This window comes from Lynx rufus, unplaced genomic scaffold, assembly GCF_022079265.1.
Source record: "Lynx rufus isolate CCGP_SWC_20201006 ecotype Redwood Valley unplaced genomic scaffold, mLynRuf1.p SCAF_1, whole genome shotgun sequence".
NCBI classification, from domain to species: Eukaryota; Metazoa; Chordata; class Mammalia; order Carnivora; family Felidae; genus Lynx; species Lynx rufus.
The window spans coordinates 136,879,719-137,168,076 of NW_025814823.1; the positions used below are offsets into that span (position 1 = coordinate 136,879,719).

At 41.4% G+C, this 288,358-nt stretch overlaps 3 protein-coding genes across 3 annotated transcripts; 2 read left to right on the forward strand and 1 right to left on the reverse strand.

The window, feature by feature from the left end:
• The first annotated feature begins 6,182 nt into the window (after positions 1–6,182).
• MAP1B (microtubule associated protein 1B) lies at positions 6,183–102,686 on the forward strand. Its single transcript, XM_047068085.1, has 7 exons — positions 6,183–6,366; positions 14,614–14,715; positions 77,647–77,729; positions 80,322–80,462; positions 91,204–97,714; positions 101,102–101,340; positions 102,531–102,686. The coding sequence occupies exons 1-7, from the start codon at positions 6,183–6,185 to the stop codon at positions 102,684–102,686; spliced, it is 7,416 nt and encodes a 2,471-aa protein (XP_046924041.1).
• A 9,696-nt stretch (positions 102,687–112,382) lies between these two features.
• MRPS27 (mitochondrial ribosomal protein S27) lies at positions 112,383–199,884 on the reverse strand. The gene is made up of 11 exons (XM_047087812.1): positions 199,812–199,884; positions 194,597–194,674; positions 183,294–183,364; positions 180,987–181,045; positions 132,124–132,238; positions 128,328–128,406; positions 125,001–125,116; positions 120,989–121,091; positions 118,245–118,387; positions 116,134–116,301; positions 112,383–113,639 (listed from the first exon to the last, which is right to left on the reverse strand). Exons 1-11 carry the CDS (start codon positions 199,882–199,884, stop codon positions 113,400–113,402), a joined length of 1,245 nt encoding a protein of 414 aa, XP_046943768.1. The 3' UTR covers positions 112,383–113,399.
• Positions 199,885–199,950: 66 nt separating this feature from the next.
• Positions 199,951–232,309, forward strand: PTCD2 (pentatricopeptide repeat domain 2; the record flags this gene model as incomplete). Its single annotated transcript, XM_047076398.1, has 10 exons — positions 199,951–200,113; positions 201,334–201,426; positions 204,772–204,901; positions 208,833–208,950; positions 212,308–212,386; positions 212,809–212,900; positions 215,087–215,242; positions 218,739–218,813; positions 226,866–226,979; positions 231,045–232,309. Coding segments are annotated over 10 exons (1,245 nt in total), but the record flags the coding sequence as incomplete, so codon positions are not given.
• Between the last annotated feature and the right edge of the window lie 56,049 nt (positions 232,310–288,358).

Genomic DNA, 288,358 nt, shown 5'->3' on the forward strand with positions numbered 1-288,358 from the left:
AATAGGAACTGATTGGTAACATCAAATGTAGTTTTTTTTTGTAAAGATAATCAAAACTGATAACCCCCTAGCAAGAATGAACAAGAAAAAAAAGACAGAAAATACCGACTACCAAGATGAGAAATGTAAAAGAGACCTTAAGGCCATGAAAATGATGAATAACAATACCAATTTCTTAAGAAGTTTGTGAGAATTCACTGAAGCAATATACTTGAACTACCTAGCACAATACCCTGGCTTGCAGAAACTACTCATGTCCCAGTTTGCTTGACAACAGAGTACAAGTCACTGGTACACTTTGATTGAGCCCATGATCTCTACTGGGCACTGAGTTGATGGTTATGTGTGAGTGTCAAGGGATAGACATGGTTCTAGCCTCCATAGAGCAGAGAGTCCAGTGGTGAAGACAGACGAATTTTTTAAATTGCATATAAAAGTATGAAATTACATTGATGACAAGGGCTACAAATAAGAAGTGGAGCATGGAGCTGAGTGGTATAAGTGCACATAAAAAGGTTAACTGACCTAGTAAGGAAGGTCAAGGAAGGCTTCCCTAAGGAGGTGAGAGTTGAGATGCCAAATACAGGGCAAACAGACATTAACTAGTGAAGTTAACCACTAAGTGCTCTAGGACAGTGAAAGAGAGCAAAAGTTCCTGCTTTTAGAAGTAGTGTGCTCTGGGGTGCCTGGGTGGCTCAGTTGGTTGAACGTCCGACTTAGGCTCAGGTCATGATCTCGCGGTTCGTGGGTTTGAGCCCTGCACGTTGGGGCTCTGTGCTGACAGCCTGCTTCGGATTCTGTGTCTCTCTCAATGTCTGTCCCTCCTCCATTCACACTCTCTGAAAATAAATAAATAAAATATTCAAAATAATAAAATTAAGAAAGAAGGAGCATGCTCTGGGGACATGGGTGGCTCAGTCGGTTGAGCATCTGACTCTTGATTTCAGCTCAGGTCATGATCTCATGGTAGCGAGATGGAGCCCCACGTTGGGCTCCAGGCTGGGCATGGAGCTTGCTGAAGAGTCTCTCTCTCTCCCTCTACTGCGTGTGTGCTCTTTCTCTCTCTAAAATCAAAGCAAAACAAAAACCAAAGTTAGAAAAAAAGGAAGTAGCATGCTCTGATATTATGTCATGTAGGTGAGGCTGGAAAGTAAGGATGAGGGGGCAGCTAGATAAAGCTGGGCAGATAAACGGGGGCCAGACTTTGTGGGACCTTGCAGGCCATGCTAGGGAGTTTGATCTTTATTCCAAAAACAATACGGAGCTACTTGAGAGTTTCAGGTAGGGGTGAGTAACATGATTGGATCAGAAAAGCTCACACTCCATGGTGTGAAGATGGTTGGATGAAGGTCCCATTAGATATACTGATGCAAGTCAGGTGACCATTGCTACCGCACAGGACAAAACAACAGTTATAACTAGTGTTTATAATACAAATTAAACTGGAAATGGCTCAATGATGCCAATCAATAGTGGACTGGTTAAATAAATTATAGTAAATAAAGATAATGGGTTACCATGCAGCTATAAAAGGGATGAGACGTATTCATCTCTGCTGTCGTGAACATATCTCCAGGATATGTTGTTAAGTGAAAAAAGCAAAACGGAAAAGTTGTGTGTATATATGCTGTTTATCTAAAAGAGGTAGGAAGGATATATATACCTATATGCATATATATATATTAGCATTTTTAATCTTTTTAAATGTTTATTTATTTTTGAGAGACAGAGACAGAGAGCCAGCGGTGGAGGGGCAGAGAGAGAGGGAGACACAGAATCCCTCCAACTTGTCACAGAGCCCAATTCAGGGCTCAAACTCACAAACTGTGAGATCACGACTTGAAGTTGGACACTCAACCAACTAAGCCACCCAGGTGCCCCTATAATAGCATTTTTAAAAATGGAAATCTAAACCTGGGGAAAAAGTTATAGGGGGAGAAGGAGGAGGGAAGGGCAGGAGAAAGAGAGGCTGAAGTTCTCTGAATACAAATTGTTTTGTAGATTTGATTTTGGGACCCAATATTTTAAATATTTATAAAGCAAAATTAAGTATAAAAATCAATTCATAAAAAGCAAAATCAAAACAAAACAAATAAACCCAATTATGTGCTGAGTTAGTGCCATAATCATATAAAAAGGAATTAATTGACGTGACTTTAAAACCGCATGGCTTTGCGATTTAGCTAATAACAAAGAAAATTGCAAAAAAAAAAAACACCCTAAACTGCTTTTAACATTTTTATTGTTATTCTGAGACTATTGTGTATGAATAACTTCAGAAACCAATTTCTAACCTGAACACTACTACCTCTCACAATGAGAGTAGGTTGGACAGGCGTGCTGATAACAGAGAGAAGTGGATGGATTGAAGATATACTGAGGAGGTAACACTGACCAGACTTCATGCTAACTTGTACATGGGACTAGGGTTCAGGGAGGAGTCTCAGACACCTGTGAGGTTTCTGGCTTGCATCATAGGAGAGATGGAGATACTATTCACTGAAATAGGAAAAGTGAGAGGATTAGGCTTGAGAGGCAAAGATGATTTTGGTTTGGAGCATGTGAAGTCTGAGGTATCTTTGGGACATCCAGGTGATGACAGGTGTCAACAGGTAACAGGCACTCTTCTATGTTAGTTTTCCCCATTTACCTCCTCAGAACTATATATATAATATATATATATAATATATATATTACATATATAACTATATATGTAATATATATATTATATATATTACATATATAACTATACAATAGGAACTGATTGGTAACATCAAATGTAGTTTTTTTTTGTAAAGATAATCAAAACTGATTGTCATATATTGTCATATATTGTCATATAAAAAGGAATTAATTGATGTGACTTTAAAACTGCATCGCTTTGCGACTATATATTATGTGTGTGTGTATATATATGTATGTAATGTAATGTAATGTAATGTAATTTCTGTGACTATATATATATAGTTACATATATACATACATATATATACACACATATATATAGTCGCAAAGCGATGCAGTTTTAAAGTCACATCAATTAATTCCTTTTTATATGATTATGGCACTATATATATATAGTTTTATATATATACATATATATGTATACATATATGTATACATATATATGTATATATACACATATGTATATACATTTAAGAGATGGGGAAGCGTGGGGACTACTTTCCTAGTTTGTACTGATACTTAACATTCTATTCCCATTTCAGAGGTGTTGGTATTTATGCCCAACTTGATGTCACCTGCACATTTAAAAAATGTTTATTTAATTTTGAGAGAGAGATGGACAGAGAGAGAGAGGCAGAGAGAGAGAGGGAGACAGAGAATTCAAAGCAGGCTCTGCTATGTCAGCACAGAGCCTAATGTGGGGCTTGAACTCACGAACTGTGAGATCATGACATGAGACGAAATCAGACGCTTAACTGACTGAGCCACCCAGGTGCCCTTCACCTACACATTTTGTGAGAATGCTTTTACTCCATTGTCCAGAAAACTGGGACAAAACAGGTGTATTCATCAACCATGCTTTTTTTTTTTTAATTTTTTAACGTTTATTTATTTCTGAGACAGAGAGAGACAGAGCATGAACGAGGGAGGGTCAGATAGAGGGAGACACAGAATCTGAAACAGGCTCCAGGCTCTGAGCTGTCAGCACAGAGCCCGACGCGGGGCTCGAACTCACAGTCTGCGAGATCATGACCTGAGCTGAAGTCGGCCACTTAACCGACTGAGCCACCCAGGCTCCCCTCATCAACCATGCTTTGAATGCTTATTAGTCCAATCACTGTATTAGGTACTTACACGTTTTATCATTTACACCTTTCTTACAAAGTTACTCACACATTTATAAAGATATTATTCTCCCAGTATATTCATGAAGAGGCTGAAGATCAAGAATAAGTCACTTGCCCAAAGTTACAAAGCTGTACAGTAGCAGTCAGCATCTCTAGTCTGTTTTCTGGCATTATATTTCTATTTTTCAAAGTCTGGGCAATGACTTCGGTGGTTCGTGGTCATGGCATTTAATTGCACTGACTCACACAGTAAGAAAGGTCTTCTGTTATTTCCATCCAACCTTCTGTTATGACATGGAGAACAACTCAGTTAGGTGGTAATGTGTCGTAACACCGCTCTAACACTTGCTAATCTCTGTCGTGAACCTAGAGAGAGCACACCTCCGGGTCAGAGTCTTCAGCAAATAACAGCGTAGAGCAGAAATTACATTACATTATTTTCATTATGTTTATGCTTAGGGATACCTTCTACTTATGTGTTATTAGTGTTTCCATTTATTTAGCAGTAAAGAATTTCACTAAAAAATAAATCTAAGTAAAAGGAATAGACCTACCGATATTACACAAATAAAAGTAAATGGTGGTTCAGAGAAAGGGAGGACAGTCATTAGATGCCAGCGGACTCTGGGAAACAATGCTCCTTACCAGAACTCATCACCCAATTATGGGCTTTGGTGCTGGCCTTACCTCTCTAACAGAAATTGAATGCCTCCCCTCGACCAAGAAGTAATCTGTTACTACCTCACTTGGGAACTCTTTGTCACTGTTCACTGGTGAATGTGGCTCACCAGTGAGCTTGTCACAGACCTCGACTGCTATGGGCCAGATGGTATCTTATTCCCCATTGATCAGACTGGCATGTAGAAAGGAATCATGACGTTTGGCTGCCTACCATGTCTCCCATGCCAGGGTTTCAGGAAAGAGCTAAAAGCAAAGAGTATATCGCCAATAAGTCATGGTGGTTAATAGGTAAGACAATGGGCTAATTTGGGAATCTTAGTCGATCCAGGTGTTTTTTTTTTTTTTACGAATACGCTTTCTAGTATTAAAAACTATACTGACTAGTCTAATTTCCACCCACTCCTCTTTCTTAAGCCTCTAATCCCTCAGTCTTTTATGGTAGGTAGATTTTGTCCCTTCTTCACCACCATGACCCCTTTCTTGGGACAGAAGCTATATTCAGTAGATCTGTGGGAAATGATTGTGGATGGGCTGCCTTTAAGCATTTTAATGTGTTCTAAACACAAAGGCAATAAAAATTCCCAATGCAATATATATATATACTTAAAGATATCCTTGTCACATGAAATAATTTTGCCTGTGTGTTCCCTAGGGAACTGAAAAGTACATAATAGTCACTGTAATCCTGCTGGGGTAGAGACAGTATCTTCTCTTTATTCTTTGTTATGCCTGATGCTATCTGTTCAGCATATAAAGAAAAGAAATCTGTATCTAGAAAAAAATGCATCTGTAGTCCTCTCATTTCCCGGGGTACCACGAAGCCAGTACGTTTTTGTTTTTGTTTTTTGTTTTTTTTTTTTTTTACCATTGGGACTTGGCAGACTAGTGTCCAAAGCCTGAACAATATTAGGCATCGGTTTGCATTTTTGATGTATTAAGTCAAGGTGGTAAATATTGGTAACTACGTCTTCTCAAGTCCACAAGGTCAAAGAAAAGACAGGTTCCATTTCCTTGGGCGGGGTACCCTCAGCACTACACCCGCTGTACTATCACAGCACCTGAGAATCTGGTTTCATCACAGGCGGGGACACTAGTCAGAGGCCTGACTTGTGCACCTCGCACAAGGTAAATCTCCCCACGATGAAAATGGAAATCCAAGCGGGGTGGGTGGGTGCCTGCAGGCGGCAATGGGTGTGTGGGGGGTGTAAGAGGGGGGGTGTTTTCTCCCTTCACGGCCGCAGCAGGGGCCCTTCGGGCCCCCCAGGCCCTTGACTCGCGGCCCTGCCCCGACCATTGTCCGCACACCTCTTCCCTCCAGCTTCCGGGCCGCGGGCGAGTTGATTTGCTGCAGATGACATCAGCCTTGGGCCAACGGCTGGAAGAGCGGAGGCAGCCACCGCGTGAGGATGTGCCGGGTGGTCCTTTCCTCCTCCTCTTCCTCCTCCTCCCGGCTCCGAGCCTAGTCTCCATATAAAAGCGGCGCCGCCTCCCCGCCCTCTCACACTCCCCGCTCCTCTCCGCCGCGCTCTCTAGGAGAGGGCGGAGGGGGAGGCGGCGCGCAGCGCCAGGAGGAGGGGTACGCAGGGGGCGGAGCGGAGACAGCACCTTCGGAGATAATCCTTTCTCCTGCCGCAGAGGAGAGGAGCGGCGGGAGCGGGACACTTCGCCGAGGCACAGCGGGCCGGCAGGATGGCGACCGTGGTGGTGGAAGCCGCCGAGCCGGAGCCGTCCGGCAGCATTGCCAACCCGGCGGCATCCACCTCGCCCAGCCTGTCGCATCGCTTCCTCGACAGCAAGTTCTACCTGCTGGTGGTCGTCGGCGAAATCGTGACCGAAGAGCACCTACGGCGCGCCATCGGCAACATCGAACTTGGTAAGAGGCCCTGCGTCCCCCGGGGACGCGCTCGAGGAGACTGGCAAACGCGACCCCACCCAGGGCGCGACGGCTGCCCTCCTCTTTAGGCGCGCCCCGCACCCACACCTCTCCCCGCTACCTCCTGCACTCGGTCCAGACGCTTTCCTGGGCTCATTTCGGAGAATAATGCGAATTATTAGATTTGAGACCCAGTGGGAGAGTCTCTTCTAACCTTGAGGGATATGTCATCAGGCTGGGTCTGCAGATACTGGCTAGCCACCGCCTCTCCAGCTAAATGAAATGCAGGTGACAGAGGAGCGGCGGCCACAATAAAGCCCAAACCGTAGGGAGCAAACGGGGGTGGGGAGTTGATGCAAACACCCCGTTCAGTCCTCCTCTGTCCCCCGCAAAATGCTGGGTGTCCCCTCTTCCCCTTGCCGGCAGACCCGAGGCTGAAGCACCATGTGCCAGGGCCCGCATGGGAATCATCTTCACCACAGCCACCTCAGCCCCCGAGAAATGCCTTTTCTGGCTTAAAACCTCCCGATTTGTTCTTTCCTTGCAATGACTAGGCTAGTCCTGGGGCCACGCCCGCTTCCCCCCCCCCCCCCTCCGCGCTTCACCCGGGACGCAGAGATGGAGAACCTCCTGCCTCCTGCGCTTGATTCCCAGACGGCTCCCGCCTCGCTACTGCCCCTGGGATCCTGGTTGCAGCTTTCAGAAAGGACAATGGGACCCCAAGTTGCGGGGTGGGGCTTCTTTCAAAAGTCTCAGCCTTGGTAGTGATGGCTCAGGGGGAAGGCGGGGTGGGGGGGGGTGGTTAGCGGGTAGGGCCAGCGCCTCGCCCGGTGCGCGCACTAGGAGCGCGCTCTGCAGAGGCCGAATAGCGGTTCGCCTAGAACCCTGGGCGGGGCCGTGAGGGCCCGCGGGGCGCAGCCTCGGGCGCGCTGACCGACCCGCCCCCCAGCCCCACCCGGGCTGCCGCAGTGCCCCCATCCGCTCGTCGCACCTGCCCCCCGCACTGCGGCGCCCCCGTCGGGCGCGGTCCGCCTGGTGTGCGCTCTGCCGGGGCCTCGGGCTTGGTGCTGCGCACCCCCACCTCTCCGTCAGCCCGGCTTTGTTGCGCTCGAAGCCCCCCCCTCCCCTCCCCGAGCAGGGCGCTCCGGTCTCTGCCTCCCCCCCAGTGTCCCGGACCTCCCCTCGCCGCTGACAGAGGTCGCCAGGTCCCTGCGCAGCCCCAGCCCGCGCTCTATTCTCTTGGGGTGGTGCTGAAGCGTTTCTGCCTGGAGACACCGGCTGGTGGGCGTGGTGCAGTCCGCACTGCGGTCTCTACGGCAGCCCGAGGCGGACAAAGGGCGTTCACGCAGCCCTCGATCCCCGCTCCCGGCGCACCCCCACCCCATAAAAGACGAAAGGAAGACCTTATTTTCGATGAAAAAATTAACGCTTGTTTTCTGCCTCTGCATTTGGAAACGGCCCCTTGTCCCCAGAACAAAAGGCTGCAGGGTGGGGACTGGAGTTGCAGACCTGGGTCTTTTGTTTAACTTTAAAGCACTGATTTTTTCCTTCCAGCTTAAAAAAAAAAAAAAAAAAGCAGAATGCAGTCGTGTTATTTTATTCGAAAAAAAAAATTTCAAGAAGAGATTTCAATAGTGAAATGCCTTCTTTGAGCATCTCAAAAACCCTTCATTTTCAAACGTTAGGCCTTTAATCTGATCTTAGTTTGGTTGCACATTTTCTCCTTGGAAATTTCCTACGTACCGACTTTGGGTGTGGCTGCTCTATGAATCAATGACTTTGGATTAAAAACAATTACTGTCCACACCATTGCCGCGGAATAATAATATATGAGGAGGGGCTTTGCTATCTGTAAGATTTTCATAACCTCCCGATGTGGTGCCAGGAGAGGCACCGTCACCCCCATTTTAGAGATGGGGACCCAGAGAGGCAGGACGGATAAGAGGACCCGCTCAAGGTCACATCATTCATAAGTGACAGAAGTGCCAGCACGGCACCATTACTGTTGTTCTGGTCCTGTCATGATGTTAGTGCAGGGCAGGATAACATCAGAGGAAGATCAAACACGGGTTTTCCCAGCTTGTCTTTGTACGGTCATCCACTTGTGGGCAGCGCCCCGTGCAGCGAGGTGTTTTAGCAATCACCTTCCACCGCTGCTATCTTCCTGCTTTGTTATTCTGCTGGTCACCCTTTCAGTACCCCATTCCTCAGGGGGTTTATTCAGTCCTCTTCTGTTTGAGGAGAAAATTGATGTCTCCAAGTACTGCCATGAAGTGCTCTCTGTCTTTACTCCTTTTCATACAACTAGCATGCAGTCATAAAGTTCAGATTTGTCTTTTTGACATTAAAATAAAAAAATATTGAAATAAAAATAGAGAGCAAAAGTCACCGATCGTAGATGAGGAGCCTAGTGAATTTTCACAAAATGAACACACCCATGTTATCTAGATGGAGAAATGGACATTACTGGCATCCCAGAAGCCTCCTCATGTTCCCTTCTCAATCACCATGCCTTCCTGATTTTTAATTCCCTAATTTGGTCAGGTTTTTGCACAAAACTCCAAAATGGCTGTATTGATCCCATTAACAATCAATCAAGCCAGGGGGAGCAGAGCCATTTCCTCACATGTGGGAGCAGATGCTGCTTTTCCTCTGGAGATTGCTCTCCTGGGTCCTGGGATCCCGGATGCAGCTCTAGCTAGCTACAGGGCCTCGTGGTACTAAGTGACACTGCTCCCCTAGCTTTTCAGACAGGCTGGGATGACTTAGCAACAGGGCAGGCTGGCTCTGTTTCCCTGTGCCTGACACGCTGCTGCCTCCGCCTGCGGATCCCAGCTGGGCCTCCTCCAGAGGTCACTCTGATACCACTGCTATTGTCGCTGGTGCCCGCGGGCCAGGGCCAGGTTGTGAGAAGCGCGATGGAGATGCTGCAGGGGGCTCCGCCTGGATTGTGTGCCGGCTGGGCATGCGGTTCGTCATTTGTTACGCTTGCGTCCTATTTCCCCTTTCGTCTTAACTGATGTTCTGTGGGTTGGGAGACCCTGGTGACTTGGAATTTTGCCATCTGATGACTGAGGGTTCTTTGGGGAGCCTAGAAAATAGATCCGTAGGAAGATGGTGATAATGCAATAAATTGACAGGCCTGAGACATCCCGATGTGACTGCTTAGGAAATGCTTTTTGAAACCAAGGATGAGAGATGGTCCCTCATTTTCTCAACTGTATTCAAAACGTACCATGTAAGGTTTGGTAATTTCTTCTCAAGTCTGAAACACTTGGATGGGTCTAGCTTTATTTTGTTAGTTATGCAGCACTTCATGCCTGACCATGGTTGCTACCACCAGATGCCATTCCTGGGCACCTCTTTGACCCTCTTCCTCATTAGCCCCCAACTTAGACTTAATAGCCATCACCATTTTTCGCAGAGCCTCACTTCTCTAGTGTATATTAGAACATAGAGTATGATGCATCCACGCCTTGCGAACTGAATTCTAGAGCCTATGAAAGGAGTTGTCACTGCTTCATTTTATTGCTTTACGGGAATCAAGACATCTAAGGAATACTAAGTGTCAGTTTGGTGCTTTCAATTACTGTGAAAGAGTGTAACTTTCCTGTAGTTAGCACTGGGAATCAGCAAGAATTTTTATAAAAAGGTAGACGTGTGTGACATTGACTCTCCTGAGTTTTTAGACGTAAGTTTAGCTGATAACATTGGAACTTTGTGATGTTACTTTATTGATTGTTTTCAGTTCAAGGTGGCTGAGAACCCAGGAAACATTTGGGTTTTAGTTTTCATTTTATTTTAACAGGGCAAAACACATGGTGGAGGTTAGAAGAAATGCTGGAGAGTGTTACATTTATTATGTTCATCTTTATACTTTTCAAAGTCAAAAGGCAGATGGATTTCTGCTTGTACTGCTTCATTGGTATTATCTAGTAAGGGCTCTGTGATCTATGCAGAAATCCAAGCCAGTCCTCAAACTTAAGGTTATTAGATTGATGATTCATGCTTAATCTTCTCTAAAGGTTTACTTTTTAAAGTAATTTCTAACTTTTAAACCAATAATAGTCATAAATCACTTCTTTTATTTGTTTCCAATGTGGGATGCTATCAGAAGACCTAAAAATGATTTATCCCCAATGCTTTGAAATGATCTCTAGGAGAGGTATTGTCTGCATTACACATAACATATATATTATGAACATCAAGTTGTTGGCTGAAAAAAAAAGAAAAAAGCCAATTGAAAGTTTGGTCAAAAGGGGAAAAATAGGAAAACTTCTTTGAGAGATAAACCTTGATTTTAGCTCTTTTTTTAAAAAAAATTCTGTTTCTTTAGTTTATGATTCAAATCTGCCCTCTGATCACTTTTTAGCATGGTTTTACAAATAGAATCTTACAGTTAAGTTAATCATTTAGGTACTAGCAAAAAAAAAAAAACATACAAGCCTCTGGATCAGAGCGATCAACTAAAAAGTTCATAGAAAAAAATCAACTTTCAAAGGCCCAAATAACTGTCAGAACTCATGTGCCATTTCAACATGTAATGAATGGTCATTTTGTTGGATTTTTCCAACTTATTGCCTCTTTTAGGAGTACAGATTTTAGTCTTTACATGAGAGGTGCTTTTTGAAAATTGTTGGCTTTATTAAGTGATGTTGTAAAATGCTTGCATGATTACTAACTTGGCAAGATAGAACCTGTATAAAGTAAGGGAAAGTGGTTCCTTATTGTTCATCCTGTTTTGTCTGGTAATGAACACATGCCCACCCCCAGCACGACACACACAACCTTTTCATTTCTCCCTTTTCCATCTGTAAATTTTATGCGCACTTTAGCCTCCCTTTTGTGCACTGCATTCCCCTGGATTCACAGAACTGAAATGGGAAGATCCTTTGTTACCCTCAGTCACCTTGGCTGGAGGACTGGCCTGCGGACAGTGATGGTGCCCTGTTCCATGGCTGGGCAACAGCCCCAGATTAGATGGGAGAGTTCTTAGGATGCCTCGCCATAGGCCAACTTCTCAGGGGTGACAGATGTCCTCTGGGCCCAGAAGTTTAATAAATGGAGGTTGACCTCCATTTGGTAGTTGTTCTGTTCTGGCCCAACCTAGGTAAGCCAGCACGGGGCACAGTCTTCGTAGAGTACTGGAGATGCAAAGGCTCAGGAAGTTTGACCTGGAGCATTTGGGGGGATAATTCTTTTTTTTTTTTTTTTTTTTAATTTTTTAAAAATTTATTTATTTTTTTTCTTTTCAACGTTTTTATTTTATTTTTGGGACAGAGAGAGACAGAGCATGAATTGGGGAGGGGCAGAGAGAGAGGGAGACACTGAATCGGAAACAGGCTCCAGGCTCTGAGCCATCTGCCCAGAGCCTGACGCGGGGCTCGAACTCACGGACGGCGAGATCGTGACCTGGCTGAAGTCGGACGCTTAACCGACTGCGCCACCCAGGCGCCCGGGGGGGATAATTCTTAAAAAGGCTAGGAAATTATCTTGCCTTGGCCTCTGTGGTATCCATGAGAGGCCAGGATGACCTGCTTCTGAAAGCCTCTCCTGAACCTCTTGATCAGCACCCTACTAGCCCCCAGCCAGGAATTTGGAGACAGAAGAATGTGGCAAGAGCCAAAGATGTCTTTCTGTCCTATGAACTTTAGAGGGCCCACTGTTGGCTTCCTCTTATGCACAGAGGGAAGATATTTAAACCTACTGAATGCAATATGAAACTTCTTTGAGAAATACTGTTTCTCTTTACTAGTATTATTCAGTGGAAGGTACGAAGTAATTACAAAATATGTTATTTCTAAAATTGGGATAGAAAGTGGCCTTGTTCCCAAATTTTCCTTTCCAATTAAAATAACCTTCAAATCCATTGTAGTCGTTATTTTATAAGTGGCAGTAGTGACTTATGCATTGTTAAGAAGGCATAATTTGGCTGGCTGGAAATCGCTCCCTTGAAAAGAGAACCCTAATTTTTTTCTTTCATTGGCATTATAAAAATGAGAACTATTATTTTTATCAACTGTTTCCTAGTGTAGTTTAAAAATTAATTTCTAACTGGTTTGTGTGTTTTGTGCTTTTTCCCTTGCTAAATTACAAATCATTCAGCTAGGAGTTTATGAAGTACAAAGCAAACATTTAATTGCTTGTGTCATGACGAGTTTATTGAAGCCGAAGGGAAAATGGCAAACAACGATGTAAGAGCACGTCTACCTAGATGAAGTCATTCAAGTGATGTAGCAATTTGGACATAATATAGAACAAAGGCCGAAAAATCGTATGAGTTTAATTTAAATACATATGTCTGCTTATTAACTTAGTGACCCAGCTTGACAAGCCAGGATACAAAGTGGAGCTCAGACCTGGAGCAAAGAGAGCCCACTTAACAATTACTAATTAAGCAGCTCAGACAGGAGCTCGACGGTTTTTCATACTAGCCGAGTATGTAGTGTATACATTGAAGTAAAATATTCTAATGAATTCAGGCCTCTCAACCTGTCAAGCTTTCTGTGAAACAAAAAGAACCCATTTATCATTTCTGGACTAAAAAGATCTGCAAAATCTCAACATGCCTTTCTTGTTAAAATTTAAATACTCCATTAGCACAAATGCAAGCTGAGGCTGTTGATGTTTCCAGGGAGACCCATAAAATTCTCCCTTATAATTTAACCTCTCTTTAGGAATGTTAACTCTTCCACACCTGAATTCATCCCATTTATTGTATGATAAATGTCTGCCTCTATTTAGTGGACATCCATCTGTGAAAATATTCCTCAGAGTAGAAAGGTGTTTGGCGTATAATCTGAAGATAGTCTAAATATGTAGTTAAGTGAGTTTCCATAATCTTTGTGTGATATATTTATACATATACAAGACATATACATATGTATATGTACACATGTATACGCATGTATATACACACATATATTTTGTTTCTTTGCAAGATAAGAAGACTGAACAAAATATAAATGGGGCTGAATACAGAGAAGCATTAAGGATTTACAGGTGTTCGTACTGCCCCAAGTCTGTTTGAATGACTCATGACCAGCAAAAAATGGTTAAATGACGTGTTTATTTAGAGATAGTTCTTCTGCTGTATTTTACCTAGAGGGTCAAGTCCCTGCTCTTAGTAGGTATGCAGTAAATGACTCTTGTCCCAGAGGGTTGTTCCTGGCAATTGAAGATGCTCCAGGAAGGGTACAATCATGGATGTTCCATAATGGCTCCACCATGAGCTACCTATTTGGGAAAGTATAAAAATACAGAAAAACAAACACATTCCAGACTTCTGTGGCTTCCCAGTTTTCCCTGGCTTGCTCCTCAGTTCTCCCTTCTTCCGTGTCCTCTGCGTCCCCCCTCTGGTCATCCCCTTCGGAAGGACAGGAGGAGAGGGGATGAAGGAGATAGTCCGTCCAAGTTCCTTTTACCCCAGCTATCAGCCTAGTGAATGGAATAGACAGTTTGTGGCCCCTGACTCTGTAGAATTTTTCTAAAGTATAAAATGTTGTCCCCCCGCCCCTTTTGTTTTTGCCTCGGGGTAGGAAAATTCAGTACAACTAACAATTGTGAAAGAAAGAACTACCCCGCTAAGCTTGTCCGGTAGAATAAATGGCGGAGGGGACAGATAGGTGAAGTCCTTAAGATTGAGATCCAGTCTTCTTATGAAAGGTCACACAAGCTTTGGATTGATCTGTAGGAGTTGGGAAACCCAGGTCAAAATGAGGTGGGTAAAGAAAAGAAACCATACGTGCACACAGAATGCACACGCACACTGCAGAAAGTACCATTTGAAAACCAAAGGCCTGGACTTGAATGCTCGCTTTCCCACCCTCGTTCTACATTTTCTTGCCACCTACAAGGGGACCATGGGAGAGGTAGAGGTTATCTCCTGGCCTCTTAACTGCAACAGAACTTCCCATCTCCCTGTCCTTTCTATTCATTCCCTCCCTAGAGTAAAGCCTGTCATTTTCCTAATAACTGTTTTCTTTACCCTCCCAGAAAAGCTGCATTTACGTTTTATGAGGGGCAGAAGTTCAACCCACACTGCTAGTCACCCCTCTCTTGTGGCCTGGTACAGAGACCTCCCCGGCCCTCCCATTTTGTGGGCATCCACTGCTAGCCAGCAAGCTCTTGAGAAAAGAGGTTTCCACATCCTCCCTTACAGCCTGAGAAATGTCACAGTGATGTTTTCCAAACCGCTCTGAAGTGACTAACTGGAACTCTGTCAATTCTCTTCCTTTTCCTCCCTAGGAATCCGATCATGGGACACAAACCTGATTGAATGCAACCTGGACCAAGAACTGAAACTTTTTGTGTCTCGACACTCTGCAAGATTCTCTCCTGAAGTCCCAGGTGAGGCTTTGGTTCAGTATTAGTCAGCCTAGACTTTGAAAGGACCTGGGGTGGGGGGGGGGGTGGGCAGGGATCGGCTGATGACTGGAAAGCTTTGCCTGGGGCATCAAAAAAACGTTCTTATTGCTAAAGATTTCTTTGTATTTGTTGTTATCAACGAGGTTAGCCAGAAGCACATTTTAAGAAAATCAATTGTGAGTTATCACTGTGTGGTTTATCAACTTTGCGGATTCTTAGTGAAAAGTTTTAAAGTTCTGGGGTACATTCTTTTTCTATTCCATTGCACTCTGACTTCAGGGGATTGCAAACTATTTAAATATTAACTTTATTCAAATAAATCTATGACTGTAAGTTGGATGCCCCTCCCTGCCCATGCCACAACCTCTTTCCCTCCCTAGAAAATGGAAACATCTCCATTTCAAAATGAAATATACCTCATCATTTCATCATTCCATTATCACTCACTTTTCTTGGTGCGGGTAAAAGAGTCTGAAATTCCAAACTGCTGTTAAAATAGCCTTTCTTTCAGAGATGGCAAAGAATTCTACAGAGTAAAGGTAAGGACACAAAAATCTCTTATATGTGGAAAGGCTACCAAGAGCCAGCTGCCTCACTAGGGATGTACTCTGACCTATGCCTCTAAGCCTGGGGATATAGTGAGACTCGCCCACTTTATCTTCCTCTTGTGAGAGTGACCTGTAGGTCTCTCTCTTGGTCACCTTTGAGGATTATGAGCGGAGGTGCTGGACCATAAAGACCCTGAACCTCCAAACCTGTGTTTCTCAAAAGCTCTGCCATTGATCCATCATAGACAACTGTATTGCATTTTATTTCTTGGATATCACTCAAGTTTATGTAAAGTGGTGAAAACTCTTTTCTATCTGCATTATTCTGTTGGATGATTGCTAATTTTATTGGCATTGATATAAAATCGGGAATGGGGCTCATACTTTTTCCCCCCCATTGATTACATCATATGCCATTAGCCTTGGACATGGCAAGAGTTGAAACCACTTGTAAAATGTCATCATTCCATGAATCACACTTGGCTGCAGCAACATGCCCACGAGACAATCCCAGTTCTTCGCTTTGAGTGTGAGATTAGAATAAAATCCCATACATTTCTGTTGTCCAAATGAATTGTTGCTTTCCAGCGTGGAATTGAGTCAATGTGCTAAGAAAAACATAGCAGGAACGGGTTCATTAAAAGCTAACTTGCTGCACAGCAATGTGAAAAAATCAGCTTTTAAGTAACTTTGCTTTGAGATCAAAACAGAGAGATCCAGAGACTATCAGACAGCACATGGTTTGCTGAAGTAAAGGTATAGTATATGGTTCCTTCTTACATTATTGTGTTGTGTTTTTATGTCTTGCACATCTCCGTAACTTTTAAAAACACCTCGTAAAAATAAAAATAAGAGAAGTACCCTTTTCAACAAGTATGTTTCAAAATGTAAAAGGCAACTTTTTGTTTTTTCTCTGTAGATTTTCTGGCTTTCTTATATGATTGTTTGTAAAACCACTTTTTTTTTTTTTTGTAAACAAATCATGTGATTGCCATTGTGTTCATTCATCCTTGGATTGACTTTGTGGAATGACAGCTGTGCATTGCAAAATGAAAGGCTACAAGAACCACTGAGGAATTTACCATTTTCGGACCAAAGATCTAAGATTAGTTTTGTGGACTAGGAAGGTCAGGTTCTCCAAATCACCACTTTAGCCCAGTATACCCTGTTCTCCCTCCTTTTCCTGCTATACCTGAAGTAGGGATTGGTTACCCACCTCGTTGTATCAGTGCTACGCTAGACACTCTGTTTAGACATGGGCCTCTGGACCCGTAGCAATCCTCCCATTCTTGCTGACTCCAGAAAGGGTGGGTATTATGACCTTCCCTTTTAAGCCTAAGAGTGCAAGGTGCAGGGCTGGGCCTCCCCACTGAGGACTGAACATCTAGAACAGAGCCACTGGAGTATTGCCCTTGTGTGGAGAGCGTTCACAGTGGCTTGAAGGTGTTTAACCAAGACTATAATAGATGGTGAAAGCACATGTCAGATTCATTTTCAGGTAAGTGTGTTTTAGAGAGAAGAGACGTTATGTTAGAGGACACACATGCCAAATTGGGGTGAGTAGACATCACAGGATGATCCTTGGCTTAGACCCAGTGAAGCCCTTAGCTTTTCCTGAACAAACTGGAAAGCTTTGAGGGGAAATTTGAAGTCTGTTTTTAAGTGGGTCCCAGTCTGGTGGTCTCTTCCCTACTCCCTGAAATTCTGTAGAAGCTAATATATGTACCTCAGGCCTCCTAAAATGGAGCCAGCTGCACCTCTTCCTTTAGTTTCAAGATTCTAAGTTAACCTAGAGTCAAGGCACACGATGAAGCGTGGGTTCGTTAAAAGAATAAAGCCATTCAGTTACAAAGTACTTAAATAGCACCTGCAAGGTGCCAAGCACTCTGGGGTCAGGGTGGGTGAACACAGTGATGAACAAAACCAACATAGTCACTATTTTACTTGTGGGAGAGGAGGCATCCAGCAGTCACATGCGGACTAGCATAACCTCCAGTGCGCTGCACCAATTCCAGTTTTTTATTTTATTTATTTTTTTAATTTATTTTTGAGAGAGAGACAGAGAGAGACAGAGCACGAGTGGGGGAGGGGCAGAGAGAGAGGAGACACAGAATCCGAAGCAGGCTCCAGGCTCTGAGCTGTGAGCACAGAGCCCAATGCGGGGCTCAAACCCACGGACCTTGAGATCACGACCTGCGCCAAAGTCGGGCGCTTAACCAGCTGAGAGACACAGGCACTCCTGGTTCGGTATTTTTTTAGGCTAGCAGAGTTACAGTGGAACGTTCGTTGTCTTCCCTGACACAAATAGATTGGGAGCTACGGTTGCTCTTACCTATTTTACAGTCATGTTATGCCTCTGTTGTTGTTTTTAAGGATTGGAGATGACTCATGAAAGACTGGTGATAGCCTCCAATGCAGCTAACAGATCATGCAGGTGGCACAGCCTTGTTTATTCTCTGGAACTAGTTTAACCCTTGTATTTGTTTTTAAATATGATTTTGAGATTCAGTTTGGCTAACTCTAAGACTGCAGGTCTCATTCAAGACCAGTCTGAAAGATTTAGTCATCTTGAACAAATACCCTTTGAGCAGGAATCTGAAATGTGAGTGCTTTCTCTGTACAAGGTGGGGTCATGTGGTATGAATGGTGAGCTGGTGGCTCCCTGGGATCCCTGAAGCTGTGTACTGGGATCCCTAAGCTCTCCCCCACTCTGACACACTAATTCTCAGAATGATCGGTCATCTGGATCATCTTTTACCCTCTGGAATGTGTTGTAGCATTGATTTGCCTAAAAGAACATTCAGTAAACCTCTGCTGTGTGCCCTGGGCAGGTCTGCTGCCTCACCCTATTGTAAGACCATTCTTGGCCACATCTAAGCTAGGGCCAAGCAAGACTAGTTATCTTGAGAGAAAAGGTTAGGTGGTCCATCATGAATGCTCTCCAGTCTTTTGCTCAAGTCAAGTCCAATAACTGAGTCTTTTCAAAATAGAGGAAATGTCTTGTTTCCTTATATTTATCAATTCAAATACTATCAAAAAAATTTTATTTATATATTATGGCATGTGTTTTGTACCTTGATCATGTTGAGTGAGAATCATTTTTGTAAGTCCCACCACAAGAGTAGCTAGGTCGACCGTGCTGTATAGAATTTATTTCACTCTCTATTCTTATTTGCTTCCCTGCCTAATGTTACTTTCGATCTCTTGTAATAACAGAGGAGGATATCTCCTAGGGGTTACAAGAAGTGCCTCATAATTATCTGTGTTAGAAAGACATCATTTTAAAACGGCAAACGAAGGGTGCCTGGGGGACTCACTCAGTTAAGCATCCAACTCTTTCATTTTGGCTCAGGTCACGATTTCACAGTTGTCGAGTTCAAGCCTACGACAGCGACAGTGCATAGCCTGCTTGGGTTTCTGTCTTCCTTTCTTTCTGCCCCTCCTCCACTTGGCTCTATCATTCTCTCAAAATAAATAAAAATAAAAATAAAAATAAAAAACTTAAAAAAAAAAAGTACTTCATCCCAGGGCAAGGGACACCAGACTGAAAATTAATTTCAATTTTTCCCCCATCATTTGCCACTCTGATCTGCCTGTTAAAATAATTTTAAAAACTTGATAACCAAAATTCATACCAGCAACATAGCATAATGATTAAGAGTAGAGATCCTGGAGTTAACCTACCTGAATTTTTTTTTAAGTTTATTTATTCATTTTGAGAGCGAGAGAAAATGCATGATGCGTGAGCAGGGGAGGGGTGGAGAGGGGGAGAGAGAGAATCCCAAGCAGGCTCCGTACTGTCAGTGCAGAGCCTGATGCAGGGCTTAAACTCACGAGAACTGTGAGATAATGATCTGAGCCGAAACTAAGGGTTCGACGCTTAACTGACTGAGCCACCCAGGAGCCCCTAACCTACCCGAGTTTTGATCCTAGCTCTGACATTTATTTGCTGTAGGATCTTGGGCAAGTTATTTAATCATTCTAAGCCTTAGTTTAAATGTCTGTAAAACAGGGACAGTCACTTCTACCTCCTAGAATCTTCATGAGGATCAAATGAGTTAATGCGTGTAAAGATCTTGTAACAGTGCTTGTCACATGGTAAAATGTAAACTAGTGTTAACATTGTCTCTTTTGTTGAAAGTCTATTTGCGTTGTGTATTTGCTGATTATTATTATCTGTGGGAAAAACTGGCCCGAGATAGCGGCTCCTTTTTGTAATAATATTAAAATTTTTATCAAAGATGTTTCTCAGAGAAACAATTGCCTTAGACTTGGCAGAAAGAAGACACATAACTGCTGGTTATGGGTCAGGGGCAGTAACATTGTAGGACTGAGTTTAGGAAGGTCCTTTGAGCACGAGAGCAAAAGGGAGGCAATCCGTGAAGGTGCTGGCATCACAGAACCTTTGGGCAGCACTGGGGACCATTTGTTAAAGGGTCTTGGTGTCAATGCCAAGAGGCTGATGTGGGTGGGGACACTAGTGTGCTTTCTCGCTGTGATAACCCATCTGTTGGTAACTCCTTCCCCTCCATTCTACTACTTGGTTCTCTCTCCTACCCTCTCCAATCAACAAGTGACCATAGCCTTTGCCAGTTTTAAGAAGCTGAGATTTCTGGTGGTTTATATTCTTAGTCAATTGGATACGTAGCGAGACCTTGGCATATTTATGTTTTGTCAGTAGTTTTATAATTCCTAGATCCCAAGATCCCAAAGATCTTCATGCAGGTGTGTTTGGGTGGTTCTGCTTAAGAACCTTCTCTCTGGAAGACAAACCGTGGCTGAGCATCCTTAGATTTGTGCTGCATGACTGCTAAAAATATCTGCCCTCTAGATTGGTTTCTGATGGAGAATTAAAAGCAAGCCTTTTGAATTTAAGTCATGCGAATCCTCTACTCCCTTTGACATTAATGAGGCAGGGTTTTAACAATATTTGCCAGGAGAATGATAAGAAAATGCTAAAATGCTCTTAGAACAGGTCTGAGAATATTTTTAGTTGCCTTCTTACTCAGTCTAGACTTGTATGTTTAGTCTGTCGTTGTACAGAATTATAGCTTAATTGTATGTGCCTAGAATGCGTCAACTGCTCTATGACAATGAGTAATGAATGGGTTTTCAGCCCAGCTCCCAACCTTTAAACAATAAAGCACACAGATATACGTATTTAGTTGTATTCAAGAGGCTGACTTAACCCTCAGGGAACCTGTGTTTTCAGAGGGAAAGCAAATTCTTCATCTTCCTTTTCTCTCTCTTTCACATTGCACACGCATAGGTACAGGCACTTGCCCACATGCCTGCAGGGCTTGTCTTTTCTCATGGTACCATCATCCAAGGTTATGGGAGGAACTGTGGTATGAGAAGAAAACCACAGAGAGTCTTATTTTGTTGAAGCAACCAGACCTCTGTTTAACATCCATTGAGGTCAATGTGTGGTGCCTGGGAAGGGAACTCCCATTTTAATGCAAACCACTGGGCTTTCTCCCACTTGCCCCCTGCCCTTGGCCTTCCCACCCCGTTGTGGTTGGTGGGGAATTGGCAGCTCCTCCTGCTGCCAGCTCCCGCTCCACTGCTCCCATTCACACGTAGCCCAGAGCGCCCAGAGCGTGGAGCATCAAATTGCCTGGTCACCCCCACCTGCATTTATTTGAAACAGTGAAAGGGTCAAACTTTCTGTGAAGAACCAGAGTTCTGTAGTGTATGCAACGCAAGGTAACTCCTGCAAGGTGTGTATTTGGCTCAACTTTGCAATTTGGGGATGCTTTATGTCTGCATATCCTCACACGCTAGTGTGATTTTTTTCTGGTGGAAGTGTGGCCAACAGAGAGGAGTAAAATGGTGTTTGATTGCCGTGTTCATGTGCCTTTATTCCTCAGGGTTCTTAATGATGGCTCATTCAGACCACCCTGGAAATACCTATTCATCTCACTTTTTTTTTTAGAGTAAAAGGGATGTTTTACTCTGCCGACTGTAATGGTTTTGAAGCGGTTTCTAATGGGCACTGTGAAACCACTCAACACAGATATGCATAGGCAGGAAGGTGGCAGAAAATTGGCTGCCTGGGCCCAGTAGCCATTTTGGGGAATGTCAATAACCCGCCATTAAATCCAACTAAGTGGATTTCAGAGCAGCTGTTACCATTGCCAACCAAGGACAGCATCTAACGCTGAACGTCAGCGCTTTTGTCTTCATTTCCAGTGAGCAAAGAAAGCCCGTGGTTTTTGCTAGCAGAGTTTTATTATTGTTGTTGATTTTTTGTTGTTGTTGTTTTTGTAGTTGTTGTTGTTTTTAAAGCAGCAATGTCCTCAAACCACCAAGCAACTCCAGTCCCTTTACTTTTGATTGCCTGATTTTGCATTTTCTCTCTGGGGCATTTTGTTCAGCCGATACGGACGTATGCTGGAAATAATGGTGGGAGATGAGGAATCAAGTATAAACTAATAGATTTCTTAAATAAATCAAGTCGTATTTTTGAGTGCTAATCAAGAAGCATGAAATTGTTAAGGGATGTTTGGGAGAATGAGGTATCCCACTGTTTGTGATTTACTTGGGAAAATAAGTCATTCCCAGCTTTAAAAAACACTAACAAAGGGTGTGTTCTTAGTTTACAAACTGCATGTGTGAGAGAGACAGAGACACATACAGAGAGAAAGAGAGAAAGAGGAGAGGGAAAAAGGAGTTTTACTCCCAATTCCTCCGGAAGACAAGGGGTAAGAATGGAGATCCTAACAAGCATTGCGGTTTGTTCAGCCGCAGATTCAGTCATAATGACAAAGGTTACCCAGGTACCAGCACCCCCAGCCCCAGCCACAACCCGGAGCTAATTAAACGTTACCCAGGCAACCATCAAGTATCCTCAAACATCATACTCCAGGGCTTACGCCTTTTGTTTTCTCTCTGTGGTCTAAGGGTAATTTCTATTGCCTGTGAAGTCAGATTGCCTTGGTCCTAGAGAAATGTGAGAAAGTAAGAAGCGCCTCTGGGGAAGCACACTTAAAAAGGGACCACAGGGACCGCAGAAATTAACATAAACACAAGACAAAAATAATGTTATTTTACGCAGTGTTCCAGCCGATGGTAAAGACCTGCCTACGGGGCGACCGCCGAGCGGTCTGCTGACACGAAACGCAACAAGAGGCTACAAATGTGATTTAAACATAAAATTATCTAATTAAAAACAACCACTCCGAGCCCAGGGCAGCCGGGGTTTCACCGGATGTCTCCTTCCTGCGGCAGTACCACACCTCATTTTAAACACTCCACCTGAGGTTGCCTCTAAAAATTGCCCTGCGGGGTTAATTTCCTGAGGGTTTCAGATAGACTGTGAACCACTCGAACACTGCCTTGGTTTGGCAAGTTCTCCAAGCCTGCCCTTTTTAAAAAATTTTTTTTTAACATTTATTCATCTTTGAGAGACAGAGCATGAGCGGAGAGAGGGAGACACAGAATCGGAAGCAGGCTCCAGGCTGTCAGCACAGAGCCCAATGTGGGGTTCGAACTCACAAACAGTGAGATCATGACCTGAGCAGAAGTCAGACGCTCCACCGACTGAGCCACCCAGGGGCCTCTCCAAGGCTGCCCTTTACCAGCCCTTTCTTTCTTAATCAAACAGGTTATCACTGGAGGCTATCAGTAAATGAGCCACAATTGAGCATTTTGGACCCGATTCACAGCTTCCTTGTTTGCATCTCACAAGGATAGTCTGGGGAAGGAAGGACTGCGGTCCAGAGGGAGCACCACTTTCCCAGCCTACCTTGCCCCAAGGACATATCAATGTTCTATATAGATCTTGCTTTTTGGTTCCTGAAATGTCGGTCGATGCCACTGTCACACTTGAGCAAGGTAACTCGATAGCGGTAAACCTGAAGATGGCCTACATTCTGCAGCCCAAGCCAACCTTTTCTAGGTGCAGGGCCCCTCAGCCACTTTGAGCAGTTGTTTTCCGCCTTCTAAACTCTCCTGGGGTTTTGACGTCTGTTAAAGGCCAAAGAAACAGGTGTGAAAGCCTTTTGATGGAGCTCCTCCCTTTTTTGTGTTTGTGACCAAGCGCTAGAGGGATTTGGGAAGGAAAGGAGGCAGGGAGGGATTCCTGATCATAGTCCAATCCATTGGAAAGAAGATCATCTTTTCACAGTCTATGGTATATCGTTTTAGAAGGTGCCCTATTTTGAGCAGTCTGTCATTACGTATTTATGTAGTAGTTCCTGCAGTTAGACACGGTTTCAGTTCTTGGCTCTGCAGGCCCTAAGAAGATGTATAAGTAATCCTGGCCTGAGAGTTATTTACAACTAAACGTGGAAATAAGATAACTAACAGAACAGGTCAGTGTATAGTCTGTGTCAAATGAGAATTTTGCAGGAGAATCCTTCCGTAAATTGTTTGTTCAGGCTATTTAAAAACATACACATGCATAACAATATGCATAAAATCATATTCCCTATACAAATAGAGGCATAAATACAACAGACCTAATGTACAGCCTTCTCTTTGTGATCAAGGAATTTCAACCCAAACTGAATTGGTCCCTAGTATGGGTTAAGCTCTTTAATTTATGAAAAGATTGAATGGCTCTTTTAAGGATTCACCTCCTCTGAAAGCCTGTGAGAGCAAAACTGCTGAACTGAATGTATGGGCTTGGTATTAAGATTGTCTCCATCTTTGAGCGCTGAAAAATTGTCCATTGGGAGACTCCGGAGACACGTGGGAGAGACCATGAGATGAAACCTTTTATGAAAATAAATGTGTAGTAATTGGTTGACTGCCCAAAGGCTAGAATGGACACTTTGGAGATGGAAATCACCTGATTCAGTTGTTCCTCTATCCAGGGAAGCAGTGAAGTATGTGTTGTGAGCTGTTCCCCAGCACTTTCCCTTCCCCTGACCTCAAAGCCTGACCTCATGTTGCAGCTCTGAGGCACCTGAGACTACTAATAGTACTCAAGTAGCCCCCTGCAAAGTTGCTGTGACGGCTTTCCTCTTTTGCACCATAAAGGGATTAGACTCGATGAGGGTCTCTGGAACTTCCTTCCGGCAGCTGTGAGTTGTGTAAAACAATAGATGGTCAGTGGAGAACAAGTCCATGTGAGATAAGTCTGGGAACCATGACATGCGAGATCTGATTTTTCAGGAGTCATAAAGTATGTAGCTCTATGTAAATAAACTTGTTTAGTTTTATATAACCACACATTTCCTTAACCTGTTTGATTAGTCCCTTTGACCACCACTCTTTCTCAGGGATCTAGACTTCTGTCGAACACAATTTGGGAGAGGAAGGACTAAATGATCTCGGAGTCCCTTCCAGTTTTTTTATTCCGTGTTTCCTTGAATTTTTACTAAATTGCCTCATCACTGACGTGTGGAAGAGAATTTGTCCTATTCTCTGTTTAGCTTAAAATAGTTTTTAATCCAGCTTTTAAAATATCAATGAAAGAATTTAGTTTAGCAAATCTGCCTGTCCCATCTGCTAGGATTAATTTTAGGGGAAGATGCACAGCTTTATGACACTTAGGCTGATTTCCCAGTGGGAATTCTTGGCCCTTGACTTTTCCCATCTGTCTTTACCTCGCAGACAAACCAAATAAGACAAAACTTAAACATGTTTGCACAATGCCAAACACCTGCATTGAAAGTATCTCAAAAGTCAAATTCATGAGTGTTTTATCTACATAATGCCAAACTGTAAATAACTACATTTTTTCCCCATTAAAATTAGAATTTCCACATCGATGTTTGCTACTTCATTAAGCCTTAGATTAGCTACTTATTCACAGATCTTTGAAAGGAGGCTAAAGATTGAACCTCATGAGTTCATCTGTCAGTTGAGTGTGTTAAAAGTGCCAGGGACATCATTTGTTATGGACAATTGAGAATGGCCTGCATTTTAATAAGCATGATCAGCTATGCATATCTTGTCATGTGAACCATCAATTAGCACAACGTAATCTAACAAGTCAGTACATGTAGATATGAATGCCCTCGGGAAGCAAAGCTCAAAACAAATCATTACTGACAGTGAACAACTTGTATGCAGGTAATGATTATCAGGAAGCCATGATTATACAGAAGGAAAAGTGATTTTTATGTTGGTGCATCAAAAGGTATCTAACACCTTTTAGGTAATAATTTCAATTTGTGTTATTCCTAATGTGATCATGTTTGCCAAAAGTTTAAATCGCTCACTGGAACCTACTGATATTATTTTTATAATAAGCCTTACAGAGTATTCTAAAATCTGAATGAAATAAAATATGTACAACAACAAATTAATGAAATTCGCTCTGTGGATGAGAAGAATGGTGGTTTGGTTCATCAAGTATTCTAGTTAACAGAGAGTTGCCAATAATTCCGTGTGTGATTAGTATTATTTTAAGTTTTAGAATCCAGTAATACAGTCCTTTCTGTTAAATGAACGCCTTAAACTTATCTAGGATACATTTAGAATTTCTAAAACAAATTTATATGATAGCCTAGGATTTTCTTACAACACATCCCCTTAGAAATCTGTAATTCATTTTTCCTCCAAAATAGAGTGGTATTTTCAAAGATAACTTTTACAAGAGTCATTGCACTCAGATATTGGCATTTTATTGAAATACAACCAAGGGAGGCTCACTCACACGGAAGAATGCACTTTCCCCCACCCTGTGGAACCCAAACTTAGAATAATCTAACTGAGCCTTCCTTGGACGATTCAGGAGGAAAGTCCTCTGTGCCTCAGATCCTCATTGTTAATACTAATGGTCACTATACTGTCCGTGTGGGAGTTTGCTGATGAGAAGTGAGTTCTTATTACTGAAATATTAGTGAGCAAACCATTTGTACGGAGTTGGCCAAATGGCCACGTCCATATGGATATGATTTCATTTCTGTGTAGGACGACAGATCTCCCTATTACACTGCTTTAGAAAAAGAGTTATTGGTTCTAGATATTGCAAAAGGACCTAGAGCTGCTGTAGAGAAACAGACAATGGCAGTTATCCAGGTAGCTTAAAAAAAAAAAAAATCTCAGAGGTTCCAACATATTAGCCAGCTGCATTTACGTTGTCCTGTTTTATATACAACTGGTGCATCCCACTCTTAAGTCCCAACCATTTTTCCTGCCTACTTCCTCTCTCTCTTGTATATGAAAACATGGTTTCTAAAATAGATAATTGTCTTCTCCCTTGCTCCATCGCCTTCCTGATGAGCTAACAAACACAAAATCCCAACCAAGCGGTAAAAGAAATGAGAAGTGAGAGTATTTTTAAAGGCGTCTCGATCGCCTGTGCTTTCAGATTGTCTAGAATAGCTGTAGATCCTAGAAGTAGAAAGGTTTTATGGCTAAAATTGCATGTACCCTTGCACACATGTATAGAATTGTGTGTGTGTGGATGCTTTTGTTTTTATATTACTTCAAAAACATCCTTTCCATTTAAAGAAGCATTAGAGCATCCAAGTCCATATTTGTTGATGAAAAAGTGACATTTCCTGTGGGTTCACCTTCTTTCCTTCTGTTGTTTTCTCGTTTGGATCACTCATGCATGCCTTTTTTCCTCCACTTAATGTCACCTATTTCCTGCCTGCTTCTCTTCTCCTCTTCTTCCCTTTTTCCTAATTTGCCCTCTGCACTCTCCAATTGCAGCTTTCTTTTGTACAAATAATGCTGGTTCGGGCTATTTTATCTAAAAACATTTTTTTAATGTTTATTTTTGAGAGAGAGAGAGAGAGAGAGAGAGAGGCAGAGAGAGAGGGAGACACAGAATCCGAAGCAGGCTCCAGGTTCCGAGCTGTCAGCACAGAGCCCGACGCAGGCTCGAACCCACAAGCTATGAGACCATGACCTGAGCCAAAGTTGGACGCTTAACCAACTGAGCCACCCACGCACCCCCAAGTTATTTTAAAACATCTAATGAGATGGTTGTCTGCTTTTTAGAAGGAGCATTACATTATCTATTAGTTACACATATTATGCTGTGTCTCATTTTTGTTTTCTTATTTTATACATAGAACAGAGACTATTTGGAGCCTTTGGAATAACATTCCAGCATATAAGTACACGGAAAATAATTTGGCAAATTGACTCAGTCTGAGGTCATTTAGAAATATGATTCCATCATCAGATAGAAATTTCTGTTGCTGGAATCCTTTAGCCGGCAAATGGGTTTCCTATGCTTGGTAGGCAGACTCATCAAAAATATGAAATTAGTTATCTTTCCCACCCCCACCCCCCTAAAGTTCCAACTTACAATTTAAAAGGAAGGAAAAGAAAAAACAACCAATCAAACAAAAAACCTACTTTGAGTAGGTCCGAGAATGAGATGATGAAAGACCAAAGAGCTTGAATCAAGTAGTCATAGGACTAGATTTTTTAAATCTTTTGGGACTTTACTATCCAGGAATGACTTTTTCCCAATTGTAATTGAATGATAAGAGAGAGGGAACACAATTGTCTCATAATCATAGAACTAAGGAGGCCTTAGGCTGATGTCCCTTGCTAAAGAGCCTTAGAACCGTTCCTGGCTCCTAGTACTGGCCTAGAACTTGTATGACAATGAATGATGAGGTGAAAAACTATATTTAGCTCCTTGGTTTGAAAAACAAGCTGCATACAAAGCCTGAAAATTTGCAGATTATTTGTATTGCCAACAGTTTCTTTATTGTAGATTTCCTTTCAACGTTGATGTGTGGCAAAATGTTTATTTACAAACTACCAATTATTTTCAAAGTCTTGGCATTCGAGAAGCTCTGGTTAAGAGCCAGTGTCTAGAGAAGCAAAGGACAGAACAACTGGAGTATGGGGATGAGGAGTGGAAAATCTGTGTTCTAATCCCACCTCTGCTGCTAAATACATTTGGATTATTATGGACAAATTACTTAGCATTTATGAATTTAAGTTTTATTATCTCTAAGTTTCTTTTGTATTGTGTTTAATATTCTGTGATAGAATATTAACCCGTAGTGAAAAAAGCCATTCAGGTATTTAAAAAATGGCTTGCATATCAAGTTGATAAGCGCAGCTAATGTGTAAAGTCAAGCTGTGTTATTTATATAAAGTGCTTTGGAGTTCTTAGGATGCAGCGATCTGCTCGGCTTAGCAGTGAGTGAAAATATGTACACTCAGTCTATTCTTTGTACAGATATATATTGCTTGTCTTATAGATTCTGGTATGGTATGAAATAAGCAAAACAAATATAACCACAGTTTGTACCTGGTCTCTCAAGGAGCTCACGGTCAAGGTAAGGAGGTTGACATCAATCAAATGGTCGTACAGATATGTATTGCCATCTGTGCTAAGTACCAGGGAAGAGAATATGGTGCTATATAAGGATGTAAAGAGGAAACTGATCTAGGACGGGAGAAGTGAGAGAACTTTAAACTTGGGATTTGGGATGAATGCTTTTTATTTTACATTTAAGACATGGTACACTGTATTTATGTTTTCCTTTTAATGCATTAGCAATTCTGCCTGGTGTTATAGGTTCGAGGGTGTACAGATATTTCTTGAATTTCACAGAGCTCAATGTGAAGTTACAATAGTATATTTCTTAGGAAACAGGAACAATTACGTAGACATGATTTAAAGATATGTCTGTGAAGATACAAACATTCTTGTAAAGATTGCACCACTTTGCTCTGAGTCGAGAAAGAAAGTAAAGGAGGACTGAGTATTCATTGGCCTCTTAAAAAGCATGGGCTAATGCCGCAAACATCCTGATGTTAGAGAAGTGAAGTAACCAACATTTCTGGATCAGAATTCGAAGGTTTGTATTGTAACTTCATTATGGTTCCGGTGTCCCTCTGGAATATACCTCATGTCCATGGCACTTAGAAGTTCAGTATCTTTTTCCCAGCATCTTCCCTGTGCCTCCTGTAGGGATACTTGGTGGTTGTCAAGTCTCTGTTAGGCCAGTCATCTCTTACTGATGTTTCTTTTATTCAGACTTAAGTGTCTGCTTCTTCTCTTCCATGTTAATTGGTATTTCTTGGTCCTAGTTGATGGTAAAACATCTCAATGTTTGCATATAAGAATACTTTTCTTGTAGCTTGTAAGGCATGACTGAAACAAATAACCCACGTGTTATATGAAACCAGTGCCTCTCATTGGAAAAAACAAAACCTGCCTTCACCATTAACTCCAATACAGAACAGATTTTCTTGTTCTTTATAGGATTTATTTTGGAGGTGTTAAAAATTTGGTTGCAGGCAGATTAACTTTGTCAGTCAGTGGTGTACTCCCAAATCTTTGCTACTCTCCTGACTCTACCTGAAATTAAAATATGTTGTAAAGAAATGTTGAGCTACAAGTATGTTTCACCCAGCATGGGTGAAATGGTCTGAACTTTTTCAGTCTTCAGACTTCAGTCTTTTTCAAGTAGCAAAGTTCTTTTCCAATTTATCCTTTTCATTGTTTCTATTACTGTTCTGATTTCAGCCTTAAGAATATGTATAATTCTTACAATATATCTTGTTTTTATACTCGTCCTCTGTCTCATCATTTTCTCTTTGATCTTTTCCCACACGTGTGTTTTGTACATCACTGTCAATATTCTGCAGTGGGCATTCTGCTCTTTACTTCCTTGGATGCAGATTTCATTCTGCTATTGCATTTGGTCTTTCTTGCAATTCTTTTGTTGATTCCTCTGGCTTCTTTTTGAATCTCTGCCTGTGATTCAGCCCAGTCTGTTTTCATTGTTCTCTGTCATCTCATAGAGACTGTGTCTACCATCATTTGTAGATACCAAGTATCATTTTTCTAAAAATTTCTCTTGTTCCCTGTGGAAAGTCTTTTTTAGGGATAGGGTTTTCCATGAAGCCTCAAGACAGTGCTCAGTTTTTTCTTGTGATGCAGAATCTTTTCAGAGGCCCCATTTTTCTATTTGTTTTCTCCTTCTTGTACAGGGAGAGGTCTGTCCGGACTCTGCAGTTGCTAACAGGCTTGTAGGGACTCCTTAGTGATTCTCACTGCCCACTTGGGTACTGTCAGTTTCACCTCTTCATACTTAGAACCTCTAAGCCTGTTTCAGGTGCATATCCCCGGCCCAGACCCAGCCTGTGTCCCTGGTCCAGCGGTCATTTGTTTGCTGGCCTGGGAAGAGATTGTGCTCACTGTCAGAGCTTCTGCCTCTGACAGAGAATTAGAGGGACCTGCGATACTTCTTTATACAAATAAGATACAGAGACCACACACCAGCGTGTGCTCCTCTCTGGGTTCTTCCTACTTCTGTTGGCCAGTGTGTTTCCTGAGAAACCATTGGGCTTAGGTGGTAATGCTGGGTGGGAATTCTCCTGTATCCCAGTCTCTGCTGGGTTTTGAAGGCGAGGAGCTGGAGAAGCTGGGAGCGGTGGGAAGGGAGGTATCCGTTTCACTTCAGTAAGGGACTCAGAGCTCTTTTTCTGGTCTTTGCGTTGTAGGCTTAGGGGCAGATATTTGAAGAGAGAGTCAGAGCTTTTCCAGCCTTCTTTGAGTCCAGCAGAATGGTGAAGGGTGGGGGCTCAGGAGGTGGGAGTGCCCAAATTCAAATACAGGTTCCGCCTCGTGCTTAAGTTCTCTGTGCCTCAGTTTTCTCTATAAACCTGTGCTGTAGAGAAGTTTTGAAAATTTGGTGGCTATCATGTAAAGCATTGGAAGAGTAGCTGGAACATATTAAGTGCTCTATAAATGTTAGCTATTGTTAATGTGTGTATGGTTTTCCTGAGGTGGAGTGTATGCTCTAGAGCATTTAAGAATGTGTATTTCAACTCCTATTGATATACCTCTTCTTGCCCCCACTGAACCCCTCTTCTCTACCTTCCAGTGTATGGCCATTTCTTTCCTTTAATTCACCATGGCCAGTTTTTCTGGTCTTGTGTATTTTCATGAATATCTCAAAAATTCACAGATTTGGATAATGGTATATCCAGCTCTTTGTTCTGCCATCGTATTAACCCACCAGCCTTCCTAACTAATTCCAACCCAAAGTAATAATTAAATGATATAATCTTCATTTGAAAAAATCTGTAATGCTTGTAAAATGTGGTACCATTTTGGCATCTTGAATACACTTCAAAATCGTATTTTTAAAGAATTACACAGGTCATTTCTACAAAACAAATTCTCTGGTATACTTGATTGGTTCCATCAATCAGCCTACTATATTTAGTCTAAATAATGTGTAGATATTTTATATTATAAACCAGTAGTTTACCAAATATGTTATCTTTCTTAAAATAGATTTTTAGATAAAAGTGTTTAAAAAAAGGAGAAAATTGTTGTTCATGATTGATGCTTTTAACCTGCTCTTTAAGGAAATGAATAAGAAATGTTAGCCAAGCAGGAAAAGCTGATTCATCTTGATGTAATGTTCAAATGATCTATAACCACTGGCTACTCTATAAAATCTATACTGTTCTTCAACTGTAATTTGTTCAGGCTTATGTTTTTTTTTTAATTTTTTATTTTTTATAACATTATCAGTTCTCTGCACTTAAAGCTCCCTAGAGCCAAATATTTCCATTTCTCTTTATCTAATAAGGACTTTGTACATTTCAAGTTTATATAAATCCCTCTTTTCTCTATGCTATTATGGAAAATCCCTTCCTGCAACCTCTAGCTTCTGCCCAAAGAAGTGCTACATTGATTCTTGTTACCATATGAAAACCTTATGAATTACAGCTTTGTGTTTTGCCTTTAGTTTCTGCGTGTGTGTGAGAGTTTTATGTGTTTACACATTGTCTTTTGTGATCCTACAGTTTGACTTGGTTGCATGAGAAAAATACAATTTTATTTGACTGGTCCCTTGGGGGATAAAAAGTTTGCATCAGAAAATCAAGCCTGAACCCACGGCCAAGGTAGTCCTTTGATTTCTGATTCTGTTGTATTGCCTCAGCAAGACTCCACCACTGCATTAGAGGGTCCCATTGTGTCCCAGAGGGGGCAGCGGGACGGCTTGCCTGTACCCCACAGCCACCTCCCTTACCCTGCATATTAAGCCTGTGATTACAGCAGACGTGGCATTTGTCTCCAGCTTTTGTGGAATGATGTCATCGCATGCATGTCAAACAGGGGATTAGCATGAAGAGAGAAGTCTTACTGACATTTTTATTTTCATCAAGAAGAATCTGGTTTTATTTCATTTTGTTAACTGGAATTGTCGTCCTGCTGCACAGGAGAAATTTTTAAGTGGAAAAAAAGAACAGGGAAACCTTGAGAACGTAGAAGCAGACATGTACTGGCTGCATGGATGGAAATGTGTGCTGTTGTGCCACTCTGTCAATTAGTGAAAGAGTCCACGACACAAAGCATGCCTGAGAAATCTGCTTCTTTTCTTACAAAGGCAGAATATCATTCTTCTCAAGGCCCTTAATGGCCTGGGCCCTGCTACAGAAAATGCCCCTGAAAAGGGAAAGCAAAGACTGTGGCCACTGCTGGTAGAAACGGTGTGCAGGCGGTTGGTCCCGTAGACCTCTGCAATGTTTTCTCTTTTTCCTGATGGCATGGATCGAGTATGTCTTTTTTTTTCAACGTTTATTTATTTTTGGGACAGAGAGAGACAGAGCATGAACGGGGGAGGGGCAGAGAGAGAGGGAGACACAGAATCAGAAACAGGCTCCAGGCTCTGAGCCATCAGCCCAGAGCCTGACGCGGGGCTCGAACTCACGGATCGCGAGATCGTGACCTGGCTGAAGTCGGACGCTTAACCGACTGCGCCACCCAGGCGCCCCTGGATCGAGTATGTCTTAAGGTTTCATTGCCTATGTCTATCTCAGGGTCGAGCTGTTAGTTTCCTTCCCGTATGAAAAAAAAAAAAAAAATCAGGAAGAGAGGCCTAATGTCAAAGATGCTTTGAGCCCAGAGCTGAATCCATGGAAAAACGTAATTTTTCTCAATCATTTCCGACTCCTTCCACAAAAACAAACATAGGAGGAAAATTAAAGTCAGACTTGAGGAACGGGAGTCCTGTCTTCTTTTGAGCAATCTACCCATAACTGCATCCGAGAAGCTGTGTTCAAATGCCAGCTCCGCCTTTTACTTAGCTCTGTGCCTTTGGGAAACTGAATGGATCTGCACCTCAGTTTGTCCATCTGGACAATGGAGTTAACTAGCAACAGTGCCTATACCTTACAGGTTGTGCCTGGTACCTATTGGTATTTGTTTTTCATCTCCAAAAATGAATTCCTTTTAGAAAACTAGATAGTGTTCTGAGGTGACCTTCTTACTCCAGTGAGTAAAGGTGGCAGCCTCCTCTTTTCCTTTTTCTCCCCCTCTTCTCTCAGGGTCTTGCAGACAGACTCTTGCTAATCCAGATTCCCTCCCTGGGCAGTAAACCTGGGAGCTAGGAGATTGAGGGTACCTGGAATAGACAGGCTCTGGAATTTCAATCTTTTTCAATTTTGCCAAAGCATTGGAAGTATTTTTAAAAGTTCTGCAGATTTTCTTGGGAGATTTTCAAATCCTTATAATGTTTCCCACTTCTCTATATTTGGGCACCAGAATTTTCTTAGCATCCAGTTTCTTTGGAACAGAGTTCTCCTGTGAAGAAGGATGAATCCAATCCAAATCAGGCCCTCTTGCCAGGTGATAATTTTCCATCCAGATTGCCCTGGGGCCTTTCCATTTTCATTTTTGTTTTGCCTTGAAAGGCAACTGGTGAGCTATTTCTTTTTCCTCATTTGACTTTTCAGGTCCGATTACCTAGCCGATTGTTGCTTATTAGAATGGTATTTTAGAAATAAGATTCTGAATCACACTTGGTTTTGGGGTATAGCACAACTGGATTTGACCAAACGTCTTCAGTTGCAATTCTCCAAGGTCAGTGTGTTCCTGGTTGGAAGGTAACCTGGATATGCCAAGCTCTGTGAATGTTCTAGAAAGGACAAGACCATCCAAATCACATGTGCCATTGCCTTTGTATGGAATGAGAGAAAGGAAAAGGCAGTGACTCGTGTTGAGCATTTGCCTGCTGTGTAAATTGCCAGTTACTGACATACACACACCCATGTGCCCTTTCTCTGAGATTCCCCTGAGTTTCTCTTCTGAGTTTGTAGAACATTGCCATTGTTTCCTTCATGCCTACCTCCAAGTGCTCCTTGGACTGTTGGAAATACAGGGCAGCTCTCTTATCACACGTTTCCTGAATATAAATGGAATTCGTAGAAAAAAACAGATTCCAAACAGGAAATCAGCAATTGCTTTTAGAAGCTGAAATTGTTGTGTGTAGATGGCCAGATGCTTTTTTTCCCAGGTGGCTGATGGGGCTATTGGGTCATGTTCCCAGTGCCTCAACTATGCCCTCTCTAAGCTCTCAACATGGTACTGTCATCTACGATTGTCCTCATCTGCAGGTTTAACTTAAAATCTGTTCTTCCTGCCATGCCCACCACCTCCTAGGCCTAGATGGTAGGAAAAGGGAGATACTCTCAGTTGCTTTTCATTGGGAGACGTAATTGTTTTATTCCTACTGTGTGTCAGATTGTGCTCCAAATCAGACCTGGCCTAATGTTTTGTTCTCTCTACTTGAGTGTTGGCCAACCACTCCTTTCCCTTCCAATTAGAGTATGTTCTTGAATTGTTTTGCAACTGTTCTCCCCCGATTATAAACTACAAACTTGTAAATTTTGTCAATTACATCCAAGTCAGCCTTCACAAAAACTCTTGTCCGGAGGTTGCTAAGATGAATGAATAATATATGAAACTTTTTGTTTGACAAGGATAATATAAAATTTATTTTGTTAAAATTTATGAAATCGGTTTTGAATGTTTTACATTTGGTCATTACAAATTGTAGAGAGATTCAGATTTTTGCATCTTCTTTCATCCAATGGACTGAGTGCCTTCACTGTTACCAAAGCTGTAGTTAGGGCACGCCAGATCAGCAGGTTTATTGGAGTGATTGACGCTGTTATTTACAGCAGAACTTTCAAGGGCTGAGTAATAATTCACAGTGCCAAAAGTCGGTTCGATTCATTTATTGGGATGGGTTTTTACAAAGCAGCTGTTCCATTTATCTTCCTGGGGATGTCAGACCATTTGGTAATAGATCCTGTAGCTCGCCTGTTGACCTCCATGGATATGAGTGAAATCAATGACCTGTCTTGGCCCTGTTACTGTACTTAGTTGATTATCTTGACAGCTTGTTCCTGTAGAACCTTTGAGTAGATTGTGTTTCCTAGATCAGTTTATTAGAGGCATGCAGGCAACGGATGTGTTCTAGAACTGTTACTTTATGTTAGCCACACAGTAAACCATATTTTCCAGTTGAATTACATGGAAACCTTCTGAACTTGAACCGTCTTCATCCAGGATGAAATAGCGGCAGCTTCTCTAATTTATTTACCTAAATCAAGTCTCTGTTGATTTTAAATGACCTACAGCTGGAACATATCAGCGTGTAGGAGAAACTCTGTTTTGAATAGGTGTTTTGCTAAAAATGCCTTGTATGAAAATAAATAGTAAGACTGCCTCTCTCCATTCATCTAATTGTTAAATTTGGGTTTTCAGTGCTTCTACTTCCTTAATACCTGTGTTCACAAATGGCTTTGAAATGATTCAGGACTAAACTTTCCTTTCTCTTAATAATGTGTAATAGGTGCTTTTTTTTTGTCCAGTTAAGTGAAGTAAACTTTAAAAAATTTAAATGTGAACGAAGATTCTTAGTCATAAGATCCGTGTGTATGAAATATCATAAACCCAGCTGACCATTTGTCTTTTGTTCCTAACACTTTAATATAATCAGCATGGAAGAAGCATTAACTCTGCATCCCATCTTGGAAATATGAAGAATTAATCAATTTTACCTTGTTTTGTTACCAGCAGGTGGCATGAGTTATTGCTATGCTAGTGACAGTGTAGAAACTAATGCATCTTGTCACTTTAAATTTCATATATTTAAAATTGATTCCCAATGTATTTTACCCCAGGCAAAAGTTTAACATCTTTATTATATAAATAGATCTCTTACAAATAAATAAGTGAAACCTTGACATTTCAGTAGAGAAATGGGTACAGATATGAACATTCAGTTTACATACACACACACACACACACACACACACACACACACACACAGTGGGAAGGGTGGCGGTCTGGGAGAGAATGAGAGAGGAAAATGGCCAATAAACCAACACATAAAAAATTTCAACCTGTAAATTAAGAAATACAAATGAACAGAACGAGATTAAAATGTTTACATGTAAGTTTCAAGCCTTTAAAAAATGATACTACTCATTATTGGCAAAGAGAACAAGATAGGCACCTACATATTCTCCTATTTGGATATAAACAACCTTTCTGGGATGGACTTTTCCAATATATATTAAGAGTCTTACCACTGCTCACACACTGACCCAGTAATTCCCTACTGCAAGTATATTCTGTAGAAATGAGCGGAGGTAAAAAGCTGCTTACTGCCACGTTATTTATATCTGAAAAAGTGGAAAAACCCCATTTTCAATAACAGTGGATGGTGTAATGAATAATAATTCATCAGTAGGATGTAATATTTGGCCACAATATAAAGCTTATATTTAAAGAATCTTTACTGATGTGTAATGTTGAGTAAAAAGGCGGGACATATGAAGGTATTTTTCACTTTAATCACAGTTGTGCTCTGAAAGAATTTTTGTATCTTGATACATTAAATACACCCACATTTTAATATGGGTTATCACTGAGTAGTAGGTCAAGAAGTTAATTTAGTTTTCTTCCTTATCTTTTTCTGTAATAATTTACATTTTCTACGGCAGGCAGATGTTATTTTACGGTCAGAGAAAAGTATGCACATTTTCAAAAATCGTGTAAGCCTCGCATTGGAGACATGAATCACGATTGCTTTTGTATTTCTCATGAAAACGAGATTCAATAGTAAGTTATATGTTTGGGGAAAATAGAGCTCATTTGAGTCAGAGGTTGGAAAGCTCTTATGCATACTAACCTCAGAAACCTCAAACTAGAATGTAGTGGAATAATGACATGGCATGAAAAGCCACAGATGTCACTTTGAGTTAAGGAGGTTAGAGTAGATACATAGAACAGCCAGTTGAGACAGAAATTCACTAATCTCTTATCTCCAGCTCTGGTAGCCTCTAGGGTCGTTCTGTGCCTCCACGTTTAATCTATATCAACGCGCACTGCACTGGGGCTGGGACTCCGAAGCCTGGATTCTGGTTCTGGCTGCTCTACTAATACATTTTGTACTTCCCCTTGGGCACGTCTCCAGAATTTCTGGATTCCGAGCTTTCTTCCAGTGCTTGGATGTTTATTCTTTTTTGCAGTTTGGCATTCTGATGCCGTTTTGAGCCTCACAAGGTGAGGGGTGAGGCTCTTGGTGGTGCCTGAGTGATGCTGAGGAAGATTGAGGCTTCTTCTGGGTCACACCCTTGGATCAGATGTGGTTGACATCATCCCGGTCCTGTCATTTTTGAATAATAAGTTACCATGACATGAGTCGGGGAAAAGGGCTGCAGTCGAGGCTCAGAAAGGCAGTTTAATTCTCTTGGAGATCATAAAATAGAAGGATACGTCACAGAGTATGAACAAAGCTGGTTTATAGTTCTACAATATATTTTTTTCTATATAAAAATTCAAGTTTGCAATCATTAAGTTAATTCTGATCTTGTCAGTGGTTGTGGTAGTTTTAGAATTAAGACTACAGGGATGGCAGATATACATCCAGTATACAGCACATAAGAAGGGCCCGGTATGGGGGATTTTATCCTTTCAGCTGACAGCAAACTTATATTCAGAGATGTATTGCATGGGAATGTTGTATAAACTTCTTTTGTCTTAACTACATTACAAAAAATATATATGGTGATCCGTGCCCACCTATAAAATGAAGCAAGAGTCTCACAAAACCCGTCCTTAACTATCTGCAGTGCCTTGTGACATTTTCTCCTCCACGTTATTCTAATATTTGAAAAATACTGGTTGCAACGCACTAATTTGATTTTATGCCACACTGAAGTTTTGCAGGCTTTATCTTGAAGAACAGTGGTATAAAGCTTTTTTTTCCAGAATGGAGAGAAAAAAATGTTAAATATCCTTGAGAACTATTAAATATCACAAATCTCTTTGCAGAGAAACAGGAAAAAAGAATAGATCCTTTCTATATTAAGCTCCTTGTGATAGAAACAAAAACTCGAACAACATAGGAGGAGCATGTTAAAGAGAAGATTTCCACATCTCCAATAATTTTCACTAAAAAATGCACCTGAAAAGAGGTAAAGCTGTACTATGGAAGCAATCACATTATGCTCACACAGTGGAATGAAATCCCTTTCAACTTCAGATAACTTGGGGGAATTAAAGGGCCAGGATCCAAGGGGGCCTTGTTTGGTTTCTGGTGTCCATCACATTTTTTTCCCCCTTTGTGTCTCAATCCTGATCTCAGTGTGTGGGTCCTTGTGATGGAAATGCTGGCCTCACAATAACCCGGCCCCAGGCAGCAGCTCCCGCGGGTGGGGGCAGTGCATGGTCCATTCCTGCCCACCTTTTGGGCCGCTCTGTTACCGGAGTTGCCCTCAGTCTCACGTTCAGCAAGACTTCAGGTGCTTTTTCTAGCATCTGTCTGTCTTGAGCCCTGCCCAGGACTTCACTCTCCCGCATGCTTCTCCGCAGCTGTTCCTGCACTTTGCTCTTCTCTCCCACTCCAGCTTCTTTCCTTGATCCCTCCCATCTTTTCCTCTCTTCCCCTCTCCTCTGCCCCTGATCTGCCAGTGGCTCTGGTGACCATGACATACCTCAGAGTGTGGCTGGCAGGACTGAACATTTGTCGCTCTGTGCTCTGGGATTTAAAATGGTTGGAGGTCTTTGAATACGACTCGGTAGCCACAGGCCTTTAATTTCATCGGGCAGGCTTTTAATCGCCTCTGATACCCAGTTAGAAATAGATGAAAAGGGCTGAATTCTGAGCCTTCGTGCTGGGCATTTCACCAGCAGATCAGCCCTGTCTTCAGGCCAAATGGGTCTTTTGAAACCATTAACACGTGGAGTGGAGACCAGTAGCCAGAGTGACCTTTCCTACTCATGGCCAGCCTGGACCTGGAAAAGGTTAGGCCCTTTCCCCAGTGAGCCACCCTCTCAGTTACTCCATAACGCATGACTCAGAGAGCTTGCAAGTGCCCTAGAATTACTTTCTCCATTCAGCCCAAGAAACAACGTGCAGAATCAGTCTGTCTGGAGACTCCTTATATGGAGAGGTTCTGAGACTATTTTATGTTTGGTTTGTAAGAGGATCATGGTTTAAAAAAAAGAGAGAAAAGAAAGAAAAGCCAAAGGCAATGATATCATATTACTAAGAGGCTTGGTAGAAAAAGAAAATACTCCTTCCAATTGTTTCCACCCTGATTCTGCATTATGGTGGGGGCGACAGCAAATCCATCATTTGTACTGGCTCTGGCTGACCTTCCCCTGCATCTTGAATGCTTCCCACCGAGACAGGCCTCACTGACCAGACACTGTCTGCCTGTAGTCTCCCAGCTCGGCTGCAGAGAGGCTGCGAGGCATACAGCCCTGCCACGTATTTCTGCAAATGGGTGGTTTTTATTATTTCTGGAACGCAGCCCCCAGCCCTAACTCTGAAAATGCTGACAGGGCTGAAGCTAAGAGACATGTGGAGCTTTAAGGAGCGACAGTTTGCTGACCCTCTCCACGTTGGGTCCCTGCTGGGAGGGGTGACAGCAATGAGGGACTGGCCCAGGGCTGGGCCACCCTCTCTGGGCCCACTGTGTGACACTCCCGCCCCCCCAACCATCCCACTTTCCCTAGGAGGAAGAGGGCAAATTTGAACCCTTTTAAAGCCAAGGTTAAGGGACTCATTAAAGTTCCTCTCCCAGTAGAGGGGTCTGGGTGCGGTTCCAGGCGTGGATGGGACCTCAATGTGGAAGCCCGCCCACCTGTGAGAGGGGCCTGCATTTCCAAGTGCACATCATTTCATTCGGCAAGGAGGAGGGGCAGTGTCCTGTAACTCTGACTCATCAGGCAAGAGGCAGGGAAAACTGTGCCCGGATGACTCTAGGCCAGGATAGTGGAGCCGGTTGAGAAAAAGTGACAGGCAAACAAATATAATATCGACCCTTAAAAAGATCATTTTAAAAGTAATTACATAAAGTTGTGTGCTTCTCATTTTCAAAGATGATTTGAGGAGACTTAGACTTCTCAAGTTAAAGAGACTTGAAATGAAGAAAAAGAATTTCTCAGGAAAAGAAGTGTACCCCAAGTGGAACAAAAAATTCCCCAGCATAAGTTTCAGCAAAAAAAAAAAAAAAAAAGCCTGGTAAACTGACTTCAGCACATGGTGTTCATGCAGAAACGAATAGACTAAATCAGAACTGATAACGGGCCATTTTTTATATGGGCCATAGCCTATATTTAAACATGTTTAACTTCTGGTTTTTATTTTCCTTGTCTTGATAGAGGGAGAGGTGCTGGTAAATTGAGGCATGAGAGTTTTTAGGTGATTTGAAGACAAGATATAATCATTCTAAGGCCACCTTCATAGTTCATCCTTCAGAAATAAGGTTTTCTGGTTCTTGTGTGAAATCCTTAGTGAAAGGTTTGATCGCCTTGGTGTCACTAGGTTAGACTTTAAAGAAAGGATTTTTCTGTTGTGTTCTTAAGGGGTATGTGTGGTTTGTGTGTGTATGTGTGTATGAGCAGTTGCTATAGAAAGATACAAATATTGACTAAGTATATAGAAAAATCTTAACACATACTATAGATAAGCTGTATAGGTGGACCAGGATTCCCAGAAAAGGAAATATGAAATATTAGTCCCGAGGGTATAGGAACGAAAGAATACACTGCCATGTTGAGATATTAAATATAAAGAGAATGTTTAGTGCAATTCAAGGAGCAAACAAATACATTTCCTTTTTAGGCCTGTAGGGTGAGGCAGTGCAGAGAGGCCTCGTTTGAACACCCTAAGCAGAATACAGCCCTTTAAAAACCAGTTGAAGGTGATGATTTTGAATGTCCAGAGTCGGATTATGTCATTATGCCTTCAGCATCTTACTGGAGAGAACCTGGTGGTTTGCCACCATGCGAAATGGTCCCAGCTGTGGTTTTTAGGTATAGCTATTTTTTAGAAAACATACTATCCATTTTGGCCTCCTCCCTTGTACGGTGCTATAGTTGTTTCTTTCTAAATTACCTTTAGTTGCTTCTGTGTACCCATTCTGGATCAGTTTCCCGGGGTTCCTTAACAAAGAATCCCAAACTGGGCAGTTGTAACAACAGAAGTGTGTTCTTTCATGCTTCTGGAGGCCAGAAGTCCAAAACCAAGATGTCAGGGAGGCTGGTTGCTTCTGGAGATTCTGAGGGAGAACTATTCTATGCCCGCTCCTGACTTCTGGGGGTTGCTGGCCATCCTTGGCATGGTTGGTTTACAGATGTATCACTCTAATATCTGCCTCTGTCATAACATGGTATGTTCTCCCTGTGTCTCAGTCTCAATTTTTTTTCTTCTTATAATGGCATCAGTTGTTGGATTAGGGCCCATCCTAATCTGATATGACTTTACCATCACTAATTATGTCTACAAAGACCCTATTTCCAAATAAGGTCATGTTCTGAAGTTCCAGGTGAACGTGACACTGTTCCACCCAGTACCTTCCTTCAGTTTTATTCCTTCAAATCTTCAATAGAATCAAAGCCTAGCCATTAAACCTATTAAAACTATCATAAGAAGAGAAAAAGAGAGAGACAGAGACAGAAAGGCTTGATCTGTGATAAACCTCGAGGGATCTCCCTAGAATAAAGTCCTTGAACTTTAGTGCTTTGACTTAGCAGTATCTATTTTTAGGACTCCCTCCCCCCTGTTTTTACTGGATTCTAGGCTAAATGTCTTATAGTTGAGACTGCTGGATGAAGGACTTTTGCACACATGAAGTGTTATGCTTGGATCTTTTCAATAGTGCTTTTCAGGGTGCAAGGGAAAAAACAAGCACAAGTAGTGCTCCTGAGGTGTAGTCTAGGCCGTAACTAGAAGTGTGGGAGAGGAGGCTGCATGGGGGGAATCCTAGAATACATTCCTTCTTACAACTAAAACACAAGTCCCTCTCTTGTCTTGGCCATCTGAGTTGCTGGCGACTGTTGCCTCTTGTGCGTGATTTTAGAGAAGGGCCCCATCCCTGCCTGTCTCTAGAGCTGCCTGTGAATTACTCTCTGTGTCAGTGCAGATCACATTCTGTACAGCTGTGGGGGGCACTGTCTGGGACAAACTCCCTCCTCAGTTCAGTTTATTAATATTTTTGAGAACCACCCTTGTGCAGAATTACCCACTGGACTGTTGAAGGGAAGGGCATTGGCCTCTAGATAGAAACCCTGGTGGAAGATGCTCATCAGCACCGTCTGAAATTATAGAGAAGATCTTCCTGGGAATTTGACATCTCTTGCATCAACCTTTCTATTTCTCTGCTGAAAGAAAATGCCAAAGCTCAGAGGAACGCGAAGAAAGAGAATGATATTAAACATAGAATGATTTTAATCTTTGGCAGCAGCCTACGTTCTTAAAAAAATCCCGTTTTCATTGTCGTGCACCTGTCGTTACTCTGAATGAGTTCTCTCTTGATGGATGGTGGTCTTAAAAGCTTGCTGTTTTTCATTAGCAAAGTGAAATGGGGTGCCAGTGCGAATGCTTTGTCATTCTGATGGAGTATAATGCATGAATCAGTGTAATTATTCAGTGTTTGCGTAATCAGCAAATTTTGAAGGGGAATGTTGCACAACTCAGAAGTGGCCTAATTTCACCTGACAATATTCCATTCAGTCTCCAAGCATCTCCTCCAAGAAGCAGTGAAGTGTTGGTGGATTTCCTTAAGGCACAAGGCAGCGATGGTGGGAAATTGAGTTGCTCTAAATCACGCGCTAATTATGAGAATGCCCAGTGGGCACTTAGAGGCTCTTACTCTAGATTGCAGATAGGTTCATCCCATTGTCTTAGAAATGCCATTTATTTATTATGCATGAAGCTCGGTATATTGTTCCACGTGGACCCAGTGATGAACAACCAGCCAAATCCATTAAATTCCATTCAGGAGTAGAGTGAGACGCAGAAATATGGGCAGTTGGCTGGGAATCCTACCAGAAAGGCTGAAGCTGGATAAAGGGCTAGGCCAAATCAGGGACTCACTGAGAGTGATTTGAGAAAAGCTACATGGGTTAAAAGTCCACTCTTTTTTTTGAAGCAGAGAGTCTCTTTTACAAGGAAAGAGTTTGTTCAGTTGAGCTGTTTCAGAAACCTGTGCAAAACCGTTTGCAAAGAGGGCAACCGAATTTTTTATTAACTCATTTAAATCAATTTATTTCAGCCCAGCATGACGCCAGAACCAAAAAGTCTGAAGAGTGCCCCAGGGCTGTGTCCCACAGTCATGCAGCTCTCATCTAATTTGGACTAGATTGCTTTCTTCATTAAATCTAAAAATACTTTCAGGCAGGCCACCTTTCTAGGGATTTCATATGTGGTGAATCAGATTCTAGGGAAGAATCCTTGCCTTCCTTAGAGCTAGTGGCTTTTGAGTCTGGGTTTGTTTCCTTTCCTTCCATGAAGCCATCCTGACTTGATCTTTATCCTTGATGACAGCTCATAATACTGATAACTAACATTTGCTGAATGCTCACCATGTGCCAGGCACTGTTCTAGGCACTTCACGTGTATCAACTAATGTAATCCTCACATCCTCCCACAAGTAAGGTACTACGGTTATCCCCATTTAGCCCTGAGGAAATGGGCACGGAATGGTTAAGTAGCCTGCCCAAGGTCACACAGCCAGCGAGTAGTAGAGATGGGGCTAAGACTCCAGCATTCTGGCTCCAGAGCTCACTACTCAATTCTGAATACCCTCGAATACCAGTGGAAGGTGTTCTTTAGTTAAAGAACTCCAGTATCCCCAGGCAGAGAGTCTGAGGACCTTGTAGGTCTGGGGCAAATAGATTTCAAGCATAAGAAGTACATGCTTTTGACATGCAGCATCGGCTTCTTTCTGGGGTACCTAAAACCTTTTTAAAAAGCAGAGCCTAATTGGCAGTGGGATGTGCCAAGGGGTACTCTTATACACAGCTGATGGAAGGATCTGTTTTATCAAAATCCTCTTTAAAAAAAAAAAAGCAAAGCTTAGAATCAGCACTGCTGGCACCTTTCTCAATGAAGCTGTATTAGAAAAGCCTGTCTTTGTTACGGGGCCAACATCTTGAAGAACACCTGTGCCTTATCAGTTGCTCTATAGCTATTTATGTTCCAGGTTATATGAGTTACTGGAAGAGTCCTTTTTAGTAATTAAAAAAAAGAAAGGGGAGGTGCCTGGGTGGCTCAGTCAGTTAAGCGTCCGACTTCGGCTCAGGTCATGATCTCGCGGTTTGTGAGTTCGAGTCCCGTGTCGGGCTCTGTGCTGACACCTCAGAGCCTGGAACCTGCTTTGGATTCTGTCTCCCTCTCTCTCTGCCCCTCCCCCACTCATGCTGTCTCTGTCTCTCAAAAATAAATAAACATTAAAAAAAAAAAAAAAGGAGGGAGGGAGATAATCTGGGAGGGAAAGAGGCCCTGACATAGCTGCTCAGTCCCTGGGTGAGTCCCTCAGTCCCTCTGCTCAGCTCAGAGTGAGGCCCACAGGGGACACCCCGCTAGGTGATTAGTTGGCCGGGATTCACGTGGCCTTGCTTGCACTGCCCATTCTCTCCTCCCACTGCAGACAGAAGATTAGTGGGGTGGTGGGGATGGCCAGCTGGGAGGGGAGGGCTTGGGAGAGATGTCAAGGGAGAAAATTGGTGGCTATTCGATGGACTGGGGTTGGTGGCTGTTGCCTGGGAAACCCTGCCAATTACAGAGTGAACCAGAGGAGGATCCAGTTTGGTGTCTTCACGGACAGATTTATAGACTGAGAAACAAAACCTTGTTACCCAACCCAAAGGAAAAAAATAATGTGAGAATTAAGAGGGCCCAGGCAAAGTGGGGTTCAGGACAGTAGTTTCCAGAACTTCTTTTGGGTACAGAGGAGGGGCAATCACCCAAATTAGGGAAATGGTAACTTTCTTTGAGTATAAGAACAATTCTTATCTATAAAAATATATATATTTATCTTAGTGAATATTCACATGTAAATCCCAACACAGTTTTCTGCTCTTTCTAAACTTTAGAAAGCTACATGGTCGAGAGTGTAGTATTCCACCCTGAGGTCTTGGGCAACACTGTTCCTTCAAACTATCTTGGAAGACATTTCCTGTTTCTAACCAAATGATTTATCTCCCCTTGGAAAAATGTACTAGTAAAGCACGTTGAGACTTAGGAGAGGTGGTAAGCAAAATCTTAATTTCCCTTTCTTCAGAACTGACATTTATTAGACTATGCACTTTCGACATATATCTGATGAATGCATTTGACAAGAAGTGTTGGTGATTTGCTGCCTTTGTTGAAAAGATTGTTAGGTCGGTAGTAAGACTGTGTCCAGCTTCCTGGGAATGGAGAACTTGACTTTCCAAACAGATTGTCTAAAGTCTCCCAGGATGCCCTCTGGATAGGGTCTGTTTGCTCAGCGGGGATGCCTCTGGCTTCTTCTGTCACTCCTCTCTACTTTCATTCAGAGCCTGAGAGACATGCAGGTTGGAACAGAAAACGGAGGGCGGTAGGGACAGGAGATGGGAAAAAAAGAAAAGTTTTCTTCTAGTTCTAGATAGACCCTGGAGCCAGAAGGCAGTGAGGCAAATGAGATTCAAAGAGGAATTTAAATTTATTCCTCAAAGCCAACTTCCCTGTGTATGTTTGGTTTTCTCTCCTGAATATTGGTGTAGCCACTTGAGTGCACCACGGAGAGGAAAATCTTAGCAGAATTAAGTTTATTTTAGGGTGTGTGTGTGTGTGTGTGTGTGTGTGTGTGTGTCATGTGGGATCCCACTGTCCTGAATAGGAGCTAGGCCTGGGCCATTTCTGTATCCTTTACACCCCTAAGTTTTCACCCATTTCTTACAATTGGGCAGTTACTTATTCCCACTTTGTTTTTACAAATATGAATGTGTTGACTTCTTGTGCAATACAAGCAGGCTGGCTCACTTAAATCCACGCCATAGTTTTCTAGGTCTTGATGTCTGCTATTTTTATTTTATTATACCCTTAATTGCGGATTCCACTTAAGATTTTATGCCAGTATTACTCCGGGCACTTAATTTCCATTCTGTGTTCTCATCTCAGATTTTCTCTGATGGTGACTGGTATTTTATTCTAAGCATCATTAGCTGGCCACAGAGTCCGAATGGACCCAAACATTCTGGAACAACCTGTTGTGTCGAATTTACCAGTGAGGAGTAACTAAAACCCAGAGAGAACTGGATACAGGACTGATTTTTTTCCTCAACCGCACAGCCGTAACTTTGAGGCACCCTGACGACAGCAGTTGGTGTGTGGTTCCATGAATTGCAAAGCTGGTACGCTGTGGAGTTAGTGGGCGGCCATTGACCCTTGTATTTGCAGAGCTTTGGATTAATGTGGGGAAGTCATCTGTGATAGGGCAGGAAGGGAAGACAGCAGGACCACGGTTTTCCAATATGCCCTCCACTGTAAAAAAAAAAAAAAAAAAAAAAAAAAAGTAAGTATGGAAGTGAGAGAGGAGCAAGAAAGATTGCTTCCAGGGAAGGTGATTTAGGTGAATGCTGGCTGCTGCTTTGCTTATGGTGTCCCAGCTGTCCACAGTAGGCATGCATTTTCTTTCATAATTTGTTAAAGTCTTGGAACGGCCATCTCTTCAGGACTGAAAGGAGTGTGGTGTCACTGCCCTCCCTGTCATTCGGCTCCCGAACCCATCATGTGGGGCCAGCTTCACCCCGGGTCCTGGTTCTAGAATAATTCACGGTTCTCACAGCTCTCTCCCTTGTTTTTCAGATAGGAAATAACCACTGTTGGACTGAGCGTGTCTTTAATCACTTTTGACATTTATATATTTAGGCATTTATTTTTGAATAATTTTAGATTTACAGAAAAATTTTTAGATTTTAGATATACAGAATTTTTAGTAATTTTAGATTTATGCAGAGGGTACAGAGCCTTCCTGTACACCCTTCACCCTGCTTCTGCTATTACATTATTAATAACTTATATAACCATGGCACTTTAATCAAAAGTACGAAATTAACATTGGTAGAATGCTATTAGATAAACTACAGATTTTATTTGGATTTCCCCATTTGTTCCATTCATGTCCTTTTACTGTTCCAGGATCTAATGTGGGGATTCCTCGGTTCATTTAGAAGGTAGTTCTTTTTATTTTTATTTTTTTTTAATGTTTATTTATTTATTTATTTTGAGAGAGAAAGAGTGCACAAGCAGGAAGGGGCAGAGAGAGAGAAAGAGAGAGAGAGAGAGAGTGAGAGAGAGAGAGAATCCCAAGCAGGCTCTGTGCTGTCAGCACAGAGCCCGAAGTAGAGCTCGATACCATGGAGCGTGAGATCATGACCTGAACTGAAATCAGGAGTCAGATGCTTAACTGACTGAGCCACTCAGGTGCCCCAAACGTAGTTCTTTTTAAAGGTAAAATCAGAACGGCATTCTGGCAGAGTATGTATGTAGCTTTTCCTATCTTGTTTTATATACATAAAAAAACAAGGTGTTTTTTTTTTTTTTTCTAGGAGTGGTGTGATACAGTTAAGCAGTCAGCCCCTCACTTCTTAAAATGGGAATTTGTAAAATTCTGTAAAACCCAAGCCTCTAACCGTGGTTTCTCCCCTGCCTACTCGAAGTGTTATTGTTGACCAAAAGCGAGTCTCTGAAGGAAACAGGCAGAAAAAAGAAAGTGCTTGGAAAATCTCATGCTATTTTTTTATGGCATTTCTTATAAATCAGCCAGGTTTTAAAAGAAGTGTAGCTTTTGTTGAAAAAGACCATTTCAAGGGAGAACATTGTACAGTTAAGCCTTTGCAATCAGTGTGGCTACAATGTGGATCCTGGGCCTGTGGCCGGCCTTGCTGTAACCAGAAGCAATGTGGTTCCACAAGAGGAACCACAAGGAAACCAAGGCCGTCTGAAGTCTGAGAAGAAAGCTTGTCTAAGGTCCCAGGAGTGAGTATAAGAAAACAAAATTTAAGTCAGGAAATTGTACTATGGCTATGTTTGGCATCTGGCTCTATGAATTCTGAGCAGATTGTAGACAAATATTTACTCAGTTACCTTGTATTTGCCTCAGATATCTGTTTGCTGAGTCTTTTTGCACAGATTTGTCTCCTTTCCCTTCCCATTTGCACACATGAGACCACATGTTAGCTTTGCTCTGTTACATAGCAACAGGCTGTGCTGCTGGCCGCCTGAGTTCTCGTAGGAGGGGGCAGGGAGGGAGTGTACTGGTCCCAAACCTGCATCGTCTTCCCTGCTGTGAACGATTTCCCAAATGTGCGAGGGGGGGACCAGATCTGCCTTGACAAGAATCCCCGAAGAATCACTGAAGCTTAGTCACGTGAAGGTAATAAGGTCTTTTAATTGGCTAAAGTCTGGAAATAACTGTCAGGAGCAATAGTATTTTGCCGTTTTCGTGGGTACCGATCTTCCATTCCAGTCTTACTAAAGGGTAAAGTGACGACAAGCAGAATTGAGGGCTGGGGAGAGTGTGGTGATAATTTATAATTGTGGATTGGAACTGAGCAAGGCCACCCGGGCAGCGAGATGGTTTGCGGCTTTGGGTGGTAGTGGGGTGGGGTGGGGGGGGGTGATAAATAAGATGGGCAGTTAGGAATATAAACCCTTGAAGGTAACGAACTCAAGTCTCCTTTTCCTTATTAATTCTCCGTGTTCCCTTCTGTTGGTCCTCAAACAAGGAGAGAGGAAATCCCTCACCCTTTGTTTAGAGACCGCAGGTCAACTTTGAATAACAAATGAAAATGGAAATGTCCAGACATCTCCTGCTCTCAGCTGTGGGACCTTGTGGCCAGGGTGCTTGCTACACAGACTCCTTCCTTCCCAAAGCCTTGTGCTGGTGTTTACGATTTCCATTAAAAGAAAAATCTTTCTTTAGATTGACAAGACAACCTTCAACACATAATTCCCGACTAAAACTTGCAGGTTGGAAATGCAGTTAGCAAGCAGTTCTTGATTCGAATGCCCTGCACGTCTCTCATATTGAACACAAGCAAAACCAAAGCAAGTGTATTGTGATGGAGTTATTATTACTTTTATTATTTTGCTTATGTTTCCACCAGGGAATTAATTTCTTTCTTACTTGTCTCCCATGCCTAGGTCACTCTTGTGTATCTGTCACTTACACTGTCAGATTCTCTAGAAATGTTGTGTACCTGAAGTGTCCTCATGAGCAGAGGGCACAGGATTTAGGGCCCAAGGAGTTGCGACAGCCTTGCTCAGTGCCCGTGTGTGACTCCACACAGACTGAGTGACTTTCCTCAAACTGTATGTTGGGTTGACTTGTTTTGGGACCATTTGGATGCCATTGGTCCCATTCCAGTTTGCTGTAACAGCTTTGTCTATTTGTAGATAGACACAGAGGTAGTGCCTATGCAACACAAAAGGAGGTCTGATGAGTTTTAGTTAATGTGGCCAGGGCACATGGCCACAGGCAGGCGAGATCACAGGGAGTGGATGAGCATTGAGGCTTATCATCTCAGCCGTGCCCAGCATCCTGCCCAGCCGAGCTCTTAAACTTTGCCAACCATGGTTTTCCTGAGTAAATAAACATGGGACCCCCACCAGCTAGAGAGGTGCACGTAGAACAAGGCCTCGAGGCCTACCACTTGTACTGCTTTTTGTGACCAGCATCGGGGGATTTTGGAAGCTGCTTCTTACTCCTGGGGCCTCTTTTCCTCAGACCCACTGGTTCTGGGGATTCCAGCAGGTCCTGGGCGTTCTCGGGCCTTCCCCTTTGTGTATTTCTCCGTGCACTGTGAACAGGCACCTGAACAGTTCCTGTCAGCTTTTGTACATCTGGAGAGTGTCTTCTAAGCTGGGAGTCTTTCAGCTGGGGAGCCCTTACCCTGACAAATACAGGTGCACTGCAAGTTTTCATGTGTCATCATGGTGCTCCAAAGCCTAGATTATTCTAGCCTTTGGGCTGAACAATGGATTAGGTATTTTTCTGAAGAGAGTAGAAATGGAAGGCTGGGCATTCTGGTGAATGGGAGATAAATCTATGTCCTTACACACTGTGTCCTTTTCACTGGCTCAGTTACTGACTTTATACTAGAATACCTTATTTTCTAAACATTTTCTATGTAAAGATCTGGCCTCATTGACTAGAATATTAAACTCCTCAAGAGTGATAATCCCATGTTTTGTACGTTTGTTCCCTTCAGAGTATAGCAAAGAGCCAGCTTGTGAAAGAGCGTAAATTCTAGGCTGAAGAGTTTGGGTTCGGTCCTGAGGACACTTGGGAGCCATTGGTGGTTCTTGAGCGGTGGACTGACTTAACAAAAGCAGTGACTGAGAATATGATTTAGTGAGAATGTTTTGGCTCAGAAACAGAGGTTGTGGTTTCGTGTATTCCTGTCTTTAGAAGTTTCTGGTAGTTATACTAACAACAAAAATATGTGATGGATTAAATAAAATCTCTCTGTAAATAGGGCACAGTGTTTAAGTCTGTGCAAGGGTAATGTCCTTTATCAAGGGATTGCACAACCATCATTTCCAAGCACACACAAGCCACACTCAGGGTCTCCACACTGTGTTCCCAACATCAGCAGATTTGGGAGAGCAGTGGCCATCCATGATGGCCATTTTTAGGGTGTTTCCTGAATCTTGTCATTTCTTTACAGTTTTCTCCTCGCTTTGAGTAGCATTTTGGTGGAACATCTGATACAAAGAGCACAGGAGGTTGTTAAGGATTTTCATTTTGGACACATCTAGCTCCTCAGGCTTGAAGCTCTGTACCCCATTCCCTGCTTCTCACTTCCTCTGCTCCTCAAACACTGATTGTCCTTTACGACTTTCGCCATTGCAGTGGACTGCACTTGCTACGCCAGACTGGCTGAAGGCAGTAGGGAAAAAGCACCAGCCTGGTGGGTGCAGACCTTACCCGTGACATTGACCACTCCCTGCTCCTCAGCTTACCTTTCTTCAGTATGGAATTTCTTAAGTGCTCCCCTCCGACCACCACCATCACCCGAGGGAATGAGCATTTGATTTAGAAGACAAAACAGAAATCTTTCTGGCCAAATAAACACTTATGGACCAAGGAGTCAACAGATGGAGGCAGGAAATTTTAGAATCTCATCTTCTTAGGAAAGAAAAAAAAAAGGGCAACGTGAATATGGAATTGCATGACCACATAATAAAAGCCATTGTGTGCTAATTGAGTAGTATAAGCATAAAATATGGCAGAGATGCTTAAGCACAGAAGAAAGATGAGCTATTGATTCCTAATCCTGATGGTGATTGTTAAATTTCAGGATGTTAGTGACAACTCATATTTGTACCATGCTTTCCAACACACTTCTCATACGTTACCTCTTTTAAGTCTTAGAACAACCCTGTAGATAAGAATTGTCATTGTTCCCATTTTGTATACTAGGAAACCAGGGCCTGGTAAGATTTAGGGGCTGCACGGTTCTCCTGGTTTCCAATTTCTGTTGCCATGCATTTTCCTGCACAATATGGGAAACAGTGTTTTCTCTGACATAAACAGGGACACAGAACAAGAACAAAGTGCCTGAGTTACCTTTGAATGTCAGAGCATAAAGAGACTGTCAAAAGCAGCCAGTACAAACTCCCTCCCCACCTGCTCTCACTTTATAGTTGAGGAGACTGAGACCCAGGAAAACCTCTTGAGTCAATGCTGAGAAGCAGCACATGATGGACCAGATCTTTGGCCTTCCCGACTCCTAATCGCAGTAGGTTTATTTGTGTAGGGCAATGGATTGTAAGCTCCCCACGTCCACCCTAACTGGCTGGTGGCCCAGTGACTAGCGCTTAGTCAGTGCTTAGTAAATGTGTGTTAAACAGATGTATGAATGATTGACTGACTTTAATTGTAACCGTATGCAAATCAGTACATTTCTTTTATATCTGTCTTGACCTAGTTTTCCTACGCAAAGATGTTATTTTTCACTCTGCATTGAGAGGGTAATGTTTATAAAAATCCCGAGGTAATCAGCTGAGAGGCCCTGAATGTGTATAAAGTATCATCAGTGGTATCACTGAGTTGCTTTTCTGTGGTACTCTGGGTTAATCAAAGGCCTTTGTTATCGTTGTTTTAAGCACAAATCTCCAATTTATTATTTAGTTCATTGCTCTTATTAACTTATTTGAAATGCAAATAGCAGCAAAACATAGGTCAACAGCTGCAGCTGTGGGTTGCAGACAGTGGGGGCCAAAGCACAAGATGGAGACGGGATTCCTGGGGACGACCAGCAGTGGGCTCCCACACCCTCCCCGGGGATTGACTGGGGAGGACATCTTTGATTACAGGGGAGGAGGGAGAGTCTGGGGGACAAGTGGGCAGAAGAATCTAAAAGGAATTATTGATCTCAGTCCCTGAAAGTAGAAAAAATGAGTACACAGCCCATACCTGCCTGGTAAGATTCATGGCCATCCCGTAATGGATCATTGCTGGGGAAGCAAAGTCGAAACCTTCCAGTAATTGCTTTTGGACTATGGGAAATGACAGTAGTAAGGGAGATAATACATGCAGCACTCTTGCCTTGCACATAGAAAGCAGTTCCTAGATGCTAGCTAATATTATTCTTTTTCCTCTGATTTTTATTACAGTCCTTATAATCAGATGTATTGTACAGGATAGTCAGAAACTCTAAAATGATGCAGACCTCAATGAACCATAAATCTTGTCCTAATTTCACACAACCATTTAGGCAGCTAAAGCCATCGGAGAGAAGAGAGGTGTTTGGAAAATGTGACTGGATTCCCTTAAACACAGCAGCAGCGGATACCCAAGGGGCGTGTCCTGTGGCTGAGTGGGGGAAGTTTTCAATGGTGTTTTGGTTGTGCGATTTTAGAATGACTAATTTGAAGAGAATCACCAATGTATTCATTGGTAGAGCAATGGCAACTTGGATTTTGGTCATTTCCTAATGAGATGCAAAACCTGGCATCAGTGGAAATGAAAAAGAAGTTGAGAGGCAAGATTGAGGTAATACAAGGCACTTGTGCCATTTGATTCTTGGACGGTCGTGGCAGAGCCGTTTAGGAGTGAGTGCCGCCAGTAGAGGATCCTAAATGACCCTGAATGAGTTGGGGCATCTTTGAGACAGGAAGAAGAATTCTGGGGCTGCGGAGGTTTTACGTAATATATATAATTTGATTTTGAAAGGGTTCATTTATGGAGGAGCTTTGGGATTTGGGCAATCTACCCATTTCAATTATTATAGTGATTATAGATATACCCATTTATTGAGCGCCCACATGCCAGGCTCCTATGGAGAAAACCTCATTTTTCATTCTTCCTACAGCCCTACGAAATGTGGGTCCTGTTCATCCCATTTACTGATGAGGAACCTGAAGGTCAGAGGCAGAGAGGTTATAGCTAGCAAATTGCAACATCTGGATTTGAACTCAGGTTGCCCATTTCCACAGCTTCTTTCATTGCCTCTGGGAGAGAAGTTGCCATATGCAGTCAAGGCTTAAAAACAACAACAACAACAACAGCAACAACAACAACAACAAAACCCCGTCTTCTATAAAAAACTATAGAAAGATGATCCTTCCTTGAAGAAAGAATTTAGGAATCAGTCAATATACTACTGCTTAATAATATATTAAAGATATTAATTATATTAAATATATATCTATTATATTTAAATGACATAAGTATTATATTATATTATATTATATTATATTATATTATATTATATTCTTAATATATGAAGACAATATATTATACCCCATTATGCCTACATTTTGACTTACTTCATAGGAATCCTTAAAAGCAGCAACACCTCTCTAAGTCTTTGGAGGGAATAAAAATGTCCAGGGTGTGAAAACTCCTGAAAAGGCAAATATGATATGTTAACATAAAGAAGAGTATTACTGGGTGCCTATTTCCTAAAGGGTGGAACGTAATTAATAATATCTCCCAGCTTGGCATTGTATATGAAAGTATGGGTTTAAATTGACATTTTATATTGCTGAGAAACATTAGACCAGTGATTTATCTTACACCCTGGAGGATGAAGTGCCTTCTAGACTCTCTGAATGTTCACTAAAAGCAGGTATTGATGGATTTTAGAGGGAGCCTCGTAGGCACGGAATGATGGAAATCAAGAAAGGAACATTTGGGAAGATTCCACATGGATTTTAGGGGTCTTCCAGGAACTAGAGTTTCATGCCGAATTCATATGTGAGTCTGAACCCGATTTTAAGGGGAACAACTTTCCGCGAATAGTGTGGGATCCAGACCTCACTTGTGGTTGTTTGAACTTGAGAAGCAGGGACATGCCGCCTCTGTCCACATGACATAATACCTTTAACCTGGTAAGATGATACCTGACTAGCTCCTTGTCATTGCCTTGTCTTTCTGGTGTCCTCTAGAGCTAAAACGCAGGACTGCTTTAGTTTTTGTGGAGGAGGGCAAAAATGTGCTTTTGAACCAAGCAAGGGAAGGAGTGCCACCCACTGCTTTATCTTCTTGTATTTCCATTTTCACTTTGAGCGTCGACGAGAATCTGGAAGCAGAGGAAAGATACTGTCGATGAGGGACAGAGAAAATGGGCGGTGTTGGGAACCCTCCTGTGTGTTGTAGGTTGAGAACTTAAAAAAACAAACCCCAAAAACAAAACAAAACAAAACAAAACAAAACAAAACAAAACAAAACAAAACACCCTTCTTGTAACCATTTCCCAGCTGTTTTTGAAAAGATTCTGAAAAGCAAATAGCATCTTTAATCAAGAGCAATAGTATTAGATCGTTTACTACAAGTTATACTTTTCTTTCAGCCTGTATTTATTTTGCAAGGCTAGAAATAGCTGGAGTTATTTCAGCACCCATGACTATTGTCTAGGAATTGAGTGTAGGTTGCAAATAGCCTGGATGACTACAGTGTTTAGAAATAAGCCTTTTTGTTTTGCCAGTCTCTTTAAGGCAGAAGGGTTTATAAATGTTCCTGTGGTTCGTTGTTTCATGGTGCCTTCTTTTGCATCAATTCACTAGCCTCGTGATGCCATCATTTTATGCTAGAATATATTATTTTAGGTCTGTCGGAGAGTGACAGGGCTGGTCTGTGTTCCTTGAGACAGGTATAGAGGCAACTTCAGACTTGTAAGAGATCTGTTAATTCTCAGCAAGTAGAAAACAGGCAAGGAGGAGGAATCATACCCTTTCCGTCTCAGGGACCAGAATCCTGTGTGACTTGCTAGAGGCTGTTGGAGAATCTTTGCCTGTGGGGATCTTTAAGAATAAGCTACAGTGACCATGGAATTAAGTGCTCATTGGTCCTGGGCCTTGGAGTATTACCTGGATAGATGAGGTCTAGCCTTAGGCCTAGGGAATTGGTGATTCCATGTGCCAGAAAGATGGCAGAACATCTACCACTTGGTTGCTTAACTCCGGAGCACATCACTTGCATCAGGTGAGTAGTTAATAGTGCTCCCAGACCTTGGCAACATGGTGGTCCTGGTAAGAACATGTTGCCTCTCCCTTAGATTTTGGTATCATCACCCGGAAGAATCCCAGGTCTGGGTCAGGTGACAGAAAAGAGCACAAACTCAAGTCGGCCAGGGTGTTTGACTTGGTGGTTCTGAGGCGACCAAAAGGATGAGCTTTGATTCCAGATGCACCTGGGTTCAAATCACAGCTTTGCCACTCACCAGCCGTGGCTTTGGCCCAGTTACTGAATTTCTCTGTACCTAGTTTCTCCACATAGCCAGTGAAGTTCATTGAATCGCTCTTGTTGACAATTCGAGTTAATGCTACAATATGCCAGGAACACATACTAAGCTGTCAATAAATAGTAGCTGTATGGTTTGTATGGTTACTAGTACTGGTACTGGCCGGGATGAGCAAGCTGAAAACGCTTCTCTCAGAGACTGTGTGCCGCTCATAGGGCCTCCAGCCCCCACACCAGGAAGGAATCTGGCGTACAGACGGACAGGAGAAAATTCCAGTTAGTGTGGTTGGTGATGTTCCTGACTTCCTCTGCCCTGCTTTCCTACCCTTGGGATTTCTGCACTCTCAGCTCACATTTGGCTTTACTGATGGTGTGGTGAAAAAAACAGGTGCTGGAAAAGCTGGACTTGACAGCCAGTTCAGAGTCCTCACGGGCTGTTGAGTCTGAGACAGCGCCGTAGGCGACCTCACTCCACACGAGGAACCAGGGCGCTCGGCTGATCTGGTGGTGCTTAAGTCCTGATGTTCTGTGACCAGAGACATGGCATGTCACTTGGCAAAACGGGGGTGATTGACAAGATGAGTGTCTGAGCTGGGGAAAAAGGGAAGAGCCGAAAGTTAGAGGCAGAAGTGGGGTTTTTTTTGTTTTGTTTTTCCATTCGAGTCATTGTTAATAGGATAGCATAAAGGCCTCTTCGTTTCCTCTGACATCTCCTCAGAGTTGCTAACTTGAGAAATCTTTGATGGGGGGGCCATGACATGATGGGAAGGACATCTTGTTCTCCCTTTTTATTTTATTCCTTGGAGGAGAGATGAGATGAAAATAAAATGGTTCTAAGGAAAAGGAAGGCATTTTTTTTTTTTGAAAGAGAGTTAACCTAAAATAGAAGGAAGTAGCTTTTTATAAACAGCTGACTACCTTACTCTCTGTGGTTACATGCGTTACTGTATGGTCGTGTTCATGAAATATCTCTAAAGAAATAGAAGGATGATCACACAATTTTTGTTTCTGACCTTGGATTCTATTACGTCAGTGGATCCCAGAGGCTTTGCTGTTTCCGTGCACTGTGAGGGACCCAACACAGTAGGGACTTAGTCAGTATTACATCATTATCATTAAAAAACACTCCCTACACTCCGCTTGGAGACCTTTACGTTGTATGAACGCACGCGGGTTGAATATTTAATTACAGCACCGTGAGGGTTGCTCAGGGTGATTATGTCGCCTGGTGTGAAGCCTTCCAGTACAGTGTGTGGGGATTTTCATTTCATCCGTCTTTTGGAGTTTGCCACAAGGGGTCTCTGAGGGCTGTAAAAGCAAAACCTAGAGGAGCCCAAGGAGAGGAGACTCACTGGACATCCTGTGTTAGAGTCCCCTGCCTCCACTCTAAAGCGTTTTGTAAGTCAGGCAGTTAGGCTTTGCAGTCAGTCTGTTCTTTTCCTTTAAAAAAAATTTTTTTTAATGTTTATTTATTTTTGAGAGAGAAACAGAGCATGAGCTGGAGGAGGGGCAGAAAGAGAGGGACACAGAATCCGAAGCAGGCTCCAGGCTCTGAGCTGTCAGCACAGAGCCCGATGCGGGGCTCTAACCCATTAACCATGAGATCGTGACCTGTGCTGAAGTTGGACATTTAACCGACTGAGCCACCCAGGCACCCCAAGTGTGTTCTTTTTCTAAAAGAAGAGAGGATGTGTGTCCAACAGTTTCAGCCTAAGTGGATGAGATTCCATATTTCTGCCATCATTGCCCCCAAATAGGTAACCTAAGAACTGAGCTTAAGTTGCTTCTCCAGCAGCCCATCTTTGGCTTCTAATAAGGAATCTGAGCAATGTTTAGGTTAAGAATCAAGGACCTTTGATGTCGCTTGAGATGATAACACTCAATGGATGATACCAAGGCTTCTGTCTGCTGTATGAGTGCAGATACAGGAGGAAGGCATCCCCGTCATACACAGGAAGCCTTGTGGGATCATCCTTAGTCTCTGCAATGGCTCCTGTGGGAAGAAAAAGCTTAGGCTCCAGGATACCCATGCTTGACTCCGGCCTCTGCCATGATCTTGCTCTGTGATTCCGGACAAGTCACTGAGCCTTCCTGAAACTTAATGTCTGGAAAACAGGGATTTAGAATAGACTTGTCCAGATTCACATTTCTACAAACTGGGTTACTGGCAGTGAGCCCTCCCATTGGACTGCATCACCCTATCCCTGAGGGCTTGTTTTCCCCAGTCTTGGAGATAACCTGCTCTATGCCTTCTTGCTTCATTTTACCCACCATTTTTAGGTCCCATCTAGATGCCATCCTATATGGAAGCCTTCCTAAACCGTCCCACATCTGCCTGGGGATCAGAATCATCACCTGGAGTTTTAAACTCACAGATTTTAACCCTACTCCAAGGATTCTGATTTGCCAGGTCTAGATTGGGATGGGTCATATGTAATTTTAACAAGCACTCTATGTACTTCTGATGGATCAGCTGGAGTCAGGAGCCACCTTTCTAGGACTGCTAGTTCTAGCTAGTTCCAGGTGAACCATTAGCTCTTAGCTTCATGTCTGTCTCCACAGTGGGTGCCTTACTACCTCATGAGGTAACCGACCCCATCCAGCCAGTCTTTGGAAATGTGCCTCGACTCTAAAGTGCTTTAAATTATCAGTTGATTGGATCTAAAACCCATCTTTGTAAGTAAAATATAGTCATTTATTTAATGACTACATTCAGTCAGTTACCTATTTTTAACAACTTGTTCCTGGATATTTATGAATAGGTAGAATCAAAGCTTGTGTGGGATACATTTATGCAGCTATTTAAAAATCTCTAACTATAACTTTTAGTCTAAATCAACCTCTTTTCCTATCTACCTCATTTGCAAAGCCTCTTTACAACTATTCTACATCTGTTATTCCGTCGATAATTACTGTGTTCTTTTCAAAAACCTTGAACTACAATTTCAGTTAGGGAGGCTTTTTCACATGGTCCTCTCCACTCACGAATAGTAAATAAATGCCCAAGCATCCGTCAGTGAGAAAGCACTGGATTCCATCTTGAAATCTGATCTCTGACATCAGAGTGGGCTTCCATGCTAACTGCATGGAGAAGCCCCGTGTGGCATGTGTGGTCATAGGAAGTGAGCGGCAGCTGCTCCTGGATGGGCACTGGGGGAAGACTTGCCAAAGGTGCTGCTGTGTCTCCAAGACCTGAAGGAACGGTGGGAGGCAGTCAAGTAAATGGGAGGGGCAAGTATCCCAGACAGAGGGAACAGCATATACAAAACCCCAGAAAGACCAGGTGGAGCAGACTGAAACATCCTAGCTGTGGTTTGCATCACTAACATAAAAACAGAATAATTTATGAGGCATGTCTCAGCTCTTTAAGTGTCAGAATGTTTTTTTTTAACTAAAAATTTTTTTTAAATGTTTATTTATTTTTGAGAGACAGAGACAAAGCATGAGTGGGGGAGGGGCAGAGAGAGAGGGAGACACACAATCTGAAGCAGGCTCCAGGCTCTGAGCCATCAGCACAGAGCCCGATGTGGGGCTCGAACCCACTAACCGTGAGATCGTGACCTGAGCTGAAGTCGGATGCTTAACCGACTGAGCCACCCGGGCGCCCCTTAAGTGTCAGAATGTTTTCTTGCTATTTTCTCCCGTGGTAACAGCTTCTGTGGCTTATACAGAGCCTTCCTCTGAGGAGTGCCACTGTGTGAGCCACTTGGGAGTCCAGGGGAGTGAGGGCGGCATGTGAACCCGTTTCCATTCCTACCATCTTAGGGGAGAGCATGGGCCCCTGGAATCGTGGTGGAGGGTATTCCAGGGTTCTGTTATATGACGGGCACCTGTATGTAAAATGCATGGGATTTGGGCCCAATGAGTATTTGGTGTAGTCTAGTTCTCCCTGTCCTGCTGGACTGCGGCCCGGTGATGACAGAGCAGTGCTCCTACCCAAGAAGCTGGTTCCGAGCATCCAGAGGTGTGTCCCTCCCTTTCTCCCCCTGCTCTCTCAGGGACAGCTTTTAGCCCTTGTACTGTCTACAGTCAGCAAGGCCACCTGATAACGTGAAGCCAAGAGGATCCTCCCCATTGAAGTCCGATAGTGACAAGACTTGTCTTTCTGGCTGTTCTCTGATAATGTGTCAAGGGAAATGCAAGCCCCAGGCAGCAGTAGCTGGCTGGGTTCCAGAGCCAAAACTGAATTAGAAACTCATTAAATACTTCGAACCAGTAAAGCTGGCTGGGCTGTGCAGTGGCTGGGAAAGTTACAGGCAGAGGAAGGGAAGGGCGGGCATCTCTAGTTGGCAACTGGCAGGCTGTGAACAGGGCAAGACGGTCCAGGAAACAAGACAAAACAGGGCCGACTTGTCCTTCACACAGACATGTTTGTGAGTATGCTAGTTTGGTGCAGCCGCATAATGTATGCTAATTGCTATATTTCTTTTTTCCCCTTTTCACGGGAAATGCTCGGTCGGAGAGCTCCGAAACCAAAGAGGCAACACAGAAATGCCAAAATGTAGACATGACAAAAAAAGAGAGAGGGAACAAAGGGAAACAGAGGATTCGCGTTTACAAGATGGCTGAGCATTGCTGCTCGGTCAGCACCTGTCTTTTCTGTGCAAGTTGTAGAGAAAATCAGTAAGCAGAATGGTGTGTGATGTTTTCTGCAGCATCTGGTCCACAGTCTGAAATTGGTTAGTTGGATTTCTTAAATCCTGGCAAAAATTCCACCTGTGGCAAAAAGGGCAAGTTGGCAAGATGAACTCCTAGAGGAGTTACCATAACTTGCAGAAAATATGAGCTGGTTCCCTCTTTGTAACGTCTGACAAGACACCTACCTCTCTGGTTAGATAAGACACAGATACAAACTTGAGAGGGGAAGGCACACAATGGAACCCACTTAAATTAATTACCCACTAATAGGAAAGACTCACTTCGAGTATTTTTTTGCCTATAGTGTTTGCTAAGATACCCTTGGGCAACTGTCATTCTTCAAATCAAATAAAAACAGACCAGCGTATTAAAAGAATGGTTTCTCTAATGAAGCTTATAAAAGTGCATAGGTATTTTATATTGGAAAGAAAAAAGGGCTAGGGAAGAAAAGTTTTTTTTTTTTTTTTCACATCTGACATCAAAATTCCAAAGGTTGAAGTATTGGTAAGTGGACTTATCTTTACCACAAGAACCCTTAATTTTTTAGAATGAGAAAAAGATGTAATTTATTATTTTTTAAGTATTTTTTTAAGTTTAATTTTTTAAAAATTTATTTTGAGAGAGAGATAGAGAGGGACAGAGAGCCAGGGAGCCAGAATCCCAAGCAGGTTCTGCGATGTCGGCACAGAGCCCAACGTGGGGTTCGAATTCATGAACCGTGAGATCATGACCTGAGCTGAGATCAAGAGTCCGATGCCTACCTGACTGAGGCACCCAGGCGCCCCAAGATGTAATTTATTCTTTAAATCAATTTTGTAGAAATGAGACATTTAGGAAGTTTCATAATGCATTTTACTGGGTATGAAAAAAAGGTGGTACAGATATTTTCCAGAACACTACAGAAAGCACATTAAAGCATCAGCTTATATCCTTTAAAGGGAAAAAGTGACATGAATTTGAGCCTCTTTTCCAGATGTTTTAAAAGTCCCTTGAAACTTCTAAAATTAAACTTTTAGCTACAGTACACAAAAGATACTGAATATATAGTCAAATGCCAGTGAGGGGAAACCTCTGTTTTATATACTAAACTCCTTTTCTCATCCATTTTCTTTCTTTCTTTCTTTCTTTCTTTCTTTCTTTCTTTCTTTCTTTCTTTCTTTCTTTCTTTCTTTTTTAATGTTTATGGTTGAGAGAGAGAGAGGGAGAGAGGAGAGTAAGCGAGAGCACGTGAGCAGGGATGGGGCAGGGAGAGAGGGAGACAGGATCCGAAGCAGGCTCTAGGCTCGGAGCTGTCAGCACAGAGTCCAACACGGGGCTTGAACTTGTCAACTGCGAGATCATGATGTGAGCCGAAGTTGGACGTTTCACCCACTAAGCCACCCAGATACCCCTCTCATCCATTTTCTACGCTCCTTGTCTGAGGGCAGATTCCTTTTGCAAGAGAAGGTGCATTCTCTTCATCTGGAGCTGACATTCATTTAGGAAGCTGCTTCTAGAGCTACATCCAGAGCCTAATCCAGAATAGTCCTCTGCAAGAGGGAAGCCTTTACAGGTCCTGGTACCTCTTCACTGAAAAAGGTCAGGCTTTAAAGGGAGGATCACATCGATTCGCCTGGAGGCAGGAAGAAAAATGTCCCCCCCCCCCCCCGCTTTCTTAAATGTTTATTTATTTTTGAGAGACAGAGTGTGCACAAGTGGGGAAAGGGCAGAGAGAGAGGGAGAGGGAGACACAGAATCTGAAGCAGGCTCCAAGGCTCTGAGCTGTTAGTGTAGAGCCCAATGTGGGGCTCGAACCCATGAACCGTGAGATCATGACCTGAGCTGAAGTTGGACGCTTAACTTATTGAGGCACCCAGGTGCCCAAAATGGTCCTTTTTCTTCCATGGGGTTTGCATAATAACTGGACTCTGGTAAACCCACTGGTACCTGCCTCTCCATGGAAGATAAGCTTGTACTGAATTCCAGATGCCAGACCAGGGAGAGTGCCAGAAATCATCTAGGACAAATGTGCATCCCTGATTGTGATCGTCACTAGGCCCTGACCTTCTGCACTCCAGCCTTGCATTTAGGAATGTAGTAGACTTTTCTAGCCTCTTAGAAAAAAGTGCCAAAGCCTTAAACCTGACCCAGGACGTATGTCACGACTTCCTAGGTGTTGGGCTCCCTTTTGTCTTTGAAGGAGCCGGGAATCAGGAACAGGTTAGGTTCTCCTGTCCCTGGACTGCGGACCTCAGGGGACAGGTCAAGCGCTGCTCACCTCTTTTTGGCTCCCCTCCCTGTGCAGCTCACACTGCTCCTCAAGGCCCTGACCCAACGAGGACTGAGGCGTGCTCGGCTTCTGCCTTTCCAACCCTTAATTTTGAATCCTTGCCTTTTCTTGATATCTGAGTGTGTTGAGTGAGTAGTGCCCTCGACAACCTTTGTGTGCCTGTCTCATCGTTGTATCTTCTCTCGGGACAGCATCTCCTCCAAAACAGATGGGAAGTATTCAGTGCCACTTTCTGGAGCAGAATCAGATGCTCTTTCTTTCAGTTCTACTCTGGAGCCCCCTCTGAGGACACACTCTGGAGCCGGGGTCAGTGCATTCTTCTCCAGAGCTGGCTTACCCGTCAGCATTTTTACTGGGACAAAATGTACTCTCAGTGTACACGTTTTATTTGTGAAAGAGCAAAGAGTAGTGCATCATAAGAACTTTGCTTAGTGTGCATATGGATAATTGCATTATACTCCAACCCATAGGGAACAATGCAAGATAGGAGTGTAGAAAGTGATTTTATGCATGCTGATTTTCTTAGGGAAACCTATTATTTCTCATGGAAATTAAAATCTGGAGATTTTCTGAAAAGCATTTTTGAAAGTCCCCAGTTTATTTGCCTTCTTCTCTGAACTCATTCTAACCCAGAATTTTAGTTTTTGTTAAAAGAAGATCGAAGACAGTAGAATTTACTTGACTGCTTGTCTGAATCACTTCTGCATGGTAGGTTTTGGACCTTTATCCCCAGGAAAGCTATGTCTGTTGGTTCAGAATACGTTTATCGATGCTTTGAAAACTCCCCTTAGCCAGATTTTATTGAATTGTATCAGAAACAAATCTCTGCTTGTTAAGTAAATCTTAAACCAACTACATGGCCCTGAATTTATTCCCTGTTTGCTATATCAAATATACCCAGATCTGCAGATAGAGTTGTTCAGCTACAATCTTCCAGAGAAAGTCAAGTGTGGTGTGGGGACATGTGGGAGTGCCCTTCCCTTGTAGTTGAATATAAAATCAAAATGAAATCTTCCTAACGATGCCCTAGTTTAATTTTTTTTAAGGAACAGTAGGGGTGGCTGAATGGCCAGAGGCAAAATTCAGTGTACTTGTGAAAAAAACAAACAACTCTTGACACTTTGGGACGTTTGGAGGCCTTCATCATGTAAAAAGAACTAGACAATGCTTCCTTTTTATTTATGTAGGGCAGTGAGCTTTCTATGAATGGTGACTCAGGTGTATATTTTCCACTTCCTGAAAGGTATATCACCTGACTTACTCATTTCTAAAGGCTGAATTTCAATCTACATGATTATATTAAATCCTATTCCGAAATTGCATGGATGGTGTGTGCAGCGACAGGTATCTGTATTTTTAGCTGTCCTATTTTGAAAAAGACCGTTAATATCTGAATGCCTCTAAGTGGAATGCCTGATCTGGGTTCTCTGAGATTTACGTGAAAATTGCTAACTTGGCAAGGAGTCCAAATGAGATCTTGCACGTGATTTTCACAAGCTTGTGAAAGCATTTTGTTAACTAATACCTTCTAATTTAGTTGGATGCCGTAGCTCATATAGAATTATGTGATCTAGGGACCATTAACCACCATCAGGACTTTGAGGGAAGAGACAACTCTGGGAGTTGGACAGGAGATCTTCCCAGAGGAAACAAAATGTGGGCGGGATCTGCAAGGGATTGATTAGATTTAAGTAGGTATAAGGGCTTACTTTATGACATAGTAAATGGTGTCATCAAACAACACCCTTTATTTAAAGCAACCTGTAAGCCAACTGTCCCACTGGGGTGAAAAATAAATGCAGTGACCAGTTGGCATGAGTATCTGATACACTGAAAATTTCAGTTACTTAGTGTAAATTAAGTGAATACATAGACACTATAAATTACTGGTTTATTTCATGTAAACTTTTAATAGGATAACTCATTGAAGTGAAATGCTATTGGGTGAAATGAAGAAACTGAGTGGCTGAGTTGAAAGTCAAGGTCTTGCTTCCTGTTCATCAACGTATGATTCCACATGAGGCCTGAGTCAGCAGTGAGCTGGGTTCCATACCCGCCCCTCCCCTCTAAAAATAAGAAGTGGTATGAAAGGCCATAAGAAGGCAAACTCTGTGTATGACGTTCTTAAGAGAATACTGAATTAGTTCATGTAATGGCTTCCTTTGCTCTTCTAATCGATATTTTGCCACTAAGAAGTAGGGTTTGGGTTTGGTTGAGGGAGGAGAGGTGAGAGGCAAAGGCTGTATAGTTGGAGAGAGTTCTTCTGATAAACGTTTCCTGTCTCTGGGCCCACCAAGAGGAGCTGGAACCACCCCATACACAGGGGCTCAGTATCCCCTGTGACAGAATCTCTGAGGACATGCTCAGAGCAGTTAGCCTGTGAAGACTTTGTTGCAATGGTCTTCAGTTTTTAGTCAGCAGGGCTCAAATATCACCCGAGGCTTTGTGGTCAGATGTCTTATGCAGTGCTCAAAAATGGCTCTCTTCTGCCAGTGCTGCCTATTAGAACAACATACAGAGAGTGGAAAAGAATAATGTGGAAATGGCCAGGGGAGACTTAACTTCTCCGTTAGAATGAGAGAAGGGGCACACTAAAGAGGAAAACATGAACCAAGATGTTGGTCCTTCTGGGGCCATTTGTCAGAGCACAGCAAGGGATTGAAATGTGGTGGAGATCATGAAGGACAGGCTAGGAGCCATGAGTTTAACGAACAGACCTTTAAAAATAGAGAGAGTGTGCTGTGGAGTCAGGGAAATGTGAGGAGAGCACCTGACTGAGAGAAGGTGAGGACCAGGCTCTGAGTGAAACTTCACTCCGGGTCAGCAGAGGGCCACATAACTGAGGGCAAAGGACAGGAAGTACAAAGGAGTCAGGGCTGCGGTCCTGGTGTGCTGAGAATCCCCCTCCGGCCCCAGGACAGGGAAGACCCCAGGTTGGTAAGAACTGAGTGTACTTTTCTGGGCAGCCTGAGCTCCGAGCCGTGACCGGTTAACACAGACACAGCGCACAGTGGAAATATACAGGTGCCAATTCCACCAGCATGTGTGAATTAGCCGTCTCTGCCTCCGCCTTCTGAACGAGGCAGTATATAAATAAATAACACTGAAACAAACAACAAAAATCACACTTCCCTTGGTGTTGAGGCTTTATGCCAAATGCTTGAAAAGAAACGGCCAGATTTATTCCTACCAGCTGAAACATAGGATGTGACTATCCGCCTTTCCATTACCTGTCACAGATGGTGGTGGCTGAGGCACCACGTCAGCTAAGATCAGATCTCAGGTCTCAGGTCATCAGCTAAGATCAGATCCCTTGAGCCCCATACTTTCAGGTCAGGATCCCTTTTTTTTTTTTTTTTTTTTATGTTTATTTTTGAGAGTGAGAGAGCATGAGCTGGGGAGGGGCAGAAAGAGAGGCAGACAGAAGATCTGAAGCAGGCTCCATGCCCACAGCAGAGAACCTGATGCGGGGCTCAAACTCATGAGCCCTGAGATCACGACCTGAGCTGAAGTGGGACGTTCAACTGACGGAGCCACCCAGGCGCTCCCCAGCTCAGGGTCTTGATCTTAAGAAGTAACCTTCCTGGTAGATGACCAGGCTTGTTGCTTTGCCCTAGCCTGATGCCGCCACTGGAGGCAGCATCATCCTCCAGTCCATTTGGGACTTTACTGGGGAAAAAAAAAATCGATTCATGCTGTTTCTCCTTGGCCTAGAGCTAAGAGTGTATCCAAGGGGTTCGATACTACGTGTGATATTTGTTATGTCAGCCATTTATAGTTTTCTTTTTCTGTTTCCTTTTCAATAGCCAGGACCAAAAGGACTAATTTGATTTTTGGTTTTAAGGTATCTGGCTTTGAGGATGAATAGTGTGAAGATTTGGTTCTAAATAGTAACCGATGAGGGTGAAAGGTCGGCGGTTTCCCTGGATTTGATAAATGGTAGGAGTTGGATGGCAAATTAAATGTCAGATAAAACCGTCAGATGATTCCTAGAATCAATACTTACTGGGAAAAGTTTGAGCTTCTAATGATCACATTTGCTCCCAAGGGAAATAATTCTAGCACTATGTTCAGACATTAGGATAGGAATTCATTAAAAGCAGTGTGAGGATGACTTTAAATAAGATCACTTACTACGTTGTTGTTGATCAATAGCATATTCTTTATACACACTGTCTTGTTTCTCAAAGAAGGAGCCACAGAATGATCAGAATTCTCTGAAAGATTGCAGAAATGCAGAGTCTCCGGCCCCACCCCTGCCTTCTGACCCAGACTGTCTGGGAGTGGGCCATGCAGATCCACATTTTTATTGAGTTCCTCAGAGCATCCTGGGGCATATTACCCTCTGAGAACGGTGCAGTCTTTGCTCCACCAGGCGGATGTGTCCCAGACAGAAGAAAAAGCCATGCCCGCTGGTTAAGCGATGTGATGCTGCTGTGGATATGCAGGTCTCAGTGGTATGTTTTGTGTTTGAAAAGCACCTACGAGATGTTACTGGCTTCTTTAAGGTCTTTGGAATATTCTGTGTCTCCTCTCCTCTCTGCGGAGGTGGATTAAGTTTGCAAATCAAGATGGCATTGCAGGTGTAGGTCACCTCTGGGGCTGGGGGTGAAGGGGAGGAGAGAAGGCAGTGGTACCATCAGTTTCCTTGTGCTCCATCACCTTCACGGGTTTTTTGCTGCTTTTATCTGCCCTTTGTATAGTGGTGTTTCCTAAGACTTTTTGCAGCAAAAGGCTCTCAGCATTCTCTAAGAGCACCAACCTAAAAATACACTGATGCCCCCAGATCTGGTCCAACCTATTGCCTCAGCCTCACATCCACATTTCTGCCTGCTTGTTGGACAGAACCACTGGGAACTCCCATAGGAACTTCAAACCCAGAGGGCCCCAAGTCAGACTGATTGTCATTTGTCTTCTGTCCTCCCTTTAAAATGTCTTCTTAGCTAAGAGCCTGGGTCTGGACACCGACCACCGGGTTTCCATCCTAGTTTCACTGTGTATTCCCGTGGGCTGTTGCTGAACTGCCCAATGCCTCATTTTCCTCATCAATAAGATGAGAATAGGGCCTTCCCCATAGGATTAGTGTACAGATTTAATGCAATAACCCAACATAAAGAACTTAGGTCAGTGTCTGACCCAGGGCAGGTATGCAATATATCTTAGCCATTTTTATTATTCATTCCTTTATCAAATATTGATTGAGCTCCTGCTGTGTATGAGACACTACTTCTGACTTCTACTTCCCAAAGGAGACACTGTCAAAACTCCAAGTGTCCCCATTAAACTATCTTCCCTTCAGGCTAGGGCTAGCATCCCACCCGTGTTTTAATCTCAATGCTAGTTTATGAAGGTAGCACTAACTTGCCCGAATTGAACTCTAGAAAACTGTGTCCTCCAACTAATTCACATTGTCTTAGTAAATAGGGAATATAGCATCTCTTACAAAGGCCAGGAGAAGCCCAGTAAGATTAAAAAACATTCTCTGAAACCTACTTTGATCTCAAGAAGGTGAGGTCTAATTGTCGAACCACAGGAAAGTGCCATTTTTGAGTTGATGCGAGGTTGAGATTGGCAATCTCATGGTTTAACTGAACAGTTGGCAGGGTATCTGGCACAGGGCAGGTGTCCCTCAAAACAAAAAGAATTCCCAAACCTATATCCCAAATGCAGGGAGTATTCTATAATATCCTAAGGCAAATGTATCTCAAACACATCTTAATATTATTTTTTAATTTTTTAAATGTCTATTTTAGAGAGAGAGAGAGAGCAGGGGAGGGGCAGAGAGAGAGGGAGACAGAATCCCAAGCAGGCTCCGCACTGTCAGCACAGAGCCCCACGCAGGGGCCACACTCATGAACTATGAGATCACGACCTGAGCTGAAACCGAGTTGGACGCTTCACCAACTGTGCCACCCAGGCGCCCCAGGCAAATCTTATTTTTAAAAAATTAGGATTTAGACCTTGTAAACTCCTAAGACAATCTGAGAAGCATTGAGGGGCAATGGCAAGAGTGGGATCAGAAGTCGAATGGGCTAGATTTAACACCTAGTTTTATAGCTTATTTTATTCCTGTGTTGCTGGACAAGGCAGGTGGCTCTTACTAAAACAGCCTGCCCCACGAACTTCAATTTCTGTGTTTGTAGAGAAAGAATAATAATAACAATCTTTGTGATACACCGAGGTAACATGCAAGTCAAAAGATTTTATAGGGGCACTTGGGTGGCTCAGTTGGGTAAGCATCCGACTTTGGCTCAGGTCATGATCTCGTGGGTTGGTGGGTGAAGCCCCACATTGGGCTCGCTACTGTCCACGTGGAGCCTGCTTGGATCCTCTGTCCCCCCTCTCTGTCTCTCCCCTGCTGCACTCTTTCTCTCTCAAAAATAAACAAACATGAAAAAAAAAAAGGTTTTATAAACCATGCAGTGCATCACAAATGAAAGGTAGTGCTCTTAGTATTTTAGCACCTATTCCCAAATAGAACTATCTGGGGCAGGCATAGGAATTGCCTTTGGCAGCCATACAAATGCAGTAGTCACTCACCTATGATCAGGCCACAGTTCACCCCTGAGGCTTGTCTTTTTCATCTTTGAAGATAGTGGGGGGCATGGAATTGTCACCAGAGCTCCTTCAGGCACCCCCCCTTCTAGTTCTGTGAGATGAGGAAATTCTGATTTCTTATGCCATAGGAGTGACAAGTTCTTGTCACAGGCTCTCTCCTTGGCTGCTGGACTCCTTGAATTTTAAAGGCAGAAGGCATTTCTTTCTTGAGCATGAGGAGCATACGTATTTTTCTTTGTCTGCAGCAAGTTTCGTTTGGGGAACAGGGCACTGGGACCTCCCACCTTGCCCTGGCCCAGACGACCCGGTTCATAGGCCTGAAACACCATCATCAAGTTTTAAATGCAAACCAGAGGAAAGTGCTCTGTAAACGGGAAAGTACTAGATAGATGTGGATCTCTGTTTTTGCTGACAGTTGGAGTTGGCTCCCCTGACAGGTAATATATAGCCCTTCGCTAGCGGTGCCTTTTTTTTTTTTTCCCCCTCCATTTGTAGCATTCTAAAATCTACCTCGTTGAAGAAACAACTTTCTGGTTGTCGTCTCTCCCTTAGCTGGTGCCCACGTTGGTGTTGCTGTTTTTCCTTAGCTGTTCTCCAGGTAGCCAGGCCTTCATCCACACCGTCTATGGTACTTTCTACTTCTTTCAGCTAGGCCATAAAATAGATTAGAAGAAAAACGAACCCAATTACTTTCTTCCACTCTCTCCCACTTGTAACCCTTCGTAGCCTGGATTTTCATTCCTCTCCCTTGAGGCCTTTAAAAAAGGGGAAGAGGGGAGAGGAGACCCTAGAAGAATGGGATTTGGGAGGAGAACAATGCTGTAGAGAGGATTGGGAAAGAGGGTAGTACGATGAGAACCCTACAGAAGGGATCGGGGCTGTTGCTGCCTGGCGTCCCCATCCCCCACCAGGCCTGTGCCCCAGTATGAGCAGTTCCCCAGCGGCTGGAACAGGAGGGGGTGCAAGATGAGGCTCCCTCTGCCACCAGGAGCAGGGCCTGCTGGCCGGCCTGTTGCTAAGGCTACATCTGCATCTGCATGCAGGGAACGTGTTTAGGACGAGGAGAAAGCCTCCGGGGTCCAGGAGGCATCCCTTATTTGCTTATCTGGGTGGCTAATGGTGGGGAAAACATAGAGCAGAAGACAGTGCAGAACCCGAGAGAAGGATAGGGTGGAAAGACTGGTAGACCCATGAAAAACTAAACCAAATGACAACAAGCAAGAAGAGCTAAATCCAGGAAATGTAGAGGAAAACCGGTATATTCTCAGATTCTATGATAACTAAATTCTGTATCACACAAAAGATGTCGAAAGTAAAATCCTTAAAAAGCTGTCTAATTCCCAAGCAATGATCAACGTGTTTAAATTAAAAGCAATGGTTTATGAAGTGTCCTGAACGCGTTTATAATGGAATTCAAGTTCTTACTCTCTTAAAACAAGTGGACCCTCAACATTCGGAGAGCGATGTGACTTGCAGGAACATACATCAGAGGTGAAACAGAAGCAGAGACAAACAAGTTTACTTCCAACTGAAAAGAAACGCCATTTCCAGGAATATCAGGGGAAAGGTGGGAGAGAACTGGGCTCCAACTGTGCAGCAGAAACAAAGAGGGAGTGAGTCTCAGGGTGCGTGTGGGAGGCCAGCGTGCCTGCCGAGGGGCGAGGGAGTCAGCAGGCACTGGCTGACCAGTGGCTGACCCAGGCTGTGTGTTCAAGGAGACTCTTGGCGTCACAACTTGAAGACCTTTCTTTTGGACAGAGGTGGATCGCGAAGGGGGGTGAGGCTGAGAGCTATGTGAGCTGACAAAGGTGAATGATGAATGAGTTGCTTTTGATGTGTGAAGGCCCCTGGGAAATCGGACTCCTTCCAACATCAGGAGTTTTACTTCCCTGGGAGGGAAGCTGTGTGGGCTCCTGGCTATGCCTGGCTTTCTGTGTCCTGTGCTGACATTGTTGATCTTTGGGGACCGTGTCATCAGGAGGTACCAAGCCTCCTAGCACCTCTGTTTTTTCTAAAGGCGTCGCGGTGGCAGGAACCAGGAGCTGAGCTATCTAGCCTCCCTCGTGGTCACGTTCTCCCTCATGTCTCAGGGGATTTCTTCCTTATTTCAGGGAACGGGGTGGCTGTTAGGTCGGGCTCCTCAGCCTTCCTGCATCCAGTTCTGAGCCCTCACGCTGGGGCCCCTGGGAAAGACATGGCTGCCTGTAGCCTCACAGAAGCACCGTGACTGTGTAACCCATGTCCACCCCCTTTTTTCTCTTTCTCTTTTTCTTTCTTAGACATGATGAGGTGGGATAGAGGGAACACAGGGAGAACGAACAAAGGCTGCTGAGAATGGGCCTCTGCTGCTTGGAGGCTTCCTGGCTTGCCTCCCTCTGAGAAGGGAGCCCAGGAGCCAAGTTCCCACCAGGGCTGGGGGTTAGCTGCAAAGGATAGAGAAGGAAAGATGATTCACAAGACCTTTGCTGATGCAGGCATCTCCCCTCTCTCCATACCAGCTCTCTCTCTCTCTTCAGACTTCCCCCGCTCTTAGCATAGTTGCTTTGCATTATCCTGTGGATTCCTGCAGAAAGGAGGCCTGGATGTTATTCCAAATAAAAAGCTGTTATTAAAAGCTGCTGGCAGACCCATCGGGAAATAATTTTTAGTTCCTGCACTGAGTACCATTCATTTCTTGATTTCACCCGTTTAGCTAAACTTTACCCTGGGGAATGTTTTTTGCTCGTGGGGGTTGGAGGTGAGAGGTTTTCTCTTGGAAAATCCACTTCGGTGAGGAGGTAGACTCGGAGAAGTCATTGCTTTTATTTTCTCTTTCCTTCCTTCCTCCCTGCCTCCCTCCTTTCTTTTTTTCTTTTCTCCCTCCAATGAAAACAGACTTTAACATCAAGACATCCTGTGCCTGTGGCCTTTTCTTGATCTCCCAGCCCTTGCTTTTGGCTAAATAATCCCAGTCCTTTACCCCAGGCTTTCCCTTTCTAACTCTAGAATCTTCTTTAATCCTTTTTAAGATTCTGCTTCTTCAAATTGGAAGTTTTTCTAGTGCTGAATCACAATATCAAATTCCATTTCCAAAAAGAATTCCCTCTGGTTTTCACCTGGGGATGAGGCAGGAGGAGTGAGGGGGTGGAGAGGGGGGAATGAGGGGCAGAGGTGGGTGGGTGCGAGGGCTCTTTGTCTTCCTGGAGGCCTTGGCCCTGACTCTCTCTCCTGGTCACCAGTGCATTTGCACCAGTTAGTCATGACCCTTCTCATTTTCTTCCTTCCATACTGAATAGATATTGAGGCTTTCTTTATTTTCTGTGACTTGCATTTCTAGATGATGCTTGCAAAGTGTTCATTTTTCAGGAAAAGGAAGTGGTAGAAATAAAGTTCTGCATGGTGATCATTAATGGAGATGAAAATTAAACGTTCAGGCTCAAGACATACAGAGCGATTGCCCTCTTATGGGCGATCTGAAAGGTTTCATCATCGCTGGTTGTTATTTTCATCAGGGGCTCCCTCCTCCTCTTAGTGCTTCTCTGACTTTGGATCTGGCATTCTCTCCCTTGCGCAGGGCTCTTTCATTAAGCAGCTGCCTGTCTGCGCTGAGACTGTTGGGGGTCTTGCTCTGGTCCCAGCTGGGACGGTGTCACTGCTAGGCCAGTGTGTTCTAGGACTTATGTGTGGGATATGTCTGGGAGAGAAGGCTCAGCTGGGTGTGAGAGAGAAGGTTCCAAGTCTTATAGGGATTGGTGGGTAGTGGGTGCTAGTGAATTCTGTCATGGTCAACCTGTTCAGAAACCAGGAAGGAGCCTGTATGTGTGTGTTTAGATGGATATTAAACTCTGTGGAGAAGAGACTATAAGCATCCTACAAGTTATATACTTAGAGAATAACATTTTGCTTTCAGAGATTTCAGAGTCTCCTGGATATAGTAAACCGTAAACCACTAAAACAGCCCAACCTTAAAAATGCATAGATTGAAATAATCTGTCAGACTTGGAATGACTGAATAAAGTCCCAGCAATAACTGAAAATTACAGGCTTATGTGAGTCTCAAAGATAGCCTTTGGGAGTGTACGGACAGAGGTCTCATTGTCTGCAAGGACCCTGCTGCTTCAGGGGTCCCCCGGGCCATCCTCTTTTGGTTTTACAGACTTCTTTTTTGTCATACAACAGTCCCTGCCCCATTCACCCCAGGATCGAGCCCTCACAATTACAGTGAGTTTTGTGGGGAATCCCTCAAAAGGCTTTTTTCTTATCAAAGCAATAAGCAACACAGTCATTCCATCTCAAGCCCCTGCTTTTGCTTCCCTCAGATCGATGCTGAGGAGAGTTGACTATTCACGGGGGCTGCCTAATGGTTTGGCTGTGAGCAGTTTCTGGGGAAGGCAGACTATAATGGTAGAGAGAGAGAGAGGCCGCAACCAGGTTGTCTTTCTTTCCTGGGAACTTCTTTTCTGAGGCAATTGAATGAGACCTTTGCAGGCGAGGGTGGTGGCCTCTCCTTCAGAATGCCTGGCCTGTTTCCCAGTGTGAAACATTCCCCAAATATGCAACTTTGCAAGCATCCCGGCCGCCTGCCGCCCGGGAGAGCTGGCGTTCCACTGGGGGGGGGGGGGTGGGGGGGGTGTGCCGGGGCGGGGGCATGGGGCTCCAGCCCCTTCGGCAGCCCCTGCGCTCGCCAGATGCCAGCAAGGCCCAGCCCCTGGTTACATCGTCCAGGGAAAGAATCTGTCCAGCAGTCTGGCTGTGACAAGACCTTGAAGCTTCTCTCCCTCTCTCTCTCTCTCTCTCTAAATCCCCTCCTTCATTCAAATCCAATCCTATAAAAAGGCTTTTGTTGAAGGAGCAGCCATGGCATCTTGGTGCACGTCTGTGTCACTGCCTTCAGTCTTTCCAAAGATGGACAGAAAGTACATCGTTAGTTGAATTCCTGAGCAAACAGGTCTGAAAATTGACTTGGAGGGAGTAGAGGTAACCGGCGCTGTCACATGGCATTTGTTGGGGCTGCAAGTGAGGAAGCCAAGGAGGAAGAGAGCTGCTCGTGGTTGGTAAGAAGCCCTCTGCCAGGGAACGCCTGGGAAGCAGGGTCCTTGCTGTGTGTCTGGGGAAGGACCTGCTTGAGTGGGCGAAGCTCGGACCGCCCTGGGCTATGGTTGCTTAGATGTGCGTTTGGAAGCTGCGGTTAGCAGAATTGGGCACTGCATAGATCGCTTTGGAAAGAAAGGGGCTCTGATTCCTTTACCATCTCTTGGGGAGGAAGCCGCTTGTGTGTACCTCGCTCAGGCCTCCCTTTGTGGGTTCCTACAGGATAGAGCCAGGACTGCAGTTCTACCGTGGCATTGTGCTCCCTGCGCACGGCTTTGTGTGTCGGAAATAGTCACGTCAAAAGTATGATCAAGGAAATGACCATTCATTTCTCCTTGGTCTTCGGCTTTTGCTTGATTTTGTCTCAGCTCTGTGCTTTTGAACCTCCCCCACAGTCTTTGTTTCAAGGAGGCCACTGATGAAAGGACCTAGAAAGGGGGTGGTTTTCTGGGTTTTGCTGATTGTCATTCTATCATTTGCTTATTCAATTTGATGTTCTTTTGCTTTAGCGTTAAGTGCATATGGCTGTCCAAAGCAAAAACAACCAAGCCAAAAAAACAATGCCCAACAAATTATAGATTTTGGCATTCATAATAAGCATTCTTTCCCATGGCTTAAATTTATTTTTCTCGAAGCTCAGTCCTTCGTCTGCTCGAACTGTGTGCCATTGTTCTGTTTTGGGGTTTCTTCATTTTCAGGCATTTGGAGTAGGATACCACACACTTTTTTTCACCCTCTTTTTTTAATGTGTCGGTACTCTGCCACCTTTGACTTTTTTTTCGCTTTTTGCCAATAATCTGTGAATGCTTTCTGGCTTCTTGCTTCTTGAAGCACATCCGTGCTATTACTCCCTTGGCTTTTCCCCTAACTCTCCCCTGGTGCTTACTGTTCTGCCGCGCCTGTTTTTCCAAATCCTGCTTCCAGTTGCCAACCCCACAGAGCGGGGCAGCTGGGGGCTGTACAGCCAGGTGCACCAGGTGTAGGTCCTCACTCGAACACTCCCTAGTTGCGTGACCTGGGACTAGTTAGTGCTCCTTTGCAGACTTCTTTGTCCTCAGCAGTAAAAGGGGACAATCACAGTACCTCTGTCAAAGAGCCCTCCAGGCGATTAAATGAGTTAGTACTGGTGAGGTGCTTAGACCTTAGACTGACATCATTATTGTTTAGCTTGGGCTTCTTCTATTTCTAATGAAGGGTTTATTGAGAGATATTAGCTCTTGGGAAAGAAGACAATGGAGGAGAATGGGTTTGATGATGTGATGGCGGTATTTCAGTATGTTTGTTTCTATAGGACTTCTGGTCCTTCATGATATAAAGGAAGAAAATCCCTGTGGACCCTAGACTGGTTTCTTGAGGTACAATTCACATGTCATACAGTTCATCCATTTAAAGTGTACTGTGCATTTGGAAACTGTTCAACAGTTTTGGGTGTACTATTAATTTTAAGTTTTGGTAAAATACATAATTTTGGCAAAACACAAAATTTGCCAGTTTAACCATTTTTAAATGTACAATTCAGTGGCACTAGTTACATTTATAATGTTGTGCGACATCACCTGTATCTCCAAAGCTTTTTTGTCACCCCAAAGAGAAACTCTGTGCCTATTAAGTAGTAACTCCCCATTCCTTCTCTCCCAGCTTCTGATAACCTCTGATCTGCTCTCTGACCCTATGAATTAACCTATTCTAGATATTTCATGTAAGTGGAATCATATAGTATTTGTCCTTTTGTTCTGACTTACTTCACTCCGCATACTTATTCCAAGGTTCTTCCATGTTGTTGCACACATTGGAACTCCATTCCTTTTTATGCCTGAGTAATATTCCATTGCCTAGATATACCATTTTTTGTTTATCCAGTCATCCATAGGTGGATATTTGGGTTGTCTCCACCTTTTGGTTCTTGTAATAATGCTGCAGTGAACATTGGCATACAAGTATCTGTTCAAGTCCCTGCTTTCAATCTACCTCGGAGTGAAATTGCTAGATCGTATAGTAATTCTATTTTAGCTTTTTCAAGAACTGCCCAGCTATTTTTCTGGAAAGCAGTTGCTTTTTGATCATTCTCTATTCTTGTATTCCTCTCCTTTGGTGTTTATTTCCCCCAGATTTCACTCCATTCTGTCTTGTCACCCAAGTTTCCTTATACTTCCAAGCAGCAGACATATTCTTGTCTACCCTCCAACGACATGTCTCCCCTCCATATGTCTGAGGGAACACCACTCTTTTCTCTTCCTCATCAACTGATAGAGCATATATAGCCCACTGTGGCCACACATCTACCTGGTCACTTGTTGTCTAATTGTCCAGGAAAGGGGAGAGTATACATAGAAGGTCATCTACAGGCCTCAGTCTACTTCGACTGGAGATGGTTTCCAACACCCAGATGCCCCTAAAACCTTTAAGGTGTGGGAAATCAGTGATGTGGAACCAGAAGCCCTCTAAGATTTCAGTCCTCCTTAGGCTCCTTCACCCCTGCAACACCTTGCTTTGTTTTTCTCCATCAACTTTGCTTGTCTTTACAGGCAGTTTGACCACTCTGTCCGGCCGGAGAGTTGTTCTCCACTCTTCATTTGCTCACAGTTTCCCCACTTTTCTATGAGCAAGTGAATTAATTAACGAATACTCCAACAGCCTGTAAGCCTGCCTCAGACAGCCATTCTGGTTGTTGGGTAATTGTTAGCTGGGGTTTCTGGATGTCATTCATCTCACAATCGGGCTCCTAATTAATCTCCGCACCATTCTCACCAGAAGAAAGGCTGATGCGGAGAAACATCCCCAATTACCATGAGAAAGGAAATGTCAAGAGCCCCGTTGAGTTTTCCTGGCATCCACCCCTCGTCTCAGATGAAAACCGCCATTAACGCGCTGAGGCAGCTTGGCGGGCAACCCTGAAAACTCGAGGGTTGTGCGAGCATGAGGAGCCCCAGACACCCGTACCCAACTCTGGGAGGAACCTGCAGGGTCCGTGCCCTTGTGTAGGAACACCAATTGTGTTTCCCAAGATTGCGTGGAGAGTCTCAGGGCTGCGTGCCCAGCAGAGTCTCTGCTGTCCCTGCAGCCAGCAGGGCAGTTTTAATCTGGAAAAGCTAAAGGTCTCCCCTTTTGTCTGTGTTTTTGTGTCTCTAGGACAAAAGATCCTTCATCACCGAAGTGACGTTTTAGAAACAGTGGTCCTGATCAACCCTTCAGATGAAGCAGTCAGCACTGAGGTAAGCATCTGGCTCTGCGGGGTCTGGGGCAGGGCCTCACGCGGTGGACAGAGACCACCATATTGGAAGGGCAGGGGCGGGTGGGGCAGAAGAAGGACGCAGGAGAGGAGAAGTTCTTTACCCCCAGTCAGCGGCTGGTTCTGTATCTGATTACCATGCCAGACTGCCCTTCCCGATGAGGGCAAGGTGGAAGATGCTAGCCAGAACTAGAATACTTTGTATAGGCAGGGAGTTATGAAATCTTGGGTATTTATGGAGGGTGTGCTGCCGGGATAGTGTCTGGCTGGGATGTAGCAGAGGGAAATAGACTACAAGCCCTCAAACCAGGACATTCAGCACACAAATTTGAAGAAAAATGGTATCTTGAGGCAAACCCCCTTCGAGCCATTCTGCTCCCCCTCTAATCACCACTGAAAGGAGGATACATGGCTATCAGGAGTATAGCCTTTGGTGCCAGACTCCCTGGGTTCTGCCACTTTTTAGCTGGTGGCCTTGGGGAAGATTATTTATTGTCTTTTTGTCTCAGTTTCCATCTTTGTGAAATGGAGGTCACAACAGCACTTATCGTGTTGTGATTAGAAGTATCAAACGCTTAAAACAGAGTGTGTAACCACTGAAATATAAATGTTGGTTGTTCTTATTAATATTATTATTACTATCATTCGAAATCGTTGCCAAAAAGAATAGCTGGGTATTTCAGAGACTACTGGAAGATAAGAACTTGGCTGAAGCCAAGAATCCCTGGCCCCCTCCAGGCCAGAGGAATTGATATATCTCCATTTCCCACTTCTTTTATTACAGTTTAGTACTTTTGAGATTGGGTTGCTTCTTGGATGTTAAAGTTGCCATAGTCCCTGGGGGGCCTTCATTATCCACAGCATCTCTTCTGCTCATGCTTTGAGCCTATTTTTAAAATTTGAGAAATAATCCACATACCACAAAATCCATCTTTTAAAGTGTGCAATTCATTGGTTTTTAGTATATTCACAAAGTTGTGTGCTTGTCATCGCTGTCTATTCCAAAACATGTCTGTCGCCCCTCAACAGTCCCAAACCCATTAGCCAACAATCCCTATTCTTCCCACTTGCCAGCAAGCACCAATTTACTTTTTGCCTCGGTGGATTTGCCTTTTCTGAGTATTTTGGATAATGGAATCATACCATATTCTGTATGGCTTATTTCACTCAGCATAATGTCTTCAAGAGTCACCATATTGTAGCATGTATCAGTTTTTCATTTCTTTTTTATGGCTAAATACTATCCTACTGCATGGATGTACCACATTTTGTTTATCCATTCATCAGTTGATGGACGTTGGGTTGCTTCTACTTTTTGGCTCTCATTATGTAGACTATTTCTTTCTTTTTTTTTTTTTTAAGATTATTTATTTATTTGACAGAGAGAGAGAGAATAAGCAGGGAGGAGCAGAGAGAGAGGGAGAGAGAGAATCCCAAGCAGGCTCCACACTGTCAGCACAGAGCCCGATGTGGGGCTCGAACTCACAAACTGAGATCATCACCTGAGTCGAGATCTAGAGTTGGATGCTTAACCAACTGAGCCACCCAGGTGCTCCTATGTAGACTGTTTTCATCCCACTTCCACTGGCTCCAGATCAGCAGGACCTGTTTGACGGTCCATCAAGGCACAAGGTTGAGGCACATAGCAGGGTAGTAGTCTCTCTGTGACTAACAGAATCAGGAAGTAAAGACAACTTGAAATGGAAAAGGAAAAATGAGGACTTTCTTTAAGGAATTCAGGCTTGCTTGTAGAGCACATGGGGCTGGAACAGTTACTTCAGCCCATGTGTGTTTCCTTAATCAGAGCTTAGGGTTCTTGGGGGCCATGGGTCATATCCTGTTTACTTTTGTATCCCTCCCTTGGTGTCTAGCATGCTGCCTGGCAATTTGTGCTGAACTGAGCTGTGATCAGAACGAATACCTTGGTGCTTGGAGCAGCATGTCTGCTGAAGGACAGGCTGGCTTCCTGCCACTTAAAGAACAGAGTGCAAACCACTTACGATTCTCTTTAAAAGATTCCCATTTGCTGCAGCCTTTTGTTTATGTTCAATGTCAGGCACCTTGCTGATCCCACTGGAGCTGGCATTTGGAGATGAGCTTTTGGTGTATGGCTTGGAAGGAAAGGGGTCCTGTAAGGGAGGGCCTGACTTGGGACCCTCATTGGGAACCTGTGCTTCCTGAAGCAGCAGTCAGGGGATCTGGACTATACTTGGTGACTCAACCTGTGAGATATCCCCAAGTCTCACAGGCTGTGTGCTGCTAGCAGACACAGCTGTGGAGGAAATGATTGCCAACTGTATAGACTGCTTTGAGAAAGGCAAGGAAACTAGGGGGAGAAAGTCAACTACCACGGCTGGCTTGGCCATCGCAAACATGGAAAATGGCATTCCTGGGCAAGCTGATGACCATAGTCGTTGGCTCTGTCCAGTTCCCTAGGGAAAATGAATGAGTTTCATTGGTAATAGATTTCAAGCCCTACCTGGGCCAGCCCTGTCCTGAAAGTGGGATGCTGTCCTGAAAGTGGGATGGTGGCGTTGGATATGGCTCACGTCTTGCTCCCTGTGCTTTGTTTCAGGTGCGCTTAATGATCACTGATGCTGCTCGACACAAGCTGCTCGTGCTGACAGGACAGTGCTTTGAAAATACCGGAGAGCTCATTCTCCAGTCCGGCTCTTTCTCCTTCCAGAATTTCATAGAGATTTTCACCGATCAAGAGGTGGGCTCCTGTCTAGAAATATCTAAGCTTTACAGTTGTTTGGTTACAGTTGTAGCCTTAGGCTCCACTTTGAAAGCACTGGGTGGAGCTGGGAGAAGGGGAGGGAATGTCTCACCTTTCAAATAAGTAAAACTGCATGATATGACATATGACAGTTCTGTGACTCATCACCAAAAGAATTTAGAGCACCCATCTATAATGGATTGGTACCATTCTTAATGTGCTGGAGATACCAGTGGAGGGGGTTTAGATGGCAAAAATGATGGAGAAAACTGGAATGACAGAGCCAAAAAGAAAACCCAGGTTTCATCTTCTCTGAGAGACTACTCCAAAGATCTCTTGGACTTTTGGTAGGATTTAACTGCCCTGATCTCTTTTCAAATTTGTATTTACTTTTCCTGGTCTAATTATTTCTGATTGGTCTTACTCTTCATGCCTGGTCCCAATGTTTGAACAGCCCAACAAAGGCAGGGCTCAAGAAAGGAAGGCAAGTAGGAAAATGGGGCATATCCATGCCCCAAGAAAAAGATGGTTAAGGTCGCTGGACTAAACCTGGGCATTAATATTTCAAATAAATAAATCTTATTCGGTGATGATACAGGTGAGGTGTTAAATACTATAGGACATTAGTGGTATCTGGTAAAATCAGATTGAAGAGTTTAATTTGGTTATTTCTGCTGGAGAATTTATTTTGGCTGGGAAAATTCTCTTTCCAAAAAAACTGCCTCTTTCACTTTGTTTCTTTGTTTATAGTAGTTAGACACTTCAGGGCCACCAGCTTAGCAGGTTGGGACCTGGCCATAGTGGATGACAGGTTTCAACATGGAGGGGTTGAGGGATGTGTGCACGGAAGGAGTCTCTGTGTCCATTTGAAACCATCTTCCTGAGAACTTCCTGAGATGCTGGCCCCTCTATCTCCCGCGTGTTGCAAAGGGCCATCTGTCTTTCTGCATTTAAGCTTCTTTAACCCTGGGGTTCACAGAGAGGTCCCTGTGTACCTGTCATCGCCGGCAAGAGCGGTAAATAAACCTCCCGGCTTTGTTTGGCTTGCCCGGAGGCTTTGTGAAAGCTCTGGCCAGGTGACATAACAGTGTTTCACTCTCCCCCCACTGGGGGAATAAAAAACTGTGAAAAGGAACATTTCACTTAACATTTAAAGCCCTGGCTTTCAGAAGGTGTGATGTCAGCTGGGTTCTGAGGCAGACAGCCCTGGCTCCCCACAGCAAGAAGGGGCCCCAGGGTACACTCATGGCCCCTTTACCTTACCATCTTTACCACTTGAAAATGAAGGCTTTTGCCCCATCTTTCTCCAGAGCTTGTTATCTGTCCACCTCTAAGGCTACTAGAGTTTAGCCTGCATGATTGGAAATCGCTGGACTAGACCAATGGTCACCATGATTGCCTACTATGGCCTTGGAAAAAGGGTTTGAGTTCAGAATGAGTCAGTAACAAAGCGACCGTGAAGGTCACTGGTGTTTAGTTTTGTTACATTTATCCAGTCCTTGATAGATACTAGTCACTCCACAGAAACCAGAAACACCATTTAGGAAAAACAAAAAAAAACTGCAGTTTTTTAAGAATAAGAATAGCTAAAAATAAATGGACTGAAAAATATAATTATCAGTACATTTTGAGCTTCAGGTTTTGGGATTCTTAGTCATTGGAAGTCAACTACAAAACCAGAACTTACAGATAGAACAGTCATCTGGCTGACCCATTCCTCCCTGAAATCCGAGGATGTGAAATCACATCTCCTGGGACATTTTTCAGTCTGTCTCTTAGTGAGTTTTTCCTTATTTGTCTCACTGTATCTTCAAGGAAGGAATGTGCTCCCTTTTCCACCTGGTGATGTCTCTGACACCCTTCACCAACACTGCCAGTTTTTTTTTTTTTCTTTCAGAATAATTATTTTCAGATCTGCACACTGTTCTTCATAAAAGAAGATAGTAAAAGTTTCTTACATTCTCTGGTCACTCTCAACCAAACCTGGTGGCAGGATGAGATGGATATGGGAGAAATTCAGGAGTTGTCTTGGTCATGTTTCAGTGCCTTGGCATTATGAGACAATTGGATACATGAGTTGAGGGCTCAAGGAACTCAGAGCTGAGCTGGAGATATGTGTAAGCCATCAGCATATTATAAACCAGATGAAGTGATCTAGAGACAGAAGCATATTAGAAGAGAAAGGGGCTCTAGTCTAGCATTTAGAGGTCATGGCCAAGGAGAAGGAGCCAGCCATTTCAGTTGGCTTGTTCATTTGGTTTTAGTCTAATTTCTGTAAAATGCCATGACTCATACTGGACACTGTACTACAAGGGTCACTAACCGGATTAGGATTGTGTGTCAGTGATTTCTGTAGTTTTCAATGTAATCATCTTTTAAGTCTGAAAGTAACTTTTGACTGTCAACATCCTAATCAAATGTCAGTGGGGAGGGAATGCAGGCTTTAAGGAGTGCTGTCATTTACATAAATTGGGGGCTCCCCTTAAGAAAAAGAAAACAAGATTATCAATACACAGTTAAGTACGGGGCTTTGGGAGGGGACCATGCCAGTAAAAAGCCTTGAAGTTTAAGCTTCTTTAGCTTTATGATCAATCCATTTTACTGTCAGCTAAAATCCCTGAGTCTTTTTCATGAGCGTTGTTGTTAAGTCGCATTTTCCAATCCTGTACTTCATGCAGCTGGTTTATTGGACCCTGCATTTATCCCTTTAGAATGCCATCCTGTTAGAGTTGACTTAGCCATCATCATCCCAATGTCAAGGGCTTTTGTAAATGTTTTAGTTCTGCCATCCCACATTTTACTATGCCTCCCATTTGCAGGCCACCTACAGATTTGATAAGCATGTCTTCACCATTTTTATCCATGTCAGTGCTCACCAGGACATAGATGAGCCCTAGGGCAGCCCATCATAGACCTCTGTCCAGGTTGACACTAAGCAGCAGGATTTATGACTGACTTCAAATCCATCTAATTCTGCTATCACACTGTTCAGAGATCTTATTAAACGTCTTGCTAAAACCCAGAGATACATTGTCCACTGTATTTCCTCATTAGCCAAGCAAGTAACTTAATCACAAAAGGAAATGTAGTTAGAGTAGGTCTCGTGGTTTAGAAATTCAAGTCTTACTTCATTATCTGCAATAAAGCCATTTATTTCCTATATCTTCCTTCCTCTTCCAGTATGCCTGCATTTAATTAGAAAAATTAGTTAACAAAAAAGACTGTCTTTGCCCCAGTATTTCTTCCAGTCATGTCTCTCATCTCTATTTGTGGGAACAAGGGAAGGGTAGTGTGCTTGAGAAGCATTAGCAGGCTCACGTCACTTCCAAAGCAGCCACTCCCGGAGGATAGTACATATTGAATTGGCCAAGTTCAGTGCAGTTTAACAAACATCTATGGAGCTGATGGTGTATGAGGGAAACACAGATCATGATACAGAGTTACGAGGATGTGTTTCCTTCTGTTCGGGAGCTTTTACTATAATGGGCTACACTACCTACTATGATGATAATTTCCAAACTCTTTTAGAGGAAGACTGTTTCAGAGTCCCAAGATTTACTCACAAGTTTCCTTGCCGCCGCTAACACTGTTGGCTCCTTGCGGTTCTCCTCTATGAGTTGCATAAGCATTGAGTGAGTAGACACTCTTAAGACTTAGTCTTTGTCCTGAGGCTCTCACTCCAGCATGCCTGTTGGTATGCAGGTCTGGAAGCTGGCTTGGGAATGGGAGGAGGCAGGGGCTATTTCTGCTGTGTAGCTCCAGGACTGTGGCAGTTTTTCCTCCTAATCCATCTGTCTCCTTCACGACGGCCTCTCTGTAGCCCTGGCCTCTGCATCCCTAGCTCTTCATGCCTGGTATGCTGCTGCTTCTCCAGAAGGACCAGATTTTCCCTTTCTGAAACGAAACCTGTCCAGTGCTGACTTTTTTTCCTGCTTTCCCTTGTATTCCATACTTTTCACCAGGCTCTCTACGGTTTTTCAATACCCTTGACTTCCTCAAAATTCTGTGCAAACTTGCTTTCTTTTGGGGTCACATCTTCTTTGTTTCATAGGAACTTCCCAGCCGGAAGTGAAAAGATGGAAAGTAGGGAGGTATTCCTCAAGTCTTTTTACCTTCTCCTTGAACTTTGTGATTAAAAACCCTCTAAGCTCGTACCCTTAGCTACCATACCCCTCAGAGGGAAATTTCAAAAACTGAAATGAACTAAACTTAATTTTAAAATCTCACTATTAAAGACTCAGCAGTTTGAGTTTTCCTAGATTTCTCACGTAAAATGTATTATAAAGCATGAAGAGTTTGTATGTACTTTACGTGAAAATGAGGATTGAGAGAACCCTATTTTGGCTCTAGTAATGGTGATGAGGGTCTAAGCTAATTATTGGATGACAAACCCTATTTGGTGCTCATGTTTGCTTTGGTCAGCAGATAATTTGAGTGAAAGCTCCCCCAGATGTGCTTTTTTTTTTCTTTTTTTTTCAGTTTTCTTGCCTTCCAAAATAGTTGATATTTGAAATTGTTAAGTCAGAGGTAAACAGCAAAGTCAAAGGCTTCTTCTTCTTCTTCTTCTTTTTTTTTTAATAATTTATTGTCAAGTTAGCTAACATACGGTGTAGTCTTGGCTTCAAGAGTAAATTCCCATGTACTTACATACAACACCCAGTTTTCATACCAACAAGTGCCCTCCTCAATGACCATCACCCATTTTCCCTGCACCTCTACCCCCACCCCCATCAACCCTCAGTTTATTTTCTGTATTTAAGAGTCTCTTTTTTTTTTTTAAAGGATATTTATTTATTTTTGAGAGAGAATGAGAGAGAGAGAGAGAGAGAGAGAGAGAGAAGGGGAGGGGCAGAGAGAGTGGGGGGAGATTGGATCCAAAGTAGGCAGGCTCTTTGCTCACCGCACAGAGCCCAACATGGGGCTTGAACCCACAAACCGTGAGATCATGACCGGAATCGAAATCAAGAGTTAGACGCCTAACCGACTGAGCCACCCAGGTGCCCCTTTATTTAAGAGTCTCTTATAGTTTGCCTCCCTCTCTGTAACTTATTTTTCCTTCCCTATGGTCTTCTGTTAAGTTTCTCAAATTCCATGCATGAGTGAAAACACGATATCTATCTTTCTCTGATTGACTTATTTCACTTAGCATAATACACTGTAGTTCCATCCATGTTGTTGCAAATGGCAAGATTTCATTCTTTTTGATTACTGAATAATATTTCATTGTATATATATATATATATATATATATATATATATATATATACCACATCTTCTTTAGCCATTCATCAGCTGGTAGACATTTGGGCTCTTCCCATAATTTGGCTATTGTTGACAGTGCTACTATAAACAGTGGAGTACATATACCCATATAAATCAGCACTTTTGTATCCTTTGGTACTACTAAATACCTGGTAGTGCAATTGCTGGGTCATAGAATAGTTCTACTTTTAATTTTTTGAGGAACCTCCATGCTGTTTTCCAGAGTGGCTGTACCAGCTTGCATTCCCACCAACAATGCAAAAGAGATCCTCTTTCTCCGCATCCTCGCCAACATCTGTTGTTGCCTGAGTTGTTAATGTTAGCCATTCTGACAGGTGTGTGGTGGTATCTCATTGTGGTTTTGATTTGTATTTCCCTGATGATGAAACATGTTGAGCATCTTTTCATGTGTCTGTGAGCGATCTGGATGTCTTCTTTGGAAAAGTGTCTATTCATGTCTTTTGCCCATCTCTTCACTGGATTATTTGTTTTAGGGGTGTTGAGTTTTAGATTATTTGTTTTAGGGGTGTTTTAGGGTTTTTTTTTTTTTAATTTTTAATGTTTATTTTTGAGAGAGAGACAGAATGCAAGTGGGGGAGGGGCAGAGAGAGGGAGACACAGAATCCAAACAGCCCCTAGGCTCTGAGCTGTCAGCACAGAGCCTGACACGTGGCTTGAACCCACAAACTGTGAGATCACAACCAGAGCTCAAGTCGGACTCTCAACCGACTGTGCCACCCCAGTGCCCTGATAAATTCTTTATAGATTTTGGATACTAACCCTTTATCTGATATTTCATTTGCAAATATTTTCTCCCATTCCCATTGTGATCTGAAAATATGTGTGGTATGATCTCAATCCTTTTATATTTTTTGAGGGCTGTTTTGTGACCCAGTATGTGATCTATTTTGGAGAATGTTCCAAGTGCACTTGAGAAGAGTGTGTATTCTGCTGCTTTTGGATGAAAAGTTCTGAATATATCTGTTAGGTCCATCTGGTCCATTGTGTCATTCAGAGCCATTGTTTCCTTACTGATTTTCTGCCTAGATGATCTGTCCATTGCTGTAAGTGGAGCATTAAAGTCTCCTACAATCACAGTATTGTTATCTATACACTTATTTATGTTTGTGATTAACTGATTTATATATTTGAGTGCCTCCACATTGGGGGCATAAACATTTATAATTATTAGATCTTCTTAATGGATAGAGCCCTTATTTATGAAATAATGCCCTTGTTCATCTCTTGTTACAGTCCTTGTTTTAAAATCTAGTTTGTCTGATAGAAATATGGCTACTCCAGCTTCCTTTTGACATCCAGTAGCATGATAGATCATTCTCCATACCCTCACTTTCAATCTGCAGGTGTCCTCAGGTCTAAAATGAGTTTCTTATAGGCAGCATATAGATGGATCCTGTTTTGTTTTGTTTTGTCTTTATCCATTCTAATACCCTATGTTTTTTGATTGGGGCATTTAGTCCATTTACATTTAGAGTGATTATTGAAAGATGTGGATCTAGTGTCATTGTGTTACCTGTAGGTTTTGTGCTTGTGGTGAGGTCTCTGGTCCTTTGTAGTCTTTGTTGCTTTCTACTCACAGAGTCCCCCTTTAGGATCTCCTGCAGGGTTGGTTTAGTGGTCATGAACTCCTTTAATTTTTGTCTGGGAAAGCCTTTATCTCTCCTATTCTGAATGACAGCCTTGCTGGATAAAGGATTCTTAGTTGCCTATTTTTCCTATTCAGCATGTTGAATATTTCCTGCCATGCCTTTCTGGCCTGCCAAGTTTCAGTGGACAGGTCTGCTACTACCCTTATGTGTCTACCCTTGAGTTAAGGCCCGTTTGTCCCTAGTTGCTTTCAGAATTCTCTCTTTATCTTTGTATTTTGCCAGCTTCACTATGATTTGTCTTGGTGTTAGCCTGTTCTTGCTGATTTTCAATAGAGTTCTCTATGCCTCCTGGACTTGGATGTCCTTTTCCTTTCCTGGATTAGGGAAGTTCTCAGCTATAATTTGTTCACCTAAACCTTCTGCCCCTTTCTCTCTCTTCTTCTGGAACTCCTATGATAAGGATATTATTTTGTTTCATTGAATCACTTAGGTCTCTAATTCTCCCCTTGTGGTCTAGTAATTTCCTTTCCCTCTTTTCTCTGCCTCATCATTTTACATAATTTTATCTTCTGTATCACCTATTCTCTCATCTGCTTCTTCCATCCTTGCTGTAACTGCATCTAGTTTATTTTGCATCTCATTTATAGCATTTCTTAATTCATTGTGATTATTCCTTAGGTCCTTGATCTCTGCAGCAAGAGATTCTCTGCTGCCTTCTATGCTTTAGTCTTATGACTATTATTCTAAATTCATGTTTAGATATGTTGTTTATATCTGTTTTGAGCAATTCTCTGGCTATCACTTCTTCCTGGAATTTCTTTTGAGGAGAATTCTTCTGTTTCATCATTTTGGCTAGTTTTCTGTCCTTTGTGTGTTTTAATAGCTTGTTATGTGTCCTGCACCTGTGAGTACTACTACATTAAAATGGGGTCATACACTGTCCAGGGCCTGGCACTTCAGGAAGTGTTTTTTGAAAACGTTATGTGCTCTCTGTTGTTGTGACTCGGGTTGCTTTATCTCCCTACTCGTAGTGGTGGATTGTTTGGACCTTCCATCAGGTGTGCTTTGATTTGTGCCTAGAAAAAGTAAAAAAGGGGGGAGGGTTGGGGAAGCCTACCCCATACAAAGAGAGGAATGAAAGGAGCGGAAAAAGAAAAAAATAAAAATAAAAAAAAAAGACCAGGCACAGAATCAAAGAAACTCTAAGGCTTAATCCAGAAAGAGAGAGAGAAAGAGAGAAAAATAAAGAAGGAGACACATGAAAGGTATCAACAGAACAGAGTAAAAATGCCTGATTAAACAACCAGAACAGAAAAAGAAAGAAAAACAAAAGACCTATTTATATATAGGAGGAATTTACTAAAAGTCAAATCAGAAATTATGAGCCTGATTCCAAAGTGGGGGGCGGGGAGAGGAAGAGGAGGGTATAAAGAAAGGAAAGAAAAAGTGAAGAAAGAAAACAAACCCATCAGCCTAACATACAACACTGCAGGACAGTTGTCTGTTGGTGTCTTGGAACCTGTGGCTATGCTGGTCTGGAGGAGGGGCCCGCGGGCTTGCTCAGTGTCAATCCCACTCCGGTAGATATGCAGTTACCAGGCACGGAGGGGCGGGGTTTGGTGTAGGCGGGTCTGCCAACACTGGGGACCGCTGTCCCCGTTCCCTGAAGCCCACCGAGTTGGTGACAGGGAGGGAAATGGCAACACCCCAGTCTCTCCTTCCCGGACTGGTGTCTCAAACCACGCTGTTCAGGCAACCTTCCCAGAGCAGCACAGGTGGCTGGCTTGCCCCTGCTGCATAATCTCCCAGTCTCCTGCGCCTCCAAGGTGCTCAGCTGGGATTCTAACCCCGATGTCTTAAAGGATCCTGCACCACACGGACCTGGTTCTTGGGGTAGCGCCACTCTGCCCAGCTGACAAAGGGCCTCTTGGCTGGTACCTGAAGGGTCTTTTATCGTTGGGGGCGGGGAGCAATACACCTACTTCCCACCATACTCAAGGGAGGAGACTGTTCTCTCCCAGGGCACCCTTGAGATCACTACTGAGCCCTGGGGCCTGCTCCTCTTCCCCCACCCAGGTGCGTGCATTCCGCAGCAGCTCCCGTGCAGAGAAAGTCGCGCACCCCTGAAAACTCCGATCTTTAGCTCCTAAGGCTGTTTTTAAAGTAGAAACTGGCACACTCCATATTTCTCGTTCTCCAGTGCGTGTTCTGAAGAGGTTTTTCTCCTGTCCAAACAAATACCACACTTCCACAGCCTCTCTCTCTTCCTTTTGTCTCTCCACAGAAGGGGTTCCCCAACTCCGTGCCTAGGCTTCTAATTTTCTCTCTCCCACTTCACAAACACGCACCTCTGTCCCACCAAGCTGTCTCTTTCCTCCTGTGGAGATTTTTCTGTCACTCCGCAACCTCTATTCCTGGCTGTTCCAAGTGTTCTGGCCTCAATACAGCTGTGTTTGAGAACAAGGGAAATTCCGGTCTCCCTACTTGTCTGCCATCTTAACTCCTCTCCCAAAGGCTTCTTATTTTGCTATCTTGTGACCCTTCACATAAAATGTAGGACAGATACACTAACAAAACAAAAATGGCCATTTTACTGTAATCTAATGTAGGAAAATTCAGAGTCTATACATGATCCCTCTACAAGTACACATACGAGTAGCCACACTAGGAGGTTGTGTGAGACAGAGGACACCACTCTAAGACCGGAAGGCAAGAGTTCAGACCTGCTGGCTTGGGGATGCCGGGGCCAAGTACAGTCTTTGCGTTACCCTTTCATAGTTTAACATCAAAGACACAGAGCTCTTTTCACTTGAAACTCTGGGCTGATTTATGAGCTTTGCTGTAAGTGATAGAAGAGTGCAGTTTATAACATGATTCTTCCTCACTATTTACTAAGCCAAGACCATGAAACATATGGCTGTCATATGGAGTGAGAAAGAGAATAGCATTTTTATTAAACTGACATTCTCTGTTTTTATTCCAATTTACTCTTCTATATTCCCATCCTATGGTAGTAAACAATGCATTGTGATCTTAGCCACTCATATCCAGTTTGCCCTGAGAAGAGCAGGAGTTGTGAGGGAGTAGAATGTCTCACCTTTGAATTTAAACATGAGCAGACGGATATAATTATCCAATTGCTTTAATCATCATGATTTCAATCAAAGTATTTGTATTTGCAGAGAATCTACTGGGTGGACCACTCATGTTTTAAAGATGCTAGAATCAGTAATTTTTTGTTGTCATGTGCAGTCTAGAACTATCTGTCTCCAATGGGAGGAAAATCACATCAAACTTTTGTCTTTCGTATCTACCAAATTCTAAAAGTAGTCAACAAGTGCACTAGATCTAAATTCCTTTAGTGTGTCAGTAAGGCCTCTTTGCCGAGCCCAATGGAATAAAAGAAAACACTTTATATAAGTGGTGAAATGATTCACATAGGCTTCCCTGTGATTGTTTAAAGGGCATTTTTGCATGGCAGGTACCTGGGAATGAGATCCAAAGTATTTCATAACTGCTGTAGCACAGGCACGATTATTCAGATGGTCACTGGTCCTAGAACTGGAGCAGAGGTCTGGAGTTCCCCTCCTGGGCAAGAACAGATGCCATAGGGGTCCCAGAGGAGGTGCTGGTGGTGAGGAGGGGTGGTTGAGGCAGAAGGGAGTGGTAGGAGGGGTCAGTACAGAGGCTATTCACCTACCAGAATGGAAATATTTCTGCATTTACCCAACTAGCATCTCTGAAATCAGCCCTGTGCACACCCAATGATCCTGTAATACTTAGTAATGGATGGAGGTGATGGATCAGTGATGACAGTCACTTAAAACTTTTCTTTCTTCCTTTATTATTATTTTTTTAAATCCCAGATTGGGGAATTACTGAGTACCACCCATCCTGCCAACAAAGCCAGCTTAACCCTGTTCTGTCCTGAAGAAGGGGACTGGAAGAACTCCAATCTTGACAGACACAATCTCCAAGACTTCATCAATATTAAACTCAACTCAGCTTCTATATTGCCAGAAATGGAAGGACTTTCCGAGTTTACTGAGTATCTCTCAGAATCAGTGGAAGTCCCATCTCCCTTTGATATCCTAGAACCTCCCACATCGGGTGGATTTCTAAAGCTCTCCAAGCCTTGTTGTTACATTTTTCCAGGAGGGAGGGGCGATTCTGCATTGTTTGCCGTGAATGGATTCAATATGCTCATCAATGGAGGATCGGAAAGGAAATCCTGCTTTTGGAAGCTCATCCGACACTTGGACAGAGTGGACTCCATCCTACTCACCCACATTGGGGATGACAATTTGCCTGGAATAAACAGCATGCTACAGCGGAAAATTGCAGAGCTCGAGGAAGAACAGTCCCAGGGCTCCACCACAAATAGTGACTGGATGAAAAACCTCATCTCCCCTGACTTGGGAGTTGTATTTCTCAATGTACCTGAAAATCTGAAAAACCCAGAGCCAAACATCAAGATGAAGAGAAGCATAGAAGAAGCTTGCTTCACTCTCCAGTACCTAAATAAATTGTCCATGAAACCAGAACCTCTCTTCAGAAGTGTAGGCAATACCATCGATCCTGTCATTCTTTTCCAAAAAATGGGAGTTGGTAAACTTGAGATGTATGTGCTCAACCCAGTTAAGAACAGCAAGGAAATGCTGTATTTTATGCAGCAGTGGACTGGCACCAACAAAGACAAGGCTGAACTAATCCTGCCTAATGGTCAAGAAATAGATATCCCAGTTTCCTACTTAACTTCAGTCTCCTCTTTGATCGTGTGGCATCCGGCAAACCCCGCAGAGAAAATCATTCGAGTCCTGTTTCCCGGCAATAGCACCCAATACAATATCCTGGAAGGACTGGAAAAGCTCAAACATTTAGACTTTCTGAAACAGCCACTGGCCACCCAGAAGGACCTAACTGGCCAGGTGGCCGCCCCAGCTGTGAAACAAGTAAAACTGAAACAGAGAGCCGATAGCCGAGAAAGTCTGAAGCCAGCCGCAAAACCACTTCCTAGCAAATCTGTGCGAAAGGAGTCTAAAGAAGAAACCCCTGATGTCACAAAAGCTAATCATGTGGAAAAGCCGCCCAAAGTTGAAAGCAAAGAAAAGGTAACAGTGAAAAAAGACAAGCCAGTAAAAACAGAGACCAAACCTGTAGTGACTGAAAAGGAGGTGCCGAGCAAAGAAGAGCTGCCTCCGGTGAAAGCTGAGGTGGCCGAAAAGCAAGGCACAGATGTCAAACCCAAAGTCTCTAAGGAGAAGACAGTAAAAAAGGAAACCAAGGCAAAATCTGAGGAAAAGAAAGAGGAGAAAGAAAAGCCAAAGAAAGAAGTGGCTAAAAAGGAGGACAAAACACCCATTAAGAAGGAAGAAAAACCAAAAAAGGAAGAGGTGAAAAAGGAAGTGAAAAAAGAAATCAAAAAAGAAGAGAAGAAAGAACCCAAGAAAGAGGTTAAGAAGGAAACCCCACTGAAGGAAGCCAAGAAGGAGGTGAAGAAGGAAGAAAAGAAGGAAATTAAAAAGGAAGAAAAGGAACCCAAAAAAGAAATTAAGAAACTTCCTAAAGACGCAAAGAAACCATCTACTCCTCTATCTGAAGCAAAAAAACCAGCTGCATTAAAACCAAAAGTGCCCAAGAAGGAAGAGCCTGTCAAAAAAGATTCTGTTGCTGCTGGGAAGCCAAAGGAGAAGGGGAAGATTAAAGTCGTTAAGAAGGAAGGCAAGACACCAGAGGCCGCAGCTGCAGCCATTGGCTCTGTGGCGGCTGTGGCGGCTGTGGCGGCAGCAGCTGGAATGGCAAGTGCTGGCCCTGCCAAAGAACTCGAGGCCGAGAGGTCCCTTATGTCATCCCCTGAGGATCTGACTAAGGACTTTGAAGAGTTAAAGGCTGAAGAGGTCGATGTAGCAAAAGACATCAAGCCTCAGCTGGAGCTGATCGAAGATGAGGAGAAACTGAAGGAAACTGAACCAGTCGAAGCCTACGTCCTCCAGAAAGAGACGGAAGTCATCAAAGGCCCTGCCGAATCTCCCGATGAGGGGATCACCACCACTGAAGGGGAGGGTGAATGTGAACAAACCCCTGAGGAACTGGAGCCGGTGGAGAAACAGGGGGTAGACGACATTGAAAAATTTGAAGATGAAGGAACAGGTTTTGAAGAATCCTCAGAGACTGGAGACTATGAAGAGAAGGCAGAAACTGAGGAGGCTGAGGAGCCAGAAGAGGACGTTGAAGAAACCGTGTGCGTGAGCACCTCCAAGCACAGCCTCATGGAGGAGGAGGAAAGCGCAAAGGCTGAGGCAGATGTGCACATCAAGGAGAAGAGGGAGTCTCTGGCCAGTGGAGATGACCGAGCAGAAGAAGACATGGATGAGGTGGTGGAGAAGGGAGAAGCTGAACAATCTGAGGAGGAGGGTGATGAGGAGGACAGAGCTGAGGATGCCAGAGAGGAAGAATATGAGCCCGAAAAAGCCGAAGCTGAAGATTACGTCATGGCCGTGGTTGACAAGGCTGCAGAGGCTAGCGGTGTCGAGGATCAGTATGGATTCCTCACCACATCAATCAAGCAACCAGGAGCCCAGTCTCCTGCCCGAGAACCTGCATCTTCAATTCACGATGAGACTTTACCTGGAGGCTCAGAAAGTGAGGCCACCGCATCTGATGAGGAGAATCGAGAAGACCAGCCTGAAGAATTCACTGCCACCTCTGGCTACACTCAGTCTACCATTGAGATATCCAGTGAGCCCACCCCAATGGATGAGATGTCTACTCCTCGTGACGTGATGAGTGATGAGATCAACAATGAAGAGACAGAGTCCCCATCTCAAGAATTTGTAAACATCACCAAATACGAGTCTTCACTGTATTCTCAGGAATACTGCAAACCTGCTGTTACATCACTCAATGGATTATCTGAAGGATCAAAAACAGATGCCACAGATGGGAAGGACTACAACGCTTCAGCCTCCACCATCTCACCACCGTCATCCATGGAGGAAGACAAATTTAGCAGATCTGTTCTACGTGACGCTTACTACACTGAAGAGAAAGACATGAAAGCCAGTGCCACGTTGGTGATCAAAGACACCATCTCAGCAGTTTCAGATGAAAAACTTAGCCCACCCAAGAGCCCATCCCTGAGTCCATCTCCTCCATCACCCATAGAAAAGACCCCCCTGGGTGAACGCAGTGTGAACTTTTCTCTGACGCCCAATGAGATTCAAGTCTCAGCGGAGGCAGAAGCAGTCCCAGTGTCTCCTGAGGTGACCCAAGAAGTAGTTGAAGAACATTGTGCTAGTCCTGAGGATAAGACCCTGGAAGTGGTGTCTCCATCTCAGTCTGTAACTGGCAGTGCTGGCCACACACCTTACTACCAGTCGCCCACTGAAGAGAAATCTAGTCACCTCCCCACAGAAGTAACTGAAAAACCACCAGCAGTTCCAGTGAGTTTTGAATTCAGTGATGCCAAAGATGAGAATGAAAGGGCTTCCATAAGCCCCATGGATGAACCTGTGCCTGACTCAGAATCTCCTATTGAAAAAGTTTTGTCTCCTTTACGGAGCCCTCCCCTAATTGGATCTGAATCTGCATATGAAAGTTTTCTAAGTGCTGATGACAAGACTTCTGGTAGAGGTACTGAAAGCCCCTTTGAAGGAAAGGATGGAAAACAAGGCTTTCCAGATGAAATAAGTCCCATCTCTGACATGACTTCTACTGGTCTTTCACAAGACAAACCAGAAGAGAAAAGCACAGACTTTATACCAATAAAGGAAGACTTTGGTCAAGAAAAGAAACCTGACGATGTTGAAGCCATGAGTTCTCAATCTGGATTGGCTTTAGATGAAAGAAAATTAGGAGGAGATGTTTCTCCTACACAAATAGATGTCAGTCAGTTTGGGTCTTTTAAAGAAGACACTAAGATGTCCATTTCAGAAGGCACTGTCTCAGACAAGTCAGCTACTCCTGTTGATGAGGGTGTAGCAGAAGACACATACTCTCACATGGAGGGCGTGGCCTCAGTATCCACAGCTTCTGTGGCTACGAGCTCATTTCCAGAGCCAACAACAGATGATGTGTCTCCTTCTCTGCATGCTGAGGTTGGCTCTCCACATTCTACAGAAGTCGATGACTCCCTTTCTGTGTCTGTTGTGCAAACGCCTACCACTTTCCAGGAAACAGAAATGTCTCCATCTAAAGAAGAATGTCCAAGACCAATGTCAATTTCTCCACCAGATTTCTCCCCTAAAACAGCCAAATCCAGGACACCAGTCCAAGACCACAGATCTGAACAGTCCTCAATGTCTATTGAATTTGGCCAAGAATCCCCTGAGCACTCGCTCGCTATGGACTTTAGTCGACAGTCTCCAGATCACCCTACAGTGGGTGCAAGTATGCTTCACATCACTGAAAATGGGCCAACTGAAGTGGATTACAGTCCTGACATGCAGGACTCTAGTTTATCACATAAGATACCACCAATGGAGGAGCCATCCTACACCCAAGACAATGATCTTTCTGAGCTCATCTCAGTGTCTCAGGTTGAGGCCTCCCCATCCACCTCTTCAGCACATACCCCCTCTCAGATAGCTTCTCCTCTCCAAGAAGACACTCTATCTGACGTCGTTCCTCCCAGAGATATATCCTTATATGCCTCTCTCACCTCAGAAAAAGTGCAAAGTCTAGAAGGAGAGAAGCTGTCACCAAAATCTGATATCTCTCCACTCACCCCAAGAGAGTCCTCTCCTTTATATTCACCTAGCTTTTCAGATTCTACCTCTGCCGTCAAAGAGACCATAGCAGCTTGCCCCACTTCCTCTCCTCCACCGACGGATGCAGCATCCGCAGAGCCCTATGGCTTCCGTGCCTCGATGTTATTTGATACGGTGCAACACCAGCTGGCCTTGAACAGAGATTTGACCACATCTGGCATGGAGAAGGACATTGGAGGGAAGACACCTGGTGACTTCAGCTATGCCTATCAAAAGCCTGAGAAAACAACCAGGTCCCCAGATGAAGAGGGTTATGAGTATGAGTCTTATGAGAAAACCACCCGGACCCCAGATGTGAGTGGCTATTACTATGAGAAGACAGACAGTACCACAAAATCCCCATGTGACAGCAGCTACTCATATGAGACCATTGAGAAAACCGCCAAGACCCCGGAAGATGGTGGTTATGCCTATGAAGTCACTGAGGAGACCACACGGACCCCTGAAGAGGGTGAATACAGCTACGAGGCAAGTGAGAAGACCATGAGGACCCCTGAAGTGAGTGGTTACAGCTATGAAAAGACCGAGAGGTCTTCTAGAAGGCTCCTGGATGATATCAGCAATGGCTATGATGACTCCGAAGATGGCGGCCACACGCTTGGGGATTCCAGCTACTCTTACGAGACCACTGAGAAAATCACCAGTTTCCCTGAGTCTGAAAGTTATTCCTACGAGACATCGACGGCAACTACACGAGCCCCTGATACTTCCACCTATGATTATGAAGCCGTAGAGAAAATCACTAGAACCCCACAAGCATCTACGTATTCCTACGAGACTTCAGAGCAGTGCTACACCGTAGAAAAGAAGTCTCCCTCAGAGGCACGCCAGGATGTTGATTTATGCCTTGTGTCCTCCTGTGAATACAAGCATCCCAAGACAGAACTCTCACCCTCCTTCATTAATCCCAATCCTCTCGAGTGGTTTGCCAGTGAAGAGCCAACTGAAGAGGCTGAGAAGCCTCTCACCCAATCAGGGGGAGCCCCACCACCTCCAGGAGGAAAGCCACAGGGGCGACAGTGTGATGAAACCCCTCCCACCTCAGTCAGCGAGTCAGCTCCATCCCAGACCGATTCTGATGTCCCCCCGGAGACTGAAGAGTGCCCTTCCATCACAGCTGATGCAAATATTGACTCTGAAGATGAATCAGAAACTATCCCCACAGACAAAACTGTCACATACAAACACATGGACCCACCTCCGGCTCCCATGCAGGACCGCAGCCCTTCTCCACGCCACCCTGACGTGTCCATGATGGACCCGGAGGCCTTGGCCATTGAGCAGAACCTGGGCAAAGCTCTGAAGAAAGACCTGAAAGAGAAGACCAAAACCAAAAAACCAGGCACAAAGACCAAGTCATCTTCACCTGTCAAAAAGGGTGATGGGAAGTCTAAGCCTTCTGCAGCTTCACCAAAACCAGGGGGCTTGAAAGAATCCTCAGATAAAGTATCCAGAGTGGCTTCTCCTAAGAAGAAGGAATCTGTGGAAAAAGCAACAAAAACCACTGCCACTCCGGAGGTCAAAGCTGCACGCGGGGAAGAGAAAGACAAGGACACCAAGAATGCCGCCAACGCCTCCACATCCAAATCGGTAAAGACTGCAACTGCAGGTAGGTGGAAGGGTGCCAGTGTCCTGATACGGTCCACAGCTGTTCCGCCTTGACTGGAGTCTTTGAGTTGCCATGTAACTTGGTACTGGGAAGGGGAGAGGGTACATCTATCCCTTCCCTTTTACTATTGTCTTCTGCCAAAAGGTGTGGATCTCAGCCCAACGTGGCTGCAGGCTTGAGGGTAGTGCAGCATATTGCCCAGAGCGGCTCTGATTCGCCAGGTAACCGCTGTCTGGGTTTGCTCCATCCTGCAATACAGTGACCACAGCCTTGTTCTAAATCTTCAGAACCAAGGACATGTGTTTTGAAACTCCTCTGGAAGCCTGTGCTGGCACAGGCCTCAGAGTCAAGCTAAGGTGACACAGGCCAGGAGCTCCCAAAAGCCTAGGGAGAGCCAGAGTGCCAAGCCAAGCCTGGTGTGACCGGTGTGGGCCCAAGATTTAGATTTAATTTTTTCATAAAGAATTTTTTTTCAGTGAAGTTATAACATTTTTAAAATAAAAGTTGTAACAATTAAAATTAAAAATTGGAAAATTTTTAATTAAAAAAATCACCATTTTAGACCTACATCCACATTAAAAGCAGTGCTATTTTCTTATTGGCCAGGGAACATCCTAATTTCACCTGGTCAGTACCCAGTACAAATTGAGAGAAGAGCATCAAAGTCTCTTCTTATCCCCCTCTAACACCACAGTCTCACTCATAGAGAGTCAGAAATTCTGTTCCAGGTTGAAATTCAGTTGGCAGGAGGAGATATCCCTGACTTCTGATCATTCCTGTTGGTAACAGTTCCCTTATTCATCAAGTTCTCAGTGATGACCTGGGTCTTCGATGGCCCAGCTTCATTTTGTTCCTTCAAACCAATCATAGGGTTTTGCATTAATACATTTTATTTCCTTTATGTAGTTATTCAGGGATTTTAGACCTCTATTCACAAAGTAATAAAATTGACCTAGACATGTAAAGCAAAAAATGACTTAAATAACATTTATTCATTTATTAGGGAAAAATCTGATAGCTGAACTGTGGGACTCTCAAATTCAGTACATTTTAAGAAGTATCACTTACAGTTGCCAAGTTTTGCTTTAAGCAACGTGGGGGATCAATTTCAAGCTTGACTTCTCGTCAGTTTTCCTCTTTGTACATGCATGCAGAAAACAAACTGAGTTTGTTCATGCTCAGAATTAATGGAAAACCACCAGGTAATTAACCTCTTGGTCTGAAAGAGTTGGCACCTGACCTGTACTTAGGGGAACACGTAAAACCCTTTCAAACAGATAAAAGCCAACTGAAATTTGCTATCAAACTTGCCAAATATATACATTCTAGCCCACACAATTTTTTTTTTAATTTTTTTTTGTCATTTAAAGAGATATTCTCAAGGCCAAGTAATAAATAAAGATGAATTAATTTGAATTTACTTTTCCAAAAGATTTTTAAAACAACGAAACTGCATTATTAATTGATTTTTAAAACAAACCTGGGTTGACTGCTGTCAGCTTCCCTCAGTTTGTGCTTCTATGAGCAGCGTTCATTTGGTGTTGATGGTAGTGATTTCATGCGCAAGAAAAACTTGCATTTTTTTTTTTCAACGTTTATTTATTTTTGGGACAGAGGGAGACAGAGCATGAACGGGGGAGGGGCAGAGAGAGAGGGAGACACAGAATCGGAAACAGGCTCCAGGCTCTGAGCCATCAGCCCAGAGCCCGACGCGGGGCTCGAACTCACGGACCGCGAGATCGTGACCTGGCTGAAGTCGGACGCTTAACCGACTGCGCCACCCAGGCGCCCCGAAAAACTTGCATTTTTAATTGTTGGAACTGTAACTCACAAGCTTCTGTTGTAAGTCAGAATTCTTTGATAGGCCTAAATATGGACATCCTAACGGCTTTAGCTTACATTCATTAAAATGGCTAGGTATTCATTAAAATGAGTCCGTTTAACCAAATATCAGTTTGGCTGATTCTCATCACTTGCCTCTACAAGTAAAACTGGACAAGTGATGGAATTCACTGGTGGTTTTGACTCTGGGGTGACAGTCTTTAATGATCCTATGGAGAAAGGAAAGAGGATTAAATATATAGGATCCAGCTGGTATTTTAAATGACTTTATAGTAGTGGTCTCAACCCAACTGCACATTAACATCATCTGCGATGCTTTTAAAAGATGGTGGTGCTCAGACCCTGCCCCAGTCCAGTGAAACCAGATTCTGGGGTATGGGGCCTGGGCATCAGTATTAAGCTTCCTAATCGATGCTAATTATGCAGCTAAGGCTGAATAACCACTGCCTTAGAATGCTAGTTCTATTACTGTTTCAAAAAGTTTAAACCTAACCAGAACAAGTCAGAAAACCATCTCCTCAGACAAAGGTGCCAGGAAGGTTTTGGGTTAATCTGAATCTTTACTTTGCTTGGGTTCTCTTTCTTTCTTTTAAATATTTATTTTGAGAGAGACAAAGGCAGAGAGAGAGAGGCAGAGAGAGAGAGTGAGTGAGCAAATGGGGGAGGGGCAGAGAGAGAGAAAGGGAGGGAGAGAGAATCCCAACCAGGCTCCCCGCTGTCAGCATAGAGCCCCACGTGGGACTCAATCCCACGAACTGTGAGATCACGACCTGAGCCAAAATCAAAAGTCAGTCACTCAACCAACTGAGCTACCAAGGTGCCCCTGCTTGGGCTTTCTGATTTAGACCAGGAGTTTAGACAGCCGGATTCCCCTTTCCCCAGTCTGGTATGTCTTGATTGGCTAGAGAAAGCCCAGTCTTTCTGAACCTTTCTCTTGCCAAAGTTTGGTAGCCAACCTTGCCTAGGGAGAGATGTCTCACTTTTCAGAGTACTGTGCTAGGAGAGAATACAGCATTTCATCAGTTTATGAACAAGGTTGAGTTCTGGGGGCCTTGGAGATCATAGGAGGTTAAGATCTGAATCATTTACTAAGTCAAATGTTGGGGTTTAATATTCAGCTTAGAGTAGAGTTGCTATCACATGAGATCCTAACATGGATTACTAAAATTGCTTAACCATGGTTCGCCAAATGCAGAGGATTCCTTTTGACTTTCAAAATCTATTAGATCACTTTCCAAATTAGGGTGCACATTAGCAGCTTTTTGAGGAGGAATATTACTATCTAGTTCCATCTTTTGGGAAGGTCTTTAAACTCTCTTCCTTTCTAATGGGTTGTCCACAAAGGGAAACCATGCCATTCAACCATGTTGTATTTTCTCAGGTTGCCAGTGTTAAATGCCCTATACGAGAGAGAGAAATGTCCAGTGCCCCCTTTGGCATGTCCTGCAGGACCTCCTTGGGGAATGAGTAGGGAAGGAGTACCAGACCAGTGGGTCTCTTTGCATTTCTGTGACCCTGGCTTTTCTCTTTGTTTATTTACCAAAGGACCAGGAAACACCAAGCCCTCCAAGCCCTCAGCTGTGCCTCCAGGCCCCCCTGTGTATTTGGACCTGTGCTATATTCCCAATCACAGCAATAGTAAGAATGTTGATGTCGAATTTTTCAAGAGAGTGAGGTCATCCTACTACGTGGTGAGTGGGAATGACCCTGCTGCTGAGGAGCCCAGCCGGGCTGTCCTGGATGCCTTGTTGGAAGGGAAAGCCCAGTGGGGCAGCAACATGCAGGTAAGAGCCCTGGACAGTATCTGCACTGCACATGGAGCTGTGTCCAGAGGCAGAGGGAAGGAATCGTGTTTATCGCATAAGGTGCCCCATGGGTCTGTCACACATGAGATATCCGGAGGATGAAGTGGATTTCACACAGAGGAGACAGTCTAGAATATTATTCTTGGCACCACCAATAACCATGCCTGGGGGGAAAGCCACTTCACCATCCTAAGGCATAATTCACTTATCTACAAAATGGGCCCAAGACTACTTGCCCTTCCCCCTAATATACCAAGAATATGTGTGTATGAGTCAAAATGATATTTCCATGTGAGGGCTACTAAGGAACTGTCTTGACTACTTTGTGTTTCATGAATAGACCAAAGCTGGGGGCATAGCCATTTAGAAAATCACCTGTCCATGTGAAATCCCACAGGAGGAGCACTGCTGACATTGGTCCCCAACAGGACACTCCTAGCTCACAAACATCCTAACTTGCTGTGAACCACTGTGTTATTTTGGCTGTGACCTTCGCTTATCTCAGTTTTACCTGTGATTTTGCACTGCCACATAGTAAAATGTATTTGCATAATGTTAATATTAAATAGAATTATTTGGTAGTTAACTATATCAAGTCCCATGAGAAGCACCCAGTGGCCTCCTAATGAATATTACATGGAATTTTTACTATTCAAACCGGTACCCACCCACCATCGCCAGCCGCGCGCGCGCGCACACACACACACACACACAGATATGAATCTTTGTTCTCAGGATGAAGTATTAGTTACACACAATTGGGCAGCACTGATAACTAAAGCTCCTGGATTTAATCCTCCGTATCTTTAATGCAAAATTTACCAAGTGAGTTAGAGGAAATACAAACAATTCCACCTTAACTGAAGCCCTTCTTCTCTTACCACTAAAGAATTGAAAAACTGATGATGAGTAAAGATGAACTAATTGACTAGTCCTGAGTTGCTTTTGGTTCTAGTCTTCATCTCTCCCAGAAAAACTTCATTTTTTGCAGCTTTATTTTGATTCCTGGAAAATGTAACTTGAAAAGTCCTCTGTATGTCTGGGGAAAAATAGAAAATTTTCCTTTCTTCCCCCTTTTTCTTTTAATGGTCTAATACCTTATTATTGTCTTACTTTTTCATCTCATTTCTGGCTCTGCCCTTAAACAGGTATTTTCTCTCTCCCTGCAGGTAACCCTGATCCCTACCCATGACTCAGAAGTGATGAGGGAATGGTACCAAGAGACCCATGAGAAACAACAAGACCTCAACATCATGGTTTTAGCCAGCAGCAGCACAGTGGTTATGCAAGATGAATCCTTCCCTGCATGCAAGATTGAACTGTAAAAGCCAAGGCCAGCCACACCACAGGATTTGAACTTTGTTTCCAGAAATTCTTCAATTTGAAACCACCTTTTCTAAAACGTCAATTCATCTAAATAAGTCACCGAACTGTTACCTGCCAAACGCTATACTGTGTCACGGTGATGCAAGTCACTAATATTTCTTAGTTTTTGCTGATTGCTAAGGGAAGTAACAGTATTCCCACAGTAGGGTTCAAGTTACTGCAAAATTACCTACCCCAGTTCATCTCTGCTAAACATTTGGAAACCATGCACTAGCAAACCCAACTGACTTCTGCTAGGTAGAGGCATTTGTCTTAGAGAGAGCGAGAGCGAGAGAGAGAGCGAGAGAAAGAAAGAGCGCGCGCGCACAATGAGAGAGAACACAGGAGAGAGAGAGGATGAGAAAGAAAAAGAATGCAGGAGAAGGAGACGGAATGGTAGAGTGCGGGTGAGATACCCAGAGAGAAAGAGAGAGAGCAAGGTGGGGTAAGGAGGAGAAAATAACCAACGCTTAGGTCTGCATTTTCTCAGGCAGTCTGTATTCTGTAGTCTACATACTAAACATTCTCAACTTGTGTCAGTCTGAGTCATCAAAAAGGTCTTAATTTTCTAAAACAGGTTAGCTGGAAGGAAACAAAAAGAAAACTGGTTATGAGGGCATGTGAGATTTTCACGCCTTAATTAAGCTCCTTCAGTTTGAAGGCTGCACACTGACATAATGTAGTGCATGTAGACTGGATGTGCGAGTGATTTGAACCCCATTCAGAACTCTCAGACTCTTCAGACACACGAGTAGATTGATCTAAGGCATGCTCCCAGCATTTGTCCACCCGGTTAGTCCACTCTGAGTCGATGAACCTGCATGCAGAAACACCCAAGTCCACCCCAATTAATAAGCAAATACCAAAGCGGTTGGGAGTACATACGGTAGACAATTTGCCTTAGAAAGTGACTTGAATGTACAAAGATACTTGATGCACTTAATTTTTTAACGTGAGACCGCAAGTTTATAAAACATCCGTGTAGGATTATAGATACTCCAGTTAAAGGAGCGTGTGCGCGTGTGGGGGCCCTAGAAGCTGATCTGATTGGTGCAGTGGTTTGATGCTGAGTCACGTGTGTTGACCTCCACCTCAGTGTACCTGTGGCCCTCAGCCAAACAAGTTGAGCCTTTCATAGCTTCTTTACTACTGCAAGTTCCAAGACTGAAATGGCTTCTATGATCAGAACTGGGAAAACAGCGAGTCTTATGGTGGAAGAGGTTCTCGGCAAGTGTACAGTATTTACCTTCCTTTGTCTTACGTTGGCTTTTTGTTTTTGTTTAGTTTTCCATTAATTTCAGCATAATTATGGGAACAAGTGTACAGAATTTTTTTTTTTAGATATGTGAGAACTTTTCATAGATGAACTTTTTAACAGGTGTTTTCATTTACAGGAAAATGCAAAGAAAATTTCAAGTGACAGTCTTTTTTTTTTTAAGTCTTTCATAAGACAAACAATGAAAAATGTTTTTTGAAGTTCTGGTGAGATTGAAGTCTGATATTGCAGTAATATTTATTAAAACCCATAACTATCAGGAATAGTGATACCTCCCACCCCTTGATTCCCATAACATAAAAATCTGAATATGTGTTATTTGAGAGTGGGGGAGAATAGCATGGTAGGCTACTTTTCTAGGCCTTTACATCACCCAGTGGTATTCTACATACTTCTTTCAAGATCTTTAACCATGAGGTAGAAGAGCCAAGACAAGATCAAAGAACCCTAGCAAAAACTTGCTGTGGGATTTCCTTTTCTGGAAAAAATGTAAAAGAAATAATTCATTGAAAGCAAATGAATTCCCATCTCCTACGATTCATCACGTAGAGTTCAGAGATCATTTCCATCATTGCCGTCATTGAACTATGAACCTGGAAGCCAGATCATGATTAAAACTGACGTCAAGTTTCAAGTTGCAGATCAATGCACCCAGTGTTCGGATGTGGCAAACTTCTCAGTGACAACTGTGCTGTGCTCTGTCACGTTGTGTTTCCTGCAGACTCTTAAGATCTATGGAGTAGTGAACAATGACCTCATTTTATTTTCTATGTTAGTTATTTATTTCAAAATTAACATTTTAGTTTATTTTTGTCTGATAAGTGTATGTTTTGCACTGCTAACTACTATGAGGGTTTAAACAATGCTTCTTCAGGGTCCCTTCACTGAGGACCTATGCAGTCTACTTAATGCTGTGAATTACATTTTTCAAATGTTTTAATTTTTTTAAAATTAATATTCTATTTTTTTTTAGGCTTCTCTAGAAATGCAGCTTTTATTTATTACCCCACTTCTTTCAAATCCTTAAGAACAACACATTGATAAAGGGTACAAAAACGTAACACAAAATGGAAAACTCATTGTAAAAAAATGGATTGAGTATAAACTTTACTTCAAACTTATTTTATGAGACAACCTAAGATACTCATGATAGTAGTTATTTAATAATTAGTTATTAAGTTGAGTCAGTTGGATCCATGTAATACATGGGAAGAAAAACTGATTTCCGGCCTTCTTGCCAAATCCAGACCGCTGGTTGATTTTTCTTTGATAGAAGAGGGAATTATTTTCTGACTTCCCAAATTAAAGTTATTTAACAGGTGCATTATTTTGCTTTTTAAAAAAATACAAACATTTATAGCCGATCCTCGATAATAAGCATTCTATCTTACTCTTCTTTTTTTCTTTTTTTTTGCTATGGGAGTTAATGGGAAAAATATACAAAAGCTGGCACTGGTCAGCTGGCTCTTTTTCCTATGAAATAGATCAGTACCTTTTTCTACCCATTGTTCTCGGTGATGACCACAGAGCTTGAGTGTACCAGGAAAATCAATTAAGTGCATTGCAGGTTTGCTCCTGTCTTTCCAGACACCTTTCCTACCTGTGTGACTAACCTAATTTTGCTAGTTCCATAAATACACAATTAGTTTAGTAACACCCATCACAATGTACCATGTACATTCATGGTGAGAGCTAAGGATTGACACAGACTTCTAGGAGCTTTATTCATACTGATTCTTTAATCCAATTGTACAGATTGAATATCTGCGTGAAAGGAGTTTACACTCTGTTTAAATGATGAGACTCCATCAAGAGGACACTCATGATCATGAACTTTTTGGTAGTATTCTTAAGCAAAATTCTACAGAGACTAAATGTTAGAGATGATCCTCCACTTCCAATTTTAATGAATTCTATCCCCTTTCTCAAAACCCAATCCCCGTGCATGCTTTCTCAGTCTTGTGGTGGGACTGGATACAATGACTGACCCCCCCCCCATGCCATTTTCCATGAAGTTCAAAAAAAAAATTTTTTTTTAAACCTTACATATCCTAGTGAATGGTTTCCCCAGTGTATATGAATGTTTTAAGTGTCTCCAATAGCTTATGCAGTTTAGGAGCTTTTCAATACTCATTTAATAAGATTCAGTCATTTGCTAATGAAAATTCTACCACCTTCCATTTTCTGTTACCAAATTTCAGCTCTCAGGAGCTGCTCTATAATTCTGAAATTGCTTTTCTTGCCTCTTTAGTCACCTGTCACAGGAGGTTCTTGCTCGGTAATGATATTGTAAGTTAGATTAATAAGTTGTTTCTTCTGTTTTTTTTTAATTTTATTTTTTTATTTTTTGTGTGCTTCAGATTTAGAAGATTTGTTTCCATTTGAAAGGAACTGTAAGCTTTTATCTTCTAACCAACTGAACAACACACCAAAAGCAGCCTAGGGACGAGCATTTCTTTGAAAGCAATTAGGTTATTCACCTGGTATTCAAACTATTTACTATTTTAAGAATCTGACTTTATTAATTTAAAAGGCAGCATCAAAAACTGAAAAGGAAGGGAAAAAAATAAGTAGCTTCTCTGCACTCGTTTGGAGCTCCCCAAATGGGAGCCATCAAGATGAGGCATCAAGACCGGGCTGCCCTTTCAAGAACACCATGCAGCGGCCGTTCAGAGTCCTGCTTACCCACGCTGTACGCAGCCCTCTTTCCGGCCCCGGAAAGTCTTGAGCCTGGCTGAGAAGCACCTCCACTCCTCTCTCTTGTTCTGAATGGTGTTTGTGTCAGTCTGCAGCTGTGTATGGTATTATGTCTTATAATCCTGCATCACTTCTATCCTATCCAGTCATATCTAATGTAGAAAATTAGTTTTCAGTGAAAGTAATATGTAGTGCTTTTATGATATTTGTGTGCAATATCCCCTCTTCCATTGAGGATATTTGATGTAAAAGAAAAAAAAAAACTCAGTTCCACAATAAAATACAAAAGTGGCAAAAGTTCATGTGTGTGCTGTGCTGTCTTTTGTGTCCTGAGTCGGGCTCATCAGTTGGGATTTGCCACCCACAGTAGGAGGGGGGGAGGGCGGGGGGGGACACATTCATTCATGAGGGCTGATTGTCTTCTCAGCGGCCCCCTGGCTTTTGGCAAATTGCAGAGAGGGCCTTGCTACCATTTCAGTAACTGCTAACATCGTTCCCTTTTCTAACCAACCCCTAGAAAATGTTGGGGCCTAAGGACAGAAAATGGGAGGTGAAGGAAAAAGATAATTACCATTACTGCTTAAGAAGAACAAGTAAATAGACCAGTGTAGATGAAGGGGTTATTGGGAGGGCTTCCTATACAAAGCAAAAAGCAGGTTTTGATCTTAACTCTGCCACAGCCAGCAGCCTGACCTCAGTCACTTTATCTGTCAGAAGTTCCTTTACTTACCTGTAAAATGAGAGGATTTGACAGGATGGTCAAACTGGATAAATCCCTCCCGAGACTGACTTTCTGGGGCTCTACAAAGCCATCATATTCAGTAATTACATCCAATACCTTATCTCCCTCTTGCTTTCTTGTTCAGTTACAGAATAGGCTTATATAACTAACATAATACTCTGTCGATTTGACTGACACCCAAGAACTAAAAGCTGTTTAGGAAAAGTGATTATAAATAACAAAGGGTATCTGAAAAAAGAAGGAATTCCTCTTAGTCATTCAAATGATCATTGTACCTTCACTCTACCCAGTGGTGGGTAATACTGTGGGGATAAAACTTAAGTGCTGCCCTAAACTGACTGCAGTGACAGGCTTCTGAAATTCAAGGGTGCGCCTTGGTGACATAGGAGGAGCACCAGAAGTGATGTCTAAGCTGAGACCTGGAGTGTGCGTGCATGGGTGTGTGCACATGTGACAGCACATTCTAGACAGAGGCAACAGCTCACACAAAGGAGCAGGAGCAGTTATGTTGGGCAGCTCACTCAGCTCACATCGGCAGAGTATAGAGTAGGAGGCCTTGGCATCTCCATTTCCTCCATGTGGCCGGAGAAAATATGCCCACGAATGCTCAGAAGAGATCTCCAGGACACGGTCCTGTCTTCAGAGATGATCCTTTGGACTCAAAAGGCTATAGCATCCTGCCCTGAGTCATAACGACGTCCCTTTGTTACATACACTCCTTTTGATCTTAATATTGTGTCTCCAAAAAACTATGGGACTTTACTGACTGGCCCCATTAGAAGTTGCTGTTTGGCAGAAGGAACTCGGAAATGCCTCCAGAAGTTCAAGGGTTAAGCAGGTGAGAACTCAGGATGGAAAATCATCATCAAGAGGTTTTAATTACATCGGTCATACTAAACATAGTTATTTTCTATTCCACTGCCCAACTATTCAGTTCCAGGAAGTGTCTGGCCAGATCCTAGGGTGCGGGACCATGTGGGTTAGCCCAGGTCTGCCCTAGTTTGGGCACTGCAAGTCCTGCGTCTCAGGAAGGCGGCAGTCCCAGGGAACCCCCCAACCGTTGTTCACACTCCCCAACACTCTCTGTGTGTTTATATCCCACTCCCTCCAGACCCAGGCACAGCAGGGATGGAGAAAGTTAATGCCCTTCCAGCTGGTCCTTTTCTAGACATTGGACGTAGTAGCTTCCTTCAGTTTTTTTCTGGTCTTCCAGGCAAATCAGCAAAGGTCTGGTAAGGTACTGACTCCACCTTCTCTCTCTTTATAATTATAGTGCGAATTCCAAATGTTTCTCTGTGTCCTTACAATGATCTTTCAATAAACTCCTCACTCTTGATTTCTTGGACTCTTGCATAATCCCAGATCACCATTTCCTCTTTGATCTTATCCTGTGCATCTTGAAAATCTATTGGAGTCATATATGCAGATTGACTTTTGGTCACCCCAGGTTCCTTTAATATGAGCAGTTCTTCTGGGTATTTCTCGGGGGGGGGGGGTACCTGGCAGTGTTTTCACAGATGATGCAGCATCATAATGACGCCTGCTTCCTGGGGTGATCTCACCATAAAAAACAGGCACAGCTCCATTTTGTGGCTCAGACTCTCCTCAGTCAAACCCAAACTGCATGTTACTGTAATGCAGTCTCATGGATTTGAATGCCACATGTAAGCTGATGACTTTTACAGTTTGTATCTCCAGTTTGTACCTCTTTGGTCTCCAAACTCATATCCATCTGTCAATTAAGAGCCCCGTGTGAATGGCCAATAAGGACATTTAAAATAACCCAAATCAAATTTAACATGCCCCCAAACAAATCCCTAATTTCCCCAAACTCCTTCTCTCCCTAGGCTTCTCTACCTCAGGAAATGGCAAAGACATTTTCCACGTTGCTCAGATAAAAAACCTCAGGCGAGTCTGTGGATTCTACTTTCCAAATTCACCCAGTCCTACCCCTTCTCCTCACATTACTGTAACTACCTTTGTCTAAGCCTGCCATTTCTCTCCTGGATTACTGCAGTAGCCTCCTAGCTGATCCTTCTGTCTCCGCATTCACTCACCACAAAGCAGCTAGACCAGCAAACCCTCTGAAAACGTTACATCAGAGCATGCCACTGGATCCTTCAGATGAGTCATCTCAGAGTGAAGGCCAGCACCCTTCCTAATGGGCCAGGAAGACTTATAGCATCTGTCCCTTCCCTTACCCATCTCTCTGGCCTCTTCTCCAGCTCCTGTCCACCTTACACTTTCCACTCCAGCCACACCGACCTCCTTGCCAGTTGTCTGGCACTCTAGGCGGGCTTCCATCTGGGCTCTGGTTCCTCTGTCTGCTGCACCTTTCCACAGGTAACACCGTGATTCTCACCCTCACCCCCATGGATCTTTCTTCAACAGTCATCTTCTCAGGAAGGCCTTCCCTACCCAGTGTTCCCTTCCTTTCCTTGCTTTGTCTCTCTGCCACGTATTACCACATGACATTATTATGTACTTATGAATTAACTGTTGCCTTCCATAGAATGTATGTGCCATGAAGGAAGGGATCTTGGTCTACTTTGTTCCTTGCTGTATCCTTAGTGACTATTTTAATACTGCCCGACACATAATAGGTATTCAATAAATATTTGTTGAATGAATGAATGTACTTAGTCTCAGACTGGCACAGTGGTTATATGCTGTGATTGTTGGAAAGTGGGTTTGGAATCGGACAAATTTTGGTTCAAGCACTGTGAGCCCACTTACTAGTTGTGTGGGCCTGGGCAAGTCATACGAGCCTCAGTTTTCTCCTCTGCAAAATGAGGGTAATAATCCCTGCCCTGCTAGGCTGTTTTAATTAGGTGGAATTAAATTAGGTAGAAAGGGGCATTCACAAAGAGGAGTTGTTGAATGTAATTTTTGTAGTCAAGATGGGTGCAACAATAAGCCAGAGCCTAGGAAACACAGACATCCTAAAGCGGCCCAGCATACGGTTATTGGAGGAAGATTTTAATGGGCATTGGTTTTACTCCACATACTATTTTAGGCATATTAACCAGGGAGGGTATTTTAAAGATTAGAATTTTGCACTCTGCAGAGATGAAGGATCGTGGAAACCAAAAAAGCAAGTGACATTCTCTTATCACTGGGTCCATCAGAGAATGTACTTCTTAGAAATCCTTTATAAATCTTCCCTGTAGTCCTTGATCTAGCATTTAAATCCTAACATGGAATTTATTTTCAGATGCTTCTTACAAGAATAAACTTTGTTTTCTGAACATGTCCAGCTCAGATCTGGAATCCCTAACATTCATATGTAATAAACACAGCCTAAGAGTAAACAGCCTAAGAGTATTAAACAAAGATCCCAGTGGTAACCGCCACAATCTCAGGGGCATTGCTACTATCTTTTTTGGACTTCCTTGACACCATACCATAATAGCATCCTCATGGCAGTGTGCAATGTCAGCAAAAAGGCCCACTCAATGGGGGGAAGGAAAGGTTATTTTCAAGCTAAGAAGCTGTTACTTAGAATAAAAGGCAATTTCCCTGGCATAATGATGTTGAAAAGCATTCCCCATTTTCTAAGGTAAGATTTTATAAGTAAAAAATTTATCATTGTCAGTGTTTGAAAAACTCAGCTCTGACGATTAATTACCATTTAATGAAAATACCATCACACCACATTTTCTGCTTTTATGATTCACTATAGCCAAAGCTCTCTGAGCCCATTTCAAACTTCATCCCTTCCTCACCACGCACTCCCAGCAAGGTTACTGGGTGCAATGGTGTTGAGTCCCACTGACTCATAGGCCACATCACTGCAGATCCCCAGTTATATATTGCCATACAGCAAAATCATACAAATCATCATTTACTCTTTTCCATAATAGACTCTGTTTAGGAAGAATAATGGCCCACCCTATATTACTGCGTATTTTATACTCATTTAGATAAGAAACTCATTATTTTATTAGTTAAATATTAAAATAGATATGTTAATTATTTTTTTTAGCTTGAGAAATACCATTTGTAAATGAGCCATTTGTACACACGTGCCCGTGGATGCCCTGCTCACACACCCTAGGCCATGGCTTCTGACCTCAGGGCACTACTGACATTTTGGACCAGATACTTCTCTGCCATGGGGGCTGTCCTATTGCATCGTACGATGTTTAGCAGCATTTACTCACTAGATGCTATTTGATTCACAGTGAAAAAAATGACTTTAATAAACAAATTCTGGGGGCCTTTGACTGCATGTAAAACCTACAACAAAAATACCACGCACGTATTTGATATCCACAGCCAGCTACGAGGTATGAAAACAAAATGCAAAGTCTGGTGCCAAGGCAACAGAGCCCGAGAGGAGAGTAGGGCATTTCGCTGCTGCTCAGCAGTTTTCATGCTCCCCACTCTGGTAATACTGGAAATCAAGTGCGACAGGGACAGATGGGGAGGAAACAGAAGGCCAAATTATGAGCTGAAGTATTAACAACATGCTTCAGGCCGTGATGGTCAGTAATACTGAGCAAAGGGGCCTTCTGATTTATCTTGAAACTTCCTCTGGATATAAGGGAGTGGCTGAAAAAGCCCAGCCCCTGATCAACTAAAATGTCACAAGTGACTTTTGGTCATGACCTTCTACCTACGACTCAGGGTACGACTCAGCTTTGCCCACCCACAAGACCCTGCGTTGGACGTGGCCTGCAGGTATGGATGGACGTAACACACAGGGTGGGCAGCAGTGCCAGCCAGTATCCTCATTCAAGAAAGGGATTGCTCCGGCCTCCGTCACAGGGCTGCTTGAGGTGTCGGCACAGTTAGTTCTCAAAAAATGTTACCGGGTGTGGTGCAAAGTCTGATGGAGACGAAAGGTTAAAAATTTGTTGTTCACAATCAGAATCACCATGCTGATGGTGTGACTTCCTCTCTCCCTCCCTTCCCACAAAGATAAAGAATATACCAAAATAATCCCAGAACATTTATTTCCACAGGTTCTTGATTAAAAGAGCACGACCTTGAATAAAAGTATACCACTGTACTTACAGGCAAATGTACACAGCAAGCAGGAGCTGCCCCTGACCCCTTTCACAGAGAAACTTCAGGAAGGAATTTCCACTCCCTGGGAGGTTCACAGTTAATGTCTCCTATGCACTACAAGCCCCATCCTGCCTCTCGTTTTCTCCTATTTCTCCAACGGCAATGTGTGTTCACAAGTTGCACGTGTGTGCATGCGTGGACACAAAAGGCTCACTTTACCTCCTTGAGGAAGGAGCTGAGACAATGCTTTGGAAAGAAGTTACCCCAACGTGATGGAGAAGCCAAGCTCAGGAGGCTTCAGAGCTAGAGTTATCTTTCTCCTCAAAAACGCTTCCATTCTAAAAATGTTACTGTGGGTGCCTGAAATTTGAAAGCCAGTGGGTTCACGGTGTCATGTTCATTCCTGTCCTCAATTTCTTCCCAGTTTAGGTCTGCAGAGCAGAGACATGGGGGAGGGAGAAAGTGAGATGTGTGGGTGTCCCACATCCAGCTCAGGCTGGGAGGACACTGAGGGGGAGGAGGCCTCAGGACGTGCAGTTTGCCTGCTGGGGAGAGAGGCCACTCAGAAGCTTGTGCTCAAGACCAGGCTGTTCAAACACGGCCTCTCCCTCCACCACTGCTATGTATCAGGGACTTTCAATATTCAACACTGATACCTGACCCCGGAAACCCCACCATAAGCCTTGATAGCACTTTTTTAAGGTGTTTAGCTGGGGCTTCAGTCTGATCACCTGCCACTCAGAGCTCAGCAGCCCTCCTAGGCATCTGATGGGAAGTCACAGTGCCTTAATATGTTGAACACTGTGGCTTTCTGTCACAAGCAGCCTGCTTGAGGAAAAGGAGACGACGGGCAGAGGAAACTGAGGCTGCCATCATGGTCAGCAAGAATCCTAGGACGGGGCCTAGTGAAGTTCCTCGTGTGGGGTCTGGGGGCCTGAGGGCCTGTTAGGCAGATGCCTTTGCTGCCCTCCGGGCCTCATGCTCCTGCTTTGCCTTCTCCCTCTGCTCCTGTTCCCTCTGAATCAAGTGTACCCGTTCCAGATGCCATTGCTGCAGCTTCTGCTCATAGGTTGCGATATCCTCTGCTTCAAAGGTGGGGAGCTGTTCTTTGACGAGCTGGATGGTCAGAGTCAAAGGACTTTCTGATTCAACTTTGCCCAAAGCCTCAAGCTTAGAATGTAAGTCCTGTTGGAAGCGAAGAAAAAAAGAGGGAATGGGGTGAGGGAGGAGGGTGCAGGTGGGAGAATACAAAGAGGAAAAGAGATTAAATCACTTGCAAAATGTCCACACGTTCTGCTTACAGGCAAAGGCACTTTGCTCGGAACGTGTCATGCTGCCTTTCATCTAGGCACTGTTAGCATTTACTTTTTTTTTTTTTTTTTTTCAGTCCAGAAATTTTGCTAAGATGCACCACATGTGCTCTCTCTCCCTTCACTCACAAACGGTAAATGGAACTCCATATGCTGTGATTCTGTATGTAATTTCTTGTTTTAAACCACAAAGACAGCACGAGTATAACAAATCTACATTTCCACTCTGACTTACACCAAACCAAGCAGCCAACTCCCAGAGCAAAGAACTCTTAAGATGCACACAAAATGGCAGAAGCAGCTGATAAACTGGAGCTAGCCGGTCTGTATCTTTTCCTTCTGAATAAGTGAGATAAATGCTTGTCTACCAGCATTCCCTTCAACAGATGGAACCCAGTGCAAGGAGTTTTTTTTTTTTTTTTTTTTTTTTACTAATGGCATGCTAAACAGCTCCCAGGAGTCCTTGCACTATTATAAGCTTCCACCTGCTGTGTTCCATTGCAGGTCAACCTTTACAAACTGACTGCTCACAGCTCCATCTGAAATGGCATCTTGGTTTGGTCGGTATTATATTCCTGGAGAAGTGAAGTACTAAAAACACTAATACACTTAAGTGCTTCAGGATGTAGATCATCAAGAGAGAGTCACTAATGGCCCCAGCTCTAGCTTAAACCACACCTCCCCATGTTCCAAAAACAAATGCCATTCACTGGCTTAGGTGATGAGGCCTGCTCCAATAAGGGGAGGAAGGTTGGCAGAATCCATGTGTCAAGCCGTGGCTACAGGCCTAGTGTGATGGGTCAAGCCTATAAAAATGGACCCCGAATTACCTGAGACTATAAAAATCAGGCAACAGGAAGAAAAGGAAATGTACAATGAAAATTATTTCATTCTGGTATCACTTTCCATGTGGTTTGAGGCCAAGGAGACACCTTGGGACACCAGAATGACAACTGAAATCTGAGCCAGCAAACTTCTGTTCAAATCCCCCATCAGTCACTTATGGGCAAGTTTCTCTCAGCCTGGTGTCATGTAAAGTAGGAAAAGCAGCACCGACCCGCAGAGCCATAGGGAAGATAAATGAAATGCACTGGTGCCTAATACACGGCTAGCAGCCAATAAATATTTGTCTCTTTTTGTTTTGCTTTTCAAAAAAATGCATCTGTCGAAGAATGAGGACTAAGAATTTAATGCAGCACAGATTTCTACTCTCTTGAGATTAAATGTAAGAAACAAGAGAAAGAGGTGGTCATCTTGAGGAGTGTTGTGGCAGCCTTGGTCAATATGAATATGGTAGATGATAAACTATGGATGATTTTTTGTTTGTTCTTCAGCCTTTTTAAATCTGCAAAGTTAAGAGAAACGAACAGGTATGTAAATTCGTAACTTAGCTGCCAATTCTCTGTGTACCTAATATTAACCTTTCTTTCTTAGTTTTCAAATTATAAAAGAGGGACACTGAACGATGACTTTACAGAAGTACCAGGAGAAACAGCTGCTACAAGTACAGTGGAGTCCTCCCTATAACACGGGGAAATAGGTATCCCATAGCTGGTTCAATATAATTACTGAACAGATCTAAGTGTAATAATCAGGCAAAATGACACCTGTCTCAAAATGACACAACAGGTCAGCTGGCACGGATGGGAAGGGTTTCTGTTTCATGCAAAGAATTCTCCTTTAGACAGCATATTTTTCTCTTTGCACTAAATATATTAAAAACAAAGCAAGGAAGAGGCCAAGGGGTTAACCTCTGAACATAGCTCTTCTTCCCTGACTCTGATCACAGAGGATTTGGGGACATACAGTTGAAAGGTACCAATGGCAGCTTGAGCGCTCAGATGTGTTCTGAAAAGACACGGTGGAAACCTGTTCACCTCTTCCATGCAGTCCAAGTAAGTCTTCTCAGGGCCTGAGTGCACAACTCAAAGCCAAGCAACAGAAGAAACCGGCATCTGATCTCCATCGTACTCAAATTTGGCTTTTTTATTTCTACTTTGGTTTTTGGGTTATCGAGCACAATAGCGCAATATAGAGAAATGACCAGATCCTTTCCAGCTGGGGAAGGAGTCAGGTGACTGCTCTGAGGAGGCAAGCTATTACCCATGCATCAGGCACATGTCAGGGATGAGTGGGTAATGACATGCTGCCCCAGTGACAAAACTGTGACTGATTAGCTCACGTACAAAAAGGAGCATAAAAATTCCATTTATTACTTTTAAGACCACTTCCTGTTTGAAGCATGATTTTTGATGTCAGTTTTCATGCCTTTGTGTGGGACACTGATGCATGAAAGGGCTGCCTATCATGACAGAAAAGAAGCACGCATAATGCACAGCTCAGAGGGGCTCAATTCTGCTATGACGCACCTTAAATCGTTCCAGGTATTGGGGAAGCTTGGACTGTTCAGTTTCCTCCACGTCCAACTGCTCCACCAGTTCTTCTGAGCCCTGGCTGTCTTCTTCTTGGGGCTGTGCCTCTGAAGACCCACAGGCTGGAGCAGTCACAGCCTTTAGCGCTCTGTCTAGCACATCCAGCTGTGGAGAGGACAAAGGGGCAGGGACTAAGCATCCTGTGAAGCACCCTGAAAACACACTGTTAAGAGAGGGTAGGGAAGGGATAGGAAGGAACAGCTGGGATCTGAAGACTAGTGAACTCTTTCTCTTATAAAATTATAGGAAATAGACACAGTTATATGATTTTACATGAGAAACACCCTGTCAGATGGCATGGACAACTTAGTACAAAACAAATGGTACAGATCAGCAAGCTCAGAATTCTTTGTATATGAGTCAGCACAATGGCATTTGATTTCACCTTTAGTCAACTGGGCAGGAATCCAAAAATTATGTTCAATGGGTACTCAAAGTAATCCCTTTTCCAGGTCATTCTTCCCCAACCAGTTTGGAAGTGGGAGAAGGAGAGAAAAACTGCCACAGAGCGCAACCAACAGAGGACCATTGTGAATGTGCGCAAGAGAGCCTCTGAATCCAGGCCAAGCACTTCCTTCACAGAAAGACTGTGGCTCGCGAGGTTTCTGTAAATTAGGGAGCTGCACAACCCTCATAAGCTACTGACAGAGACTTGACAGGCATACGTGAAATCCACAATGAGGTGATCTCTGTGACTTAGAAAGTAAATAAATTATAAAACAGAGGGTTCCTTTTTCTTTTGGCCTGTCGCCCACCACATTCACTTTGGGGCACACCTTCCCTTGACCCACCGAGGGCCTAATCATTCTACAACCTCAAGGTCAGCATTAGCACCTGCTTAGATACCAATTAATCCTACCATGTCACATTAGAACAAAAATCTAGGAAATACTCCAAGTCTTTTAATGCCATTACTACATTATACCCACACCTAACACATATCCCATTCTTGCTGACATCCAAATCATATTCCTATTAAGACAGATCACAAAGAATACAAATCTGGCTTAGGTTGGAAGGACTAATTTCCCTGGCAAAGGATTTATGTATAATACTGCGTTTTTTACCACTAGAACTGACTACAACAGGGTTAAATATGAGTATGTATTTAGGAATGTGGATGTTCTGTTACAAATATCTACCAAAGAACATGATGATTCACTAGACATCAGTATCTGGTCAATACAGGCACCAGACTTGCATATCTTCATGATGAAAATGAAGCCAAGGAGTGAGCCCTAGTGACTGGAATCAAGGGAAAACAAAGAATGAGCTCAAAGTTAACTTTTACATCCTGGTAATGCAACAACCAACGTCCATCTAGGCCTCCCTCTGAAGATGTAAACGGCTTGGACAGGAGCGGACACTGGCTGTCTGTGGGGCAGGAGGCTTTCATGTGGCTCTGAGATAATACGTTTCCTGTGGGCTAAGTCTGGTGGTTCCAGTGTCAAGAGTCCTAGGTGACTGAGAGATGCGCTGGGGCCATAGGGAGACAGTGGCCCAGTCCAGGTAGAGTGAGCCCCTGAGGACTCTGCAGGGAACGTCCGACCCACATCCTCCAGCACCGTGTGTTCACCACAGAATCGTTTCATAGAAGCAAAACAAGACTGTGCCATCTCTAGTCCCCAGATTCCTCTCTTGAGGGCTTTTATGGGGGATAATAATTGCCATGCAGTCTCCCAGGGCTACAAGGGTACAGAAAGGCCAAAAAATAAGATGAAATATTAACCTCTCTTGAGTTTTACTGGGGGAGAGGGTGGTAGTGTGGGCAGTGTTTTACTGAACTCAGTTTAAATTTCAGGAGACAGGGATAGTTTTCTTCCACACACTGAGCTAGAGAGTCAACGCTACCCTTATTCTCTAATACTTCTGGTCAGGAACATTGAGAATGTGTGCCGTTTTTCATTCCCTTTCCACTGGAGAAGTACATGATTCTACAGAAGTACAGAAAGGAGGGGGAGGGGAAGAAAATGAAAACAGATTCACAGCCTGGCTCACAGGGAACAGGAGACGGCTAAAGCACACTGAATTAGAGCCGAAGGACGTACCGCTTCTGCACACAGCTTCCCGTCCTCCGGGGACGAGGCCACCTTCTCCATCACTTGAAGGGCTCTGTTGAGGTAGCCGGGTTGCCACAGCAGAGGCATGTTATGGTACACAGCCCGGAGCCCTCGCTGCAACTCCACCTTCCCTGTGGCCAAAAAGAACAATGAAGATGGCTCAGGCATGGCTTCCCACTACGTTTGAGGCTGAGGACTTGAAAGCAAAGTGAATATGCACCTGGCAGCTCTAGAAATCAAGAATCATTTCAAATATGTACCAAGAGCTTCATCTTGGCGAGTGACCTGGTGCCATTTCAGATGGATGATGAAGAATATGGTAAATTCACCAAATCCATTTTTTAAATACGAAACTGTACAAATTTGCTTTTTTTCTTTTGCACTTGGGCTGGTGGAAATTATCATGAGGCTGTATGAATCACGGGGCTGAGGGAAGTTTAGAGAGGTTGATATATCTGTCTCTTTAAGTGGAACTACCCTTATAAAACGAGTCAAACAACTGAAATACTATTTTTGTTTCAAGAACAAAATCTTCCTCAGAAAAAGAATTCCCACAATTCTCCTACAGTGAAAATCTCGTCAACATATGACAACTTTCCCTGCCAGCAAATGTTTGACATTTTTCAAAACGCTCCAAAACATCCCATCGACTGTCCTTTATTTGAGCTTCATCGGTACTTAAGCCATAAAGTCTGCATCATCCTTCTTGGATCTTGGGACATGAATGTTTTTCTTGATTCCTCAAACCGTCACAAGTGGAGCTCCAGACGTGGACACCAGACACCAGGGGCCTCAGGTGGGGCGAGGGGCTGTCTCTGTGTTCCTGGGGAATAGAAGCCCTCTCTGCACGGATGGCCAAAGTCACCTTGAGCTGCCAGGTCTTAAAGCCACCTTAACTTATCATTCCTGGGAAGGAGGATTGGGAGGGCTATAGTAGGGCAGAAATAGACAAAGCTTATCAGGTGACAGCTAATTTTAGACTTTAAGATACTTGGGGCTGGACTGCAGTCACATTCTGGGAAAGCTGCTTCCACTGGGGCCGGGTGAGGCCGTGCAGCACATGACGCAGTGAGAGCAAAGAGCTTTTCATCTGACAGCCACCAGTCCCGAAGCACCAGGGCCTCTGTGCAGAGACAGTGGTGACCACATACATTTTCTTAGTCCTGACAGCTCTCTGAATAATTCACATAGTATAACAGTTCCGAATGATCACCTGAAGGCAAAGGCAAAACGCATAAGCCAACAGCAAAAGGAGATGGCATATAAGGAGAAAACGATTTTATTTTTTATTTAAAAAAATAAAAAAAAAATTTTTATGTTTATTTATTTTTGAGAGACAGAGACAGAGACAGAGCACGAGCAGGGGAAAGGCAGAGAGAGAGGGAGACACAGAATCTGAAGCAGGCTCCAGGCTCTAAGCTGCCAGCACAGAGCCTACGTGGGGCTCAAACCCATGAACCATGAGATCATGACCTGAGCCTAAGTTGGATGCTTAACCAAATGAGCCACCCAGGGGCCCCTAAAATTTTTCTAACGTTTATTTATTTTTGAGAAAGAGACAGTGTGAGTGGGGGAGGAGCAGAAAGAGAGGGAGACAAAGAATCCAGAGCAGGCTCCAGGCTCCAAGCTGTCAGCACAGAGCCTGACGCAGGGCTTGAACTTGCAAACTGCAAGATCATAACCTGAGCTGAAGTCAGACACTTAACCGAGTGCGCCACCCAGGTGCTCCGAGAAAACAATTTTTAAAAGAGTGGTCAATTTCTTTTGCTAGTCTGATAGCCAATTGATAAACTCTAAATTCCTCTCCCTACATCAGTCTATATTAGAATCAGCACCCGAGAATGCCACACTACATTTTGTTGGTGAAGATCAATTTCAAAACTGCTAAAACTTTGATGATTTTCATAAAACAAAGGTAAGTCAAAGCAGTGCATGGTCAAGAGAAGGTACCTTCTGAAATGCCTGTCTACTTAAGACAAAGAATGGAAGAACAATGAAATAATATGCATTTAAGAAACTCTGTAAATCAGGACACATTTTATGCACACTTAGGTTGGATGTTAACTGCCCTGATTTCATACAACTCAGGTTCTGAGGCTTCGATCTCCTGACCTGTCTTTCAATTCAGTCAGGGAATGAAAGTAAAAGCAACCAATCCCCTGCTTGGCACAGTCACACTGTGCCAAATGAACCTCTCTGCTTTCTCTAAGTGTTACTAGACATGCTGTCTGAGCTTCCCTTCCCTCACCTGAAAACGATACCAAGGATGCGAGTTCAACCCTAAGTCTTGATTTCTTACCTCCTGGACTTCAGGTCTAAAAGAGACAGAAAGATCTTTGTTAATACTGGGAAACATTTTACTGGCTGGCTGGTTTTCCCAAGAGAAGGCCAGAACTTTCCATTCTTTATCCCTTCCTCACATTGATTACCACAAAATATGATCCAAAGCCACCAGAACTAGTTTTCACCTTACCAGTGGTAACAGGTTTTAGAAGCCTCTTTACTGTCTCTTAAGGCGTAAGTCCATAAGTGTAAAGCTACCAAGGTCTATTTTTATGTATAAAAATGAAAGCTGTAGCATATGAATACAATCATACATGATATCGTATGAATAAAGCTGTATGAATAAAATCATTAGCACAATGAAATCAAAATAAAAATTTATTACAAAGTAGAAGACTGCATCCGTTTTATCCACGAAGAACAATATTTGTAAAGATCACTTAGCTTACCAAGAAGTGCATAGCCATACAACTGGGAACTCAACCCCACTGAGTTCTTTTGCTTTAGGCCTGGGAGTAATAGCGATGCACCAAAATTCCTCTCCTCTTCCCACTGCAACAGAATAAACCAGATCATGGTCCAGCCAAGCAACAAATTTGATTTTTAATGATTTTTTTTTTAATTTTTTTTTTCAACGTTTTTATTTATTTTTGGGACAGACAGAGACAGAGCATGAGCGGGGAAGGGGCAGAGAGAGAGGGAGACACAGAATCGGAAACAGGCTCCAGGCTCTGAGCCATCAGCCCAGAGCCTGACGCGGGGCTCGAACTCACGGACCGCGAGATCATGACCTGGCTGAAGTCGGACGCTTAACCGACTGCGCCACCCAGGCGCCCCGATTTTTAATGATTTTTAATGGGGGGGGGGAACATGTTATATAGCATTAATTAAAAAACAAAAAACAAAAAAAATAACAAAATAACAAAGCTATAGGTTCACTATGATCCTAATTTTATAAAGAGAAGATATTTATGTTTAATGAATAACATAGAAAAGAAATACCCTCTGTTTACAGATTTCTGGGTAATGAAATTATGAGCAGTTTTGGTTTTTTGCTTTATACTTTCATTATCTTCCACATTTCTGGCAATGAATAAGAGTTCCTTTTGCAATCAGAAAAGCAAAACAAAACAAAAATAAAGAGTACACTCTGGACCAACAATGCCTTGAGACAATCAGTAAAGATTACACATGCTGTCAGCCCAATATTCATTCACACTGCTATAGCATGCTGGGGCCAGCTTTTGAATTTTAAACAATTCAGCAATGATAAGACTCCTTCTACTTCACAGTGTAAAAATAAATACAACTATTAGGTTGCTTTTAGATAGATTTGTGCCTCTTAAAAATAAATTGGACAATCAGAAACACTTAGTGATCATTTCTTTCAACTCAGGGTGCAAAATTACACTTGATTAAAATTGGAGCTTTTTGAGACATGGCGGGGGGGGGGGAAGGGGCAAAAATACAAGCATTGCTGAGCCTGCTACAGGGCAGCAAGAATAGTGAAGAAGGCTTGCACAGACTCTGGGCTCAGAGGACAGCCTTGGCAACCATCCAGACAATGAGAGCTGTGATCTTCCTGGTGCCATATGGGTGCACGTCAGCCAGGGCCCTTGTCCTGGCTTGAAAACAAACAACACAAAGCTCAGGGTGCCCTGCGCTGGTCTTTGCAGTCAGAGGTCAGGAAGGAAGCAGAGAACGAATGAGGCGTACAGGCTACAATTATAGCCAGGTATAAGCGAGGCACCCTGGGTGTTAATGGGCACCCAAGCCTCTTTCCTGGGAATGGCCTTTGTGTACTACAAGCGTAATTTCTTAAGGTTTTTCTCAACCTTTGAAAAAAGCAAAAATCTTGGGAGGAAAAACAAAGCCTCCTCAGGCACTTGTGCAGCACAGGTAAGTAAAAGCTGGTAATTTGAAGACCAGGGCATTTCACTTTCAAAAGCAAATCACCTCAAGGTTTAATTTCCCCCCACAAAAGCTGCATGAAAAGGGACCCAGTGAATAATAAATAAGGAGCCTTAAATTTTTTTTTCTTTTCTTTAGGGAAAATCATGATCTGTAGTATCTAAATGTGATAGCGGTGAAAAGCCAAAAGAACGGTATCCTTGCTGCTCCAGGAATTGAGCAGGGGTGGCGATGGCAGCTGGAACAGGGACACTTCTGAAGGCACTTTTAGATGGATGAAAACCAACAAACGAAAGTCTTACAGATTTTTTGGGGATGATTCCCTGAAAATAATACAACCACCACTGCTTATATGAGAAGCTATTTATGTGTTAATGTATGAGATCAGGTCTCTTCCAAACTTGTAGCTTCTGCTGTATGTACAAATCAAGGATGATGTCAGGTGCTATCGTACCAGGGTCCTCAAGGTTTTCCTACTTGGTGCTTCCCATTAATACAAAGCAAATCTCATTCTCCCTCTCTCCTCTCCACTCCCCTCCACTGCTAGGTATCTCAAAGCACCACCTATGCTAGCTGTCTCCTTTCTGCCCCTTGAACTTACTCCACAATCCACTCTAATTTCCTTTCCTGCTCCATTATTCTATGGAAACACAGGTTACAACTGAGTGTCTTTAGGCCACTCAATTCGATGAATGTTTTAAAAGTCCTCATCTGACCTACCCTCTCAGAAGCATTCTAAACTATAAACCGCTCTTTTCCTGTGGTTTTTGTGACCTAACACAATCCTGATTGCCCATTTTCCTCTGTGCTTCACCTGCAGAAATTTATACCTATGTATATAAATTATGTCCCCAGTCCAAATGTTTCCATGAAGATCTCAATTTCCCTCATGAAATCTCTTGGTTGTCTCAAAGGCATCTCAAACTGCAATATGTTCATAGCCAAATAAATTCAGTCTTTTTCCAGGGTTCCCCTTGCAAACACATGACAACCTTTCCATCCAGATACACAAGTCAAAAACTGAGGAGATGATTTCACCAGTATGTTCCTGCCTCCACATATAGTTCTCCACCATATGTTATCTGCCTCCCAAATATGTTCATTGGCTACTCTTAAGTCCATACATTCTGGTCCCCACCTGACCATTACTGCCTACTGAGACAACCATAGTTGATCTAATCTCCTAACCACATTATAGCCAATGTATCTCTTCAAAATTCAAATTGGATCATGTTACCCCTTCTTCTTAAAACTTTTCAAATGCCTCTATTTTTAGGATGTACATAATACAGCTTAGCATGAATTACATTCTCCAACCTTACCTCACCCCATGCCCTTCTTACCATGCTCTCTGTTGCATTTACATTGACTGTCTTCCTATCTTTTTCCAGCCCCTTTCTGCTTGCCATGTTTTTTTCTGCCACAGGGCTTTTGGATGTGTTATTTCCTCTTTTTGGACTGTTCTTCCTCTCTTCAACCAGTTAATTCCTATTCATCTTTCAAGTATTAACTCCAGAAATATTTCCTGAAGGAAGCCATTCCTAACCTAAGTTTAGGATACAAACAAAAACTCCCCAATATAGACACTTTTCATACAAGAGGTCTTTGTAGACCCATTGCAGCTATAATTTTAAATGCATGTATTTGGTTTGTTTTGCCTTGAATGTCTGTATTCTTTGATTGGAAGCAGGAAATGTTTGTTTACCACTGTACAACCAGTGCCTGGAAATATATGGAAGGCAGCAGTTGCTCAATATAAATTTAACGAACTAATGAATGTGAGCTGGATTCGATGGCCTTTTCAGTTCCTACCCAAACTAGGATCTTCTGATGTTACATTGGAAGTTGAGGGTAGACTGTAGGGCCAGACCGCCTGGCTTCTCCAGGTGGCTTCAGCACCTACTAGCCGGGTGGCTATTATGTAACATCACTGCGCTCCAGTCTGCTCATCTGCATAGAGTTGTGAGGATTATATGCATTAATAAATTTAAAACACCAAGAACAGAGCTTGGTGTAAAGTGGGTACTATATTAATACTGGTTACTGTTGTTACTGTTGTTATTCTTAGGATAACAAGAAACAATGATTAAATAGCCTTATCTAAGAAAGGAAAATGAAACTTGGTCTTCTGGACTGACCAAGAGCAACCTTAGGAAAACACTGATGTGAAGTGAACACACCCAAGCTTGTGGTCAGTTAGCTGCCTCACTGCTTCTCTGATATGCAAGTCCCACTGTCAGTGAGAATCAGTTATCCAGTTCTGAATGTCTGAGGTGCATTCAGCTTAGCTCAAGTTTCAAAATGCGCCTAAGGACTTTCGCTTGAGATTCTTTCAAGTGAAGGGACATCCAGTTCCACGCTGTCAAAAGCCAGTCACTAAAATGTACAGAAGGAACACTCATTCCTGGTTGTTTGGGGTCTCAGAGCTGTATATCAGATGGCTTCTTTCAGATTCTGGTGGCAAGGGTTTTCTCCAGGAACCTCATCCCTACTAAAGAGTTACTGCATGCTTCTAAGGCTCTCAGTACTACTTTACGGTCCATCACTTACACTGAAGTCTGTCTTTTTGGCCAGGCAATGGTATAATACATAGAGGGACAGAAGCTGAGTAGAAGGCACTTCAAAGGCTTCTTGCAGCATGATCTCGAAAACCACGGATAAAGCATCTGGCAAGAAGACCAAGTAAAGAGAGGAAATTAGTTTCAGGTAACATCTCCAAATCTGTATTTAACTATAAACAGTCTTAAAAAGTGGGGCATGAGAGGGGTGCCTGGGTGGCTCAGTCAGTTAAGTGTCTGGACTCCAGATTTTGGCTCAGGTCGTGATCTCATGGTTCATGGGTTTGAGCCCCACATCAGGCTCTGCACTGACAGTGTGCCAAGCCTGCTTGGGATTCTCTCTCTGCCTCTTCTCTCTCTCTCTCTCTCTCTCTTTCTCTCTCTCTCTCTCTCAAAAATAAATAAAACTTTTTTTTTAAAGTAGGGCATGATAGAAAAACAAACAGAATTAAGAAGCAAGAAATGTGAACTCTGATTCTAGCTCTTCCACAAACCAGATCTTTCCAAAGTCTTTAGCTTCTCTTGTGCTTATTATTATGTACTAAGTCAGGTGCTTTTTGCACCAATCTTTTCAAGAACATTGAATAATCTTAATTTCTCTTAAATCTTTCCAGTATCATCTTCATAATGATTACCATTTGTCCCATCTACTTCAAAAGACTGTTGGACAGTCCATCAAGATAGTACATATAAAAAATGCCTCATAAATTGTGAAGCAAATTTAAGGTATCATGTCCATCAGCTGGAGGAGCTAAGGCATACAGAAAGGAGGCAAATATATTTTCCAGGTCACCCTGACAAGCAGAGCAGAAGCTGGGTTGACTGCCCCATTCTGTGTTCCAGAACCTTCTCCCTGTTGGGGCAAAAGAAGACAAATGCTAGAGAGGATCCTAAATCCCACGTATTGTTTTAGAGACAGAAAACTGATGGCTATAAAAAGGATAATCAGGCTCAGTTTAAAAAGACTTGAAACACTGGAAAGAAAAATGCTCATTCATAAACTATAAGGCCCTGACTATAACACACAATGTTTCCACATGAATGCTGATCACAGAAGTTCAGACCTTGAGCAATTTTTATTTTCCTTTAAGATTCTACAACATAGATGGAAGCCAAGAAAATCAAGTTCAGACAATTTCTTTTCCTTAATATTTGTTGTTAAATTAGAGAATGCTAATATTGGTTTAAAATATGGTGCCAGCACATAACATAGGCACAACACATGTTTTTGACTAAGTAAGTTGCTGTGTTAACCAATTTTTACATATAATCATAATTATAAGAGTTAGCACTGACTTGCAGCTGTTCCTATCCAGCTGGTTTTGTACATGTTGTTATGGTTCCTAATGAGGCCATAGGCAAGAACTTCTATATTCTTTTTGCAAAGGGGGAAATGGGGATAGACAGACCAAGAAGTCATCTACTAAGTCAGTAGCAAATAAGGACCTGGAACGGATTTAAAACAAACAAACAAAAACTCCAAACAAACCAATATTTTAAAAGAACACAATTTTAAGCTAAAACTCCAGTTTAAAAAAAAAAATCTGTTTTTTCAATTGTTCATTACTGAATCCAAAATTACACAAGAAAAATAAATCAAACTTTATCTTTTATCTATATTCTGCAGATCATTCAGCTTGGGAAGTGAAACTAGACTGGCTTATATAATTAGCTAACTTTTCCTCCAAAATCATTTATGTACTTTGATAATTGCCTATCCTATTAACAATAAAAACTGTAATAGTTTCTTTTTTTTACTATTATTTGAGAGACAGAGAATGAACAGGGGAGAGGGGCAGAGGGAGAAAGACAGAAAATCTTAAGCAGGCTCCATGATCACTGTGGAGCCCAATGCAGGGCTCCATCCCATGACCCTGCCTGCGATCATGGCCTGAGTTGAAATCAAGAGTTGGATACTCAACCAACTAAGCCACCCAGGTGCCCCAAAAGTATAATAGCTTCTAAATCTTTGCCATAAATGACAATAATCTTCATTAAAACCTTATTTTTAGAAATCTTCAATATTATTTACTCTACATTTAGGGCAAAAAAAGCCCTTTGACCCCTCTAACATACCTTTTAAAGAAAGAGTGCAGGCAGAAAACTGCTTCTAATAATTTTCCAATGATATACTATTAAATGTGATGTTCATGGAGCATAGATTAAGAAACAGGGAAAAGCTAATTACCTTCCATTTGAATTCAGGAAATGTAGGTTTAACACTGAGTAAGAAATAGACAAGAAGGGATAATTGATATTTCAAAAAATAACATATAGCAAATAATCTTTGGCAGTCAACAACTGCAAGCCTTTTGAGGGAGAAGATAAAGCAGAGATCCAAAGAGAAAGGAGAGAGGTGTCCACACTCAGGGCAGAAAGGTCCAGTCCCCAGCCTGAGCAGCAGGAAAGGTCATCGGTGCTGGTGTGCAGGAATGAGGGGATGGAACCCAATGGCAGGAATCACAGGATAAAACTGCCCGCCAGGGCATAACCACGTTCCTGAGGTAGTAACTCCCAAACACAGGCCTGGCTCCCTTGTGGCTTCTCAGTACCAACCCTGAGGATTAAATGGTAGAAGGGGAAAGCCAGTGTGTGTCTTTACACAGTGGCAAGATTCCTCTTTCCTTCTTCACTGTCAGCACAGCCACAAACACAAGCATGCCGTAATAGGATTCCCTGTCCCATGGAGACTGGCCGGGGTCCATCTGACTCCTCTGTAGTCTGTTGCAATCCCCATCTTTCCTCGGACTCCCTTATTGCAGTGGAAGTTGAGTCACTTTGAATTAATTGCACAGGATTAGAGAATTTTGAGGGTAAAGAGATCTCAGAGATTACTCATCCACTTATTCTACAGATGAGGAAACAAAAGCTTGGGGAGGTAAAATGACTCTCCTTCATAGCAAGTATACTGCTCTTTCCAGGAAGACAACTGATTTTATAGTCTTACATTCCACAAAGAATAACAACTGTGATTTAAATTAAAATTAGCAAATGGTACTAAAAAGAGTCAAGCTAAGAACTGCATTACTATAATCTTAACCAGCCATGGGAGCTCAGGCAAGGTTTATTGCTTAACTAAATTCATTGTCCTTTGCACAAAGAGACATGAACAAATAAACCTGACAAACTCAGGAAAAAACCTGGATATGATTGTCCTATCTGGCCAAGTAGTATGGTAAATCAACTATGCATCTATTTCTGACTGAAAGAGTGATGTAAAGAGATGTCATTCTGAAATTTAGAAAACGAAATTGCCTATATTTACTTACCTTTAAGAGCTGAAGCTCCATTATAAATGGACCTGGGTTTGGTTTCTTACCTTTGTAATTTTCTTTTGTTATGAAAGAATCCATCAGTATATTGAATGTAAAGTTATCTGGAAAAATTCCATATTGGACCTGTAACGGCAATGAAAATAAAAGGAAAATAAGAGAAATATATTCACTTTCATTGTTTGTAATATATGCCTATGCATTATTCATGACAAAACTTGCCACCATTAGCTTTCAGACATTTGACTATCATTTTACAGCATCTGTGACAGTGAAATAAAACCTGTGACTCATGAGGTTTAGTAATTGGAACTTGGTCAGGGTAAGAAAGTTGTGAGTGGGTGTCTGATATAAGACGGTATGTGAAAATTAAAGCTCAATTCTAACACCTCATCAAAGCTAACAACAACAACAACAAAACAAACCAAAACAACAACTCTCCCCCGCCCTGATATGCCACTGGTTCTGTGATTCTTTTTATAAGGTATGATTATCAATGAGGATTCTCACGAGGAAGTACACATTATCACATTATGCAGCATTAAAACAATGCAGCATGGTTTTCTGGTCTTTATTTTTTTCTCAAACTTTATTGAGCTATAACTGACATGCAACACGTAAGTTTAAGGTGTACAACACGATGATATAATACATACATATATATACACACTGAAAATGATTATGATTACCACAATAAGGTTAGTTAACACATCCATCATCTCACATAAGTACCACTGTGTGTGCGCATGTGCCTGTGTGTATGTGTGGTAATGATAACATTTATGATCTTAGCAATTTGAGATACCACTATTGTTAACTATAGTCACCATGCTGTCCATTAGATCCTCAGAACTTACTTACCTTTTAACTTAAACTTTGTACCCTTTGACTAACATCTCTTCATTTCCCCCGACCCCCAGCCCCTGCAATCTACCATTCTATACTTTATTTCTATGAGTCTGGCTTTTTTGATTCCACATATAACTGAGATCAAAGGGTATTTGTCTTTCCCTGACTGATTTATGTCGCTTAGCATAATGACCTTAAAGCTCGTTCATGTGGTCACAAATGGCAAGATCTCCTTCATTCTGATGGCTGAATAATATTCCATTGCATAGATATACACCACATTTTCTTTATCCATTCATCTGTCATTGGACAAGGGTTGTTTCTATGGTTGACTATTGTGAATAATGCTGCAATGAATATGGGGGAGTAGGTATCTCTCTGAGATCCTATTTTCATTTCCTTTGGGTATATACCCAGAAGTGGGATTGCTGGATCATATGGTAGTTCTTTTTTAAATTTCTTGAGGAATCTCCACACCATCTCCCATAGTGGCTGCACCCAGTGCACATTCCCACCAACAGTAAATAAGGGTTCTCTTTTTGCCACACCCACACCAGCACTTGGTATATCTTGTCTCTTAGACTGTTTTTTAAAGACCTTAGAAATATGCTAACAAAATATTACTAACTGAACTTCTGTTCATGAGCAGTAAAATATTCGAGAATCCAGATTTCCCAAAATGTGGATCCTTTAGCATCTACCTAAGAATTTTCTAGGAGTGCTTTAAACAATGCAGATTTCTAAGCCTCAGACTTACAGAATTAGAATCTCTGGGAACAGGGCAAAGAAACCAGAAGTTTTAGTGAGCTTTCTATGTGATTTTCATGCACAATCAAGTGTGATTACTAATGATCTAGATTGTGGTTATATATTTATTTGTTTTAAATTCTTGCTTGAGGAGGATTAACTACCATCTTCCACCCTGCCCCATTCTTCCTCCACCAACTACCAGAAGTACCTGAGGAAAATTTTCAAATTATACACACCCCCTAGGGGAGTCTAATAGTCCTAACCCCCCAGTTGTGAACCACTGCTGAATTGAGTCACTGTTACAGTAGGCTGGATGGGATGCCTCAGATATGTTGAAATGAAAAAATGGTTTAGAAGCCATTGTTTTAAAGGCTGGAGCTCGTGGGAAGTTTCTCTATTTCTCAAAGCAGTCATCCAATTCAGCACTAGTCCTCAGGGGGGCATGGCAAAACCAAAATATTTTAGAATGATAAATCATTAAAGCTAGAAGGAGCCTTAGATATCAATCGGTCGGTGATTCTCAACCCTGGCTTCAAATGAGAATCAACTTGGGAGCTTTAAATGGATACCAATGAGGGATGAATAGGCAGCGCACAAAGGATTTTAAGGGCAGTGAAACTATATGATACTACGTGACACTATAAATATATACATATCATTATACATTTGTCCCAACCCACAGAATGTACAATACCAAGAGTGAGCCCTAATGTAAACTGTGGACTCTGGGTGATTATGATGTGCCAATATAGCTTCATCAATTGTAAAAGATGGATCACTCTGATAGGGGATGTTGATAATGGGGGAAGCTGTGCATGTGTGGGCAGGGAGCATACAGGAAATCTCTGTATCTTCTGCTCAATTTTGCTGTGAACCTAAAGCTGCTCTAAAAAATAAAGTCTATTAAAAAAAAATTTTAAGATATTAAGAAAAAAAAAAGTTAAAGTCTGTGCTCCAGAAAGATTAGTTAGATTAGAATCTTGGGGGTGGTGAAAAGCATCTCTAATTTTTAAAAGTGTCTTGTGTGATTCTAATGGACAGCCAGGGTTGAAGATCACCGGTTTAGTACAATTCACTTGACTCCGAATTGAAAACACTAAGACCTAGACAGATAAAATTATGTGCCTGAACTTATGGGCACTTGGTGGAACTTATGAGGTTACAGCCTGGCTCTTCTGACTCCTTGTCCAGTGTTCTTTCCACGAAAAGACTAGAGCAACAGAAAATGAGATAAACTTTTCTGCATTTCTATACCCTTCTTGTTTTGTTTTCACAGACACCTTCTGTGAGTATAATCTGTGTCATTAAACTCTGAACTGATAAGAATAGGGTTTGATTCATTCCTTCCTCTGGGCCTAACAGATTTATCAGCAAACCTGTTTATCTGCATTATTAAATGATAAGCTTCCTGAGGGCAAGGATAGGATACTGCTCATTTTTGCAGACAATGCCATACCCAGTGCAATGTCTCACATACAAACTGTCTGCAATGCACATTAAGTTGAATTGGGTCCAAGTCATGGGACCAAAAGCTACCAAAACCAAAACTTTTATACCCTTTTGAGTTCTAACATACAAGCCCACTGACACTAAAGAGGTAATATATTTTCACAGAAATACTGTTAAAATCTTTTTATGGTCAAACTAGAGTTATACCTTGAGACTCACAAAAATAACATTCAAATATTTTGCTTATTTTATACTTCAATTCATACTATAAAGGTTAAGACTCAACCCTTGATGGAATGTAATGTTCAGAAAAACCCTAATCATAGGGGACTCTGGGGCTCAAGGAGAGGAGTCAGGGAATTTAGAAGAAAAACATGTTTTGAGTAGCCTAGGAATACTTGTCTTTTAAAAATTGTGTAAGATAGGCTGAATATTCTGGAGATCATATTCCAGCAAAGTGGTCATGTCTTTTTCCCTAAACATCACCAAAGGGAACTGGGCAAGAAATCCACATCTTAGGGATCAAGAATGAAATGACCATCAGTGCCAAGTTCTTTTGACTCAACTTCCTTTTGCTTTTACCTGTCCGTTTCCAAGTCACTAGGTGTGGAGAAGCACAGGCTATGGGAATTTTTATATTTAATTGTTGATTAATTTCTATTCAGTTCCATTCTAAAAAGGATATCTGAGAGCAATATCAAAAGCTATTTCTTGTCCTATTCTTTGCTGTACTATATAGTAGGTGTATCATCTAAACTGAGGAAAAGAAGGTACAAATACCAGGAAACCACTCACCTTATTTACAAGAGTATATAAGGCTTTGTCTTGTGCACCGTATTTTAAACACTGCCTAATCCAGGTGTGGATAGTCCAGTCTCTCAGGTACCAACAATTGGGGCTGTGTCTAAATCTAAATAAAGCATAAGAAGAGAGAAAACTGGTTGTTAACTCTGAAACATCAATGCCAAAATACACCCCTCATAAGTAGGTCCTTCCTTAGATATTTACAGATGTGCAGTCAGTGTGACCAAAAGTCATAAAAGTCAACGGTCAATAAAAACTTGAAGATAAAACTTGTTAAATATAAAGTATGAAATGGGAAAGGGAGGTAGAATAATAATAAATAACAAATAAAAGTATTATAAAAATTGTATTCCTTATTTAATGCCTCTTGATTCAACACCTTGTTTTAAAATAGGAAATTTAGGGGCACCTGGGTGGCTCAGTCGCTTAAGCGTCTCGCTCTTAGTTTCGGCTCAGGTCATGATATCACAGTTCATGGGACTGAACCCCACACTGGGCTCTGTTCTGACAGCATGGAGCTTGCTTGGGATTCTCTCTCTCTCTCTGCCCCTCCCCTGCTCAGATGTGTGTGTGCGCGTGCTCTCTCTCACAAAAAATTAACTTAAAAAAATTTAAAATAGGAGATTTGTAAAAAATAATCTGGTGAAAATGTTTTACTAACCAGGGCATTATATAAATATCATTTCATTAGAAGAGAGATATGAGGCTGAAGCTGACACTTTTGAAGTTTAAAATAAAACAGGTGATGCAAAAATGAAGAAAGGAATGGCACAGCTACTCTGGAGGGGAATCAGCTTTGGGTTATACTGATATTTCTTACGGCATGTAGGAGATATTGGGATACTCTTCACTGAACCAAAAGAGAACAAAAAAGCAGAAAGGAAAACAAAATTTAACATCCAGGTCGTCCAGGATCCATACTCCCAACCCACTGCCTCCTTCAAAGCTCCATTCTAGCTCTTCAGTTTTTGCATTTCCTCTCCTCCTGCTTCCTGTAGCTCCCGACATGGTTTTAAAAAGCCTAAGCAGCCAGGTGTATGTGTCAATACTATCATACAAAAGAAGGAACTTCAAAATGGATGCTGAGTGCTGCTCAGTGCCTCAAGTTTGCACACATTGGTGACACCTGGGGTTGGAGCCACTTCTTGTCCCGGGGGCATCCCTGACACAGACTGAGGGAGAGAGGAGACAGAGCCATGAGCAGGGGTTTAAAGAGCTCCGTGGTTCCTTTTTTTGTTTATCTGCTTTGATTGGGACGCATCCTCACACTTCGTATCATGTCAGAGGAAGCAAGCTCCCATCTTTTAATTGTCCAGGAAGCACATCAATCTTTAGGCTGTACAAAAATCAAACTGTTTTCTTAAATAAAAAAGGTAAGACAAAAACTTGGAGCGAAAGGATTTTGTGTCATATATGAGTCAAGAATACAGCTAATACTAGTGTTTTTTAGAAGCTGGTTATTCAATCTGCCACCTGCTATTTCCTGCCATCTGCTATGGGGATAGTTTCCTGCTGAACAGGTTCTCTGCCAAAGTAAAAGCTGAGAAAAAGAGAGGAAGTGTGAAGTAGTATTTAATTTAGGATATTTATTAGTGCTCTGGTGAGAAATTTGGCAAAAATAAGATCTGAAGATGTTTTATGGATATGGAGTCACCCAGACCTCTCCAGACTTTTGAATATCTTACATTTTGCTGGAAGTTATTTCTCACTCTTTCTCTTTAAAAGAGAAAAAAACAGAAAGAATAGATGGGGCACCTGGCTGGCTTCGTTGGGTGCAGCATGCAACTCTTGATCTTGGGGTCATGAGTTCGAGCCCCAAGTTGAGGGTAGTTTACTTAAAAAAATAAAAATAAATAAATATACAGCTCTTAAAACATAAAAGCAGAAAGAGAGAAATATGCCAATTTATGTTCAGGATGAGAATGACCCAGCCAGAGAAAGACACTGTAATAGGTGCCAAGATACTAGATCTAATGAGATGCTCTGCAGAGACATGAAACAAAATATATCTTTTAGTATTTCATGCTTTCCCTCACATTTTAAAGTCAATAGTTGAGCTACTTGAGTTCTTCCCCTCGTTACTCCGAAAAATCTGAGATTTAAAGCATAATGGCCAGTTAAAAGTTTATTTTATTTTTCAAAGAATCGATTCAAGAGAAATACCAGGTGTACTGCCTAAATGATGGCGATGCTGCCTTGTTGGCCTGTGAGCTCCCTGGGCAAGGAGGGCCATGCCACCTTGCCCCACACTGGTTCCTCAGTGCCGGACACAACTGGTGGCCCAGAGGACATTTCCAGCAAGTAAAAAATGAGTTCAATCAACAAACGTATAAAACACTATTATGTGCTAATTACTTTGCTAACATGTATGGCATATATGAAGAACTGTCAATTCCCTGTAATCGGCGGCATTTATAATCTCATCACAAAAACAAAGTACACAAACATAGTTTAACAATAGTACAAGGTGGAACACAGTGCTAAGGAGACAAAGGGCATCGCTAGTTGCTTAGAAGTGTTTGGGGTGGTAGTGACTGTTAGGTTCAGTCCACTTTTCCTTTAAAAACAAACAAACAAACAAACAAACAAACAAACATAATTTAAAAAGCCAATTGCCTTCTTTACCCAAGATTATTTTAAACTTAAACTTCATTTTAAGATCTAATCTTCTGCCTTAGGATGGCTCCAATAACTACACAAGTTATGACTTTTCTTTCTGATAGACTTTAAGAGCACCACAACCAATTCCAACCAAATACCCTTTTCTTTTATTCACAATCAACAGACCATTTTTAGGTTCTGAAGAAAACAAAGATAAATAGGATCTAGCTTTAGACCTTCAAAGCTCAAATTAAAATTTGTATAAACTTCTTAAAATTTGTATAAACTGCTTAAACTTCTGAGACTAACCTTCATACATGGAAGAACAGAAAAGTTTTATCTTCTCAAAGGTCTCGTCTTCTCATACCTATTTCTTAGAAGCCTAGAGGGAAAGTTACTCAAGACTTCATACATCCAATATAATCATCTCAGCATAGGAGCAGCCTTTGAGAGATTTGTCAACAGACTCACAGTGGTCTTTAATAAGTCCATTCTCTCCCTCATCCTGGAACAGGGCTATTTGCTATGATCTCTTCTCTCTGAGGCCTAGTAATCCAGACACACACCAAGTCTATCAGATGTTCAACCAAGTGAACATATTAAATCAATTTATAAATAAGAGGGAAAAACACATTTAACATGAAATATGCTGTCCAAACTGCAATTCCTGCACTTCCCAGCCAGGCAGCATATAAACTCCTTTCTAAGCCCTCACTGGTGTATGTTATCTAGCTGTCTAAAACATAAACAACTCAAAACATTGAGAGAGTAGGGTCCATCCAACTTTGGATGGTGAGTCTGAGAAGAATGCCTCTATCAATGACGTTTCAAGCAGTTCAGACAGATAAACTTGGGCCCTTTTCAGAACTGCTGGTGGTTAATATGATAGGCAGGTTAAGTCTCTGAAACGGGTACTTGCCTCGAATGATTCTGTGGACTGCTGGACGAGCATTCTCCCTTTCAGCTAGGAGAAAGGCAAAGAGACGAGAACACAACTAACACATTGATTTTCCAATCTGCCTGCAAACAGACTGGCTTTTGTTCTTGCCTGCTCTGACCACCGGCCTGGCAGATTACAGGCGGCCACTGTAGGAGTCCCCTCTGTGCCCCGTGCCATCAGCTGTTTGCTCACCTCGACAGAAGCTTTATTATTGTCCAGGCCAACAGGCTGCCAAGCTAGGCAAACCGTGTGAGTGTGGAAAACATAAACAAATGCAACCCAAACAACCTCAACAATGCTTGTGCTCATGAAGGCCAGGGACATTCTGAGTTTCCAACCTGTAAAAATATAAGTAAACTTACAACAATTCTAAGTACGTGAGTATCTCCCGAGGTAAGGAAGGGCACAAGAAGGAGAAGGAGAGAATGAAGGAGTACACTCTCAAGCTCCACTTCTAGTTCTCAGAGGTGGTGTCCCAAAGCTGAAGATACTTTTGTCCACAGTGCTAAGTAGAGTTTCCAGGCGAAGACAGAACTTGCCTAAAAAGCCAAATCATAGCCAGTCAAATAGCAGGAACTGGGAGGCTTCCTTTCCTTACACATCAGGTTATATTCAGGGCTGCTCAGGGCATTCGCCTGTACCATTGCCCATTCAAGATTAATGGCACCAGGAAGGAAGCAGAGCAGAATCACAGGATGGAAAACTGGGGGCAAAAGTCTTTGATACCTTACAGATTTTTTTAAAGGGGAAGAGAGGTTATATCAAAGAAGTCAAGAGTGAAAAAAGCAAAACACCAGAGACTTAGTGTGATTACAGAAAAGGCACTTTACTGTGTGAAAAAGTCACCTGGGATTTCCTATTTGTAATCAATTTCGTCATTTCATTGAAAAAAAAAAAAGTGGGAAACAGCCTTTTCTTCCGTGGGATTCATATAAAGGTTATCGTTGAAGGCAAATGTGGCAATGCTCATCAGCTCTTCCGAATAACAAGTGAAAGTGCTCCCGGCTGGGCAAGGCTAATGCACAGATGCCAGAGCCTGGAGCCCAGTGGCTGTACCATTTAGCTGCAGCACTGGCTCTTCCATATGAATGAGCAAGCTTTCCACAACGTTTATCTGATTATGAGAGCCACCATCCTTAAACACACACATGCAGTTTTCCCTCCTCCCTAGTGAATTCTGTATCCTGTGGCAACAGGCTTTGCAGATGGAAACCTGCGCCTTTGAGCTGGGCAGACATGAAGACGATTGAGGGGCCAGGGTGAAGAGAGGAAAGAAAGAATGCCAAGAAGAAAATACAGCTGGCACCAAGGCGTGTCATGTGGACTGGGAATCTTATCTGTGAAGCAAAGTGTGTAATTATTAAAAGGTTTGAGCACTTTCCTGAACTGGAACCAAAGAGTAAGAGGGTATCGTGTGACTATTTAAACCAGAATCTGATTCAATCACTGCCACCGACTTTCTCATTCTAAATGGATAATTACGTTCTTTTGCATCCCTCTGGAAATTCTGCTTTCATCAATTATTAGTTGCCCCCCCAAAAGCATAAATAAAATCAAATTTTGAGGAGATAATTTTCTAATAACTATTATATTGTTGTCAAGTATTAAAAAAGGAGTAGAGTCTACTATAGGAACTGATAATAAAGACACAGTATTATAAATTAAATTCTCTTCTCTGCTTGAGATCCCAGAGTCTTATTTATTTATTGTTTGTTTGTTTGTTTGTTTTTGAGAGACAGAGACAGAGCACGAGTGGGGACGGAGCAGACAGAGAGAGAGAGACACAGAATATGAAGCAGGCTCCAGGCTCTGAGCTGTCAGCACAGAGCCCAACGTGGGGCTCGAACTCACGAACTGTGAGATCATGACGTGAGCTGAAGTCGGCGCTTAACTGACTGAGCCACCCAGGCACCTCCCCAGAGTCTTATTCTTATACAGGAACTTCAGTTAATTTTACTTTCAGCAAACTTGTCCTAAGAGTGCACTAAGAGAAGCCCCAGGAACGAAAGTCCGTTCCAAAACGCTCTTCCCTCAGATGGGCAACCAGTGTGGCTCAAACATTTCCAGTGAATTCATTACCTACTTTGTAAAGCAGATTGAAAAAAAGATGTTTTTTTTAAAGTTCTAATATTTTTTTCTTTTTTAAAAGACAAGTTTACAGAGATAGTGTACAAACAGTCAAATTCATACTTCTCAGTGTATAGGTCTATCAAGTTTTGGCAAGTGTGTCCAGTTGTGTGATTACCACCACAAAGATTATGAGAACAGTTCTGCCACCCCTAAAAATTCCTTAACGCTTCCTTTGTAGTCCACCTCTCTAGGGTGTGCCGGTCAGTTTAAGCAAATTTTATATAGATAACCTCCTCAGGTTTCTTTCTACCCCTGGGGCGATTAATTTTATGAGAAGGAAAGCAAATAAGGTAATATAAACCTACAATTTCTATCAGTTAGTTTATAATTCACATCCTGCCAATTTCCAAAAAGAATTTGAAAAAATTAAAACCCAGTTTGCATAAGACCTTCTGGTATCCTTGTTTGCCATTCTAAAAAGGGTGATAAGTAAGTGGATTTTGGTAGAGAATGACACAGGCATAGAATTTTGCAAATGTGAAGTGCTAAATAAATGCAGCATAACGACACATTTTTTGAAGTGAAGATGGATAACAGAGGGGCTTGTTAGATATCAAAGTCAAAGCCTAAATTTGTCAGACTCGGGGCTTAAAAATGTGTTTCACCTGGAAACACACCGGTGTGACATATGAAAAAGTAAGAGAAATACTCAATTTTCCATGAGTCCTATCATGGAATAGGAAGAAAGCAATGATGAAGTAGGATATTATGGCCCCTGATTACTACCTCATTCTCTTCTTTCTGACCTGGCTATTGTTTTGCCAGATTGACCTTTCTCAATCCAGGACACATATTTTGTATTCATGAAGCAAGTTTTTACCAAATAGCTACCCTGTGCCAGGTAATCCATATTCTATCCCTGTGGGTCTACTTAATTTCCTTGAACTCCAGTCTTGAAGATGACATCTCTCCCTTTCTGACACAGAGGGAACACTTGAGAGAAAGAAAAACAGAGCAGGGGTGTACTGTTGTTCTTTCTCTCAAGGTATATAACATAAAGCTAAGGAGTGAGCCAAAATGAAGTGAACTGTTCTTTGTCTGAATCCTGGAACTCCCTTTTTATCATCCTCCAAAAGGTGATGCATGTGGGTGACAGGAGAGGATTATTTGTGAGAACGGAAGGAGAAAAAAATACAGTGATTGCTGGGGTGTTTTCTTGTTTGTGACTGTCCGAAGAGCAGAAAATGGTTGTCTCTGTGGCCCACAACAGACCTGTCAGTGAAACTACACCCAGAAGCACGTGGTGGGGTTCCTCAGCCACTTTAAAGCTGGACGCACAGGTTAGCTTCACACCTGAGATACAGTCACTAGAGGGCAAGGTGAGGCAAAAGGGAGGAACAGCAAGTTCTCTTAGCAAGGAACAGGAAGTTGAGAAAAACTGGATGTTGGAACCAGTCCCATATATAGAAGCACATAAAGTGGTGGGAACTGCCTTGGTTTAGGCAGAGACAATGGACATATTTTTGGTTTTCGGTAGGAAATCTATAGCAATAAATGAGCCAGTTTCAAAAGGATGCAAACATTGCCTGATGTCTTCTATAGTTTGGCTAGGAACTTCAGACAAACTTCTGCAAAATCATGAATAATACGATGACTAAGACAGGAAAATCACATGTATTTATTAATCACTGGTAGGCTGTACATATGAATAGTTCCAAGGAAGGGGAAGAGAGAAACAAAATGGAGAAAAACAAAGGCAGAAAATCAAAAAAAAAATCACAATTTCTGGAGTATTCTCGGCTTAGTAAAGTTGTCAGGATTAAGTTTGCTACAAAAGAAATGAGCAGGCAAAGACACCTGGCCCAGGGATGAAGCATACCAGCAAAAAAGCAGGGAAGCATTAAGCTGATGTTGAGCTGATTTATATGTGTTTTTGTATGTGAGATTACAGATTTCTTTATGGGTAGGGAAGAGAAGCTCAGCACTAATCTGGGTTTCTTAAGAGTCAGTTTTTTTTTTTTTTAAATAAAGAAGAAAATTATCTCAGAGTTTTAAACATTCTGATTCTCTAATACATGGAAAAGTTGAATTCCCTGAGGATTCACTGTTTATAGCAAAAGGTAAGTTTGGATTTACTTCAGTTATGCACCCCAAGGTCACTGCTAGTTTCTATTTCTCTAACTCCACTGACTTCCCTATAAAGTTTTGGATCTCTTAAAAGTAGGGGAGAATTTTTCTAGCCTCTCGTGTCCTGCCAAAGTAGGTGTTCGATGATTTGGCAATAGTGACTAGGCCTGCTCAGACTGTATAAATCCCAATAATATGTGCTGAAATTCATGACCAGTGTTTATATTTGAAACAGTAATGCAATTTCAGTTTTGAAATATCATCCTGACTACAAATAGATGAAGGAAATGCTGCCTCTTTTTGTACAAGGCAGGAGGCAATCAGAGATGGCAGAGAATGTGGAATCATGTGGTCACTCTGCAAAGCCACCTACTCCTCACTTCCTCTATCTGCTGTTTCCCTCCCATCAAAAAGATCCATGGGTTCTGCAGTGTAGTAGTTTCAGGAACAGACAAGCTGATGGAAGAGTAAAACCACAAACATGAGAATAGAAGACCAAATACATGGATTCAAAGAACTTCCCTAACGGGTTCTAAACCAAAAAACTTAAGACTCCTCTCAAGATGGGAAGAGACTCTGAAAGTCATCTAGGCCAAGTAAACTGGGGATAGGTGAAGGAAGAAACATTCCATATACAATTAGAGAATCTAATTTAGTGCTGGTAGGGACTGTGAATACCCACTGTTTACGGAACTATTTACTGAGAATTTACTATTTTCTTTCCTTCTTCTTCCTCTTTTTTTTAATGTTTATCTTTGAGACAGCGAGAGAGATAGAGACAGAGCATGAGCAGGGGAGGGGGAGGGGGAGGGGTAGAGAGAGAGAGAGGGAGACACAGAATCTGAAGCAGGCTCCAGGCTCTCAGCTGTCAGCACAGAGCCTGACACCAGGCTTGAACCCACAAACTGTCAGATCATGCCCTGAGCTGGAGTCGGATGCTTAACTGACTGAGCCATCCAGGATCCCCGAAAAGTTACTATTTTCTAAGCCCTGTACTGGGTGATGCAAAACCGCCTAGTCCAATTCCTTTATTTCATAGATGAGAAATCTTGGTGTCTAGTGAGATGAAAAGATTTAACCAAAGATAAGCATGGTTTGTAACAGGACTTAAACTAGACTCTTCACTCTTATTATTCCACCAGTGCCTCTCAGTTCTTTTATGTATAAGACATCTTTAAAAAGCATCTCTGCAGTTTGACAAAGGTCTCTAACATATTGAAATATAAATAACATCTCTTCTAAATGTAGCAGCAGAACTCAGAGAAATATACTCAAACTGTGAAATAGTTTTGGAATTAGTCAAACTAGCCGTTTGACTTTGCGAAGTCACTTGATCCTCCAGGGTTTCAATTCCTGCAACTGTAAACAGAAGAGGTAGGATTATCTGGAACTCAACTGTCCACAGGGGCCAGTCAGTTAACACAAATGCATGAAGAAAGAACCATGTAACACAATAGGTGCAAAGCTGTTTGTAGTACTATCAAATACAGTAGCGACTATTTTTGAAAGCACATTAGAAAAGTATACTGGGACTGTGGACTGGACCAGATCCCCTGAAACTCCTTCCAACTCTTTAGTTTAATGACTCTGAAGAATAATAAGCCTAATCTGCTCATTAAAACATCAGTCATTTACATGTTTCTATTAAGCCAGAAAAATGGCAGTGATACAAATAAGTGAATACAGATTCAAAGATAAACAAGCAGCCATTCAGCCCAAAGCCCATTCTACTCTTTTCCACTAGCCACTAGCCTCCATTACCCTACCAGCCGAACACCAATTAACCTAGTTTGGGCAGTCAACACAGATAATTATGGGGACAGCAGAACTTGCAAAGTGGCATCTAAAATTTCAAGATGAAGTGATAAAACCACTGAAGTTGAACTCAAGGTCCTGAAAGTAGATTTTAACTGGAGACCAAGTTTTGCAGGAAATAAAATTTTCAGTAATTGATCCGTCCATTAGTAAAGTATTTTCTACTCCAATGAATACTTTATTGTAGTCAATTTATATCTAAGAGTCAGCCATCCAAAGTAACTTTCCTATACAACACAAATTGTTCTGTATGTTGCTATTTTCTCCTACTCCTTAAATGAATTACAGCTACGCAGTCATAATCATCCAAAGAACTTACCATCATAACTTGCTTATTTTTGGTATCAAACCCCCTATGATCTGATTATTTCTAGAGAATAAATAGCTGAACCCTTTAAAAAAGGGGGAGTGAAATAGGGGTGGTCATAGGGATATTAAATTATTTGCCAGTTTCTGGAACCATAAAAGGGCACAATCACTTTTTTGTAGCTAAAGAGGAAAGACATTGGAAAACTGAGATTTGGATCTGTCAGCGCAATTGGTTTTCAGGAAGCTTTAATTTACCAGTACAACACGATACAACGTAACTCCTTATTTATAGATGAAGGTTGGAAAATTAAGGTGGCCTTTCTTTCTTTCTTGTGCTGCCACATGGTTAAAATCAGCATGACTATACCCAATAAGCAGTTCCTCTACATTTAGCTCAGGCTAGCCCCCCGCCCACTACCACTAAAACCAAACTTAAAAAAAAAAAAATGGAAATATTTGAAATTCTACAAATAAACATAATGTACTAAGAAAATTCTTAAGGATGTCCAAATGCACACTTCATTCCATAGGAATGTTAAGGGTCTGAGACAATTCCTTTTAATATGATAATCAATTATAAATTTTGAACAGCAAAGAGCTAATTTTTTAGTACTACACCAAACATAAAGATTTGGGTTCAACTGTTCTGGGTGTCAGATCTTCCATAAAACCACCATGCTACAGCTAAACAAAGGCTCTTTGGCTGGCCCAAAAGGAGGGAATGAACAAATTTGAAAAACATCTTTATTCCCCAAGAAAAATTTTTAAAATGTCTAAAAGTGCCAGGAGAGCTGTCTCAGTGTGACTGTGGGCAGCTTTCCAAAGTCCCTCTGCTTCTCTAAGTATGAGTCATAGGGAGAGGAGAGAGAGTATCTTGGCAAAGATACAGCCTTTCCTCTTTGGTTCCACCTTCCCGCCCCCTTTTATTTTATTCAAAAAACAAAACAACAACAACAAAAAAAACCCTTTGATGGATAATAGTTAAATAGAATCCAGACAGGCTTAACTGAAGAAGTTTGAACCCCAGAGAGGCAAAATATCATTGCAGAAGTCTCTATTGTTTGCATTGTGAGCCACAGACGCAGGGAAGGATCTTCTGCATCCTAAAAAGGGCTGGACCCATTGATCATGTGTCAGATCGTGGCTGTGCTTTGTAGGAGAGGAGAGAGAAATGAACTATGAAAATACCTCCCCTTCCCTAGCTTCAGAAACATCATTAGCTCATATGCTGGACAATTACAGCAAGCTGGAAGGGGCAGTAGCTTGTCCTTTATGAGTGCACATTAAGTGGATTTCAACCACAACAGCTGTAGGCTATCCATCTGTACATGGCTGCTACAGTGTGCGCAGCCTTCAATGAACAGGTACGATTTTTCCTTTGCTAATTTTAGGCAAAAAAGCAAGAGAGCTAGTTAATTTAAACAATAAAAATAAAAACAGAGAATACCGAAGGAAAAGCTGAATGCTCAACTAGAGACAGAAGAGCTCTACTCTGGCACTGGCATGTGCTCATTTGTCAACCTACTATGAACCGAGATGTTATGCTGGGCACTAAGGGAAAGAGATAAACACACATACTCCTTGCCTCCAATTAGCTAGACTGGGAGTATCAAAACACAAGTATTTTGTGAGCTTCTAAAACAAGCTTAGAAGGTTAATTCATTACCATCAATGAAAGTCCTCATTTACTTAACACTGATTATTTTGTAATGCCCGGGTAAAGAAATTTTTAAAAATTGGCTCTCAATAGGAAAATGAATCCAACTTCCCTCTCTTCTTCTTAGTATGTCTTTTCTTACTTATTTGCTTTCTTTGGACATAATTAAGAAATAAAATGTTACAGACAAAAATAAAGCTGTAACCTCCTCCTGCCGCTTTCTGAGGAGGATCGTTGGTGTCCATCATGCTCATACATGTTTTTATACCTTTATCATCTAGGGATGCATCCAGTTTAAGGTACATGTATCTGCCATTTAACTCTGCATTCAAGGCCTGTCCGATAGAGAACTGACCCAAACCACAGTAATAAATATGTGATTCTCCAGGGGCAGAAGAGTAAGGACAGAAGTGACAAAATCATGGCTATTTCAGATATGAGGGGGATTACATGCCACTGTCACCGTGGAAATTAATCAGCACTGCTGCCAGAAAAATCCCTGACAAGGTGATTGCTCTGTATTTGACTGGAACGCAGTCCTGACTCACTGACTTGGTTAAATTAACCTGAGAATCAGTTTTATCATCTATGAAACAGAGGTGAAAAATACCTTTACCATTGGGTTATTGTGAAAATCAAAGGAGAATTAGGTAAGTATGTTAACAACTTTTAATCCTCTTTGGAACCAAAGAGAGTACAAATATGCAAAAAATGATCATATATACAAAATGCATGTATGCAAAAAACGATCATAGTATCATTGTTATGGTTTACTTCATATAGAACTTGATGGCATTCTGTCTGGTACTGCTTACTAATTTCTGTAAGTGTTTATCTTTCCTAAGACTAAGGCCTGTGGCGTAACTGCTCTTGGTAGCAGAGTAGCAGTTAAGATCTACAATTTGGCATCAGGTAGACCTCATTCCTACTTTATAACCCCCAGGAAACGGACTCTAATCCTGAGGATGCTAACCTGTAAAATATGAGTAAAAGTTGTACCCACCTCACATGGCACAATCTGACTGCTCTGAGCATTAAGGAGATAAGACATGTAAACTCCTAAATACATGGCTAGCACACAGCACTTTCAGACAAGCTGGACAGAGCAGCTGACAGCACCCATGTGCAAAAGCCCACTGAGTTAAATGTGAGCTCTTATGACTATTCCCTCCACATGGGATGTGACTGCAAAATGCTAGACACACACAAGCAGCAAATACTTGACTGTCATCAGCCAACTGGGAAGAGCAGGAAGGACAGGGTAAGAGGGTGAAGCATCCCATGTGCCCCATTCCTCTACAGACAATCTCAAATGAGGAGCTGGAAGGCGAACCAGAGGGGAAAACAGAGAGGCTTTTCACAATCACAAAGGCCCAAAGCCAACCAGTACAGGGGTGTGCCAGTCAGTCTGATGACTGGTAGTAGGGTTTCTGATCTTATTTATGATAGAAAAAGGTCCAGGCAGGGAGATGGGAGTCAGAAGGTGACCTAATAAGGAGTTAGTTTACCCATTCCTGCTCTTCTGCCCTTGGACTGGTTTTCACAAGTTTGGCAAGGCAGAGTTACAACGCAACAGAGTTTATGCCTTGAGTCTTCTGTCGGTTCAATGCCCAGCAGCCTCTGGCTGGAGTCAACAACTAAGGAGTGTGAATACCTACTGAAGACAAACTGAACCACTCAAAAGAGAAGCTGCCAAGCACTGCTCAAGGCTCTGATCTATGCTTGGGACAGAATCTCAGAGGAAGGAAATAAGTATCTATATGGGACATACCACCCATCCAAGCCCAGGAAGTAAAGGAAAAAAGCAACAAAGGCAATGCATTTGCTGCTGAGCAAGCTGCTGTAACCTGTGCCAGCCCCAACCCCCCGCAGCCATGAGCCCTCTTTTCCTTGTCTTATCCACCAGTGGTAACCTAAAAGGACTTTAAGACTGAAAGCTCCCATTCCTGCCCCCAACCCCGATGGATCCATTAGCACTTTCACAACCTGGAAAAAGTGTTTGATGGCACCCACATGACAGCAAAAGGGCCAGAGTTAACCTTTTTTCAAGTTAAAAAATATTGTGAATATAGCTAATCACTAATAACTGGGTTTTAGGATCCTATGTTAAGATAGGCTCAAAAATGAGACAGAGCTGTTGCTATGGTGACCACAGTATTTGATAATCTCTAGGATTTTCCATTAATTCCGTGCAAGTATAGAAAAGTCTGATTTATTAGCCACACTTGTACTAACTATATCTTTAGGAATGAATGCTTATAAAAAAGGGTGCAACATACTGAGAAACGTGATTTTTCTGGAATATTTAGATCTCAAAAAAAAAAAAAATCACACTGAAGGGAAGCTTCCTTTTCCCGGATCCTCATCTAACTGTGAGAATGATGAGGAGTATGAAAATAAGTAACAGCATTGTTAATTAAAAAGTACTGAACACTTCCTATCTGCATTATCTTAAGTACTTTATATACACTTTTTTGTTTTTACAGAGTAGGAAACTGAAAACTAAAAAGGATACAAACGAGCCTAGGAGCTTGCAATCAAGCCAACCCAGGTGGTTTTTTATTTTTACTACAGTGTTTGAATAAAACTACTAGTTGCTGTCGAGCATCAGTAGTTAGTTTCCTTTAGACAGCCTGCTTTATAAGAAATGTGTCACCCTGAACACTAGAATTACACTTGGCACGGCAGGATGTTCATGTTATGAGGGGAACATGGAAGTGAGGACAGCAGGTTCTCATGCTAGGGTAGGCTGATAATGCTATTTTGTTGGATGATGTCCCCACCCTGCACCCAGCACCAAGAATCCACAGGTCTTTTCTCTTGGGGTGTTCAGTTTCCCCAGAGATGACTCATCCAGGCTCCTCCTTGAGAGGGATAACAGTCCTTGCATCTCGAAGTCCAGAGTCCTTCTGGTTCACTCTCTCCAGAAAGAAAAGTCTTCTACTAGGTTTGGAGAGAAACACTGGTATTTCGTTACTTCTTATGAAAACTTCCAATCAGTCCTCCTCTCCTACTACTTTATCTTTATGATCTAGGGTCCTATGGTATGGATGCTCTTGCTGCCAAATTTCTTCTCTTGCCAGCTTCAGCGGTAGCTTTCTCTTTCTGCTAAATGTGTTACCGCTTGTCCATCCATTTTCTAGCTTTCAAAATTTTGTTCCTGTTGTCTCCTCTTCTGTTCTCTTTATTTTGTAGTTTTTGTCTTTTCTTTTTTTTACCTTTTATTGTCATTTTTGTGGAGGTTTTACAAGGGAATGGAGATAAGAACGTATGTTCAATCTGTCCTGCTTAATCAGAAGACGTTTATAAGCAGTTGATCTCTGTGAACTAGTCAATGGAATGTACTTGAAAGCAATGAGGTAAAGAAAATGGACTTCAAACATTCAAATGTATTTCAACAGTAATATCCTCTGTTTAAAAAAGAAGAACACAACTAGAGGAAGACATTTAACCCTCTGGATATCCACTTCAGTAAATTACAAAACAAAAGGTTAGATCAGAGAACGGTCCTTTAATAACCCTTTTAACTCTAAAATTCTTCAACGAAGGCCCAAAATAAATCAGTGTTATAATTTGAATTACTTATTCAACCTAGAAAATTGTATTGAAAACATCTGGAGGTTGCCTGGGTGGCTCAGTCAGTTAAGCATCTGACTTCAGCTCAGGTCATGATCTCGCAGTTTGTGGATTCGAGCCCCGCATCAGGCTCTGTACAGACAGCTCCGAGCCTGGAGCCTGCTTTGGATTTTGTGTCTTCCTCTCCCTCAGCCCCTCCCCTCCCCCTCCCCTGCCCCCCCCAAAAAAAAAAATAAAAAAAAAATGTGTACATATATTAAAAGCCTAGTACATGGATGTATGCTAAGTGTTGAAAACATTAAGACATAGTCCCTGAAGATACACGCAAATGACATATCAGATAAAGGGTTAATATCCAAAATCTATAACGAACTTGTCAAACTCAACACCCAAAAAACAAATAATCCAGTGAAGAGATGGGCAGAAGACATGAACACTTTTCCAAAGAAGACATCCAGATGGCTAAACAAATACATGAAAAGATGCTCAACATCACTCATCATCAGGGAAATACAAATCAAAACCGCAATGAGATACCACCTCACACCGGTCAGAATGATGAAATAAACAACTCAGGAAATAACACATGTTGGTGAGGATGTAGAGAAAGGGGAGCCCTTTTGCACTGTTGGTGGGAATGCAAAACGATGCAGCCATTCTGGAAAACAGTATGGAGGTTCCTCAAAAAGTTAAAAGTAGAACTACCCTATGACCCAGCAATTGCACTACTAGGTATTTATCTAAAGGATACAAAAATGCGGATTCAAAGGGGCACATGCCCCCAATGTTTATAGCAGCACAATCAACAACAGCCAAATTATGGAAAGAGCCCAAATGTCCATCAACTGATGAATGGATAATGAAGATATGGTATGTGTATATATGTGTAAATATAAGCGTGTGTGTGTGTGTATATATATGTGTATATATATATGTATATATACACACACACACACATATATATGTATATATATATATATATATATATATATATATATATGAACAATGAAATATTACTCGGTGATCAAAAAGAATGAAATTTTGACATTTGCAACCACAAGGATGCAACCACAAGCATTATGTTAAGTGAATATAAGTCAATCAGAGAAATACAAATATATGACTTCACTCATGTGGAATTTAAGAAACACAACAGATGAACATAGGTGAAGAGAATGAAAAAATAATAATAACAAAATAAAATAAAATAAAATAAAATAAAATAAAATAAAATAAAATAAAATAAAAACAGAGAGGGAGGCAAACCATAAGAGACTCTTAAATATTGAGAACTGAGGGTTGATGGAGGCAAGATTGGTGGGGGGATGGGCTAAATGGGTGATGGGCATCAAGGCCACTTGGGATGAGCACAAGATGATGAACCATTAAATTCTACTTCTGAAGCCAATACTATACTCTATGTTAATAACTTGAACCAAAAAAAAAAAAAAAGAAAGAAAGAAAGAAAAAAGAAAAAAACATGGTCCCTAAATTGTATTATTTCCTCTTTTTTCTGGGAAAAAAAAAGATAATCACATCTAACAACATTATTCAGGATTTCTTGAGAAATGAAAACTAGTTTTGGCAAATTCTCTTTTAAGAAAGTAGGAAATTATGTAATATTGCAACAGTGTCTTAAAAGATGAAACTTTAGCCATATTCATAGAACTTTCTCTTTTCTGACGATTTTTTTTTTTAATAAGTGTTTTATCTATTATGTAAAGGGTCAAGAAGCTAGGGGAATGGATCTCACAAAATTGTGAAACCAGTACAACAGAATTACCTAATTAGGTTGAAGTCCAGCAGAGCACCAAGGCATTTATGTGTTAACTTTTTTTTTTTCTTTTTTACATTTATTTACTTTTGAGAGAGAGGCAGACTGCAAGTGGGGGAGGGGAAGACACAGAGGGAGATACAGAATCCAAAGCAGGCTCCGAGCTGACAGCACAGAGCCCGACGCGGGGCTCGAACTCACAAACTGTGAGATCATGACGTGAGCCCAAGTTGGACGCTTAACCGAGTGAGCCACCCAGGCACCCCCTTATGTGTCAACTTCTTACAGCAGGTTACCACAAGCCTTGAGAAATTAGGGAGTACATCATGCCATATAGACACAGTCATCTATTTATCAGAAGAGAGGAAAAAAGAAAGGAAACAAGGGAAAGAGAGATACAATAGCCACCCCTACTTATTGTCCTTAGGGTTAAAACAAAGTTAACCCCATTTCCCCAAGTCCTGGAATTCTATACATGGACCCCTTTACTTTATATGGAAAGGACAGCCATAGTCTAAAAGAGACAGAAAAATGTCAGAAAATTTAATGAATACAGTGCCACATTAGAACAAGGAATAAGGACCTCTTCCTTTGCATATGTGGAGAAACACTGGCACTAGGACACAATACAGCACATAAAGCACCTGCTTCCTCGAGTATATACACTCAACTTTTCATTCTTTATAAATGCCACACAGGATGTGACATTACACACAAGCCATGTCACCCATTCAAGGGATAATAAAAACTCAAATGGTTGGGCTAAAAATTATACTTCAGTGAATTCAGGTCATTCAAAAATCAGGACTGTTTCATATGTTTAATAATCTGTTGGGTTTCTGGTTACCACTGTCCTTTGCTTTAGAAAAGGGCCTGCCTCCAAGAAATGTGAATGTCATTTTTATTCACTGAATCAAATAAATATGCAAGATTTAGTAGCTCTGTAAAGAAGAGCTTATCTTTCACACCTGTAATGTAACATATTTATTGATATGCATTCAACATACACATATACATCTGAATAAGGATGGCAGTCGTGGACAAAAGGCTTAAGGCCTATATATTAGGTCAGTACTTATCTGTCCCTGATATTACACTCATCGAGTAATATTACTTTACTACTGCCCAGGGCCATGCCTTGATAATTCTTCTCTCTGTAGGCACTCAACATGAAAACACCTACATGGTGTATTCAATGATAAAATAGTGCCCAACATTTCTGAACTCTTATGTTTTTCCAGTCACTCTCTTCACTGCTTTCTAAAAATTATTTCATTCATGATCAGAACAACTCTATGTAAGGCAAGTATTTTATTATCTCCATTTTACAGATAAGGAACATCTGAGTTAGAACAAAAGAGTTAGATAGCTTCCCTAAGGTCACACAGTTAGGATTTAAACCCAGACAGTCTGACTCCAGAGCTCTTGACCACTCATTTATACTGCCTGTTACTATAATCAGGTGATTTTATTTGTGTTTTAATTTTGTGACAACACTTTATTTTTTTAAGTAAGCTCTACACCCAACGTGGGGCTTCAACTCAGGACCCTGAGATCAAGAGTTACATGCTCCAATGACTGAGTTAGCCAGGCACCCCTAATCAGGTAGATTTGAAAAATTTTTTTAAATTATTATGTTTATCTATTTTGAGAGAGAGAGAGCAAGCGAGCAGTGGAGAGGCAGAGGGAGAGGGAGACAGAAACCAAAGCAGGCTCTGAGCTGTCAGCACAGAGCCTAACCTGGGGCTCAAACCCACAAACCATGAGATCCATGACCTGAGCCGAAGTCAGATGCTCAACTGACTGAGTCACCCAGGCACCCCAATCAGGTAGATTTTAAAGACAAAATTTCTGTTAACTTTCTACCAAAAAAACTGGGACTTCTTAATCCTCTAATCAGGGCATCAATAACAATACAGAAGGTGCTATTCCAGTTAAGACTACCCCCTAGAAAAAGGAGCTTTTGGCCAGAAAATTTGTCATTTTCAGAAATTAGAGATAAAATAATTTGGTTTGAATCATACTGAAAGTCATTGTCCTTTCTCTCCTGATCCTGGAATGCGATATTATAACTAGATGTTTAGCAAGCGACCTCAGCCCTCAGCCCTAGAATTTCCACTATTATTCACTAAAGACAATCAAATGTCACCATTTGCTATCACATCTCCTTAATGACCATAATGCACCTAATGATATCACAGACAAGTATATCTGTGTATACCTGACATATTCCATGCATAATGGAATTATGTGTTTCATTCCTATGCATGTTTATATATATACTCACATATAAGAAAATGCTATCAAATGGAATAATATATACCTTATACCTAAACACAGCAACAGCCTTTCCAAAAATTTAAAAACCTAAAGGTATTAATAAATGAACAGTTAAAATTTAAGGGGAGGGGTAGGTAGAGATTTAAAATAAAATTTAAGAGGAGAAAAGACCCATGCTGACTCAGTGGCAAGGCATCCCATTGAAAGAATATTGTAGAGCTGTTAAGGGACGCTTCAACTTATCCATTCAACCCCTTTACTTTCCTCATTATAAAAAAGTGAGCTTAGAATGATAAGGCAAACTTGGCAAAGAGCTCTTTGACAATTTCATTATGTAAATTATATTAACTGAGCCTTCATGTATTGCCCTCTCTCTTTTTTCCCAGCTATCCAAAGTCATTTGGCATTGTAGTGGGTGTGACTGCAGAACTATATGGATGAGGCAGAGTGGAAGCAGTTCAGAAAGAAGCCTCACTGAGAAGGGGGAATTATTCCATGTGCCCTGATTTTGACATTTGCCTAAGTGATCCTCAAAACAATGAGCCTGTGACAGTACTCATTTTCTCATAAAATGCCCATCAATTCGGTACTCAGTGCCTCTATGCTGACTCATGCTCTGTTATTAGAACTCAAGAACAAGAAGAAAACATTAAGAGACTCCTTGAAGTCTAATGCCCTCATCCATTGATCATCAGAGGATAATACTATTCCTACAAGATGCTATTGTATGTCTTGTACAGAATAATCAGGCCATTCTTGGTAACCTCAGGATTTAAGGCAGGCTCTAAGATTATTTCCTAAAGAAATACAAATACAAGTACAATAGATAAGTATCACAGATGTGTAACTATATGTCATTTACATACAACCAACAGGAAGGAAACCCAACCACCATAAGGTATACCACATACATAAACCTTGAGCTTTGACTCTTTACCCAACAACACTTCTTTATATCATTGCACTGTTTTTTGGTGGAATTTTTATATAGCTGTACCCTATTACAAATAGCTACATACCTTTGGGAAAATCTTTTATTCCTTCTCTCTTATAGTTTCCAACTCAGTAAATTACAATATTTTTAACAACTCGCTCAAATAGACTATGAGTCTATATATAACCCTGCCTTTGGAAGACCACAAATGCTTATAATATTTTTTCTCCCTACCTGAAAATGACTACAGATTTTTTTTTCCTCTTGGCTAATCAGTAAGTCTTTCTCTTCTCTCACCATGGGCCACTAGAGAAAAACTGACCACTGTGTCTGCTACATTTACCCACAAACCTGAATCAACTGAATCTGGTCTGGTGGTAGTGCTATTGCTCCCATGGAGATTCTTGTGCACAGGTTTTATGGCTAGTGTGTTTCATTAAGAACAAAATTTCATATTCCAGGCCTGGTGGGGACAAAATAAGAATCAGACTTTTATGACACTTCAAATACAGTAGTATTTCAATCTTGTTAGTATTAATTCAGTGTGGTTTAAGGTAGTGGTGGTAAAGAGAAGAGATTTTAGAAATGACCGTCTCAGTTAAGATGGAATTTGGTGATTACTTAGAGTAGCAGAATGCCCTGCTAATTCACCCAAGGATCTGGTCTATAAGAAAGAAGGTCAGAGACTTGGAGAGTGACTATGTTCTCTGATTTTTGTTTTTAGAGGCTTATCAAGTAAAGGGAAACAATACATTTTGTGCTTTCTAGGATCAAGACTGAGTGAGAACCATTTTGTTTTCATGATTTCAATGGCCAAAAAGACTTGGGGTAGAAATGTAGGTAACAAAATAGCTTAGATGCAGATAACTACTGCATCTACATCTCTAGCCCAAATATGGCCCATGGCTGCAGACCCATATATTCAACTGCTTCCTAGACATCTCCATTTGGACCCCATACACGTTCTTCACACACACCATATTCACAACTAAGCATATCTACTGTATCTCCCTCCTACAACTATGGTTTAAGCTTTCTGTATTCTTGATCTTTAATGACCTAAGATCACTAAAATCACCCAAATTCCATGATCTGAATTCTACTACCAGACCTCTTGAATATCTCAGCCTCTGTTCTAGTTCCTCAGTGGCTTCTTTACAAGCTTGAGTTTGAGAGCCCCCTCCCCCCTTTTTAAGTGTAAGAAACTATCTTTTCTGATAAAAATGTAGTAATTTAAATGTAAATTTAATCAGTATAGAAAAGTACAGAGAAGTAAAAATCATCTGAATTCTTACCACCAAGAGCTAGTTTTCCACTACTGATTTAACTAATTCTCTAGTCATTTACCTAATCTCCTCAGAATGGGCATATTTCACTATTATAAACAAAAACAGCTCATTTTCTTGACCTATGTACAAATTTCTCCTTAGGATAAATTCTTCCCAAAAGTACCAATTTAAGTTCCTACCAGAGTTGGTTGAGAATGTCTGTTGCCATGAGAATGAATATTGGTCCCTTTTAATCATCCTCGTTACTGACAGGTAAAAACTATTTCATATGTTATTTACTTGCATATTCTATTTAGTAGCAAGGCTGAACAGTTTTCCATATGCTTACTGGGCATTTGTCTTCCTTGTTTCTAGAATTGCCTTTGTAGTTTTTGTTTGTTTGTTTGTTTATCACTTATAGTTTAGAATGCATTATTTATTAAGGTTATTAACAAATTATTCATGTTTTAATTACTCTTTCTTATTTTTTTGCATCATGTTACTTAGATTAAGGAACTCTGCCTATATTTTACTTTTTAAATTTCTTTATGGACAAATTTTTTGTCCTTTATTGCATGATTCTTGACATTTATGTCATGTTCAAAAAGGTCTCCATGTGTCAAGATTACAAGAGCATTTGCCTATTGTATTTTCACACAGTAAGATGGTTTCAGTTTTTAAACTTAAATCTTTAGTCACTTGGAATTTATTCTAGTATGAGAATGTAAGAATACCTAAAGAGTGTCTTCCTATTATATATTTCTTTAGTTATATGTCCAGTCTTTCAGGCACTGATTGTTGCTTTCCCTACTATTTCTCAGAAATCTATCTGCTGATTCCTAATTTTAAGATAATCACACATAGGTTTTTGACTGCTGTGTTCTAAATCAAACAAGGCTCGGGGCGCCTGGGTGGCGCAGTCGGTTAAGCGTCTGACTTCAGCCAGGTCACGATCTCGCGGTCCGGGAGTTCGAGCCCCGCGTCAGGCTCTGGGCTGATGGCTCAGAGCCTGGAGCCTGTTTCCGATTCTTGGTCTCCCTCTCTCTCTGCCCCTCCCCCGTTCATGCTCTGTCTCTCTCTGTCCCAAAAATAAATAAACGTTAAAAAAAAAAATTTTAAATCAAACAAGGCTCTAGTTACAACATATTTCATAGAGAGAAAAGTTTACCACAGTATAATTACAAAGGGTAGAGGGCATCTCCTGCTCCTTATCTTACAAACTTAAAAAAAAAAAAAAAACCTATTTATCTTTTAGTGCTAAAAACAGTACAGAGATAAAATGGATGGCCATTGAGACAGCATGTAAATTCACTACATAATGAAATATGTATCAGATATAAAAGAATCTAGTCTTAACAGTGAAGCAGTCAAGTAGTCAAAATGTTATTACAAGTAATTAGGTGGTTCAAAATATACATGGAGCCAGTGTTTCCAGGGCAACAAAACACCAAGTTTCCTACTACTTTCTACAATAATTAAATCATTTACATTTAAGTGGCACCTTCCCCATGCTTCTGAATATTGCTACACTTGTGTGATTAAAATGCTGATCAGGAAACTGTAATTAAAAAAAATATATATATGCAGCTGCTATACACTCATGGAAAAAAAAAAGCCCAAAACTATTGGTACATTCTGGATGCTGTACTACATTTTTGTACTAGATTATGAAAGCATAATTAACAGTAGAAAAACTGGAAAAAAAACCTTTTCAGCAGCAATAGCTCTGATCCTCATATAGTATTTATGAGTATCATGAGAGAATTGCTGACATGTAGTATCTCTATCATGAAGCAAAACAAAGATTAGTCGTAAAATTATCCACAATTTCATTCTTGTCCATTGCCCATTACCCTGCACTCCACCACAGCCTTAAGATCAGTATAACATAGATTTCATTTGTAGGCCAATTCCAGTCTGTTGGCAGTGGTCAGTATATTGCTGCATTGAGGATTCTAAGGCTGAGTCAAAACAGCTGAAATGTGTCCATGATCAACTAGACAGGAGTAGACAACAACTGGGGTGGTACAAATATAAGTTATCTGCCATACCTATAAAAACACCGATCTCCTCTGCCCCTAAAATCTGTCCATTCAGCAAGTTCCAACATATATACCCATGCACACTACACTAACTTCCATTTGGGAAAAATGGTATGGCATAGTGGCAAAAAAATTGGGCTTTAAACTCTTACAGCCTAGGTTTGACATCATGGCCAGCTACTTCCTACCTGGTGTGGGATTTTAGGTAAGATACTTAATTTTTTCTGATTCCTGATGTCCTTACCTACAACGTAAGGAAAATAAAAGGTCCACCGCAAAGGTTTTATGGCAACTCAATCAGTAACATAAATATGGTCAGCACTCAAAGAAGGGCTGTTGCTGTTGATATTATCATCCCTATGAAGTGCTGTTTTGTGGGGCCTGTTACTTTTTAGCATCCTCTCACCCCCCAATCAAAAAACAACCACACCCATAAACAAACCCAGAAAAAGCATTTCAAAGTTCAGCACTTAACAGCTCAGCAAACAGTAAATACTAGATACCAGGCTCTGCTGAATGCTGGAGATACAAAGATAAATATGACAAAGCCACCCCTGGATTGCTGTTGTACACTCCATTAGAAGGCAACCAAGTACTACATGCAAACTTCTTCATTCTAGTGAACATTAATGAACTAATTCTCTGTAAGGATCGAGGGTAATAAAATCAAGTGGATGGAAGAAAAGGAGAAGAGCGCTCCATCTTGCTGATGGAAGGGAGAATGTACACTTCACAGGAATTATCCCAGGAATGCCTTCCTCTCATAAGCTATGTTATGGTGAATTCTGTGTCAACTTGGTTGGGCCACAGGGTATTCAGATATTTGGTTAACATGATTTTGATATGCCTGTGTAGGTGTTTCTGAATGACACAAACATTTGAAAAATAAACAGATTGTCCTCCTCATTGTGTGGGGGTCTTATTTAATCTGTTCAAGTCCTGAAAAGAACAAAAATGGTTAAGAGAAGACTCTCTTTATCTGTCTTTGAGCTGGCACATCAGTCTTTTCTCGCCTTTCACTCAGACTGGAATTAAACCATTGGCTCTCTTGGGTCTCCAGCTTGCTGACTCACCCTGCAGATCTTGTCACTTCTGAGCCTCCACAACCACATGAGCCAACTCCTTACAATAAAACAATCTAATAAAACAATCTCTCGGGGTGCCTGGGTGGCTCAGTTGGTTAAGAGTCCGACTTCGGCTCAGGTCATGATCTCACAGTTTGAGTTCAAGCCCCGCATCAGGCCCTGCACTGATAGTACAGAGCCTGCTTTGCATCCTGTCTCACCCTCTATGCCCCTTCCCAGCTTGCCTGTGCTCTCTCTCTCAAAAATAAACAAACATAAACCCAACAATCTCTCAATCTCTATGTGATAGGATATAAATAATATAAAGGTATTATATTAAACAGAATCAATAAGAGACACACACACACACACACACTATAAAATCGATGAACCTTGAAGACATTTTTATGTGTGTGTGTATCTATTGGTTCTGTTTTCTCTGGAGAACACAGACTAATATAACCTGTAAGTACTGAATGAAACCCCTATTTGATTCAATTATTTTCATGACTGGGTTCACTACATTACCCCACACACAATCCCCCAAAAAACACAGGTAAGGTTTATATTCCTATTGGCAACAAGGTTGCCATGTTTCATGGTATGAAAGGCACTCTGGTTTTAATACCTGTTAAAACGTTTGTCCTTGATCATTTCCTAGGGCTTTTCTGTATTCCTAACACAGCGAATTAAAGAACATTAGATCATAAGGTATTTGAGGCAGGCGCTCTTCAGTATTTGTGCACAGTATCCAGTTTTGTGCATATTAGGAACATAAATTCAAAACAGATCAGTTATCTAAACATAAGACCTAAACCCATGAAACTCTTAGAAGAAAACACAGGGCAAATCTTCAGGACACTGGATTTAGCAATGGATTCTTACATAAGACACTAAAAGCATAAACAACAAAAGAAAAATTAGATAAACTGGAATTCATCAAAAGCAAATTTTGTGCATTATCGGGCATTACCAAAAGGCAAAAAAACAACTTTCAGAGTAGGAGGAAATACTTACAAATCATATATTGATAAGGGTCTAGTATTGAGAATACATAAAGAAACTAAGACACAATGGAGAAACAAGTAGGTAGTAGGCTTAGAGAAGGAAATAAAGAAAAACATGGAAGAGCAATTAGACTGTGAAGAGGGCACAGACATGAAATTCGGAGCACCTTTATGAGGCGAACTATAAAAAATGCTTAAGAAAACAACAAGATTTCATGGAACAGTTGCAGATACTCATTTATTTAACAAGCAATTATTGAACATTTATTGCATGTAGGATACTTTTTTTTTAACTTTTTTTTTTAACGTTTATTTACTTTTGAGACAGAGAGAGATAGAGCATGAATGGGGGAGGGTCAGAGAGAGAGGGAGACACAGAATCGGAAACAGGCTCCAGGCTCTGAGCAGTCAGCACAGAGCCCAACACGGGGCTCAAACTCACAGACCGCGAGATTGTGACCTGAGCCGAAGTCAGACGCTTAACCGACTGAGCCACCCAGGCGCCCCTATAGGATACTTTTTAAGGCCTTTTGCTAATTATGATTTTATTAGATATGGTTTACTCAAAATGTAGACAATCCCATCGTTTGATATTTTCACAAAGCTAGGCCACATGTGACCAATGTAACCTGAGTGATGCAAACTAAGTGCTACCAGTGTGCAAGTCAGGGGGTTACTGCTGGATGGAAGGATCTGAAATGGGATCATGGAGTCTGGACCCTTAATATCTGGAAGACTTTTAAAGGGAAAGGAATGAATTCCCAGGGCAAGAGCATGGCCCTTACAAAGGAAACACAATACTTGTTAAGCAAACTGAATGAGCCAGAAAAGATAATTCCATAAATGTAGGATTTTTGATAGGCATTAGTGATACCAGGCTGGAAAATTAGGTTGGAGCCAAATTATATAAACAGTCTGATCTATCTTTGAAATATGTAGCATCAAGAACAGGATTGAGCCATAAGGGGTGGGGAGGTTGGATAAACATTTTATTTCTCTTATAACTTCTAATCTAGTAAATGACAGTGGACCTACTGATAAATGTCAGAACATCTGAGTCACATAGCTTTATCACCTCAGTAAACAAAGTTTATTTTGATAGATGTCTTCTCAAAGAGTTATAAAATAGGTGGCTGATAATGTCCACATTTTTCTTTTACCACTGGGAATTGTAAATCAAAGGAGCCATACATATAACTTGTAAAATACAAGCAATATCTAGTGTCTTAATTTTAAAAAGGAGCTTGGTTCTGTTAGGAAAACCAAGAATATGACTTCAAGTAGATCCACAACATTAATGAATTTAACTAAGGTCAATATCTTATTTTAAACCAATGATTAAAATTTTGAATTGAAAGCAGGATTCTGATTTGAAATCTGTTAATGATATTTTCTCTTCTTTGAAGATTTGCTGTATACAAAATTTGAATGTGGACACCAGAAAGAAAAACAGAAAACAGGTTGGAGCTTGACATAGGATTATATTCTGTAGGAGAGAGAAGGGGAAGATACAAGAATATAGAGAGAGCAATAATAGGCCTTGCTGTAGTAGATAAAGAAATAAACCAAAGATGTTAGACTTTTTCAAGTAAGTCATGAAGAACAATAGAAAAGGGTGACAATTTGAGAGAATACATGTATATATCTATGCGTCAATTCCCTTAGTTTCACTGAACTGAAAAGATACTGGGTCTAGTAAATCAGATATCTGCACTGCTTCCTCTTATTTCTAAGACCCACACTTTTCTTGTCTGATGCACGCCTAATGTGTCAAGGAAGGGAGTATCTCTATCAGCTTCCCTCAAGGACCACTAGTACAGTATATACACAACTGCCTCAAATCCTAACCTTTCCCAAGGCCTGGATTTGAATGGAGGTGGCGGTCCCCAAAGTGGCACCATGTGTTTTTTCATCTTCTATGTATCTGCTGCTGACTGGGTTCATAGTTATAGGCAGAGAAATGACAAGGAAAATGTTACTGAGAAGCAGCAATTGAGAAGGAACCAGGAATGTGCTATGTGTTACCATTATGTTCATGAACCTTTCTTCATAGTAAAAAAGTGCTGAGTTTTATGGCAAAAGGGACCCCAAACCTTCCCAAACTCTGGCTCAGAGCTCTAGGGAAAGCCATCAAGAAAGCAGTACCCCTGTGTACATCGAGAAAGCTTTTAACCTTTCCAGAACATTCCGACACGTATGAGCTAAGTGATTTCTATATAACTTTCCATCTTTATTTTAAAGATGAGAAAACTGAGGTCAGCAAGGCTAAGTGACCTGACCAGGATCAGACTATAATCATTTTCAAGAAGCACATCGAACTTCCAATTCCAGTCTAGGGCTTACTGCCAACCACATTACTTCTCTATTCTGTTTCACAATGAAATTTATTTGAAATGTCTAAAAAATTTATCCTTAGTTGTTAAATGAGTTCAAACAATGTACAGACAAAAGAAGACAAAGTGTCAGAATTAAAAATGACGTTAATTTGCTACAGACTTCAATCCATCATTCATTTAACAGATATTTATTGAGAGTCAGCTATGTTCCAGGCATGGATTAAGCACTAGGAATACAAAATGAGATAAGATATAATCATTATCTTCAAAAAATTCACCTGAGATCGGTGGTTCTCTAGAAATGCATTTTGTTTGAAGTCAAAAATACCTACAGTGAAAACCCAATTTTCTGTTACCAAATATGCAGATATCAAAACAAATTAAAAAGAATCTGTACTATCTTGCAGTAACAAGATATCAAGATTTTTAAAAACAATGTGTGTTCAGATGCTGCTTTCTAAATAAATATCTTGGTGAACTACGTCAATCACTATAAAATACTTGGCCAGAAAGGTTTGACACGAGAGTCCAAATGATTACTATCTAAAAAGAAAAGTAATATTTAGAAAGAGAGAGAGAGAGAAAGGCAGGGAGAAATCTAGAGGCATTAAAAACTACTTTCACAGTGACTCCCAACCTCAAAAGCAGCTTCAGTAGTTTTCCTACTTGGTTCCAAATCTATATTGTATCCAGAGACTTGAAATTAACTTTTGTTTTTATGGCAGAGAAAGACCACATTAAAAAAAAAAAAAAGAATCAAAAAGCCAACTCCTTAAAATATGGTAATTTATAGAATCATAAACATGACAAACTTATCATAGGACTATACCCACAACATAACCTTACTCTCAAAATCATTTTCTTCTGATCGTCGAAAAGCCCGGAAGCTTATGGACCTCTACCAACACATCAAAACAATTATTATTCTCTTTGTATCACTGAGTATTTCTGAATAGCACGTATTCTGGTACCACTAGGGAAGGGTGATATGAACATGCCAGAAATATGAGAGTGTACTCTCAGCAAGATAAAACATACCACCACAATTTACTGATGATATACATTTAATCTGCCTGAATGCTTGTGGAATTAACAAATAATGTTTTTATAAGATTATGTGACATGTAACAGAAATAAGTGTTCTTTCAGGTTGAGGGGAAGAACCTCAACCTTCAAAAGATGTAAGATCAAGTAAGCTGTCACTCACTAGCTGTTTGACTTTGGAAATGTTTCTGCTCTGGCTGACTTCCTTTACCCACAAAAGAAGGGCAAAAACAATACCTGCCCTTTCTGTTTTGCAAACTTTTCCAAGAGGATGATAAACAAAAATGAGATGACAAGGTACTTTTGTATGGATACAAGTAATTATTATTATTTGACCTTTATCGTGATGGCCCACAATGTCACTCTAACTGATTGGGTGGCCAACTGGACTTTCAAGAGGTTTATCTACTCTGATCCCAATCTGGGCATTCCCGAAGGCAGGGAGTTGTTTAGTGTGAACAGCCACTTGTACTCCCACTTAAGGAAGCACATTATTGAATGATGTAATTAGCCAGCTCTGGGGCTGGCAGCTCAGATGGGGAGGAGGAGGCAAGGGAAGGAATATGCATCTGGCTTTCCTGGTAATTCTTTCCCTGGCTACATTATTTACATGGTGCAGTACAATTCAAGATTGTTATGATTGTAAAGTGGTTCATTTTGAGTGAGCGCGGCCTAAAGGTGTGAAGAGAGACAAAACCCAGCCCTAGCAACTGTGTAATCAGGTACAAGGCTGCATTTTTCAGAAAAAGGTACTTACCCCCAATTTATCTGTTTAGAAGAGGCAGTCTATTTCTTGTTTGCATAAAGATGACCTAAAGGCTATTTGAGGCCCAGGTCACATATCTGAGACTTTCAACCATCACTTGAGCCTCCCCACTACAGGAAAAGAGGAAAGACTGTATATTCAAATAAGGTATTTGAAAAATATTTCTAACAATTTAACAACGTTATTAAACAAAAGAGAAAGGGAAATAGTGGAAGTTGAGCAGAGAAGTGGACAGAATTGTGGACTTCCTCATCAGCTATTAAAACATATTCAGAAGCTAATTAAAACAAGTATGATGCTACTGGATGAAAAGGCAGATCAGTGGAACAGCAGAGTTCAGAGACAGACCCAAACTCAAACAAGGAATTAGTATATGCTAACACAGCATAAAATATCAGCAGGCAAATGAGGGATTATTCAAAAAATGGCATTAGGATAACTGTGTAGCCATTTTTAAAAAATGTGGGTATATGTATGTATGAATCTGTACTTCATATAATTAAACCAAAATAAACTACAGGTCAATTGTATATTTACATGTTAAAAATGAAAGCATACATTCACCGAAAGAAAATAGGGGGAAATTTCTTAGAATGGAGAATGTCATTCCTAGTTTGATGTGAAAGCCATAAAAGAAAAGCCTGATAAATTCAATCACATTTTTTAAAAAAGTCTACACATGGGGCGCCTGGGTGGCGCAGTCGGTTAAGCGTCCGACTTCAGCCAGGTCACGATCTCACGGTCCGTGAGTCCGAGCCCCGCGTCGGGCTCTGGGCTGATGGCTCAGAGCCTGGAGCCTGTTTCCGATTCTGTGTCTCCCTCTCTCTCTGCCCCTCCCCCGTTCATGCTCTGTCTCTCTCTGTCCCCCAAAAAATAAATAAACATTGGAAAAAAAAATTAAAAAAAAAGAAAAAAAAAGTCTACACAGCAAAAACTATCATAAAGCAAAATAATTTACAAAAAACAAAAAAAGAAATGAGAAAAATAAAAATATTCATCATTCAAAGCTATTCCCTAAACATTGAGAGGTCCTACAAACTAATAAAAGACCAACGATGCAGTCAAAAGACAGGATAAAAGATAAGAAAGTTCAAAGAAATATGAATGATCGTTAAGCATGTAAGAGTATGTGAACATCACCAATAAGGAAAAATGCAAACTAAAATTATATTGAGAAGATCCAAGTCTGTTCAAAAATATGAACTCTTAATTAAAATGATCTTTAAAAGAAAACTCCAGGCCCATTCAGGTGACTTCACTAATGAATGCTATCACATATTAAAGAAATAATATAAATCTTACACCAAATTTTAGAAAATGAAAGCAGAGAACACTTATCAGTATATTTTATGACATCACATAATCCTAATGCCAAAACCTCACAAGGATATTATAAGCAAAAAAATTTAGAGGCCAGTATTATCAGCAACACAGACACAAGTATCTCTGACAAATATTAGCAAATTTACTTTAAGAATACTTCTGAACAATACATTCTTGAGAATTCATCCCAAGAATGCAAGGCAGGGTTAACATCTGAAAACCAAAGTAATTCACTATTCTAACAGAATGGAGGAGTAAACCCATATGATCATCTTTATCTTTGAAGAAACAATATTTAACAGAATTCAGCATCCAAATTATGATAAAAACTGTCAGGAAACTAGGACTAAAAGTGAACTTCCTCAAACTGATAAAGGGCAACTATGAAAAACCCACAACTAATATCATTCCTAAAGGTGTGATATTAAATACTTCCTGCCAAGACTGGGAACAAAAAGCAAGGATACCTGCCTCCACTACTTTTATTCAACATTGTGTTGGAGGTCCTAGCTAGTGCAATAAGGCAAGAAAAAGAAACTGAAAGGGCTAAAATTTGGAAAGATATAAATGTATTTCTATTCATAAACAACATGACTGGATATGTAGAAAACACTAAGGAATCTACTACTAGGATTAATGAGTATGTTTATCAAGCTCTCAGGATATAAGGTCATGAGACAAAAATCAACTATTTCTAGAAGGAAAAATTTGGAAAACAAAATTCAGAAAAATAACTTCACTTACAGTAACATCAAAATCTGTAAAATAGTTAGAAATAAATTTAACAAAAGACTTGCAAGGTCTCTACAATGAAATTTATAAAGCATTGCTGAGAGAAATAAGATCTTAAAAAAAAAAGAGTTAAACCGTGTCCATGGGTTGGAAGATTCAATATTTTATGATGTCATATAAGGTCCCAATTAAGATGCCAATTCTTCTTAAATTGATCTATAGATTTAACAAAATTCCAACTGGAATCCAGGTAGGCCTGTTTAAGAAAAATTGACCACCCAATTCCAAAATGTTTATGGGAAGGTAAAGGAACTAAAATAACCAGAATAATATTAAAAAAATAACAAAGCTGAAGGACTTACACTATCTGGTTTCAAGACTTACAGTAGTAAGATATTGCAGTAAGATATTGCAGTAAGATAGACAGATGAATGGAAAACAGTACAGAAAGCAGAAACATCCACAAAGAAAAAAAAAAGAATACCCACACTCATACCATATTCAAGAATTGGTTTGATATGTAAAATGAAATTGAGACATAAAATCTAAAATTTTGACACTTTAAAGAAGAAAATAGAAGAATATCTATGACTAAGGAGTAGGCATAACTACTTAGGACACAGAAAACAATAACCATAAAGTAAAAGACAGCTAAATTAGATTTCATCAAAATAAAAATTCTGCTCATCAAATCATGTCATTAAGAAAACAAATAGAAAAGCCTTATATACTGGGAGAGAATATTTGCAAAACAGATAGATGACAAAAGATACTGAGAATCAGATTTTTCACTGCCGGAAGAGAATTACAAAATTAGAGAAGGGACAAGTCCACAAGGAAACTTGAAGTGTTAGACTGGAATTGGAAACATCAGGAAGAAGAGATAGTTTAAAGATATACATATTTTTTATATATAATATAAACATAATACATATAAAAATATATCCACATGAATGGATACATTGATATGCTAGCTCTGTCCACTGAGAAAGTCTGGGAAAAATAATAACTCAGTAGCAATCAGCACTTCCTATAAGCAGATTTTGACTTCTGAATGCCATTCTCCCTCTAAAAAGAACTGGGGCTCTTTAGAAAAATGGCTGGTTCCAAGGCTGGGGCAGGTATGGTGTAAGATGACATTAAAAGATGTTTTGTCTAGAAAAGTAAAAAATGCTCAAAGAAGGACAGAACATATCAAAACAATGCAAGAAGCAGGGTTTCCTACTCACCATATAGGGGACATTTTGAGTCTCAAAATAAGTAATGGATTATAACTTAGAGAATAAAATCAAGTCATGACATCTGGGAGATACCACCTTAATAAGGTGATCAAACTTAACATCACCAATACTGTAATGAATGATCAATACACATTGCCTGGTAAAATACATTGAGAACACAACATCACTTCTGTGGTACTCCTGTCCACAAATGCCTTCCTTCCTAGGAAATACCATAACTGCATAACTGAAATATCATAGAAACCTAACTGTGTGACATTCTACAGTAAAACTGGCCTGTACTCTTAAAAAATGTCAAGGTTAGGAAACACACATACACACACACATTAAAGCTGAGGAAGTGTTTCAAATTAAAGGAGACTGAAAAGATATATGATAACTAAATATAAAGTACAACCCCAGTTTGGATTCTGGGCTAGGACCCATAAAGAACATTAATGAGGCAACTGACAAAATTTGAATAGGGACTATATACTAGATCACACTCTTGTAGTCCTGCTAAATGTTCTGATTTTAATCATTGCATAGTAGTTATATAGGAGAAATGCCTAAGTAAAAGGTCAACTTATCAGTATTAATAAATAATATCTGTGTAAATTGGGTATCTATCAGTTAAAAAGGTCATCTTTCTTCTTCTGGGGCCTAGGTTAAAAAAAAAAAAAAAAGCACATGCCAGCCATTTGCTATGGTCCAGCATTTGTTACAGGGCTGATGAAATTTATACCTATGCCACTCATGGGATACAAAATAGCCATGCAACTGATGGTCCCCCCTCAAGCTCCAAGTTGCAAAATCAGATAGCTCAGCAGTTAGTTTATATGTTAGTCTTTACTTCTTTCCCAACAAAACAAAACAGTAAGGATGGACGAAATGACATACAGGGATTTTTCTCTGAAAATTTTAAGGACAGGAGAAAATGAGGGTGTAGATCAAAGGTTGGCAAACAAGGGTCTATGGACCACATCTGGTCTGCAGCCTATTTCTGTACAGGCTCTGGGTTAAAAAGAGTTTTTACATTTTTAAAGGACTGTGTACAGAAAAGAGCCATATGAGGCCCAAGATTGTTATCCTTAGAAAGTGGGTAGTTACTTGGGGCGCCTGGGTGGCTCAGTCAGTTGAGCGACTGACTTCGGCTCAGGTCATGATCTCACGGTTTGTGAGTTTGAGCCCCGCGTTGGGGTCTGTGCTGACAGTTCGGAGCCTGGAGCCTGCTTCAGATTCTCTCTCTCTCTCTCTCTCTCTCTCTCTCTCTCTCTCTGCCCCTCCCCCACTCATGCCCTGTCTCTGTGTCAGAAATAAACATTAAAAAAAAAAAATTAAAAAGAAAGAAAGTGGGTAGTTACCTCACCCAAACACGTATATTACCCTATCTTTCTGGGCAAGGTAGACTCTGCTCCAAGGTGGGCCAGTCCTATCTCAAGATTTTTCAAGCAGGAAGTAAGAAGGAATTATCCTCAAATCTATTCAAATAAATTTCTTAACAAATGTAAAAATGGTTATTTTTCTGTGTGGTGGGAGAAGAGTTTAAATGCAGCTGAAGCCTCCTTATATACATCTCCTGATCCTATTCCTATCACATTGTCCTTCTTCACAGGTAAATGATATCCTCAACTCTTTTTCATTCTAAAGCGTTTTCACACTCTTACATTTTCTACATGCATCCATATAAACATATAAGCCAGGGCATTGCTTTGCATGTTTTCAAACTACCTAAATGTTACACTGTATGATTCTTTTTTTTTTTTTTAATGTTTATTTTTGAGAGAGAGTATGAGCGGGGGGGGGGGGGGGCAGAGAGAGAGCGAGAGACAAGGATCTGAAGGGGCTCCATGCTGACAGCAGAGAGAGCCAGATGCGGGGCTAGAACTCAAACCATGAAATCATGATCTGAGCCGAAGTCAGACGCTTAACCGACTTAACCGAAGCACCCAGGTGCCCCTGTATGAATGATTATTCACCATGCTTTTTTCCACTCATTACATTTTTGAGAGAGCCAAGCTGAGATGTACTGCTTTAGTTCATTCTTTCTCAATGCTGGATGGCATTCCATTGTACAAGTCTACCATGGTAGTTTCCATATGTGTATAGATGCATCTCTGGGCTCTCTCCATTTAGTTCCAAAAGTCTAAGACAACATCTCATTTTTAGTTACTATAGCTTTCGAAGTCTTGTTATCTAGTAGACCAATCATTTTAGTCTTTTTGAAAATATCTTAGTTATTCTTAGCCCTTTACTCTTTCATTTGCATTTCAGGATCATCTTTTCAGGTTCCACAAAAAGTTTTGCTGAGATTTTGGTTGGAACTGCATTAGCTTATAGAAGAAATCTGAGAGTTAATGTCAACTAGTTTAAAACAAATTAAATGAAAAGATGTAGTTGAAAGCCTGGAGGGAAATACACTAAAAAGAAAGTGATTTTTCTTTTGTAAGTTGCAGCCCAATTTTCCAAAACACAATAGGCCACACAAATAGGAATTCTGAATTTCTACATCGGGGATGGGGGGGGGAACAGTAAAATAAAATAAATGGGAATGTTGACAGCATTAAAGATCTTCAGACATTCTGAGCTGCTCCTGTATACTCCAAACATCAGAGCTAACATCACTGGAAGCAGTCCCTCAATTTCTATCTCAACTCTTTAAATGTTCTGTCATGCTCCCAGCCCTCAGAGGAGACCTCTCCTTTCAGTTCCAATGTGCACTGTGATCATTGATTCAATAACATCTTATCGGACATCAGTTTTGGTGCAGGTTGTCCCTAACTGGCAACTGATCACTTGTGGGCTTCTCTCCCTTCTCCACAGATGAGAAGTAGATGACTTTCTGCTGCCCCCTTCTGGTTTTTGGCCGCTGTAAGCTTAGCAATAAGGGTAGATACATAGGACCTTCAATTAGTTGTCTCTTAGGGTCAGAAAGTGTCTCCCCAAATTGTGATATCCTTTCCATCTGAGTGTTAAACTAGGAGTATTCATAAGCATCTATTTCTCCCTATCCCTGAGTCCTGATACTCTGCACCTTGATGCCTTAGGTGAGGGTAGTGACAATAGTGAAGGACTACTTAGCAACTGAAATTAGAGTTCAAAATGTTTTCCCTAAGGAGAGAGATTTGGGGAAGAAATAGTCCTTGCTCTTCAAGATGTTACAGTGCATCATAGACAATATTAAGGCTAAAACTTACTGAGCACCGACCTACTCGGTCCCAAGACTGTTCTAAGGATCTACTCTAAAGTACGAGAATTATTTTAATCCCTATTTTGATGAGGAAACCGAGGGACTGAGACTATAAGTGACTAAATCAAACAGCTAACAGATGGCACATCTGGGATTCAAATCTAACCAGATTGGCTCCAGAGGCCATGCTCTTTTCCTTTATTTATTTAAAAAATTTTTTAATGTTTATTTTTGAGAGAGACAGAACATGAGTGGGGGAGGGGCAGAGAGAGAGGGAGACACAGAATTTGAAGCAGGCTCCAGGCTCTGATCTGTCAGCACAGAGCCCAACGTGGGGCTCAAACTCATGGACTGTGAGATCATGACCTGAGCGGAAGTCGGACGGTCAACCAACTGAGCCACCCAGGCGCCCCTCCTTTTTTTTTTTTTTTTTTAACGTTTATTTATTTTTGAGAGAGGGACAGAGTGCGAGAGGGGGAGGGGCAGAGAGAGAGGGAGACACAGAATCCAAAGCAGGATCCAGCCTCTGAGCTGGCAGCACAGAGCCTGACGCGGGCTCAACCTCACGAACTGTGAGGTCATGACCTGAGCTGAAGCCTGATGCTTAACTGACTGAGCCACCCAGGCACCCCATTCATGCTCTTATCTACTATACTATACTACTCCTCAAGTAAAGAAAAAATAAGAAATACATATTTCTGACTAGTCAAAAAAAAAAAAAATAAACCAACTAAGCACCCCTGAGTAGATAAAAGAAAATTCTCTGGAAGAGGGTCAGAGAGATCATATTCAAATGGTGAAAATCAGGGCAAATTTATGGATGTAGCAGTATTTGGTTGGGACAGGCCTTAAAAGAAAGGTTGAATTTTATCAGAAGGAGATGGGGAGAGGCCAAAGAGAAGAAAACATGTGGTGCACTCAGAGAATAGCAGTCCATTTCTGGTTGGAGTGTGAAAGCTCTGTGAAAGTGTGCCATCCATGTTAAGAGATAGTACCTGCTATTATCTCAGAAAATGGAGGGCTATAACAAGCTGTGTGTGTGTGTGTGCGTGTGTGTGTATACATACACACATATATATATCAAAACTCTGCATGGCTTTCATCAATGAAGACAAATGGCCGATCTGCATTTCAGCTCTTGGTACATCCAACACACAGCCATCTAATAGCCAGTGTGTCATAAATAAACTGATTATGTGCTATACTGGCCTAGAGTTGGACAACCTGGTTTTATGTCCCAGCCTTGCCCATTACTAGCTATGAAATGTGGTACACCATGGGTCTTAAAATCAGCTTTGCTATTAAAAAGAAGAACAGAATAGATCTCAAAATATAAAGTCTGTATGGTAAAAACAAACATAACTAGAAATCTATCAAGAAAATCATTACAGCATGGGCACCAAAGAGAATTCACATCAATTACTTCTAGTTCCTCAAGTGTCCTGTTGCCTAGACACATGGCATCTGAAAATACTTCGGAATTTACTTGCCAGTGGCCTCAAAACTCATGATGAAATCAGTTCTCACAAAGGTCTTCTTGAAACTTCTGTGTAACTACTATCTTTCCCTTAAATACCATACCAGCTCCTGAGAAAATTTCTTAATTGTCTCTAAATCAAACTGCCTTACATGCAAAATCCTGCTGAAGACTCTAAGCATAAGACATTACAGTTATGTCTTTCTGTCCTATAGCTATAATTTCTGCTACCTTGATAATGACTTTGCAGTTATGAAAACAGCCAAGAAAATGATTTTCTCTTTTTCTGATCAAAGGACTTTATGCTCTGGAAAAAAACAACTTGGGATATATCTTTTTATATGAAACTACATAACTTTTTTTAGGCTTAATCCACAGAGGGTTCAGCAGCTATCAAAATAGATCTATTTTGCTTTTAAATTCCATGTACATGCAAGGCATCAAGAACAGGTGCTTTGTGGGCCCTCCAGAGAAAGATAATAGCAAAGTATCAAAAACATACAAAAAACTGGCTTCCTGGAAAATAAGAGTGAATACCCAGCTTCTTATACCAAGAGATTTACTAAAAGTATTTACAAAGAAGATAGCAAATGAAGAATGTCACCCAAATCCAAAAGAAATTAAGAGATCCCCTTACACTTTCTGTTGTTTATCTATATTCACTAGTTTTTCTATAGATATTCATAGTTAATGTGGCTGAAAATTCAACTCCACTATTTAAGTAAAGTCCTGGGTAAGAAACTAAACAAAAACCAGAATCTCAGGCTTTCAAAGTCTGAGGTTTCTTGTGATAAGGTCTAGCTTCTAGATCAATGGGATTGAGAAACACAGAATTTTAGATATGCATGGTGACTTGGGAAGCATCCAAGATCATTTGCTCATCCAGAAAGCTAACCTCCAGAGAGTTCATTAACTGGCTCCAAGTTACAGATCAAAGTGGAAACTAAATTGGTCCTAAAATCCATGTCACCCATTTCCTGCCATCCTGATTCCTTCAGGGTCTTTACACTTTTTTTTTTTCATAATTATGCTTTTTTTTTACAGTTCTATCTCTGTATATGTTAGTTTTTTTTCTGAGTTTAATTAGTTTTACGTTACTCTGTTATAAGGTATTCAAGTATTCACTGAGTCTTTATGTTCTGCTTTATTCCTTAGGCTGCCTTAGGACAAAGAACTGGCACTATGAGATACGTTGGTCTAACTGATGAGCCTGTGAATTGGAAGTGAGGCCTTCATCTGTAGCCAGTGCTTGGATTTGTTACGTGGCTCGTAAGAGATTACTTAGCCTGCCTGCCCGAGTCTCAATTTCATAGACTCTGAAAGTTAACAGGACTTGAGAGAATGCCTACTCCAAAATTTCCCAGCTGGCACTAGGACATCAGGAAGACCCCAACATAGGTATGTTTTCCAGCTGTTCTTTCTCCAAAAGTCTGTGACTAGTTCCTCTGAAACAGTTCAAATGTGGTTGGTAGATATAAGACGTGATACAGCAAACTCAGAAATCTGTACATGTACAGTAAAAACACCAAAGAAAAACCTACCATCTTGCTGTCTTGCTGTCTAAATCTGCTTCCGGTTCAATACTTCCATCAATGGACTAGCCATTTTCTCATTTACCTGAAGTTCCATTTTCACCTCATTTTTGATCCTTGTTTTGTATCATCACATTCAATCTGTCACTAATCCTGTTCATCGATTTTTTTCCTTCCTATGTGCAAAACATTTCTCTCTTCATTTCCATTGTCAACTACCACACAACAGGCCTTTTATCACCTTATGCAGACAATTAATTTCCCTTCGACACTTATCCCTTTCAATCTAAAATTTACTGTTATTAATATTCCCGAAATACCTTTATTATGATACATACTTCTCAAGAATCTACTGAGGGACACCTGGGTGGCTCAATCAGGTAAACATTCGACTTCGGCCCAGGTCATGATCTCGAGGGTCATGAGTTCGAGCCCTGCGTCGTACTCTGTGGTGACAGCTCAGACCCTGGAGCCTGCTTTAGATTCTGCGTCTTACCCCCACCCCCGCCCCCAGTCTCTCTGTTCCTCCCCCGCTTGCACTCTGTCTCTCTCTCTCTCTCTCTCTCTCAAAAATAAATAAAGATTATTTAAAAATTTAAAAAAAGAATCTACTGATAACTATGTTGAGGATCTTTTTAAAATTTTTCTTTGAATAATATATATCCATGGTATGAAATTCAGAAGGTACAAGAGAGAATTCAGTCAGTAGTCAACCCAGGTCTTTAAAAAAAAAAACAAAAAAAACACCCAGGACTGTTCCCCCAAAGAAACCAGTATTACCAGTTTTTGTGGGTATATATATGCCATTCCAGAGACAGTCTATGCATATAAACACATATACACACATATGTATCAAAGTACATATACACATATTACATTTACATAGAATCCATGATGGTAACATAATAAAAAAAGTCTATACTTTTTTTCACTGAATGCGTTTTATAACTTGTTCCATCGGAAATATGAATAAAGTTTTCATTCTTTTCATTGCCCTGTATTGTACTGTTAATAATTAATCATGCCCCTGTAGATCAACATAATCTTTTACTTTTTGTAATGGATATTATTTCATAGGTGTGTGTGTGTGTGTGCATTATGTGTGTGAGAACACACCCTAAAACTGATATGGGATGCAAAGGACCTGAACCAGCCAAAATGATTCTGGAAAAGAACCGAGTTGGAGGGCTTAGAATAGCTAATTTTAAGACTTATTATAAAACTAAAGGCATCAAGACAGTGTGGTACTGGCATCAAGATAGCAATGGAACAGAGGTCAATGGAACAAAACAGTACTGAAGTAGACTCACACATATACAAACAACTGATTTTCCACAGAAACTCAGAGGTAATTCAGGTCAGAAAGAATAGACTTTTCAACAAACGGTGCCGATACAACCAGGTATTCTTATGCCAAAGAATTACCTTGGATTCTTACCTCACACCATATACAACACATAACCCAGAATGGATCACAGTCCAAACTATGAAGCCTAAAGCTAGGAACTTAAAGGAAACACAGGAGAAAAATCTTTATGCTGTTGGGCTAGGCAAAAACTTCTCCACTGGTGGCAAAAGCACAATCCATAAAAGAAAAGAACTGACAAACTGGACTTCCATCAAAACTAAAAACTGCCCTCTGAAAATCACTGTTAAGTGAGCAAAAAGACACAACTATGAGATAAAGAATTCTCAACACCCATTAATAAAAACGCAAGCAATCCAATAAAAAGAAAAATAGGAAAAGGAGTTGAACAGTCACGTTACCAAAGGAGACGTAGACACGGCAGAAACGCACATGAAAAGATGTTCTACATCATGAGTCATTTAGGCAAAAATAAATTAAGACCACAATGAGATACCACTAAACCCTATTAATAAGGCTAAACGTGTTGGCAACAATGTGGAGGATCTGGAACTACTGTTGGGATGGTAAGACAGTAAAACCACTTTGAAAAACAGTTCGGAAAATGTCTACCTACCATATGCTCCACCCATTCCACTCCCAGGTATTTACCACAAAGAAATGAAGGCATCGGTCCCTACAAAGCTTCGTACATAGATGTTTGCAACTGCCTGGACTGTTATGGACTCCTAGGATGAGAGCCTCCAGGGGACTCATCACTCCGGAAAAATAAAGTACCTATCTAAGGTATCAGATCCCGCTGGGAAAGCTAGGTAGCATGTGTGGACAAAAGCCAGGAAAATACCCTTGAAGGTCACCCCTCTGGTATGATGAGGCCCCCAGGCTGCAGTGAGACTGGTCAGGAGTTAAGTGCACAGTCTAAAGGAGCTGGGGACACAGTTCTCACCCTAACTCCCAGCACACTGCTCCAGCGGGTCTTTGGCAAGGTGCAGACAGTGCCCCTGACAATCAATGGACTATTCTCTATTGCAGAGCCATTAACAGTAAGAAACTGTCTCCTAGGCCTGTGGTAAGGATTAGCAAATAGGAAGTAAATAAAGCACTTGGCAATATTAAAGAATGGAAGTGTTTTTTAAAAATGCTGTTACAAGTCATTTCCCTCCTCTTGGGCTCTTACTCGTTTCTTAATAACGTTGAAACATAATGACACCTGGCAACAGGCTAACAGAAAAATCTCTGATTTCCTTTCATTGCTGTAATACACAATCTCCATGCCTGCAAAGGAAAATTACTACTGCTTAAGCTCCTCATCAGCTCCCACCTTCCCCTCTTTCGACAGACGGACACAGATTCTTACAACATGGGCCTAGGGTAGTGCGCTCACCTTCCAAGGAGCCACAGGGATATTTTTGTTTATTGAAAGAATGGAGCTATTTTGGACCGTCCTTTTTTAGACTGGCTGCCAACCTGGGACCTGGAGACATGCAGGCTGCCATCTGCCTCACCCCAGCTGTTGCTGACCTGCCATCCGTCCCCAACCACGGATGCCTGCTATCTGCCAGGTCAGTTAAGCAACTCAGGAGAGATGCTTGAGGCTAAGGTACGGTGTGGATGAACGTGTTGGCAGCACACAGCCTGCCACACTCACTACCTTGACTTCCGCTCATTAATGGGTGGCAGGTCACTTCCCATGACAATACGGAGCTGTATTCTGAGGACAAAAACCTTCTCATGCAGCTCTGTGACAATCTCTTCTTATTATAAGGCAATGAATTCAGTATTCCCCACATTTTTGCTAAAAACCAAGACTATTTTTAAAAAATGTTACATTCTTAAAATAGAGAGAATATGTTATGTACATCAGAAATTTCTATCACTTAGCCTTCAAGAATGATAATTGTGCTGCAGATTAAATTATCAGTTCTGATTACTGACACTCTGACAGTAAAAGGAACAAGTTTAATTTTATGCATGCTAAACTGCCATGGTCTCAAAAGTACCGGAAAGTCTAAATAAGACTTTAAAGATGTAATTTGCAAACATCCCTGGTGAAGAGGAAGATACACGTGGAAAGAAGGAGTTTTTATGGCTTGACTTTGCATTCAATTAATTCAGTAATCAAATACCAACACAGGAATTGTTAAAGCTTGTTAGAACCATGAAAACAATGGCTTTTACTGATGCCACAATTTTACCGATGACATACAGTTTTATCTCCTGAAAATGGAGATTAGAGCCTGCCTCGGGGATCACGTGTATATATGTGGGCAGCACACATGGACTTGGGGAGTCCTGAGCTCAGAACTATTGACAAGGTAGCCTGAGAAAGAGACGCTTTTCACCAACTGATAAAGGAAAACTCTAGGTAAGCTCACTATAACAGACTTCAAGTTGACAGATCTTAAAAGGGATCTCTTGTGGAGAAAAGGCTAAGACCACAGCCTCTAGAAACCAAGTACCATCAACAACCCAGAGACTACACAAAATATAACACATTTCCTCCTATCTCTTAATTTTAATTTTCTCCTGCTTTACCATGCTCTATACTCTGGTCTCTATGGAATTCCTTCTGTCTCAGTTTCCTTGAAAAAAAAGCATACTGGGACCCTTACTGATAATATCTTCCACTGTGCAAACACTGCTGTTTTCATAGTACTGTCCCTCTGTTTACATTACATCCTTTTGGCTTCCCTTCTCTGCCTGGGTTAGACAGCCGCTTACGTGCATACCATCTATGTTGGCTGCTCTCAGGGAATCTCTATGCCTTAGTCTCGGCATCAGTAAAATAAAGATGCAAATCTAATTCTTAGGAATGTTGTAAGTTTATAGTAAAACAAAGACAGAAAGACATTTTTCTTCCAACGCCAAAGAGAGGGTACATGGGTAGGAAACAGAAATTAATCCTATGCCCAAGGGAAAAATATTTTGCTCAACTCCTTTTCACACTAACACGGGGCATATAAAACTCTTTTTTAGCAAATATAGAGCATAACTGAGCTGTCAGCTTCTTATGCCTAGCAGTCAGATGCCCTGTGAAGGGCCCTTTCCTCTCAGCAGCCATTGGTTGCACAGTTACTTTTCTCCTCAGTGCCTTAACACCTCTGCTTACTGCTAAGCAGCATCATGGCTTCTCCCTCACCAAGCCCAGAGAACGGATGGGTGGCGATACCAAAACCGGGCAGAAGTGTATCCTGCTCAACCCCGCCCCTGCAATGATCTCCTGCCTACAGCATCTCTGGCCAGTCTGCATCTCTTCACTTTCCCCACATCTTCTTCAAGCTCTGTGGAGAAGCTTATGAGACTGGCTGTATTTAAGCTTTCATTTGGAAAACAGCACACCTATAAACCATATGTTCGTCTTACTCTATAAAGTCTAAACTAAAATAAGAAAAGAAAGCCTTCTTTGTAAGAAGGAAAAAACAAAGACCTAGAAAATTTCAAAAGGCCTGGAGGAAACCTAAGCAAAGGACTTTTCAAACACAATTTCATAGCAGGGTTCTTGACATTTCTTTGTGGCATGAATTCTCCGGCAGTCTGATGAAGCTCATAAACTCCTTCTCAGAATGATGTTTTAAATGCATAAAATAAAAGCACACAGGATCACAAAGGAAACCAGTTACAGTGAAATACAATTATCAAAATATTGAAAAAATTCTTAAGATGTGGGAACATGTGCTTCTGTATTAATGCACGAATTAACACTATCTAGCAGTAGTTTAATTCCAAATGCAATGTTTATGTATTATTTTTTTTTTTGAGAAAGAGAGAGAATGAGTAGGGGGAGGGCAGAGAAAGAGGGAGACACAGACTTTGAAGCAGGCTCCAGGCTCTCAACTGTCAGCACAGAGCCCAAAGCGAGGCTCAAACTCACGAACCACGAGATGACGACCGGAGCCAAATAAGCCACCCAGGGCCCCCCCAAATTTAATTTCTAAGCAGTGATGAGCATAATTTGTCAAGAGATCTGCAACAAACGTGTGAGATTTGAAAAATCTGCTTTTATTAGTGAGAAAGACACAGATGTTGCTTATAATACTGTGATCTGTTGCAAATATTCATAATTGAAGGAAATGCTAAATATTATTGAGAGTTTAGTGAAAATACATAGTTTTATTCTCATTGAAGTTCATAGACCTCTCTACATTCTCTCCGCAGATCCCAACATATACATAAAGCAGTTGGAGGAACAGCTTCCCTGGCTTAAACAGAAGCAGAAACAGAAGCAGAGGGCTGGTGGCAGCATTGCCTGGCTTCTCTGTCACTGCCTTTTCCTCCCCAGCCCACAGCCCTGAGGCCCCTGTAAGCAATCAGCTCCAAGGCTTGTTGGAAGCAGCTTGAAAAGCACTCACAAAGAAGGTACTATTCGGCCTGTTGAGAGTACGAGTGCAATAGCACGCCTATGCCTATTTTCCCACTCTCCCAGCCGTATCTATACATATGGTGTGAACAGAGTATGTGGGGGATCGGGTTCTTCTTACCTCATTTTCTTTTCACTTTTTTATTCTCCTATTTTAATCTTGTTTCCTTTATTTTGTTATAGCCCACCAGTTCTTAGCATGCCTTCTCTTGTTTCTTACTGACGGATTTTGTTTATTGTACTTCAGTTCAGCACTTGTGCTGTTGTACTCGTTTTTACTCTTGGTTTTATTTTCCCATTAGATGTGTAGAATATTATCAGGGACTCTTTTTCTTGTCAACCTATATAGTGTCTGGTATTAACTGCTTTAATCACCTTTAGTTCACATTATTCCTTTGTTTAAAGCATCACTGCCCTTTCCTCGTTTTTGATTTTGATTTTGTTTGTTCGTTGTTGTTGTTTAATGAATGGTAGGGGGAAAAGCTGATCATCAGGTTGCAGTCCCCCAGGGGTCAAATAGGGGTGTTTGGATATTCTTTTCCCTCATACTCTCTCAAACGCAGCCTTTCTAACTCTCCTTAAAAGACCCTGGGAATCTCAATCTTGAAGCCTCTGAACTTTTAAACCTGTGTCCCTCAGGAGAGTCAAAGGCTAAAATTCTCTCCCAGGAGGATAGAATTGTAACAAGCCGGCGTGTGCCAGCAGCACCCTGAACTGCTGGAACTTGTGCACCTGAGTCAACGGCAGATCCTCAGTCAGCCCTCCACTGGTCATGCAAGGTTCCAAACTTCTCTGGCTCTAATACTGCTTACATCATCAGTGGGGAGACCGATCACTAGAAGATGGGAGAACGCAGCAGTTAGGCTCTGCTTGCTGAGCTTGACCCGCACAGGCTGAGGCAGAGAAAGAGTTGAGCCAGTGACAGAAGTGGCAGCCCAAAGTCCTGTTGTGGGCCCTACCCTCAAAGATGGTACTGCCTGGGGAGTGAGAAATCCTCCCAAGAAGCTGTCAGTTATTTGGGATTAAGAAATGGCTTCATTTCCTTACTCTAGACTGGTGATCATAAACTTCTCTAAGATGTCTAAAGTCATCCCATGTGGGGATGCCGGGCATCACAACCACTACATGCTGAAGACCTAACTGGTGGCAATACCACAGGCCCTTGGTGTCTTTTGGATCGACATTCCTGACTTCAATTAATGCAGAGAAACCTTGAGAGTTCATTACTTGTAACTTCTAATTTTGCTGAGGCACAACCTTTATATATTCTCTAACGCTGGAAAGCAGGAATGAGACATTTACCTAATGAGTGAATGTAGCCAACCTCCATTATCTACATCTTGATGCAGTTTTTTGGGGTTATACCTAGTCCGCATACACATATAACAGTAATTTCATGAAGTCACAAAAATGTTTATTTCTTTAAAAAAAAAAAAAGGCTGAGAAAAAGAGAGCCAATTTTCTTGGCAATGGAAGGGAGGAGAAACAACAGAAATAAAGCGATGTCATTGTTAGAACAATATTGTTAGAACAATAGTTTTTTTTTTTTTTTATTGAAGTATAGTTGACATTCAATATATTAGAACCTCAGTTTTGATTAAGCAAAGGATGGGATGTCAAATTAAACAGTGACTCATCTTAAGATGGGTAAGAGTCTTCTATATAACCTATATGGAAACAGGAGAGAGTTTAGGAAACTTTCAGTAAGAGTCTAGGCCTAACAAAACTGACATCATGAGAGGAATCATGATGATCTTAAAGGCGGGACTTAAATTTCTCAGTTAAACTTTAACATATGAGGAATGGGACAGTCTTTAACTTGGTCTCTATACTCCAGCACCTTGGACACAGCCTAGGCATGTAACAGGTGCTCAGTAAACACTTGCTGAATGTTGAATCACTGAAATCAATTATACACTACAGAGGTACTTGTAAATTTGGGTTGTATTTCTTCCAAAATCATGGCACTGTGTCCCACAGGACAGAATTCTAAGAAATAATTTCTCTTTAGACATTGGAACTATTTTCTGCATTTTGCCATCAACAAAGCAAAAGAACAAGAACTGGGAAGATGGTGGCCTGAATACACTTTCCACCACAGGCAAAAATAACTATCAAAGGAGCCCTATGGTGCCAAAGAACCACTAAAAAAGGCAGGGCTTACTCTCATTAAAGAATACATTTATATTTAGGAGAGCACTTGCAATTATGATTTCAGGACTAGAATTTAAAATTATGAAATGATTAAAAGCAATCTTAAATTTAAAATAAATGCTTTTAAGGGCGCCTGGGTAGCCCACTCGGTTGAATGTCTGACTCTTGGTTCCAGCTCAAGTCATGATCTCACTGTTCATGGGTTCGAGCCCTATATCAGGCTCTGAACTGGCAGCATGGAGCCTGCTTGGGATTCTCTCTGTCCCTCCCCTGCTACCACGTGCACACACTCTCTCTCTCAAAAATAAACTTTTAAATAAGTATATTTCAGGTGTGAAATCTAATGTACTTAAGATTTACATTTGTACACAAAACACCAAAAAGGTGGCAGAATTTACCCAATTCAGAAAGAAAGAAAAAAAAAAAAAAGGCTCATTACTATGTAGCAAAATCATGTAAAAGAAAATTGAATACATTTTCATTAATACAAAGAAAGCTTTAAAAAATGTACCTAGGGGATACCTGCATGGCTCAGTTGGTTGAGTGTCTTATTTTGGCTCAGGTCATGATCTCAGGCTCATGAGTTCAAGCCACGCATCCAGTTTGTTGCTATCATTGTGGAACCCGCTTGGGAGCCTCTGTCCCCCTCTCTGCCTGCCCCTCTCCCACTTATGCTCTCTCTCAAAAATAAAATAAACATTAAAAGAAATAATAAAAAATACCCAGATGGAAAAAATAAAAAACTCTCTTAATCAAAACAAAGGACAAATGGCAAATTCTACTGTAATGCTTACTAAGAACATTTTTTTAATTAACTTATATATTTTGAGAGAGAGAAAGTGCAAGCTAGGGAGGGGTAGAGAGAGAGGGAGAGAGAGAGAATCTCACACAAGCTCCACTTTGTTAGCACGTAGCCAGATGTGGGGCTCGAACTCATAAACCATGCGATCATGACCTGAGCTGAAATCAAGAGTCAGGTGCTTAATCAACTGAGCCACCCAGGCACCCCAAAACATTTTAAGCGTCAATTTGAATCTATGTATGAAACCCAGGAATTGGAACAAATCATAAATCACATTTTTTAAATCACGATAAGGAATCACAATAAAAAGTTGTAAGGTATCATTTTGATCTGATAGATGAAACTATAAGAAAAAAATCAGAATTTATTTGACCAGTCCCTTATTTAACAAGCTTTAGGTTATTCACATCTTTTGCTACCACAGATGGTGCTGTAGTGAACAAGCTTCTTTTTCTTTGTACACACAGGTGAGTGTGTCTGTAGTTCACAGTAGGATTGTTCACAGCTGTGGGCAAGTATGAAGCAAATGTGGTAATGTCCGTAAAGTTTTACAATATAGTGTTAATTAAAAATAGGTGCTGAATAGTGGATATAGACTGTACTTCCATCTGAATAAGAAAGGGAGAGAAGAGATATATAAAATTGTTCACCTATCAGACTGACAAAAAATCTCAAAGTGTGAAAACACCTGTTGGCCAACCTGTAAAAACAGGCCTTTCTACTCCAGTGCTGGCAGTAATGTCAGCTGGTGAAATCTCAATAGAAAGCAATTTGGCAGCAGCTATTATAATTACAAATGTATACACTTATGAGGATTATGTGTAAAATTACATGTGTACAGGGTTGTTAATTACTCTACTACACCTACTACAAAGAGACAGAGCAAACAACCTAAAGTCCTATAATAGAGAACTGGTTTAAATAATACATTCACAATACGGAATATGATGCATATAAAAAATGAGGAAGCTGTCTATATACTGATATGGAAATATCTCCAAAACACAAACTTAAAAAGGTGCTAAACATTATGCATAATACCTACCACCCTTTGTGAGAGAATATATAGTCAGATCAAATGGAAAACTTACTTGTAAAGGTAATACTCTGCATGGTCTATCTCTTCTCTAGATGAAATGTTGTCCACAAACTGAAAGACAGAAAAATAAACTTTGAATTCAGATTATGCTATATATTGGACCTGATTCACACAATGACCTTAAAAAAGATAGGACATCCAGGGGCACCTGGGTGGCTCAACTGAGTAAGCATCCAACTTAAGCTCAGGTTATTATCTCATGGTTTGTGAGTTCAAGCCCTGTGTCGGACTCTGTGCTGACAGCTCATAGCTTGGAGCCTGCTTTGGATTCTGTGTTTCCCCTCTCTCTCTGCCCCTCCCCAGCTCATGCTCACTTGCTCTCTCTCTCAAAAATAAATAAACTTAAAAAAATTTTTTTTAAAAGATAGGACATCCATTTTATTCGAACACTGTTCCCATGGTACGGCTCCATTCTTGAAACCCTTTTGTGCTAATGCAAAGAACACACAAAGCCTTCTGTTTTTCTGTGTGTAGATCAACCTTGATAAGAAAAACTGTTTGAAAACCAAACATGAAACTTGCCCAGAACGAGAGAGCTCCTCCTACTATGTTTATAATTAGTTATCAATATTTCCCTTTGATATTTTCTCTATGTTCCAAACTCCAAACATGAGAACAGGTAGGTGAAAGGAGAAAGACTCTAATGGCTGAAAAAATATGGCCCAAGAGATGAAAATCTAAATTTAGAAAATGTAGCCTTACGACCATTTTTCCTACTCTGACCCTGCTATGAACCAGTCAACCTGTGATCCTTCCACCAACAAAGTCTTCCTTTGAACCATAAAATCCTTGTGTATGCTCCTAACTCCAAAGTAAAGAAACAAACAAAAATAATTATTCCAAGGATGTATTCTATCCTATAGGAGACACAGGCAAAAAGGATGGAGTAGGACAAAATGCATGTTGTGCCTAAAACTGAAACTTTATGAAGAAAAAGAGCAAAAGCGGAGAGGCTTTCTAAAAATGTCTAGGACTTAAGGATTTTATTTAGAAATCTCATTAAGGAGCAGATAAAACACAATTCAAACACAGGACTTAAAGTTGAGAACTCATTCTCCTGAGTGAGTGTTTGCTGTGTGGCAAAGACAGATGGTACAGCCACTCCGGAACTTAGCTGGTCCATCTGCATTAAAAGAATAAGGGCACCTACACTGAAGAGTGTGAGACTCCAGTGAGAAAATGTACGTGAAAGCTCTTTAAGCTCTCAAGTGCTGCTTAAACAAGTATCAGGTATTATGGCATACAGAAATCTTATCCATCATGTAAGAGATGAGCAATGGCTTTTCAGTCCCCCTCTGAAAATTGAGGCTACACAATTTAGGTTATGACCTAGTTAAAACTGCTTCCCTACTAAAAGGAAAATATCAAGAGGCAGAAAGAAAAGACTGAGACTAAAAAGGATAAGGGTTTCTTTACTTTTCCTCATGTAAATTTAAAAACATCCTGAATTTTATGGTGCCATTAATTTCTACAAAGAATTTTCACAATTAAGATCTCATTTTAGCATACCAGCCCTGTGGGGAGATACTACTGATCCCACAGTGGAAATGAGGAAATTGAGAGGGGCTCAATTGCCTAATGTCACAAAATGAATTCATGATAAAGAAAAGATCAGATCTACTTGAGGGAGGAAACAGAGAAAGACTTTGATGTCACAGAGATTTGGGTTTGAAGCTCAATTTTTCTATTTGTGAACTGTGTGTACCTGAGTAAGTTATCAACCAGTCTGAGTCTTACATATAAAATGCAGTTAACAGTGCTTATCTCATACGGCCATTATATGAATTAATAGAGGTAATGTACATTAAGAAGCTAGTACAATAGCTGGTATAGAAAGTGTTCAGTAACAGTTACTATCAATTACCATTCCTGATTTTCAGCCTAATATTATCCTCTGCTCCACCGCACTGCAGTATTAAACAGTAATATCCATTCTTTTATAGACTTTCTCAAATATCAAAATCACTTCCAATATTAACAAGTGAAATACTACAACTTTGAAGGGTGTATCAACATAAAAAATCATAGTATCATAGAACAGAATATCATATCCTAGAAAAATTCAAATCAGATACACAACAATGATCACTGACATCAGAGTCTGGTAAATTTATTACTTTTTATTTCAGTTATAGAAATTTGCTACTTTACCACAAAATATCTATTAGTAACTACAAAAACATACCCTACTATGCAAGAGTATTTCCTATGAAAGGTAGCCTTTATTTACACAGCTTCATTTAAATAAAGGGCCTCTCATCCTCCTCCTTTGAAAATATAGATGTTTAAGTTTTCTTACCCGTGATATTGTTAAAGAACTAACAGGCAGCTTTCTCTCATATGTTTTATCCATTAAAGATGCTAGATCAGCTGTGAAGACAAAGAAGGAAAAAGAACGTTGTCAAATACACATATTTCTTAAGAAAAATCTAACAGATAACAACTCCTACCAGATGGCTGCCAACATTGTGAAGTCATTATTAAAACAGATGCTCTTTCTTGCTCTTTTTATAAATCATTTTTGTATAAATTAGAAAGGATGAAGGAATATTAGTAATATTTTAAAAATGGTTTACTTAACTGGAGTAAGGATTATTTTTAAAATCCTACCATATATTTAGCTTTTTAATTTTTTTAACGTTTATTTATTTTTAAGAGAGAGAGATAGAGAGCACATAAGCCAGGAAGGGGCAGAGAGAGAGGGAGACACAGAATCTGAAACAGGCTCCAGGCTGTGAGCTGTCAGCACAAGCCCGACACGGGGCTTGAACTCACAAACCGCGAGATCATGACCTGAGCTGACGTCAGACGCTTAACCCTCTGAGCCACCCATGCCCTTGACCATATAGTTAGCTTTTAAACAGTGGATCAATAAAGTACCTCTGGAAGGAGATAGAAGAAAGTGTTATCACTGACACTTTCCAGGGAAAGGAATTACATAGTAGGGAACCAAAGAAAGGAGATCCTTCGTTGCTTACACATTTATTCTTTTTGCATTTTGAACCAGGTAGCTAGCTGTATTAGCTCTTCAAAAATTTAAAGATTGGAATTTATGAAATGACTTTTACACATTTTCTGAACAAATCTGAGAGGCATTCTGACTACGTTTAGTAATTTTTGGCCTGAACTAATTCCTATTCTGGTTGCTTTGAGCAGAATATCCACAGAAATACTTGGCATTCCTGAGATTACATTGTTATCTCAGAGTCTAAAAAGATCTGAAACACCAAGCAACATACTCTCAAAAGAATTATTTCACACCTTCTCATTGCTTCTCAAAGTTACAATATGTTCTTTCCCCTTCTTTCCTCCCTTGAGCTCATGGTTTTGTGTCTTCTTTCCCTGAGTATAAAATAGAAGCAATCAACAGAACTTCATCCTCCTCCCACCAGGTCTCCAAGCTACCAGCATCTATGCACATATACTCTGCCTTCTATTTTTTAACAAAGGATGAACTTTATCAAACCAAAATGACAAAAACCTCCCTTAACCTCCTATCTCCTTCCAGATAACTTCTCCGTTGCTCTGTACCCCTCAGCAGCAAGAGTTCTCAAATCAGTCATCCCTGACACAACTATTACTACTTCCTTAGGTCCTTTCTCTCTTGAACTCATTCAAATCAGGTTTTAGTTTCCATTATTCCACTAACACCAAAGACCACCTCCACAGTGTTAAATCCAACGGTTAATATTTCATCCACATCTTACTTGACCTCTCACTAGCATGTTAACATAGTTGACCATTCTGTACTCTTTCTTCACTTTCTTGGGTTCCTTTGCAAAATCTCCTCTTATTGACTTCTAAATGCTGGAGTGCCTAAGTCTCAGTGGTAGACTTTTCACCATCTTCTCAGTCCCTGGGTGATCTCATGCCCTCCCAAGCTTTAATATCATCTACGGATTATTTATTCCACGTATATATGCCTACCCTGACTTCTTTCTGCCTGTAACTTCAGACTTGTGTTTCCAACAGCAGAGGTGACATCTCCATTTGGATGCCTAACAGGTATCTAAACATGGCAGGTCCTCTTAATTCTACAACCTTTCCCTCAAACTTGCTTTTCGCATCTCAGTAAACAGCTATTACATCTACTGGCTTATTCAGGTCAAAAACCTAGGTGTCTTCCTCAACCTCATTCTTTTTCACTGTATAACCAACTGTCAACAAGTACTAAAGGCTCTAGATTTGAAACATAAATATAAATATGTATTTTTTCCTACTACCACTGCTAATCTCACACCTCCCGACTAGTCATGTTAACTATTGCCCCCCCCCACTTACAATCTAACCTCTACACAGCAGTCTGAGCAAGACTTTTAAAAAAAGATAAATCAAATACTGTCATTTTCTCTTCTCAACCAGCCAACAGCTTTCTATCATACTTGGAATAAAATCCAAAATATTTTCTATGACCTACAAATGCCTACATAAGCTAGTCTGTGTTTGTTTTTTGTATTTTCTGTCTTTTACACTTAGAAGAAGCAGAGGTAATCAATCAACAAGTAATTCTTGAAGACCTATTGCTGTGCATTTAGCCATTTTTTTTCCTCTTTCCTTTCCCTGGAGTAATGCTCTCAACGACTCAGTAGCTACTGGGGGAAAGCAACACAAAACCCTAAAAACCTGATATAATGTAAAAGTAATTACTTTTCTTACAACTACCTTAAAGGGATTGACACCAGGTAATTAAAGACTATTAAAACACACACACATGGAGGTCTCTAAAACCTCTTCACATTAAGGCATATTACTATTGTTAAACCTACTTGCTCAGAAAGGGATATTAAACAGCAGTCTCATGGTACCAAATCTTTTTGATATACGTTGGATTGAGTTGGCTTCTGTAGCGTGGTAACTCAAGATTCCATTTTAATCCTTCACACCAAGACATCTTCTTCAGTCAAGTGAAATTGGTTGGGGCCTCAAAAAAGCAACAGCTGCATAGCAAGCATCAGATGAATAACATTTGCATATTATAAGTCAGAGAGGGGTTTGCTGCTAAATATTCTATGTGACCAATCACCTTACACGATAGTGTTGGCGTGATGAATGAGGCAGAAAACTGCACAGAGCAGAGATGGCCAGGAAAGTTGGAGCAGCTGTGGCCTACAGAGGGCCAGCGCCATAGGCTTCTGGACCACGGACTTCAACAGCCAAAAAAACACTTCGTGTTTCAGTGAGGGGCCCACAAATGCCCAGGTTTTGTTCAAAAAAATGTGCGACAGAAGATGTCTTCTTCCCTGTCATTCAGCTCCTCAGGACTGCAGCAGACAGCTGAGGTCCACAAAAGCCATATGGGAAAATGCATCTTCATTTAACGAAACTTAAAGCTGTATAGACAATGTGAAAGTATGTCCAAGAAATGAAATGTATACTAGTATAAAATGTTCTTATCTGAAGAAAACAATACCATTGATGATTTAAGGTCATAAAAGATTTTATTTAAGGATCCTGCATGATTCCAAGTATAGGAGGGTACTTGTTCACAAACCCGGTTGAGGATTTGAATCACGTGCAGGATTTTAAAACTCTAAAATTTCAGGGGCACCTGAATTAAGTGACCAACTCCTGATTTTGGCTTAGGTCATGATCTCACTGGTTTGTGAGATGGAGACCCACTTAGGGCTCCAAGCTATCAGCATGGGATTCATTCTCTCTCTCTCTGTCTCTCTCTCTCTCTCTCTCTCTGTCGCTGCCCCTCTCCAACTTGCATTTTTTTTCTCTCTCTCGAAATAAATAAACCTAAAAAAAAAAAAAAGAACTTTAAAACTTCAGATTCCTATGCTTCACACCCAGAGAGCGATTTTAATTCTGTAGGCCTGAAGTGAGACCACGGAAATACCAATTTTTAAACAAAAGACCCCAAGAGATTGCAATGCAACCTCACAAGAACTAGAGTGAATTATGTTTGAGAACTGCCATGGAGAGAACACAAAACACATCTTCAATATTGCTCTTAAGTTCAAAGATGATATTAAACTGAATTCTATTTCTGGAAAAAGGTGGAAAATAAAACACCTAAATAAAATATTTTTTAAAAATTCATATATATGACAGTTTTAGGTGAGAAATTATTAGATGGTTTTGGTTTTTTATGATTTCTATGTGACTGTACATGACTGTTCATCAGTAAACACTAAACTCTTTCTGGGCTTAAGAAGATCTGTGTACCTTGGGAAAAATGGGTGAAGGGCATTAAGGAGGACACTTGTTGGGATAAGCACTGATTGTTATAGATAAGTGATGTATCACTGGATTCTAACTCCTGAAGCCAAGACTATACTGTACGTTAACTAACTTGAGAATACATTAAAAAAAAAAAATCTGTGTACCTCATTGAATTTACATAATAAACTAGATACAAATTATTGTTGTTACCTCCTAGAAGTGATCAGAACATAGAATATGAAGCTATGTTTCTGTTTCCAGTATTAAAAAGCAAATACAGGCACACATGACATATGTACAGAAGCGAAAGAAGGAAGGAGGGAGTAGGAAACACCTAGAAACCATTCTGAATGTAGATGTTTAGATTTTCATGTATCCATTTGTCTGTCACCAGAAGCTTTAAAACAAACAGTTTCAATAAAGGAAAAATCTAAAGGCAAGCTTTATACGCATATATACTAAGAAAAAGAGACTAACGGAGGATGATATGGAACTGAAAGATTAGGAAAGCTGGTTTCAGAAAATGTCAGGCTTCAAGAGCAAGGTTTGAAAAATCACTGCAACAAGCCAAAGGCCTCCACAGCTGAAATGACACAGCAAAACTAAACCTCAGCTAATGAGAGAAATGTTTGTAAGAGAGGACCACAGTGCTTTGCTTCACCCTAATTCAAACGAGTCAGTGGTGTATATACTTCTTTGATTCCGAAAGGGAGTTCTTAAAAAAAAAAAAAAAAAGTGCTGAAAACCTAAAGGTATCCCTTACTTTATAATTACTTATAAACTGAAAAATCAGAAATAAAACATTTAATTCAGTAGGGCTCAGAAATCCAATTCAGCTCATCACCAGGGCCCTTACCCCTAGCAAGGTGATGCAAGCCAGAGAACTTTTTCTCATAGAAAGCAGGGAGCTTCCCCATCAGGCCTTCCCTCCTACTGGCACCCTATCAGTTTGCCAAAAAGGGTTTCTCCTTAGTCCCATTCACTGTGGACCCTAGTCTGTAATTCAAAAGCTGCTCACTGGTTAATGCTGTTAACTTGCACCTTCTACCTCCTCAATAGATCTGCATGGTTAGTGGAGGAATTTCAGAGGCGATGCTTTAATTCAGTGTTTATTTTAACCAAAGGCAAGCCCAGTACAGAAAACAGTTTAAAACTGTAATCTTCTGACTTGAAATGGAAAGCCCAAGAACCCCTAGGGTTCTCTGAAGCTCAGTTGGTAAAAGTAAGGCCCTTTCAATAAAAATATCAACTGGAATGGGTTAAAATGTGTGGAATACTTAAATCCATGAGTTCATACTGATATTTAAAAAAATCTATCACCAGTGATAATTTTTGGAGGATGGCAGGAGGTCAACCCATGATTTTGAAAGCTGCCTCTTTCATACAAACTGTACTGCTGATGAAAGAGATAACTAAACTGCTGATGAAAGAGAATTCTTCTAAGACATTTTCTGGATAATAAATAAGAAACAATAGAATTAAAATGGTAACATTTTGCAGCTCGTAATAAAAGAGTAGATATAAGCAATAGTCATGACTGGCCTTTAACATCACAGAGGCCTTTAACATAAACAAATGCTGTGTGCCTCTTGACAAAAGTAAACAACACTTATATTCATGCCAAAAGAAAAACAAAAAAACAAAAAACCTAAATCTGATCAAGTGTCCAACTCTAACTACCAGCTTTAGCAGACAAATGGAAGGTAGAAGAACATGTTAAACACCACCAAAAGAATGAAAACAGCAAATCCAGAATGTGGGAACAAAAGACCTGTTTTCCTCAACAAATAACAGCAAGAAAAAGAAACTTATAGATTAAAAAATATTTAATTGAAAGACATCTCAACACATTACAGTGTATGAACCTTACCTGGGCCCATTTCAACAAACTATAAATTAAAAAGAAACGTATAAGACATTTGGGGAAATGTAAACATTGATGGCACATCGAATGATGTTAAGGAATGACTAATTTTTTAAAATGAGAATGGTATTACAATTGTATTTTTAAAAAATCCTTATCTTTTAGAGGTACATGTGAAAATACACATAAAATGATCTGCTAACAAATGTTAAAAAGTAATCAGGTCATGGGAAAGGGGATTAATGAAACAAGTCTAGAAGGAATTGACAACTGCTGAAGCAGTTGTACCGAGCGACAGTACTCCGGAGGTTCATTATACCAACCTCTCTACTTCTATATATTTCTATAAAAAAGATTTTAAAAGAGGCAAGAGAAGGGGAGGATATAATGAATTGCACTGTATGGACCTTATCTGCATACTGATTCAACCAAACCATTAAAAAGATTTATGAAATTATCAGGGTAATTTGAACACTGTGTCTTTCACATTTAAATAATTATTAAAAATTTAAGTGTGATAGTGGTATTAAAAGTACCCTTATATTTGAGACATATATTAAAATATTTATGGATGAAATTAGATACTATCTGGGATTTGCCTCAAAATAAACCAAAGGATCAGCATGGTACAATCAGAATTAGAGATGAAGTAAATATTAGCCATGAGCTGCTAATGGGAGCCAGTATTAGGACTTCTTGAGGGGAAGGAATGTTTTATTTCTTACATAGGTTTGTCCACCTTGTGATAGTATAGCAATGTAAACATTATGATTTATGGACTTTTTCAGTATACATTATACTGCAACCAAAAGGTATTTTTTAACTTTTAATGTTTATTTATTTATTTACTTTTTGAGAGAGAGACAGTGTGAGCAGGGGAGAGGCAGAGAGAGAGAGAGAGACACACACACACACAGAATCCAAAGCAGGCTCCGGGCTCCGAGCTTGTCAGGAGAGAGCCCCCACGCGGGGCTCGAACTCACGAACTGGGCCAAGGTCGGAGGCTTAACCGACTGAGCCACCCAGGCGCCCCAAAATGTATTTTTTTTTAAAGCAAGAAATCCACTGTTCAGTGCGAGGGAAGACACTACTACAGATATCACCGAGAAAACTATTTTTCAGCATAAAGGAAATGGGCTCAAGTAAATGTCAAAATATGGCCTCAGTTTCCTCATCTATAAGCAGCAGCTGCATTAGCTGGCTGTTGAGTGCATTAAATGGGATGGTGCGTCTTAAGTGCTCAGCACAGAACTAGTAACGAATGAAGGCTGCCTTTCGACTCTTTTGCCACAACACCTGACTTGCATTCATACCCTGCTTGATCCCTAAACTGCAGTGTAGGTACCAAATAGCACCCGCGGTTTTAATCAAGACCTCCGTAGTAATAAATTACCCTCCTACCGGGGCTGGACAGATCCCCATTAGGGCGCCCCCAAGGCTCTAATAGAAAGCCACTGAGACTGAACAGGAGGCACCAGAGCCTCACGCCCGTCAGAGCAAGCACCGAACATCTCTCATCCGCAAGTAACCCGCGTGGAGGCGAAATCACGTAAGCAGATGGAAGCCAAAGCCCTACACCCACCCAGGAACCTTACCTCTCCCACCCAGCTCCACTCCACCCCACGCCCTCCAATGAAGACGCGCGGAGTAAATGCCTCATATCGCCCCTCCTCCCTCCCCCAATCAACGAGCCCGCACCAGGTCCCAGCGCCCAATCACAGCGCTCCACATGCTAAGGGCAGGACTCCGCGCGCGCGTGCACGCACGTACGGAGGAGGCTTCCCGAAAGGTCCGCACCCAAATGCCCAGTTCCAAAGGCTGCGCGGCGGTCTCCGCAGAGGCGGCGCTGCCACCTACTGTACGATCCTCGGGATGCAGCCCTGGGCGCAGTGCCTCAATTCTGAGGACCCACATCTCAACCCAAACGCTCAAGAGTTAGGGAAAACATGCGCGAAAGTTTTAATTACATTTTGTTACGTAGAAAGAAAAAAAATACTGTCTCAGATAGCCTCTTTTCCTTTAGAGCAGTTGGAGTTTTAAAACCCTATCTCACTTCATGGCCTAATCTTTTATACAGTGTAGAATCAAGAGGCTAGGGATTCATTCATTTCACCTATTTCGGGAGCACCTATTATATGTCAGAGTGTTAACTGAAGCAGGCTTTATAATCCTCCCTAATTTATGGCAACAAGAACATGGGTTAAGTAACAGTTTCTGAAAGCTGTCAGAGCTTGGGCTCACATCCAGATGTGTCCTCGAAGTGAAGACTTTTCACCACATCAAACGACACAACAAAGACACAAAGTGCTGCAAGAATACAGGGTGAGGAAAAAAATCAATTCTGACTGGATAGGGATCCAAGACGTACAGAGGATATTCTAGGCAGAGTACCATTCAGTAAATGGTAGCCGTTACTACTTTCCAAGTATACTAATCTTAAGAGAGAGAAGACAATTACCTACATTTGTTGCAGACTTATAATTCTCATTCTCTGGCAAATAGCTTCTGCTTATTCAGGAATCTATGACAAAGGTTCCATAATTTTGTCCCCTAATACACAGGGCTTACTACATCCTATACCAAGGCACCAAATACAATTGTCTTTTCTAAATTTCCCTTCGTACCTAGGAAAGTGTTAATAGCTGAATAGCTTTCCTGGCATATCATAACAACCTTGCAATATAATTCATGGAGTCCATGTTGGTTTCATCATTGGAATGGTTGTTCCCAAAAAGAGCACTATTGGCCCCAGATGGCATAAATGCCCATTTTCTAAAGAAATATGGGGGTATTTTTTTTTTTTTTTGACTCTCACAATGACTACAGGGAGTAGTGAGTCATCAGCAGACAAGAAAATTAGATAACCTGCAACGCAGAGACTGTACAACACATTAAAACACTGTCCCTGTTGGGGGCCAGAGTTTTCAGTATAGAAGGCTGATACAAATATGGACTAGAGGAAGGCAAGGAAGAACCCTCTGGGTATGAACTGGAATTGGAGGTTTTAGCATGAATTAATTATTTGTAATGTATGTACATGTAAGCTTATATGCATGTATGTGCATGTGTTTATGTGTATACGTACCTTTATTTTTCCTAGCTCTATCTACTGAATAGACCAAGAAGCAAAAATCCCATAGTAGCAAGAGGACAAGTAGTGCACAGATCTTGGTTTCTAACACCATTCCTTGTTAAAAGGAAGTAGGACTCCTTGGAGAAATAATTGATTCCAGGGATAGAGCAGGAAGATACAGGATGGAACATTGGGACTCAGGTTGAAATGGCTTCTACCAGCCAACTCTGAAACAATTTGACCACTAAAATACAAGGATGGTAATGAATCATTAAAAGTAAAAGAGGAATCCACAACCCACAAGACCATACTGATAATAAACAGAGAAAGAAAGAAATGGGAGAAAAGGGAGGGCTCCTGCTTACATTAGAATACTGAGTACTAATCATGAAATGTGGAGGTATTAATAGAATTGGAAAACCATTGTTTTGCAAACATTATATTAAAGATTGATTCAGACAAGAAGCTGAATGGATACTAAATCTTAGGGGGAAACTCTTGATAAGCAGCAGGACACTGGCATGATATTAAAGTATCTCCCCACAAATTGCCCATTAGTCACAAGGGAGATAAACAGTAACTCTACGGTGGAAAGATCAGACACATTTGACTGGATGATCAAAGTTGACCTCAGCAGTGAGGGCAGAGGGACATCAGGTGTCTCCAGATGAGAAGTCCTGAAAAGGACACAATATCCCTGACAATATTCTGGCCGGGGAGCCTTTTGAATCTAATTATGAAGAAATATAAAACAAACCCCAAAAGAAGAATATTCTATTAAAAAAAGGGACTCGCTTCTTAAGAAACGTCGGGTAGTCTACACCAAAGCAGTCAGTTTAAAGGCAATAGTATATGCCACAAACTCCCAAATGGGTTAAAAAAAAAAAAAAAAAAAAAGTGTGACTGTAGATAAATGAGAAAGCAAAACAAAAGGGTCAAAATGATGACACCTGGTGAATCTAGGCAGAGACTATAGATGCTTTTTGTATTACTCTTACAACTTTTTGTAAGTTTAAAATTTGCAAATAAAAAGTTAAAATATTTGCCCCACATACCATGGCATATAGGACATGGCAGACAATTACACGATTAAAAAAAAGGCAACCTATTGATAATTAACAACTCCATTTTACATATAAACACAAAGTACTTTTGGGGGCGTAATTTGAAAATAAGCTGAATTTTTTCATAGACGCAACTACCATGTAAACTGAAGAAAGCAGTTTGCTTTGTTCAGAACTTTTCCAAGAGTTGTTCACCATTTTGTGAATAAACCTGTGTCGCTCATGATAATGCCGCTCCTGGTATTGGAGTTTGCCAGTATACCAACCACATCTATATCCATTTGCATTTCTATCTGATTTCTACATTTCAATGCAAGTACATAGTGGCTCACCTTCAGATTCTCCACAGCTCTGCCTTGGTTAGTCCCTGTCTATACACCCATTCCAGGACACAGAAACCAACTCTGCTCTTGCAATAACAACATCAGGGGAGAAAATGAGTTATTTGCAACCCCTACCTCTTTCCTAAGCTAGCCACTGCACACAGCTACAAAACAGTGTCTCCCCCAGACCCCTGTTATGAGAAGAATCCATAAACAGAGGGGGACTTTATTCTTTAACATAAGCCCAAAAAAGCAGACAAAGAAATCTGAGTGAGAAAATTAGATCGGCACTGGAACTGACAAAATATTAAATCAATCCCACAAAACTATCACCAATTGTCTGACTTTATTATTTTTTTTAAGTTTATTGATTTATTTTGAGACATAGCAAGCAGGGGAGGGGCAGAGAGAGAGGGAGAGAGAGAATCCCAAGCACAGGGCTCAATGCCACAAACCATGAGGTTGTGAACTAAGCCAAAATCAAGAGTTGGGTGCTTGAATGACTGAGCCACCCAGGTGCCCCCTCCCTTTTTTAACTGTCTGACTTTATTAATGTTCTATTGATGTTACACATAATATATATTACATATATGAAGTATTTATATTTCTACAAAGTGCTCATATGATCACTGATTTTCTCCAGGCTTTGTTATTTTAGAAAAGAAAGGCTGCTATCTGTGTAATATGACCTAAAGAACAGGGAAAGGGAAATAAATAAAATAGAAAAGAGTCAGAAACAACTCTGAAGACCACAAGTTAAGAAATAACAATAAAAAAGGATGAAAATATAAAAAATATTTTTCTCTGCAGATAATGTAAAACAGAGACAAGCTGCATGGTAACTAACTATATGACAAAAGTGGGCAAAAAACAAGAAAGAGTCATTTACATAATTTAGGGACACTAATCATCAAGGCAAAAATTAAAAAGAAATCTGCAGGAGAGCAAAAATGATTTTGCCATGTGTGAAGTTACAGTCTAATTCTTTTTAAGACTTAAAATGTGCTTATCTGAATGGGATCATAAGAGCATCATTTCATAAATATATGAACATGATGGTAAATATAGAGTGATTGACTTGACCTATATAACAGCCTAATAGGTACCTACCAAGGTGACAATGTTCTTTTTCTCTTGCTTCCCATTTGTGGCTGTCCACATATGCTGCAGAAAGGAGGCATCTTTTACCTGAAGAAAAAGTCAATTATCAACAGGTGTGGTTTCACAACAAGTTCAGTTTATATGTCTTATTAAAGATATCTTTGTCCTATTTTCAATGTACTAGATTATGTAAAGATTTTTGTATGATACTCTAACCAATATTTCCCAGTTCATAATTCAGTACATGACAACATGCATTCAACATCTGCCAAGTAGAAGATGCAGAAAAAACTGACAATGTCTACAATAAGGTTATGGGTAAGAATGCTAGTAATTTTGTTCCTATAAATTTAGGACTGGAAGCCACTTGTTCCCCCTAAATTATAGCATAGGTGAGCCCTAGAACTCCTCAGAACCCAAATACTTGCTGAACTATTGCTTTACTCACAAATTGAATGCTTTATAATCGTTAGTCCTAAAAACATTTCCATCTGACTTGGATCAGCACATTTACCCTAACTTCACCTAAAGCAGAGTATCCTGCCCAGTAACCTAGCACCCTAGTTATGAATAAGAAAAACCTAACAAGCCAGATTTGAGGTAACTCACTAGAGGGCAGAGCTGCATTCAGGGCACCTGGCGCAATGACTGGCATATAGCAATGCCCAATAGACAGGAGTTCAAGGAATGAATGAGAAAGAATGAGCATAAACTTAAACAAAACTAGAAGCTTTTATGTTTCAAAGGACACCATTAAGAAAGTGAAAGCACAGGGTTGCCTAGGTGGCTCAGTTGGTTGGGTGTCCAACTTTGGCTCAAGTCATGATCTCACGGTTCATGGATCCGAGCCCCGCGTCAGGCTCTGTGCTGACAGTGCAGAGCCTGGAGCCTGCTTCAGATTCTGTGTCTCCTCTCCCTCTCTCCACCCCTCCCCCACTCGCTCTTGCTCTCTCTCTCTCAAAAATTAACATTCAAAAAAAATTTTTTTAAACCAGGAAGGTCTCTCCTTTCTGTCAGAAACAGGAACAGCCCTTCTCGATGTGAGCAAGAGCTAATGATAGGACTGTTAAGCTATACACTTAAGGATACCAGTGACTTATTGTCTTATTATTAGAATTTCTTATTCTCTATTTATTTTTCTAGAATATGCTTCATTCTAGCATAAAAAATAAACCCCCCCCCCATTCTGGAGTCAGAAAAGACAATTATCTAGGTCAATGAAGAATTTCGAATTGGGAGATGAGACAAAAAGTAGGGGTGGTCAGAGTGGGGAAAGGTAGAGGAGTTCAAGAATGCCCTTTGTGTGCAGTTGTTCAAGGGCATCACATGAACTGAAAACAAAAAAACAAATAAGGACTAGTAAATCTACAAAAGGTAAGCTGAACTATTATATATGAACTATTTATATATATGAACTATTTAATGTTTGCTTTTTAAGAAAGTAACTAATCACTTTCCATCTCCATTGAGTGTAGAACAAAAGGATAAGGGTATAAGGATGAAGAATTTAAATTTAGCAAATAGAAAACTTTCCTAGACCAATAGAAACAAATAATAAATGTAGAAATGTGTGGCCAAATTTGGTAGGCAGAATCACGTCCCTCCAAAAGATGTCCATGTCTTACTCTCCCAAACCTACGAATATGTTAGGGTAATAGCTAAGGGGGATTAAGGTTACAGATAGAATTAAGATCACAAATCATCTGATCTTAAAATGAGGCGACTATATCGGCTTATCCAGGTGGGCCCAGTGTAATCACAAGGTCTTTAAAAGTGGAAAAGAGGGGCGCCTGGGTGGCTCAGTCGGTTAAGCGTCCGACTTCAGCTCAGGTCATGATCTCGCGGTTCGTGAGTTCAAGCCCCGCGTCGGGCTCTGTGCTGACAGCTCAGAGCCTGGAGCCTGTTTCAGATTCTGTGTCTCCCTCTCTCTCTCTGACCCTTCCCCATTCATGGCTCTGTCTCTCTCTGTCTCAAAAATAAATAAACGTTAAAATTAAAAAAAAAATTAAAAAAATAAATAAATAAAAGTGGAAAAGACAGATACCGAGATGAAGGAAGGATGGAGTGATGTAAAGATGTGACTTGCTCTTACTCGTGTTAAATGTATTTGAAAAAGGGGAGCATCAGCCAAGGATTTCAAGTGGTTTCATGAAGAGGGACAAGACCTGGAAACAGATTGTCCCCTACAGAATTTGCAAGGAACCTGTCCCTTTCAACACCCTGATTTCAACATAGCAAGACCCTCTGTCAGACTTGTGACCTACAGAACTGTAATAGTTGTATTGTTTTATACCACTTTATTTGTAGTAATTTGTTTTTTTTTTAATTTTTTTTTTCAACGTTTTTTATTTATTTTTTTGGGACAGAGAGAGACAGAGCATGAACGGGGGAGGGGCAGAGAGAGAGAGAGACACAGAATCGGAAACAGGCTCCAGGCTCTGAGCCATCAGCCCAGAGCCCGACGCGGGGCTCGAACTCACGGACCGCGAGATCGTGACCTGGCTGAAGTCGGACGCTTAACCGACTGCGCCACCCAGGCGCCCCTGTAGTAATTTGTTAAAACTACAATAGGAAATCAGTGCACCTTAAAACAAACATTCTTTAAAGAATGTTTCTGTAAGCCTTTTAAAGACAGTAAGAGCCTCACAGGTTTAGGTTTAGGTGTCTGAGTCTGTAAATTCCGCTCTGAATAGTCCACCCAGCAGTATTTACAAACCTTTCTTGAACTTAATTATCCTTCAGCCAGTTAGCTTTGGTGGCAACCATATTCTCTAAAATAACTATCCACTATAAGAAGTAATTTCTCCGTTTAATCCTAAAAAGGTACCTCCAAGGACCAGAATCTCAACGTTTAGTGAAAAGTGATTGGCTGTATCTATATTCTTAGTCATTTTGTAGTTACTTTGGCCTTTAGACCAATGTCTCCAAACATGTTTACCATCCAAAGAAAAGCAGTGTGACTGTCGATACAGATAGCCTTTTAGAGTCACAAAATCTTAAGTTGGAATCCTTGGCTTGCTAAGAAATGGTATGAAATGGGGGCAAGTTGCACAAGCTGAGCTCCTTTCATGATACAAAAGACAGCGCCTACCTTGATCAGTTTAAATAAGGGCACATTATGTGTTTAATGTTCACTATGTAGTAGGTACCCAGTAAATTTCTTTTCTCTACCCTATTCATGTGTTATTTATTTTTAAAATACTTTTTTTTTTTAAAGCTTATTTATGTCGGGGCAGGGGCAGATGGACAGAGAGAGAGGGAGAATCCCAAGCAGGCTCTGCAGAGTCAGTACAGAGCCCAATGTGCGGCTCGATGTCACGGTTTGTGAGATCACATCCCCAAGCCAAAACCAAGATTCAGATGTTTAACTGACTGAGCCACCCAGGTACTCCCCTCTTCAGGTATTTAAATCACTTTTCTAATTTGTGCTAAGTATATTTTTTTCCTCTCTTACCCTGTAATGGCTCAAAATATTTTGATGACTTAATAGTCAAGCTCCTTATCAGCATTTTCAAATCCTGAATGGGTTATAATGCACTATCTTAGGTACTTTTTTATTTCAAGTTTTTATTTAAATTCTTAGTTAACATAGAGTAAAACTGGTTTCAGGTGTAGAATTTAGTGATCACTTAAAACACCCAGTGCTCATCACAAGTACCCTCCTTGATACCCATCACCCATTTAGCCCATCTGCACTCGCCTCCCTCCATCAACCCGGTTTGTTCTCTCTAGTTAAGAGTCTCTTACAGTTTGCTTCCCTCTTTTTTTTCCCTTCCCCTATGCTGATATGTTTTTTTGTATCTTAAATTGCACACAGGAGTGAAATCACATAGTATGTCTTTCCTGACTGAAGTTCCTACATAATTCTATTACTTGCCTTACAGTTTCCAGTTACTCGTTTCAAGACTCCTTTCTTCTATGGTCTAACCTAGTGCTTATTCAATAGAACTTCCTATAATGATGGAAATGTTCTGAGCTATAGCCACCAAGCATAGGTCTCTACTAAACATTTAAAAAATGTGTGACTAAAATTGAATTTAATCTCAATAGCCACAAGTAGCTAGTAGCTACCACAATGGAAGAACACAGGTGTAAATTACACGTTCACCAGTTTAAGAACAAATGCTAACTAAAAATTCTCGTAAGTCACCCTTACCTAATTTCCATTCCCTTATCAGAATGATTGCCCCAAACACAATGCAACCATGATGGTCTCCCTGATAAGCAATTCAAGGTCTTGTTTAAATTGAAAAGCATTTAGTAACCACCATAATTAAACATGCTAGCAAATAGGTACAGCAGCTAATTCTTAATGAGATGCCAGGTACTGTACATACTTTACTTAACATGCGGCACTAAACACTTTCACCTGCAGGTCAACCAATTAATTCTCAGAAAACCTGGTGGCTATCAATGAGGTTTCATGCCCATAGTTAATGGCTGTTGCTAAACAAGTGTGAACAACAGTGTATGTGCTGGTTTTTAACAGGAGTTAGAGGAGGTATGTTGGAAACATCAACTGTGATTACTGCATTTTAGTCATTTAATCATACTGTTAAGAATACAGTATAAAATTGCATAAGACATAAAAAAGTGTTAATGGACTGTGATGGGTAAGGGAGGAGTCAAAACTTAAACACAAATTTTCAACTGCCTGGTATCATGTCCCTAATCCCTGACTTGTTCAAAGGTACTTCAGAAGTGCCTATTGTCTCTACACATGGAAAACTGTGGCATAGAAATGTCATTCAAAAGTTGTGCCCCAGATCATTAAGTAATGCGAAATTAGTACTGAAATACTTATCCCATGTGGAAATGAAAGGTCTAGTCAAGTGTGAGGTGGTGAGGTTTTCGACGCCCCTCCAAGAACACTTAAGCGGGGAGGAAAAGTTCTAGCTCTGGGGTGGGCACATTTGGGCTCTTCATGGTCAGTGAAGAGACGACCACCCTAATACAAACCCTGCAAATCACAGGTAAGAGCCCTCATGCCATGACTTCCTCTACTCTTCGCACTTTTGGGCTGGCAGGCACTATTCTAGGCAAGCATACAGGTCGGTGGCCTTACCTTCCCCCTTCTGTGCTACCCAACGCTCCAAACGGTTTCTCTAGCAACTAGAACCCAGAAGCCTTTCCTGTCCTGATGAAAACCCACAGCTCCTTTGACTTAAGGAAGAGTGTTCAGGTGCCTAATGAAGTACCCCACAAAAGGAAAGCAGCCACAAACCTGCCAGGGAGATTGGAGGCAGAGACACTCTCCGCGCCAGAAGAAACAGGCACCTCACTATGGGGGCTGCCATCTTGGAGCATACCAAGAGGAAGAACGCCCAGGGGTTGAGGGAAAGGAAGGGGTGGGGTCACAGGCTAATGCTCCGCCCCCTTCCCCGGCGCCCGTAGTTGTTGCGGCCCAGGATAACATGGCTGCTGCATTTCGGCGGCCGAGTCACGTTTTGCTGTTTACGCTGCAGAGTTCCGTGTCTCCCGGGGTGGGAGGCTCAGGCTCCACATGCTGCCGCTGCCCTCTCGGAGGTATCCGCGGGCTTCTGGTCGTGAAGGAGGGGAGGAATGGGAAAGAAGGGAGATTGACACCTTAACAGGCATCGCTTTTGGGGGAAATAAAAGCTCCTGCCTCAGTCGCTCACTGGCCTGGAGCAGCCTATGCTCTTGTGCCCTTTGGTTGCGCGCGTGTACAGCACTGGCCCTTCGGTGTCGTCGAAGCCCCTTTGCTGGGAACCAGAGGACAGCCAGGCTGGGGTCTTGACCTGGGGGCTATAGTAGTCCTTCAGATGGGGCGACGCTGTTGTTTGGAAATCCCTCTCCCCCTTGGGTGTACTGTTCTGCAAAGTTTGGGAGTCGAGGTCTTAGACTGAGTTTGGTGTCCCAACTGGAGAGCTAACAGTCTAAAAGACCTTGAGCAGGTGTCTTCATTTGTAAGATTGTCCATTAATAGCTTTACGGGAATGATTAAATTTCATTATGCTGGTGAGTGATAATAAAATATTTGACACTTAGTGTCAGCTATTACTCTGCATTTTAAGTATATTCCTTTTCTCTTGAAACCACCCAATGAGAGAGTTACCATTCTTTTCTTGGTTTACAAAGATGGAAACAGCAAGGCCAAGTAATTAGCCCAAGGTCAGAGGAATCTGGTAGAGGAGAGATTTGCCCTCAGGCAGCGCAACAGTATATTCCTACTGTAACCACTTCTCTGGAGTGCCTTCTCATAAATAGACAACACTTTTTAAAAAAAAAAAATTTAATGTTTTATTTATTTTTGAGAGAGAGCACACGCAGGGAAGGGCAGAGAGAGAGGGGGAGAGAGGATCCGAAGAAGGCTCTGTACTGACAGCCGTGAGCCCGATTTGGGGCTCTAACTGTGAGATCATAACCTGAGTCGAAGTCGGAGGCTTAACTAAGCCCCCAGGCGCCCCAGAGACAATCAACCTCTATTCATGTTCTTCACTAACTATAAAAGAATTAAAATGAGGGGCGCCTGGGTGGCTCAGTCGGTTGGGTGGCCGACTTCGGCTCAGGTCATGATCTTGCGGTCCGTGAGTTCTAGCCCCGCGTCGGGCTCTGTGCTGACCGCTCAGAGCCTGGAACCTGCTTCATATTCTGTGTCTCCCTCTCTCTGACCCTCCCCTGTTCATGCTCTGTCTCTCCCTGTCTTAAAAATAAATAAATGTTAAAAAAAAAAAATTTTTTAAAAAAGGAATTAAAATGATTTTGCTTTTTTCTTTTATTTGTAGCTAAAAGATACCTACTTACAGATAATGTTGTGAAATTAAAAGAATTTCAGCATAAGAAGGTGGTTATTGCAAATCATCTTCCTGGTACTAAAGGTAATTGAATCTATTTTGTTGGTTCTTTCATCGATGTCTCATTCAGGTTTTTGTTTTTTTTGTTTTTTTTTTTTTGTCTTTATCCTTTTGGTCTCCTCTAATGACCTTATGTCATAGTTTATTCTTGATTTCCTAGTCTACTCTTAAACGTACTTTTCATCTCACTTTCTGCTACTACAGAGCCTACAGCTCTCCTCTTGTCACTTTTCCCAGGATCCCAGAGAAATACTAAAACTCGTGTTGGAACGAGTTCCCTCAGATCCCTGCCACCTAAACTAAAGGTCAAGGATTAGCAGCAACTGGGAGTTTCATATAGATGTCCAACTTAAAGCCCAGACTATTAATATGCACAGTAAGGTCTGAGAAGAACTGCTCAAGATGACTGGCTTTAACATTTTTTGCTACACCTCTGAGTAAAAAGTACATTTTGCATTGCATCCCCACTGTACACATACATATCTATACACAAATGAAACACAGCGAAACAAAACCATCTTGTGGGATGATGCATTTTCATATTTTTCTACTCTGTGAAAAAGTCAATAGGGTAAAACATTTTTTTTTTTTAATTAGCAAAATATTGGTCATTTTGGAACCCAGGTGATGGGCACATGAGAGGTCATTATACTGTCTCTTTCTGTTTTGGGGTATGTTTGAAAATTTTTATTACAAAAAGCTGAAAACACACTACTATCCTAGTTCTTATTCCTGTCAGCATCTGAGAACTCTTGTTGAATTCATTCCCTCTCTCCACATTTTTTCCGGTACTTTAAATTCCTTGATAAGCGTAGCAAGACTTCCCTTTGTTAATAGTTTAGTTTGTTCCTTCTAAATTTCTCAGATCTCCTTCCTCTCACTGTCAAATGTTTATGGGCACGTAATAAACACTGCTTCTAGCCCTCCAGAAATCAGTTTTTCTTCACCACTTTTCTATTCATATACATCATACCACCTATGGAATGAGTAGATAAGCCTTCAGAGTGAGGGAGAATATGTTAATCTCCAGTGGACATTTTACTTCTGATTTTACTCAGCCTGGATTTTACTTCAGTCTTCTTTTTACTCATCACTTTTGGAGCTTTGTGAAGTTGGCAGTTAGGGCCTCATGTCATTTTTTAGTTACATCCAATTGTTGTAGTGTTTCTAAAGCTGTCACAATTGAGCATATGTTCTGAAAGGCAGTTAATGTAATGAGTGCCAGTCTACTCCATGGTCAGATTGATATTTATAAAAATCCTGTTAACATTTCTTCACTATAAGAACCGACAGTGGTCCTCTGTCCTATACCATATTGTGTACATTCCCCCCCCACACAGCCACCCACGCACTGCCACCAGCTTCCCAGCTCCTCCATAATGGGCCCCTTACCCTTTATGGAGTCCAGTATGATTTCCTGTTAATGTAATCACAGTTCTTCCCTCACCACCTTCCCCTGTGCCCAGTTCTATGCTATTGTTCGTGCTGATTCTTATACCAAGAATGATCCCCTCTCCTGAGTTTCTCCAACCCTATCCAGCCACTTCCTTTCTGGTACCTTTCCACATCTGCCAAACCTGGTCTATTTCTGCCACCCTGATTTCTTTCTATTTATATAGTTGGTCACCTGTCACTCCCTCAGTAATTGTTTTCAAAAAAAATTTTTTTAATGTTTATTATTTTTGAGTGAGAGAGACAGATTGCGAGCGAGGGGAGGGGCAGAGAAGGAGACACAGAATCCACAGCAGGCTCCAGGCTCAGAGCTGTCAGCACAGAGCCTGACGCGGGGCTTGAACTCACAAACCGTGAGATTATAACCTGAGCAGAAGTCGGACGCTTAACTGACTGAGCCACTCATGTGCCCCTCAGTCATTGTTTTCAGATAGCTTTGCGTAACTGTGTCATGTTTTTTCAAATAGATTAAGTTCTGTCAGGACGGGAACCCTGCCTTAGCCTTCGTTGTGTTGCTCACAAACACTTAAATCTTGATTATTTGTTTGAAAGTGCAAATTATACTGTTGAAATTTTGGATTCTTAAGGCTTATTGAAAAGTGTAAGTCATCCCATTAGAATTATTTAGATTAGAAATTGTTTAGAAACAGTTAATAGTATAAATTCTCTTAAATCTAATAAGTGATGGAATGAAAATGAGAACAAAAAATGATTTGTCCTGTGCTAAATGCTTAACGTACATTATGTCAGGATACCTCATGAGGTAGCTCCCACGATTCTCACTTTACACGTGGAATCAAGTCTAACAGACAAGGGTCTCTCCATAGCGTGCAAGTAGCAGAGCCTAGCTTATAGTCCAGGCCTCTCCACCTCTAAAACCTTTAACCATGATCTGGCTCTGCAAATAAAGATTGGATGGTCCACAGTATTAACTTAAACCAGGTGGACCTTCTTTTCTTTAAATTGAGAACAGTGTCTGCCTCAGCTTCCCAGTCTTGTGTTTTAATACATATTGTGCCATTCCTTTAAGCAGCCTTCCTTCAAAGCTCTGGGCCTTGGAGCAAAACCCGTAGACTTTTCTTGGCAGCTCCTGATACTGAGAACAGCTCTGCCTTCTAGAAAGCAGATGCTTCTTTAGTGCTGGGCTTGCATCTCACCTCCCATTCTGCTGAGAATCTGATCCCTTCCTAATGCCAAGAAGCAGTGTTTCCTTTTGGTGTTTGTCTCCACAGTTGATCAGATACAAGACGGGACAGAGATAAGTATAAGCATTTTGAAATGATTCTGTTACCAAGAATGTTTGCTGCTGTTGAGAGGATGGGTTTTTTTACCCTGTGTGCATTATGTAGTACTGTGTCATGCTGTCTAATAACTGAGTAGGGAGAGCAAGAGAAATGAAAGGTAGAGTTGAACCAAGTGCAAGAGACTTGAAATATTGCTAAATCGTGTGGGTCAACCACTGGGGCAAACCCATCTTCAGTACACATTTTCCTTTCAGTTTTCCTGCTAGATACCCTGCCAATTGTTGGTTTAGATGTCTTGGTTGCATTTTTTTTTTCCTAATGGATCACCTGTCGATAGTTTTTTGGACTAAGCCTCTGGGACATAGTTCTTAAAACTTTAGTGTGCAGAAGGATCACCCAGGTAGTCAAAATTGCATATTCCTGTGTTTTTACCCTCAAAGATTGTATGTTAGAAAGTTTTGAGTGGGCCCCCACCCTGTGCTCCTGTAGCACAGATGGTTTGCTTCATAGACCTTCTGTGATACTGCTCTTAAGGACACTAGTCAGTGATGGGAGCCCCTCTCAGTGCCTCTTTGCAGTGTGCCAGAATCCAGCTTCCCCTTCTCCCTGAGGTCAGACTCCTGACAGTCCCAGTCAGCCTGAGTGACGGCCACCACACTATGCTTTCTTCCAGCAACCTACCTGAGAAACATGAAAGAGAAATTGGCCCAGAATAAGCTCATCTTGAAGGACGAGTTGAAAACCTTCCTTCATTTGTGTGATACCCGGGATGATGTGGAACTGGCTAAAAATGTCATTTACAGGTGAGGCATTTCTGTACAATTCTGCCAGGTTTGGTTTCTTCTTTCTTTTTCCTGAAGAATCTCATCCATTTAACATGCATTCAGCTGGCAACTATGCATTGATGACTTTCAAATCTCATGTCCACATGCCTGCCCCAGCTCCAGACATTTATGTTCACTTAGCAGTCGCTTCCTGGATTCCTTCTATATGCCAGGTACTAAGGATAGAAAACCAGAATTCATGTCCTAAGAAATCACCAGCCTGATGAAGTCCACTTACATATCCCCTAGGTCTTCACATTCAACTCACACAAATTGCTTCTTTTTACTATTTTCTGTCGTACTGACCCCTCAGGATGGATAACTGGGAGCCTCTTTCCTCTAACCTTACTTGCTCTCCTCCCTGACAGGATGAGAAATCCTACTGCTTCCACTTCCCTGGTATCTCTCATCTCTGGCCTTCCTCTCTCTGTCCTCGTTACCAGTGTCTTAGCTCAGGCCTCGTCATCTCTCGCTTGGACCACTTCATGGACTCCGCGATCATCTGTCTCCTCACGGCAAATGTCTCTTTCTCTGATCCATTGTCATTTTCCCACGTCAGGGGAATTCCCGTGTAATCATAGTCTGCTGTTAGGAAACCTAGCAAAGGTTTCACTTACTCGGGAAGTGTATGAACCGATTCTTGAAAGATAGGTTTCTACACGTGGACCTGCATTTATAATGTAGAGAGAGTAGTATAAGTGTATTCATATGTAGAATACTGGAAGAGTATGTACCAAAAGTTAATTGTGGTTCTCTGGGAATTACACATATTTTTTGGTTTAAATATGTATTTTTTTTTAGTCTCTCAAACTTGTCTACAGTGGGCATTATCAATTTTATAATATGAAAAATTAATGTTATCTTTAAAAGGAAAAAACATAAAATTACACACAATCCATTAAAAGTTTGAGAAACACCAAAAAAGTAGAAGAAATACATCACAGATTCTGCTATTTCTGTTGTCTCTTGTTGCACACCAGAACATGATAACTGTTTTTTTTCTGTTATCTATTATTATCTATTATCTATTATTTCTGTGGGTCAGGAATTGAGGCCTGCTAGTTCTGTATTAGTGTCTGCTAAAGTCACTTGCTCCTCTATGGTCAGCTGCTGGCTGGTCTGAGCTGGAAGGTCCAAGAGGCTTTACTTGTATTTCTGATGCCTGAGTCCGCGTGACCCCTCTCTCTTTGGAGTGTCTTGTCGTTCATGAGTGTAGCCTGGGCTGCACTAGCACCCTGCACAAGTGGAAGCTGCAGGCCTTGTAAAGCTGCCTGGAACTGGCACAGCTTCACTTCTGTCACATTGTCTTGGTCAAGGCAAGTTACCTGGCACTCCCACACTCAGCAGGGAGGAGCAACAGTTCCACCTCCGGATGGATCAACCACTGTTGATATTTGATACATTTTGTCACTGTTTTTTTTTAAACTTTTTTTCACTGTTTATTTTTGAGCGGGGAGGCAGGCAGAGCGTAAGTCGGGGAGGGGCAGAGAGAAAGAGAGACAGAATCTGAAGTAGGCTCCAGGCTCTGAGCTGTCAGCACAGAGCCTGATGCAGAGCTCGAATCCACAAACCACAAGATCATGACCTGAGTCGAGGCTGGATACTTAGCTGACTGAGCCACCAGACATCCCCATTTTCTCACTAATTTTTTACGTGCAAAGATTGTATGGTTTTGATAGGGTTTATTTATACTTTCCTAATAATTACTGTATATATAATGATAGCGTTTTCTACTTAGTATTACAGCATAGTTTTTTTGTTAATATACCTTAGGAGTTATATTTTAATGACTTTATAATATTCCATTGTATGTCAGGTGCCCCTCTTGTTGAATGTCTGATTTTTGATATTTTCATCAGTATGAATAATGCCGTGATGAGCAACTCTATGCATAAAACATACTCTTTCTGTTTTGGAGATGATCAGAGAATATGAACGTTTTAAAATTTGTTGATACAAATGCCAGATTATTTTCCAAAAGAGTTATGCTAATTTACATTTGCATGGCATTAGGAATCCTAATACTATCTCAGTTTCACAAAGATGAATCATATTAGACCCTCTGGCTTGTTTTATTGTCAGTTTTTACTACCCAAATCTAAATCATTGCTAATAACTCTGCCCAGTTGCTGTCTCTTCCCTCTACTGGTGGACAGCTGGAAAAGTGGGAAAATGGGCAGGTCCATGGCCTAACCAACCTGTTCTCTGTCTTGCTGACACAGGCACCCCACTACTGGGGAGGAAGAGTAATGAGCTAGAACATAAGCTCTTTATGGAGTCAAAAGTGAGGAGCAACTTAATCCCCCCCATAGCCTTGACCACATGCTGGTGTGTGGTTTATTAGGGGTATTTTAGATTCTCTGATTTGAACATTTCTTGTCAAGAAGAGGTAATACTTTATCTTTGTGAATTTCTAGCGCTTTTATTAGTGTAAATGTTCTCTAAATTGGGAAAACTTTTGTTTTTGCATTATTTTATTTTTAATCTGGCACAAATTTTTCATGACACTATTTTTGGAATGTATTGATTTTTAAAGATCTTTTCCACAGCATGCCTTATATTTTATAAGAGCTGACACAAATGGCAGATTTTCCGTGTGCTAGTAGGCATGCCATCTTAATTAATCGTTACAAAAACTTTGAGTTGAACTTTTATCTCCATTTACAAATGAAGAAACTGAGGCATGGAGTGGTTAACTTATTTGCTCCTGGTTATACAGTTAGTAAGTAAAAGAAATGGGATTTGAACTGTCAGCTTGGAATCAGAATCTAAAAATCCTTAGTCACGTACTATATTGCCTTTAAATAACCTAATTCTTTCCCCCCTAGTATTACTGAGGTATGATTGACAACTAAAACTCAGGTATATTTAAGGTGTACAACTGATATAATTTAATTCATAACTTGTAATGAAGCACTGAATATATTTTATAATTTCTATAATTTGACTACGAAGTGTATCTTTGAAAGTACATATCATCATTCTATTTGGCATTATGTATGTTTGGGATACACTATCCATGATGTTACTGTGACTGTCCTCCGTGATTTCGGCAGAAGGCTAAAAAGCGTTCTGGTTTTAAAGTCAGAGCTATTCTCCGTGGTATGTGTGATTTATTCACATAATGAGTCTTAGTAAAATCTGGTTTACAAGTAATCTTGCGATACTTATTTTGTCACCAGATTGTCTTCTTCGTGTCTAAAACAGAAAGAGTTGGTTATTGAAAGTAAATTTATGCTAGCAATTTTTAGTTCTGTATCCTAACTGGTGGACTGACTGCTTGTAGAAACCTCAAGGCACGTATAAGATGTCACTGTCCGAAATTAGCGTTTTGCTAAAACTAAACTTCAAAACAGCATTTAATTTGTTTAGCTAGGTGATGGTAGATCACATATGCCTTTTCCCGAGCAGAGGAAAACAGCGATGGGTCTAAATTGTAAAGTACATCTGTAGGTTGTCTGTCATCCTCTATGGAGAAGTCACATTTGAGGAGGACAGAGCATCACTTCACTCCTTTGATTCGTTCCTCTCTAGATGGGGTCCATACAAAGACACAGTGCCATTCTCTCGAGTTTGCTGTGCAAGAGCCCTGTTGTTCCCTGACCTTTGCTAGCACTCATCCTAGCAGTTTGTTGATATATTGAGAAGATAATTACAATGTACGTTTTTCCATTCTTTGATTTCATGTGGTCATGTGGGCCTCTCACAAATCCTTTCTATTTAAATGTCTGGCATACTTCACTCCAGAATTCCTCTGATTATCCTCGTTTCTGCACTTTTCTCCCTCCGGACTGTGAGAGTACCTCGTTCTTTATTGTGTCCCCAGCATCTACCAGAGTACATGCCACAGTCGGTCTGTCCTTTTCCCTGCATCTCACTATTTGACTCACTGAATCATTTTCATTACCAGGTACCATACAGAGAACAGAAATGTCACTTTGGGAGAGTATAAATTTGGACCACTTTTCATGAGGTTGTGCTACGAGTTGGATCTTGAGGAATCTGCATTGGAACTCATCAAAGACCAGGTTATTGTCTCCCGATTACTGTCCCTGTCAGTGTGATTTCCTTGTGCTGAGCCTTGGGTGTTTTTAGTGATGTTGGGGAAGGCATCTCTCTTACATTATTCCTGGCTTAGATTTTTCAGATCAAGGTTCCTAAGCTGAAGGAATGAGCTCTTACCTGTATTTTAAGGTTTCCTTGGAGTCCATTGCTATGAAGAGGCCTTGCTCTTTTCAGACAGAGGTGTAGGACAGGTGTGGAAGAGATGTATGGACAAATTATAAGGGGTCTACCTTCCTTGGTTGTGACCTGGGACTAACCTCTCAGAGAAGCTTTTAGCAGGGGATTGTTTAAGACAGGCAGCCATTTTAAGATTGCCTTTCCTGTTACCCACCTGTGATTCTCCTTTCTTTTTATATTATTTACTTCTTGTTGATGGCCACCTTGTATAGTGCTTTTCTGGTTTTCAGAATAGCTTCACATCTTCTGATTTTCTTTTCTTAAAGACAAAAATAATGATAATTATTTCTGTAATTATTTATTGAACATATACTGTGTCCTCAGCACTGTGCTTAAGCACTATACCTGCTTGATTTATTTCTCACAGACCGTGGTGAGGTGGATACTGTCATTCTATCCATTTTACTGATGAGGAAACTGGCACTTAGACACATGGTAAATTCATACATGGTTAGAAACATTTATTTTGGGGCCAGGGCTGGCCACCTGGGACCCTTTTGTATTTTTAGGAACCCTCTACTAAATTGTGTTTCTGTTTTGTACTCTTTTTTTTTTTTTTTTTTTTTTCCAACGTTTATTTATTTTTGGGACAGAGAGAGACAGAGCACGAACGGGGGAGGGCCACAGAGAGAGGGAGACACAGAATCGGAAACTGGCTCCAGGCTCCGAGCCATCAGCCCAGAGCCCGACGCGGGGCTCGAACTCACGGACCGCGAGATCGTGACCTGGCTGAAGTCGGACGCTTAACCGACTGCGCCACCCAGGCGCCCCTGTTTTGTACTCTTCGTATAAAGTGTTCTTTCTTTTTTTTTTTGTTTAATGTTTGTTTATTTTTTGAGAGAGAGAGAGATAGAGCACGAGCGGGGGAGGGGCAGAAAGAGAGGGAGACACAGAATCCGAAGCAGGCTCCAGGCTCCAAGCTGTCAGCACAGAGCCCGATGCGGGGTTCGAACTCACAAGCTGTGAGATCATGACCTGAGCCTAAGTCAGATACTTAACTGACTGAGCCACCCAGGCACCCCTAAAGTGTTCTTTCCATGGTAGAGCTGTGAACTCTTGACTTTCCCCTCTTTTAAGGACACCCATTGTTTAGAAAGAGGATCATACTGTGTTAGTAACCAGAGAAAAGGGGGTTTTACAACAATGAGGATTGGTTTGAACCTATATTTTTCCTAAAAGAAAAATATACATATTTATATTTTAGTATATATCTATTAAAAATCTGCAAGGATCTACATGAAATCCCAACTGCTTATCTTTAGGGGGTAGAGTTACAGGAAATTCTTACTTTTTACTTTATATGTTTTTGTATTGTTTGACTTCAGTAATCATGTGTTGTAATTAAAGGAAAATGAAGGAAAATGAAAATTTCACTGTAATGACAGCCATGAGTCTAATGATTAAAAAGCAAAAAGAAAGTGCAACTTCAGTTGTTTTTTTGGTTTTTTTGTTTTAAACTTAGACCCATGCATGAAATGATCATATACAACCAAGTTGCCTGGAGTAGCAGATTAAACGGAATTTGAGTCCAGTGACATTAAAGACTAATCCTGTTTCCACTCTTATTGTGTCCCCTACCCTGAACCCTGTAGTGCTGCCCATATCATAGCCACTGTCTGCATGTATCTATGGAGCCCTTGGACTGTGGCTAGTTGAAATTACATGGGCTGTAAGGGTAGAATGCATGATGGATTTCACATGCTTGATATAAAAAAGAAAAAGTGCTTAATTTTTTTTATTGATTACATGTTGAAATTATATTTTGCATTTAGTGGCTTAGGTAACATCATTAAAACTGACTTCCTGTATTTCTACTTTTTTTAATGAAGCTACTTGAAAATGTAGAACCACATATATGGCTCACACTGTGGACAGGGCTGCTCTGGGCCTTCCCATCATACTCAGAGGAGAACTCAGACCCCTGACCATGACTTAGAGGTCCCTTGTAGTGTCTCATCACCTGCCATCCCCCTTGCTCACTCCACTCTTGGGCTTTCTTATTCCAAGAACTGCCACACCCATGGTCTCAGACTAGAATGGTCTACACCCTCGTCATCAAGGCTCTCCTTTACTCCATTGAGGTCTCCTCAGAAAGTCTTTCCTGATGACCTTCTATCATCTAGTCTATCCCTTTTTCCCGCTTCATTGCTCTTCGTAGCCCTTATTGATAACTTGAAATTACATTTTTACTTCTTCACTGGTTTTACTCGTTCATCGTCTCCCATGCCAGAATTTAAGCTCTACTAGATTATAAGCCCCACTAGAGTTAGGGCAGGGTTATGTGTCTTGTTTATTATTTCTTTATTTTCAGCCCCTAGAACAGGGTCTGCATAGTGGGCTTTCAAAATAAGAACAAACTAGAGCAAGGAGGCATTTAATGGCATATTTGAATAGCATGTGTTGCATTATCGTGATATTAAAAATGTTGAGAACCACTCTTCTAGTGAATTATTTCAAAAAGTGAGTATTATTCATTTGCCAAAAGAGCATCACAGCTTTGTAAGACTCTTCTTGCTTAGTCCTCATGCATACTTATACCTGCCTTTTCATATTTTTTTGACATTTATTCATTTTTGAGAGAGAGAGAAAAAGACAGAACATGAGCAGGGGAGGGGCAGAGAGAGGGAGACACAGAATCCAAAGCAGGCTCCAGGCTCTGAGCTGTCAGCACAGAGCCCGATGCAGGGCTTGAAACAGTGAGATCATAACCTGAGCCAGAGTCCGAACGCTTAACCATTTGAGCCACCCAGGTGCCCCTGGCCTTTTCATATTAATATACTGCCACCTACATTGCAGGACCACCTTACCAAAGTTAATTGACTTGTTTCTTTTTTTGTAAGCACCGGAGAGCCATGTATAATGAAAATGTCCTTCACTGTATTTCTGAAACCCAGAGAGCTCTTGCCATACTGCTTGCCTCGTTTGTATGCCCAGCCAAAGACATGACAGTCCAAAGAGTGGGCAGCATTTGAATTTTTTTGGAAAAATAAATCCTGATATATCAGAGATTTATTAGAGAATTCAGGGGACCAAATGAATAAAGTATATGCAAAAATAAGTCCTGTATAGAGAAGATAGAATTATAAAAATATGTCAATAGTTAAAAACTTTTAACCAAACTGTGTTTGTTTGTTTTTTATTAGCATTTACGAGGTTTCTTCTCAGACACCACATCATTCAATATTTTGATGGATATGTTATTTATTAAAGGCAAATATACAAGTGAGTATTAGAATTTGTTGAAAAATTCTGTCTTTGGTAATATAGCAGTTAGGAAAAACAATGGACCATGCAAAAATGATCCTTATATCCTTGATGAATGACTGAACTCTGGAGACTTCATTCTTCTAAGTTTAAAACAACATTATTGCATCTCATGTCATACCTTAAACTAAACACCCTGATTTTACTTATGCTGAAAGTATAAGTAGGTTTAAAATATTAGTTCTTACTGTATCGTTTGATAATTTCTTTGAAATTTAGTTAATTGATAAATGACTTTGACAGATAGCTTTGACTTGCTTCTGGAATATACTTTTCAGTAGGTGGTACTGAACAATTAGAATGTTGGGAATCAATAGTAGACGACTCTGAACTCACCTGAATGCATTTAACACTGTCCGCCCACTTCTCATTTTTGGTAGGTGCGCTGGAAGTGCTGATAGAGATGAAAAACCAAGATGTGAAATTCAACAAAGAAACCTATGTCCTTGCTTTTGCAATTTGCTACAAACTGGTAAAACTGTCTTCTCTTAACTTTTAGAGCACTGTGGGTAGTGTTTGAGAGAGGATTTTTTTTTTCTACAAAGAATAATTTAGTTTCTCTGAAGTCTTTTTTTCCATCTGGTGCAGATATTTCAATTTTAAATGTGTTCATTTTTAGAAAACTCAAGTTAGCCACGTCAATTTTATCATGGAGAAAGCAATTTTATCATCTTTCACTCTTCTTTGGCAATTCTGTGGATAGGGAGAACAAGAAACAGTGTGCTGGCTGGGTTCAAGGTCTGCAAAGGATCCCCTTGCTATCAGTCTCATGCTGAACTCGTTGAGACAAGACCTCTCTCTAGTTCTCTCCCATGGAAATCTGACCAACCTTCTTTGGTGAACTCAAGGGCTACTTTAATTTCATCTGAATATTTTCTGTGATTCAGAGTTGGAAGTAATATCCTTTCATTGTGCTCTATTTATATCACCTATGTGACATTTATCACTGGTTGATGTTATTCTAACTAGATGTATGTTTCATCCTCCCCACTGGAGGTTAAGTTTGAGGCATTTTTTGTACCAGCACCTAACAGTGCCTGGTGTATACTTGATCTTTAATAAGTGTATGTGACACTAAGATAAACTCCTTCAAGACAGAAAACGTGACTTAGAAGTCCATATGTCATTACTATATCAAGATTGTTTTTTACATACAGAAACTATTTCTTCTTTACTGAGTGAATGAATCGGTGAATACATGACAGCTGATATAGTGCAGTGACCAAGGTTGCATGCTTTACTATAGACATTTGTGTTATTTAAACTTCGGAAACTTAACAAAACCTTTTTATGGGGAAAAGAAGGAACACCAGGTAAGGTGGAAGAGCATGGTCCATGAAAACATTTCCCTAAAAAGGGTAGCAATAATTTTCCAAAGTAAGAGAGGCAGTAAGTAGGGTGATAGTGGAAAGAAAAATCTTCTGGGAAAATGAGAAACATATAGTCTCAACTTTAGCATTCACTGGCTTTGAAGTGGTCATGTAATTCATTTGTGAAATGAAAGGGTTGATTTCAAGAGCCCCAAGCTTTTACTATAAAAGGCCAGATAGTAAACGCTTTAGGCTTTAGAGGCTATGTACAGTCTCTACCACATATGGTCTTTGTCACATATTCTATCTTTGTTTTTGTTTTTACAAACCTTAAAAATTTTGAAAACCATTTTTAGCCATAAGCTTGACTTGGCCAAGGGTCTTATAGTTTGCTCCTTGCTGGATTATTAGGTGATCCTTTACAATCATATCATTTTCTTATTTTATGAAATAGAATGCCAAACACACAACACCTGAGCATCAGTTTATTCAGCTCTGTGTTACTGAGCTTTCTGACCTTTTTAGAGATGCCTTCCTGAGTGTGTGCTAAAGTGGAGAGAATTTAATTCTGCTCCTTAGGAAGGCCGGAGGACTTTTCTCCCCTGTACTGTGTCTGAAAATAACTTGTTTCACTCATTGAAGATGAGAGTTGAAAAATTGAACCAGTCAGCCGTTATAGATTCCCAGCCAGTTCTGGAAACTGTCCTCGCTCATCGAATTCAGGTTTTACTTTGGGTTTTGAGTTGTGGATCGCGTCATGACAGAAATACATAGATATAAAGCTAATGCTGTTCTCACAAACCTAATCCACCTACAGCATATACCAGGGAAGACAATTCAGTTTTACTGCTGCTGTCTGCTGGTTTGTGTGTCATTTAGTTCTTGGATTTTTTTTAAGGTTTGTCTTTTCATGGGATTCTATCATTTCCATTCATATAAGTGTTCACGTTTTTAAGTATTTGACTTACATGGATATTTTCAGATTGGAAATCCCCTCAGAAAAACTTTTTAGTGTTGCTGGGCTTTACTCTGTTATTTCACAGAGTAACAGACTGAATTTTTACAGTTTTAACGTTGTGGTACTTGTGTCTAGAAACCAGTCTGCCCAGATACAAAGAGACTTGTACACTCGGTGGTAAAAAGGCCCCAATTCAGAAAATTGACCAAAAGCTTTACAAATGAAGTTAATTTAGATTTGAACTGCTAATATATAGATAACTTGGTCTTTTTGCAAGTAGCCTGTATATGGGGCTTAATCTGTTAAATGGGTTGAAATAGGCTCTGGGAAATTCTTTTAGAAGGAAATCTGAAATACTGAGCACTATCAATCATTTTGTTAAACTTAAAGGTACATGACATTTATTTACTGAGCAATCCTGTCTCCTGCCAGAATAGCCCTGAATCTTTGAAAATCTGTACTACATTAAGAGAAGAAGCCCTAATCAAAGGAGAAGTCCTCTCCAGGAGAGCATCCTGTTTTGCTGTGGCACTAGCTCTGAATCAGGTAATAAGGCTTCAGGGTGTACATAAGTGAATTGGGAGTGGGAAGACTTGACTACTTGCATTTGTTCTTTTATTTATTTTTTTCCTTCTGACTGTATCCTAAAGAACAAGTTCCCATAAAGAGACCAATGCCTTTGGTGCCATGGCAACCTACATCTACACCTGTGCCTCCAAAGGATGTTTTTGTTTACAGTTGAGGACCTAACATGCATTGCTGTTTAGAAGGGGCTGGCCAAGATTTCTGTGGAGACTCAAGTGAGGGAAGCTCTACTCTGAGAGAAATTTGTCAAGTAATTCAAATGAAAATTTTAAATGATTGTTTTACCATGTAACGTTTCAGAACACTTTAACTTAGTGCTCTCCAAAGTGGAATTTACTTGAGGTGAATGAGGAATCCTGGGTCAGTTTGCTGTTTAAGTGGAGTCATCGTATATTTCTTAGACCCAAATACTCTATTTGGAAGAGGTTTTAGTGATCTTTTAGCCTCTCCGTGTCTCAGGACAAATGAAGGCAACTGAGGTCAGAGAGAGGAGAGGACTTTCCTGCCATCACATAGCAGTGAAGGACAATTAGAGCTGGAACCCTGGAATGATCTCATGGTTCATGAGTTTGAGCCCTGCATCGGGCTCTCTGCTGTCAGCCTGTCAGCACAGAGCCCAGTTCAGATCCTCTGTCCCTCTATCTCTGCCCCTGCCCCGCTTGTACTCTCCCAAAAATAAATAAGTATTTTTTTAAAAAGTTAAAAAGTTATGCCATTTGGTGCTTAGATACATAGTTATGCTCTATCATTGACGTATATATCATTGTGAGTCTGTCACTGTCGCATTACAAAGTGCCTCTTTTGGTTTTGTTTAGAATGCTTCTTTTTGGGATTTTACCTTGTCTAATGTTAATATCTCTCCCACCCCATCCCAGGTTTTTTTTAATTTTTTTTAAAGTTTTTATTTTTGAGAGACAGACTGTAAACATGGACAGGCAAAGAGAGAGGGAGACACAGAATCCGAAGCAGGCCCCAGACTCTGAGCTGTCAGCACAGAGCCCGATGTGGGGCTCAAACTCAGGAACCATGAGATCATGACATGAGCCGAAGTTGGATGCTTAACCAAGCGTAATTGAGCCACCCAGGTGCCCCCCCCCACCCCTGCAACCCCAGTTTTTGTTTGCCTCTTTGGTTTAATTAGGTTTGCATTCGCCTCCCACATCCTTTCCTATCCTTTTATTTGCCATCTTTTCTGAATTGTTTTGTGTGTATCTCTTGTACACTGCATAGATTTCAACATTGTCTTACGGTATGCTGCTAGTCTTTTAATGTCCTCCATCTAGATAGACGTGGTGTATTTAATCTTAGGTTTCAGTTATGTTTTGTTTTTGTTTTTGTTTTCAACTTTTAAAATTGCTTCTAGCATGTGGTGGTTTTCTTTTTTTTTTTTTGGTTTGTATTTTTGCATTAGTGGTTACTTTAAAACCATAACTTGATTTAATCTTCTTAGTATTCTAATGAATTTGACAGTACCTATTAGTTCCCTACTGTGAGTAATGCTGAAATTAGTATATTTCCTCTTTTTTCTCATTTTCCTCCTCTCCACCACCCAATTTTGGTTGATATGTTACTTTTCATAGTACTCATTTTTTTCTTAAGTATGCTTATTTGTCAGCTTTAAATGCTGTTTTTCTGACCACACATAATAAAGACAAGGCAACTAAGCATACTTTCTCTTATATATAGTGTTTCTCCCGTTGTCTTCATTATCCAACTACATAACACTTTGTGCTTCATTCTGCATCCGTACTCCCCACATTTGTTTTAGTCCTGTATGTATTTAAATATGTATTCTTATGTATACTTGAACATATTCATGTATTTTAAAATATTCATTTACTATTGGTTTTCCAGTCATCCCTTTGTTGATTGAAAGGCAGCTCTTCTTTTTCCTCATGGTGCCTTTATATAGATCATGTGCTGGTTCATTTTTGAGTACTCATTGATAGACAAGTTTCTTACACCAGCCATTTACAGAAAATCCAGGTCAGGGAGAAAGCAGAGCCATGTTGTCATGTTCTAGACTAGTAGGACTTTTTTTTATGTTTGAGTTTTGTCTACAAAAATGCCTAGGCCTTATTTCTCCTTGGCTACTGGGAATAGACATGGAGGCAGTTTTCAGTGAAGAATCTCATTCTCTGCCCCTGTCGTAGTGACAGACTCTTTCCTGTGAGTATGGCTTATCTATGTAAGTTTTTGGTTAGCCTCACTTTTGCCACAAAAAGGATCCAGAGGAATTCTCCTTAGTAGTCCTAAATTCCATTGCCATTGTTGTAAACAGGAATTCAGATTTTGTACTTCAGATCGTGGTCCTCACCTTTGAGAACTACTTTGTGGGCTCCTAAGATAGGCAGCAATGTTCTCTGCTCACTGCTTTATCTAGAACTCACCCTGTTCTCTGTCTCCCATGTGGTTGGCAGTACTTCCATCTCTTGTGAGCTTTAAGGTTTCTGCTCTTCTAATTATGTCAGGCGTGGAGTTCGCATTTCTGCTTCTCAATCTTGATTTCTTTTTTTTTTCTTCAAAACTTGTCCAGTGGGAGAAGGAGAAATGCCAACTTTATGCCCCCATCTTAAAAACTAGAACTCGGAGGCACCTAGGTGGCTCAGTTGGTTAAGTGTCTGACTCTTGATTTCAGCTCAGGTCATGATTTCACAGTTCGTGGGTTTGAACCTCTGTCACTGCAGAGCCCACTTGGCATTCTCTCTCTGCCTCTCCCTTGCTCATGCGCTGTCTCTCTCTCTCAAAATAAATAAATAAGCATTTTAAAAAAACGAACTCAGCTTATTAAAATGTTTGGTAATTTTCTAGATTTGGAGTGCATAGGTCACAGGATGAAAGACACACCATAAGGAGTATAGTCGATAGCCTTGTAATAGCGTTGTATGGTGACAGATGGCACCTACACTTGTGGAGAGCACAATTTATTGTATAGACTTGTTGAGTCACTATGTTGTACACCTAAAACTAACGTAACACTGTGTGTTGATTATATTTCAATAAAATAAAGTATTTTGGAAACTATTTTTAAAATTTAGTAATATGCAAATGTAGGAAATATTTTGTAGAAAGTTCATTGTTTTTCCTGCAAACATTTATTTATTTATTTATTTATTTATTTATTTATTTAGAGAGCGTGTGAGTGAGCACATGAGTGGGGGAGGGGCAGAGAGAGGAATCCCAAGTAGGCTCTGTACTGTCAGCACAGAGCCCATCTCGGGGCTTGGATTCATGAACCATGAGATCATGACCTGAACAAGAGTCAGGTGCTTAACCAACTGAACCACCCAGGCGCCCAGAAAGGTCATTTTTGATTACCAAAAAAACTTTTTCTTTGTGGACTTCAAAACCCCTGGGGCACCACGAATAGGAATATCCTGCTGTGTTTAAAAAGTCTTTATGACAGCAGAGTAATGTTCATATGATTTGAAGTATAACTTGGTTTTCTTTCTTCTAGAACCAGGTGGCGAAAGCTATATCAATTTTTTCTCAAATCATGAAGCCAGAAAGCATTATCTGCACTAATTTAAATGTAAGTGACTTCTTTGTTTAAAGTAAGGCTTGAAAGGTAGTAAGATGATGTCTAGATTTTTTAAATCTGTGTATAAGGAATTTTGATCTCCTAAGATCTTGATTCAATTCAGTGATTTATTGAGCTCTGTGTTAAAGTTACGTTATAGCCCCTCTAACAGGAGTCAACCGGCTGTGCTTCCAGGAGTTTATAAATGGGTGAGAAATGTAGATATGCTCAGATACAAGATGTAGCTAAATGCTGCAGGTATAACACATGACTACAGAAAGCTGTGAATACAGAGAGGAAGGAGATAGACTCTTAACTTTGTCTTGACTGAGACTTGAGAATAATCTTTGTGCTAATTGCATCCTGTTTATGGTACCTAACCCAGGGAGTTAGTATACCTATGGTGCATAAAATAGTGCTTGACATGGTAAGAACTCAACAAATGTTAGTTGTTTTCATTCTTGTGTTGCCAGCCTGCCATGGCCCATCTGTCCCAGTGAGCAATGAGTCATCTACGCCTTACTGGTGCAATTAAAAAGACAACGAGACTCTTGTCATTAAAGACCTCATACACCCCATTCAGCTAACCCCTGCTGAGGCCCTGCTTGTATGCTGAGTATACTTGTGTTATGGGGAGTTGAAAAGAAAGCCCATAAGTTTCAAGAACTTAGTCTCCTGAAACATCACAAGGTCAAGATGAGGAAAACATTGTCAAAAGAACAGAAATGTGTTAATGCCAGTGTGGTATGAACTAGGACAAAGGGTCACAGCCAGGGCAGTGTTGCAACCTGGGGAGTGAAGTGCTGGCCAGTGGGAGCAAACTGAGCAGGTCTCAGTGAAGAGAGAGTTGTTGAGCAGTGTCTGAAAGAGGACAGGACCATGGGATTGAAGGGATGAGGGTTAAAGGGCATTCTTTGTTAGGAGATTAGTTTTGCTGAGGGTTCCCATTAAAAGAATATAAACTTTTTAAAATATTTTTTACTTATTTACTTATTTTGAGGGGGGTGTGGTGCAGAGAGAGCAGGGAGAGATGGAAGGAATCCCACACAGGCTCTGCGTTGTCAGCACAAAGTCCAACCACGAATCATGAGATCATGACCTTAGCCGAAATCGAGAGTTCGATGCTAAACTGAGCCACCCAGGCACCCCTGCAAACTTTTAATTGTAACCACTTCTTACTAGCCTTAAGTCCTTAGGCAACTTATTTAACCTCTATGGTCTCCATTTTCCTTTTATCTGAAACAGCAATAGTAATAGAAATATTACCATCCTGTCATTGTGAAAATTGAAAGAGTAATGCGTATAAAGTAGATAACACAGTACCTGGCATGTAATCAGTGTTCAGTGAATGCTTGCTAATACCAGAAGCATTTGTTTGAAATGAAGTGTGTTACATAAAGAGGAATATTTATATTTACCAAATCCTAGAACCCAGTGAGTAGGAATTAGGCATAACTCCAAGGTTCCATGGTTTTCTCTTCTTCCATAGTGATTATCCTCAAATGTCACCCCCAGACCAGGGCCCAGATGACTTTCAAGAAAGGACTAGGGGTGCTTGGGTGTGTCAGTGGGTTAGCGTCCAGTTTTGGCTCAGGTCGGAATCTCATGGTTCGTAAGTTCAAGCCCCTCATTGGACTCTGTGCTGACAGCTCAGACCTGGAGCCTGCTTCAGATTCTGTGTCTCCCTGTCTCTCTGTCCCTCTCCCACTTGTTTTTTCTCTCTCTCTTAAAAATAAACATAAGAAAAAAAAGAGAGAAGGACTAGATGAGCCTTTCTGGTAAAGTTTGGAGAATAAGGTTGCCAAAAAATCTGAGATAAGAATACCTTATATTTGACCTCACATTGACTTTTCAGAGTCCTTTTGTGTGAGGGAAAGATGGCCAGGGAACGAGAAAGATGGATACAGTGATAATAGAGAAACTGAAAAAAAGCATGGTTTTGGGAGGGAAGAGACTAAATACTAGGAAAATATCCAAAAAAAGATCTTGTAGTTTTTAAAGGGCAGGAACCTAGATGGGGGTGAATATCATAGCTGTTAGTTAAGAGCTCATCTATATAAGACCAGCAGTGGGTCTGATATGAACTGACAAATGCCACAAAAAAGTGAAGAGGACCAAGAAGTGAGTTTAATAAGACAGCAGCGATGAGGCAGAGGAATCCCCAGAAAAAGACAGGGAAGAAATAGCACCAGTGTATAGAAATCAAAGAGGACTGATAACCCTGCCCGTCACAGCCTGCTTCAGACAGCCCCTGTCCCAAGACTGGGTGCCTATGCAGAAACTGCAGGTCAGAGCAGATGGGTCAGCCTGAAAAGCTCACAGGCATGAGATCTGGGAGGTCAAGGTGGCAAAGGTCCAGAGTCCAGAAGTTCAGGTCATTTGAGCCAATAGTATCAGTAAGCCAAACGGGAGGAAGCCTACTCTTCCAGCAGGTGCTGTGTGTGTTGTGCCTTCTCTGCTGGCTAGTGGGTTTTGATGACTCTAGGTATCCAAGTACATAATTGCTTCTGAGAGAGGGAATGGCCTGCAGATGAACTCCTTTCAGGATTGGACAGAAGTAGAATTGCTAGGATTCCAAGTGGTTCATAGTATCAGGTAGGAAAGAGGAGTGTTCTGTGGATCATTGGTAGCTTTTCCTAGAGTTGAAATGAGCTTGGGAGGATCAGTAAGGATTGGTGGTGAGAAATTGAAGAGATACAGATCAGCACAGTTTCCATTTAATTAGCTAAGGTACCACGCTAGGTACTTAATACTCATTGGTTCATTTTATACAATGTAGGAACAATATTTCCCCATATCACACATGTGGAAAATGGAGATTCAGAGGGTAAATAAATTACCCAAGTTCTTGAAGCTAATTATGTACAGAGTCAGGCTGTAACACAAACACATCTGTTTGATTACAAAGCTTAGGGTTTCCCCACCACTCCAGACCTGCAGAGATAAGGGTTGTGTCTTTTTATTCAGGATTGGGACTAGCTGATCCTCCTGAATGATGAAAAGGAATAGGATTGGGTGTCAAAAAGCCAAGTTGCTGGTAGTGCACATGCTCCATGTTCTTGTGTTGAGAGGCTTCATCTCTTGCACTCCTTGGCTGTCACATTTATTATGAGAATCTAGTGATAATTTTTTTTTCTCATCTGAGAAAGTGCTTTGGTGGAAATAAAACATAGCCTGAGAGTGAAGCTGTCCACTCACAGTAGGAGAAATCCAGAGCCCAGAGCATGGTGGGGAGTGCGCCCACCAGCCAGGACAGCAGGACTAGCTTCTTTTCTCTGAGAGCTGGGAAGGAAGGGCAGCTGATAAACTTGGTGGAATGGGTATGTTTTGGGCAAACACTATATAAGGAACCTTGAACTCATCTTGAATATCAATTGTCCCTCCATGAACTGGGTCACAGAAATATACATTGTTCAGACACTTAAAGACCATTTTATCGTTTATTGTTTAAAAGTGCTCACTCAGGAACTTCTTCCAAATGTCCAACCAAGTGTCTTATATTTCAGGGTAAACCTGTTTTGGCTTCCTTAGGGATATTGAAAAAAGATGGTTGCCATTCTCAGGTTTAATAATCTTTCAGATTCAGATCTCTGTTATTAGAGCAGGCTTTTAAAAACTGATTTAATGGGCCCTAGCTTCTCTAAGGCTGAGTCATCTACTTGGAATCCCTAAGGGCAATTTGTTAATTATTAAGAAATGGAAACCTGACAAATAGGCTGCGGTAGAAAGTCAGTTCAGTCAGTATTAGCAGAAATAAATGAAGTTGTTTTTTTTTTTTTTCTGATCTACTTTAGAAATTAATGTCTTCTACTAAAATCTTTTCCTGCTGCCAGTTGGAATTTGAACTTACCTAATTTTTCCCCTTCAACTTAATTTTCTTTTCATCAAAACTGCTCTTGCTGCCAATATGACCCAGAGGGCCTGATTTTCCATTTTCCCAGCTAATACTTGCTACATACTGAATTGATTTCTCAGATGATCTCATGGAGGCACATGCATGTTGGCTCTGCTGTCTGAATTCAAACTCATCAATTTCAAAAGAACTGTAGCCCCCTCTTTAGCAATGTTAATCAATATCAAAAGATTAATCTCCACTTCTAAATAATGTTTGAAAGAGCTGAGACCAACATGGGATAGCTTTCCACTGATGCTATTTGAATTCCAATCATGTCTCTAGAAATAAGGCATGTCTCCAAGTGGATACCCATTTTGGAATTCAATTACCTTGCAGGGGAATTGACAGTTGGTTAGTTTTGCTACTTTTACCATTATTTGTTGACACAGAAAAATGTTTTTTTTTTTTTAATATTTATTTATTTTTGAGAAAGAGAGAGCATGTGCATGTGTGCTTACGTGAATGGGGAAGGGGCAGAGAGAGGAGAGAATTCCAAGGAGGCTCCATGCTGTCAGTGCAGAGTCCAGGGGGGGGCTTGATCCCACCAACCATGAGATCATGACCCAAGCTGAAATCAAGAGTCAGACGCTCAGCTGACTGAGCCACTCAGGTTCCCCAACACAGATAGATGTTTTTCGGTTTTTTGGGTTTTTTTTAAATGTTTGTTTATTTTTGAGACACAGGGAGACAGAGCACGAGTGGGGGAGGGGCAGAGAGAGAGGGAGACACGAATCTGAAACAGGCTCCAGGCTCTGAGCTGTCAGCACACAGCCCGATGCAGGGCTCAAACCCAGGAACCATGAGATCGTGACCTGAGCCGAAGTTGGATGCTTAACCGACTGAGCCACCCAGGCTCCCCCAGATAGATGTTTTAATGCCCCTTTCTGCAGTCACTAAGGTCCCCCTAAAGTTATAGTCCATGCTAGGAAGCCTCCTAGGCTGCATGGGGTAGGCAAGGAGATAGGACTCTTTCTCATAAATCCCTTAAGATTTTGGAACTTAAGAATTGCATTTTCGCTAAGAGCAATGTAGACTTGAGGGGAAAAAAAGGAGTCTGTACAACTGAGAAGCTTTGTTTTTCTTCCATGTATAAAAACCATGTAGATGGTCAGTCTAGGTCTGGTGTGACATTTTATGATAACATCAGGGACCCAGCCTCTTTCTGTGTTTCCATACCACCATTGTAAGCGTACGATTTTTATCTATTACGTCTTTTCCAGCAAGATAGAGGAAGAATGGAGGAGAAAGACACTGGACCCTTTTGAGGATGCTTTCCCAAATGTCTCACCCAGCCACTTGTACTTACATGTTATTGGCCAGAACTGAATCCTGTAACCATACGTAGTAGTAGCAAAGAAACCTGAGAAATATAGTCTTAGAATTCTGTACATGACAGCATCAGTTGAAGTTAGGGAGTTCTGTTAATCAAAAAAGAAGGGGAGGACAGATATTGTTTAGAAAACTAGCAGTCTCTATGGCACTATGATATTCTACTTCAAATATAGCTAACTTAAAAGACAAAGACAAAATGCTAATTTCTGCATGTTCAGAGCTTCTGGTCCTTTATTTTGGTCAAAGGCACCCAAAGACTTGTGAACATTTTTTGACGTTTCAGAAAATCAGAGGGGCAGGAGGTGTCCTTCTGTAGTTCTTAGAGTAGTTTTTCTTACCTAAATTCGCCCTATTCCTTGCTAATTTTCTTAGTCTTTGGTTTGAAATCTGTAAGATTGAAGCATTGTGCTGTACCTTGATCTAGTTTTCCTTAACTGTACCCTGAGGTTTCAGTTTGAGACCAATTCTAGCTTTAAATTCTCTCTTTGCCTTTTATCAGTAACTGCCTCATCTATATTGTCCTTCATCAGTCTATTTTGAGGTATTGAACTTTACTCTTGAAATCCCTTCTGAATCACAGATAGTTGCTGGAGGCAGGGAGGGAAATTGGGAAGACTTAAGAAGAGAAGTTGAAATCTTCCAGGAGCACATCATTAATAGATCCTAGCATGGAGCTTCAGGAGGTTTATCTGTGTAAATTGCTAGGGGACCTCTGTTCTCCTTCTCATTCATTATTGGCGAAGGTCTACTAGGTGCAAGGCACTAGAGACCTAACACCTAACAAGGTCAATTTCTCCTTGCCCTCAATAGGACAGACAATTGCCAACCCAATCAGAATTGGTTATTATTAATGTAAGAATTTGAAGTACTATTGAGAGTCAGAGACTTTACCCTACTTTTAAGCTAATGAGTAAACCTTCCATAGTTTCATGGATGCTGGTAGAGTTCACAAGGTACTGAGAGGTGAAGGACATTTCCTTAAATCAGAGCAACAGTAGTAGCCACAACATTAGCATTTTTGCATCAGTTTCTTGAACCCAGTTCCCACATGGCAACCCGAGGTCTATATGCCTCTTATACATACAGGAGAACCCAGATCTCTCAAAATGGCAGTAAGGATGCCTGCCCTTTTCTCTACATGAGGCACCATGTCAGTCTTTCCAGGCTGTGGGTTCTATGAATATCCTTGAAAAGATAGTCTGGAATAAAGGCAGGTAGTACTTCTTCTGCTTGAATGTGAGAAATCTGTAGAGTGTTGCCTCCCAGTGAAAAGTGTGCTCATGACTTGGCCTGTGCTTTGCAACACTGAACTTAGATTGGGTTCTTTAGATTTAGCCTACTTGGAATCATTTCATTCTGTTCTTTGGGACCAAAGTTAGCCCCTCATCCCAATCAACTGCTAAACAAACTTAAATTGTTATAATGGTCTGTAGAAAGAACTAAGCTGGTTTGCTATATGAAAAGAAATATCTCTTCCAGAAAAACTCTTTTCCAAAGGATCAAGAGCCTTTAAAATGTTTATATTCTTTGACTTTATAATTTCACTTCTGGGAGTCAAGTCCTAGATATTAACAAGGTTTTTTTTTTTTTAATGTATGCATTTATCAATATGTTGAACTTACCAATATATTGAAGAGTGGTATTGCTTAAATTAACAAATTATCATATACGCATTCATCATTAAAAATGAGGTATTCTATAATTTCTTAATGAGAAAATATTCACTGTATAATAGTTGACAGAAAGAATCGGATCTGGGGGAAAATTAAATACATTTGGAAGATAATACATGAAATTGTAAACAGTGGATAACATTAGTTGGGGAATTCTGAGTCATTCTGATTTTCTTTTCTTTTTTAATGTTTTTATTTATTTTCGAGAGAGAGAGAGAGCACCAGCAGGGGAGGGGCAGAAAGAGAGGGAGACCCAGAATCCAAAGCAGGCTCCAGACTCTGAGCTGTAGGCACAGAGCCCAACGCAGGGCTCGAACCCACAAACTGTGAGATCATGACCTGAGCCGAAGTTGGATGCTCAACCTGCTGAACCACACAGACGCCCTGTTATTTTCTTTAACCTTTTATGTATTTTTCAAATTGTACTAGTGAATATTGGTAATGGGTGGAGCGAAGGGGGGAATGTGTTTTTTTCCTTGGGTTAAATATGTCTATCTGATGGAAGGTAGTTAGTGGTACCATCTTAAAAGCCAAGTTCCTTAATAGCCACAGTGTAAATAGGAGTACTTGAACCAGCTTCCTCTTGATACCTGCAACTGATTAGCCTGCAATTTCTAGGAAGGAAGGGAGGAAGGGAGGAAGGAAAGGTAAAGGTATATTTCACCCCACAGTCGATCTTAGGAGATAGTCTCATAGTCCTCTGCTCCGAATCTGGAAGAAATAGGAAGAAACTGATAGTAATGTTTGAGTACCTGCTGTGTGCTGGTATTTTATTCGATATTCACAGTAATTCCAAATGTGAGATGTAAACCTATTTTCCTAATTTTATAAATGCAAAAGTTGGAAGAGCTTAAATACATGGCCAGAGTTACATAGCTCATAATTGCCCATGCCAGGAGTCCAGCCCAAATATGCCAGACTCCAAAATCTGTATTTTCTCCATTTCTATCTTTAGGTAAGTTTTGAAGTTGAGGTGTTTTAATTAGCTGTTGGAAACCCAAGTTCTGGCTGATAGACATATGTTCGAAGCATCTTTGAATTTGTGCAAGAGAATGAATTAGGTAATAGCATGAAAGCAGGTAGATGCCTGTAAATGTAGGGTTCATACATCATTGTTGAGCGCTGGCTCAGTCTTGTTTTTGCTTGTTTGTTCTTTGTATTCAGATTTTGATTCATATCCAGTCAAATATGTTGAAAACCCTGATAAAGATATTAAAGGATGCTGCAGATGGAAATTTATCAAAATTTGTGAAAAGACAGGAGTTCTCAGAAGAAGTGGTGAGTATGAGATTGCTGCAGAAATGATTTAAAGGTGAAAGGACATGCATTAGAGTATCCACTTACTGTCTTCATTCTACAGGCCGCCACCTTAAAGAGCGTCAAGTATGACAACATCTCTCTTTTTCCTGTTAAAAGATTTCTGTTTGGGTGCAAAGGTTTTTTTTCTTCCAACAGGAAGTATCCTCTGAAATTCTAGGAAAACTTGGTCCTCTTACATTATTTCCCCACCCCCCACATAGTGTTTTCCTGCATCCTGGGTCCCCTTTTTCCTCAAGCCCTCCAGTACCTTCTGCCCACTCCCTGACCCCTGCGCCCTGGTTCATGGCGGAAGTAAGAGCAATCAGGAGAGAACTGCTGCCTCACCAACCACCTCCTGTCCCGCCTGCTCATCTTTCCTCCTGAAGCCATGGCAATTGAATGCACCTCTCTGGAGCAGGCTTCCCCACTGAGCCCTAGAGCCCATCCCTCAGACCCACTGTAGGACATCAGTTCAGAAGATATTTTACCCTCTTTTGAGCATCATGAACATCCCCGTCCCTGGGGATCATTCCCATCAGCAATAAGCTACAGTAGCTCTCATCTTAAAAATTAAAAAAACAAAAAGTGTCTCTACACAAATAAAAAGACACACTGTGTGTTGAGATAGGAGGACTCAACCCCATAAAGTCAGTTCTTCCCAACTTATTGTGATAATGTAACCTAATAAAAGTGCCATTAGTTTTGTTTGTGTGGTTAAAGTTTAGTAGGAAGAACAAACTAACAAGAATAACTGGGAAAACCTTGTGAGAGGAGAGCAGGGAGGGGTGCTAGACCTGCCAGAAATTTAACCGTATTAATGCTTCTATAATCAGAACTTTGGTTTTAGGTACTGAATAGACCAACTAATGGAACTGTATAAATGTTTTTGCAAAACTATAAAACAAAATTAAATAGAAATGATTAAGCAGTTTCAAAAAATTGAAAGCAGAAGGAAACAAAGGAACCCATGTCTCACACTGATGGCTGAAGCACACAAAGAGGAGCTACTGTAAGTCCTTTGAAATTTAGTAATTTGTCCATCAGTAGCTAAAGGGAAAAAAAACTGTAAGGAAATCGTAAATGACTGGCAGTGATGAGTTTGTTACTAATGATATTGGTATTGTCGTTTTGACTAATGAAGAGGCCTGTTTGATTGGTTCGCCCTCCCTGCTTTTCTCCCTCCTTCCCTTGCCTTCTGACGGTACTGGTGCCTGCTGGTTGGCGGGAGAGGGCAGCAGGCTCCTTTCTCCCCCTCTGACATTCTGTTGCCCTCCCAGCCCTATCCCTTTTTTGGACTTGCACCCAAAGGCTTCTACCTGCTGGCAAAGGGAGCTTGTCAGGAAATTAACTGGATATGATTAATTTAAAGCTTCTGTTTGGATTCCTTAGCGCTGTGGAGGTTGTGATCCACCCAAACCCTTTTGGAGTATGATTTAGGAAAGTAGGGTAACTGGAAATGTAAACCTGTTTTAAAGTGCACAGTTTGTGCATGTGCATCCATTACTGACACAACTTCAGTTTCCCCAGCAGCACTAATGCTTATCACTCTACTTAGATCTGGTTTATCAATATGTTGTCTCCATTATATGACTGAAGCATCCAAACAAACACCACATTGAGAAATACTGATTTTTTCCCCAAAGTCTGTAAGATTGACTTATTTCAAAAGCTCCCCCTCTAGCTGAGTGTGTTCCTGGTTGTTGTGAGGCTGCATGGGGAACTGCCGTTGAGAAATAAATAAATGCTCTAACTCCAGTAGCCTTTGAACAGCTCTAAGTAACACTTGTAAGACTGTATGCAGAGTCCTCCATTATAAAACCTGCATCTTACAAGTGCTCTGGGTAGTGTTGATGCCAACAGCTATTAAAGATGTCTCGTATGGGGCGCCTGGGTGGCTCGGTCGGTTAAGCGTCTGACTTCGGCTCAGGTCATGATCTTGTGGTTTGTGAGTTTGAGCCCAGTGTCAGGCTCTGTGCTGGCAGCTCGTAGCCTGGAGCCTGCTTCCGATTCTGTGTCTCCCTCTCTCTCTCTCTCTCTACCCCTCCCCCACTCACGCTCTGTCTCTGTCTCTCAAAAATGAATAAACTAGGGGCGCCTGGGTGGCTCAGTCGGTTAAGCGTCCGACTTCGGCTCAGGTTGTGATCTCGCGGTTCGTGAGCTCGAGCCCCGCGTCGGGCTCTGTGCTGACAGCTCAGAGCCTGGAGCCTGTTTCAGATTCTGTGTCTCCCTCTCTCTCTGCCCCTCCCCTGTTCATGCTCTGTCTCTCTCTGTCTCAAAAATAAATAAACGTTAAAAAAAAAAAAAAAGATGTTTCGTGTGTGGAGATAAGGTTATACCTACCACCAAAGGAATGTTGAAAAGAATTGTTGGGTTGTTTTTTTTTTAATTACTATGATTAAAATCTCTCCAAACATTCACTGTTTCTTCACTGATTTCTTTTTTGAAACTAACCTAATAATGGAGTAAAATCTCTTTTCTGCCTAAGTTGTAGAATGGTCCCTGTGACACCATTTGGTATTTGTGTAGTGATGGGAGAGAATTGATGCAGTATATGCAATTAGAGCAAAGTTATCTCCAGCTTGGCATGTTTGCTTGGCTGCTTTCGAAAACCATATGCTGCCCATTAGGTCACCTCACCTTCAACATGGGGCAGGGACTAAACAAGCTATTCATTCTTCTTAAGAATAACATAAAATGCTGAAACTTCTTACCTGAAGGTTCCTGGGAGCCCTTATTTGAAAGGAAGGTATGTTGGCAGCAGATAGGGTTATGATCTATCTAGAAGGTGACCAGAGGATTTCTTAGGGATCTTGATCACACGTAAATTTTATAAGATGTGTTGTTGGATTGTATCATAAATAAGGATTGAACGAAGTCAACTATTGATTTTGTTCAAAAGTAGCTTTACATTGTTATTTAGAGCTCACCCATTTTTGTAGAATTAAATGCCATTCTTAACACTTTTGAGTCCAATGTTTATACCTTTGGTTTAGACATCTCCATGCCTCATATTTGTGTATATCCAACAACCTCTTGACTTACCCACTTAGAACTTTCACAGGCATCTCAACCAGAACTCTTGATGTTTTTATGCTTCCAAATCTGTTCCTCCCATCTTGCCCATCTCTATTAATTACCTCACCCATCACCAAGTTACTAAAGCCCAAATTAGGAAGATGTCTTTGATTCCTCCCTTTCCTTGACCTCTTCCTCAATAAATCCTTTCAGTTTAACTCCCCAGATATACTTGATAGATGTCTACTTCAGCATGTTGTGTCTATGTTGTGTCTATGTTTGGGGATGTGTCGAGTAAGAAATTGCTGCGGCTAAGGTCAGAGAGGTTTTTTCCTGCTTTCTCCTCTAGAGTTTTGATGGTTTCCTGTCTCACATTCAGGTCCTTTATCCGTTTTGAGTTTATTTTTGTGAATGGTGTAAGAAAGTGGTCTAGTTTCAACCTTCTGCAAGTTGCTGTCCAGTTCTCCCGGCACCATTTGTTAAAGAGACTGTCTTTTTTCCATTGGATATTCTTTCCTGCTTTGTCAAAGATAAGTTGGCCATACCTTTGTGGGTCTAATTCTGGGGTTTCTATTCTATTCCATTGGTCTATGTGTGTGTTTTTGTGCCAATACCATGCTGTCTTGATGATTACAGCTTTGTAGTAGAGGCTAAAGTCTGGGATTGTGATGCCTCCCGCTTTGGTCTTCTTCTTCAAAATTACTTTGGCTATTTGGGGTCTTTTGTGGTTCCATACAAATTTTAGGATTGCTTGTTCTAGCTTCAAGAAGAACGCTGGTGTAATTTTGATTGGGATTGCTTTATTCAATATCAGGAATGATTTTCAAGTACTAATTGTGAATTTTTTGTATAGCTTATAGAATCCCATGTAGTTATTCATACTTCTGTGTGGCCCAGTACCCTGGTTTTCACCATTATAGGTATACACTATACGTTTTAGTGCATTTGGACCTCCACTTCTTGGAGAATCAGAAGAACAAGGAAGAAATCTTGCATAGTGATAATGATCTGCTCTTTGGCTTTTTCCAGCTGGCCAAAGCAAGGAAAAAAGTGAAGGATGTGCCCACCCTTCTCGCCAAATTTGATGAGATCTATGGGAAACTCCACATTAATGGCCAGGTCACCACTTGCACTTTGGATACTCTCCTCTGCCACACCCCTGGGGACAGAAAATCCCACATGGTACTATTAAGTAAGAGGACAGTCAGCCATCGGACCTTCCAGCCTCTCAACCAGTCTCTGTGGGCTGAATAACCCTATGCTCAAGTCACTCATGGGTCTGAGCTGGAAGGGGCCTCCCAGTGAGTTAATGGCTTCCTAAGAAATCAGGCATTGTACTCCAGTGGATGCTCTGTTAACAAACACTTGGTCTCCTTAAATTTCTGAGTTGATTTCGAACTGTCATGCTGATCTGAGAAGTTAATGTTGTGCCACCGTGAAGATCTAAATCGAGTCCAGCAGAAAGCTCCGCTCCCTCAGAAAGGACACTTCCTCCGTATAAAGTTCTAAGGATCCTTGAAGGAACATGACTGTGGTCTCCAGTCCAACTGCCGGTACCAGCGTAGAACCAAGTAAGCACTAGTGGGAAGGAAATTGCCATAAGTGGTCAACTCCAGTAAATTTTGGGGGGAGTAGTTACTTGCAGACTATACTCTTGCCGAATTCAGGAGGTCTGAAACCCTATTTTGCTACTGTGGGCAATGGCTCAGGATGTTCTCACTATTTCTGTCATCATCTGTGACCCTAAATAAGATGCTTGTGAATCTGCATATTGACTTGAAATTTTCATTTAAGTTTCATTAGGGTCACATTTTCTAAAAAATGAGAGAAATAAAAGATTCCTGAGAAGATATCTTGAAGTTACGGTTTGTTTTCTCAGCAGCACAAACTAACCCAGGACTTAGCTCTCAGAAGTGATAAGTTAACCAAAATTTAAATGGTTATTACTGTGGTCATAGGCAGGCCAATTGCTTTTCAAAATAAATGCCAGTAAAGACACATATGCTCTCTGTATTTTTTGTTTGTTTTTTAAGTATTTGGTCCTACATTTCATCTTATTGATGATCTTCTCTTTTCTCTTGGAATGCTTTATTTTTTTGTAAAAGTAAATGTGTCCTGACAGCAGGTTAAAGTTTCCTCATTCTGATCAGTCACACAATAGTTTGAAACACAGCACCGGTGAGTTGTGCCTTTTGTTTCTCAAGGCCCACGTGATGTTCGCACCTTTCACCCATCTTCCTAGAGTTCTGTATACTCTTTCTTCAGTGCTGCTTCAAAAAGTGAGGTTTGGGGATGCCTGGGTGGCTCAGTGGGTTAAGTGTCCGCCTTAGCTCAGGTTATGATCTCACAGTTGGTGAGTTGGAGCCCTGCATCAGGCTCTGCTGACAACTCAGAGCCTGGAGCCTGCTTCAGATTCTGTGTCTCCTTCTCTCTCTGCCCCTCCCCTGCTCGTGTGCACGTGCATGCTCGCTCTCGCTCTCTCTCTCTCTCTCTAAAAATAAATAAACATTAAATTTTTTTTTTAAAAAGTAAGGTTTGCTTTTAGCTGATTGTTATTCAGAGGCAAGAAGTGTGCATAGAACCAGCAATTTTAGAGTAGGAGGAATCTTCTGAATCTCCTAATTTAACTCCCTCGTCTTTCAGGTGAAAGAAATGACTTGTCCAAATTGGTATAATTAGTTGCAGGTGGAGCTGAGATGAAACTCCCGATCCCTGGTCTGATACCCTTCCCACTAGAGCACATGTCTCTTCAGAGTTCGAATACTAAAGGAGGGCTCCCACGACTCACAGTGTGGCGACTCACTGTGTGGCCATGGGCTCACTGCGGTTTCCTTGTTTGTTAAATGAGCTAATCATACCCACCTCCTAGGCCTGATGTGAGAGTGGAATGAGGTGATCAATGTAAAGCAAGCCGAACAGTGGCTGGCACCGAGCAAGTGCTGAATGAACGTTAAGTATCGTCATTTCTGTCAGTAGCACTCAGAATGTGGGTACCTAGTTGAAGAATTATATAAACAAATGTGTTCTTCCTTCTGTAAAGAAAACCCGAAAGAATTTCTTTTGCTTATGCTTGGTGAGGCCTTACCCCTTTTAAAGAAAACTCTGGGCCTTCATAGAATCTTAATTGTATTTTTTATGCCTCCTGTTTGGATTTCTCTACCTTCAAAGTCTTAGGGAATAATAGGGCATGCTTCCTGTCCCCCAACTTACCTTTTATCTTGTCTGACTTTCACAAAGAGCATTAAAATGCCTTTTATGCCCTGTGTGAACAGCTAACAACCATTCATTACCAAAAAAAAAAAAGGCAGTAAATAGCAACCATGACCTTCCTAAGCTCTGTTGCTCTGAACAGCTGGTGGCTATGGTGGCTCTGCTGACTGCAGAAACTGGGCAATTCGATCTGTTCCCAGAAGTGATGCTGAGAGGCAGCAGTACAGCATGAACTAATGAGCCTTATGTTTACCCCAAAATAATAGATGATTCTGAAGGCTAAAACCCCATCAAGGAGAAAGTTTGCTTAGTGGATCATGAGCATTTCATTCTTTAAAGTTTCATAATTTCCTTGAAAAATGATGTTTTCTTGCAATCGATAATTTGCCTAAAGCATGCACTTACTCTGTTAATGAGAATATTTGGACAGAACATCTTATTCCCCAACCCTGTTATGTGCCTTTGTAGATTGTTTCATTTATTATAAATGTCTCTTGCTTCAGAGTCCAGATGTCATCCTGGTGGATACAGCACAGTGTGAGGAGAGGAAAAGATCCCTCCTTCACTAGGTGTTATCAGGATAGTGTTCTGGTTATGTCTTGCTGTGTCTCTAAGCCACTAGAACTTAGTGGCTTGAAACACCAATCATTTTCTCATTATCATTAGAATTGACTGGCTCAGGCAGGCTGCTCTTACTCTGGGTCTCAGGTGGTTATCAGTTGTTGGTGGCTGGGATTAGAGTCACCTCAAAGGTTTCTTCACTTAATATTTGTGGCAGTTGACGCTAGGTCCTCAGCTGAGGCTCCCTGACAGCATAGTGGCCGAGTACTAGGGAGTGTGCCAAGAGGACCAGGCGGAAGCTGTTGTCACCTTTTACCACCTGGTTTCAGAAGTCCTGTGGCAGCACTTCCACTCCAATCACAAGCTCATCCACATTCAAGACGAGGGCACATTCATTCCAGCTTTCAGTGGTGGCAATGTCGAGGGAACACATGTTTTAAACTACCGGAGACTTTTTTTCCAGCAAGCTCTTTAAACTTCTTTCCCATTGCTGCTTGTCTAATTAAAGTCGCCATCAGTAGTCCTGTGTCTTTCAGCTATCTTCTCTACTATAGCCCACGAGGTTTCCAAAACAAATTTGTCCTTTTCTATTTAGAACCTGCTGAGGGCTCTTCACATCCCTCTGGATAAAGCTCTGTCTCTTCAACATGGTTTAGAAGGCCGTTCGTAATCTGGCCCCGGTTTGCCCAGCCAGCCCTATCCCTTGCTACTCCACACTCCTTCTTCCCTCCCACTCATTTTCAGGCCATAACTTAGATATTTTTTCATCTGGAAAGGCTTTCTCTGTCCATCCACCTACCTCAAGTTCAGGTTAGGTGAACTGCTTCCGTGCCCCTGTGCCTCACTTATCAACACGCATACCATGCTGCTGCCATTGTTCTCCATCCTTCATCACATTTAGGTGTCATGTCTATCTTGTTCTCTGTTGTTTGCCCAGAGCACGGTAGGGATCATATCAGAGGATGAGGACTCCTCAACTCACAAAACTCATTTGTACTGTGTAGTGATGTTGGTTGTCATCATATCCCCCTGTGAACAGCTTTTTCTCTCCAGTGACTTCTACTCAGTCCCAGACACTCCACATTTAGGCCTGACCCCAGACTTTTGCTCAGCTTATTTTGTATCCTTTTCTCCTCCAACCTAAAACGCCCTCCCACTTTATCCATCCTTTTCTGCCTATTCAAGATTCACCTCACATCACCTCTTCCATAAGATGTTCTCAAAATGGAGAGCCCTTATGGATTCTCCATTCACTCATTCACAAAGTCAATATTGAGCAGCTTACACTGGACAAGGCACTATGAAAGGCTCCTAAGATGCCACAGGAAGAACACATCATCTCCATTTCCCAAAGCAGAACATTTTTACCCTGCCATGTTGAACTTAAGGACCTTTTGGTCTAGTCATTTGTTCATTGCTCCTTAGACAGTACTCCTTACAGAGTGATCAAAATCTTCCCAAAGAATACTCAGTAGTGAAACAGACCAATCCTAAGCAATTCAGGCTGACATTTTTTTGACAGCAATCTAAGAAGTTAATACAAAATTGAACCAATTCCTAATGATTATTACTGAGAAATTATAATGGGGAGGTAAAGATTTATCTGCTATAATTTAGGTAGGCAGAATTGGAGGTTTCCTTTTTCTTTGCAAGCAAACAAATTTCTTTTCTTTGTCTTTTTTTTTTTTTTTTAACGTTTATTTGTTTCTGAGAGAGAGAGGCAGAGTGTGAGCAGGGGAGGTGCAGAGAGAGAGAGGGAGACACAGAATCCGAAGCAGGCTCCAGGCTCTGAGCTGTCAGCACAGAGCCCAATGCAGGGCTCAAACTCAACAGACCACGAGATCAGACTGAGCCACCCAGGCGCCCCACAAGCAAACAAATTTCTTACTCACTCTGTACTCTCTGTTTAGAACCCCAGAGGAATTGATGGAAGACTTGATCTTGCTTAAAGGATATTTTGAGCTTTGATTTTTTTTCCTTTAGGTAAATGTTTGATCTTTCTGCATAGCTTCCTTTCACTCCTTTTCATAGATAAAATGACAGCTGGGTATAAGGCAGTGGTTCTCAGACTTCAGCAAGCATCAGAGATACCTGGAGAGTTTATTCAAACTCAGAATCCTGGGACCCATCTCCAGAGTTTTTGATACCACAGATCTGGAGCAGAGTCTAAGAATGTGTATTTCTAATAAATTTCTAATAAATTCTCTGTTGCTAGTCTGGGGACTGTAGTTTAAACCACTATTTTTTTTAGGAAGCTTATGTTTTCTTATGTGCAGGGGAGACTTGGGCTTCAGTTACCATCTCCGTTCTTCTGGTCTCTGCTGTGACCAGGAGGGAAGAGCAGGCAATGGGGTCTTGTCCCTGGACTCCTGAGCAAGTATCTGCTGAGGTGTGTATTGACTGCCATGTGCCTCCTGAGGACCCTCAGTCTAATGTTGACCCACCTCCACCTCACAGCCTCTCCACTGGAGTCAATGAATCAGGAATCCCAGGTCATTATGATTTAAGATCAATGAAAAATGTATTTAGTTTTTTCAAATTATACATACACACACAAATAGATATGTATACACCTATGTATAAATATCCATGTCAACTAAGGCAGCATATGGCAGAATAGCACAGAGCTTGACAACAGAAACCCAAAATTTAAATGTACTTAATAACATTTCTATCTACAAATTTGACATACATTATGCATTTAAAAATGTGCGGTGAGCCAAATCATTGTGAATTAACCCCCCAGTGGAAATATTTCAGAAAAGTAAAAGAGAGTTTTTAAAAGGAAATGGTTTGTACTGCATAAACAATGAATGAAGGAATTAAGTTGGCTTGAACAGCATTACCTCAAAAATATCTTGAGTGGGGCACGTGGGTGACTCAGTTGGTTGACCTTCCGACTTCGGCTCAGGTCATGATCTCACACATTTCGTGGGTTCGGGCCTGCATCCGGCGTTGGGCTGACTGCTCCGGGCCTGCTTCAGAGTCTGTCTCCTTTCTGGCTGTCTCTGCCCCTCCCCCACTTGCACGCACTCTGTTTCTTTCAAAAATAAATGAATACTAAAAAAAAGCCGCTTATATATCTTGAGCAAAACTTGGTGTAATTCTGATTGAAATTTTTGTTGTTGTTGTTAATGTGTCAAAACGAGGGGATTAAAAAATGCCCTCTGTTTTCATGAACTTGGCATTCTCCAAGAGGAACAGACATTAAGTGAGTAACCCTGCAGGTGACCACATTTTTACAGTTGGGGTAAGGCCAGGGTGATACTTACATCACTCTGTGGAATAAATAAGTGGCATGCATTGTGAAAATACGGGCACATACACAGAGAGGACCTTTTCTGGTCTTTCATAGCACCAATTGTGTTGTTCATTTTGACATGTAAAGTACATTACCTTGTGCTGTTAGAGAAATTTTTCCAAGTACAGTACATCTAGTGTCTCCTGAAGGACAAACTATCCTACCTGTGTTTTATGACCCCAAAGTGCCTGTGTAGCATATTCCTATACTATGATACTATAATGTGGCCTTTATATTTTTTGAAAGGGTGAATTAATTGGCATGTTTTAGTTAATATGTATGGCCTCCCATGCTATGCTTTGAGTATTTCACAACTTTCTCATAAACTGGTTGCTCTTTCTTAGTTTTACATAAGACAGCCGAGACCTAGAGAAGTAGAATGCCCAAGAAGGGAGTGTAGGTGACTAGTGTGCATTAACACGCTGACCAGAGCCCTTTATCTTTGTTTCACTGCATGGGGTTTTCCCTCCAGTATTTCCAGGCTCTCAGCTAATCTGAGACAGAAGTGATTTGGGGAGAAAAGGGAATAGGGGGAGGGTACAAGAGTTTTACTCGAGTTTTCCCAGCTGCTAACGGAAGAGTTCAGAACCTTGCTGAACTGCACATTCTACCCACTTACGTACCTTATTGAGTTGATCTTCTGGGACTGTGACCTCCACGAGCCTCAGGGGCATATTTACCACAGTGATTAAAGGTGGGGTCTGGAAAAGAAGGCCCAGCAGAAAGAAAAGAACCCCACGTGTGGCTGCTAATCAGTGCCCTACAGCTGAAATACTCCAAAGCCGGGTGTCTGGGATAGAAGACCTCATTTAATTAGGCTCTGAGAGGAAAATGCACCATCAGCCCCTGAGCCCACCTGGAAGACATCGAGGAATCGTGGTCTGTCACCTGCAGGCCTGCCTGGGAAATGCATTGCCTGATTAGTGATGTTCACATCCTTCATCTTTGCTGATTCCTTTTTCCTATCCCAAGTCAGGCCAACCTCCTCACCCAGAAGAGCCCAGCAGCACCACATCACACATTCCACAGATCTCCCTTGTTGCCGGTCAGCAAGATCATCCCGTCGAATTACAAGTGACATCACAAAGGAAGACAGAACCTCCACAAAGTGACTGCCCTACCACTTGAATTGATTTTAAATCCACGAATCCAAGGCACATGCCTGGCAGCTCAGCAGCAGAGCCTCCTGATGTACCCCATTGCACTCCGGGGGGGGCACATTATGTAACCATTAAGGTTCAAGGGGATTAAGGAGGCCTTCCTTCACTTTCATGGCTGGGAATTACTGAATTAGTATCAGTTGAAAGAGTATGTTCTGATTGTAGCCAGTGCCATGATGGCTACGTGCCCGTCCAAAGATAATTCAACAGGAATGCTGCTCACTGAGAAGCCAGGAGAGATCAAGCAACTCCACATGAGGCTTTGGGGCCATCGGGCTTTTCATCCTGTTTAAAACTATGGAGAGCAGAGGAAATGTCATTTCCAATTTAGATTAGCAGAGCCATTTCTTTGACACATCGGTGCTAAAGTAACAGGGAATTTCACAACAACATGCTTTGTATGCTAGGGTTTATAACATTTAAAAAACCTGCTAACACATAATAAGAGTTAATGATTGCGTGGCTGTCTCTGTACCAAGCACATGGTAGACAGTATCTCATTTAATGCTCAGGAAAACCCCATTTCACCGGTGACGAAACAAGCTGAGAGAAGTTAAGTTCTTGACCATAGATGTAATACCAGGGAGTGGGCAAGCACAGGTGGTCTGATGCCAGAGCTCATGTTTTTAATTCTGTCTCTGTATTGTGTGTCCAAATGGTGGCTGTGTGTATATGTGTGCATGCACATGCTCATATGTGCACTTTTCAGCAGAACCTCGAAGGGGCCACTGAGTGAAAAAGGTTAAAATATACATGCATACACACATACATACATATATATGCATGTGCTATATACACATAGAGACACATACATACTTAATGTTTGTGTAAGGTGTAATCCCTCCCCAGCTTCATGCTTTGCTCTTATCACTCATATACAGCTGAACAACTTAAGTAGACAGCAGAGGGCGCCCAGAGTCACTATTTTTAAAAGGTGTTCGTTTTTGAAGGCATCTTTCATTTCTGGAATTCAGGGAGAACAGAGGTCCACATTGCAGGCTAGAAGGCAAAGGTAGCTGTAGACAGACTTCAGGGAGGAAACAATATTCCCTTCACTCATATTGAGAGTTCTTGTGTTGAAAGGGTGTTTTTAGAAGAGAGAAAACAGGATGATCCTCTGTAGATAGCATTCTGATGCAAGTGTATGTGGGCATACGCTAGATGTTTCATGAAAAAACATCTTCAGCTCCTTATGGAAGAAAAGAATGAGCCTTTGTCTCACTTGGGAAGGGGTTTCCTCCTAAATTAAGAGGAAAAAATCCAGAATGAATGGTTTGCTATTATTTACTAAAATCATATTGGTATGGGAAAGAAATAAAAAGGAATTAGGGGTGGCTCAGTCGGTTAAGCGTCTGACTTTGGCTCAGGTCATGATCTCACAGTTTGTGGGTTCGAGCCCCATGTTGGGCTCTGTGCTGAGAGCTCAGAGCCTAGAGCCTGCTTCACATTCTGGGTCCCCTTCTCTCTGCCCCTCCCCAACTTGTGCTCTGTGTCTCTATGTCTCTCAAAAAATAAATGTTAAAAAAAAAAATAACCAAACAAAGAATTAGGCTCTTAATTATTTGTTCTGTCTTTTCTCCCTACCCAAATCCATCAAACAGCCACCTGTCTCTTCCTGCCATCATCACTGAGTTACTTGGAGCTTTCTCCTTTAAAGTAAGGGGGATCTCAGTATTCTGGTGTATTCATCCCTGTCCATTTCTAAGAGTAGGTCGAAGATCAACTTTTCATTATCACACATCTTTAATATACTTTGGGATTTCGCAGAGTACTAATTATTACCATGAGCTGGGGTTGGGATTCTGGTGAAAGATGTCCTGACAAACACCCGAGACCCAGGAAGAGGGGAGCGGTGGGTGCTCTTGCTGAAGATGACTTTTGCTCATAAGTCTTCAGTAGATTACTTCTGGGAACGACCAAAAGTACCTGGAAGAGATTCTGTGCAACTGGTGAGATTAAAGAGAGAAAGTGTTAAGTAGTCTAAATGTGGCCTACTGAGTTGGTATGGCTTGGGTGTAACAGTTCAGGGATAAAGGTACCGAAAAGAAGACCCAGGGGAAAATCCTATAGTACATGCTATTCCGCACATATTGTCTTTGATTTTTCTCACTTATGAAATGAAAAACTCTCTGTCCACCTGGTTGATGGGCATTTGGTCACACTCCTCTAGGAGTCTGGAGTGCAGTGGCCAAAACTAAATCTGTCTTTACATGCTGTGTTAGCAGGCTTTTATCCCATTAGATGTTGGATGTAGAGAGAGGGCCATATGAAGGTAACTTTCCACTACACTGCACAGAGTGGAGGTGATCTCACTATTACATAATGCGTATATTGCAGGTAAAGAATCAGTGTCATGAAGCTCAGTCAGGATCTGTTTTGACAAGGTCGAGAGCTAAGCAGTTAACCAGTGAACCAGCTTGTATGAATGGCAACTCTGGACGTCTGTACCCCTAGGCTCCCACAACCTTTGTTATCCCCTTAGAATCAAAATCCGAATCTCAGTGGGCTATGGTTCTGGAACAAAAGTGTAAATCTATTATTCATATGGATCGTTCAGGTTCATTTTTAAAATCTTTTCCTCCTCCATACCATCTCAATTCCGCATTTCACTTTGCATTTGTAGACATGGCTTATAAGTTATTGATTATTTCACTCTGTTGGAATCTCCTCAGGTGCAAAACATCTGGATACATAGGGGGAAACAAAGATAACCAGCACACCATTGGTACTAGCAGATCTCCTGACTTCATTTTGCAGATTCTGAGACAAATAGTTGATGGGAGTCCCATGTCGTTGAGTTAAAGTTTTGTCAGGTAAACCGGGCTGGAGTAGGTTGGATGTGATTGTGCCTTCTGCTCACATTTCAATGGGCTAATGTCTTAAAATTTTTTTCCTCCTGAATTCTACTTCCTCTTTCTTCTTTCTCTGTTCTTCTATTTTGTGTCTTCCCCATCATTTTATTAATGCGTTCTCCTTTGGAAAAAAAAAAAAGTATTTTAGATCCCTTTTTCTGGGGCTCTTCGGTGACGGAATTTAGCTTCCTGTGCCCTCACTGTTTCACTCACTGACTCAGAGTGGAGGCTGCTTTACTGGAACTTAAGAGAAACCTCAGTTTGTTTTCAGTCCTGTTTTCTCCCTAGCATAAAGCTCTAATTTTAAGGGAAGAAGTCTGAATAGGCCATATTGATAGAAGCAAGCAACAAGCCTAAACCCCATCTTCCTCACCAGCGCGTCTGGGGCTATATTCTGTAGAAAGGCAACAAAACCATTTGGAGCTGCCCATTTGCTCCCCAAATATAACTCCCATACCCAGGGTCTTATGTAGCCTTCCACATGAGTTAAGTCCCTCAAAGTAGGGCTTGGGCAAGATTAACCTGCTAAAACTGTCTTTTACTGCAACCTAGGGTACATTTCCACTTTCCCAGTTCGTTCAACAGAGAATATTTAGCAAGTGTCCATTTTGCCCGGAAAACAGAGAGGACAGATTAGAAATAACAATGTGTGTGCCAGTTCAACATCTCCAGACCTAATATTAAGATACCTACTAACAACTCTGAAGTTCAGATCCAAGTTTAAAGTCCAATTTTGGGACTACATTTCCCATCCTCTGTTATAGCTTGGAAGATGCTTATTAGCACAAAATTAATATTATTTCATCACTTCCATCTTTATTGTTTTAAGCCAAGATCAAATTGCATTTGGCCGTGGCAACTAGGAGAGGAATATTTATTTTGGAGTTGATCCCCATTTGCTCATTCTTAGACATTGATAAATGAATAGACGATGCTTAATCAGACCTGTGGGTAAAAAGTCAAAGACTGTATGCATGTGAGATTAGGGAAAATTGTACACCTAATGAAGACAACAATGGGAAAAGAATGAACCACGATGCTCATTATGACTCAGTTGACAACACTTTTAGGTAAAGTCCACACTGTTTGGAAAGCACATTTTCATCCGTGGTGTCAAAACCTCCAAAAGCACATAGAAAAGTAAAAGATGCTGGCCCATGATGAGTTTGTCTAGGGTTATTTTGGAAGTCCCTGTAGTATTTAATGATAATGAAAACGTATTTTGTTTCTCCATCTTGTCTCTCAGACTCTCTGTCCAAAACAGTATGTCAAAAGGAAGGAAAAGCAACTAACAAATAGCCCATGACTGGATTTGTTCCAGTCAGATCCAATAAAACAGCCACATCAAGTTGCTAAAGAAATTTACCCACTGACAATGACCACAGCACAGCAGCATTTGTATCATATTCCCCATAGGTACTAAGCTGTTGTGGCTCAGGTTTTGAGAAATTTAACCTGCATGCAAATGTGTGACAGGGCTTTCCTGGCAACCTGTAGTTCAACAAAGAACAGGAAGTGAAACCATCATTGTCACCACAAGGTTTCTTTTACACAAGTTTCCATAACTTAGAGAGGTACCTTGCTGCTTACTCTCTGTCCTATTTTATCTATACTGCTCTACATTATCTCAAAATGAAGAAAAGGAAGTACTTGTCTGAGAGGTGAAAGGTCTCAGGAATTGGATGTGATCCCTGGGGAAAAGGAACGGGCACCTCTAAGATTCAGCACCCTCCTGTTTGCCTCAAAACACTGAGATGGGGCCCCAGAAATCATTGCTTTAATTTGCGTACAAAAGATGTCAAAGTTCTAGAAAGTCTCAAGAATACTATTTGATACCATTTGATTTGGGGTTTCTTAGGCAACTTCAGCAGCACATAAGACTAAGGACCATGATGCACAGCTGTCTGAATTGTATCCCAACAATCCCAAGGACGCTTGTCAGAGGGACTAAGTGGAGACTAAAATCCAAGGCTGGATTTTCCTTTTCCTAATTGACCCAAATCCACGGAATGGACAAGTAGGGGATGTCAAAAGTCACCCTGACCACTTCTTATTGGTTATTACCTCTCTCACAACCTCCACAGGCTTCTCATCACACTGAGAATCAACTCCAGGGCCACATGGTAACCCAGTCTGGTCCCTTTGACCTCTGCGACCTCAACTCTTACCTTCCTTGCTTGTATCTTTCCTGTTGCAACGGGTCTTCTTACTGCCCCACAAGACCCCCAGCACATTCCTGCTTCAGGGCCTTTGCACTGGCTCTTCCTCTGGCCTGCCCCCTCACTTCATTCAGATGTCTGTCAAATGTCATCTCCTCAGAGAGGCCTTCCCTGACCAACTGCTTTAAATTCCACCTTGTCTTCTTGCTATTCCTTATTCTGCTTTTTTTTTTACTACTTGAATTTTATATTTAGTTATTTATTATTTGATTTCTCTCTAAAACTGAAAAACTACAGTATGAGGGCTAAATCATAACAGTCCTCTTTATTTACAAAAATGCTGCCTATTTTTGTAAATAAAGTTTTATTAATATACAGCTGCTCTTGTTCATTTACATGTTGTGTTTAGTTGTTTTATTTAGAGTTAAGTAGTTGCAATAGAGACTGCATAGTCCATGAAGCCAAAAATATTTATTATCTGGCTCTTTACAGAAAAAGCTTGCCAACCGCTGCTCTAGAATGTAAGCCCTATGAGGACAGGGGATTTAATGCCTTTTGCTAACTCCTATATCTCCAACACTCATATTATGTGGCACTTAGTATTTGATAAATATTTATTAAATGGTTGAGCATCTGGATGAATGAGTATCCAAATATATCTAAAAAATTATTTTCTTGATTCAGTAGTTACTGAGCACCAACTTGTGCCAGGCATTGGACTCTTTGCAGAAGATAGCACAATGATAAGAAACCAATAAATTAAATTGTGCTATGAAGAATGTCATGTTCTTCATGACAGTTGTTTTAGGAGCCATAAAGAAAGATACCTGACCAAGGCATCAAAACATAGTGATCCCTAGGGATGAGTTCTCCAAGCTAAGAGAATTGTGAAGGCATTTCAGGCAGAGGATAGGACATGTATTGGTACAGAGATAGGCAACCACAGTTGTCTAGGGGATCCACAATTTGTGTGGTAAATGAGAGTTGTTTGAAGGAGGTTTGAACAATTTCTTTATAGGTTTGAATAATCACTGTCTTCGTCTTTCTGACTCTTGTTTCCTTGGTTGCTATTTAAAAATTGGAGAAAAGTAATTACTGCTTCAAAAAGCCTACTATTCTCCTGCTGATGTTTTTGGCCCAACTCAAAACACATTAAATGTATTTTTTAAAGAGATGTCTGGGATACATTATACCAAGATTTCTCAACCTTGGCACTAATGACATTTGGACCAATACTTTTTGTTTTGGAGGTATCCTGTGCATTGTAGGATGTTTAATAGCATCCCTGGCCCCTACACCCTAGATGCCAGTAGCACTCCTGCAGTGTGACAATCAAACTGTCTGCAGATATCACTAAATGTCCCATGGGGGGCAATATCCCTCTTTTGGTTACCACTGCATTAGATGGTGCCAGTAACCCACACTGGGAAACCTGGGTCTCTGGAATAAAAACTGCCTATTCTTTTTTATCTCCAGATGATCATCCAACATGAGTATGACAAGTAGCTATAGAATTCGAGAAGTAAATATTAATTACTTCTTTACTTCGTTACCCAAGTGCCATTTCTTCTAGGGGCTCCTGGGGCTTGCGCCATACTGAAATGTGCCAAATTAACTGTGCCTTAGGACAATAGAACCCTACTCAGCAATCAGCAATAAGAAGGAATATGCTTCTGATAAGTGCAGCAATGTGGATGAGCCTCATAGACATGATGCTAAGGGAAAGAAGACAGTCTCAAAAGGTTACATACTGCCTGACTTAATTTGTGTGTCTTTCTGGAAAAGGCAAAACTATAGTGAGCACAAATTAGTGGTTACAAGGGCTTAGAGTAGGGAGACTGTGTGACCACAAGGGGAGAGCATGAGAGCTTTGAGGGTGACAGAACTTATGTATCCTGATTGTGGTGGTTGTTACATGAATCCATACAGGCATTAAAACTCATAAAACTGCACATCAAAGAATTTAATTTAACTGTATGTTAATTAAAAAACATAAGAATTGTTGCTGAAGAATACGATGGGCTTTTAATACTTAACACATGTATTCTTCTAACCACAGTGAAGCGTTGTGCCAGGCACAACGCCTTGACCACTGGTAATTGGAGTGTTCAAGGGAGAGGGGCAAGTAGATATTCTGGAACCAAATGAAGAGCTTCAGCTTCCTTGCTTCAATTCCTCTTTCACTTTCCATAGAACAAGGTGATCTTCACTTCCCAATCCAGGGTTGCCAAACTTCACCCCAGAATTGCTTGAGCCTCCTTGGGCAGAAAAGAGAAAATATTTTCAAAACATGATGTATATTGGAGCAGGTTTACCACCATCCTTTGAGATGTATACAACGTCACAACATTGTATCAATCTGACACTGTTGTGTAGTGATAAGAGAGTGCCTAAAAGTGTGAGGCTAGCTTTCTAAGGCCCAGGGTGAGAAAAGGAGCAGAGAGCATAATGAAACGAAGGGACTTGATTTTAAAAGAGATCAATATCCTATTTTATTATTCATAGGAATAATGTTACCAGATTCATGCATATATGAAATAATTGTTATTTCTGAGGAATTTTATACTCCCCTTCAATATCTAGTCTGTTCATCTATGATGACAGTGGGGCCCAGCGTATATATGGGAAAGTGACCATGACCTTTATCTGGAATACTACCCCATTAGCATCCGGTTCAGGGTAAGGATAGTCAGCATCCTTCTGTGGTTGACATATGTATGAAAGGACTGTTCACAGGAAAATATTGCTCATCTGCTTATGCAATAATAATAGTAAACCACAGGATTATCACATCAGAAATGAATGTCCTTGACTTCTCAGAGAATGAAATGTATTGCAACAGTGAACATCAGAACATGTCATCTACCTGGTACTCGTCCTGAAAGCTACACAAAGCACAAATGATGTCACAGTCACAAACATTACACTTCTTTCTCTCTGTCCATCATCATCCAACAGTTGCAGCAACATGACTTTGGATGGACAATTGAAGTGTCTCTAAAGTGTTTCAGAGGTAGCCTATTACATCAAACATCCTCAGGAGCTATTATTTTCCCCCTTGGCTAAATTTAAACTGTGAAAATGAAGTCAAAATGACGGCCTCTCCATGTTTGTATGATGGGCATAGGACAGGGTGGCAGTGGTAAGAAATATGTTACAGAAGAACTAGCTCAGTTCTAGATGACTAGATGACTTCAGTCTTCTTGAAAGCAGAGGTTTGAACTTTTTAAATTTTTTCATCTTTTAACTTATTCAATTGTCATTACTACTCTCTCTCGCATGATGTAGGGAAAGATTACTTTATGCCCATTTAACAAAAACTAGAGCCAAGACATATGTACTTGAAGAATTTCCCAGAGGTCACATAGGGGGTTAGTGGAAAAACAAGGTGTGAAACCTGTGTCCTGATTCTGGAACCCCATGACTCCATTCACTAGACCATATTATCAGGTGTCATCCAGCTTCACCAAACATACACCAAAACTAGGAGTTGAAGATGGTTACCCTATGTAGGAATCAGTGGAAGTCCCACTCCTATTCTCAGGCCTATAGGTAGTAATGCATTCATGGTTGAGAAAGTGCCTGATCCCTTTTAAGATGTCTTTCAAGCATCAAACCTACAAGAAGGGTATTCCTACCCACAAAATAGTGATTACTTTCTTGGTTGAGCCCCACCATACCTTAAATACTTTGTGTATGTACTATCTTTGTGCATGTAACTCTTTAAAAAAAATTTTTTAAGCTTATTTATTTTGAGACAGATCAAGTGGGGGAGGGGCAGAGTGGGAGAGAAAATCCCAAGGAGGCTCTGCACTGTCAGCGCAGAGCCCAATGTGGGGCTGGAACTCACAAACCGTGAGATCGTGACCTAAGCCAAAACCAAGAGTTGGACGCTCACCCTACTGAGCCACCCAGGCACCCCACATGTAACTCTGTCACATGCCTCAGGGCCTGGTCTTGCTATTCTTGGATTCCTAGATCCTAATAGTCTGTTTCATAGTAGGCACTCAGTGCTTGTGTGATGAAAGAAAAGCGTGGCATGAACTTTTTTCTTTAGAAGTGCAAATCAAGGGCAAAGTGGGCATGGAAAATCCTTGCAAAAGTCATTTACCCTCTCAAAGACTCGGTTTCCTCATCTGTAAAGTATGGATGATAAGAAATAACCCTTCAGGGTTATTGTATGTAAAATGCTCACGGTAAATTCTCAGTAGAGAGTAGCTCAAGATGGCTCTCGGTGACTTTCACCTCCTCGTATCCACAGTTCTTTTTCACACTGAATAGGGCAAACTATGTGACCAATAGGACATCGGAGCATTGACAGAGTGGCTTATGAGACTAGGTCATAAAAATCATTGAGGCTTCCACTTTGTTCTCTCTGGATCATCTGCTCTGGTGGAGAGGAAGACACCATATCATGAAGATACTTCAAGCAGCCCTATCGAGAAGCCCATGTGGTGAAGAACTAGACTTCCTACCAACAGCCAGCATCAAGTCACCATTCATACAAGTGTGCCATCTTGTACTCTGATCCTCCAGCCCCAGTCGGTCCTTCAGATGATGCAACGCTGTCCAACATCTTGACTACAACCTCAAGAGAGACTTAGAGCCAGAAACCCCTGGTTAAGCATGTCCTGGATTCCTGGCCCACAGAAATTGTCTGAAATAAATTCTTATTGTGGGTTTTTAAAATTTTTTTAAATGTTTATTTATTTTTGAGAGAGAGAGAGAAAAACAGAACACAAGCAGAGGAGGGACAGAGAGAGAGGGAGACTCAGAATCTGAAGCAGGCTCTAGGCTCTGAGCTATCAGCCCAGAGCCTGATGCAGGGCTTGAACTCACGAGCTCTGAGATCATGACCTGAGCTGAAGTTGGATACTTAACCAACTGAGCTACCCAGGCACCCCATCTTGGGGTAATTTGTTACAGAGCAATAAGTAAACAATACACTGTCATTATATGGTTGTGTGAGTATCAGTAAAGAGATATGTCCCACATGGTCAATCCTGGTTCTTGACCACCTCAGTTCACAAGAGCTAATGGATAAAGAAGTCTGGTTTTAACCAAATTAGGACTTGTCCTTCCCTCCAACTGAAGAGGTAACTAAGATAGACATTCTCAGCAACCAACTTGAGGAAAGTGAGAAGGTCCCCCTGGTGCTATTTGCCACATTAGACAAATGTTGACTATCACTGCCTAATGTTATTTAATCATGTCAGGCCTATAGGTCAAGTCTCTAAATAGTGGGACAGTTCTGACCCCAAGAGCTAATCTTGGCCTCTCTTTTTTCTCCCTGACCCCCTGCAGCTAGCATACCACCCAGACCAGTCCCTTACTTATGTTCACTTTCCCAAGTCTTTTATACCACAAAACTTGGATGAAAATGGCGATGACCTTAAAGGAGACAGCATTTCACTGAACATTGAGAAACCCTCATTTTGGGGGGGCTACACAGGCCTTGGCGATATTTAAAGTTTGAATTATGGGCAAGAAGGTATTTGGCTCTGATTTTTCACATGGTTGTGTTACTGTAACTCAACCTAAGTCCCTCCCTTCCCCAGTGATCACTGGTATCTCAAAGGATTTGTCAGTTCTGTTAGACTGTTTCATTTTTCAGTGAATGCTTTCATTCTTTCCTGCCATCTCCAATTCTTCTGTAGTCCCTGCTCTGCTCAGTTTCTCTCAAAACTGGAGGGTTTGTACCCTAGCCCCCACCCCAAGCAAATACAACTTTTCCAGATAAGTGAATAGTCTGACCCTTAGGTGACCACCGACATTGAAGGCCCCTTGAGGCAGCCTCTATGTAGGAATTTACTTGGTCCCTGGGCAGGAAGATACAACTCTCTGTTGTACTCAAAAGCATTCCTTGACTATGAAAAATGCATGTCTCAAGATGGGGAATATGAGCCCTCCTTCACATCAGAGAGTTCTTTGCCCACTTGGAATCCCTCTTCCTGCTGAGAGGATGGCACAGACACAGTCTACTCTCATTGTTCAAGAATCCCACAATTCCCTTTGTTTTCTAGAGAGCTTAAACAGATCAACAGATCTACCATGGCTAGTCTTCCCTGGATCCTGGAATTCCTACAGACAGAAACCGTATAGATATGACCATCACAACTACCCTGGATTAGGACTAAATATCAACAGAACTGTGCACAAAGCTTGCCTGGACCAACTCCATTATGTTGAATAGATCCTATTTTTCACTATTCCTACCTAAAACTCTTTTAACCCTTATATCCACCCAGTGTATCTGTGACGGGATCAAGAGGAAGACATGGTGATTCTAGCCACGAGATTAAGGAATTAGTTTAAGGTTCACCCAGCACCTGGCCTTCTCCCATGTCTGACAGCAAAGCCCCATGACTTGATGGCTAGGACCTGCTTCCACATCCAGAGAGTCCCCAGAAAAGGCAGCTTTTTAAGGAATCCATAGGTCTCATATTGTCTGAAACATCGAATGGCCTATGCTTTAAGCACTAGACAATACATGAGTTGACTTCAGCACTCATCAGAGAAACCACTGGGTAAAGAGTGTATCCTTGAGGTTGTTAAATAGAATTCAGAATTTTAACAACTTAGCTCTGCTTCAATAATGACTGTTAACTATGAAAGGACAAATTTTCTCTGTACCTAAACTTAGGGAAAAAGTATTCAGTGTTGGCTCCTAGCATAGTGCGGTACACATTGAGGGAAACCAATTAGGGTTTTTTATTTGGTTTCATTAATATTTCATTAAGTGGGAGGAATCACCAGTTTAACTTTTGCACAGAGGACTTTTTCCTCTGTTTTGTCCAGGTTGTAAGTTTGTTTTAGGACTTGAGCTATTTCAAGGAAGAGAGGCTCCAAGTTTAGCCTTGGGTAAAAGGAAAAGGCAGGTCAACCTGTCACCATTTTTATCCACTGGGTTTCCACCTATATTATTATTACATGACCGCTTGGGATCTAGGGGTTAAACTCCCTCTTCTTTAGTCTTCTCTGCAATAAAGCTTACAAACCAACTCACCTCCAAACGTGATACTTAATCTCCAGTGACAGAAAGACTTGTTTCCGTGCTAACATTATTTATGTTGTTTGGCATGCCCAAATTAAATAAATAGCCCTGATAGCTGCAAAATGCCAGGAAGAAAATAAAATTTACGGATTTTCACTCGTCCCAAGATAAATCCACGAGTAGCTTACCCAGATTGCTGGCAACTTCTTGTAAGCAATTTCATGGTAATTTTACTATAAAAAAGAAAAAGGAGAAATAGAAGGTAAAGTCCTAGGAACTTCTCCTTTATCTCAGTCGTCCATCTCTTCTCACACTTGGAGTGACAGGAACAGAGAACAAGGATGGAAATGATATGATTGATACATATACAAAATCTCACTAGTGGTTAAGACTTTCAGGGGAAATTTAGACCACAGCCTCAGCTTCCCAGTGCTCACTACCCTTTGGAGTAGTTCTGTTTTTAAAAATAATAATAAAAAAATGCAACACTTGGAAGCTTCGAATTGGAAATATTATGAGAAGTGAACAGCATTTCTCTCCATCAGAGGTGATGCTTTATAGGAGAGCTCATTTCCCAGAGGACTGACAGTTCCAAGCTTGTGACTGTCACAGAGAAGACGAGGAGGTAGAGGACTTGAAAGGGGTCCCTGCTTGAGACGATGAAGCCAGCTGTGAGACATGCTCTAAGATTACAGGGACCCGCCAAAGCTATGTGTGCCTAAATCACCTCAAGTCTTTTCCTATTCCTATCCTTCTGACACCTGTCTCCAGACTAATCCTTGTAATCTAAACAGCTGCCTTGGTCACATCATGCTTCGTCTTTAGTAACTCCCCAAGGCCTCCAAAAATGTCAGTTACACCCTAGGCTGGCCTTTATATTGTGCAAGAATCTGACTGCCTCTGACATTTAATCTCCCTCTCTCTTCTGCAGGAATCTGCCACTCCTGTCAAGAGTCTCTGCCTCACTTCCTATTTGCCTGCCTCTGTACCTTTACCTGTGATGGTCTCTATTCTCTTCACATGGAATAGCCTCCTCTTCCTACCCCTCTCCTCAACACTCAACTCCAAAGCCTGATACAGAGAGTGGGATTCGGAATTAGGTAGATCTGGGTCAAATTTTAGCCCCACTACCTGTTTGCTGTGTGTCATTGGGCAAGTGCCTTATCTTCTAGGAACCTCTGTTTCCTCAACTATAAAATGTGAATGTTCATATCAGGTTCATGATATATGCTCAGTAAAGCTTAATTCCTTTTTTCTGCATATCTACCCAACCCCACACACATTCCCAAGGTCCTAATTCCTATCAAATGGGCCACAAAATATGGTTTACATAAGACAATAAGACTTAGGTGCAGTAAAGTTATCAGCAAGGAATGGGCCAGGTCAGGAATGTAAAAATCACAAGACCCTCTCAGGACAAAACTCAGAGGCCAAGGCACATGGGTTCATTTCTGGCAATGACACACTGAAATTTCAGTTTCAAGGGAATGAACCCAATACAAGTACTTGGAAAAGAGCCAACCAGTCCACAGTTGGGAAATCACAGTATTGCCAGAACTCCCTGTTAGATAGTTGAAAAAATTCCTGAATAACACATTTTTCTAATTCCTTAAAAATTGACAAAAGAGGCCAGTTGACAGATTCAGTTCCATGATACTTGAATCTTAAAAAGAAAAAAAAGTAGAGACATTAGATGTGCTTATGATTCCTCAGCCCCTTTGAAAGAAATCGACCCATTAACAGACCCTAAATTTGCAGTCAGTGTCATGTGAGGGAACCCCTCTTTGTGCACATCTGATTGGTGCAGGGATGGGCACCTGACCGAGGGGCAGCCAATCCCATAGTCTGGAGGCTAACTATGACTTACGTTCAAGTGCAAAAATATGAGCCAAGCCAATCAGATTCCCTGTCTTTCAAGAATTGGAACTAGGAAACACAGAAGGAATGAGCCTGTAGCAACAAGAGCAGAACCCGTGAGGATGCCTTGAGGGAGAGTCAGGGACATGGTAAGCAAAAGCCATGAGAAAGCCAGAGTTAAAAAAAGCTCAGAAACATAAACAGGATCAGCCAATTTAGTAGAGTGAGGAGAACTGAACAGAAGCACAAGCAGAAGCGAGAAGCCATAAGAAAGGGATAGAGAGAGCAGTGGGTCACTGGAGTTGACCAGTTCCTCAGGCTGTCTCAGTCTTTGGAGCTGTCTCAGTTCCTACAGTAAAACCCCTGTCTCAAGGTAGCTTACATGAGTATTCCTTATAAACAAAAGAACCAGCTTACACAGTAGGAAAGCAGTGAGATATTTTACTACTTGAAGAATATAAATGCACCTATTCTGAATACACACACTATTCCACAAGTCACAAAACCAATAGAATCATGAGGATTATTTATTTTCAATAAGATGCAATAAGTGCAGGGTTAGACTACCTTACAGTACAGATTAATGTTTTCTCAGAGCACTGAGATACATATTTGTCTCTTATCGCTTCACTTCTGAAGGAAACCACCACAGTCTGACACTTTGAAAATGTTCCCACCTGCTCTGAGGACTGGGACCATCCCTGGTGGGAACGCCAGGGTGACTTGGAAGAGAGAGCCATCTTTGGCAGTGAGAAAGCATGCCACCTGTGCCCTGTGATTAGTGACCCTGAGCAAGTCACTTCAACTCTCTGAGTGTCAGTTTCTTCCCTTGTGACATCTGATCGCTAAAGTGACTTCTGGAATTAATAACATATTAATCTTCTAGGTAGAATTCTTCCTCCAGTTAGATAAGAAAGAGACAGCCTAGAAAGAAAAGAAAGACTCTGTCTAGGTGGCACACGCGACCCCTCTGGGTCTCGCCCATAAAACAAGGGAAGTGGCTTGTGCCTTATCAAAAGGGCATTTTCATTCCAAATGCCCGGATTCTAAGATCTCCAAACATCCCAGATCTATGACTCCAGTGACTCCTTACATTTCTATTTAAAATTCCTTACCTTGTTTTTCTTTCTTATCCCTGATGATCCGGAAAGCAGTCTGTGACACAATTCTTAGGAAAACTTACTATTTCAGGTTGTCCAGCTACAGGCTAAGTATAAAAATGTTGGGGGGAAATCTGGTGTTTTTCAGTCCAAAGCTAGTTGGAACAGACACATGAACTAATTTAGGTTCCTAGTGGCACAAATTCTCCCGGTTGCTGATGGAGAACTGTGAAGTCGAAATAGGAAGACAGACCATATTCAAAAGGCAAGATGTATCTCCTTCCCAGAAAACCATAAATCCATAAATAGAAAATGAAAGCATGGAGCCCAAAGCATTCCACATGGCCTTTTAAATTTTCTTCTTTAAAAGATTAAATTGGTGGAAATTAAGAATTTGGGGGTCCACAGATCAAGGAGGTACAGGTCAACAGAATAAGGTCAGGAAAAAATATAGGTAATTATAAAAGAAATTAAATGCCCTGCAGTTTTAGTAAAACCTGAAAGGCCCAAATGACTCCCAAGATACTGAAGGTCATTGACTTTCACTGCTCCTCCAACACAGCAAATGCTCTAGTAAAATGATGCATAACACTACAGTAAAATTTTTAGTGGCCCAGAGATGCAGTTGACCTAAAATATTCAGATACAAAAAGTGTGAACTGATAATTCACATAATAAATACCTACAGGAAAGAAAGGTATGAAAAGGTGTTCAATCCCAGTAATAAATAAAATTTTAAATGAGATTTTTTTTTTTTTTTTTTTTTAGGCCATCAGATTGGCAACAAATAAATTGCATCCAGGCTGCTAAGGGGGTAAGCAAATAAGCCAATCTTGTATGCAGCAGGTAATGCAAAATTTTAAATCTGCATAGCCATTGACTTAGTGATAGCAATCCTAGGAATTAAGCCATCAGAAATTTTTCTGTGGGCATTTATTTAACAATGTCCATTTGCTCTTAATAGCAAAAATCAGGAAATTACTTGCATCAAAAGTGGATTGGTTCAACAAATTTTGTACATCCAAATAATAGAGTGCTATATATAGCTCTTTTTAAAGCAATGAACTATATCTAAATGTACTGATGTGGGAAGATCTCTACATGAAAAAACAAGTTTTGGAAGAGAATCCATAGTATGATCCAATTTCTTTAAAAGGTGCACAAGCGAGTACATGTGCATGGGCACACACAGATGCACACAGTGCTCTGAAAGGTCCCTTCCTGCTTCCACCCTCACATCTTGCCAGGTTCACCTCACATGCCTTTTTCTAGCATATACGGACTCCCCAGCATCTCTACCACGTCCAGCATTCTCTTAAGAACACATGCTCTCTCAGCCCTGCCCCCGCCCCCTCAATGCCTGGCTCCTTCCTAACCTTAATCCTCTGTTAATACAGGAATCTGGGAGATTAGATACCAAAGTGTGAACATGGTTATCTGTGAGGCTGAGATGACAGAGTTTTTTTTTTTTTTTTTAGTTTATTTATTTATTTTGAGAGAGAAAGAGAAAGTATGAGTGGGGGAGGGGAAGATAGAGAGAGAGAAAGAGAGAATCCCAGGCAGGTTTCCCGCTGTCAGCACAGAACCCAATGTGGGACTCCAACTCACAAACTATGAGTACATGACCTGAGCCTAAGTTGGATGCTTAACCAACTGAGCCACCCGGGCAGCCCATGATGACACAGTATTTTTCCCTTTCTGTATCATACTTTCCGGTACTATTTGAATTTCCAATAATGATAATTTTTTATGATTCATAATCAAGAAGAAGCCACTGTAAATATAAAGAATGAAACTGGAAAATCAAATGATCAGATTTTACCTCTTCCTTACTACTATTGCTACATTCAGTCTCCCAATTCCTCCAGTTCCAGTCAGATATCACCTATCTGTGGACTAAAAATCTCCAAATAAAGCTTCCCAGGAAAATCTAGGATAGAGGGAGTGAGACAGAGAGGAAAAGAAAGAGATGATTTACCAATGATATTTAAAAAGATGGTGCTACTTGCACATTTCAAGTTAGGAGACTAGGGTATTTTCAGTCCTATGGCATGAGAGCTGAAGCTTTGGTTCATTGTTCAACTGCTCAGAGAACCTAAACAGAGAAATAACTTCAACAGCTGCCTCAATGTATTCTTTTAATTACATTATGTAATTATATTATCAAGGCCCTCCCACCCCAACCAAGCCAAAAATTTTGTTTCAAAGAATACCCTTTTTTTAATTGTAAAATGAAACAAAGCCCCATCACTTAGTTAATATCATACAGATTGGGGGCGCCTGGGTGGCTCAGTCGGTTGAGCGTCCGACTTCAGCTCAGGTCACGATCTCACAGTCCGTGAGTTCGAGCCCCGCGTCGGGCTCTGGGCTGATGGCTCAGAGCCTGGAGCCTGCTTCCGATTCTGTGTCTCCCTCTCTGCTCCTCCCCCGTTCATGCTCTGTCTCTCTCTCTCTCAAAAATAAATAAACATTAAAAAAAATTTAAAAAAAATATCATACAGATTGAAGAAGTATGATATATTTGAAAAACCCTAAGTATCAGAGCATCTGGATATCATCTGACTTCTATGGTAAAATGGGATGCTCATGTTAGTGTCTCCCACTTCAAACATAGGAGGTTCATTTTTTTTTTTTTTTTTCAACGTTTATTTATTTTTGGGACAGAGAGAGACAGAGCATGAACGGGGGAGGGGCAGAGAGAGAGGGAGACACAGAATGGGAAACAGGCTCCAGGCTCTGAGCCATCAGCCCAGAGCCCGACGCGGGGCTCGAACTCACGGACCGCGAGATCGTGACCTGGCTGAAGTCGGACGCCCAACCGACTGCGCCACCCAGGCGCCCCGGGAGGTTCATTTTTAATTTCTTCCTCTCCAGCATGTGTTGATCTCCCCACCCTCCATCCAGTGAGTCTCCAGGCTCTGTTGATTCTTGTCCCTAGGTGCCTTGCAAACCCATTCACTGGCACTGCTCCACCTTAGGTCAACACTCTCCCTCACCTGAACCACAGCCTCCTATCTTGTCTTCTTAGTCTGAGCAGTCTATTCACACTATAGCTGGGCTAATGTTTTTCAGTCCAAAATGTGACCTCGTCTTTTCTCTGCTTTAATCCCTTTGGTGCTTCCCCAGTGCTCACAAGACAAAGTCCAAACTCTGAGTCAAAGTGAGGCTTAAGGCAGCTTTCCTACTAGGACCACCTTGATTAAAGCAGTGATTCTCAATCCTAAGGTTTACCCAAAAAATTTAATTCTGATGCATTTTGAAAATTCATCCCAGAAGATTGTGCCCTACTTGTCCAGATGCCTATACTTAGAGAAGCACTGATGAGACATAAGGAATAAGGAAAGTCAGAGGTACAGGTGTGGGTGCTAGCTGGAATTTTACATTAACCAAAGGTGGCTTTCTAGTCCAGTTAACTCACTGTTCTCGGGATCTGCACCAAAAAAGACTCATTTCATCTCATCCTCTGGCCCAGGAGGAAGGTTCTAGTCACATGCTCCACCGAGGGGCTCTTTTAAAAAGCAATGCAGGGGCACCTGGGTGGCTCAGTCATTTGAGCATCTGACTTTGTCTCAAGTCATGTTTGCAAGGCTGGTGAATTCGAGCCCTGCTTTTGGCTCTGTGCTGACAGCTCAGAGCCTGGAACCTGTGTCTTCCTCTCTCTCTGCCACTTTCCTGCTTGTGCTCTCTCTCTCTCTCTCAAAAATAAATAAACATTAAAAATTTTTTAAAACAATGCAAATATTGAATCTTTCCTGTTGGAGGTTTATAAAAAGTGAATATTAAGCAGCAGTGTGGCAATTTTAATTTGGAAATTAATCCGTTTTCAAAATCCAAGAGCAAGATTCCACAAAGGCAGGACCAAATCATATAAATACTGAGTCTCCATCACTTCTCCCAGCCCTTGTTCAAACACATAACACATGGTGGGTCAGGGGCAGGAGGAGCAGGAAGTACACTGCATAGATTCCCTTTATCCCAGAGTTTCTCATTGAGCTTATTATCTCTCTGCCTTCATGTAGGACTGAAAAATGATTCCAGACAACATGCATCTATTGAATGTTTGAAAAAGAACCCGAGGAGAGAGTGTCTCTTAGGTAACTATGCATTCTAATTTCTAGGTCTTATTACAAGGGCACTTTGTATCTATACTAATTATCTCCTTTTGTCATTATTATTCTTCTTCAAACTAGATGGACGTAGGCTTGAATACCATCCTGTAGAGCTACTAGTTTTATGATTCTGGTCAATTTACTTACCGTCCCCTTGTCTGTTCCCTGGTAATTCTTTTTATTTAAAATAAGGAGGTAGGACCTGGGAAAAACAAGTCAGGTGCCCAGTGAAAGTTATTGCCTTTCATTTCCCCTCTCCGCACTTCCCAACATGTACCATAGCATCAGCTCCGGAGAGTATTTGTGCAGTTGATAATCTCCTTTTGGTCTAGAATTAGCATGCATTTTCTTACAGTTACACACTCTGGGATAATGTCAGTTCGAAGGAAACATTTGGTCCCTGCATGGTCCAGTGGAGTATCGTCTAAGAGAGCTACTTGTTAGCTGTCAAGGGGCCTTTCAAAGTGGCATTTATTACGTGGGAATTCACGGTGGTCCAAGACCTCATCTTCAGCCTTGCATTCATGGAACCTGATTTGTCCTATACTGCTGGAGGGTCTCTCCTTCCCAGGAACTCTGTGTTAACTGTAGTCACAGAGATTGATACATACAAACCGGAATGCTGATTCTTTAGCTTACAGTGAAAACTATACCAGTGGTGGTGATGGTGGTGGTGATGCTAGTGGAGAAGGGCGGACAGTTTACTCGAGGTACAAAAGAAGGGAAATTGGCTCCACAATGTCAGTTTTTAGCAGGCCCTGACAGCGTCCTCCCTCCTCTCACAACTAGAGCTTGCTGAGGTGGCCACCTCCCGCTTCTCGTGTTCTAGATTCCATTTTCTATGTTCTAGTCCGTGCCTTTCTGTTCATGCATCTTTCTCCAACTAAAGCACAATAACATTCCAGTCCTGTCATTGAGTTCTCTGGGGGTGAAATCCTGGGTGCCCTCTACTCTCAAGTCATGCAGTTAGACTCTGTGGTCTACTCCTCACTACATCAGAATGCTTTTTCCTCTGGCCGATGTTTCCTTCTTTATGAGGGAAGATCAAACATTACAGTGGCCTGGACTTTCTTTTTTATTTATTATTTATTTTTATTTTTTTAATATGAAATTTATTGTCAAATTGGTTTCCATACAACACCCAGTGCTCCTCCCAACAGGTGCCCTCCTCAGTGCCCATCATCCATCCTTCCCTCCCTCCCACTCCCCATCAACTCTCAGTTTATTCTCAGGTTTCCCTCCCCCTTCACTCACCCCCTCCCCTCCTCACCGTCCAGGAAGATAGAGTGGCTTCTCTACTTGGTAACTTTGGGGGACAAATGGGTATACAAGGGCAGCCCCTTTTTTTCTCTTTGGCAGTAGACCTGCTCACAGAGAGTGGGATTTCTCCTGTGTGCCAAAGGTCATGCTTCCCATGTGAGAGGTCCAGCACTGCCTGAGTGGGAAAGTCTACCTCATTATGGGGTTCAGTATTAGGGAGCCCCTCCCAAAGATAAAAGCCTTGTTACCTGATGTAGGTTTCTTCGTGAAAAAGGTGACCCCCATCTATGTTTCTTACTTCTCAGTTGTTTCAGTAGTTGAGCAGGGGCTAAATAATGCTATTTATTAGGCCCTGTCAAGCATCCTGTGGCTGTTAGATGTTCACCACAGCCGCTGCCACTTCTTACAGCACTACGCTGATCAACTCTCCTCATTCATGTGGGAGGTCGGGCTTCAGGTGCTAAGACTGGGACAGTCCCAGGCAAACCAGCATGATTGGTTACCCTACGGGGCCCACAGGAAGAATGTATTTCCCACTCTCTCTTGAAGTGGGTTGAAACCATGGAATGTGGGTGTTAGTGAGGCCCTGTTGTATTTTCCATTACCGTCTATGCCCTCTTTCTTTTTTATCTGAATGCCTGAAGGTAAAAGACACCAAGGTGGTGGGGCCATTCAATGGAAGAAGCCTAGGCCCTTGAATCATCACTTGGAGGAAAGCCTCACAATCCATATCAGATGTGATGAGAGTGATAAATAAAGTCTTAATTATGTTAAGTGGCTGAGATTTGGGGATTATTTGTTTCAACAGTGAGCCTGTTCTGTAAAGAGCTCTCTATCTTCTGTTGGGGAGCTGAGTGTTGATTTCAGAGGAAAGCCTGATTTGCTTGTGGCTGAGTCCTACAACACTGTATTATCCTTTTACGGGTGGCATTTTGGAAGAAGTTCAAAGGTCAGGTGATCTGTATATCTGTGGTGTGCATTCACATCCAGTCCTTAAGTAGCTGCAGAACCTTGGACCAATCACTTGGCTTTCTGAGCCTTATTCTTCCCATAAGTTAAATTAAGGGGATAGATTTTATCAGTGGTTTATAAATATTTTTGGGTCACAATCCCTTGAAAATCTGATGAAGGCTGTGTTCCCTTTCTCCAGAAAAATACACATACATCAGATCTTTGTAAACTGTCAGGACGTTCCTATATTCACCTGAGAGTTGTCTTTTTAATCTCCCTCTAAGGGGTGCCTGGGTGGCTCAGTCGGTTGAGCATTCGACTTCAGCTCAGGTCATGATCCCACAGCTCATGAGTTCAGGCCCTGCATTGGGCTCTGTGCTGACAGCTCAGAGCCTGGAGCCTGCTTCTGCTTTTGTGTCTCCCTCTCTCTTTGCCCCTAACCCACTCGCATTCTGTCTCTGTCTCTCTCAAAAATAAATAAACATTAAAAAAAAAAATTTAACCTCCCTCTGCATGTCCCCGCTCTGAGCTAGAATCTGTTGCTTTCAACACTTAATAAGTTAAAAAATTTATGAAGGTCCTACTGTGTGCCAGTCACCATCCTGAGTTTTGGTGTTAAAATGGGGAACAGAATGGATGTGGTCTATCCTTCATGAAATTCACATTCTAATCTTATTATCAAGTCTTATTTTTTCATTCCTGGGAAGGCTCTGAGTAGTATCTGACCACAGCACATTTTTATGACAGAGAAGGCTCTGAGCCTTGGAATCAGGCAGATCTGGGAGGAATCTCAGCTCTGCCACTTACCGGCTGTGTGACCGTAGACAAGCCAACTAACTGCTCTGAGTCACAGTTGTCTTTTTTTTTAATTAAATTAAATTTAATTTAATTTAGTCCTCATATGAGTGAAGTCATATGATATTTGTCTTTCTCTGACTAATTTCGCCCAGCATGATACCTTCTAGCAGCATCCACGTAGTTGCAAATGGCAAGATTTCATTCTTTTTGATCGCTGAATAATACTCCAATGTATATATATGCACCACATCTTCTTTATCCATTCATCCATCGATGGACATTTGGGCTCTTTCCATACTTTGGCTATTGTTGATAGTGCTGCTATACACATTGGGGTGCATGTGCCCCTTCAAAACAGCACACCTGTTTCGCTTGGATAAATACCTAGTAGTCCAATTGCTAGGTCATAGGGTAGTTCTATTTTTAGTTTTTTGAGGAACCTCCATACTGTTTTTCAGAGTGGCTGCACCAGCTTGCATTCCCACCAACAATGCAAAAGAGATCCTCTCTCTTCACATCCTTGCCAACATCTGTTGTTGCCTGAGTTATTAATGTAATCCATTCTGACAGGTGTGAGGTTGTATCTCCCTGTGTTTTGATTTGTATTTCCCTGATGATGAGTGATATTGAGCATTTTTCCATGTGTCGGTTGGCCATCTGGATGTCTTCTTTGGAGAAGTGTCTGTTCATGTCTTTTGCCCATTTCTTCACCGGATTATTTGTTTTTTGGGTGTTGAGTTTGATAAGTTCTCTATAGATTTTGGATACTAAACCTGTATCTGATATGTCGTTTGCAAATATCTTCTCCCATTCCATCAGTTGCCTTTTAGTTTGCTGATTGTTTCCTTTGCTGTGCAGAAGCTTTTATTTTGATGAGGTCCCAATAGTTCATTTTTGTTTTGGTTTCCCTTGCCTCCAGAGACGTGTTGAGTAAGAAGTTGCTGCGACCTATATCAAAGAAGTTTTGCCTGCTTTCTCCTCGAGGATTTTGATGGCTTCCTGTTTTGCATTTAGGTCTTTCATCCATTTTGAGTTTATTTTTGTGTATGGTGTAAGAAAGTTGTCCAGGTTCATTCTTCTGCATGTTGCTGTCCAGTTTTCCCAGCACCACTTGCTGAAGAGACTGTCTTTATTCCATCAGATATTCTTTCCTGCTTTGTCAAAGATTACTTGGCCATACATTTGTGGGTCCATTTCTGGATTCTCTATTCTGTTCCATTGATTTGAGTGCCTGTTTTTGTTCCAGTACCATACTGTCTTGATGATTACAGCTTTGTAATACAACTTGAAGTCCAGGATTGTGATGCCTCCTGCTTTGGTTTTCTTTTTCAAGATTGCTTTGGCTACACGGGGTCTTTTCTGGTTCCATACAAATTTTAAGATTGTTTAAGATTTGTTCTAGCTCTGTGAAGAATGCTGGTGTTATTTTGATAGGGATTGCATTGAATATGTAGATTTCTTTGGCTAGTATTGACATTTTAACAATATTTGTTCTTCCTATCCAGGAGCATGGACTATTTTTTCATTTTTTGTGTCTTCAATTTCTTTCATAAGCTGTCTATAGTTTTTAGTGTATAGATTTTTTGCCTTTTTGGTTAGATTAGGTATTTGGTTAGGTATTTGGTTAGGTATTTTATGGTTTTTGGTGCAGTTGTAAATAGGATCGATTACTTGATTTCTTTCTGTTGCTTCATTATTGGTGTATAGGAATGCAACCGATTTTTGTGCATTGATTTTATATCCTCCACAGTTGTCTTAAATGTTAAATTGCTATATAGTTAAAGTACCTGATGTGTTATGGTAAGGATGAAATAAAATAGTTCATGTAAGGTATTAACAGAGAACTTGGTAGTGAGCACTTAATATATGTAAGTAGGCACTTAATGATGTAATAAATGTAAAATGTAATAACCTGTGTGCTACCTTTCTCCCCTAAACATAAGCTTCTGGCAGGGAGGGACCATGTCTATTCTTCTTGAGGTCATAGTAGAAGCTTAATAAAGGGCACCTGGATGGCTCAGTTGGTTAAGCATCCGACTTTTGATCTCAGCTCAGGTCATAATCTTATGGTTTGTGGGATTGCGCCCCACGTCAGGCTCTGCGCTGACAGCGTGGAGCCTGCTTGGGATTCTCCCTCTCTCACTCTCTCTCTCTCTCTCTCTCTCTCTCTCTCTCTCTCTGTCTCTCTCTGCCCCTCCCCTGCGTGCACACATGCTTTCTCCCTCTCAAAATAAATAAACTTTAAAAAATGTTTAAAAAAAAACAAAGCTCAATAAATGTGTGTCAATTCAACTGACTGGTTATATGATACTCACATAAGCCCTTAATTAGTCTTTTGTCAGTAGCAACAATCATGGCTACTTTGTTTCAAAACTGTGGAATTATGTAGATAATATAAAGTATGTCTTGTAATAGCTTTATACTTAATTTTCTGTATTTTGAATCCACCTTCTCATGAAATAACAGTGATTCCTATCTGTGATTTTGATTAAATCTTCACAAATATGCAAATAATTTTATTGTTGAAAACTAAAGAAATTTAAACTCTGATTGCTTTAATACTTCTGTGTGAACACATAAAAGAAATCTCACTGATTATAAACCTGAATGGAAGGAGACATTGATACCGAAACTTAAGAGAAGGTTAAAATATTTTCCTTTTTATTTTTGGGTACAAATGTGTCAATGATCCTGGAATTCTCATTGTTTCAAATAAAGTGAGGTCATCGTGAAAAGATTTGGTTTGGGAGAGCTGAGTCATACTTTTTTATCCTATCCTATCAAACTGCTCCCCGATCTTTACCCCGTCAGAAAAATTGGCAATTGCACCCTTCAAACTGATGGAAAGCGAACATAAGCAACACTTTCTGTCTCAAAGCTGCCCCTTTTCTGTATCCTACTTCCTTGATGTTGACCTAGAATCTTTACTTACAGATTTTAACTGGAAAAGACGTTAATAGATTTAGACTGCTATTGGCAGATTGCCCAGTAAAATTAAGTTGATAATGTTAACAAGAATGTTAGTACAAATTTTGCTAATGATGACTCACACTCATGATATTGTAGGAGTTCATAACCTGGGCTTTCGTTAAAAAAAAAAAAAAAAATCCAATGACACTTATTCAAGATGGTGAGGCAGACTTTATTTGGTACCACTAGGTGTAGGGACCACTTTGATAGAATTTTGCAGTGGGGGAGAGAGATTGGATTCAACTTTGAATACCCCATGGGCAAGTGGGAATTTATAGCCAAGGAATTGAGTGGGAATCAGTGCTTGGAAAATTACTTAGAGGAAACATCAGGGGTCGGGCATTTTGGCTAAACCAACCTAACAGAATCCTTACTGAAGACAGACCAGGGTGATGGGACATGGCCTGAAGGATGGAGAGGGATGATCAGATATCCAGGGTAGGAGGTTCTGGTTAAACTGACTCAGCAGGGTTCTTGCTAAGACAGGATTTTACAAGGAAGTGCAAAGATAGGGTCTAGGAGAAGGTTCAGGAGCCTGACTCACATATGGTCAAGCAAAGAATCTTTGTCAGTTCCCTAATCTCTATGGGTTCTGGTGGGTCCCCGAATGAAGCATTCAAAACACAAGCTCTAATGGTCCATCCCCACATGAAATTTTCAGCCACCTGGGGAGAGACAATAAACAAGTAATTATAGAGTATAGTAAGTAGTAAAATGGCACAAACAGGAAGCTGTAAAGGAAAATAAGGAGGGACCACTTTGGTAAAGCCTACAGGGGAGACATTTTGAGGAGGCTTTGAGTAGAGGAAAGAAAAGGTGCTGGTTAAGGGAACAAGCAGAGAGTGAGCTCCCAGTCAGAGGAGAGCAGTGCAAAGCACTGAGGCAGGATGAGCCTGGTGTGATTTCTGAAGTTGGGGAAAGCCTGTGTGGCTGGAGTGCAGGGGGGACGATGCCGAACGCTGAAGTGGAGAGCGAGCCAGACCGGTGTTTTATTCGACATACAGTGGTAAACTAGTGACGAGTTTGTCAACCAGGTTGGGGTTAGACCTGGTTTGCCTCTTATTTGTTTACTTGTTTGTTTTCCCATACAAATAGATGTTTCTAAAATGTCAATCACAAAAGCACCAGGATCAGGTGGTTTAACAGGCAGATTCTATCATTCTTTTATTATTATTATTATTATTATTATTATTCATTATTATTACCCTTGGTTTTTTCTTAAGTTCTTATTCAAATTCCAGTTAGTTAACATACATGTAATATTAGTTTCAGGTGTACAGTATAGTGATTCAACACTTCCATACATCACCTGATGCTCATCATAAGTGCACCCCTTATTCTCCATCACCTATTTCACCCATCCCCATCCCCTCCCCGCTGGTAACCATCAGTCTGTTCTCTACAGTTAAGACCATCAGTTTGTTCTCTACAGTTAAGAGTCTGTTTCTTTGTTTGTCTCTCTCTCTCTCTTTTTCCCCCTTTGCTTGTTTGTTTTGTTTCTTAAATTGCACATATGAGTGAAATCATACAGTATCTGTCTTTCTCTGACGGACTTATTTCATAGCTTCTTAAAGTGATTGCTGGGCATTATACGAAGAGAACCAGTTGTAGTGGGGCCAGTACAAGAGTCAGGGAGACCAGTTAGGAGGCATTGCAGCAGTGAGTGAGAGGTGATGGGGCTTCTGTAGGCTGATGGCAGTGGGGCCCTGAAAATGCACAAATAAATATACCTCATAGTTAAATAAATGCTTTTTAAATTTTTTTTTCAACGTTTATTTATTTTTGGGACAGAGAGAGACAGAGCATGAACAGGGGAGGGGCAGAGAGAGAGGGAGACACAGAATCGGAAACAGGCTCCAGGCTCCGAGCCATCAGCCCAGAGCCTGACGCGGGGCTCGAACTCACGGACCGCGAGATCGTGACCTGGCTGAAGTCGGACGCTTAACCGACTGCGCCACCCAGGCGCCCCAATAAATGCTTTTTAAAAATAACAAGGATTGAGTGTCTTAATGTTGATGTTGCTCCCAAGAAATGCACTAACATTATGGAACAAATAATGTCCACTTTCCACATAAATGCATAGGATTGACTTGTAATTTTTATGTAACTTTTATTTTTATTGACTTCTCTTGCCTGGGTAGAAGGGAACACCTACACCAGCCATAACCATAGGAGCTGAGAGACAGTGACTGATTCTTCTGCCAAGCAAACTCCTGTTCTCTGTGATTAGCAAAGCCTGAGTCATGCAGGCAACAGTCCATTTATATACAGTTGTCTTAAAATAGGCTGGACGGTAGAAGGAGAGAAGGAGGAAATCATACTCCCAAGTTGCCCTTACTAATATCCTTTTTGGGGCATTGGGTGCGTGATCCGTTATCAAAGATGTATCAGGTCATCCTGGGAGGATATAGAGACTGAAGATTCTGTGTGCATCGGTGTGTGTTTCGCTACTTTAATAACCCGTACGTCACCATAGTTAACTATAAACAAAACAAGTTCACAGAAATTCCATTAGTGAAAAGGTTTCAAGAGAAATGGCTTCACTTGGTGACATAAATACCACCCCCCACCACCACCACCATAGTAAACTTCATGTGCATCTAAATTGTTTGGCAGCAAATAAACAGGTTTGAAATAAATAATTTGGTCAAGTCCCTCTAGAGAAGCTACAGTCTGTAACGTAGAATGTGGGCTTGTTCTCTGGGTAATGACTTTATCACAGAAAATAGTGTTCTTTGTTTTGAGCCTCATTAGGGAAAGGAGACTCAGCACTCTGCTTCACCTCGGCCTTTAACCCCATTTCCTCTCTTGAGGCTGCAAGCTGTGGCTTGGGTGATTGACATGTTGCAGGCAGGAAGGAGGGGGACTCCTACCTGAGGCTACAATGAAAAACTGGGGTCAGCTGAGCTCTCGCTTTCCCACAGTGCAAAGCAGTCAGTTAATTTGTTTACTTACTTACTTACAAACGACATTTTATGAATGGGGATGAAAGGAAAATGCTTACTATAAGATAATTTATTTTACAAGATTTTAAACATATCAATCAAGCATTAATCCGGGATGTAGAAGATGCTTTCCACCACCCATATGATTCAGAAATTGGCGGTAATCGTTGAGGAAATGCTGGAAAAAAGTTCAAACAATTCAGAAGCATAGAAAAAACTAAAATTCCCTTTCTCCCTTCCCACACCTCCTCCTCCACTCAAACCAACCACTGTTACATGTGGTCCAAATCCTTTCCCATTGCTTCTAAGAACACGCAGATTTATGTGTAATAGGTAACATAGAACTGACACATAGCATGTAGCATAGATTTAAAAAAAATTTTTTTTAACGTTTATTTATTTTTGAGACAGAGAGAGACAAAGCATGAACGGGGGGAGGGCCAGAGAGAGAGGGAGACACAGAATCCGAAGCAGGCTCCAGGCTCTGAGCTGTCAGCACAGAGCCCGACAGGGGCTCTAAATCACGGACCGTGAGATCATGACCTGAGCCAAAGTTGGACACCTAACCGACCGAGCCACCCAGGCGCCCCTAGGATAGATTTTTAAAAATAGGGACTCTACTACATATATTGTTCTGCAAACTACTTTTTTACTCTCAAGACACTGTACTTTAAGAGCCACTTCATACCTTTTAACGAATGGATCACTATCTTGCCAGCATCCCATTAGTAAACATTTAGAAATTTACTTTCAAATAAGAAGTTTTCTATGTAATGGTAGGATTCTTTCTATGTAAGGGGAGAATGTATGTACCTATGCTGTCGTACAATTTTTCTCTAAACGCTGAAACCAACTGTGGATATGAACTGAGAACCATTTGAATTTACGGAAAACAGGCCCTGAGACATTTAGGAACTCGTCCAAGGTTGAGGGGCACTGAGCCGTCCGCCTCCTTCTCAGCCTGGGGTCTTTCTTTTTGAGCCAGTGAAGCAACTGTCCCCTGGGGATTAGAAGGGCACCGAGAGGGGGAAGAAGCTTTCAGTGGAGAAAATAATACAAGGAAAGGAGGCAGGAAAGTGACACAACGGGCAAGGGAAGAAGGAAGGACAAAGGGAGTTGGTGACCTTGCCAGGGGCCCCGAAGAGAAGAGGGAGACCACAGGAGATCCTTGGAACCATTTTTTCAAAGGATATTTTGTTGCCAAAATAAAATTTAAGGAAGAAACCAGAAAGCATTCACATAGGAAGGACATTGTGAAATTTGAATTAAGTCCTGGCAGATGACTCAAAGAACATTGCTGTGACTCAGATTGGAATAAAAGAGCATGATGCAAGCTTTGGAGGGGGGGGGGATGATTTTTTGTGTGGTTATTTTGGGGCTTAAGCATGATGAAGGTTAATAAAAAATGAGGTATGTTGCCTCCTGGCAACATTGCAAAGGAGGTACCAACCCTGGCTGGGTCCCCACTTTCTCATCCTCAGCTTTCTCCCACTTTGGATGGCATCCTCCACCATCTAATGCCCAATATCTGTAGTGGGGGGGGGGGACATGCTTAAGGACTGCAATTTGAGAATGAGATACAGCAAGACAAATAACAGAGTTTCCAAAAGATGTTTTTATTCACATTCTACGAGTATTAAAAGAAAGTTAATTATTCACCTCAAACAATATTTCTCTTACTTTATACGAAGTGTTCTGGGAGATTGGAGAAAGTGAAATCCTCCCCAAGTCACATACTTCATCCTTTGTACTGCTGGCCATGGCCTTCATGTTCTCTGCTTCCTTGTCATCAAAACTTGCTTTGAAAACAGGTCAGGATGAGCTCGGAAAAGGCACTTCTGGATCATAGACACAATTGTTACAGTGAGTGGGCTATCTGCATTATGTCAGGGAACGAAACCTAGGCCAAAGAATCCATCTATTTGGGGTGCAATATGAGTTGGAGGAGTGAGTACTCTGGAAGAGAAGTTGGTCTTCACAGGCTCTGATGTTTGTCTACCTCTCTGCCTGCTCCTGAGGCCAGGCCACATAAGCATCCAGGGATGTAGCCAGTGTTTTTAGGATGGGGAGAGATTACACCGTCATTAGTCAAGTAAAATATTGGATAGATTCTTGAGTATGCAAACATATACAGATGGAGAGTTCTTCATTGTGGGTGAAGTGTGCTATTTTAAATACATTGGGCCCTCTTCATGTGATCAAGGTACAATGAGGACATAGGAGCTCTGGTGAGGGGCTCTTCAAGGCCTGAAAATAAGGACTGCCCCCAGGGAGTTTGTACGAGGATGTCAAAATGGAAGTTTCAGCCTAGTTGTTTGATGTTCCAGTGAATTTCATTCTGTGCTGCCTTTCCTAAGTGGAGGAGGTGGGTTAGTCAGAGACTGCAGGAAACAGAAACTACTCCAGATATTTTAATCAGAATGAGGTTTATTTCAAGGAATTTGGTGGTTAGGAAATTTTAGAAGGGCTGGAGGAGTACCTGTAGGCTAGACCTGCAGAAGTGACTTTCGGAACAGATCCACTGAATGGGCACCCAGGGGAGCTGTTGCTCTGGCCACCATCCAGAGGTGAGGCGTCAAGAAGCTGATACTAGAACATGAACCATGATGTCGAGTGCAAACTGCCGAAGCTGTGATCCAGAGATAAGGAAACCTCTGCCATGACTGATGGAAATGATTCTTCATGTCCGTGAAGATGATGGGTGGACACTGAAACATGGATGCAGAGGAGTGCTATCTCCACCTCTGTGGCCTTGCTCACACTGAGAGACCTCTTGCCCACCTCCCTGCTCTGTTCTGCCTTCTAAGTCTTGTTCAAGTGCCATCAATTAGCAGAACCTAATTTGTATCCAGAGCCCTAACTTCAGGAGAATCTGAAAATGATTATTTTCAATTTTGGAATATAGGAAGCTCACAAGGAAAGAAATCAGAAATGATGCTAGGGACCAATTCACCGCGTCTGCTATAGAAGGGAGGATTAGGTGGGGGGGTCGTGTCAGGGGGGTGATTCCCATTTCCTCCAGGTGCAGGAAGATGAGCTTTAGGGACACTACTCAAAAAGCTAGAAATGTGTTCTTTGTGGCTTGCAGTTTCCAAGGGATGAGGGGGCGTGAATTCTGATCCCTGCCTGGGGAACCTAAAAATGAGAGGTGCTCTGACTGTAGGAACAAAGGTGATTTTGGTGCTGCATTGTGACTGGCCTGTTCTCCCAGAATTTGAGACTGAAAGGAAGAAAGTGAAAGGAAGCGTGAAGGTTTCTAATGGACATAATGGCCCCCAGTCAAGAGAAAACTGGTGTGCAATTGACTCATGTCTGTGCAAATGGGTTGTCTGGATCAGAGGAGGAGCTTCAGCAGGAAGAGGATGGAGTTCAGCTGTGAATTCTTAGGGACTGAGCAAAGAGCCATAAGCACAGAGTAGGAGGAGAGTGTAGCAACCACATCAAGAAGGACTCCCAAGAACTGACAAACTTTAACCCGGGGAGAAGCAATCTCTTTTTACACTGTGCCAGGCCTGGGGAGTGTGCCGAAGGCTCAGGCCAGCTTCAGATAAGTACAAATGGTCGCTTCCTTAACTCTCTTCACTCCCCATATTTATGAGTCAGAAATTAGGTGTAAGAAGGAAGGAGCAGGAGCTGCATGGGGATGAAAGCAAGTTCTGTGGACTAAATTGTGTCCCTCAGCTTCATTTCAAATATTGAAGCCTAACTCCCATTGTAGCTGAATTTATGACAGAGCCTTTAAGAAAGTGCTTAGAGTTAAATGAAGTCATAAGGGTAGAGCCCTTATCCTACAGGATTAGTCCCCTTATAAGAAGAGACACCAGAGAGAACTCTCTATCCACCTGGTAAGGATACAACAAGAAGGCAATTATCTCCAACCCAGGAAGATAGTCCTCACCAGGAACTGAACTGGCCAGGACCTTGATCTTGGACTTCCTAGCCTTCACACTGTGACAAATAGATGTGTGTTGTTGAAACTACCCAGTCTACAGTATTTTGTTGTGATAGCCTGAACAGACTACACAGTGAGAAGCCATCCAAGCCCCTTTATCTATCTGATTGTGACCTGCAAGCTGGAGGAAGGGAAGACTCTCAACTTTAAAATGAGTTTGGAGTTTCAGTGATCACATAAAGCTGGATATTTTGCTTACTAAACTGAGACCATAACCTATTGCATGTTCTCAGAGAGTGAGCAGAAACATCATGGGATTGTTCTAGATATTTTTCCAGAGACTAGGGAAGAACTAGTGCAAAGAGTGAATTAAAAGAGACAGTCAGGACACAAGAGAAACCTGCTTGATGAGGACATCCCAAGAATTGTTCTTGTTTAACATCTTGATTACAAGTTAGCCTCAGAAATCAATTTATCATGTTTCATAGTCAAGATAACCCACATATCCTTAAGGAGATGGGATGACTACAGGCCTCTTAGAAATGACTATACCTGGCTGAGTGTGCCAGTCAAAATTGAATCGGCTCACCATGGAAACAAAGAAAAGAGAGTGGGAGAGCAGGCTGAGGTTATTGACACCTCTCCAAGTCCAGCACAAGGGAGGGGTCTTGGCCCAACAACCTGAAATGTTTCCATTTCCATGGCAAACTGTCCCTCTGGTGGGTGAGAGGGCATCCATCTTTCTAAGTAGAGAGATGCTCCTTAAGATTGATTAATTACCATTGTTGTGATTCCATCATCACCTTTGGGTAAATTGGTTCACCATGTAACAAGTTGAGAGAGAAAGAGAATGAGAGAGGTGCTGAGGAGGGGGTTGGGGGAAGGAGGGAGAGAGATGGTGCAGTGGGGGAAACCTAAGATTATTTCAGCTTCACGGTTGCATTTCTCACACCGGCAGTTTTGATTTTACCTGGGCTTCCCGTGGCTGGGGGTGAGAGTAGGATGCACCCATTTGCTAACACAAGTTTTTGAGTCTTTGGGATAATGTGACAATGCATGGTAAATTCACGGGTTGACATCGTGGTTTGTGTATACCAGTCCCAGTGAGCTTGGTTAATGTGAGCCTGCCCCTGCAGGAGGAGTCCATTCTCAGTATCCCAAATATCAATCAGTCAAGCAATGGATTCGTAACATTTTAGTTTTAAGACTGTTAGGCATGCACTAGTAAATTATCAAGGTAAATACCTTATGAGGAGTCTCTTGGCAACTAGCTTGCTGTACTTCTGGAGATAGGCATTATTAAAATGCTTTTCTGTTTTCAAATGTACCAATGACCTATATAAACAGAGGGAGAATTCACACTTGTAAGCCCTCAAGGAATCCATGAAGATCATAGCATTTAAGTTGGGGTTCTTTAATGAATCACAACCTAGTTTCCTCTATTGTTCATGACTGTTTCATGGTTGCTGAAAACGTTTGCTAAGCAAAGAATCTCACAACTTCTTACTTTAACATACTAATGTATTTGGTATGTGATAGGTAAATTGCCTCAGGTGTTCAGTGCAGAGACCAGTTATCATCGATGTGGCAATCACAATTGTGTAAATAGTCTGACAAGGAAATGTAATTTCTTTCCATGTACCAAAAGCCAAATCAAGGAGAGTATATCCATTAGCCTCCTTTTGGCTGGTTTCTTCAGCCGCTCTGGCCCTTTTCCCAAGCAGGATAATTCTCATTACTAAAATAGCACGGCTCTAAAGCAGGCCACATCATGTTTAGATGGGGTGAGGATTTGTGGCAAACATTCCTTTTACCAATGTGAAACCAGAATAGGTTAGTACCCTCTTTTTAGGAAGAAACCTAATCTGTTGGGTAAGGGAGGACCCAGATTTTGATGAGAAAAGTTGACTCTGATGAAAGCAAAATATGTGGTCTTTTTTCACCACTTGTCTTTAAATCTTTTAATTGACTAAACAAAATGAAACCATTCTTGCTCGCTTAGGAGTCAGCATTTCAAATATGTCAGTTTATTTAATGTTAGATTTTGAAGATGCTGACTAACATTATCAAGATCTTGTATATCCCCTAAAGGAAATTAACATACACTTTCAAGTCTAATTGTAATTTAGATTGCTCAGTTTCCAAACAAGGGACAGTGTAATGTGTTTGGATTCGCTGTCCTATGTGATCCTAGAATTTTACCGGAAATGAATGAATGCATAGCAAAGTAGTGTGAGTTTATGGGTTGAAAAGTCAATAAAGCTAAAGATAAAAACTTAGCAAAATTGAGGTAAAGAACAATTCACTAATTTACATACCATAAAATTTACCCATTGTGAGTGTTCAATTATTTTTAACCAATTGGCAGTTGTGCAGCCATCATCAGTCCCAGTTTTAGAACTTTTCTATGGCTCCAGAAAGTTCTCTTATGCCCATTTGCAGTAAATCTCCACTCTAGCCTCAGGCTCAGGAACTAATCTAATTTCTGTCTCTATAGATTTCATATAAATGGAATACAATATGTTCTCTTTTGTACATTTGGCTTCTTTCAATTGGCATCATTTGACTATTATGAATAACACTGTGATGAATATTCTGTATAAGTCTCTGTAGATGTTTGATTTTTATTTGGGGGGTAAATACTTCAGAGTGGGATTTCTAAATTGTATGGTAAGGTTATGTTTAACTTTTTAAGAAACTGCCAAACGGTTTTCCAAAGTGGCTCTACCATTTTCCATGCCCATCAGCAATGTATTAAAGTTCCTATTTCCCCATGTCCCCTCCAACACTTGTTACTGTCTATCTTGATTTTAGCTATTCTGATAAGTATGAAAAGGTAAGTCATTCTTGTTTTAATTTGCATTTCCTTGATGAGTAATGGTGTGTACACTTTTGCATATGCTTATTAAATATTGCTATATCTTCTTTGGTAAAATATCTATTTAAATCTTTTGCTTATTTTTTATTGGGTTATTTGTCTTATTGAGTTGTGAGAATTCTTCATATATTCTGGATACAAGTCTTTCATTAGTCATATGACTTGCAAATATTTTTTCTCCCAGTCTGTGACCTGTTTCTTGTTTTCTTAGTTTCCTTTTGGAGCACAAAAGTTTTTAATATTGATGAAGTCCAATGTATCAATATTTTTATTTTATGGACCGTCTTTTGGTGTTACTGGCTTTTTCTTTTTCTTCCCTTTTTCTTTTTGGTTCTACGATAAACTGTTTCATGAGAACATATATTCTCCCCTGTCCCCTTTGCTATATCCCTAAAATTGCACAGAAATATTCTTTTACTTAAAACATTTATTCATTTATTTATTCAGAGAGAGAGAGCACGAGCACATGTAGGGAGAGGGGCAGAGAAAGGAGATAAAGAGAATCCCAAACAGGCTCCACACTGTCAGTACAGAGCCTGACGTGGGGCTCAAATCCACAAATTGTGAGATCATGACCTGAGCTGAAGTCAACAGTTGGATGTTAACCACCTAAGCCACTCAGGGGCCCCATGCACAGCAATATTCTACTGAAGGAAAACTACAGTACAGAAGAGTTTCCATACTGGCATATCTCTAAAAGACTGTCTCAAGAATGAAGACAAATGAGCTTGCATGAGATGAAGTGGGAGCAAAACTTAAAACACAACACGGAAGTTACTGTTACAGAAATGGTGTGGTAAACCTAACATTAAATTAATAGTCACAAGAGGATGGAGGAAAAGGGGTAAGAAGTGGCCAAAAAGTTAATATTGTTGATTCTTTCTGGGGATTCTAAAAGAAAAAGAGGCCTTTGGAGAGACTTTAACTCTTGGTGGGCCATGTGAGGGGCTGGTGATATCTTCTTCTCTATTATTCCCCTACCTCTCTTCTGGTGACACAGATTGAGTGACTTAGTAGAGTGTCAAAGAGTGGGAAGAACAGAGCACTCAGTCAGTAATATATACAGAACATAATGTAGAAATGTTGGGAGTCAGAAAACTCAGGCTTATATCCTGGCTGTGCCCCCACTTGATCTCAGAGTGTTGGTTTCTTCCCCCTTTAAGATGGGAACAACAATTCCACTTCACAGGGGTTTATGAAGATCGGGTTGGGGGGGGGGTGCTACTTGTAAATGTGCCTGCTGCACAATAGGACCTCAGTCAACTCAACCACAAGGACCCAGAGAAGTTCAGGGGCAAAGCATACTTAGGGGTGGAAAGTGTGCTGGCATTAGGTCCCACAAGTTGAGAGATTAAAACAACAATTCGTGGCAAAATTCTACATTCCTGCTGTAAATTTACCTAACCAGACACTAAGGAAAAGAATCCCAGTGTCATTAGTAATCTGATTTGAGGAGTGAAATATAGGAAAGGCTCTCTGGGAGAAAGAAACCCCAGAGGTTTTTTTGTTGTTGTTTTTATCTGAAGTTATTAGAGGTATAGGCAATCTTAGACTCTAATTGAAAGATAAATGATACTGGAGGACAAAGAGGAAGAGATTAGTTGTTATCTAAGCACTATCATTAAAAAAGAAAAAAACGGGAAGAGTTTTTCTCACTAGTCAAATGAAGGGGTTGTCATAGCTAACCTCTGAGGCCATTTCTTGTTTATGATTCTACCATGAGGAAAAGCTTTTCATAGAAGTAAGACTGCATTTGCCAGAAAGAGAATTTCCAGAGAGATTTTAAGGGGGTTGATAAGAGAGTTGCCCCAAAAACCCCCTAAAGAGGGAATGAATTTTGAATAAAATAAGAAAGCAGAAAAAAGAATTCCTCCCTTAAGACACATGCCAGTATTGAAAAATTAACATGCAGGAAACACAGAGATAGAATCTTTTTTATATAGGAATTCATAAAATGTTGATATTTTGGAATGTGATGCTGGGGATGGGTAACTCTCAGATTGCAATGTTAGACATAGTAATTAAAGGTGGAAGGCCTGGAAATTTGCAATGGATTATGTGAATCAGGAAGACAATTGAAGGACAGATCATTTAAAGGGCCTGGGCCTACACCTGGGATTACAGGAATACCGTGGCCCACGTATGTCACAATTAAATAGATTGTCATTGAAAAGAGTATTTCCAGAGACTGGCAATTTGCCCCTAATTTTCTAGGTCTGCAAACCTGGTTGCCAGCACCCAGCTGCCTAGACCCACCAGGCAGATTTATCTGTGGCTTATATAATGGCTATCACAAAGTTTTAAGATATATGCTTCAATACTTAAATATGATGTTCTATAAAAATGTAAGTACTAAAATAACCTATTCCTCACACCTGTGCTGAATATTTCTCATTCTTTCTTCTTTATCTTTTCTCCACCCTCCACCACTCTGCTCTCAGCCCTGGGAGGCTGCCCTGTTTGGATTGTATCGCAGGGCCCTTTGCCCCCTAGATCCCTGGGGGGACCCTGGCAAATTCATACTTTAGTGCTAGGTTAGGAAAGAAACCTGATTAAATTTATCAACCTTGGGAGAATGGGAATTTTGTCTGTGTGTGTGTGTGTGTGTGTGTGTATAACTACAATAGCAACATATGCTGATTTTGAAATATTTCTGAATATCAATCTGTATAGAGGCAACATTGAGAGGCACCTTTTCCTTTTGAATCACAAGTTTCTAAAGATACATCAAAATAATTTACATGGTTTTAGTTCAGAATTATCGATACTGTCTCTATGCTCAGCCTCATAGTGTCGTGCTCACAGCTCTTGGTTGTACGCTCACAGCTGAAACACAAGTAAAGGGAATGCTGACTTTGAGCAATACTCTCTCCCAGAGATTCAGTCTCTATCTCTGTTTTCTTCCTCTTTTCAGCAAATAACGATTTAGTTGTGAAAACCTGGATAGCTGTTATCTTAGAGGAGTTTTTTCTTTCAGAACAATGTAAAGATATGTTTGAGTAAAAGAAATATTTTTTAATTTCAAAAATAGTACATTACTATGAACACTTTAAGCAAAAATAAGTAAAATAAAATGTAAGGGTGCCCTGTTCCCCTCTCAATCCTCACCCCCAAACCACCTCAGTTCCATTCTCAAGGGTCACTGTTGCTTAAACATATTTTGAAAATACCTGAATAAGCAGAACACATTTTCTTAAGATGTTTTTAAGTTTTTTAAAAAGAAGTTGGAGTAAGAGAATTAGCCTGTATTTGCCCATTTTAGATTGGCAGGAAGGATAACACTGATACTAAACGGTTCAAGGTAAGAAAGAAGCTTGCAGAGGGGGAAGCAAAAGAAAGTAACAGCCAAGGTTTAAAAAAAAAACATTCTGAGAGAAAAGTGTACCCCTAGAGAGGAATTCAGTTTGTTGGAGGGAAATGAAGAAGAGATTCAGTTTTACCAAGTTTTAAGAATTGAAACTTCCAGAGAGAAGTAGAGATAGAGTGTGGTTCACACGGCATGGGAAATGGCTCAGCCAAGGGAATGTGAAGGGCTCCAGCAGGAGAGTGACAAGGTCCCTCAAGGCTGTCAGTGAATGAAGAACACAGTAGGTGACATCTGATTGCTAGATGCTCAGTTTTAAGCCCTTGGGCACAGCCCATGTAGTATAGAGGCAAAGGGATGATGGGATGGACTAAAAATGGCTGGTAATAAGAAAGTATTAGGCAGACAACAGAAAGCGAGACGTGAGAAGAGGGACATTAATGACCCTAATGTTACATTGATATTCTTAACAGAAGACTTGTAATTCGAAAGTGTGACTAAGAAAATAAAGACTGATATTCACAAGGGCACATGTGAAAATCTTTCTGTTTTTTGTTAATGGCTCCAATGGTTTGCAAACCCTACTCATTTGTAACCAGGCTTTTTAGAATTTCTTTTTTCTCCCAAAAATAGCCACTGTATTTTGGGAGATCTTTGTGTTGAGATTAGAGCCCTAAAGGTATTTTGCGTGAGAAAACATTCGAAAATAAGATCCCGCACAAACTTTCACAGGACTAATTATGGGCTTGAGCCCATTTAGGAAAGAGAGAAAAATCCTCCTTAAGGGGAAGTGGGAAGAAAAATGAGGAACAAAACTGCAAGAAAGAGGTAGGCTAGAAATGTTTATGCTCGGTAACTTTGTGTTATCGGTTTCTGAGTGTGGTGTGAAAAAAACTTAATAGAAATGATTGAATAGGAAGTTGGAGAGTAGAGAGAAATGAATGAATTGTCCAAAGTAGGGTTAAAGCATTTTTGTTATTGTTGTTAAGCACTTATTATTCATTGAGCTAGATTTTTTTAAGTATAAGAATTATGAAGATAAGAGAGTTGTTGTCTAGGAAGACATAGGGCTTGTTTTGTTACTTTTTAAAAAATGTTTATTCATTTTTGAGAAAGAGAGAGGGAGCATGAGTAGGGGAGGGGCAGAGAGAGGGAGACAGAGGATTCCACGTGGGCTCTGTGCTGACAGCAGCAAGCCCAATGTGGGGCTCAAACTCTTGAACCGTGAGATCATGATCTGAGCCAAAGGATGCTTAACTGACTGAGCAACCCAGGCACCCTCGTTACCTTTTTTTTTAAGTTTATGTCTTTATTTTGAGAGAAAGAGCACATGCATATGTGCACACACAAGCAGGAGACAGAGAGAGAGAGAGAGAGAGAGAGAGAGAGAGAGAGAGAGAGAGAGAGAATCCCAAGCAGACTCTGTGCTGTCAGCACAGAACCCGTTGTGGGGCTGATTCCAGGAGCTGTGAGATCATGACCTGAGCCAAAATCAAGAGTCAGATGTTTAACAGACTGAACCACCCAGGAGCCCCTGTTACTTATTTTTTAAAACCTCTTTTGTAGAACTTTTCACATTAGGGTATGTTGATCATTAAGTTGAAATCTGGCTTTGAAAAGTCAGCAGTATATTTCTCCTAATTATCCTGTAGATGGATGCCTAACTGTTGACCCTCAAGACCAGAGGGAGGACTTTAGAGCAAGCATTTCTTCAAGCGGGCAGACCCAAGCCAGTGAATAGCAGAGGGAGTGTTTGATAGAAGTGGCAGTAAATAAAGGAGTAAAACCAGCTGATTTCCACCTCTGGTCCTGAGTAGCTGTTTAAACCCAGAATATCAAGATGGCAGTTTAATTGAACTACTCTTTGTAAGTCACATGCTTATCAGCCACATGCTTTAAAAAGATAAATAAAAATAAAAAAGCCCACTTGCATTTCAGTCTGTTGAATATCAAAAGAATCGAGAGCCCCTGTTATGGTTAGAATGCCTTTGATTATAAGGAGCAATGTGGCCACATGCTAATGCAAGAAAAGATCCACATGCAAAAACCCAGGGAATCTGACCACAGGTCATGGGAGGGGTGAGAACCAAGCCGGCTTTGGACACTGGCTATGTCCTTTCCTCTCCTGCTCTCCCCATCTTTGCCTTCCCTCTTCTTTTCCTCCTTTCCCCTCCCCTTCTCTCATCTTCTTGTCTTGGCAGCTTTCTTCTTTCCTCTGTCGACTCAGCTGATCCAAAATGACTTCTTCTGGATGGCCCACCTTCTCTCCTTCAACCCTCACATTTGTGAGTGCTGCGTCTTCACCCTGGATTGTCCTCCCTTCTCTTCCTAGCTTGGTTAGATCCTGTCTGCTGCTTCAGAGTTTTCTCAGGTGCAGCCTTTTGCAAGCAGCTGCCTTTGATCCCCCCAAGGCTGGGCAAGTATCCCGCCTTCCACAGGTTTGCCCATGCTAACTATTGCATCTTCCGACTTTCTACTCTGCATTGTACTTCCCTGAGCACTTGTGCCTTTCTCCCACTGCACTGAGAGCTCCTTGAAGGCAGGGACTGTCCATTGTTCCCCCAGAACTTTACACAGAGCATGGAAACATCTGTGGATGACCTGCACTGGGTAAGAGAGTGCCCCTCTGACCAAGACCTCAATATATATTCATTGAATGGATGAGTGGGTGGATACATGAATCTGTTGCTCACACTTTAGCATTACACATCAATCATTTGTATTGTCACGACACTTAGTCTTCCCATTTTTGTCTTCCTTATCATGGCATGCAACAGATTCCCTTGAGTTTGGACTTCAAGCCCAGTGATTTTATAGTGCAAATCAATACAGGTACAGCACTAAGTAAAATTGTGCTGAAACCAATAGAGGACACTGACTCACCTCTTGTCTTGGATTCCCTGACTGAGAATTCCAGCTGGCAAAGAAACAGCACACCTGCAGGGAGATGGCTCAAGATGAGTGGCTTTGTCCACATCCAGGAGACAAAGTCTGCTTTGGATAGCAAGTGACTGAACTGGTTGCTACGCCTCTTGAAAACTTCCATTCACAGTGTATAAAGAAAATAATGGTTTCTGGTTTATATTTTTGTGATTTTAAGGACATTCCCAGGAGACACCTTTGTGTTCATTCTCTCACCAGGCTTATAAAATTCTTGTTTTGGCCCTTCAGCTAGACTACAGAAATTGATTTTAATGTTTCTGATTTGACTCCATCATAGTCTGTGCACACCACACTTTAGCCTTGTCTATAAAGCAAAAATGGTCTGTTTTACAGTCACTGGTTCCTCCACAAGTCATTACTGCCCACTATAATCTAGGCTCATAGTCATCTGTAAAAGGAGGGTAAAAAGTGGATTTGAACCCTAAAATATTTCACAGTCTAGTATAGGTGACACTATTCAAGCTCTTTTCCAAAAACAGTTCATCTTCCTGCTAAGTTATAGGTGGCATAGTCCCAGTGAGGCTTATTGTGAATTCTTGCGATCTCAGCATAAATAAAAACCGTGTTCTGTTTCTAATTTGAAGCAAAAAGATATAAACTGTATTTTTTATGAGAAAGTGGGATTTCCCTCCCAAACCCCTTGGGGAAATTTTTCGCTTGCATGATTTTGCTGCCACAACCATGGAGGTTAAAATATCCTTAAGTATAAAAAAAATACTTCCAGTTGTCAAACTCCATACCAATTGGGTATTAATTTCTCTCATGGCTAGTTACAGTACCCTTGTCCATAGTTAGGTTTCATTCTCAAGGATCCTTTACTCAAAATAAATACACAAAAAAAATCTTCATAGTAGCCTCAGGGACTACTCCTTACATATGAACACAAGAGGAGTTTCCAAAAGCAAGTGATGTTCTGGGATGGGAAGGTCAGAGAGAGAAGTGGCTCAGTCTCGATTAAAAATGGCCACTTAACCAGTGAGACTTTAATATGGATAAGGGCAAGGAATTTTGCTTTTATGAAGCCATTGGATGTGTACTAAATATTTTGTTCCATTAATTTCAACTCTAGCTTTTGGTTTCAGTGACATTTTGGATTTGAAGAAGCTGAAAGGAGGTAGCTTTCAAGTAAATTATTTCCTTTTGCAGTACAAATAACCCAACTGGTGGTGTGTTGGCTGCTGGCCATACCCACTAATGAAGCTCCAAGCCAAGATTTGTTCTTTCCTGAGTTAAGGTTTTTCCAGATTTTTAAGATTTTTCCACATTTAGGAGCAACTGCATCCTTCCCTTATTAAGACTTGAGTGGTTGAAGGAGGAATAGAAAAGGAGGAAGCTTGTCTGCCGGCAAGGTCATTACGTATTTCATTCCCGAAAGCCAACTGGCACTTGGTCAGCCATTGAGAACTGAAAGGCCACAGAACACCTGGATCAGGTGCTTCCTTCCTTACCTTAAGAATAGAGGTGCCATATACTCGGACAATATCGAATGTGAACTGACCTTTTAGTCCCCCAAATCCCCCTGCAAATCACATGGCATCACATAGTGATGCCAAGAATACTTTTTTTCTATTCAAAAACATCTGCCCCACTTTCCAGTCCCTGATGTCTGAACTGTATTAAGCCAGAGGTTTAGGATTGTCATTGGGTTATTGTGGAAAGTCACTTAACCTCTATGACCTCATTTCTCATCTAAAAAATTGGATTGATAATGCTATCTTTCAGGTTGTTCTCAAACTTTTGGTGCATATGAAAATTATCTTGGGTGTTTGTTAAAAATGTGGATATCAGGCTTCCTTCAGAAGATGATGTGGAGTATGTGGGTGGCTCAGTCGGTTAAGTGTTCAGCTCTTGGTTTCAGCTCAGGTCATGATCTCACAGTTTCGTGAGTTCAAGGCCCGGGTTGGGCTCTGCACTGGCAGCCCGGAGTCTTCTTAGGATTTTCTCTCTCCCTCTGTCTCTGCCCCTCCCCGACACGTGCTATCTTTGTCTCTCTCAAAATAAATAAACTTAAAAAAATCTTAAAAAATAAAAATAAAAGGTTGATGTTTATTAACTCATTTTATGAATGTAAAGACTTGTATAAATGTAAGTAATTGCTCTTATCATCTTGGGCATTCCTGGAAGGGTTAACACTTTGGGTGGTTATCAGCCTGTTATACATCTGGAAAGGGAGTTAAAGAGATTGATATTCATTGAATACTTAATATGGTCTAGGCCCATTACCCCCATTATTTAATTATATGAGGTAGGGATTAGTATTCCCATTTTACAGATGAGGAAATTGTGGCTGAGAGAAGTGAAGATTCTTGTTCAGCATCAAATGGCAGGGTCTATGAACCTGCCTCCAAAGTCCAGGTTCTTCCCACTATAGCTGAATTAATTAACTGATAGATAGAGATCCTTTTTCTAAGTGACCATAGTGGAGACCAGGCTTTTAGAAGAGGAAAGATGCAAATAAGAGGTCCTCCAAGTGTGGTTTCCGGAACAATATCTTTAGCATCATCCCGCGAACTTGTTAGAAATATGAACTCTTGGACCCTTATTCCAGGCTTTTGGATCAGACGCTGAGCCTGAGCACAGCTGAACAACTTGCCCAAGGTCACACAAAACTCCAACCAGTCCTCTCCACTCTCTCCTTCTGACCTTTTGGCAACCCCTGCAATGAACACATGCGCTCTTCTCATGGGCTAACGAAGCTTGGGGTCATAGTTATTTCTATTGCATCACAGTCCTGATGATGCGCCCTGTTCCCTAGCAACCATTCACACAAGCATCCAACATCATTGGCTCCTCGGGAGCATGAAGGGGCTCCTACCTGATGCCCTCATCTATGGGTGGAAAAAGACATAAGCTACCATTTACAGTGCAGGATGCTTTTGGAGAGACTAGGCCCATCAAACTTTACCTGAGGGTGTCAGGAAATGGTTATAATGGCTAACATTTATTGAGCACTTACCACATGCCAGGAACTGCTCCAATTTTTTTACACTTATTTAATCATCTCAACAATCCCCTGAGGAGGTACTATTATTATACCATCTTACTGATGAGAAAACAGTCACAGAGAGGTTATATAACTGGCCCCAAAGGCACACAGTTAGTGTAGGCTAAACATTTCCATTATGTTTTTTTCTAAAAATTCAATTCAGAGGACAACATATGTGAGTTTTGTGGCACTTTGACATGACTCTTAAGAGCTGTATTGTTAGAGCTAATGTTTGATGATGTGGTAGCTAGGGTATTTTCTGTGGAGAAAGAATCAAGTATGAACGTGCCCATGGAAACGGCTTTGATTTTTAACAGTGTGGTTGGCTCACCCTTGAGAGTGAGACTGGGGGCAAGAGAGTTAACTTGGTATAGACGTGTCGTTTTCAAAACTGATAACTTGGGGCACCTGGGTGGTTCAGTTGGTTGAGTGTCTGACTCTTGATTTTGGCTCAGGTCATGATCCCAGTGTCATGGGGTGGAGCCCCACGTTGAACTCTGTGCTGAGCATGGAGCCTGCTTAAGATTCTCTCTCTCTCTCTCTCTCTCTCTCTCTCTCTGTCTCTCTCTCTCTGCCTCTCTCTCTCTCTCCCTCTCCCCACGCTGCCCCTCTCCCCTGCTTGTGCTCTCTGTCTCCCTAAAATTTAAATTTAAAAAGATAACTAGAAAATTTGTATGTGAAAAAACAAAAACAAAAAACAACTGATAACTCATTTCATTTAGGTGCTATTGTGCCTGGATTAACTTTTCACTCCCTGCACTGGCCACCCAGCCTTCCTTCTGGGAAAAGTCCTGTTTTGCAGGGTATATAGTCAAAGACTATACCCCCCAGTCAGTCAATTTGCTTTCCAACGTGTGACAGTGGTCACAAGGGAAACTAGTATGGGTGACTCACCGTGACCATCACTGCCACTAGAAAAATATCTCAAACCAAGACTTACTGGCTCTGATTTCCTGGTATCATTTACCTAAAGAGCAGTATCATCTCATTGATCCTAAAGGAATCCCCTTCAGAGAGGGGATTTCACACAAGTGCCTAAGCATGCAAAATGAACAAGAATCCAAATTTGACATGGATGAGACCTGTGAGAAAGAGGACTCAAGAGGCATTTCAGAAATAGGTTGGCTTGGAATGGAATGTGAACTGGGCAAGGAAAACAGAAATGGTCTATCCTAGGAGAAGGTTTGAGATCTGTTCTCACAGAAGGACTAAGGGTAGGAGCTGGGAAAGGGAGTCAGGAGAGTAGCAGCTTCTTGGGGCAGTTTTCACTCTCTTGTTTTCCTTCTCAGCGAACTGGCCCCATCACATGGTTGGGCTCTGAACTCCCATGTCCAAATTACACAACTCTATTCTTTGTTAGGCGTAGTTGATTGGTACAGGGGACACCTGAGCTAAATGGGGCCAATAAGATTTGTCTCTGAAGGATTTGGAAGTTTGAACTGAGAAGTACAGATTTCAGGAGTACGTGCTGTTGAGCTAGGTAGTCTTCTGGAACTGTTGCTAATGCTAATGACCCAAAATGCCTTGAGTCCAGCCCTCCTTCAGGCTGGTTGTCCAGCTCTTCCTGGGATTTCCTTATTTATTTGTTAGTTACTTACTTGGTTATGTTTAAGTTAGCTAGGTTTGATTTCTATAATTCAGGATCAGGAGAGCTGTGTTTAAGACTTTCTGCAAGTTGACAAACACCTCTTCGGCTTCATTGCTATCTTCTCAATTCTGATGGAAGGAAACTAATTCTTCTAAGTGAGATTGACAGGTTAATTAGCCAGAAATTAAGACTCCATTGAAGTTTGAGACTACTTAAGAGTGGAAACCAAGAAAAGTGGCCTCTTTTTCTCTCTCTCTGTCTCTCAATTTAAACTAGATTTCAGGGAACATGATTAAGGACCAACTGTGATTGACCTCAGCCACGGGTAGCTGGGCAGCCTGCCACCTGATGATGGCTAAGATTTCTAAAACATATTACTGTCTTCTAAGCCAGACTCATTGCATCAGAATATCTAGGGCTCAGGAACATTCATTTTGCAAGGGGAACATGGATTTTATTTTTTATTTGTTTTTTTTTTTAATTTTTTAACGTTTATTTATTTTTGAGACAGAGAGAGACAGAGCATGAACGGGGGAGGGTCAGAGAGAGGGAGACACGGAATCGGAAACAGGCTCCAGGCTCTGAGCTGTCAGCACAGAGCCCGACGTGGGGCTCGAACTCACAGACCGCGAGATCATGACCTGAGCCGAAGTCGGACACTTAACCGACTGAGCCACCTAGGCGTCTCTATGTTACTTTTTGAATATATTGTGTGTGTGTGTGTGTGTGTGTGTGTGTATACACATATATATAAATGTGTATATATATATGTATATAAATTTGTGTATAAATGTATTAAATGTATATACATTTAATAGAACATTTAGTTCTTCTAAAACACTTATTCTGAGACTACTAAACAAATACCACAAACTAGGTGGCTTAAAATGACAGAAATTCTCTCACTGTTATGAAGGTTAGAAGTCTAAAACCTGTGTGTTGGCACATTCATGCTCCCACTGAAGACTCTTCTTGTAGCCTCCAGTGGTGTCTAGCAATCCTTGGCATTCCTTGGCGTGCAGCTGCGTCCCTCCAGTCTTCACCTCCACCCTCACATGGCCTTCTCTCCTGTGCATCTGTCTCCGTATTTCCCTCTTCTTATAAGGACACCATTCATTGGAGTAGGGCCAACTTAAATTGAGTGTGGCTAATCTGAACTTAATTATACCTGTAAAGACCCTATTTCCAAATACGGTCACATTCATAGCTACCAGGGATTGGGACCTGAACATACATTCTTGGGGCACATAGTCCAACCCATAACACTTACTGCTGGACATTTATGTTGTTTCTAGTTTTTTCCAAATGATAATGCTACAGTGAACATTCTTTTATACAAATCTTTGGTGTCATAGTCTCTGATTATTTCTCTATGATAGATTACCAGAAGTGAGTGGTGTGTCCAGTGGAATGTTGATCAGAATCTAATCTGGAAAACAAAAATATGTACATAACAGTGGGAAATTCATGCAAAAAAAATGTTTATATAGGTTCTAGAAGTAACTGTGGAGCCACTCAGGGCAAATGAGGCAACCCAGGGTTTAGGGTTGAAGCCACTACTACCCCTGTGAGCCCCTGACGGAACCTAGAACTGCAGTCAGGCTGTTGGGTAGGAGGTAGCTCCCTAGCAATGGATTTTGGAAGTACCACCCAAAGTAAAAAGAGGGAGAGGAGCCTGCCTTCTCCTTTCCTCCCACCCCCCAGCTTCTGATTAGTATCTCCCAAAGGCAAGGGACCAGGGAGTCTAAAACACATGACTCACAGGGAGGAGCCAGCCCTCTGCAATTCAGAGCAGACCGGGCAAAGACAGAAGTGACTTGGGGGCAAACAGGCAGAGGCTGGCTCAGATGTGTGGCATTGTAAGCATCAGTTACTTTGTTAAATATTTTCCAGAAAGTGTCTATCAATGTACACTCTCATAATAATAAATGAGGGCCTGTATCATAACACTTTTGCTTGTAGTGAGAATTTAAATCTAGTAAGTAACATTTTCCTCTAATTCCAAAGGCAATGCATGTTTACTGTAAGAAATTTGGAAACTAGAAAAGCAAACAAAAAATACTAAAACCTTCTCTAACCTTACCACTTGGTGACAACCACTGTTAAGGAGGGTCTCGTACACATCAGCAAGTGTTCAATAAATATTCTAGAAACTGAATGGAATTATGTACTAATGGCCTCTTACATGCAAACTGAGAGTTGCTGTTCACAACAGTGTCTATTTTTTTAACATTTTTCTGAACATTTGCTCTCCTGAATTCTTGAACGTGCATCCCAGCATGATGCAACTAAAAAATCCAGCAAAAAAATCCCACAGATTCTGCCTTCTGGTCCCCCAGTTTAGTAATTCATATTGCTGGATGGGCAACATTCAGAAGGCCTTTTCTTCTCTGCTTTGTATCCCCAAATCCAGCCCAGCGTGAGGCCTATGGTAGGTGTTCTGTATATAAGTGTGTGTGTGTGTGTGTGTGTGTGTGTGTGTGTGTGTGTGTGAGTTTAATGATAACAGAATGAGTGCACAAGTACTCTCTTTGAGATTAACCACATCAGCACCATCAGCATTACATAAAGTCAAAAGTAAGATAGGGAATAATTTTCTCACGGAATAGTATAATAAAATTACCGTGCCTGGCAGTGTTCTCATCTTGGGCTCTGAAATATGCCACAAGTGCTAGAGTTTACTCTTCCTCAGGTAAGGCAGCTTCCTAGGTCTGTGTCCAAACAGATTTTCCAGTAAAGCGATATATGAACACATCCAAGATTCAGACCAAAAGACAATACTGCCTTAAGTATATAACAGCCTATAGGATCTTCAGAAAGAGACGAAGCAGTTTGTTCATGTTCATTTGCAGATAAATGAGGCAAAAACAGAACCTTGTTCCTAGCCCCCAGCCCTCAGCTCACAATATCAGAGACTCAGGCAAATCAAAGGCAGAGGCTGCCTTTAAGTTCCCATCACTGGACTCTGCTTTGTATTTTACCTCCCCACATTACTAAAGCGATGACAGAAAGGCCCCGCAGGCACTGTAAGAGATGCGAGGCATTTTGCAACTTTGTTGAACACTTGAAATAATTTCCAGATACTTGTTCTCCAAATGAGACAGACATTGTCCACCAAGATTCTGGGTGTCATGTTAGACAAGGTTGTGAGTTAGGAAGGAGGGGGAAGGATGCTTTCTGGTGTTAGGTCTAACCCAGGTGCTTCATAGGGAATTCAGGGGAGCAAGGCTGGACAAAGGGAACTAGAATCAGGACATGGGGGTTGTGGAAGTGTAGCTACCCCAAAGAGGAGCAGAGGAACAAGAGCCAGACACCTTGGCTCTTCTTGTCTGGGGTGTTCGTGGAATTGAGTTCATCTTCCTTTATGATCTAGCTGCTGCCCGAGAGTAGTTTTTCCTTCCTACCCTTTTTAAGCCAAACTGTTCAATGGGAAACATCAGGGACTAATGTCAAGGCCAAGAGGTCCCCACACAGATTGGAAGTTCTGGAACATTTCTAAGCAGTTTCCATTGTTCCATGCTCTGCTTGTCATTCCAACATCTCTGCAGTTGACTTAGACTCCCAGGAGAAGGGGTTACAGCTCCTTTCCTTACCCCGCCATGCTCAAACATCACCTCACTCCTCTACCCCAAAGGTGTTTAAGAATTCAGAGAATGTAACAAGAGCTCCTTAGATTAGGCAAGTGATTCTTTCCACAAATATTTACTGAGTACTTACCCTGACTCGGGTTTTGCTCTTCTTGGTGCTGGCAGTGCAACAGCAAGCAAAACAAATCCCTGCACTCGTGGGGCTTATGATTTGTGGGGAGAGCCAGACAATAGCAAACACATATATAATATGTTAGATGGCAATAGGTACTGTGGACAAACTAGGGCAGAATAAGGCAAGACAAAAGGAGATGAAGGTGGGATGGGGCAGGGTGGTCAGGAAAGGCCCCTCTGATAAAGGACGTTTGAGCAGAAACCAAAAGAAAGTGGGAGAATAACCTGTGGGATATGTGGGGGGAGAATATTCTAGGCAGGGTAAATAGCAAATACAAAGGGCCAGGAGTCCAGGGTGAAGGTGGCTTCTTCGAGAAGCAGCAAGGAGGTCAGGATGCCTGGGACACACTGAACAAAGGAGGCTTTTGCAAACTTTCTACCCAGAGACAGATGGTGCGGCTTGGCCTGAGGCAGTAGTGGTAGAACTGGTTGGGACAGGGTCAGATTCATGAGATTTTGAGGGCAGAGCTGTCAAGATTTGCTAATAGATAGGAGAGTCGAGTATTAACAACTTGGAAGCAGTGGAAGGAAACTGAGAGCTTTTTATTTTATTCATTTTTTCTTTTTTAGGTGTATTAGTTTGAGATATCTTTTAGATATTCAAGTGGAAATGTAGAAAACACAGTTGACTGTTGAGGTCTGGAATTTAGGGGAGATACTAATTTGGGCATCTGAGGTTGGGGAGATTAGGAGGCTTCAGCAGGGGATAATGAGGAGCAGCTGTCAGTGAGCAGGGATGAGAGAGGAGAGGGAGAGGTCTACTG

Excerpts from the sequence above, each read along its gene's own strand:
- MRPS27 (XM_047087812.1), bottom strand. The coding sequence starts at position 199,884 with ATGGCAGCCCCCATAGTGAGGTGCCTGTTTCTTCTGGCGCGGAGAGTG. Across the intron at positions 121,092-125,000 it reads CCAAAAAGACAGACTTCAGT|TGGGAAGAGGAGAGGAATTT; the intron begins GTAAGTGATGGA and ends ATTCTGTTGCAG. Across the intron at positions 118,388-120,988 it reads GTATGGCTATGCACTTCTTG|GGAAGGTGGAGTTGCAGCGA; the intron begins GTAAGCTAAGTG and ends TTTTGGCCACAG.
- MAP1B (XM_047068085.1), top strand. The coding sequence starts at position 6,183 with ATGGCGACCGTGGTGGTGGAAGCCGCCGAGCCGGAGCCGTCCGGCAGC. Across the intron at positions 77,730-80,321 it reads ATGAAGCAGTCAGCACTGAG|GTGCGCTTAATGATCACTGA; the intron begins GTAAGCATCTGG and ends GCTTTGTTTCAG. Across the intron at positions 80,463-91,203 it reads AGATTTTCACCGATCAAGAG|ATTGGGGAATTACTGAGTAC; the intron begins GTGGGCTCCTGT and ends TTTAAATCCCAG.